At 49.3% G+C, this 241,851-nt stretch overlaps 12 protein-coding genes across 32 annotated transcripts; 6 read left to right on the plus strand and 6 right to left on the minus strand.

Moving 5' to 3' along the window:
• Window positions 1–3,067: 3,067 nt before the first annotated feature.
• On the plus strand, window positions 3,068–18,653 carry F9 (coagulation factor IX). The gene is made up of 8 exons (XM_008493668.2): window positions 3,068–3,175; window positions 6,068–6,231; window positions 6,547–6,571; window positions 8,332–8,445; window positions 10,153–10,281; window positions 12,366–12,604; window positions 14,739–14,856; window positions 18,005–18,653. The coding sequence occupies exons 1-8, from the start codon at window positions 3,109–3,111 to the stop codon at window positions 18,550–18,552; spliced, it is 1,404 nt and encodes a 467-aa protein (XP_008491890.1). The 5' UTR covers window positions 3,068–3,108; the 3' UTR covers window positions 18,553–18,653.
• Window positions 18,654–19,945: 1,292 nt separating this feature from the next.
• On the minus strand, window positions 19,946–77,316 carry MCF2 (MCF.2 cell line derived transforming sequence). Of its 3 annotated transcripts, XM_030449132.1 has the most exons (30): window positions 77,165–77,316; window positions 64,336–64,404; window positions 63,670–63,784; window positions 59,454–59,544; window positions 52,478–52,597; window positions 51,262–51,378; window positions 49,345–49,494; window positions 46,402–46,526; window positions 45,825–45,939; window positions 45,345–45,464; window positions 43,976–44,167; window positions 42,369–42,560; window positions 42,048–42,219; window positions 39,886–39,974; window positions 39,235–39,323; window positions 38,907–38,973; window positions 36,971–37,086; window positions 36,788–36,857; window positions 36,336–36,428; window positions 35,907–35,999; window positions 34,798–34,923; window positions 33,763–33,984; window positions 30,256–30,348; window positions 29,496–29,574; window positions 28,813–28,876; window positions 27,964–28,070; window positions 27,773–27,885; window positions 27,374–27,486; window positions 25,883–25,983; window positions 19,946–21,944 (listed from the first exon to the last, which is right to left on the minus strand). In XM_030449132.1, the coding sequence occupies exons 1-30, from the start codon at window positions 77,295–77,297 to the stop codon at window positions 21,904–21,906; spliced, it is 3,387 nt and encodes a 1,128-aa protein (XP_030304992.1). In that variant the 5' UTR covers window positions 77,298–77,316; the 3' UTR covers window positions 19,946–21,903. The 3 variants fall into 3 exon arrangements, with proteins under 3 accessions (XP_030304992.1, XP_030304994.1, XP_030304993.1); XM_030449133.1 differs by lacking the exons at window positions 36,788–36,857; window positions 36,971–37,086 and having other exon boundaries at window positions 19,987–21,944; window positions 77,165–77,288; XM_030449134.1 differs by lacking the exons at window positions 59,454–59,544; window positions 64,336–64,404; window positions 77,165–77,316 and having other exon boundaries at window positions 63,670–63,749.
• A 6,368-nt stretch (window positions 77,317–83,684) lies between these two features.
• Window positions 83,685–139,066, minus strand: ATP11C (ATPase phospholipid transporting 11C). Of its 7 annotated transcripts, none has more exons than XM_030448833.1 (30): window positions 138,988–139,066; window positions 120,738–120,857; window positions 119,069–119,158; window positions 114,926–115,006; window positions 113,819–113,926; window positions 113,101–113,229; window positions 110,703–110,806; window positions 110,024–110,074; window positions 108,859–108,923; window positions 108,201–108,282; window positions 107,680–107,830; window positions 106,679–106,876; window positions 105,618–105,779; window positions 105,256–105,413; window positions 104,258–104,329; window positions 103,429–103,502; window positions 102,658–102,761; window positions 101,896–102,077; window positions 101,078–101,341; window positions 100,543–100,717; window positions 99,775–99,877; window positions 98,608–98,753; window positions 98,188–98,247; window positions 97,040–97,167; window positions 94,499–94,634; window positions 92,625–92,690; window positions 91,759–91,862; window positions 90,029–90,182; window positions 87,729–87,819; window positions 83,685–85,441 (listed from the first exon to the last, which is right to left on the minus strand). In XM_030448833.1, the coding sequence occupies exons 1-29, from the start codon at window positions 139,012–139,014 to the stop codon at window positions 87,730–87,732; spliced, it is 3,384 nt and encodes a 1,127-aa protein (XP_030304693.1). In that variant the 5' UTR covers window positions 139,015–139,066; the 3' UTR covers window positions 83,685–85,441; window position 87,729. The 7 variants fall into 7 exon arrangements, with proteins under 7 accessions (XP_030304693.1, XP_030304688.1, XP_030304692.1 ...); XM_030448831.1 differs by lacking the exon at window positions 87,729–87,819 and adding an exon at window positions 86,623–86,718 and having other exon boundaries at window positions 84,421–85,441; window positions 138,988–139,054; XM_030448828.1 differs by lacking the exon at window positions 87,729–87,819 and having other exon boundaries at window positions 138,988–139,054.
• Window positions 139,067–150,771: 11,705 nt separating this feature from the next.
• ARL13A (ADP ribosylation factor like GTPase 13A) lies at window positions 150,772–153,104 on the minus strand. Its single transcript, XM_030449398.1, has 5 exons — window positions 153,046–153,104; window positions 151,908–151,978; window positions 151,443–151,692; window positions 151,027–151,132; window positions 150,772–150,951 (listed from the first exon to the last, which is right to left on the minus strand). The coding sequence occupies exons 1-5, from the start codon at window positions 153,102–153,104 to the stop codon at window positions 150,772–150,774; spliced, it is 666 nt and encodes a 221-aa protein (XP_030305258.1).
• A 2,068-nt stretch (window positions 153,105–155,172) lies between these two features.
• Window positions 155,173–166,525, plus strand: XKRX (XK related X-linked). 4 transcript variants are annotated; one of them, XM_030449219.1, is made up of 6 exons: window positions 155,183–155,265; window positions 155,458–155,601; window positions 156,730–156,831; window positions 161,395–161,483; window positions 163,740–163,999; window positions 165,462–166,525. In XM_030449219.1, exons 3-6 carry the CDS (start codon window positions 156,817–156,819, stop codon window positions 166,205–166,207), a joined length of 1,110 nt encoding a protein of 369 aa, XP_030305079.1. In that variant the 5' UTR covers window positions 155,183–155,265; window positions 155,458–155,601; window positions 156,730–156,816; the 3' UTR covers window positions 166,208–166,525. The 4 variants fall into 4 exon arrangements, with proteins under 4 accessions (XP_030305081.1, XP_030305079.1, XP_008491978.2 ...); XM_008493756.2 differs by having other exon boundaries at window positions 155,458–155,597; XM_030449220.1 differs by lacking the exons at window positions 155,183–155,265; window positions 156,730–156,831; window positions 161,395–161,483 and having other exon boundaries at window positions 155,553–155,597.
• Window positions 166,526–167,358: 833 nt separating this feature from the next.
• NOX1 (NADPH oxidase 1) lies at window positions 167,359–173,125 on the plus strand. 2 transcript variants are annotated; one of them, XM_030449207.1, is made up of 13 exons: window positions 167,359–167,682; window positions 168,605–168,700; window positions 169,591–169,701; window positions 169,808–169,892; window positions 169,975–170,117; window positions 170,204–170,385; window positions 170,844–170,982; window positions 171,094–171,186; window positions 171,358–171,593; window positions 171,674–171,836; window positions 171,963–172,109; window positions 172,318–172,442; window positions 172,630–173,125. In XM_030449207.1, exons 1-13 carry the CDS (start codon window positions 167,404–167,406, stop codon window positions 172,754–172,756), a joined length of 1,926 nt encoding a protein of 641 aa, XP_030305067.1. In that variant the 5' UTR covers window positions 167,359–167,403; the 3' UTR covers window positions 172,757–173,125. The 2 variants fall into 2 exon arrangements, with proteins under 2 accessions (XP_030305067.1, XP_030305068.1); XM_030449208.1 differs by having other exon boundaries at window positions 170,204–170,328.
• Window positions 173,126–173,683: 558 nt separating this feature from the next.
• On the minus strand, window positions 173,684–180,548 carry CSTF2 (cleavage stimulation factor subunit 2). Of its 6 annotated transcripts, XM_030449215.1 has the most exons (15): window positions 180,443–180,548; window positions 180,213–180,291; window positions 179,420–179,589; window positions 178,969–179,105; window positions 178,750–178,869; window positions 178,511–178,648; window positions 178,262–178,385; window positions 177,919–177,981; window positions 176,653–176,712; window positions 175,926–176,067; window positions 175,410–175,561; window positions 174,829–175,106; window positions 174,260–174,385; window positions 173,993–174,118; window positions 173,684–173,900 (listed from the first exon to the last, which is right to left on the minus strand). In XM_030449215.1, exons 1-14 carry the CDS (start codon window positions 180,498–180,500, stop codon window positions 173,996–173,998), a joined length of 1,770 nt encoding a protein of 589 aa, XP_030305075.1. In that variant the 5' UTR covers window positions 180,501–180,548; the 3' UTR covers window positions 173,684–173,900; window positions 173,993–173,995. The 6 variants fall into 6 exon arrangements, with proteins under 6 accessions (XP_030305075.1, XP_030305071.1, XP_030305070.1 ...); XM_030449211.1 differs by lacking the exon at window positions 177,919–177,981; XM_030449210.1 differs by lacking the exon at window positions 176,653–176,712.
• Window positions 180,530–184,199, plus strand: TRMT12 (tRNA methyltransferase 12 homolog). Of its 2 annotated transcripts, XM_030449218.1 has the most exons (9): window positions 180,595–180,672; window positions 181,178–181,253; window positions 181,389–181,536; window positions 181,610–181,799; window positions 181,877–182,027; window positions 182,105–182,214; window positions 183,053–183,210; window positions 183,287–183,549; window positions 183,838–184,199. In XM_030449218.1, exons 1-9 carry the CDS (start codon window positions 180,603–180,605, stop codon window positions 184,025–184,027), a joined length of 1,356 nt encoding a protein of 451 aa, XP_030305078.1. In that variant the 5' UTR covers window positions 180,595–180,602; the 3' UTR covers window positions 184,028–184,199. The 2 variants fall into 2 exon arrangements, with proteins under 2 accessions (XP_030305076.1, XP_030305078.1); XM_030449216.1 differs by having other exon boundaries at window positions 180,530–180,672; window positions 183,287–183,938.
• Window positions 184,200–186,046: 1,847 nt separating this feature from the next.
• On the plus strand, window positions 186,047–193,728 carry SYTL4 (synaptotagmin like 4). 3 transcript variants are annotated; one of them, XM_030449204.1, is made up of 17 exons: window positions 186,047–186,092; window positions 186,964–187,096; window positions 187,218–187,433; window positions 187,912–188,021; window positions 188,180–188,294; window positions 188,459–188,566; window positions 188,807–188,930; window positions 189,031–189,121; window positions 189,291–189,394; window positions 189,503–189,589; window positions 189,927–190,105; window positions 190,254–190,356; window positions 191,178–191,339; window positions 192,023–192,128; window positions 192,505–192,604; window positions 193,118–193,326; window positions 193,465–193,728. In XM_030449204.1, exons 2-17 carry the CDS (start codon window positions 186,987–186,989, stop codon window positions 193,605–193,607), a joined length of 2,067 nt encoding a protein of 688 aa, XP_030305064.1. In that variant the 5' UTR covers window positions 186,047–186,092; window positions 186,964–186,986; the 3' UTR covers window positions 193,608–193,728. The 3 variants fall into 3 exon arrangements, with proteins under 3 accessions (XP_030305064.1, XP_030305066.1, XP_030305065.1); XM_030449205.1 differs by having other exon boundaries at window positions 186,050–186,092; window positions 186,934–187,096; XM_030449206.1 differs by lacking the exon at window positions 188,459–188,566.
• Window positions 193,729–194,142: 414 nt separating this feature from the next.
• Window positions 194,143–199,799, minus strand: SRPX2 (sushi repeat containing protein X-linked 2). The gene is made up of 10 exons (XM_008493753.2): window positions 199,126–199,799; window positions 197,239–197,325; window positions 196,956–197,147; window positions 196,661–196,837; window positions 196,234–196,360; window positions 196,011–196,132; window positions 195,725–195,904; window positions 195,445–195,578; window positions 195,253–195,374; window positions 194,143–194,927 (listed from the first exon to the last, which is right to left on the minus strand). Exons 1-10 carry the CDS (start codon window positions 199,193–199,195, stop codon window positions 194,747–194,749), a joined length of 1,392 nt encoding a protein of 463 aa, XP_008491975.2. The 5' UTR covers window positions 199,196–199,799; the 3' UTR covers window positions 194,143–194,746.
• A 735-nt stretch (window positions 199,800–200,534) lies between these two features.
• On the plus strand, window positions 200,535–205,258 carry TSPAN6 (tetraspanin 6). Its single transcript, XM_030448979.1, has 8 exons — window positions 200,535–200,694; window positions 200,806–200,994; window positions 201,122–201,196; window positions 201,738–201,836; window positions 202,084–202,239; window positions 202,900–202,983; window positions 204,591–204,684; window positions 204,881–205,258. Exons 1-7 carry the CDS (start codon window positions 200,608–200,610, stop codon window positions 204,657–204,659), a joined length of 759 nt encoding a protein of 252 aa, XP_030304839.1. The 5' UTR covers window positions 200,535–200,607; the 3' UTR covers window positions 204,660–204,684; window positions 204,881–205,258.
• Window positions 205,259–208,149: 2,891 nt separating this feature from the next.
• Window positions 208,150–216,894, minus strand: TNMD (tenomodulin). Its single transcript, XM_008493661.2, has 7 exons — window positions 216,847–216,894; window positions 216,586–216,720; window positions 213,192–213,332; window positions 212,297–212,398; window positions 210,305–210,458; window positions 209,021–209,193; window positions 208,150–208,491 (listed from the first exon to the last, which is right to left on the minus strand). The coding sequence occupies exons 1-7, from the start codon at window positions 216,892–216,894 to the stop codon at window positions 208,282–208,284; spliced, it is 963 nt and encodes a 320-aa protein (XP_008491883.1). The 3' UTR covers window positions 208,150–208,281.
• Window positions 216,895–241,851: the final 24,957 nt, after the last annotated feature.

Raw genomic sequence — 241,851 nt, forward strand, 5'->3', positions numbered from 1 at the left:
CCTTATTTTTTTTGGAGAAATAGCTTGTTTGCTGTTGGTAATGGAAAGTTTACTTATCACAGCTGTCTAGAACACAGGAGCAATTTGTTTAAGGTTTTGAGGGAGGATTTTTTGCTTAAAAATCTTTAAAAAGAGTGCATTTGGAGACAAGGGAGATTATAAACAATCCTTTAACAAGATTCTTAAACCATTCAGCTGCTTAATGTTATTGATCAGGGCAGGCAGAGCACATTTGAAATAAATAAATCTATCAGATGACACTGGAAACACCTTTCTTGTCCTGCCTTCTCCTAAACTTCATTTAACTCTGCAGAAGAAAGCTTCTCCAAAAGGCAAGTCCCAAAGCCCAGGTGGAGGCAGTGCCAGAAGATGATGCCCTGCACCTCTACCACCTCCTTCTGCCTTAGATTCATGCACACCCAGTAGCCACATGTGGCACTGTTCTGTTCCAACAAAAAGGGATATTTCAACCAAAAAAAAGCTTCAAATCTAACACTTCAAACCAGAAAAGACATCTCCTAACAGCTCGTTGCTTCTAAAAACCTTTTTAATAGGAAGGAACATGACTTGATTGTGTGTTTTCAGCAGCCTTCTTTTGAGGACATAGATCACTAAATCCAAATAATCCCATATAAGATATTTAATTGATGACATGCACCTAAGCAGCAAAGCTTTCATCTCCAATGAAAATCTGGGGATTTTGTTTGCAAAATAACTAAACCAAAACACTTTGCTTTCAATTTCACGCCCCACAAGTTGACAGCAATAGTAGTAAACAACAGAACTTATTTGTATTAGTAGCCTCATTTATTCTAATAATGTAGGCATTTTCTGCAGATTAATTAGCAATAATGTTGTGAATACTATTACAAGTGAAATATGCACCGTAAACCAAAAATAATTTAACTGACCTATGTTCTAAAGTAAAATATTTACAGTAATGAGATTCTAATTATCCTTTGTTAGGGCAGGCCATTCTCTACACTCCTCTTTATTGATAGGAGATGTATTGTTTCAACATTTTAGCTTAATTCATGTTCTCACATTTGCATTTTCCTATGCACAGAAAATGAGAAACAATCATTACCTTCTTCACTTTGCATTCAATTTACATCAACAGCACATTACCTCATCCTAACTCATTTATCTGCCACAGAAATTTGGTAAGAAAAGCTGCTGTCAGTAATGAATACAGATAATTTCTAATGGTCAAAGAAGAAACAAGATGAATTACAGGGTTTGGGATCTTTTGTTTGCTCAAGAAAAGGAAAATAAAAGATTTTTTTTTCCACCTAGGCAACAGGGATCTCACAAGCTGTAGCTCACATTCAGCATCTCACACTTACCTGTAGCTGATGGGTCCTTTCTGCATACAAAAGTAAGTCCAGATACCCACACAACCACAAATGTCTCTCTCATGTGCTACACAAGGCAGCATTCTTAAGTTTTTTTACTCAGTGCACAGAATTCATGGTTCATAAACCCAAGCAAATAATTTATATATGCCCAGAGGCTATTGCAGCTTCATAGCAAGTGCAGCTCTCCAGCCAACATAGTCCATACCCAGGGTTACTCTGCTTGTGACCATTTGTGGTACCTTGGAATATGCTGTGGGGTTCTCTTGCATTGACAAGAGCAGAATTATTACAGAATCATTATGGTTGGAAAGGATCTTCAAGATCATGAAGTCCAGCCATCAGCCCTACACCACCATACCCACTAAACCATCTCCCACAGCACCACATCTACCTGTTTTTTGAATACCCCCAGGGATGGTGACTCCACCACGTCCCAGGGCAGACTATTCCAATGCTTCCCCACTTCTGTAGTGAAGAAATGTTTCCTAATATCTAATCTGAACCTCCTCTGGCACAACTTGAAGCCATTTCCTCTTGTCCTATTGACAGTCAATAGGGAGAAGAGGCCAACACCAGCCTGACTACGGCCTCCTTTCACAAAGTTGTAGAGACCAATAAGGTCTCTTCTCTCCTCATCCTTCATTTCTCCAGACCGAACAGCCCCAGTTCCCTCAGCCTGTTCTCCAGACCCCTACTCAGCCTAATTGCCCTTCTCTGCACCCTATCCAGCACCCCAATGTCCTTCCTATACTGCTGCTCCCCAGACTGCACACAGTACTCAAGCTATGGCCTCACCAAGGCTGAGTAGAAGGGTAAGATCACCTGCCTGGTCCTGCTAGACAACATGTTCCTAAGAGAAGCCAGGATGCTGTTTGCCTTCTTGGCTACCTGGGCACACTGTTGGCTCATGTTCAGCTGTCTGTCAATCAACACCCCAGGTCCTTCTCTGCTGAGCACCTCTTATCCATCTTGCTTTGGTGGGAAGTATTAAAACTTGCCAGCTCCTTTCTTTTAACTTTTCTGCTTTAACAAACCATCAGAGCCTGCTGGCTTCTTGCTGCTCTTAACCATGGTATTAGAGTCAATACCAAGGTACAACAGCACCAACACCCCACTCAGAAATTGAGTTCTGCTTTAAATTCCTCTGTCCCAGACCTCTGTGGTGTTGGGGAGGGCACTGAAAGCCCCAGGTATGCACAGGTGCAATGATGATTTTCAGCTCTTCCCTGTCCATGGGGGAATGGGGAGAGAAGCCAACTGGGAAGCAGGTTTTGTGCTGGTTGACCCTGTCCTGCTCCAAGGGCACCTGGTCCTGGAGGGGAAGCTTCAACTGTGGGGTTGTCTTCAAGGCAATCCTACCCCCTCTTCTTGATGAAATGTAGACCATCCTGAAGCCTTTGAAAATGTTTATGTGGACTTTCACATGGCCAACAACATCACCTGGACAGGAATAGGAAACCCAGTGCTTTAGAGAGATTCCCTGAAGCTGAACTGATTTATTCTTGTGCTTTGCTCTAACCTCAACCATGGCAGTAATATCCTTCAGGGCAGAAGATGAGCCCAAGGTCTGCAGGTCCCTGGCAGGTTCCTTGGACATGAATAAACGCATGTAATACCCAGACTACCACTGAAAGCCTTGCCAGTGGCACATCTGGGGACCTTACAGAATAAACAAAGCACTTGCACTTTGGAACTATTGACTGAGCTCCACCACCAGAACAATTTGTTAGCAGGAGGTTTCAGGAAGAAGATGGCAAATAACCCCCTCGTTCTCTCCATTTTCCTTCTGGGAGCTTGTCTTGGTGATGAAAGTGCAGGTGGGTTCATTTCAAACCTAGAAATTCCTTCACTTTTGGGTGTGGGGTGTTATTAGCCCAGGTGAAGGGACAATTTGTCACTTGATGGTGGGACAGCTTGTGCAGTCTGATAGGAGGTAAGAGCTCAGAGGAAATTCTGCATTCCATAGCTCCTCTCTTTAAAGCTCTGTGTTTTTTTTTCTTGGGAATGAAATAATAGGTTTTATGTTGATTTTACACAGAACGTGTCACCGGGATTAATTTTAAGAATGGGATTTTTCTTAAACCTTTGGCAGCTTTTAAGCTTTCTGAGCTTGATTCAGCCATTTTAGAATGCACCCACCTATGCACAGAAGGAAAAAAAGAGGAGAGCCTTGCTGCTAGAGTAACATCCACACCTCAGTGAGTGCTGCTGCTTTGTCCCTGAGTACAGGCAAGTACTCACATCAATAAAACAGTCACTGGATTTGCCACCATGAGAACTGTTTAAAGCCAAACCCAGCAGGAATTTAACACAGACTGTAAGATGCAGCCAAAACTGTAGACAAGATAGAGGAGTTGATGGATGTGGGCAATCACACATAGTAATGCAGGCTGCTGCTTGATTTATCTGTACCAGCAATGATTCCAGCAGAGGCTGCTTGACATCCAGCATGAATACTTGTTTCGTGCAAGGCTGGCCTTTCTTCTTTCATTAAAACATTGCAAGCAACAGGTTTAAAAAAAAATAAATGTCTGTATTCCAAGATGTTTGCTTAGTAATGAAAAAAGTGAGCAGAGCCTCACATTGGTACCACCACCCAGCCAGCTGCACCTCCTAGAAAATACTATACTGGGCTGGAGGGACAGGAGTCCCCCACAGTCCCATATCCCTGTTTCTGTGAGTACATCCTTGGTGTGAGGATGGTTTCCAGCCAGGGTGAGTACCATGCCTGTCATCCCATGGGGTCTGCAACCTTCAGTTCAAGTCAAGTTTTGCTTGTGAAGCAGCAACTGGGAAAGCCTAGAGAGATCTGATGGAGGCAAAGCTGCAGTCATTAAAATGAGTTCTCCCTATAAAGTGGATTAATTACAGCAGGTGCCTGGCACAGCCCACTGGGAAGACAAGGAACAGGTCCAATGGAGCCTGAGGGAAGGGGACAAGTCATTGGAAAAGAGGCCATTCTTCCCCCCAGTGTCTCCATGCCCTGAGCCCCTGGCTCAGCCAGAGAGGCTCATCTGGGGTTGTTTTTTCATGTCCCACCCATGAACCACAACCCTGCAGCTAGGAGGGGACCACCCCCATGAGGCTGCAGTGTTGGAAGCAAGTCTGGCATCCTCAGAGCTCTGTGCTTTACCCATCAATACCTACTGCCAAAAAAAAAAAAAAAAAAAAAAAAAAAAAAAATAGATGCAGGTCAGGATTTTAATGCACTATTTTTTGGTTTTAACCAAAAGCACCCCAACGTGAAGGTGGCAGAGGTGCAAGCTTGCTGTACAGTGACTAAAAAGCATTGCAAAAAACCAGACCAGTCACTTGCAGCAAGATCTCTGGGTGAAGGGGATGGTTACACCATCAGAAACATGGTGTAAAACAAGGGGCTGTGGTCTCTGGGGTCTGCTCTGGATGGAAAGTGAGTTAGCCACAGGGAGCTGGCACTTGCCCCTCACGGTTCCCTCCACCTGCCTGAGCTGATGCTGCCCTTAGCCCTTGGAGGGGCCCCAGGGTGCTCAGACCCCTTCAACACAGAGACCCCAACTCAGGGTCCGTGCCCAGAGTGGCCACCAGCAACTCCGGGTAGAGCTGCTCTGCCATGCCATCTGGTGACAAAAAGGGACACGGCTGAGAGCGCCAAAGGAGGATGGAAAGAAGAGACTGGGGATGCAAAGCAGGAGGATCCTCGGGATGAAAAATGCAGGGTTCTTTGGTTTTTTTTGTTTGGTTGAGGTTTTTTTGGTTTTGTTCTTGGGGTTTTTGTGGGGTTTTTTTGGTTGGTTTTTGGTTTTTTGTTTGTTTTTGTTTTGTTTTGGGGGGGTTTTGGTTTTGTTTTTTAAGAGTGATGGGATGGGTGAAGAGGTCTCAGCAGAGACCTCTCAGGACCTCTGAGCAGTGGTTCAGGAGCAAACCCTGTCTGGTGGTTGCCACTGGGAGGCTGCTGCTGACCTTGCTCCTGTGGTCCTGCCAGGAGAACATTTGTGTCAACACATGGCAGGACTGCGTGTCCTGGTGCCCTTCAGCAGGTTGCCACCATGGTGGGGCTGGTGGTCACCATGGACCCCCTACCTAAACTGGAGGTTCCCTGGGGAAAGTCAGTGGAGGGGACATCACCTTGGTGATGTGACCTGACCCAGGGGTGAGGAGGGCTTGCATCACCTCTCTGCCAGCAGGAAAATGTACAACCCAGGCACATGGGCAAAGGCAAGGAGCAGGGAGAACAGCTCAGGGGATGTGGCTTCCAAAAACCCCAGCTGCCTGCTGAGGAAAATGGCCTTTTACAGACAAAATAGGCAAAGACAGGCAAAGAACAATTTCTGTGTTTATACAAAACCTTAGCAAGTGGCAGCCTTTAAAAGCCTAATATTTTCTCCTCTCAAATATCTTCTTCTGGTCTGTGCATCTATGATAAGAAGCATTCACACCATCTGCTTTAGGGTATTTTAACCATTGAACTTCAGCACTCCCAAGCACCCTCTTGCCATCAGCCATTTCTGTCCATCGACTACTTTCACTCTCAGTTCTCCAGGCTGCATTTAAACCAAAGAAACCTCGTGTTAGTATCACCAACACTCCTGAAACATCCCTGGACATGGGGCAATGGTGAGGTAGAGGCACTAAAAATCCTTTCTGGAGAGCAGGGCCCTGGCAGCCCACCCCAGCTGCATCCCATGATGGCAGATGTTCCTCTATAGCCTCTTTTTCTCCTCAAACTGCAGTTTTCATTGGGAGCAAGGAAGCAAACTCAGTTCTGCAGAGGCAAAGGCGAGCCAATTCCAAGAGACTGGAAGAGTTTATTCCTGGGAACCTTGAGAGAGAATGCATAGAAGAAAAATGCAGCTTTGAAGAAGCCCGAGAAGTGTTTGAAAACACAGAGAAAACAGTGAGTATTGCTGCTGCGAAATAGCAACACCTCGTTCCTCATCCTTCCGGTGAGGCAGAGGGGGAAAGAGGAATGAACAACAAGGGGAAAAATTGCAGGGGCCAAGTGCAGCATCTCTCACATTTTATTCTCCTCTGTGATCCATCAGTTGGGCTGGGGAACTACTTTAAAGGTTTGTTGGTCACCACTGGGATTATGGAGGTGGCAGATTTCCTCCGAGTCTTTTGCTGCCATTTTGGAGTCATGGCTTTACTACTTCAGTCAGGTAGTGCCTAGAAATTAGATATCTAAGGAAACCATTTTTTTTTTTTTCAGATGGAGTTTTGGAAAACATACATTGGTAAGAGCTGTTTTCTTCATGTTCAAACGCATAATATTCATCTCCCTGTGTATAAGTATCAGATGCTTATTGAAACCAATGTATTACAGCATTTAGAAACTGTTTTGTGGCAGAGCCAGTCAGGGTCATGCACTCTATATCCTGCAGCCACCCTTCCCAGGCATTTGCTGTTTGTGTACAATTTCAAGCTAAAAAAAAAAAAAAGTTACTTAACATGTTCTTTGTTCAAGCAGTGGTTTTGAACAGACTGCAAAAACCTCACAAAATAAAAAACAATTTCTGCAGACCACTGGTGCTGTTGAGCCCAGTTCACACTCTGGGTTTTGGGTTCAAGCTGTGATATTGAGTAAAACAGGACAGCAATAATTAACACCCCTCCAGCAAAGAGCAAATGCTCTTTTCCCAGGCAGAGATCTCCAGATAAGACACAACCTTGTCCAAGAGTGAATCTCTGGAAATGCCATATTTAGGTGGCACCTCAACATGATCATAGCACACAGCTGTTTGCAATTCACACCAGTGGTCTCAGAACCCTTGCTTCTCCACTTTGCACCATCTATTTCTTCCCTTTCAGCCTCCATCCCCAATGACTCCTCAGTTACTTAACAAAAAGATTTCAATGCCCACTAAAACATCTGCAACTAATTTTAAGGACATTTCAATAAATGAACTGCTTTGTAGACTGGCAAAGCTCCCAGAACATCTCACTAAAAAGCCTTAAATAAATCAGATTAGTCAGTCCAGACTATAAAATAAAAAAGGTACACTTGCATTAGAGGACTGGCCTCTGAAAAACCAACTGATGAGCTTCAACACTGCCTTTGCTTCCTTGCTACTGTAATCAATTACCTCTTCAAACACAAATGCGGTATATTCCCCTGTCCAAATCCCTGGTTTACTGCTTGGTTTACAAGCTGCCATTCCCAACACGTGCAGCCCACAGGAGCTCAGCTCTGTTCCAGCACCCAAGTGGTGCCAAACTCCCATTGCCCTCACCAGGCAACAGCAACCACAACCCACACCTTATGAGCAAACCTGGACTTAGACAAAAGCACCCAAGCTGCCTCCTGCATTCCAGCCCATTCCTCAAAACACCATTACCAGCCACCTTCCTCCTCGTCTTTGCATTACCATTCCAAGGCTCACACCCCTCTAATTTATCCAACTTATTGTTCTAAAGTGTTAGATCACTCATTTTTGCAATATTGGATATTTTTATTAAAAGCCCCAGCTTCTCAGATCTAGGTGACTGTGAAAGTAAAAGCCCTGATATGTTGAGAAAAATTTAGACCAGTTTATAGTAAAAGACTTAAAAAGAAAGGCTCTCAATCCTAATACACAGAGAGGCCTTCAAACCCAAGTGGAGAAGGCCAAACCTTCAGAGAACAAAGATAGCAGTGTTAAAATAATTCAGGTTAAAACATCCTAATCACTCTTGAAGAACTAAGCCCACTAACTTTCTCTTAGTCAAAACATGAGGTCCTCTTGAGATGTTGCATGAGGGAGACAAAAGAGGAGTTCTGCCTAAATGAGCAGGGTCCATAATTAGGACTAAGGGTAAAGAGCTGCTGCTGTTACCCTGGTGCTGACATTGTCTGTTGTGCTCTTGGCTGCCAGGATCCGAGTTATTTTCCATGACAAAGAAGGCAGGTGTGCAGTCCCCTGCTTGTCTTTAGCAGGAAGCATGCACCAAGCAAGCTCTTGGTTGGCACCAGCCACGGGATGCTCATGTTTGTTAATTCTCTTGTCTTCTCTCCAAGATGGAGATCAGTGTGACCCCAATCCGTGCAAAAATGGAGCTGTTTGCAAGGATGCAGTAAGTTCCTATGTGTGCTGGTGCCCACCTGGGTACGAAGGCAGAAACTGTGAGATAGGTAAGTATGGAGGGTTGTCCTGGGGCTGCTCTTCTGCCCAACTTGATATTCCAGTGGATGAAAATGGGCATAGAGTTTCATCCTACTCGAGGACTGTTTGGCATACACTTCCCCTTGCTGTAAGGCACTGTGTGAATGTGCAATTCCAGCCCATCAGCAATGGGATTGCAGGGGGCATGTCTGGGGATAGAGAAGTGGATGTCTACATCCTCTCCTGTCCTTGGAGGAACCCCAGCTCCACTTCCACTGAAGACCAAGATGCTTGGTGGTGCAAAGGGTTCAACAGAGACTCAGGCTCGAGGTCTTTTGTTCCACTCACTGCAGCTGCCAGCACAAATGTTGATGCAGAAACCTTCCTCTCTCTCCTCAGCAGCAGCCTTGCTGCTCCACAGTCAGGGACAACATTCTCACCTGCTGAAAGAAGCAGTGTCCTCCTGACCCAATAGGACCCCCATGCTCCCCCCACTCCTCTCCATCACCCACACCAGGTATTCCCCAGAGTGGGAGGATTCTCACAACCTCCTCTAAATGGTATTTGGCTAAATTTGTAATTATAATTATCACCAGCAACCTTGACTCTGAAGGCAAACAAAAGGCAAATATTTTCCTAATGGGTTGAGGAGTTTATGAAAACCAAACAGCTGATAATTTAAGCAAGAGGGATATTCAGCTCTTATAATATAATCAGGGGCTGCACAACTCACAATGTGCTAGACTCGCTGCACTAATAAAAGATTCTCTTTCTAGTTGTGCTACTGCTCTGGCAAGAGAGGAGTGTATGTTAAAAAGAGCATTTCAAAGCTGCATCAAATTTAAATAGTCTCGTTGCAGATTTCTTGGGGAAGCGAGACAGGCACAAAAATAGCACAAGAAGCAAGGCGTGAAAAGGAGCACTGTAAAAATAGTAAATGATGGCATTAAAATGGCTACAGGAAGGGAGGTGTCTTTGAGGAAGTAGGAGTGGAGTTAATCTGCTGTGAATTTTTTGAAAACTCACTAAGAATGAAGTGTCTGCAGCTTAGTGGTTTCCCAACTCCAGGAGATGGTTTTCCCCCACAGAGGAGTGCAAGAAAGAAGGCACATCTCTCTGTACCTCAGGCTGGGACCTGTTTCATCACACATGCTGCTGAAATGGCTCTTCCACATCAGGCTGAGATGATTTCTTGGTGTATCAGGAACATATGGCTTTGCTCAAGGCTTTAAGACAGGAGCCTAGCATTAATCCCAGGACAAAGCCCTTTCTGAGTCCAGGGTTTGCTCCTTCCGATACACAATGTTCTCCACCAGCACTGGGGCTGGATTGCTGTAAGCACCAAGGGGGGAGGAGAGAAGGGTGATGGTGGGGAAAGCACGTGGCTCCTAACCAAATATTTGCAGGAGTCCTTTAGGGTCAGGCTGCCAAATTTCAGACAGCACACGGCTGTTGGAGGCAGGAGGCTGCACCAGGGCTTGGCAGGACCTCTGGTAGGACTGTTCCTCAACCTGCTTTCTCAAAGAGGTCCTGAGTGCTCCTTCACTACAAGCAGGGATGGTATTTGGAAGGAGGACACTCTCCTTGTTAGCAAGGATCTGTTTTCCATGGTCTGGGTGAAACAGAGTGGGTTGTAGGCTGAGTTATAGGACTTGGTTAAAGGCCCAAGTCCTGACAACTCTCTGGTCAGTTGTATTTCCAAAGAGCTTTCACAGTTTCCTTTTCATCTCTTTCAGACTTCACTTGTGCTATTAAAAACGGAGGCTGCAAGCACTTCTGCAGGCATGACCCACCACAGAAAGTTGTGTGTTCCTGTGCCACTGGTTACAGACTTCATGAAGATGGAAAATCCTGTACACCTACAGGTTAACTTTTAAAATAATTTTAAGAGAGCTGGGTGAAAGCTTCCAAGGGCTTGTCCTGGGCTTAGATACATGAATCTCACAGAAATTCAATGTCCTCTTGGGAACCAGCCTTGTTTCTCTGCTTAGCAAATATAAAGAGCCTGACCCCACAACTTTCCCAGTGGCAGATGTGAGGTCAGGCTTGAAGGATAGGATTTGAATGCCTTTTTTAGCCTAGGTGAATGGACAGGGGGAGCAGGTGTCCAGCAATTTGTCCACAAGACAAATGCTTGTTTCAGATGGCTACTGGCACAGGCACCTCTCCTGTTGCAGACATCTTATATATCTAGATATGGATCAGCAGCTTTCAGGAGACAGAAAAATTGTATTCAGCTGCAGCAGAATGCAGGCTGGTGCCCAGCCAGGCAGAGCTCATTCCCATATTTTTCCAATAAAAGCTACTGCATAGTTACTGATCCTGCATTGAGTATGCTCTGGGCATTTTCAGAACAAAAGACAGTCCTCACTGTACATTCTCCTGATGTTTGACAGCTGGACATCATGCAGTGAGTTGGTGGAGCCACGTCAAGCTTTGTGGTGGTGTTGTAGCTACACACAAAGACAGTCAGCAGCAAATAGACCTCATGGCTCAGCTGTGGCACTAACAAGCAAGATGGCAAGGCAGCCTAAGGGGAAATGTGGAGGGGAAATGTGCTGCCTGAGGTTGCAGCTTCAAAAAGAGCTACAAGAATAGCTAGTTGGGGTTTTATTCCCCAATTTTACCCTGCTCCTAGTCTGTTACAATAGCTCCAACCACACCCATGTGTAATCCCAGTGCACTGCAGTGGATTAAGTTAGTTGGGAATGGAGATCTCAGCAGCACATCTGGCAGAAGAAAGAGGAGATTGAGCAGAGAAAAAAAGTTGTCATCTAAGCTCAGTTTAACATTTGATGCAATTGTATTTCTAACACCAGAGAGTAACAGATTTGCTCACTTAAGCTATCAGGGAGGTAGCTGCACAGGTGAGTTAGATTTTGAAGGTCTGACAGCTACAGCCAGGAACACTGAGCTCCTGAAAGTGCTGACTTTCAGCAGGCAGCGATGGGAAGCATCTTAGGAAGTCCTTAAGTCCTTCTATTAATGGAGAACATTAAGAGCTCCGGCCTGTGATGCCCAACCTGCTGTATCACTTCCACTAGACCAGAAAGTTTTACTGTTAGATTATCTTTCAGGTAGATTATCTTTCAGGTTGGGTAATTGCCCTTCCTGCAACAACTTCACTTTTGTTGACTCTGAAACCTTCATTTCCTACACTAACCTTGTGGGTAAAACTCCCCATCCTTCAACACCTATTTGAGCTCTATTCCTAAAGTGAATTGTGTGGAAAAAAAACAAAAAAACACCACAAAGAAATCTCAATAGGCCACGCTTACATCTGATTTGCACTAATATTTCTTTGCACAGTGCTGTAAAAAGCTTTTCAGATGAAAGACAATGGCTGATGCTATTTACTGGTTTGACTGCCACTATCAGTGGGAAGTCAGCACACACTTGGTAGGAGAGAAATGGGAAGCGCTTGTCTGAAATGAGCCTAAGGATGAGATCTTCATTAGCAGAAAAAAAATCTACAAGTCTTTCTAGAGTTTATTAATGTTTTCCTCACCTTGGTGCCAAGCAGGATTATCTGTACAACTGGCAGATATTATTTCCTGCCCTCTCCCAGCTGGACTTTTATTGTGCTCAAGTTACTTGCTGCAGAGATGTCAGCCAGGCTCCAGGCTCCCAGCACATACCTCAGCCTCCCATGAAATACAGGCACAGCTGCCCCTCAGACCTCTGCTCTCACTCACAAGTTTTCTGCTTTCTAAAAGCTGTTCAGAATTCACTTTTAAAGCCCAGAAACAATTTATGCTTTTGCTACTCCTACAGGTTACCCAGCCTGCTGCCCCAAAGGCACAGGCAGCAGATTGTAAGGACTCAGGGGTCAGTCCACAGCCCTGCATCCCCCATTTTAGTGCTGGAACAGGGGGCTGAGCAAGGCAGAATTTGACCCCTCTCCTGCTCTTTCAGTTGCCAGTCCTAACCACAGCTGTTTCTCTCCCAGTGCCTTATCCCTGCGGAAGGATCACAGCTCCAGAAGCCAAGAGCAAGCTCACTCGATCCATAAACACCTTTGAGCACTGGAATGTCACCAACGATGACCATGATGATGCTCACGAGGAGGTGCTGGACAACATCACAGAAACCAGCACTGCTGCCACCACAAAAATCACACCCATAATTAAGACAGGCACCAGGGTCGTTGGTGGGTCGGACAGCATGAAAGGAGAGGTGCCCTGGCAGGTACTGCCTCTTTCTGCAGCTCTCCTGGAGCCCCAGCTGTCCCTCTTCTCTATTCTTTTCCTTCTAATTGCAAGGACAGTTTTCTTCTCCATTTTCCTTTTTTACATTTATTTTTTTAATTATTTATTTATCCTACATTTTATATCACAGCAAGGAAACTTGCCTGGCTGAGGGCTACCTGAGAAAAAAAGCAAGAAGTCAGTCACAGCTGCTTTACCTGGTGGGCCACAAAGGATCCAACTTTGAGCTGTAGATACAGATTCTCCCATAGTCCATGAATTTACCAAGATTAAGCCAAAGGGAGGGGAACTGTGCAAGGCCCAGCTTTGCAATGACCAATGAAGCTGCTTTATCTGCCTCCCTCAATTTCAACAGATCCATGATAATTTATACCAACACAGGATTTGTCCTTGTGTGACATGTACCAAATCTGGCTGCTCTTTCTTTTTCCAGCCCTACATTCTACTTGTAACATCATAGTCATCTCTGCCTCCCCAGAAGTGACATAACAGGCTGGGGAGGGGGCAGGGAGCTGCAAAGAAACTTCCTCCAAAACCACTCTGCAAACACTTTTAAATTGGTCTCAAAAAGAAAAAGATAGCTCCCAGACTGGGTGGTTTTCAAAGTTATTTATTGTCTTTAAATTCTACTCTGGCTTCAGTGAACGCAGAAATCTCAGTGGCTGAGAGTATAAAATAATAAATTCAGGTGAGGTTCTAGGAAAAGCAAATCTTTCTGTTGCAAGCTCCAGCACAGACTGACACTGATGGTGTCAATGAAAAGTTACCCACAGAGGGATGTAAATGCCCATTCAAACAGATCAGCCAATTCCTCCCCATCTGCTGGGGGAGCACAGCAGTGAGCAGGGGGTTTGCCTATAGGTCAGAAAGAGGAATTCGCCCTCTAGTTCACAGCTAAAAAAGCTAATAATGTGTTAGGGACATACATGGCCACCAGAAGCACAAGTTTTGTTGGGAGGTCATGTTTTGTATCCGAAAGGAAGAGGCTGTACCACTGCCTGAGCCACACAGAGCTTTCTGGAAGAGCCTTTTGTGGGATAAACTATAGGTGATGCTGGTATCCAGCACCCATTCACAGAGAGTCAGATAGTTAAATATGAGAAAACAGTATCCATAAAGAAAGTTCACATGCTACAAGCCCAGCTAGTTGTCTGTGCTCATGGAGACCTTTATCTCACCAGGCACCTTCATAAAACAAGTCTTGGCTGTCATTTTGCAGAAAAAAAAAAGATGCTCAGCAGCCTGATGTGATTCAGGCAGCAGCCAGAGGGGTGCTCCCATTACCCTGGACTTTGGGGGTGGTTTTGGGGATTGAGGGTGGTTGCAAGGGCTCAGGTCCCAGTGGAGAGCTTTTGAATCCATGTCATTGTCTCCTCTATGGCTGCCTGAGGGGCAGGTTGGGTGCTGAGCTCTGTGGTGGCCTCAGCACCCTGTACTGCCAGCCAGGAGCACCTGAGCCAGAGCACCCATGGGACACAGGGAATGGGGGTGGCACCAGGGCACTGCTATGGGTGAGCTTTGTCCTCTTCATTCTGGATACTGAGCTCCTCAAAAGGCAGCCAGGTCTGCCTAACAAGGCTTTAAATGAGTAAAAATGTGGAAAGCACAAGGCTGATAGGCAGTGATGAGCTACACAGATGGGTGAATTACAGAGAAATCCCTTTTGAGCACAGTCCACTGAGACAGCTGATCAATTTAATTAGAACTTTTGTCATGAGGGATGTCCTGGTTTGTGCCCTGTAAAAACTGAGGCAGTGAGATGCACATACTAAATGAGAATGTTCAGATTTTGTCCCTAGTTAAGATCTGGTCACCAGTAAAATACACACAGAAGTGTTTGTATTTCAGGTGCTCTGAGTTTTATGCTGAGGTTTATCCCTCCTAACCTGGCAGCCAAGGGAGGAAAAGTGGAACTGGGCATTAACCTGTGCTGGGCACCCTCTGTGACAGAGCAGGGGACAATGGGGGGTGGAAGGGACTGCCTGAGGAGCAGTATCTCAGACAGTACTGGGTCTGTATGACCTAAAGGCCACCTGCCCTGTAGCCAAACCAATCCCCCATTTCCTCTCCAATCTACACAGATCCACAGATGTGATTTCCTTCTCCTCTTGCAGGTTCTCCTAACGAACAGCAATGGTGTGGGCTTCTGTGGTGGGTCCATCATCAATGAGAAATGGGTGGTGACAGCAGCACACTGCCTGAGCCCAGGTGACAACGTCACTGCTGTGGCAGGTGAGCACCTCCGGTGGCATCGGGCCAGCACAGGGGGGTGGGACAGGACTGGCAGCCCCAGGCACAAAGTATCAAACTCCCCACCAGGATGGGCAACACAGGTGGTTTTAGGGCACCCAGGACCCTGATCAAAATATTCTGGCAGCCTGGTCTGTGCAGGTGCCACCACCTCTGGGGGCAGTGAGCAGGGGCTGGCCTTGGTCCCAAAGCCACCAAGCTGCTAGGCTGTGTTACAAACACAGGCAAATGTCTCACCTGAGCCAGGGAGGACCACTGGCTGCTTAAAACCCTGATGGGATACAGTTAAGGTGCTGCTTCGTGAGCTGGTGAGGTGGATTTTTATCTTTATTATCCTGGTAGGACCTCACTAGGGATTTCTGCCTTTCTCGGGCACACTAAGTTTTCGCATAGCTTTCAGAGAATGGATTCATGTGGCTGGTGCAAGACAGGCATCAGCAACCTGGATAACTACTTGCAAGAAGGTGACTACTTTTTCTCTTGACTTCTTTAGAATGAAATATAATTTAGAGACTGAAGTAGAGGAATTGGGTTGGTATGAGGGAAAGTGAGATTTTACAGCAGGGTCTCTGGGGAGTCTGGCAGGGGCAGTGTGGCCAGACCATGGAGGGAGTGATTCTGCCACTTCAAAACATAAATATATCTCTGCTCAAAAAAAATAGCATTTCTCCCTGATTCTTGGTACCCAACGCCTGCTAGAGAACTGTGGCAGAAACAGCTTTCCTAAATTATTTATTTCTCCCCTGTGTGACAAGCCAGTAGAGGAAGGTGATGTGGGTAGGTCCAGGAGGGGGAACACTGACCTGTTCAGGGATTCCTACAAGGAGCCTGGAGAGGAAGCATGAGAGAAACATGCTTTCTCCTTAAACACTATGACACCTATTTGTGACAAAAATTACATTCTACCTGAAGCACTGAGCTTACATCTACACAAACAAGCTCATCAAGAGGACTCTAGGTGCATCTTCATCTCCCACATCAACATGCCCAAGCTTCTGGGTATTCCCAGCCAGACCCTCAGGGATAGCTACCACCTGCCCAGAGCTGGCAGGATGATCCTCACAACTCACACACATAATTTTTTGCTATCTATTTTCATGCAGTTTTTCTGGAAAGCCCAACCCAAAGCCCAGCCTTGAACCCATCAACATGCGAAAGTGCAAAATGCCCTGTGCAAAACCAGCCCCAGAAAATTACATTTCTACCTGGACAAAAGTTTTACTTTGCTGTATCTGCAGGCAAACTGCCTCTCCCTTCAGGCTCTCTCCTGCATGTCACACACACCTCCACTTAGGGCATGTTATCAGCCAGCTCCCCTTGCACTACCTTCACACCACTCCACAGCACTGCTGGGTTTCCAGAGCAGGATTTTAGACAGGCAGTAACTCAAGAAAGAAAAATACAAATGTGTAGGGCTTCAGACACTATGTACACTGCATAGGCAACACCTGCTTCCTTCACATCCACTCATACTGAATGTTCAGTTTTGAATATAGCATCCTAGGAGGCTTAAAAATCCAAAGTAGAGAGGGGAAGCATCATCCCTCTCCTGTCTTTCTTTGCCTTTCCACTCCCATCCCTGAAGAGTATTTTCAGGACCCCAGCAATAGTAAGCAATGGTAGCATAAGAAAAACCCTCTCAAACTCTCCCCCCACATTCCTCTTGCATTTACACTGTGGAGACACAGCCTGCATGGAAGCTGACAGTCACACTCTGCTGAAAAAAAAAAAAAAAATCCAAAAAACACCCTCACAAAGCCCAGCACCAGCCACCAAACCTGCCTTCCCCAGGCTCCAGCATCCACATGAACCCAGCAAGCAGCCTCCTTACCTCTCTGGAGAAGCTCCCTGCTGCTCCTTGCAGGTGGTTGCAGCAAACACAGGACACCAGCACTGCAGCAGATATTGTTTAGAGGAGATGGTATATCCTGGAGATCCCAGCAAAGCAGGCAGAAATCCCCCAGAAGGGGTGAACTGTACCCTGTGCCTCTGTGGCTGCAAGAAAGCGACGGGGAAAAGTCCTTCTGGGCTCCAGTCTTCAGCACAGCCAGGGCCCAGGCAGGAGAAGGGACACAAACACTGCCTGCTTGCAGACCCAAGACCCCAGACCATTTGCCCTTCCTTTTACCTCTTCCACAAGCAGGTAATGAGCTGCCAGCAGCTCAGCCACAGGAGCCTGAAGCTGCAATCGCTGGCAGCTGAGCCACAAGCTGGCAGTGAGGACAAGGAGCACCTGGGAGCACTGGGGCTGAGGGAAGGTTTGTTCCCCATGGCCAGGGGGTATCAGAAAAGGCAAGGTCAGGTTTCTTTTCACTAATGACTTATTTTGAACAAAAGGTTTTAATTCTAGTGGCTTTCCTTCCTTTGATGTAAAGGAAATACCCCTTACAGCTCTTTGAGTCTCCTAAATGGCAAAGAAGATAAATTATAGAATCACAGAATCATTTTGGCTGGAAAAGATCTTTAAGATCACCAAGTGTAACACAGCACTGCCAGGGCCACCACTAAACCATGTCCCTGAGCACCAAATCTTTTAGATACCTACAGGAATGGTGACTCTACCACTGCCTTGGGCAGCCTGTGCTGGTGCCCGACAACACTTTCAGTAAAAAAAGTGTCTTCAACATCCAAACTAAGCTTCCTCTGGCACAACTTGAGGCCATTCACTCTTGTTCTATCACTTATGACTTGTTAGAAGACACCAACCTCCTCCCCCCAATCCCTATCAGCTACATCCTCCTTTCAGGTGCTTGAAGAGACTGATAAGGTCTCCCCCTCAGCCTCCTTTTCTCCAGGATAAACAACCCCACATCCCTCCTCATAAGCTCATTACCACCACGTTTGGCAAAACCATCTGAGCCTATGGCACTGGAGCTGCCAGTGCACACGCAGTGTCCCACCTGGGGCTTCAGGTCCTGCCAGCTGTGGGGACTGAGGATTTGCTGCCATGGGAGAACCCCCAACACCCTTTGACAAGAAGCGAGCAGCCTTGTTGGCACCAGGCTTGGAGCAGCCAGAGGGCTGGATTTTGCAGAGCTCATCCCTTTGTAGCCACCTTGCTGGGCTGGCATCACATCCGGATGGCATCCTCAGGATGTGGTCACTGCCCAAGCCCCCCTTGTCTCTGCAGGTGAATACAACACCCAGGAGGACGACCACACTGAGCAGCGGCGTCAGGTGGTGAGAATCCTCCCCCATTACACCTACAATGCCACAATCAACAAGCACCACAACGACATCGCCCTCCTGGAGCTGGACAAGCCACTCACCTTCAACAGCTACGTCACCCCCATCTGCATCGGCAGCCAGAAATTCACCAACGAGCTGCTGAAGCACGGGACAGGGACAGTCAGTGGCTGGGGCAGCACTCTCTACCGTGGCCGGGCTGCCACCATCCTTCAGGTCCTCAAGGTGCCTTTTGTGGATCGGCCAACCTGCCTCAAGAGCACCTCCACCACCATCCTGCCAAACATGTTCTGTGCCGGCTTCGCAGTGGGGGGCAGGGACACCTGCGAGGGGGACAGTGGGGGTCCCTACACCACCGAGATTGAGGGCACGTGGTTTCTGACAGGGATCACCAGCTGGGGGGAGAAATGTGCCACACCCGGTAAATACGGCATCTACACCAGGGTCTCCAAGTACCTGAGGTGGATAAAGGACACCACAAGGCTTACCTAAGCCAGCGGGTGGTTCTGACAGGCTGGGGAACGGACTGAAGAAGTAATCAGTGTGTTTTTCAGAAATTGTTGCATTTTAATAAACACTTCTCGATGAACTAATTCATCGATTTCCATCATTTTCTCGATGAACTAAGCCCTGCTTGTGGGAGGCAAAAGCTGAGAACGCGGTGGAAATGTGGCAGTAAAGGAAATAAAAAGCCCTTTCGATTACCCATGACTACATTCCTGAATGCATCAACACTGCTGGGATGGTGTAAGCCCCCAGATCCCAAATGCAGAGGCTGGCGTAGATAGATGAGCTGGGGCACAGCTCCCACGTGCCACTGTGCCACCAGCATTATCCCAGCTGCTGGACAGGGCTGGGTGCCTCAGGCATCCACATCCACCATGGCCCCAATGAGCAGCCCACCCCCAGTGCTCCAGGGCAGACATTTTCATGTGAGGTGGATCATGGGCAACAAATAGGGCTCCTCCAACTTTAGAATGACATAAATTTGCTATATAAATTACCAAAAATCTGCATAAAACTCATCTAAAGGTGATGTCAGGCCTCATCCAATTCATTGCTATGGAGCACTTTTATAAAGAGAATTGCTTAGTGTTCATCACCTCTCCTGGTCTCCATAGTAGTAATTTTATACTAGAGACAGCAACCCCCGGGGCTGGTGGTGATGGAGCATTGCCCTCCCCAAACAGGCTTGGGAGATTTGTTCAGATGGTGCAGGACACCCCTACCATTATCACCCCAGACCTGAATGGGTGGGAGAAACCTTGCTGGAAGTGCTTGCCCCATACTTGGGATGGATGCTGGCACCCAGGCATGGTGAAGGGGAGGTAGCATTCCAGGGAAGGACTCAGTGAGCTTAGTTTGGTTCCCAATTTGGAGGGAATAATCCCAAAGGAAAGGAGGTTTACTGCTGCCCAGTGCTGGTTCATCTCACATCTCCTTCCATGGAAAAATCCAGGGGTGTATTCCACAGAGAACCAGTGTGCCCTGCAGGAACTGTACTCTGTGATGATGCCTGTGGTGGGCAGCTGGTGCACAGGCATATGCTCAGGACCATGGCATCTCTCCAGTGCCATGCAGAAGGCTCCTGATGCCCACAAGGCCCCTGTGCACCCACCCCATGGTCCCAGTCCTGGGGTGCAGGACCTGAGGGCTGGGGCTGGAGACACCCTGAGCCAGGGCAGGACTTCTGGAGCTGTTATTTCAGATGTTGGATATCAGTATGAGGGCTGAGGTGCCTCTTCCAATTTCATTGCCAATGGCATCCAGCAAGAAGCTAATGGGATCATCTGTCACTGCTTGTTGTAAAATCAAAATGCCTGTAAGAAGGTAAGCTTCGTTCCAAAGTAATTAAATAAATACAATGAGAATTATGTTTTTTTCTCCAGAATTATAGCAGAGATATCTTTGGACAGAACTCATACTCTCATATGAATTTATTTAACAAGTTTTTAATCTTTAAATATAGATTTAACACATTTTTTACAGGTACATTTACAATATAGTTCATTTAAACTTGCAGTCAGAGAAAACTCTACTGTAATTTTTAATAACATGTACATGAAGAGCCTAGTTCAACAGCATACTTTAGGTAACATACCATGTTGTGTGCAAAGTTTCAAATGTTAAAAATCTCAGACTGTACATTCAGATTTGCAGAACTTATCAACCTCATAAATTAATAAAAGCTTAGATTTAAAACTATGGAAGACAAAAAAAAATATTAAAATCATTTAATAGGCAATGTGTGCTATGTTTGGGACAAATATTTACAGTTGTACCTCAAAATATGTACTGTTACCACCACTGTTACCACTACAAACAGCCCCAACAGTAACTTAAGAGACTTCTACTTTTCCACCCAGCACGTGCACTGTGACCAATTTTAAAGTAGATGGAAATAATCTGCAGAAATAATCTGTCATTGCCAGTGGCTGAGGAACACTGGGATCTTCCCAGATCTTACAGCATTGCTTAGTTCAGACTCAGCTGGTCACGTTTTTGAGGGTGTATGGGGGTTTTACCCACAATACTGGCCACCTGAACTAGAGAAATGCCCACTGCTGCGTGGCAGCCTGGTGGGGAACCCCCTGGCAATCACAGCCATCAAGCAGATCAACAATTCCTCCATAGAAAAATGGTCACCAAAAAGATCACAACCCCAGTATTTTTTAACTCGACAACTTGGGACTGTGTCTAAGAACCCATGGTTCACAAATCCAAGTCAGATCATCAAGGTCCCTCCATGAAGGTTCATGGTAAAAAATGTCTCATTTTGACGGGACAGAGAGAATTCACTACTGCATGCAAACTACTGACCCTGCTCTCAACACCATCAGATGCTCTTTGCACATATCTGCTTAAAAGTCAAACCACCTGCACTTATGTTCTACAAAAGCAAAACTCGACAAAGAAACACAAAACTTCAATGATAAGCGTTCAGTATTCTTTTTTCTTTCTCAAAAAATTCAATAGGTACATCATTGTTAAAGATGCTGAAAAGTACAGTCTGATCACAAGAACATCCTTAGTGCAAACATGGACATTAAACTTGGATTTATGGCACGTGTTCCAAAAGTACATACAATTAATGTAAACTTCAACACTTGCTAGATACAGGTTTCAGCCTTGGGACACTTTGGGACCCTAAGTGATTGGCGACAGCCCTGAGTTGTCAGTTTGACCTGATCCAAACCTCACTGAAATCAGTGGGACTGACTGCAATGGGCTGGAGCCAGACCCTAAGTGCAAAAAAGAGGCTCATTAGTGTTATTGCATCTCTGCATGTGAGTCAGCCAGATGGTGCTCTTACAGAACATTACATTCACAGAGCTGAAATAGATATTTAAGAAAAATCCATTCATAAAATCAATTAAGCAGGACATACAGCTTCTTTGTTTGGTTTGGGGTTTTTGGTTTTTTTTTTTTTGGTTTACCAAAACTCAACTCTTTTATTTGCAACTTCAACTGTTGTCAGCTAATAAGTAGGTAAAGCCTTCAACCTGTAGAGGAAATTTCAAGCATCTAAACAAAGTGTCAGGAAACTGTAGTGTACTTCTCTGATGAAAGATGAGGGATGTCATGGAAAAACAGCAGGTAAAATTAATAAAATACTGTACTTTCCACAGGAGAAATAAAAGAAAGAGCAGAGAATGGCTTCCTTTATGACTATGAGAAGCTGCTTAGGACCCCAGTCCCGTTCAGTGCAGATGAGGCTGTGAAGGTCTGTGAATGTGATGAATAGTACAGGACAACTCCAACTATTGTGCTATTTCTCTGTAACACTTAGTTGAAAGCTTCCAAAGAGCATCGAAAATAGGATGCTACCAGTTCACCCTTAATTCAAGGGGAACTAAACTTTCTCGTGTTACACAGGGCAGCATCTATAAAGTAATGAAGAATGATGTTAATATTAAAGCATCTTATTCCAAGAAATACATTGTTCCCTGTAATCATGTAACATTTGTATAACATTGAAAAAATAAATAAGTGCACTCCTGCAGTTCTCCCCAAAAGCTGAGCTTCCACTAGCTTCAGTGAGAGCCTTGTCTAAGGCAGGACCACAGGGTTTGACTCATTTCACTATCTATCCTTTGATTATCACAGCATGGCCAGCTGCTATCTTCTCTAGGCTCCTTATTTTATCACTCTCAAAATGGTTTTCTACAGCATTACAAAAAGCTGTTCTGCAAAGCTGGCTGGCATGGTAGGTTGCACAAGGAGACCCTGCCTTACCATTCAAAGGCCAAAAAGAAATCAACATTATCTTTAATGAACCCTGCATAAATAGGAAAGCCTGTGGCTGCAATCATTAAAGTGCATGAGCAATAGTGCAAACAGCTCTGCTGTGTCTGCAAAACTAGCAGTGGCATTTTGAACACAACTTACACAAAACTCGCATGTTGCAGCTAACATGCTTATGCCAGCCTGCAAGAGCTCTGTCATGTACAATACCCTTATCAGGCAAATGCCAGCCTCATGGCCTAGGGAGCCACGTAAAGGGCTGCCTCAAAGTTCTCTCAAGAGGACAATGCCAGCACTGCCCTGGCCACCAGGAGCAGAGGACAGGCAAGCTCAGTACTACCAATGGGGGAAACCTTCGCTCAGCTTTATTGCACAAAGAGCACACACAGGAGATCCCCTTAAGGCTTGGAAGAGAGAATTTGGCAAGTGGGGTGTTAGAATAAACTAGGAGAGGGTCTGGCATATGAAACAGGAGGCTACACCCTCCTAAAAGCAAGTGGGTGCCTGCACCTGCCCTGGCACAGAGCATCCACCCGTGACTGCTTCAAATGCACCTTGCCTTTGGGCTTAAGTCAAATTCTGTGGGCAACTTCTTTGCTGTTTAAAAGAGCTTAGAAGTTGTATCAATATTCCTTTTATATATAATAATCTAACAACTAAAAAGGCATTTATCATTTCTCATTTGAGTCCCTTTTTTAATCAGGCCACTCTACTTCATGCTCCCTCTAACAACAGAAATGAGTCTCACGACTTCCACAGAGCAAATGGAAATCAGAAACTTGCCCTTCTCCCTGCTCAGCTTTTAAAGGTTGGGTGAAAAAAAGCTGAAAATGCTTTGGCCTCATTTTGCTCTGATGGGAAAATTCGGGAGTGAACAACAAGTTTCCCTTTGTCTGCATCTGTTTGTCACTGCTGAGAGAAAAGAAGAGCAGGGACAGAGAAGAAGTAGAAGAAGGGGCGAGGAACAGCTTGCAAGTGTGCAGGCACCAGCTATCCTGTGGTAGGAGGGTTTTGTTATGGCTACAGTGCCAATCTAAGAAAAGATGTTAAGGTAAGGGAATCATTTCATCTAAGCTAAGGGCTTACATCATTTCAGCTAAGGGCTTAAGAAGATCGAAATCCCAGATCTGAATGAATTCTGGTTATGCAGTTCTCTGGTCTGAGAGATATTTTTATTGTGGGGACCTGGAGCTGAGCAATAATGGATACACTACCCTTGGAAAGGGCCAGGACTGCCTCTCCCCCAGCTCTAAACAACTCAGAATGCTCTAGTTCTCAGAGCCCCCACAACATGGTAATCAAATTTACCCTGTTTACATGCAAAAGAGCATTTTAGCACAAGCAGCTAATAATACGTGAGGGTTGCAGTGCTCCTTCCTGCCCCTACTTTGCAAGCTTGGATTCCAAATTCTCTTTCTGCTATGCTGGAGCAAGAGCTCCATCTTCTGAAGAAGCAGAAAAGAGCCCAGTCTAGACTGTGTCCCTGAGTAGTCAATGCTATGAAGTCCCCTGCAGTACAAAATGACCAGTCCATAGAGGACAGGGAAGTGCTAAATGTAAAGATACTGTTTGTAAATCAGTTTTCAATGTGTGAGCACATTATGGCTCTAAGGATATGTCAGTGAAAAGCTCTAGGAACAGCTCTAGGAAATAGCAAGAAAACATCCTACATCATCTGACAATATTGCCTGGAGTGCATGTAAAATTAGAACTATGCCTAGAGACTGCAGACAGGATGAGCATCCATGAGGGAGAAAAAAGTTAATCTTAACTGGGAAAACAGAGCCTCAGCACTGTCACCAGACACTGGTGACACGACCACAAAGCATCTGGGCAGTGGGGTGACACTTACAGGAGGAGCTTTCTGAGGTTTTGTCTTGAGAGGTTCATCGAGTCACAGAATGGTTTGGGTTGGAAGGGACTTTAGAGATCATTTAGTTCACAACCCCCTGGACACCTCCCTCTAGACCAGGCTGTTCCAAGCCCCCTCCAACCTGGTCTTGAACTCTTTCAGGGATGGGGCACCCACAATTTGCCTGGGCAACCTGTGCCAGTGCCCCACTACCCTCACAGTGAACAATTTCTTCCTGATATCTAACCTAAATCTCCCCTTTATGAAGCCATTACCCCTCATTCTATCACTACATCCCCTTATAAAAAGTCCCTTCCTGGCTTTCTTGTAGGTCTCTTCAGATACTGGAAGGCCACTATAAAGTCTCCCTGGAGTTTCCTCTTCTAAGTTTTCTTCTAAGTTCTCCTTAGTTTGTTCTCAGCAACCCTGTAAACCAGCCTGGAGCTGTGAGTCTCTGAGGCTGTGGGGGATATGAGCACTGACAAAGTAAACCACTGTTGAAAAGCTTGTCACCATCCTATTTTCAGAATATATTTATGGCTGGAGAAACCTCCTGCACTGGTTGCAGTGCAGGACCCGGCAAGATGTGATAACCTGACTTGCTGAAAAGGCAACACATGGTGGTCCAGGGTGGGAACACAGTGAGGGGAACTCTCAGCTGTGCTGCTAGCCCATTGCAAGCTTTCCCTTACTTAAAGGCAGAAAACCTCCAACCTGGGAAATCTGACTGCCCTGCAACAAAGGGAATGAAAAAAATACCTTCTTGTACAGGAAGGATTTCACTGAAATATAATGGAAAACTGAGCTGATTAGAATAAAAGGTTTTTGGCCTTTCAGAAGACTTCCTTCGTGTTCATCAAGACAAAAGATTTTTGGCAAAAATGAAATATTTAAAAAGACATCTACTTGAAAAAACTATTTCATATGGCCCTAACTGCTTTGGGTTTTGTTTTTAATGGACTAAACCTATGTGGGCTTCCTGAGCTCTTCTCCTCCCAAACCCTGGTCTTCCATTTCCAGAGGACAGCATGGTGATGAAGCAACACACACTGCATACATGGCAAGGGTGACAGGCTGCTCTTAAGGCATTTTCTTGTGTCTTATGTTATGCATCCCTATCTATTTCTATGTACATTTATGGCTAGAAAATGAGAAATATGATTTTTGAGACTAGAAGCCTTCTGCGGAACCCAGGTAACCCGTTTGTCTATTTTATTCTAGTGATGGATTACCAAGCTGGAAGCAAAGAGGGTAAAAGTGAGGCTGCAGAAATGAAGTATTGCCTGGAGAGTGCTGGGGGTCAGACCACAGTGACTTTTGCAGCAGGAGATGTGCCCTAGGTACCTCCTATTCACCCAGAGTTTGAGCTACAGAAATGAGAAGGTAAAACAGTCACGGGAATCCCTGATCAGACTCCATCTCTTCTCTCCCAGTCTTCTACACAGTGCTCTTGCAAAGAAATCTACATTTTTAAATGCTTTGTTTTAATTTACTAACGCCTAAAGTCACAGAAATTTCTTAAGGTGTTAACAAACAAACAAAAAAAGCTTCATTTACTACTTTTGCAGGCTTTTTGGAGTAGCTGCTTTCTTTTTGTTTTTTTGTTTTTTTTTTAATCCTGCAGAGGCATATGCAGCCAGATTTAGTACATCAAGGGTAATGCAAATGGCTTAAAAGACCTGATTGAAGTTATGAGATATTTCTGCTAGGCGTGCTATATGATACCTGCAACTTTGGCATTCCGAAATCTGCAGTCACCAACAACTATCTGCAAACTGTGGACAGGAACCCAGCCTTCTTTTCTTCTGTTCAGGTTTTTCACCAACCTTTGAACAACAATGGTATTAGTAAAAGAAACAAACCAACCCAGGAGAAGTCTTAGATGGGTACATTCTACACAGCTGCACAATTGGTGCAACCAAGAACTTGTGCAAACCAGGGAAGCATTTTAACAGGAGCTGGGCATGCTTTTAAATAATTTTTCAAACCTAAATCTAGGAACCTAATTTTAAAAACTGCAGCTTCCTTGGGCCCCTCTCTAGCCAGTAAAGAGGAACAGGATTTTCCAGAGCATGAGTTATCCTGCCTAAGATCTGCATTGTTCTCAAGAGGTGCTGGGTTCCCTCCATTGACCACCAATGGAGCCAAGGGCAATGACTATCCTCAATCCTCTGCTACTAAGGTAGACTGGTAGGATTAATTTAGTCAGGGTAATGTGAGTAAATTCAAGTCAAATTATAGGCAGTTGGAAACAGTCATGCTCATAAATGACATTTCTCTGTCTCACTCACTGCTATAACAAAAAGTTTGGCGTGAGAAATCTTTGCCCAGCACTGGCTGAAGCCACTGTGAGAGGAGGGGAGTGTTCTGGAGAACTGAGCTGCTTCACATTTTGCTTTTGCTAACAATGAACTGGATTTCTCTTGAAATGTAAGGGTTGTAGATGTCAGCCAGGAATCCACCACGGGGCATTTGTGCCTGTGTGTAGAGCCCAGTGCCTACACAAATCTGATCCAGGCTCCCTTCCCATTGCCCAAACCAGGCTTTAGAGCACCTACTCTCCTACTGAGTACCCAGGCTGTCTGATGGGAGCTGGTCAGAAATCATCCTGGAAAAGGAAAAACAGCCAGAAATCTTTGCCAAATTGCTGCAGGAATCAGGAGAGGGCACACTGCCTTCTGAGATGAGACAACCCAGCAGAAGGCTGGGTATGGGAATTTCCCAGGCAATGCTCTCATCCCGAGGAGAGAGAACCCCAGGAGAGAATCAGCTCTCCAGTGTTACCTTGTAAACCACAGCTTTGAATACAACAGAAATATGGTCTACAGCCATGAACCAGTTAACACTTGTCCAGCTGTCTGGGGGATGAAAATGTCTCACAATTACTGATCTGGCTCCTAAAAAGCCCAGAGGAACAAAGCCAGCAGCTGAGGTGGGTGAGTGAAGGGCTCTCATTTGAAGTACCATCAGAATTGGGAACCATATGGCAGGAGGGGCTGTGATGTTGCTAAAACACAGCTCACCCAGACACCTGGGGCAAGGAAAGTCCTGATGTGTTTTCCTAGGCCACAGCCCCTAGTCCTGGCAAGGGAATGAATTCTCCAGTTTTCTGGAATAGTCTAAAACTTAATCAGAAGCTGCAACGAGTGTCTCATCAGGCAAGTGAGGTCCCTACAGGCTCTGAGAGAGATGGCAAGGTAATCCTAAAATACCTACCACTGTCCCTCACCATCTTCATGCAAAAGCTGAATTTCATCCCCATTTTTCACCAGCAGGTCCTCTGATCCTCTTCTCTTGCAGTCTGCAAGGGCTTTGTATTTTCCTGGAGACTGTGGTAGTGAGAAAAAAATTATCTTATTTAGCTACATTTCTCATCAAGCAGATGTTATTTCTGACTGCTGCAGGGAACGAGACAAAGCCCTATCAGCTACTTTAATTAAAATTATTTTAAGAAGCTGTGGCTGAGACATCTCCTCATTCCCTAAAATGGAGATATTGGAAAATCTGAGAAACATGAGCGAGATAAACTGATGATGTTTAGCCAAGCTAAAATAAGTGAAGTGACCAAAACAGGCACCACCCTGAGCTTCAGGACTATCCCATCTCTGCACTAACCAGCTGGTTCCCGTCCTCTTCCTCAGTGTCTGAGCAATTGGAGAGGTACTGGTGACCCGACCACTCCTCCAGCCCCTCACAGATTTCCAGGGATTGTGACATTCCTGTCCAGCCTGCAAGACAGTGTGAGCTCAGGTTGGGGTACCCAGCACCCACAAAGCACTCCCCAGAGGAAGGGGAAGGGTCCTTACTTCTGTGGGGCTTGTTCTGGGGGGACAGGGGACCACTGTCCAGCATCACTGGGCTGGTGCGCTCTGAGTCGTTCTCTTCTGAGCTTATGGAGGCTCTCTGCTGCTTTCTGAGGGATAAATAGTAATAATAATAACAGAAAAAGCCCAAACAATCTTAGTTTTCTTTTGTGCTTTTGTGAATGAATACAAACTCCACTCCACAGTAAAACAGGTTCAAAAAAAAAAAAAAAAAAAAAAAAAAAGGTAATTTTTAATTATAGGATACCAAGCTGAAAGGACCCTCAAAGGTCATCCGGTACAATATTTCTTGGCAAAAGCATCTTATCCAGTCAAGATGTCCAAGCAGCCTGTCCATCTGAATCTTAGAAATGACAAGAATTGGGGAATCTACCATTTCCCTTTGGAGGTGATTATTCCAATGGCTGATTCATCCCATTTTGAAATCTTTTCCTTGTGTCCAATCAGAATCTACCCAGGAATACCCCTCATTTTTTCCACGTGACTCCTTGTAATGTGTGTTTCTACAAAGGCTCAGGATTTCAGGACCTCCTTTTAATTTTTTGAAAGAGGAAATAAAGTTGCTACAGTATCTCTTCCCCTCAGTTTGAGCACCCTCTTTGTCACTATCCAAAGAGGAGCTGCAGCTCAGCCAGGTGATGGCTTCAGAGTGCCCTTACAGACCTTGTCCCCAGCCTGTTGCCACTGTGGGAGATGTGAATGTCTCTCCTGCCCTTCCCCAGAGGTCTCAGACAGAAATGGGGTTGGGGGAACAGCACATGCCAGAAGGAACAGAGTGCCCACCCATGGGAGGTACCAACCAGAACCCCTGGTGTGGGTCCTGGGACTCACCCATCACTCAGCTGGGAAGAGAGGGGAGCCTGGTCCGTGCACAAGCTGGGCTGCTGCTTCTCCACTGTGAGGAGGTCAAACATCAGCTTAAAATCCATTTTTTTAAATTGGTAACCATGACATTTGAAGTGTTATTTTAAGAGCTGGACCTTTTGTACAATGCTAATGATTTCTGCTTAGAGAAAAGCAGAGCCAAAGACTCTTACCAAGCACAGACTCAGTTATGATTATGTTATATATCATAATGTCATGTTACATATGTTATATGTTATATGACATATATATACATGTCATATATATGTTATATATGATATATATTATATATCATCATATTATATATCATCTTAGCACAAATTCAACATTGAGAATGCCACTGAAGATTCTAATATGCCTAAAAATAGGCATCTGCTATGTATCTTGTTGTATTAAGCCTATGATAACAAACATAACATAATCCCTAAGGTAATGATAAAAAAACTAAAAGTGCTTCTATGATTACTTTTCATATACTCTAAGTTATGATATTCCTCTGTAATTCAAGGCCTCACTCCAGTATCGTGCTACTAGGCTTCTTCTGAAAATCAGTTTTTTGGTGAGAATGAGTGGATTTGAAGACCACCAGTGTGAAAATAAGCAAGGTTCTGTTGCAGAGTGAATACCACAGAGAAATTTGGCCTATGTACCTTTTATAAGCTCCTGCTGCTTGAACAAAATTTTTCTTATTTCATTCAACCACGCCATCTTCAGATCTACTGTTTGGGCCTGGAAGAAAAGAAAATTGTCTGAACTATGAATTAAGAATCATCATAATAAAATCTTACTTTTCTATGCTGTAACTACCTGAAAACCCCTTATATCCAAAGCCACCACTAGATTTTAAACATTCTTGATCTTTTAAAATAGATGATCCCCACTACACCCAAGCAAAACACAGGGGAAACTGTGGACCCATCACAACATGAGGAGTGAAGGCAAAAGCACACCTGTGTATGCATCTGATCTCTTTTACAAACAACCTAAAAGGCCAAATCTGCCTTTTGAATACACATATACTTGGCTACATATATCTGCTTTATCAAGGTAAGTTGGCTACTGTGTTGTAACATGGAAAAAAGAAAGTTGGGCAAAAGACTAATTTAAAAAAAAAAAAAATCAACAGAAGCTTCAAAACATGTTTGCCTGTGAACAGCACGTTAGACAAGCATTTAGCCATTGTACATTTCTATTGAAAATGCTACAAAGCAAAGAAAAATCAGGAAGAAATCAGGTGAATCAGGCTACTATTTTGTAGATGATCTGAAAGCCAACTTGGTCAGCTCTGTGAGCACCAACATGGGGAGCGAGGGAGGAAAATGCAAGTTACATGTCTGATAATCCCATAATGACACTTCCTTATTTCTGCTATGAGGATGGGGAAATATCCAGATTTTTGAAGCTACAAACCTGCACAACATAGACCTCTTCTCTCCCACTATACCAGATTTCAAATTTCCGATGATCTCCTTTCACATTCTCAGTTATTCCAACTGCATTCATCTGCAAATTCAAAAGATAAAAAAATTAAACATGTTACAAATCTTTCCCTCTTCCCTATGAATCCCAGACACTTTACAGCATGTTAAACAACTCTGTTTTCACCCAATTTAACACATTTCATCAATTTTAATTTCCATAGCAATTGAAAGTCATTACCTGACTTATCCTCCTAGTTTGTTGTATTTATAAAGGCTTTCTGAAACCAATCAATGGATCTTAGGGGATTTTTCATTTGGGAATCAGTGGAACCAACTGAAAAGTCATCTCATATATCTTTCAGTCTGAAATTTCTCAGATGAGGCTTACAAAGCTTTATAAATGCATGGAGTGTTATTTTTCTGCATACATTATTTCTGGTAATATTATGGTTTATTTCCTGATGGAATTCAAGTGTTGCACTTTGCAGTCTTTAAAACTCACTTGTAACTCTTTAGGAATTTCAGTTCAACCTCTTCTGGTCCCTGACCATCCCCGCAGTTGAGACCTCATCCCAAGGTTTCCAAAAGAAGGATTAAATTCTGGACACACTGCCTGAGTTGCCACAAACCTGGCTCTTGGGAAGGACACAGACTCCAAGCTAGACATGGCTGAATGCTGCTGTACTCAGGTACCTGTTGTCACAGACCACTTTTGATAAGTTGGATGGAAATGCCAAAGGCATAAATAATTCAGGATCTGTGGAATATGACCCAGATGAATAAGTGGCTCAAACCATGATTAGAGACCACGAAACTCTTCAGGAACAGGAGAACTCTGACCTACCTGTTGAACATGCTACAGAGCTGAAAAATGCTTTAATATTTGATATCACATAAACCATCTTCTCACAGTTTGCGAGCAATTTCTCATTGATAATGGATGGACAAAAATACCTAAATTATCTTGCTTACGTGTTTTGAAATAGATCTAATAATAATGGTATCATCTATGATAAATTACTCTATAAATTCTATACTCTGTATATTCTCTAATAATTCTATGTATCATAAATAAATCCAGCATAAATACAAATAAGGCCTTGAAAAGAGCATCTGTTTAACACTGCTGCTCCTGTTTGTTAATATTTGCATCCTCAGAGCTTTTTGTCTGCATGACTAGAAGAATTTACAGATTTGGTAAATAGGAAGCAAACTACTGATTAGCTTTCCTCATTTCTTCAATGGCATAAAGAGCAGAGCTCTTCTGAGCTTTTGAGAAAGCATTTGCCTCCAGGTGCAGAAAAGCCTCCAGCAGTCCCTGGAGCAGCAGTCCCTGGTTCCCAGTCTCTCTGTGCCTCGTGTCCCTCTCACACTGGTCATGTTTGACAGAAGTCTAGAGACCTTCTCTGAACAGGTGTGAGCTTGCAGGAAGGTGATCACAGCCAGAGATAATTTGCACGCCTGCAGTTGGAATTTAAAAATGCAGAGGTTAAAATCTGCAGCATAGTCCTGAACATTTTTAAACATCATATCCTGGGCCGTGATGCCTTAGCAAGCTGGAGCAGGCTCCATTCTGATTTTATGAAAACTTAAAAACTTTAAAAAAGAAATCTATGAAAGTTGTTGGAAGGCCAGCACAGAGAACACCTCATCTGGTCACTGCAATTGCCTGTTCTGGATGTCTTGCTCAGCAGGACAATTCCTACAGAGGCTCCTACAAAACTGCCCAGGCATCAAGATATTAGAAATTTTAGATTATCTACTATGAGGATGCAAAACAAAGCACCAGAAACAGAAAAATCTAAGGTCTGATCATTCATGTTAGAGGATTTTGAAGTTCTATGTCCTCCCCCTGACCAGGATTTACTGTCCCTCAGCTGCTGGTTCACTGCAATGCAGAAGAAGGGGGTGAGTGCAAGGCTCTGGTGTTCATCTGCATCAACTTCCACAGTGGTACCAGGCAGGCTGATTTACTTGGCATTGCAGTGAGTTATGAACCTGCATTCTCTAAGTCACTGAATCTCAGCTGAAGAGGTATTTACCACTGGATCTTTTACGTAGTATGTAAAATATTATCCTAAGGGTTGTGGTTTTGTTTGTTTTAAAGACACCCAGTTACACAGCTTCTAAACAACAGCCTGCTTTAATCCTGAGCCCCCAGAAAACAGCCTTGCAAAGAAAACTGATTTCCTGATACTATCATGAATCAAACAAATGCCTGGCTCCAGAAACATGATTTTGCCCTGGGGACAGCAATTCTGAAAACAGATGTGTGCGGCAGCAGTCCTGCAGCATTCATGGATTCCCCAACCACAGCCTCTCAGTCTGGCAATACAAACAACTGGAAAACGATCCCACTCCAGGCACAGCAAAACCCTGGCCATCCTGCCTGAACTCCTGAGTGCAGGATTTACTCCTCCAAGCAGGCTTTCCCCACACCACCTCTTCAGTCCTTTCAAAAGCATAAATGGCAAAACAAGTACTACAGGGAAAAGGAGCTCTCCAGAAAGAGAATTGTGCTCTTTGGGAAAAACATTTAAATACTGAAACATATGGTCTGGGACTTGCTTTTAATACACCATTTGTAATGTGCCCTGGAGTTAAGCAGACTTGTTTTCTGTTCCATGGCTTTCTGACTGCTTGTGGCATCACCTTCCCCAGACCCCACTGAGATCAGGGACCTGCAGCATCTGAGCCTCAGGGCCCTGCCTCCAAGTGCCTTTTTTTTTTTTCCATTCTAAGATATATTCACATTGCCTTTTTATTTAACATGAAAACCAAGGCAGAGTACTGAGACTAAACGCTGATGCTCTAAGTGCTCATCACACACAGTATGCCAGGAGGACTCTCTTTAAGAGAAGCAGTTTGGGATTTGTATTGGTAATAGTTTGCATTTATAGGCCTGGGACAGTTGTTTATGTCTCTCCTGCTTTGTCACAGGCTACCCTCTTCATCTGATAATTGTACTTTTAGCTGCAGTTAGAGCCTGCCAAAGGAGAAAGGCAATGAAAGGGGGGGAAGAGTTATCTCTGCATTCTCCTGTCTAGGAAAGAGGTCTTAGGAGCAGCCAGGCAGTCCCCAGCCCCAAAGAGCCTCCCTGGGCATCAAAGGCATGAGGAGTCCCCTCATTCTCCCAGGTGGGCCAGGAAAGATGCAAAGAGCCTCCCCAGTTTCATGCTCTCACCCCCACTTCTGGAAAACAGATTAGGGGTGTGGGAAGGCCCATTCCTCATCCCTGGGATGTGCCCACAGCACCATTTCCCTGGCAGATGCCATCACATATGTGATCCTAGTCCAGATGCTGCTTCAGCTATGGGGCTCCTCACAGCCCATTAATACAACCCACAGCCTTTCCTGGGCATGGCACTTCTACATGGGGTATTACAACTCTTAATAGCAGAAAACAAGTCACTGTGTCAGAGGTAAAACACTCTCTTGGTGTGCAGTTATTTGTTTACAATACACATGGCAATGGCCCCAACTAAAAAGTCCTTACTTTCAAAAAGTGCTTAAAACTGTAAGATGAGGTTTTGTCATATCCATCCCCATGGTCCTCTCGTTTCTTGCAGAAGACCAAGGCCTTCTCATACAGGAACAGATGCCTCTGCATTGGCTTGAACCTGGCAAGATCCTTCATTTTTGTTGGACCTTTTCGGTGTCCTGTCCAAACACTGAAAGATCCCTGCATCAATACTTTCCCCAGTTCGCTCAGGTCACCCTGGTGAGAGTATGACAAACAAAAAACCAGAGAGATAAAAACATCAGTTAATATATTGAGAGGACTGTCCAAACAATGACAAGTGATGGGGCCAGCTCTGTTCCAAGGCACGTCCCTCTAAGAATAGGTCTTCCTGGTAGTATCAGATGATCTTTTGGGAGTGATGGCATGATGCCAGGAGGGAAGCTGAGCTCTTAGGCACAGGGCTGCAGCTGGTCTATGGGAAGGGATGCAAGTCAATAACTGGAAAAACTAGGAAGACAGGAAAACTCTCCAGCTCCTATGGAACTCCAGGCCAAGGGCTCTGGCTACTTCAGTGGGAGAGAGCAGGTGAGATTTCAGCCTGAACTGATACCTTGGAGGACAGCCTGTCCAAGGAGCCCAGGTCTGGGACCAGCAGCTTAGAAAGCCATCCCTTTACCCTTCCCTGAAGTCCTAGAAGAGACAAGCACTTCAGTAGGCAAGGGGAAAATCAGCTTCAGAAAGTATTTAGTTAAATGCTGAATGAGAAATGCTATGAAGACACTCAGGTTGTTTATATAGTAAACCATGGGAGAACTAAGGGGCATGCTGGAAAAATTACTCTCAAGAACCACAAGATGGCAAGTGTGGGCACTACAGGACTTTGAATATGTCCTTTAGATGTGGATATTTTTCAAAATCCTGAAATCAAATGGCAGACTGGCACCTGTAAGAGCTCCCTGATCCCATCCACTTTGTAGCTGTTCCAGTGTAGTTTTTAGCTCATACATTCTGGGACACAATGCATCGTCCAGCTTTGTGCAAGGTCTCTAGTTACCCAAATCTACTCACATCATATCCTGTTATTGAAATCTGATGCATAGAGTCATTGACTGACTTCAGCAAATCCAGCATTGCAACCAGAGCTTCTTGAAGTTCCTGAACTCCATCACAGCTTGTGCTGTACTTTAGCAGCTCCTGAAAATAGAAATAGAAGAGAACGTGTTTGCACTTGAACAAAGCAGCATTTTCCATCCTGCCCAAAGTTTCCAATGCCCAAGAGCAACCTGCACTGCCTGAGTTTCTTTCTTCACATGTCACTGGAAAAAAGACTCACTCTAAAGCAGTCAGTATGAGCTGTAGAACAGATCACTGAAGCATGGCCCATTTTTTCTGGGTTTCATTAAGAACAGTGTCAGGTCATAGAGCAGCATCATGCTCATCTCAGTTCTTTGTGTTGTGTTTTCCTGCTTGGTAAGAAATGGAGAATAAGGCTCAGGTTTCCCACCAGCTGCCAGTATGTCATATATGCCTACAAATGAAGTTGCAGCAGATGACTGGCAGACACAAGGAACAGATTTTTTAAAATCAAGAGCCTTCAAGTCAACAAGCAGAAGAAGAAGTTGGGAATTATTCCACTGATTTCAAGTAACTTTCATTTCATATCTTTCCTGCTCACTTACAGCCCCTTGATTTCGTAATCCTTCATTCAAGAAGCTGGAAGGTGAGTTCAGAAGCCACCACCTCACTGTTGTTCACACTTTGTAAAGTGGGAATAACAGCACAGCCCTGCCTCAGAAGAGGGACACAAGGATAAATGCATTAAAGATTACAGGGACTACAGCAACCCAGGGAGAAGAGATGCATCAGTATACTGTATTTCATTCATCACACTCTTATGATCTCTGCTTCAGTATCCTTAGAAGTGCTTCTGTTATTTCACATTTCTGAACAGATTCAAAGAGTCTTTCTCCCCATAAAACCAGCTTGTTAAAAGCACTTGGTCCTTTTTCAGGTAGGTGAATTTTCATCCACACTGGAAGTCACTATAGAGGGCCAAGATAAGCAATATGAAATCTGAGGTTTGCTGCTGACTTACAGGTAACCTTTAATTGAAAAAGGAACCAAAAAGGAAAACAAGTCTGTCTTCTGATGTCCTTTCAAAACAGAATATGAAATACCTTCAGAAGTAACTGGTATTTTGTCAGGCGCTGCACTGGTTTAAGCAAATACGAATCCAGCCCAAGTTTGTGCTCTAATTTTCTTTGGCATTCCTGGAACAAAGAATTCAGATTATGAATTCTGCACCAACTGTAGGTAGTTATTCCAACAACATGACTTGTATGATTTGCTGACTTTAAAGATTTCATGTGAAACATCACAAGGTGCCTATAACTGAAGAAATTTTATAAAAACACAAAATATTATAATGAATGCATCTGCCTTAAACTTCTCATGTACAAGAAACCCTAGTTGCTATTTTTGTGAGGCTTCTATGCATCAGTAAACAAACAGAAATGGCTGCAAAGTCATCGAGGTGCTGAGCAGGGTGTTTAGGACAAGCAAGTGTCCCAGGTTGATGCCAGCCTTGGCAGGAACCAAGAGCTCACCTGAAAGAAGGAGCTTTCTGAGCACTGCCTCCACAGGGACTCTGACCGGGGCTTGTTCTGGCAATACTTCTCATACATCTGGAAATCCTCTCTCTGCAAGAGAAGCCAAAAGGCAAATCACACACATGCACATAAACCTGCTGGGTAGCCAGATGTCAACAGCCGAATTGTAAATTTGCTTTAATCTCTGCTGCCAACCCTAATATCTAAAAGTCACAGAGTTTGGTTTAAAAAAAGCACTGCTGGGAATCACAGCAGACCATGGTGTAGCCTCAACTGCTGCTCTTCCCCATCTGCTGCTGGGCATGCACCTCCACTCCCTGCCTGGCTCTTGGTATTGCACATCACAAGCATCTTCCTCAGCTGACATAACTGAGATGTTGCAGAGTGTGACAAACCAGGAGAAACACTGGTCTTTGAGTTTGCTTTGTATGTGAAAATGAGTCACCCACCCTGTCTAGGAAACAGAATCCCACTCTCTCGGGTGCTCCCAGGCAGCTTTCCAGGCTGTGCAGAAAAATTCTGCAATAGACAGAGGAAGAAACAAAATGCAGTGGTGAGTATTGTACAGTCTAGGTGTTTAATCATTGTAGGAAATCAGTCTGGTAAGAAGGGAAATAGTGCCAGGGTTGTACTTGTTGTGGAAGTCATATATCTCAGGCATGTTTCCGAAGAGGACATCTTTCCTGTTCCTCAACACAGGAGGCATGAGGAGCAGCATGGCAGGGTTATCCATCTCAGCTCTGTAGCCCTGTGGGATGCAAAAGGGGCTCATCACTCAGCTGCTCAGGCTTTGGCTTGGCACCTCCTCGAAGGCAGGTGAAAAAAGGACATGAACAGACTTTCAATACAATCTGCTTTGTTTCTAAATGCAATATCCCTTTTATTTCCTTATTTTCGCCCCCAGCCCCTTCTCTTCCAGTTCCTGGGTATGTGGGGTTGTGCTGGAGCAGGGAATGGCTTGGGACAGTTCCCGTGAAGATGTTCTGTGTTCACCAAAGGCAAACTGTGGTCACTTTCTCCTTGCTATGGTCTCATTGCAGGACAGGTTCCCACAGAAAACTTGTCTGGGTTAAGCACATTTGCTTAATGGGACCATGGGACACAGGAGTGACAGCATGTTCATATGGCACATGCAGTTACATATGCTCCTAAGAACCAGTGTGTGAAGTGTGAGGTGACTTGTTACAAAGCAGACATGGTTTGAGATCAAATAATGAAATCCATGGGTGTTTTGTCCTGTAGAAGAGCCCCTGAGTACCAGCATCTCAATCTCCTTGATGCCTCAGGATTTGTGTCCTCTGGGGCTCTACTTGCCTCTTGAAATCACAGCCTCCCAAGAAAGGAGGAGATGGAAGGGACACCACTGCACTACAAATTGTTGTGTGGAACTAGGAAATAAAGCAAAGCTCCCCTCCGCCAAATCACATCACTGCACCAATGCAAAAACATTCACAGGATGGGGAAACATCCTAATTGTGGGGTAGGGGAAAAGTCAAAGCCAGAGCTCAGGACCATCACTGCAAAGAAGACACCAATTGATTTGATTCAGCCACAGCTGATCAGCCACAGCTCAAGTTGGCCACATTATTCACTGAGCATTGCACAGAACTAAGATCCTTTTAATATGAGTAGCAAAAACATTTGCAAAACTGCATTTAGGATGTACAGCCTATCTTCCTTGGCTTCCCAAATTAACCTCACACACTCACTATGGTTGGAATCAGTACGCCTTATACTAAACAGGCCCTTTGTAGCCGATTAAAGATGTGGTACAAGATAAGCATCTGGAAAATTAGTAATTTATATTTAACCACTTCAAGCAGGCTTCCCTCTTTAAAGGAAACACTGTTCTCAGAAAACATCAATCTATCTGTCCATTCTTCTCCATCTAGACTTGATCTGCACCATAATAAATCTGCATATCTGCCAACCACTTTATCATGTGGAGTGTGGTTTGACAAAGAAACCAATGAGTGCAGAGCTATTGCATGTAACTACCAGCAGTCCAACAGATTTATATCCTGCTTGCTTCTGAGTGAAATGTAGGGAGGAAGAGGTATTTAGCAGCCAACTTGTTTTAGCCATCAGCAAGATTTATTTTGGAATAAAGTACAAGTGTCTAAAATGGCAGCAAGAGAAATTATAATCTGGTTTCTAAAGAAATGAGCTTTATCCCTTAATGAACCTCACAGTATTGAGGCAGAACCCTCCCAAGGATAAAGTACAAGCTTCTTTCTTTTGTCTCCAAAAGGTAGAAGAAATTAGGGAACAGTTAAAAATGTCAGATTTTTGTATACTTTTCCAGGCACTGATAAAATTAATTACCAGTCTTTCTGTGTACAAACAGGCAGCTTCTCCTTCATTCTAGATGAAAAGACACCACCTGTTCCTGCAGATGCCTCTGACAAAGAAAAGCTAGGGAGAAAACTGGAGAATTTATGACTAGCTTGGGATCTGACAGCTTGGTAGAAAATGGTCCCATCACATTTTTACTTAGTTTGACAGAATGTCAGGTGCCCTTTGTACAAGTCACCAGGGAACAGTGAGCAACCTGAAGAAGTCACTCACCGTCAAAACAGTGAAGAGCTCCTCTACGTAGACTCTCTCAGTTTCTATAAGCTCATTTATGACATGACTAAAATAAAGAAAAAAAGTAAAATGTATTATTTTGAGTCTTTAAAGAAACCACAAGGAGTCAGTGTGGTTCAACTAGCCCAAAACACAGTCTGATCTCATCAACAACCAAAACAGAGACGATAAAACAGATAAATATGCAAAAGATGACACCCAGATCATGCTGGAGGAAAGCATAGATGGAGCAAGGACTGGCCAGAAATAAACATAAATTTGAGTTCTGTAAACAGGGTGAAAACTTAACCTTTTTAGTGTATCTTACCCTTTTAAGATATCTAAGTTGTCGTCACTGTCTGAAATAAAAGTCTGCAAGGAATTCCGTTTTTCCTGGTAGTCATGCATTACCTCGATCTGGAAGAGAAATGGGATGCACTGGGAAGAGATGCAGGGAGGTCACTGTGGAGGCAGGAAGAGCTCAGCCCCTTGGGGAAAGATGAAAAATGCTTCCTTTTAAGAAATCTTTCAGGGCACAAAACTTTAAAAGGGCATAGCATAGAGTGAGTAGCCAAATAAGCCCAGAAATTACTCTGCTATATGAAATCTGAAAATGCTGGTAGCATAATTTGTTAGTGCAGAGACCAGGGAACAGTTTCCATAAGGGAAATACCTGCGGATGTGGAGTTTTCCTAATAGACATCACTGCTATGCAAAGAACAAGTTCAGGGATTAACACACAGGAAATCAATAGCTGTGACTTGCAAAAATAATCCAAGATAGATCTCAGATGCTGGACTAATCCAGTTAAATCACAGGCATATGAAAAGGTTTGTTTGGTTGTTTGTTTAAAAAAAAAAAGAAGAAGAAAAAAAAAAGAGCACCTTAAAATCCAAAGTCTAAGAAGTACAATCAATTCTAGAAAGGTTTCAGCTTTTCAGTATATAAAACCCATTTAGACATCATGAATGATTTTTACCTTGCGAGAACTTGGAGTCTTTCTTGATGTTTTCTTCCCAGGCAGAGAGAGATCAAATGAAAATTTCAAACTGGAATTAAAATCCACACCTTGGGTAGAAAGAAAAAAGCCACAATTATGTAATGTACATAAATCTCTAATTAAGGAGATAGTTCAGAGAGAAACCAGTAAGTCACAAAGAAAAATGGGATGCATTTTAAGAATGAATAATTAGTTAGCTAATACTATAAGCAAACTGACAAAACAAATGGTATCTCAAACAACTATACTGAATATCAAACTACACAGGGCACAGGGATGGTCATAAAGGCCATTGGAAGAGTCCTGCTGGGAGGAAGGGAACGTGGGTGGGAATTTAGGTGGGAGATGTTCATCAGTTGCTGCTTAGTGTTTTGTTGCAAGAATGACTTAACTCCAGCACTTGGACTCTTTGCTACATTTCACGTCCCAGGACAGGATGAGTTGACTCTTTTTTTCCCAAAAAAAGTGCTTTCCAAATAGGAACCAGATTTACCAGACAGGCTTCAAATCCAGGGGGGAGATGAAAGAAGAAATGTCTGTCCTCAGACAGAAAAAGAAGGTGAAAGAAACAGTAGGAAGAAAGGAAATGAGGACCAAAGTAACACACTTGGAGTTGGTTTGGTTCCAATCCATGCCAGAAATCCATCTACCTCAAAGCTTTCCTGGCAGGGCCCAGCATGTGCCTTTGACACTGCACATCACACCAGCATTTGATGCAGCATTTTGATGTTTTGTGTCAAACAGAGGCCTTATTAAAAAACTCTCTTGGCATGATCTATCTGAAGGGAAGCCTTTTGTCTCTGCCTGCTTGCTGGCTATGCTCATTTCACCACACCTCATGGTCTCTTTCAGCAAGAGCACTAATGGAGGAGACCTGTGCTTTGCAGGAGACTGGGGGCCTTTGCTAGAGAAACCTGCATCTCATAAAGGCATGAAATAAACCCAGCTGATTGATGATGGGCTCACACATCCCAGGGAGGTGTCCACCCTATGTTTGAAGTCAGAGATTCCTCCTTAACACTTTACTGTTTCTAGAAAGCAGGAAAAATTACACTAGGTAAAACAGGCAATACTGTCATTTGAAGACTCAGAGGTCTTATTTCTCATTGAGGGAAGGGGTTCAGAGGGCAGCGTGCTCTAGTGAAGGCTGCATCAGCCTGGGAAAACAAAATTTGGGATTTATTTGATGCACTGGCTTGCATTTTCAGCTGCTGAATCCCCCTCACTGGACCTAGCTTCATTTTCACGCCTCCAGGAGCTTCGCTATTTACTTAACTCACTCCCTGAACTGGAGCCATTTTCGTGCTTGTATGACACCTGCTACAATTCACTACAAGCACTGTTCATTAATTCATCATTAAAAAATTGTGTTAAAACACAAATGATTAAGCATTTTTGCAGTCAGATCACTGAATTTAATATTCCTACATAACAGCATGTCCCTGGTTTAAAATATATGGTCAGTATTTTGGAATACTTTTTAATTCAGACAGATACACAGCTGGCAAAGATGAAAGTTTTAACATTATGATTTAAAGCTAATGTTATGCCACATCCCATTACCACAATGAAGACAGAACATTTAGTGACCTAAGTTTAAAGAGAATTTGTACCTTCATAGGCATTCATTATTTGACAATTGGGATTTAAGGAAGACATTCTCAAGGAATCAAAGAGAGTTAGGCATCCAGTTCATTCCTCTGTTCATGAGATTTGAGCTCTTCATTTCCCCAAGCTCCTTTGCAAACATCAATCTAACTTAATGTCAGCTCCAGCTGCAGACAGTTATGGAGACTGCCACATACACTGGGTAAGCTAATAAATGTATAACTCTTGCTCTTTTAGTCCTGTAGTACTAATTCACAATTTTCCAGCTACGTAGGATGCAAGAAGAGCAGAACTGGAAGTACATGCTCTCCTTTCTCACTGAGCAGGAAATGAAAATAAATACCAAGTAACCAGCCCCATTCTTCACACAGGTATGAGAAGAATTGTAAAGATAATAAAACATCTCATATACATTCAACATTATGCAACAACTGTACCAGCCAGCAAGGTTTCTCAAAACCATCCCTGGCCTTACTCTTCTTGCCCCAGGCAAGAATATAATTTGAAAACAGCATAAACTTAAAATATTTTACCATGTTTAGGAGAGAATAATGGTGATTTTGATCTCGGTGGGTTTTCTGGCCGAGGGGCTACTAACTGGACAGGCCTCACGTGTTTGTCCAGCAGCCTCTTGAAGCAAGACTGACGGTTCTCAAACATGCTCCGAACATTTTCAAGCTTGACCTGCACTGACTGTATCTGGCACTGTGGAGAGTTAAAAAAAACTCCCGTGATTAAATAGTTACCATTATTTGACACTTCCACCCAAAACACTGTAAAGCTGCTGACAACACCACATAAAGATGAGATCTTGCTAATCACTTGTGTAACAAGCACCTGGAGCAGTTTCTTACCTTCAGTTCAGATGTTAAGACTGACTCAAAATCACAGTGTAGGGCTTGGGGATCATAGTTTAAGTAGGCTGAAGAGCTTTCAAGAAATCTTTCAATGTCCTGGAGGGCTTTCTGAGCACCTTCTTTAGACTGGCACTTATCCATCTGCTGGTTGGCAAGCAGGTAGGCACCTTCGTCACAGCACTGCAGAGCCTGGGACAGCATGGGGCAAACACAGGGAGTGAGACCATCAGCAGCACCCATACTAAGTCAAGAATTTTGTGGGGAATATAATTTACTGAATCACTATTTTCAACATGGAACTTGACTTCAGCAGTAACTGCATTTTGATCTGAAAGCAGAAAGCCCATATTTTTCCTGGAGGGTGACTGCAGTCCTCAACATGACCAGCTAAGATGTGATCCCACTTGTACCTGGACAAAACCAGCAGTATAACCAACACAGAAGCACTGTTTAGTGCATAATTGAATGAAATTACAAGCAAACTTTCATTTATCCAACTCAGCAAATCTGAAGGGGGGACTACAGAATTAACAAGACAGGCAGGTTTCTTGAGACAAATGCCTGGATCAGTGCAAACCTGATCTGAGAGTAATGATCAAAGTAATTGCATCAATGTTTTAAAATCCTCAAGGATTTAAAATGTAATTTTAAAGTTCTACATTTAACATGCCCAGCTAATAGGTGAGCACCAGGCTGGGGTTCAGCTGGAACTCACACACTGTGGTGCTACAGCCAAGAACAAGAGGAACTGAAGTAGGACAGGGAAGGGAGATTAGGGAGAGCAGGACCAGAGGGGGCTTCAGCAGAGCCTATGGGCTAGACCACCAACACCAACCAGGACTGCGAGGAGCCCAGGAGAGGACACTGCCCTGCAGCTGAGAGGCTGCTGAGGAGTCATTTGTCCCCACAGATCACAATACTCAAGTGGAACACACAGAGAAAAAAAATAGAAGTTTCTTAGTACACCAAAGCAGTGAAATGAGACAGCCAAACTTCACTGCTCTGCTTAATAGCCTCAAGCATATTAGAGCTGTGTGCCTTCTGGCTTAATTAGTGTGAATTTCCCTAAGTGATTTTTTGATGCTGCTTAAGATATCAAAGAGCGTTGGAGCCACATGACTCCACTTCCATGCTAGCACACAGCAGCTGTGCCCATCTACCAATCTGTCATCTTATTTTACAGTCAGCTCTATTCATTCTTAATAAATGGCTATGAAAAAAAGGGCTGGAAATTATCAGAAAGCATTACCTCTGTTGCACTGGGTATGAACACCTTGAAAGTCAGTTAATACATGGGTACAGCATGAAAGCATGACCAATAGTAGCAGCTGAATTTTGGTGTTCTGAATCTCCCTCTAGAGATGTCCACCTTGTTCTGCTGACTATTCAGAGCACCAGCAGGTATTTGCTTGCTAACTTAACCATCTAAGTGAGGGGTGATGCACTTCTCCAGCCTCTAGAGAACACTTTCCTAGCATGAACTCCTGAAGCAAAGCTGAAAATTTCAGATGCTTCCAGCTAAGAAGTGGAGAGGCTGATTGTCTACTTACCTCATGGAGAAGCTAAGTGTCTACTTCTCTAGGCACTGTATCCCTCAAATTTACCTGCTGAAGGTGAGTATGAAGATCCAAGGTCTTCTGCAGTCGTGTCTGCTTCCTTTTGATCTCATCAGACAAAACATCCGAATGGTGCCTCAGCTCATTGCATTGCTGGCAGATGAGGTTGAGGGCATAGTGATGATTTGCTGCTAGCTGGTGTCCATGTAGTATCACCACCTGAGCCTTCCCTATCAGATCCTTCAGGGAAAGGAAGAGAATGGATTGCACACTTATGGAAATAATGCCCAAAATATCTACATATTACAACATGCACTTTCTTGTCTTACCAGATTTCAGGTACCCATGGAGATGACTGCCATTAGGAGTAGCCAGAATGGGTGGCTTACGCAGGATAAAATGGCACCCATCATCTGGGAAAAAAAACTTCTGCTATCCAAAGGGAGGATGAAGAAGAAAACAACGTTTCACCAAAGTAGCAATGCTGTGAACAGCTGCTGGCAAATTACTGCTGCCATCTCCAGGAACTGGACTCTGAAGTTTGCAGCTGATGTCCAGTTTAGGGACACTTACACTCATAAACATGAAAGGGAATTGGAGCAGTTAAGGTTTATGGTGAAAATAAACCATGCCTTCTAGATGTACTCTTTGATGCAAAGAGTACACTGTCCTGTCTGCACACCTTGGTCAGTGTGATGGTCACATCATCCCCAGTGCTGGCTTTCTGCTGGGACTGCTGCCCTGCTGCACTCTCCCTGCCTGTCTTTTCCTTCCTCCTACCTCTCTCCATAAACATTTCTTCTAAGTGGCCAAAAAGCTTAGAACTATTCCCCTAGGACTCTTCTTTTCAAGGCAGCCTCTGAGGATCGTGTCCAGATCCCTCAGGATTTCTCTGCTGCCCCTGGCCCACTTGCCAAGCATGTCCCTTTACAGAAGTCACATCCTCAGTTGGCCTCCTATGAATCATCTTTCTTCACTCTTCTTTCCCCTGTATCTCTCAGTCTTCACCCATATGTTATGTTCAAATCAGAGACATTTCAAGATAGCAACTTTTTTGCCTCTCCATGTGCCTAGTAACAAGTTTCCCCATATTAGCACTGCTAAAGCACTTAGCACATAAATAATTCTTCTTCCAGCTCATTAACTCCCACACCTCCCCTGTGTTCAGACATTTATCTGTTCTGGATTTTCATGGTGGCTCAGCAATTTATTTTAGCTATGATAATTAAATACCCTGTTCCTGGCTTTCAGAGTGATCACAGCATTGCTGCACAGCACAAAGATGTGATATCAATCCTTTCATCCAGCCACTTACCAACACATCATACCAGAACCAGGTGTTTCAGAGAACACCTCCAGAGACAGAATATGCCTTTTGTGTTTCATTAGTGCCTCTTTCCATGAAAAATTATCTCACCTGAGCCATACCATCAAAATGACCCAAGTCCTTGAGCCTCTGTTTCACTTGGGGAACACTGTCACCAGTGTCAGGCAGCTCTGCCTGCTGACCCATTAAAAATTCAATGGCATTCTTGACCTAGACACAAAGAAGAAGACTGCTGCAAAAGGATACAAAGCACAGGCAGAAAATCATTCTCAGACCAAAATTAATCACAGTTTAGCTAAGATTGCTAAATCCAGTAATAAAATCAGTCTCCAAGAATTAAGTTCTGAATTCAAAGATGCTTCTATCAGCAAAATCTATGTGACTGCAGTGACACCTAAATTAGCTCTGAATGAGGAACCACAGTGCTCTCCCCAAGGTAGCTAGAACTGCCAGAGGCAAGGGACAGCAGCATAAATTAAGTATTCTCACAGTAAAAACCACAAAACCTTCTCTCCTCTCCTTTTCATCTCCAACTCTTCTTCCTGCCAACAGAAGTGCAACTGATCATACCTCTTGAAAACTTTGCTCAAACTTCCACAGCTGTAAGTATTGCTCCATTTTTAACTGATGTTTTTCCCAGAAGCCATCAAAAGCAGTCTCCATCTCACGCAGTTGGCCAAGTAGCCTGGAGCACAGAAGAAGTACAGTATTGGAACAGAGGACAAGTGGAGATGGAGAAGCCCCAGACATTCAGGTCTTCTGGACCCAGGCTCTCAGGTAAAGTCAACAGATGTGTTTATCTGACTTGTGAAGATTTCAGAGAGAATTTTAATGAAACTGTCACTGCAGATGACAGCACTTATGTGAAGCAGTTGTTGCTATCTCCATTTATCTGAATAATACTTGAGAGACTGACGTGGGAGAACCCTGAAGCTGTTCCACAGCCTCATCATCTCAGTGGGGGGGAAAAATCAAGAAGGTAAAGTCATTTGACAGAAGTCATCCAGAAATTTGATGGGTCTGGAACAAAACTCTGGTATTTCTGTCTTTACCTGTTTGATAGGTGCCTTAAACAAAACATCTGTGCTTAAATAACTTAAATATTTCCACTCAAAAATCAGGCAAATTAGGAACACAGTGCACTCACCGATTCACAGTCTCCCAGTCCCCAGGCCTCTCGTGGTTCTGGTCCTGACTGCATTCCTCCAAGTTGGGCTCTTCAAAACTGCTCAAAAGCAAGTTTCCCTCTTTTGTGACTGCTGTAATGTCTTCCTGTGTAATGCAAAATATTTCTGATTCAGGCTACTTCTCATCAGGTAAGGCCAAGTAAGTTCACATTTCTCCTGCCTCAGTTTCCCCGTATGACATGAAGCCCCAGCACCTATCAGACCAAAGGACTCCCAGCAGATGTTTTAGACCTTTTAACATGGAGTTAGCCCTTGGATCTGGAGGAGGCTGAACCATGGACTAGTCACCAGGCTGGGTGAAAACTGGCACACAGGAGAACATCAGTCCACAAAAGCCTTCAAGAGGTAGGAGGACAGCACTACCACAAGTCTCTCTTGGTGAAAGGATGGGTTTGTATGAGATACCTATCCACACATCCAATCAAGTATTTCTGCACCTTGGAGGTTGTGCTTCTCCATCAAGGTCAGCACAGGAGATTGTAAGCAGCATCCCACAGTGGGACAAAGCTGGGACTGAGACTGTGTGGCACAGCTTACTACTGCCTCTACATACAGAGGCAATCAGCACTTTCAGTGTAACCTCCACTTTGGGAAAATTTAAGCCCTTAGCATACTGAGCTGCTTTGTGCTGTGTTGAGCTCAGCCTCAAAGCCAGCAACTGCATTTAGTCAATTATTTTCAGAAAAAAAAAAAAAAAGAGATCAAACAGAGGTGAAAACACAGAGAAAAATAGATGTGGTTGATCAAAGTTGGAAGAATCCCTGAAGAAGAGACCTGTGCACAGCTCTATTGGACAGCCAACACCTGAAGGAGTAAGTGTCTATCCTAGGAAGTTGCCAGATTTCCATTGCAAGAGGCAAAACTAATTTAGGGAGAAGATTAAGAATGTACAGACTTGCTTAAACTTCTGCCTGTCCTAGATAGCTCACAACAACCCAAACAAAACAGCATCTTTAGGGCAGCACCAAGGAGCAGATGGACACAGCTGCAGGAGCTGCTTCTCTCCCCTACAAAAGTGTCCACTGCTGGTTTGCACCCCCATCACTAAAACATCAGGGAAGACAACCAGAAGGCAAAAAAACCTGTCTCCTTTTGATGGCATCACATTCAGGAGACTCAAAAGTGAAGAGGAATTATACAATATGCTTTAGACTGCAGGTGGCTGCTTTCTCATCCTCTTACCTCTCATTCTCCAGAGCCCTGCATTTCCCTTTTGATTCAAAGCCTCTCATTATACATATGAAAAAGTAGCCCAACTCTCAAACAGGTGTTAACTTGATTTTTTTCCCTATTCAGTATATCAAAGAGGTTAATTTCTTAGTTACTCTTTTAATTAACTTCTGTCATTTTTTCATTGTGTCTGCAACCAGCTTCTGTTCAGTATCAAAGCTACATAAATTATTCTCATTGACTCATTATTTGAATATTGGAATCAGCTGTACCAATCCTGAGGTTATCATGAGGAGAGACAAGGATTCCATGTCTCGCTGTCACCACAATCTGTGAAGTTTCTCACCTGCTTTCATGTTTCATGGTCTTAAAAGGAACAAAAGAAAAAAAATCTGACGGACTTTATTTCAGTCAAAAGCCAATGAGTGGTTTCGATATTTGAAATTAATAGATGAGACATGAAAAGCAACAGATGCCTTGTACTGAGAGCTGCTGTGCTTTATATGCAAATGAAAACACATGATGGGTTTTATTTCTCCACAGAGTTAAGTGTGTTGCTGACTGGTTTACACACAGGACAACTCTGTGTAACCAGTACACATTCCCTACACTTTGGCTACAGTCCTAAGCAGGAGGTTTCAGTCAGTCAGTCATGGGGTAATATAGATGTAGCTGCTGTTTTATACTAGAGCTCTCCTCATTTCCAAAGCAGAACTAAAGGAATGTTGGCAGTATATGCAACAATACTTTCTATACACATGAATTTATGCCCACACTCAGCACGCTTTGGGTGTCACTTTGCATATTTCTTACTGGAGCCTTCTAGGAACTCTATCACGTGAGTGACAAATGATTATAAATGAAAACAGATCCACTTCTCTGGCTTAGGGAAAGGAATCTTGTCATAAAGTAAAGGGCCTCATTCTTCAGCTGCACAGCATGACTATTAGCATGGGAATTGTTTCTGAAGTGAGGGTCTGGGGACAGCCCTGTGGTCCCCAGAAAGATGCAGGAGCAGCAAAGACAACACCTCGATACAGCAGCAGCTGATTGCACTAAAGCTTCCACTAAATCCTGTAATAACTGTGATCACAACCACAGATAGAAGAAAATGAATCTTAAAATATTAAAGACAGAAATGTTGTTTAAGATGAAATACAAAGGCCTGCATGAAGGCAGGGATGACATCATGAAGGCTCTGAACCGTCTGCTCGCACGAGATCCTCACCTCAGATGCTCTCCAGCACAGTTCCCTGAGTCCCCCTGGGGAAACCACAGAAGGCAGAGCCCAGGGACAAACCATCCCCTCCAGAGCTGCTCATGATCTTTGTTTGCAGCTTCTTCCAGCCGCAGGGGTGAAGCAGAGGGAGCTCCATGGGGGTCAAGAACCCACCAGGCAACGAAGCTCCCCAACCTCCCTCTGGCCAGTGAGCCATGCCAAGCCCAGGGTAGGAGCATCCTGCAGACACCAAGGTCTGTAGACAGCAATGAGGTGGCAGCTGGGACAATCAGCTGTATGCTGGCAGAAAAATTTGCTCGGGTGGGTGGCAAACATAAAGGCAACATACAGTACCAGCCACACCGTGCTTTATTTTGACTATCAAGATGTACAGGGGCATGGGAGGGAAGGAGGAGCAGGCACCAAACCAGCAGGCAAACAAACCCCCAGAAATCCCAGCTTGCTGTTCAAACAGGGGCTGGAAACCCGTGGCAGAGGTGTTGCTGAGCCATACCTTGAGCTGGTAGTACTTCTCTGTGCGCAGGGCCAGGATGCGCTCGATGGAGTAGATGTCATCTGGCAGCTCAGTCTCTGCCAGCTCCATGCCAAAGGATTGTAACATCTGGGCGATTTCCTTCACAGTCAGTGCAAAACTCTCTATTGCCTGGTGGGAAATGATAACTGCAGTCAGGTCGGGATTCAGGAAATTCCTACAGCTCATTGAGAGTATGCAAAGAACCAAGGCTGAGGAGCTCAGCAGCTTGCTCTGAGAGAGCTGAGTGGGATGGCCAGTGGAGGTGGAGATAGTGGCCACCAGCTCATGGTCAGGTGGCTTTTACTCCTGACTGAATCTACAACAGGGACTTAATAAGGATAGTATGGGGCAGAAATACCTCTTGTTTTGTTTTCTGCTTCCTGTTCTTGTGCACTCTGAGATTTTTTGCTATCACATATCAGAGGTCTATAGCAGAAGCCACCATAGGATCCATCTCACCTATTCCTGTAATATTATTCTGCTCTGGTTAGCCCACACTGGGAAGCATCTCCAGGCAGCAAGGCTTTGGAGATGGATTTTATGGAGATGGTGATAGAAGTTTCCAGCTTTGCAAGCCTCAATGGTGGGTTACAAGGCAGTATGGCATCATGACCATCTTATCTACAACCTCAACAGGATGAGGAGGGAGCTAAGCAGCATGCTAGAGACAAATCAAAGACAGTGGGATGGAAAATGGGAGCTGTTTGTACCACCCCAGTACATCATAGACATCTACTGGGAGCTCTGGACACCCCTCCATAAGGTGGAGCTCTCCTGGTCCCACTCACAACCCTGATTCTGCTTTTAAAATTGGGTAATTAAACTAAAATGTAACTGATTGCATTTATATTTTCTTCGAACAGTGTATATTTTCCATGGAAATTTCAGGAAATGCTTTATAAATACACAGTACCAGGGAATTTTGAGAGAGGTTTTTTCACCTGGACACTTACCTACCATATGCAGCTATGGTCTAGAAATGATCCTTTTCTTAGATTAACATTTTTTTTTAATCATTCATTTTGTCATTTTTGCCTCCAAGTGTGAGAGCGATGCCAGTATCACTTTAACACATCATGAAAAAGAACAAGACTAAGAGCCAAAAATTTAAAAAAAATCATTACTTTGGCAGCACATAAGCGTAAACTGGCACAAAGTTAATGGCACAAGCAACAGCTTGAGTTATTCCAGCTAAAATGTCTTGTACTTTTATCTTTATACTCAACTCCACATCTGCTGGTGTGGACAATGTCACAGGACTAAGGGCACTAGGATGTCTGCTACATTTGTCATTAGTGCTTTGATTTGTTGGAAAGGTAACTGGGAATCCAATCTGCCATTAATCTGGATAAAAAAAGTCCCAGTGAAAACTAAGGGTGTACAGGAAGCACAGAAACACATGGCAAGGCACAGCTTAGGGAACTAAATGCTGGATTTCTGGCAATATTAAAAGAAAATTCTTGCAAAGGAAAAAAAGATTAAGATTTTCTGAATTCTCTGTTTTCAGTCAGCATGGTGAGGGCACCCTCATTGCTCTGGTTCCCAAACACATTTGTGATATTAATCACGTGAAGCAACAACTACTGAAACAAACAAACAAACAAAAAGTAAAAAAAAAAAAAAAGAAGATGCCAATTCTGTATTTCTGTATCTACCATTAAAGGAATTTTAATAAAGACTTAAGAAGACAGATCTTAAGGCACCCTGAGGGAGTTAATAATCCAATTCCCTCGCAAACCCACCAAGTTTATAACGCCACGTGACTCCTTTGCAAGCCTGGTTGAGAAAATGTCATTGGCTTCAGGGGTTATTTTAATTACCTATTGCTCATTGCCTTAAGAAAAACCTTCCTCAGTTGATCCCCAACACCCAAGAGCCCAGTGCTCTGGTACGTACAGTCCTGAAGATGACCCACTCGCTGTGGCAATACTCCAGGGTGCCTCCAAACTCTGGGGTTAGTTGGTGTTCATCAATGTATGTCAGCAGGTCACTAACTGAGCTCAGCATAACAACCTAAAAGCAAAGAAACACCATTAGTTGGCTCATCAGCCCCTCTACCCAAGTCAGACACAGATCAAGCCTACAAATCCTTTATGTACCTAAGAATATGTGAAAAAATACATTTAAAAATACAGAGAGTGGGTTTTCTCTAAATATTGTTCTGCAGCATGGATTTCTTCTTATGCTTATGGTTTAACAAGGCTTTTATTTCATATATTTGACCATTTCTGTAAGCCAACCCTTATCTCCCAGGTGCATTCTTCCTTAAATGCAAAACACAGCGAGATGCTGCAGTAGCTGAGTGCAGAAGAGAGCTGAAAGCAAAAGTGATGCAGGTTTTAGCAAAGGGTGGCCAGTAATCTAGAAAAAATGTATAATTTTAGTAAGTTATGAAGCACAAAGTTAGGAAAATAATTTCATATAAGTATATACTCATTATTTTGTTCCATCTGTCCTGGCATAAATCATGAACTTTCAAAACTGTGCAAATTACAATCACTTAAGATTGAAAAATGCAAAGTGTATGAGAATTGTATTATTTCCTAAAGGAAAACATTGGTTTACTCCATCAACTTGTAATTACATCAACGTTAGATTCCATAAAGGTACTTTTCTTCTCTTAATTATTCTCATTACACCCTACAATCAAGGTGGCTTTAGAAGTCTTGGAAACTTTGACTTGAGAATATAAAACTATTGAAGGTGCTTTTTTAGAAACTAACATCAACATGCTGATGATACCGAGTTTACACTGAGATGAAAGTGGCAATTACAGGTGGAATTCACAGCAAAAGCTGCCCTAGACAAGTCTTTTGACCTTTCAGGCACAAAAAAATTCCTGAGCATGGTTTTATCTTCCAGAGAAGTATTCAGCCTCTCTGGGGGTTAGGACAGGTTGAGAAACCCACCACCCATTCCCATGGCCAGTCTCTTGGGCAGCAAACCCTGCACAAGGAAGGTGAAAAACGCTACAGGAGATATTTGTGGAGAGAGATTTGGTGAAAATAGGGCATTTCTGGCAGAAACACTTTGGTTAATCTCCATATAGTGGGACAATGTGACCCCTCCCCAAGCTGAGGTAGGTGGGCACAACACTTCTGCACACTCCTACCGGTAACTTGAGTAGAAAATCCTCCTGGCTGAAGCGGAATCCAATGTCAGTGAAGGTACGCTGGAAAAACCCCGTGGGACGAAGAACCATCACTAAGTGCAGGTTCCCTGGGAAAGATGCCTGCAAGGAAAAAGCATCAACATTCAACCTAGGGACGTGGCAGGCCCAAGGACAGTTTTCAAATGCTTTGAAAAGAAGGGAAACCACTCAGATCTTAGTCCTTTTTTTTTTTTTCCGATTGCCCTTAATAGTTTTTTTTTTTCTTTTCAAAAGAGGAGGTAGACATTGTAAGTCGTTCAGAGACAGAGGATGTAAGTGCAGGATGGTTCAGTCCCTTTCCTTTTGGAGCAGGTACCTTGGAGGGCCACTTATTATAATCTTAACTACTATATATTGTGTTCAGCATTATAACTTGGGGAGTGAAATTACAACTTATCTGAGAACAGAGGGCTGTAACATGGAGAGGGATGAACAGACAGATTGAGGAAGCAAAATCTATTGCCAGGCTCACTAATCATCCCATAACAGCATCAAGAATACTCTTCTTGTCCCTGATAATTACCAAGCAACATTTAATTTGTCATTAGAAACTGGAATTTCCTATCTACGCTGCTGGAGTCTTTTTTTGAAGCATATGGTTGGCAGGTGCATTTTTAAATAGATCTGTGAAAAGGCTGCTTGGGAATGAAAAAGAATTTCTAAGAAAGTAGAAGTCATATCATTAAATTATGGATAACTGCACGATGCAAAGAATTGAGTTAATTAAGTCACAAGATTTACTCTGAGATCCTGCCAGGTCAGGTTATATTTTTCCACATATTCTTCCTTATATTATCCTCCTCCATGAAACATGATAGCAGTGCCTTTACCAAGGGTGAGAGTAATGAACTTGTTTAGGTATTTTGCACCAAAGGGCACTAAATCTATGCCTTCAAAACAAAGACTGTTCCCATAAGCATGCATTAGAGTTGTTTAAAAAAGCCATGGTTCACAGTTGAGATCTGACATCCATGAACTGCATTGTAACTCATTTGCTATGCTTTCTTGAGGAGGAAAGGTCAGGTTGTGGCTTCCATTGCCCACAGTTCCATGTAGGAATGGACAGTGACTGTGAGGATCAAGTAAGCCACGTGCATTGAACATATTGATCTGCCATTCTTTTCAGTAGGAGTAGAAAAAAAATAAAGACATTCATGTGTGTGAAGTGCCAAAATCATACCCTTTGGAAGTCAACAAGAAGGGTGCCAAGGACAGAGATTTGGCATCAGAAACAATAGGAAACAATTAAATAACAGAGACATTTGTGCTGGCTCCATGCCCTTGGGGCTGTCTGTCTGTCACACAGCACTGGGTGGGCACACAATGCCTCTGAAATGGCTGCTAGCCTTGGGCACACAGTGGTGGCCACAGCCACAGGAGACCCAAGGAACCAACTTTCAACCCCATCAAACATGCAAATGGGCCAAAGGTCTAAACCTGGTCATGGAGTCACCAGACCTTTGCAGCTCCGAGAGACGTCTTGCCCAGGAAAGCATGGGTGAGAGGCTGCAGGGGACTCAGCTTCAGATCCCTCCTTAAACAACCATTTATTTTGCTCTACAAGGAAGATCAGCTCTCCTGTAGCCCAGCTACCAAATGCAGCCCTGAAGAGAAACCCATCTCAGAGATCCTTCTGAGCTTAGGATTCTTAACTTGAGCTTCCCGTATTACTAGAATGAAAATCACCCACAGGCTACTTGATATCTCCCAGGAGTTGGAGTGATTCCTCAGTCTGAAAAGCATTTCTGCCTAGGATACAGAAAAACTTCACTGAGACAAGCACTACCAGAACTGGCACAGGCTTGCAGACATCTTGAATGACCTAAAATGTTACAGCATTGACATTTCACTGGAAAGTCTCTGGCAAGCTCAACACTCATCCTCCAGCACATCCCAGAGAAGCTGGCTGCCTCTACCACCTCACTGTGCTGCCTCTCCATTGGACCCAGTAAATGCTGCTTTGGCTCTTTCCAGGCCTATTGGCTGACCTGGGTAGTCCTTGACACTCTTCATGTTTGTCCCACAGCACTAGGACATCCCAGGAAGAGACCTGTCACTCGGTTTTTACAGCAACTTTGTGCCTGTCCCTGCTCCCTGCAGAGCTGTGAGACCAACAAGTGTCATGCTCCCCACACCCCCCTTATGTCTGTGTTTGCCTCATTTTATATCCTGGCCATTTCTCAGTGGGCATTTCTCTGCAAATAGGACAACAGTAGCATCCCCCAACAAAGTTTCACCAAAGATATCACCAAGGAGCCACCCTTTGAGCTCAAACCTCAAAGGACAAGACAGGCCCTGCAGCCCTGGCATTAATGGCTCAAACTGACTTGAACGAAAGCCTTGAGAGGCTGATGGTCTTGCAGTGCTTTAAAGGAGCTCAGAGGATACAATTTTAGGTCCTCCTGCATGGTTAAGAGTCCACTGTAGGTGAATCCAATGGTGAAGTCCCTCAGAGCTTGGGGAAAGTCACTGTTCCCAGGGCAGAAACACAACAGTGTTTTCAGGTCTCTGAACTTTAGGCTCTTACCTTGACCCTGAAAAATGAATCAATGATATCTTTGAGAACAACTGGTGAGAGGTGCATCCTCCCTTGGTCTTAGCTTGGTATCCTCCTCCATCCCTGGTCCCTTTTAACCCTGTTTGGCACTTCAAGCAGAGATGAGTCTGCTTTGCCCCCTCCTACTCATTCAAATACTTATTGACATGAACTTTTTGTGCACAGAGCAGACTTCCTGAAGGGCCAGGGTTCCCAAATCATATTGCCCCATGGGAACCCGCAGGCTTCAAATGCCTTTGGCTGTGAGTCCTAGGGCAGGAAACACACAGGTCTAGGAAGATGGGCCAGTAATCAGGAAAGTAGCAGAGCTGCCTGCCAAAACTACACTGCAAGAGCAGTAAGGTGTGAAACACCTCTTGGAGAGCAGAGATGCCTTTGGACAGCTTTGGGATTGTGATGCAGGACACCAACACATTCCACACAGCATACAAGAAGAGACCAAAACCCAGCACTCAAATCCTTCTGCAGCATCCACCGTGGCTGTAAACTCTTCTTTGACCCAACTTTATGCCCCATACACACACAACTGTATCCATGTAGATCCTTGGCTGCAGGGGTGAGCTTCCGGGACAGGGGATTTGATTTCCATCCACTTTCTAAAGCATTTGGGGATTTTTCAGATGATCTTGTACATACAGGATCAAGGTCAGCAACTATGTGTAGCTACAAAACAAGAAGTTCAACTTTGCAAATGATACCTAGTGTATTTCGAGCATGGAAAAAAACAAGCAAGCCAAAAACTAAGCTTGCAGAAAGACAGCCACCAGTCAAGCCATGTCTTGTGAAACCCATGTCTTAAGAGAATTTATGAAATGTTAAAATAAATATATACATCTATATCTCTCTATATGTATAAAGATAGAAAACATTCTGAGGGGAACGAAAAGAAGAGAAAACATTTCTGAGAGGACTATATATATTTTTAATCACTGCTACAGTTCTAGTTCTTCTAAGGGCTGAAGTGTAGAGAAGTTACCTGCAAACTGAACTCTAATGATACTGAAGGCACTGATGGAGACAATCCCTTCCTTATAACATATTCAAGAAAGCAAAGACAAAAGGGTCCTCAATCTTGCCTTAATGTTTTCATCTTTAGTATTTATAACACTACAGAGAATCTCGTGTATTTTACAAACTTGGGTTTATGTAAGAGAACACCTAAAAAAACCCTCTAGAGCCTTCACCTTCTGCTATTCCTCTGCAGTATATCAGGAAAGGCAGAAAACTCCACTCAATCAGGCAGTTGGCAACATTTCACTACTATTAACTCTCTCACTGACCAAAGACCATACTCAGAACATTCCTCCCCTTCTGAGGACACGAATGTATGTACCTTAACAGCCCAGTTCAGCAACTTGCCTAATGTACACTCATCTATAACCACATAGCGAGCCCTGATATAATTAATATACACATTTTGGGCTAATAAAACAGAAGAAAGGACATTGAAAGTATCACAGTTATTACCTCTTTGGTGAGTATCTCATCCTGGCACATTAAGTGTAATTTTAGGAATTCAGTTTCCAGAGAATATTTTTCCTTGAACTTCACTGGGACATTTAGAAATTTGGAAATCAATAAACATAAAGAAAAAGCAGTATCTGCCAATAAGTTTGTTTCCGAGCAATAGACTGAGGCAAGCAGTCCTTATACAGGTGCTGAAGTTAATGACTTTGTGCTGTCCCTTACAGGAAAAGCCGTACATCAAAACACCAATTTTCTGGCTAATCTGAGCTTTAACTTCCAAAAAAATGAACTCCCAACACCTTCTGCTACCTTTACATTAGCTGGTTGCAGAATTAACCCCTGAAAACACTGCTACCACTGCTGCTGCTGCACAAATTCCAACCCTGGGCCCCTCTCTGCCAGAGCCTTTCTCTTGCAGCAGGAGCACTACAGAACGCCTTTCCCAGCACATTTCCCAGATGCACTGGAAGCAGCCCTGCAGGGCAGCGATGCCCAACGCCTGCAAAGAGAGCCTGGATGCTCCTAAAAATGCTTCTCACCGTGCTCAATTAAAATCCCTCGATTTTTTCTGCATTATTTCCAGCTCCCTCCATCCCCCTCCCCGGTACCCAAAGGCCTCCGGCTGCCGCGATGCGGCTTCCCCCCCGTCCTTGGGCTCTGCAGCAGCCTGGCCCGGAGGTTTTTACCGCATCCCTGCCCGGAGCCTTCTACCGCATCCCTACCCGGAGCCCTCTACCGCATCCCTGCCCGGATCCTTACCGCATCCCTGCCGGCCCGCCGCCCGCCCCGCCGCGGCGCCGCCTCGGCCATCGCCCCGCAGCACCTCCGGGGATGGGGATGGGGATAGGGATGGGAAGGGGAACCGCCGCGCCCCCAGGGCGGGCAGGAAGGAGGGAGAGCAGGCAGACAGGCAGCCCTGCCGGCACCCGGCTCCCGGCTGGCAGCCCCGCTCTCCTTCCCAGTGCCGGGGTTGGTTTTTAAGGTGGAATGCCAAAAATCAGCCTGCAAAGCCGAGCCAGCTCTTTCCTTCGAGGATTGGGCTCTCTGCTTTTACCCTTCTCCTGACCCCCACTGAAAAGGGATGCTTTAAAGTTGGGGAGGATTGTGTAGGGAAGAGAGGAAAGATGCTCCTGGCAAAACTTAGGGCTTCACCCTGCCAAGGCAAGGAGCACCAGCCCGAGCCTGGCTTGCATATGCAATTAGAGAAATACACAAAGAGTTAAAGAAAAATCTGTACGGGCTGTTACAAAATTTTTCTGGATCAGACCATAACTGCAGAGCTGCAATTGCATATAAATCTGCTGAAAAAATAGAACATTGTGTGTTTAAAACTGAGCTTGTTTGCACTTTTTTTTTTTTTCTAAAATCATATAAAGATCAGGAAAAAGAACTTCTTTTATTGCAGCATAGTTTATGATCGGCAAAGATTTAATCTTTTGTGTTAGCTGCACAAAGGCAAGTCCAGTCAAACACCTCCTGGACACAAAACCAGCCTTCTGGGGCCAGTCCTTGTTTTTAAGGCAAGATTCCCACATCTTAAGATTTAGTGGACAGGTTTCCTGCTTCCCATTCCACTTAGCACCAAGCACCTCCACATAATTTACATGGACAGCCCTGATACCACAGGCAAAGTCACTTGTCTACATGGACACACAGAGTACAGGAACACAAACAGGGAGTATGCTCAAAGGTGACCAAATAATTAAATTTTCTCATTTAACAAAATACGAATGACACTCCTGTAGAAACTACAAATTAGGACAGGATTTTTTCACATTTGAAACTTCCAGACTATGCAAAGCAACTACATCATCTTTAAAGGATGCTCTTAGTACCAGCACTGGTTCAAACACTGGCAGTGTTTGAATTTTTATGGTCACTTTTAATTTTTTTATGCTGCTTCTTCTCTAATGGTATGGTAACCATACTTGGAAATTCAGTTTATAACATTTAGGAAAATCAGAACCCAATATATTGACAGTGGTATCTTATGCACATTGTGAAAGGGTAGCCCTCTATTCCTTTTACTGGATGTCTATAAGCAAAATGCCATCTAATCCAGACATTTCAAGGCCAAGTTCAGCTGTCCCAGTATTAATTACTTTAAACAGCAGATCTAACGTTATCAGATCCAAGCAGAATCAGGTAAGAGCTTTATTTCTTAGTACACAATTTTTATTTCATTCTCTATCAAACAGATCAATGCCTTTCACTGTTCAGTGATTCTAAGCAGAAACAAAGAAAAAAAAATAATTGCCCAGAATGTTTTCATTGACTTACCCAGGTGGTACAATCAGGTTCTGAAAGCCTTAATCCCACCTATCCATGCAGCCATAAACATGACTTCTCTCTGCCTGCATGCACTGCTGTAATACCACCCTCTGATTTCATACATTGCTGAGTTGCAAAAAGCTTACTTTTGAGATAGGCTCAGAATCTAATGATAGGTAGTGCATAAACACGTGTAATAGGTATTTAAAATACATGAATGCATATTTATGCATTTAAAATAGACTTTTCCACCCACATACAAATATTTGTGAAGCTCTTTTAAGAAAATAACACTTTCAGTCACCAACAAGTAGGTAAAATATACCCTCACTAATAACCAATGTCTAGAAAGACAAATTCTCCACCCACCAAAAGCACAGAACATGGCACAAAACACATTTGAACTACTGTGAAACAGTACAAACCCAAGCAAATCCATGTTAATACTCAAACAGCTCATTTATGCACTCAAATGGGGCATAGAGCTCTGGCTGAATTAATTATACGGCCATAAACCAAAATACTACCTAGAGAGAAAGCACAAGTGTCATTGCTCCTGTTTCCCAGTGTTTTCTGCAAAGGATACATAACAGGCACAATGATTTTGTACATTAAAAGAAATTAACATTAAAGAGGACTTACAGCTATTTTTTGGAGAGTTGTTTTAACCGATGTCCATGTGTCCAATCTTCTGTCCAGGATTAGGATAAATTTGGTGTCAGACTCATGTAGACTATGAGATAAGAAAATACTAAGTAAACAGATAACATATAAATGGGCATTGTGTGGCAGGTGGAGACAGATAACAGATTGCCCTTGGAACCTGAATCGGGCTCGAGAAGGATTGTGCAGATGCCAGAGGCAGCTCAGGGATAACCAGCAGCCTCCAACAGTGCTGCCCCAAGATGCTCATCCTGCTCTCACTCCTGAGCTTTTCCTTCTGAGGGAGCTGGTTATCCATTTGCCTGGGTTACAGCAGCCAAGTTATGACTTCTGGCTTCTTTTGGCACAGGGCAACAGAGGTGACACTAACCCAGGGAAGGGTGATACCAGCCTGGCTGGGGGACAAGGGGACCCTGTTGCTGGAACAGGTTGTTGAGGTTTCCTGAGGTCCCACTCGGAAGGCAGTGATTGCCAGGAGGCAATTTCCAGCATGCTCTGGTTCCCTGTGAAGCCCAGACTTCCTGACATCCCTTTTTGACACCCAAATCCTTTAAGTTGCTTTGAAATCCCTGATCTTACCAAGCAAGTAGGGGGGGTGCCAGGTCTGCCAAGTGACCTAACTCACAGGTGAGCTCCTGTCTGTAATTCAAATATTGCCTTCCCAGCCTGGCTGGGTACAGCTCAGCCACCCCAGCTCATGACAACACACACCCAGGGCAGTCTGAATTCCAAACTGGAATCACGTTTGCACACAGGTTAGGGTATGCTAGCTTGTAACCAAGTCCTCTGTTTTGAGTGTATTTACAGGATCCTAGGGTAATATTTACAATATTTCTTTAGCGGATGCTGAAACAGGATAGCTGTGTCCCATGTCACCCTATCCGGGCATCTCAGGGCTGTGGAGAGGCTCCCAGTCCACGTGCTGGTTCCCCTGGGCTGGGTCAGGTATCAGCACTGGGAATGGCCCCAAGCCAGCAGCCTACCACAAGCACCGTCCTAGGTAATTCCTGTGTTTGGCAAGTGAAAACACATGTTGGATTACTCAGGAGTATCACATGGCAGACAATACTTGGCAACTTTACCACAGGAAATAAAAAAGATGCCTGAAGCCAGTGCAGGAGATTTCATTCAATGCACATCCTGCCCCTCTGGTCTGTGCTAGCCACACCTTTGATAAATACACTTAAAAGGAATTAGCAGTTCTCCTGAGAGGAAAAAAAAAATTCCCTTTGGCTTATAATAACAACTGACTGAAGATAAGCAGAGGTAACCAATTCCCCAGCTGTCCTACAAATATACCTTCTGGATCCCCAATGTCCCACCCAAAGTGCAAAGGTTTCATCCGAATTTATACATTGCCACTGAGGTGCAGCAGAAAAGAGCAGAGAAAAGGAATAACAGATTTTTCATGTGGGTCATCCACAGAACTTCCACAAGTCTGAGGTTACAAACTGTGAGCTGGATCAGGCACAACATTTTATTCAAAGCCTATTTTAGCTTAAGTAGTTTTAGCAACACAAGACAATTCTGCAGGTTTCTATCAGCTCTGTTCACCCCACCATGAATAAAATGTCCATGGTGTGTGGAGAGGGGCAAAACGATCCTTTTGTTTGAGGTAAAAATATACCCCCTTGTTTTTTCCTGCACACTCTAAAACTTTAAAAGGTAGAATGTGTGACAAACAATGCCCCAACTTCCCACAGGCTGCAATTGGGAAAAAAAATACACATATATATATATATTGTTCATACAGCACTGCTGTCATCATAATAAAACCTGAAGATAAACCCCAGAACCCAAGTAGTTTAGAAAAGGCAGTGGTGCATTGTCAGTAAATAAAAGTATGCCAAAGTATGCCAGCTACTCAGGACAAGGTTATATCCAGAAAGCAGCCTTTCAGCATGTTTATTTAGTTTTATCAGTTCCTTTACAGACACAAAGAAGAAAGTTCCCAGCTCTCCAAAAGCCTTGAAACCTACTGTGGGAAATTTTTAAATTATTCTGGGGCTAGTGGAACAAGTCTGTAACTATTTGCAACCCAGGCCTTGCAGGTTTATTGGCTTTCCAGTCCTGTGATGTACATTTTAGACTTGACAGTAAAAAGAAATCAATGCTTTCTCACCAAGGCTGCAAGAGGTGAATTCATTTGCATCCAGCAGCAGAAAGATGGAGACAGATAACCAGAACAAGGATTATTTCTCTCTGAGTCGGTCTTGTCACTTTTTTTTTTTCTTACCTTTAATTTTGGATGTGTTGCAGGATGCACCAGACTAAAAATAAAGACTTGGGATGTTTTGCAGGAGGATTTGAAATTGGATCCCAGAGTCTGCACTTGTGAGATTTATCACAGGACTGAGAGAGTCCTTGTGGCTGGTGGGATCAGAACAGGATCTGCTGTGTAATATTTGAATTCAGAGTTATTTATAATCAAGAGTTCCCTTTGCTGTTGCCTGGGTGGGTGGGAAGTGAAAGGTGGGGACCTGCAACTTATTTTTCTGTACAGCTTTTCCACACAAACACTTTCTGCAGCTGCCTCCTTCCTGCAGCATGATTCCCAGGAATCCTAAATGAAAATGACCTTGCCTACAAATCCCACCATCCTCCTGACTTTGCCACTAATGCACTCACCTTGCTGAATGAAAAGTAGCTTACAGAATCCATCTTCTTTGTCTAATGATTATTTCCAGGATAAAAATGCCTCCTGAAATTGTTTCTACAAACCTGAAATCCCTTGAGGCTTCCTCAGACAAGGATCAGTAGGTCAAGATGTAGCCCTTGCTGCTGATTGCACAGGAAAGGCACAGTGCCTGTGATTTTGATCTGCCCATACCTATCCATAAGTTGAGGAGGTGTGGGTGCATCCACAGCTAACTCTGGCACCCAGGTCAAATATTGACCTCTTTTAGGGACTTTTCTGGCCCAGAGTCTGAGCTCTGATCCCACAGTGTGAAGCCACTGAGGGATGTGTACCCAGGGCTACCAGAGGTGAAACACACCTCACCTAAGTGATGCTTTTCCTTGCTCCCAAACACTACAGCCTTGACCACTCCAAAGTGTTGAAAAACCACATGTTGAGCAGGCAGCCAGGTATCAAGGCAGGCACTTACTCTGGCAGGAGGAGCAGAGCAGCATGATTAAAGGGGTTTTACAGATCACATGCTGAACTTGTTTGAATCACCAGCAAGCTCACAGCTCTCATTAGTTTCTTGATTGAGTTTGACCTATTACAGGGAGAGCAAGCCTGCTCATCATGCTAATGCCAGGGTGTTTATAACCCTATGTATGGAACACGAAGCCCTGGAAAAGATGGGCAGAGCTGGGAAGGGCAGTACCACAGACCTGGGCTGCCCACACAGCACTAAGGAGAAAGCCCTGTGGCCAGGGATGCTCCTGTCTGTGCTGGGATGATGGTGCTCCATGGACTAGAAACCCACATAACTTCACAGTCCATCCAAACAGAGGACAGAGGAACCAGAGGCTTTTTTATTCCTCCCTGCAGAGGTGACTAAACACCCATTACTTCTTCCAAGGCAGCAGCTAGCAGAAAGCTCCCATTTAGCTGCTGTCAACCTGCTCTCCCTGCAGGAAGAAATTTGCCCAAACAGGCATTATTCAAGGAAATTAAGCATTCCAGGTAACTGACTCACCAGCAGCAAGAAACAGGAGGGTCATTAATCTAAGTATACAGCCCATATGTGGTACAGGCAGACTGTCAGGCACTGAATCCTGACAGCAGGGTGCTGAGCCATCACCTGACACAAGGACCCCAAAGGCTCCTGTAATTAGGCTCTTCCTCTGGTGATGTTTCTCTTTTTTTCCACAGTAATGACTCTCTGTTTGTCCACGTGGAAATATTACTCTGCCATGGCATGGCGTATTTAAGTGGTGACACACGTCAAAGCTTAAGGAAAGCTTGCTGTTAATTAGAAACTTAATAAACTAAATTAACGATGCATGCAGGCTGACAAGTCACAGGGATGTTGTCCACTTTTTACTCTGCAGTTCCTGGCACATAAAAAAACACGTTTGGACACCATAAGAGCTTGACTCCTTCAACTTCTCCCTTTTACTTGATCCGAGAGCTGAAGATGCTCCTCACCCCCACGTGTGGCATTACCCTGAAGACACCCTGCTGGACCCAGGCAGCACCAACACCTCTGCCCATCATGGGAAGAGCTAGAAGAGAGTCACATACCTCGGGACTGATGTTAGGTATGTTAAAACTTTCGAGACAATCTCCTCAGGGATCTCATTGAAGCGAGCGCTGTCGGGAAGGGTGATAATCCAAGAGTTGTCTTTGCCTCGGCCACCTGGAATAAAGACACGGAGCCTTCCCTGGCTGTGCTTTTGAGGAGCAAAGCCCAGGTCCACCCCTCGAGTCAGAAAACACACTGCCATCCTTACAGAGGGGTTTTTCATCACCAGAACTGCAAAAACTGGCCAAGCCCTGCCTCTGATTTTAAACACAATGCACATGTGGCAGAAACAAACATATTAGACACCAGCTGCTCCCTTTATTTAGTGACTTTATTTACATGGGGCAGCATAAGAAGTCACAAATACAATGACAAATCATCCTGCTGCTCTGGAACCTACAGAAATACATTTCAAAGCAAAATGCTTCTTAATGCCTCTTTGAGTGTTCAAAAGTAAGAATATTTTCCAGTATGGCTTCAGACAGAAACCCAGTATGATCTTTCAACTGCCTTAATGTTTTATTAACAACATTTCTAGGGGTGCTGGAGACAACCTGATGGATACTATCCTGTGCAGAGTATCAATTTGCAACACAGCACAGATCTTCTGGAGTATTTAATTACTACAGACAGAGAGAACCCCTGGAGAAGTTCACCGTACTCACCAGAAAGAAAAGCAAACTCTTTCATCAAATCATCACTGATGTCTTTTGCACAGATGGGTGTTACAATTTCTGGAAAAATAAAATAAAATAAAAGGAAAACCAGCAGTCAAAAAGGAAGCAAAAATCCAAACCAAACATTTTGATCAATATGTTAACCCAAGGGTGGGAGGGAATCAAATGCAGCTTTCCTAAATTATGTATGAAATTCTGTAACAAAAGATAGAGGTTCACCTAGAAACCAGTGTTTCCAATGACTGTAACAGGGCAAACAGGCAAACACCCTTAATCAGTAGCAAATGTATTTCAGCAAATATACATTCTATCAAATGCCTGGCAGCTCCAGTGCTCTCCCCTCAACAGGGTACATCCAATGTTAACTTTAATCTCTCGGAGTTCTTAATTTTGCCTCCCTATTTTGCAAACTCCCCCAGTGCCTCCCAGCCAGGACAATCTGATGGGCTGAGGTTTCTGCAGGGAACAGCAGTGTCCAAGGTTGCTGTGCTGGCAACAAGGTTGGGTTTTCGTACTGTTACAATCTTTAATTTTGAGCAAATAAGCTTCTGAAGTCATGTTTTCATCTGGCATGGAGCCACATGCACTGGAAAGGCTGTGGTCCTTATGTTGAGTTATTAGATTTCTTTTTAATTAAATAATGGGAGAGGCTGTTTTAATACCATATTTAGCACACTGACCATTTCAGTGGTAATGAAGCACACTGGAACAATCAAATTAATTTTACAAAACCCAAAAAACTCAATAAACACAAGAGCAGCTTATAGCTGGCAGACATTTTTCTGAATTATCTGTAAGTGTAAGAATAGCTAAAATTTAAACATCCTTGCTCCTGCAAAGAAATGTGACAAAGCACATCTATCCAGATTAAAGTCCTTGTGGTTTCTCATAATCAAATTATAAACACCGATTATTTCACAGAGTTGGTCCTAGAGAGGAATCTTTTGGCTGTTTTGAATCACACTGGCTGCATACTTCAGCACACTCCAGCACAATCAATATTTATTCAATTTCACGGTTTTCCAGAAGCCTTCCAGTTGCTTTTACTTTATCCAGGGATTTTTCAGGCCGTTCATCAGCTGGATGGTGCTGCAGCCCAATGGTGCTGGAGGGGGAGGGTACCTGCCTGCTGCAGTCCCCCAGAAGAGAGGCTGCTCTCTGCCCTTCTGGTTTTTTCTCTTGTAGATAAAAACACTTGGGGTTTTTTTTGTTGTTACTGTTGTTAAAGATCCAGCCGTAGTCCCACTGGCATCTACAGAAACATTCTTGATTTCAACAGGCCCCAGAATTGGTCTTTGGAAGAAAAAAGTTTGTCTTGTAGAATCATAGAATGGTTTGGGTTGGAAGTGACCTTAGTGACATCTATTTCCAACCCCCAGTAGACCAGGTTGCTCCAAGCCCCATCCAACCTAGCCCTGAATACTTCCAGGGAGTAGGAAGCCACAACCTCCCTGGGCAAGATATTTCAGATATTTCTCTATATCTCTTCAGATACATCTCTTCTCATTCAACTGCTTCACCTATGCAGAGGACAAGCAGTGGCAATAGATTTCTTCTCTATTAGTTGATTTTTTTTTCCCCATCTCAGTAGTTTCATAATGATAAAAATAACATTTAATAACTTAATGAGCTCCAACACAGGAGGCAAATGATATTAAACATGCAGAACTTTGAAAATACAAGGCAGAAACCCATGGCTGTGCACACATTTGCTGTTCAGCTGCATTTGAAGCTGGGGTGAAGCCTGTCCCCAAAGCCAGCTCACCAATGATGAAGCCACCAAGAAGCCAGGCAAAGTTTTGCCCTGTGCTATAATGCTCACCCATGACTCAAGAGTTCAACAGTAAAACCAAACATGTTTATGGTAAACTAAGCTTTTGTTTCTGGTTCTGCAGCAATCTGGGAGAGAATTGCTGGTTTATTTACAGTTGTCCAAAAACCAGGCTGGAATAAGGGGGGTTAGCCTTGGCATAGGTTAAAAAAATAAAAACCACTTCAATAAAATGTTTCACAAGATGTTTTCTCATTGAGAGCAACCTAACAGATTCCAGCCTTAAACAAAGACAGAGAAAACCATAGAAGGGAAAAGAAAAGCATTTTTCCACAGATATTTCCAAACTTTGCTCTCCAGAAGAGAAATACCATCTCAAAAATGCATGCTTCAATGCCAGAGTCCGGTGCTTATTCTCTTATAGCTGTCTTAGCTGTAGTTTCCCAAAGATCATCATGGAAACAGCAGAAACCAACCTGTGTTTTAAGCCTCCCTGCATGGGGGCTGCAGCAGGACCTGCTGTGCCTCCTCAGGCATGGAAAACCCTGTCCTGCACAGCCCAGCAGCTCAGCAGATACCACCAGGGAATGCCAGCGGATCCATCCGGCATTTTTGAGCATGAGGTGCAAATCACCATAGGACAGGATTCCCATCATGGTCAGGAACGACCCAGGGAGGGACCCACTTTGCAAGTTGTGCTTTCCTGCAAAGACCTTGCTCTCCAACGTTTTATTCCACTGAAAAATTCACCCTTGATTTTGGCACAGAGGTGGACACCCAGATTCCTAAGTACTTTGGAGTTTCTCACATCTCAGGAGATGACGTGTTTGGAAGAGGGCACTCAGCACCTTTCAAAAAATCAAGCCCTTCCAATTAGTCCCACATTGAGTAACCAAAATAACTCAGTTGAGGAAAAACTAGGTGGGAGCAGTTACCTTCCTTCAGGCAGTGAAGGCTCAGGGAGAAATTTCCCCTCATTTTCTGCAGGGCAGGAGAACCCAACAATAGAGGGGGAAGCAGGAGGGCTGCCCTTTGGTAAGGTCAAGGCATTACAACAGGGTGATTGTGGTCCCATTTAGAGCTACTCCTTGGCCAGTTCATTGCTTGACCATGGAACTCAACCTTCTGGGCAAATGTAAGGGAAAATCAAGCACTGACATTGAATTTGCCATGCCTGGAGCACATCAGTTGGATGCTACTATAAATGCTGTCCAGAAGCACAATCTCTGCCCTCAACTACTAATCTCTGGAAAAAGAGCAGTGAAAGGCAGTGGGGCACCCCAGATATCCTACTCTCAAACAAGGCTTCAGTTGATGTTCATTAACAAACTGGGGTTTTCTTATTTGAAGGACACACTTAGTGCAGGATAGGACAGGACAGACCCCAGGGTACTGCCCACACTGGCTATGAAGGTTACAGCCAGCATGCATCCCCTTTGGCAAAAGGCAGAGGAGGTCAAGGTTTTATGCAAGTCCACTCTTTTCTCTTAAAAAGAGGCTTTGTGATGATCAGCTACTATGAAACAGAGCTGTGCTAATACAAAACCAAGCCTGAACTCCCTGTGTTACAGCATCTTTTTGTACTACATTGCTATCACCACACAGTCAGTGTGACCTCAGGCTTTAGGGTCTTACTAAAAGCAAACAGCAACTGGATAATAAATTGTCATGACAGTGTTCTAACACTTTTTTATATAGGTTCTAAATTGGGTATTTATAAAATGCTGCTGCAATTATTAAATTCAGAGATTCCTCTATGGAGGAGATTGTTGCCATGACAGTTTTGAAGGATGCATGAAGCCAAGCAGGGAAAAGACAAAAGGGTAATACAGAGCTCTCTACCCCCCCAAGAAGAACTAATATGGCTCATAGAATCATAGAATTAGCTGGGTTGGAAGGGACCTCAGAGATCATCTAGTCCAACCCTTGACCCACCGGAGCAGTTGCTAGACCATGGCACTGAGTGCCACATCCAGTCTTTTTTTAAATGTCTCCAGGGACGGAGAAGCTACCACCTCACCGGGCAGTCCATTCCATAGCCTAATCACCCTCATCACTCTCATCACCCTAATCACTCTCATCAGAGAACCCTCCTGAACTGTCCTGTCCCCATCATCTGGTTACAGATTCCAGACCACTTTGCTGGGTCCCCTCCACAGTACCATATCTCAAGGTGATTGTACAGATGGCAGTTGTAAGAGTGATGCTTATTGTTACAGATCTTTCCTTTCGAGGTGATTTAAGTCCAGTGTGACTTTCACGTATGACGGCAGCAATATTCAGAGAAGGGACAGATACAGTTTGAGCCAAAATTCCTCTTGTAAAACACAATTAAACTCTGAAGTGCTTTGCTCTTTAATAACTATTGTTTTCTTTTCTAAACTTTGCAGGCCCTCAGCATCTGCAGACAGCAGCTGCATAATGCATCTGCCAAGCTGATGTAACTTACACTTCAAAACACCAACCAAATATTGTTTGCAACTAGAAAACCCATTTGGATATGGCTTTGTTGTGAATGAAGAGCAGCAGCTTTTCATGTGAGGCTTGTTGACGTAGTCTAGGAAACAGCACTGAAGTAAATCAAATTAAAAGAGTAAAGGACCATATTGAGCTTCTCCACTGTTCTCAGCTGCTTGTCCATTCCAACAGCTACACCCAACAAAGCAGCATTCATTTGGTGTTGAGAGAGCTTGCAAATCAGCCCATTTATAACCCATTTCCATTGCCCATGGTGACTTTCTGGGCTAACCTGGGTTATGAGCCAGTGTCTGCCTCATGTCGCTTCACAGCAGGAAGGTTCAGCTGCCCCAGAAGTTCCTCTGAGGCACCAAACAGACCTACAGAAACCAAGGGCGTTTGCAAGAAGGTCTGGTGCTCAGGGAGTTCTAAGGAGCAAGGCTTCTCCTGGCTGCCACAGGCACTCCTCTCCACAGCCAGCACTGGTGTGAGCCTCCCAGAAGAGCTGATGGAGCACAAGCCAGGCTGAGGAACGAGCCACCCCGTCTCATCTGCTTTGTGCAGGAGTGGGAACAGAAATCCCTTAGAGCAGAGTGCCCCAGCCATGAACCCTGTGCAATGCAGAGAGCAGCCCTTCCAGCTTCTCTGGCTGAGGTTGCTCCACTTTGCAAAATTAAATATTCATTGAGGCAAAGAACAGAAACACAGTCCTGTATCTGAGGAGAGAGACCAAGCCACCAGCCTGCAGGCTGTCCCCCCAGCTCAGGACTGTTGCTAAATCTCATTTCATTGCAATGAGAAACCACCCAAAAGGAAGGACGCTCCAGCCCATTGTGCAGGGCACTCACTTTGGGTAAGGGGAAGAGTTTCACTTGAAATTCATCTGCAAAAGCCAGAGAGCTCCTCCAGGAAGAATGACAGAAACCCATCCTAGAGCAGCGGTCAAGGCCACAGCTTGCTGCAGGAAAGGAGTCTCCATTGCTGGCCTCTCCCTGCTGCCTCACCCAGCAGTTCCAAAGCCTTTGGATTCAATCCAACAAGGAGAAACAGGGCCATTGTCCCTATCAGCACACCGTGGCCAGAAATCAAGAGAGAGGGTGCTATTAGTGGAAAGAAATGCTATTTTATACTGCCTGTAAACTGCCCTGCTGTAGATAGCACACTTGCACAAGGGCTGTCCCTGCATGGTGCCTGTCCCTGGATGAGGGGATGGAGCACAGAGACACAAAAGCAGCTGCCTTTGCTTCCCATGCTCTGCTCCAACCAGGATCCTCCTGGGGATCATGTCCCCCCCTGTGTGATCTCCAAGCAATGGTCTCCCCAACAAGCTTAGACCTGGAGCAGGATCCTGATTTCCATGTCACAGGACCCACCCTCCCGCCTGTCCATCCTGCTCTGTACCTGCTTGGGAACAGGACACGGCACTGCAGACGCAGAGAAGGTGTTCACACAGCACTGGTGGGAACTGGAGCCTGGAGGAGCTGGTGGGCAGCCTGGTGGCATGATGATGATGGAGGTACTGTGCTGGACTGCACATCCATCAGAGAATACCACATCATGCTCCTCCATGAGCCCTGCTGTATTCACCAGAACCTTATTTACAGGACCTGCTCTGAGCAGAGAACTGGCAGCCAAGGCCTGAGGCTGCTTCCTGGCTTTGAGATTAAACTTTTCAGTAGCTGGGAGCAAACTGTGTTTCCCACGGCTTCCCATTTGCAAATGGGAACAGGCCCAAGTGCCAACAGGATAGAAAGCTGGAAAAGGGCCACGAGCATGTCTGATGACAAGAGCATCAAAGACTCCAGCAGCCCCCATCCATGAGGCTGACCTAGGTGTCCAGGTCTGTATGGGCTGTGTGAGAGCTTGGATCCAAGGGTGGGTGGAATAAAACCCCATTGAACTATCCTTTGGATGGCATCAGACTAGCCTGGACAGATGGGTAGGAAAAGCTCTTCACAACTCACATGACCAGTTTCTGGATGCACCAACGAACTGGTTTGGGGACTGAACCTGAATTCCACCAGCCAGGACTCGATGGCTTCCTCCCTGAAGCTAAGAGATCATTTCTCCCTTAGAGGGAAGCCCCAGAAAGCTGGCTCACAGGGGCTCACAGGTCCCAACCAGGACTTCTAAAAATTCTTTGGGAAGGAAAGCAGAGAGGTCTGCTGGTAAGACACATTTCTCCTGGGTTCCACCAAAGTTATCCAGAGCTGCAGAGCACATGGAAGTTAATACCCTTATGCTCTGATTACACCTTTATAGCTGAGGTGACAGCCTGGCCCCAGGTTTAGACCTTTTCCCTCTGTAGTGAATACCCTGCAGTAAAGCATACTCTGCATCAAAGTCCCTTCTCTCCACAGCTGCTCTCACAGTTCAGCTGCTAAAGAAACTTAAGAGACTTGATGTGCAAAGTCCTAAAAACTTCTTCAGACACCTTCTGCATTTGCAAGAGATGTCAGGTACACTGCAGAAGCTATATGTGTGATCATCTGGCATTTCTAAGAGCAGCCTTAAGCTGCACACACCCTCATATGCACCAAAGCCACGTTCAGCTGCTCCTGCAGCGGGTCCCGACACACAAACACTCCTGTCACCAAAGCCACCTGTTGCTCCAGGGGAGCCAAGCAGAGCAAATTCACCTTTAGTCATCACAGTGTAAGGACACTTTGTGCTGCTGCACTAAAACCTGGCACATTCAACAGTTTGTAATTCCAGGTGGTGCAGCCATTGGAGCAAGAGGCATAACAGGCTCATTGAAATATTTATGGCAGAAAGCTTCAGCACCCTGGAGTGCTGCAAATCCCTTTGTCCCCTCTTTGTCCCACGAGGACAGCTGGCACCACAGGTTGCATGAGAGCATCTGCCCAACCTCAAGCTCTGGGGACACCTGTGCTGGAACTACAGCCAGCCAAAATGAAGGTTTTCACTTGGAGGGAAAAATTAGCAATTAGATGAGGTTTTTAAAGGTCTGCTTTTCTTGAAGATATCACGTATGGATTCTGAGAAAGACAATGGAGCTCCTCAGCTGGTTGTCAATCACCTGATGGCAAACCTCCATCTGCCACATCTGAACCTCTCAGTAACCCCTTGGCTTGGCATGTGCACTTGCAAAACCAGCACAACACAGGGGACAAGGGATGGCAGAGCCACAGGAAGAGCTGCACCCCAGGAACATGGTGTGAGCCATGGGCAGACAGGGTGTGTTTACAGAGAGCTGGTGGTTCAGCACTGGCAGCACAACATCATCCCCAGGCTATGGGTGGTGGTGAGGCCATCCCAGGAGCTGCCAGGAGCCTGGTGATGCTGATGGCCAGGAAGAGGTGGCCCATGGAATGCTTATTACAGAGGCAGGTCAGCAGCACAACACCTTCTTCAGAGCCAGACATGACAGACACAGCAGCAGCTGCCATGCCATGGTTTCAAAGGGACATACAAAGCCATGCCCAACAAAACAGCCACCACCCTCCACAAACACACAGACCCCTCTTCCCAAACTGCCGCAGTAACTTCCTGCGTATAAGCACAGGCCCTGGTGAAAAAATCACAAGCTTCACCAGGAGCATCATCTCATGTCACAGATAGGAAACTGTGATGGTCACATCAGGCAGGAACACATCAAAACCACCCAGTGATTCAAAAAGACTGCAGGAAGCACCAGGAGGGTCAGTACATCACCAAGCATCACAGGTTGGTCACCATGCCTGGTTCAACAACTGCTTAAATTATCCTTTGTCAGACCAGGAAAGATATTTTAAGGGAAGTTTCACTCTATTTGCAAGCTCTTTTTCTTACTTCTCCCCAAGCACCCGCACAGTGTAGGAGGCAGGATACAACACCAGATGGTCCTCTGTTCTGACCTAGTGGCTGTGCTTCTCCACTGAGGCCTTCCTGGGCTTCTCTGCAATTAATGTTTCAGCACAGGCAAACATCCTCATCACCCAGACCTAGGAGTGTGCTTGGCTAAGAAGCCATACAGCCAAAAAACCCACAAAAAACCACAAGTGAAGCTTCTGAAAAACTAGAATGACCTTTGCAGAAAGCTTTGATTTATATACACTGAGGATTAGAGCGAAAATGCAAAAGAGAATGCTGGGAAAAAAAAAAAAAAAAAAAAAAAAAAACAGAAAAAAAAAAAAAAAACCACAAAGAAAAAGATAAGAGTGAGAAAATGTTAACTCAGTGCAGTCCAGCATTGTGGCACATCACCCAGGCAGCATGCCCATTCCAAGAAGGAACGTCCTCACGGGACCAGCTGAATCATCACCCTTCAATAGGAGCTGATCCATGAAGCCAAAGAGGGATCAGATGGCACAGAGCACCCATGTGTTCCCTGTGTGACCCTGGATTGGGCCCTGGGACCCAGCCTGCAAGCCCTGAAGCAGGAGACTTCCACTCCAGGGCATCCCTCCAGCAACCGCCAGCAGGGAAACATTGGCTGCAGAAGCTCAGGAGCACCCAGGACACAGGCACTACATGGCTGCCATTGCTCACAGACACACAAAACTGGCAAAACCTCCTTCCTGCTGACCACAGACCATGGCTGCTGGGATGACAGAATGAAGCCAGCTTAAGATCCTGATAGAATTTTGGGAGCTGGAGTGAGAAAAAGGGTCCTCAGGAGTCAGGGTTGATCTGTGCTGTAAGCAAGGAGGAGGATGCTCAGGGGAGGTTAAAAGGTCCAGGGTATCCCTGCATGCTGGGAACCAAGAAGTTTGGGGAGGCAGAAGTCTTCCAATTTAGCTTTAACAGCTGGGAAACTGTGTATGTTTCACTCATAAAAGGTGAACCCAAAGTAAAAAAGACAGCAAGATTTGTGTTATCTCCTCTTATTGCTATGGCTAATCTGCCAATGCTAGGGAACAAAATACTGGATGCTCTGATGTGTTCATGTCCAATAAAAAAAAAAATCTTCTCATATCACCCTGAACTAAGCAAAACTGCGAAAGATAAAAGTCAGCTCAACTGTAGACAAATTTAAACCGATTTCAAGAAAAGTAATAGAAGTTTCTCAACACCCACCCCTGCAGATTCAAACTCAGCGTGGGAGTCGAGAAAATCTCGTTTCTTGCATTTCTAATACTTAGGAGCTTCAATGTACTTTTAATTTTATCCTCCTCTCAATTTCAGCCACTCCTCCCTTTCAGGAGATCTCAGGAAGGAGCCTCCAGCTGTTTTGCACATCAACACCAGGTAAATTTGCCAGATGTGCAGGGGACAGTGTGTTCAGCACCTGTCACCAGGACACAACTCTCCATCCAACATCACCAGCACCCAAACCAGAGATCACATGGAAAAAAAGGCTTCCAAAGCCTAATAAGAGCAGACACACATCAATAACTTCCCCACCATCAAGTAATACCATGCAAGCTGTTGCTTTTTCCAAGCCAAATTCCAGCTTTGTCAAGGGACAAAGTAACTGCTGGGAGATGTAGCAGCAGTAAATTCTTGGGCCCCATTACCTGCCTGGGAACCTGGAATTAAGGTCACTGAAGTCATTGGAACAATTTGTTTGCTTTCACAGCCCATACAGCCAGGAAAATAAGTGGGGCAGCCAGATCACCACAATGGCATCACCTGGAAACTCTGCTGCAAAGTCAGGGGAACTGAAACCAATTTTTCCCAGTGTGAAAATGGAAATGCTCAATTCTGGCATTCCCCTGTCAAGCAAAAGGACATCTCCAAATCCAGCTAACAGTTCCCCTGCGGCAGGAGAAAGTCAGAGGCATGGAAATGGAGGGGGAGGGGGATATCACTGAGGCTCACTGACGGTCTCACACCACCCAGCCCTCAGACAGACACCCACAGAGCAGCAGATGGAGAGCTGCAGTGTTCAGGCAGTTCAGGAGGTGCAGGGAACAGCCCTGCCTGGGGAGCTGCTGTCAGCCAGAGCTCCTGACTCAGCCCCGCTGGAAAACCAAGTCCAACATCGCCTGGGAGGAAAAGGGATTCGGAAGACAAGGCAGCCCCACCCAACCACTTCCACCACAATTGCTCCCACTCCCATCCTCCTGTTGCCAATTTTGCAATGGCCACCAGTGTCCCTGCTCAGGGAAGCTCTCAGATGGGATGACTGAGGCTTTGGCAGCAGAGCAAGCTGAGAAGTTTGGGACCTAAGCTGTGTTAATCACATGTGCTGAAGTGACCACTGTCCCAATGAGATGTGTTTGTCAGCACAAAGTTCCCCATTTGCAGGATGAAGCTGGGGGCATTTGCTCAATTTGTGGCTCTGGGATTCCTTTGCAAGTCCTATCTGCTAAAACCAACTTTAACAAAAGGCTCCTACCACAAGTGTGACCAGCACTGAAGTGTGACGGAGCTCTGAAGTACCCATCTCCAGGAACAAGAGGGAAGCTCCGTGTCTCCGAGAATCATCTGGTTTGATGGCAAAGACAGCACTTGGGAAGACTCTTTCCCCCACCATGTTTTACACTTTGGTTGTTTGCCTCCCACACAGCCCTGCTGTCACTTCACTTTTGTCCTGGTATATGAATGATAAACCATTAAACTGCAGTTGTAGCAAATGTGATGTAGGGAGAGGAAGCACGGCCCACATACTACTGACTGCTCCCAGACTACTACTCCTCCATGGTCCACCCAAAGGGGATCAGACCAAGAGCAGTGCAGAGCTCTCAGAGGCTGCTGGCCCCATCCTCTCACAGCTCTTCAAAGCAGCCCAAGCCATTTCAGAGACAATAATGGCTGTAAAAAGCTTGGAATTTATATCTCACTGTAAGGCAGATGTGGGGGAAACACCGCCTGCTACTAGAAACGATGACGTTTCCAGTACTGATGCACGAAAGGAAATGGTTAAAACATGGTCCTAGATCAGACTGAATTCTCAGAAATCAGCAATGAGGAAAAAACCCCTTCTGATTTATTTTTAATCTCATGATTGGCGGAACCTTACTCAACTTTGTATCTTTGTCAATAGCTCATTTTAAGAACCTAGGTAGGTGCCAAATCACGTGCCCAGATCCCGCAGCCATAACCACACAAGTGTGCCTTTGTGGGGATATTTTGATTTCATTTGAGCATTATTCAAAGGTCATCTGCCACGAGCTTAATAGAAGACAGGCCCCATGATCACAAGAAACCCACTGCCTCCTTGCACCCGCTTCCATTGCACCTCTCACAGACAACATTCACCATCTGCGTCCCCATCCCTGTGTCACCCAGATCCTGTTGGAGCAGCGTGGGTGTTTCATCTCCGACACCAGCACAAGGAGGATCAGGCATTTTTTTAATCACATCCGCTCCATTAGCATCCCTCTCTCACTGACCTCCATCTCCTCTGCCTACCTTTTCCCACCTCATTTGCAGGGTGTGGGCAAAGGAACAGGCCTGGTGGGCAGGTCAGCCCCCAGCAGTGTGTAAGCATCCCAGAAGAGCATGTACACAAGCATCTCTTGAGGGCAGGTGACAGTCACACCTGTGACTTACCCTCTATAAATTCCTCTTGCACCCTAACTGTGCTTTTCAAAGAGGTCAAAGAAACTGGATTTAGACTGGAAGCTTTTTTTGGGTCAGTGTGTCTTTCTTGTGCCTGGCACGGCTCCAGGGACACTGCCAGCTGTGAACAAATAAGGAATGAGTGCCTTCACCCCCTGACAAGGTATGCATCCTCTAGCAAGGCTGAAGTCACCCAAGTTGCCACTATCTTTCCTGTATTATGAAAGGTCTCTCTGAAACAAAAGAAAAAACAAACAAACAAACAAAAACAACCAAAAAAACCTGTTCTCCTCACAAGACAATAAAATAACAAAAAAGTCAGTTTATGAGCAGATCATTGTCCATCAAAGGAAACCGAGCTGAAGCAGGAGAGCAGCTTGCTGCCTGAGAGTGAGGGATCAGATTGCATTTGCTTCTCGTACTGGGTGCAGCCACACAACCACAGCAACATCACTACAGCTCTGTGCCATCCCCAGAGCAGCCGGGCACCAGGCGATGTTTAAGGACCAGAGCATGAGGAAGGAAGGGAGGAGGGGCTGCCTAACACAGACACACGGTTTACACACATCTGCTGCTCTGCTTCAGAAACTGGGAAAGGGCACACCACAGTCATCGGGCTAAGATGCAGCTTCCAAGGGAGGACTTCTTTAGCTTTGGTCTTGAGGAACCTGAAGAGGGGAGCAGCACTGCCAAACACACTTCTGCTCACTGAGAATAATCTCCTCTCTTCAAAATGCGTTTTGAGACACCCATCCCAATAACAAAAAAAGCCATGGCAGCAGAGCAGTGGATACAGCTTCTCCTTATAAACGAGCCCTCTGGACACAGGAACTCCCCAAAACAAATAACACTCAGAGTCCCCAAAAACCCTCCCGTAACAAACCCTCCCGGCAGGTCCCCAGGGTCCCCAGGCAGAGGGACCCGAACACACTCGCACCTCTGCACCCGGACCGGGCAGGACCCGAGCACCTGTGGGCTGCACCGACCCGGGCCGGACCGATCCGCCGGGTTCCGGGGCCAAGCCGACATCCAGGCTCCGGCCACGGCGGGCGTGGGATGGGCAGGAAAATCCTTCCGTCCCTCCCGGCCACCTGTGCCACCCGCACCGGCCCCCGGGCTCCGGCAGCCCCCGGGACTCACCGGCGGCGGCGGCCTCCAGCATCGCGGCGGCCCGCAGCAAGCAGTAGTAGCTCTCCATCTCTCCGGCCGAGGTGCCCCCCGGCGGGGGCCCGGCCGGAGCCGGAACCGGAGCCGGAGCCGGGGCCAGGGCCATGCCGCCGGCACCGCTCCGCCGCCCCGGGCCCGCGCGGCCGCCCAGGCGGGGCCGGGGGAAAGGGGGTCCCGCCCCCCGCTCCGCCTCCCGCACCGCCCTGCCGGCACCCCAAGCGCCCTACCTTTTTCCTACCCTCCCGTCTTTCCCTCCCCCCCCCCCCCCCCCTTTTTTTTTTCTCCTTCCACCCCCCCCTCTTTTTCCTTTTTTATTTTTATTTTTTTTAATATCCTACTCCTCTCTGGTGTCTCCCGGCACACCGCCCCGCAGCCGGAACTTCTCTCCACCCTAGTGCCTATAGCACATCTCTAAGAAAAAAAAAAAAAAATCCCACTGTCCTTTCATCCCCCGCAAGCAGCATTCTAGCATATTCCTTGAGCACTATAGGAGAACTACATCAAGCCACGCTATAGCTGAAGCTGGCCAGAGCTCACAGCACCAGCCTGAGCCATCAGCCTCAGTTTCCCCTATGCTGAGGTTCAAACACTGCCAACTCATTCTCAACAGGAGCCTGAGCTGCCCAGGAAGGCAGCATAGAGATGTGGATGTTCCTGTTTTTCCAAAACAACCTCCTAATTATGCTCCTTACTATAATAGTGACCTTTTTCCAACACTTCAGCAGTCGGGGCTATTAATTTAGGACCCAAGGTCTAACAAAGGTAGCATGAAAACCACTGTGTTTTGACAGACCGTGTCCTTCTTACACTGATACAAAATTTCTCAAGGAAAATCTACCGGTTCAGTCAGGGCTCCTTGTTCATCACAGCAGATCTGAACAGTCTGAGCAGACAATTTTCTGTCTGGTCATAAAGCATCTTGTGTGACAGGGAGAGTTCATGGGCAATTATTCATAAAAAAATCCAGCTCAGGTGCACAGCTGTAAAACATGGCCAGAGAAAAGCCTTATGCAAGGCTCAAAGGGTGGAAAGACAGCCAGGCCACATTCCTTCTGTATTCTTATCACAGTAATTTTCCTTAAACCATAGCAGCTCATACAGAAATGAGGCCCATCCCAGTGCTGGAAGTCTCTATTTTGTTCTTCTGCTCCATAGAGGATTCCCTATTGTAATTGGGGCTCAACATCCCTGAGTGATACATCCCTACTTCTGACACTGGTTTGGGGGAATACAAAGCAAGCCAGTAGAGGACCTTGCTATGCTTGCTGTCTGAAGGGAAGGCAAAATGATTAAGACTGGATCTGGATGAGGTCTTTGCAGCTAGGGCCAGGCAGGAGATGCCAACAGGAATCCTGCACGACCCAAAGCTGTGGCTCCTCCAGCCCATCCAGCTGGCACCAGCCACGCCAGCCAGCTCGCAGCACGGAAAAACTGTTTGCTCAACCTGAAGGATGAGTTCTCAAGAGTTTTTCCTTGCCATTGTTCCTTTGCAAGCTACAAAGGTTCCTGTTTTGGAAACCTGGCTGCTCACAGCCTCTCCTTTTGGGCATAATATAGCAGAAGCCCAGCAATTCCAGTGATGCATTCAGCAGGCATAGTCCAGCTGCTGATATTTTACATTGGCAGAAGCTACTCAGTGTCTTTCTCCTCCAGAGATGAGTGTTACACTCTGCCTGCCCAAGGAATGATAAGCTGAACTAGAGAGAACAAGGATATGGATAAAAAGGAAACAATGGCAGCCAGAAACACTGATGTTTCTTTTTCAGGCATTTCCCACCCAGGCCCTTTATTAATGTTCAGTGCTCTTATTGTTACACACGGACATCTGTGTATGGAGTGAAAGAAGCCCTCTCAGAGAGCTGGGGAAAATCTTGCCAGCACCTGCAGCACCTCTATTTGCAAGGTTGTGGGTGAACCTGAAATCTTACCCTGAAATCTTAGGGAGAGGGTATAGGCAGAATTCCTATTAATTTAATTCATTCTACACCAGAGGCTGGAAAAAAAAACAAACAGCACCTTGAAAAAACACTTAAAATTATTTCTTCACACACACACACACACATCCCCCAAAGATTAAGGCTAGGTTTTGTAGAAACTGGTGACATTTTTGTGTTTTAGAAATCACTCTTCAAAAGAACCTTTTTAGTCCAATAGGAATGCTCTATTTTAGCCGTATCCGTGGCCTCACAGTGATACAATCACTTCATGTGACCAATCCAAATAACTGTATCAGCTATTTCTCTCCAGAATATATTTTAAGTCTAATTTGGAGACAGAATAGGTTTCATTTCTGCAGCTTCCAAAAACTGCTGCTTTCCTACTTGGCTGTGAGTGTGCAGAAACCAAAGGCTGAGCAGCAAGTCTGGCTGTGGCTGCTCCAGCCCCAGCACATCACTGGAAACATTGCTCACCTGGAGGCACCCAGATGACCCTTGACAAATGCCCATCCATCACCATCAGCTCAGATTATCCTGTCCCCTAGTCTCTTCTTCAGAAACACCTCTCTTCTGACAGCTGCTGGAGAAAAGTTCCTGGTTAAATAGGCTCCTTTTACTTGTCACCCTCAATTTAGCTCTCTGTCCCTCCTCTCACAGGCAGTCCCATGTCTGCTGGATAATTTCTCCAAAATACAGCCACAGTATCATCACTCCAAAGCTCAATTATTGCAACATTTTCCCCCTGGCTTGCCCAAACCCCATTTTTCCTGCTATACCACCTGTGAAGCTGCTTTAAACACCTTCATCCCACATCCCATTAGCCCCTTTCACAGACAACCGCTCCACTGAACCTCTCCTCCCCTCCACATCTGCTCCAAGCCCCTGCCTTCCCCCAGAACCCCAGCTGTGGGAAGCAGAAAGTCGCTCAGCCTTTCACACCCAAACTCCAATGGGACAAAAGGGGACAGAAAGGCTTTAATTTTATTTCGGGTGGTGCTGGGGACTGGAAAAGCAGAGCTGGCTGAATGTGGTTTGAAGTCAAACTGATCTTGAAGGGAATTTCTCACCTCTGGAATAAGCACGGCAACATCAAAGTACTCATTGAGGAGAGTAATTAAGCTCTGGTAGGTTTTCATAAGTGAGGATTTTAAGAGGATTTCATGTGCATGAGGCAGCATCACCCCTGATCTGGGGAGGGTATCATCTGGCATGGGCTCTTTCCAGAATGGTCCAGGAGGAGCAGAGCCTGCACAGCCCAGCAGAACACTTGGTCCCCCCCAAAGCCAGTCATGCCAGCACTGATTGCATCAGGCCCAGGCTTCTGCATCACCCACGTCAAAGGCCTCCACTCTGCTCTCCCACTCTCCCTTTTTCTCTGCCTCAGCCAAACCTGCCTTGTTACAACCCCCAGGTTTGGAAGGGAACAGGCAGGCAGGTGCACACACACCCTTCCTCCAGGCCACAGAGTATTTTCCAGCTCAGCAGGTTATCCCGACATGTGAGAAGCAAGAAGCCAGCCCAGTGCCAGCAGCTGGGACGCTGCGGCCGCAGCGCCTTGGGCAAGGGCTGCAGGGAGGGACAGGGACACCAGGGCCCCTCTGCCTGCCAAGAGCCCTCACACCAGCAGCCTGACCTTTACAAAAACCACTATCCATGTTAAACATCACCTTACAAAGCGACTCGGTGTCTCCTTTCTAATACCCAGGGTTGTGTGGGTGTTTTAAAATGTTAATTTGGTTCTTTCTCAAACACCCCCTGACCTGTGGCTGTCTCCCATTTACTACTTTTGTCCTGTCAGCCTGGGTAGCCAGCTTGGAGTAAAACCCTTTCCAGCTCTTCACATGATTTTCACTATCACTCACTCAGGCTATTAAGATTCTGAATGCGTGTATCTGGTTTCCCATAGTACAAGCTGCTCCTTAAAGGTTATAGTTTGTTTTAAATAGCACAGCCATCTGTCCTCCAGGGGCTCATGGGAGCTGAAGAAATCGAAGCAGCCAAAACAGAATTTTTCAAACTGTCAGTTTTTCATTACAAACGTTTCAGTTTGAATCAGACACGTCCTTAAAAAAAAAAAAAAATTAAGTCTCTCTGTATTATATACTATACAAACACTCTGAGTCTTGAATTAACAGTTTAATTGCATTGTTGGTACTTCAGCAATGTAAATATCTGGTCTGGACTTCACCAGCTCCTGGTATTTTACAGACCACAGATTAGTCTTCATTTGCATGCTTCTAGTGTTTGAACTAAAAAATACCAATTAGTTACAGGTAAACATGACACACAGAACCAATACACAGAATTAATAAACTCTTCATGCCTCTATAGAAGTCAGGCAGACAAACCTGGATTATTTTTTTTTTACTCAGTTCATAAATGTCAGCTAAAGCTCAGAGTTCATCTCTTCTATATAATTAATTGAATTTATTCACTTAATTCACAGGATTCACTTTCTGCATTTGACATTACTTTTCAGGGAGATGGGTTTAGGGCACATAGGGAAGCTACGTGCAGCAGCTGTTACCAGCAGAACTGCCAATACCTTGCTGGAAAAATAAAAATAAGAGGAGCAACCAGTATTTCCTTAGATAAATACCACTCTGCATCAGAGAACAGAGTGTGCCCTTGCTGGAATCATCCACCCACCCATGAAAATGCTTATGTTCTCTCCAGTGCTGCCTCAGAACAGCTGATGTTATAAACTATTTCCTAGGAGCATCCAAGAAGACAAGACAACAAATATATATTAATCAGAACAACATACCAAAGTTTATTGATTACTTCAAACAAAAGTTTCTGTAATGAAAAAAGAGCAAGTTGCATTCATAAAAGGTAACATTCACATTCAATTTCCTTTATATAAAGCAACATAAATGTATAAAATTGCATTTAAGTGAAAAAAAATGTAAGGTTGCAGTCCTTTTTAAATTATTTTTCTTTTTGCAAGAAGCTGAAAATGTATCTTCTCATTGCCTGTATATAATTTACACTGTCTATATACTACATGGGTTGTTTTTTTAAAAAAAATCATAGCTGAGAAATTGGATAAATGGTGCAGTATTAGGTAAGTTTTTCAACTGTGTGTATACAATTCAATTTTCAGCTTTTATGCAATTCCAAGTGATTTATAACATTCTCAGGATGATTAGAATTAGTTTTGAAAAGTAGCTATGACTACACCAAGTTCCTCCGCTATCATGTAACAGTTTTAGAGGGAATCTTAATTACTTTTCTTATCTTTCAGTGTCACTAGCCAGTGATTAAACTTCAATGAATTCTGCTTAAAAACACCAGCCTTGTTTTCCTTCAAGTTTTTCCACCGATAAGCCTGTACTGACCTTTTAGCTCACTAATGAGCACTGTAACAGTGCAGTGTGGATCATGGTACATGAACAACAATCACAGCATTGCTGTCGGATTACTGCGGCTTCAGCATCCTGCCAGCTGATACCTTGCAGCCACTAATGCTGCTTTTTCTTCCCTTCTCTAACTCCAAAAGGGTTCTCCTGTTTTGCCTGATTTCACAAGTCATCCAGAATTTTACTTCTGCCATTGCTGAATGACAAGAATCAGCTCTTCTGCTAGACCAGGGCAGCCTGGCTGTCCTGGCATCCTTAGCACTACACCACTGCATTAGCTGAAGATCCAAGCCCAAGAAAACCTCCATTTTCCCAAAAGAGGTGCTGTTCAAGGCGTTTCATAATCATTCCAACCTGTCTGTCAGCAGACATGCCTTGGGTTTGAACATTCAGCTATAGCAGGCTTGCTCCACCCTGAGACAGGAGACCTGGAAACGGGAATAGAAAGATTTGGTTCTCAAAAAGCTCTCTTAAAACAAGCTGCAGAAATTAGCCCACTTAAGTGGCTTTTTTCACACAAACATGGCAAAATTCCTCTGTTCCCACAAATGTCACCAGAAAAACCTCCAGCTGAATTTCACAGGAGCAGACTTTGACCCTAGAAGCAGAGAACAACACAAGACAAACGGAGAAGCAAGGTGTCAGGCTTGGGACCATTCAGGCTTGGAATGGTTTGGAATCACAGGAATTAGGCATTTCAGTGCCTGCATTTTAAAGGTTATGTAAACACATGTCAGCAACTGTATATATAAGGAGAAAGGTTAGATTTGGCATATAGAGCATTGTATTCCTCATTGTATTCATCACATATTTGATCTGTAGGCACCACATTTTAGCAAGAAAAGTTGAGAACGGGACAAAGGTCTGCAAGTTGAATTTTAGGTCCGTGAAATGAATTAGGAAAAAAAGAAAAACCCCACAAACTAACAACAAAACACAAACCAGAAGAAGAAGAAGAAAAAAAAAAAAAAAGCTTTGCCCATGGGACACATGCTAGAGGTGCAGCTCCTTACTTGCATGCAGCAAGGAGTCGAGCCGTGGTTGCTAACAAACACCACTTGCAATGAGGCCAGTGCAGTGTGTATAATACAGTGGTCCTGTGCATACATCCCCTCCCTCCCATGTTGGGTGATTTCGGAGCAGCCCCAGGGACTGAGCAGACCCCTTCCCCCTCAGGTAAGGCCCATGGCAAAGTCCTTATCATGTGCACGGGAATTCGCCTGCAGCTGATTCGCATCCTGCGTCCACCAGAGCAGAGTGAGGACCTCAGGGGTGGCAGCCAGGGAGCAAGACCCAATTCTTCTGAAAATTAATAGTCCACTGGTAGTGAATTTGATGAAAGGAATGTTCCATCTAGTCCCAAATTGTTTTTCTGCACAGAAGTGACACAAAGCTTGAGTGAGTGGGAGCTAAGCCCAGAGCAGCAGAGAGGGTGAAGTTCCTTACTTCTGGGATGAGGCTCAAAAGCTTCTCACAGGAACTCCTCTGCATCACTCTGCAGAGCTCTGGGACAGTCAGCACCAGAGGGGACCTTCACACCAAACAGTGGTGGCACACGGTGCTCCATCACTGCTTAGAACTTAATGCATCAAAAAGAAAAAGCTGCTTTTTCCACATACAACGTATCAGAGCATGAAAAAAAAAAAACCCAAAAGTGTCAGGCATCTCACCTCTGCTGTACACAACCTACAGAGAAAAGTTCCCATGGCCATGGCACAGGTAGATTTAAAAATAACATGCCAATTTTAAAAAAAACAAATAAAGGTGTAAAATGAAATCAGGTTCATGTATTTCTTTTCTTTTTAAACCGGCTTCTTTTTATCGTAGTGCAAATAACTCAAAAATACAGTTTTCTGTGCCTGCAGGTTTAGAGGCACAGCCCGTGTCCCCAGGATCATCCAAGGATCATGCTGTCACTCAGGCCTTTAAAGTGTTGAAACAACTGCACAGTGCAGTAACATAAGCACAACCACGGGAGCCCAGGCAGAGTGGTTGAAAGTCTGGCACAGCCCTGCTTTTGAGCCCCTTTCCTCCCCCCAGAAGTTCCCTTCCATCCCGAGCAGCCACGACATGAGGGAAAATGACCTTTTCTTCACCATTCATCCATAAGCCTACGAGCAAACTGTCCCTGGGAGGATGGATGCTCAGGTGCTCCCCAGCACCATGGGGCTCTGTGGAGATCTCAGTGCTGTGGACAGAGAGAAGAGATGCTTCCAGAAGTACCTGGAGGATGGGTAAGCAACTGGATGCTCTGCATTGTCAGCAAAGACTTCCCCCGATTTTCAAGTATTTCTGCCATGTGCATCTGGCAAACCACCACTGGCAAGGGGCAGCCCCTACTGAGGGCTCCCAGGCCCACAGTGAGATGCTCTCAGGGCTGCATCCAGCTCCTGTGACTCCCCAGAGCCTTCAGGGAGCAGAGGGGGCTGTTCCTGGGTTTAAAGTCTGTGCTACTTCTTTGGTCAGGCAGAGCAAGAGACTTGAGCAGCTCTCTGCTGCTCTCAGACAGAGATCAACTGGCAGAGGAAGCCCCTGTGTGAAGCAGGGCTGGCATTGCTCTCTTGCACTTCCATTCATGCTCTTTTGGATGAATTCCTAAAGATGCCTTCTCAGCTTTCAACGACGTGGACTTGATTTGGCAGATTTTTTTTTTTTTTTTCCGAGGTGGGAAAGCAACAAGACCAAAGACAAACGGGTACCATGGGGCCAGTGCCCTGGCTACTGCTTTATCAGCATGGCTGCTCCTGGACTTGGTAATGTTATAGAGAACTGTTAGGTTAAAACCAGGTTTCTTTCCTACAGCATGACAATACACAGTGTTTGTGTGGAGCACTTTAAAGTATCCTGAGAGGATATCGTTCTGCCAGATTAGTAACAGCATCTTCAGTCTTCACATAACCATTCTCTATGCGTTTGTATGAGACTAACTTAGGCAGATCAAAGGGGGCAGTCTGCAAAAATCAGAAGGAAAAAGCACATGTATTGCAATTGTCACATTCTCAGCCTCACAAACCTTTTCATGTTATTTTTAGGAAAAAATATTTTAAGTTATAGGAGAAGAAGAATGATTAGACCATGTTAAAAGTGCCAAATTTCATTCACAATCAAAGGATAAATAGTAAAGTGGTATATTAATTTGCACAGTCTGCAAGATCCTGTATAAAGTCTAAAAGTGGCATCTGCTGTCCTCTGCAGCTCCCATTCTGCCCCAGTCCAGCCACCTCCCACACCAGTCTGCACCAGTATAAAGCAGTGGAGAGCACCACCTAACGTCTGCAGCTTGCCAGTGGCCTGGACAAGCAGAAAGCCAGATTTTTGCCAGATATATTTGGAGCTCAGGCAAGACCTGCCACTGCAATTTAACTGATTCTTCAGAGCAAGCACAGGTCCAAAGGGAGAAGTTTGCAGAGACTCTGCAGTATTATATTAGCAGCAGACACCACACAGCTCTGCAACATCTCACTGAAAACAAAACTGTGAATTTAATTAGGCACTTTTACTTTTTATTCTGCTACAGGCTTACTGTGATGTTTAAAATCAAGTAAACTTGTGCTAGGATGTTGTGTGTGTGTAGACACACACAGACATGGAGACATGCCTGCTGAACTGGATGTTGACATATATAGACAATTAACATGTTCAGTTTCAGTCTATGCAGATGAATTAAAATGTACTTATTTCTATCTGACAGAACAGCATGCACCCTAGAAAAAGGAATTTGGTCCAATTCAGATGCAATACAGGAACCATTTTAAATGGCTGAGATTGGATACTTAATTGTAAACATGTTATCTTTTATAATCAGTTCCTAATAATCACTAGCTGTAATTGCAGACTGAGTTGTCTGTTAACATTAGACTAAAATATCAGTTACATCAAGGGTTTCTTTACATACTGCCCAATATTTCAGTTTGAGATATGTACACCTAAGGGATTCTGATAGGGCTAGACAGGACAATGTCCTCCAATTAAAATGCATCCCAAGCATTGCATCTCCATTCTGCAAGGACAGGTGCCCCACACCGATAGTCAAGATGATTACAAGAACCACAGTTTAATTGATTTGAGGGTTATATTTGGTTAATCAATGACTTGTTTTAAAACCATCATCCCAACTCTTCGGACAGGGTACCTGTTACAACACATTAGTTTCATCTGAGAATGTTCTCAAAAGAAGTGGTCTGACAGAAGGTCTGGGCGACAATGAATCAGGAGCCTTCCTGCTGCTCTGCAACAGTGAGGCAAAAAGACTTAAGCACACACAACGCTCCCCCTGCCTCATGGTTAGACAACATAAGACAGAAACAAACCTTTTTACAGCTAAATCATATCACAAGGGGTGCAGCAAGAGATACTCCCTAAATCACAGAATCATCATAGAATGACTGAGGTTGGAAGGGATATTAGAGATCATCTAATCCACCCTCTGCCACGGGGAGGAACACCTCTCATCTAGACAAGGCTGTTCAAAACCTCATCCAACCTTGCTTTCAACACCTGGAATATCAGGGTGATTATTAGTGGCTGTGTCCTGCAGTGGAAGAGGCACAGAGGGTGTTCAGGAATTAGCCCTGCTTCTGGAAACAGCTAACTTCAGGCTTGGAGGTTTATGCTATAGGTGCTTTAGAGGAAAGAGGAAACCATCCTTTGTCTCCACATAACTGGTCTTTTTAACAGAGCAAAGTCATACTGGAGATCCACAGTGAAACCAAGCACTAGGGAAGTGTTTTCCAGGCAGTGTGCTGGGAGTAGTCCCACCATTCCCATGGCCAGCAAGTCCAAGACTATCCCTCATGGTAAAGGTTGACTCTGCGGCGGCTTATTCACTTGCACAAAGACCAACAGTAGCATTAAGTGAGATGGACTGAGCAAAACAGGCACTTGGGGATCTCCTCCTAGGTGAAAAAAGCCTGAACAGCCATCCAAAGGACAGTAAAAATCAAGTCCACCTTATCCCACACTTGAGAAGTCTCTACCTAGCAGGGAAGGAGAGTGTAACCCCATCCATCACCTGTGTCCAGCTGAGTACAATCAGCTCACCCACCTGAGGTGTGGCAGGAGACCAAAGCAGAAGAGATAAATGAAATATTTAAGCAAAAGATTTAAATCAAAGCAAGGGGAAAAAAAGCAGGGGTTTGCGGGGTGAGAAAATCTCAGAGGTTTTCAGGAGTTAGGCATTAGGAGGAGGATAAAAAGCAGGAGAGCAAGCAACAGGTAGCGACTCAGAAAGGAAATCACCTTATTCACTCCAAGAAAAGCTGTGATTGCTGGAAGTTTGAGAAAGCATGAAGATAGTGGATGTTCCTGAGGAGGGAAGGCGCTTCGTTACCTAGTTCACAACAGCACAAAAGACAGAAAATTGCAGTACTAGAAAGAGAAAGGCAGAAACCAAGGAAAACACAAATGCGCCTTGCAGTTAAAAAAAAAAAAATCCAAAACAAGCAACAACACAATTCCACACAGAAAACTGAATAGACTGAGCAGAGCTGATGTGTCGTGTTATAGGGAACTGGGGGTGATGCCTAGTCCCCTTAAGGTGAAGGGCAAATGCCCATCACCCTGGCCTCAGTCCATCTTCCTCTTCCAGAGGGTTCCCCAGCTGCCAGGCTGAGGGTTTAGGTACCTTAACAACCACCCTCATCTTTTTTTCATTTAATGCTCCCCTTGGGAAACTGAAGTTTATATTTTTTCCAGCATTAAGATCAGGATCCTCAAAAATGGCCTTGAGTTGAAGTCATCTATCTGGTCTGAGTTTAGATACCTTTAAAATTCAGGTGACTGACTTCAGTGTCTGACCACTGACACACCAGCCAGAGCTTGGTATCTGCTTCAGGCATCTTATGAAGCTCTTACACAAGATGTACCTTTAAATCTGGCTCTGCCTGCGTTTAGCTTGGTATGCACATGTACAAAGACTTTTTTAGTTGACACTTACTTTGCTTTACTAAGCAATGTCACAAGAGCCTTTTTTAATGCATATAAAGCACTCTTGAAAGCAAGTATTGCATCTGGGAGCAGATCTGGTTATCAGCTGAAGGCAAAAAATGGGTCCCCTCCCACTAGAGGTGAGCTAGGGCTTGGTAACCCCCAGGTCACTGTCCTTGAACTATCCTATGTCTGCAGCTGAGAGGCAACTTGCTCCCAGCCTATTCAAGAGTGCTGCCAAAGTGTAAATCACACTTCACTGGAAGAAATTACATGGCATCTCAAAGAATTCTACCATAATTCTTTTACCAACTCTGTTGCTTTCAACTTTAATGGTTTGGTGTGGTTGTTTATTTGTCCTACAGATACATGTTTTACTTCACTGATACTGTGCCAAACCTGTTCTTCAAACGTCACAACAGAGGAAAACCTTTACTACTACATTGGATATGTTTATTTTGTTTTAGCTGGGATAATTCTTAAATAAGTACCAAAGATAATAGGTTTACTCAGGTGAAGAAAGTGCACTGGAACTTCACAAAGGGCTTCAAGGTGAGAAACTGTTTTGAACTACAGTGTTTGGAAGGTCATCCATGGTTTCCTGGGACACGGGCAGAGCTGCTGGGTCACAGTGTCTGCTGTCACCCCAGTGATGGGCAGGGGCACAATGCTCTCTGCCCTGGCTCAAATCTCCAGCTGTGCCCTTGGGGACAGTGATGACTGATTCCAGACACCCACCAGGACCCCACAATGACCCCGGGCTGTGACCACACACAGGCAGCTTTGGCCTGGGTCCCCTCACCTATGGCTGGGTGACATCCCTAAGGATGTGCAAACCCAATGGCAAGTGGCCATGAGGGCCAGCTGGCAATATGCCATGTGCAGACCCAAGCAGGACTTGGGGGCAAAGAGAGGGACTGCAGGGGGAAGGGCAGGCACAGCTAGGGAAGCAGGGGCTGCTTGGGTGTGGTGGGCACATCTGGACAAGGGGAGAGCATGGGGCAGAGGTGGGTGTCAGCCTGGTAGTTCTGCCATTCACCATTTGCAGGAGCAGGGAATAAAATGTTTAGGAGGTGGTTTACCCTTTTAAAACATGTCCTCCTGCTCAGCAGTGGAGAAATGCTGCTCAGGAACCGACTCACTTTGAAAGAGAGCACCAGAGGCTCACACCAGGTATTGAGTGGGGTGGGCAGGTGTGAGATGTGAGACCTGACCCTGCTCCCCCTGCACTGGCACACGAGGACAGACCCAAGAGGAACACCCAGGGTCTGTTCTCTGACAGAAAAAACAAGAAGCTTTTTTTTTTTTTTCAGGACACAATATGGTAGTTTTGATGAACAGTTCAGGTTGGCAAAGGGTCACTGGACTGTTATAAGAGACAGCAGGTTTCCATACAGTGAAGGCAACAAAGGAAAGGCATAGGATGAGCCTCTCCTCACTACAGATCTAGGCAGCAATATTTTTAGATGAGCTTCTCAACATTTCTGGCATATAAAAAGAGCAAGATGAGGCTCTAGAAAGCCTTGCTGGAGACATGAACTGTTACAAGTTCACCTTGTGCTTAAGAGAAGTTTTCCTAGAACTACTACATGATACATCATCTTGTTCCTTACCTGATGATGTTTCTCTTTTATATTTTTTAAAACTATCAGAAGAATTTCTGGGAAAAGGCTGATAAAGGTCAGGAGAATTATTGCCAGCCACGTGGAAACAGAAGTCAGCATATGGGCAAATACAAAATACATTCTTTGTTGCTTCAAGAAAGGCCTGAAAAAGAAAGGATACAAATAAATCCTCGTTAACATGAACTTCTCAAAGAGGTCAAAGGCAGACTCAGAATAAACTATTAGCAATAGCATCTCCCTTGCAGATGTAGATGGATACAGCCTGCACAGAAATACACTCTCCATCCTTCTCCCAATGCATCTCCTGCCTTCATCTGCACTATTTCTGAAGAATTGTCCTGCCACCTTACACAACATTTAATATTTTACACATCTGCTTCATTTCAGGGTGACAAGGGGTTTGAATTTTGCTACTACTGAAAGATAAGCTACTCAACCTTATCAAAGCCCACATCATTTTATTTCAACTTTAGCCTTTGCCATAGCTTCTTGTTTGCTTTTGGTGGTGGAAATCCAGGAACTCTTGGTCCCAATAGGTTATTTGCATCTTTCTCCCCCTCTTGATAATGGAGGGGAACCAAAAGATGCTTGTGAAAAATGCCTTGATGACAAGGCTCCCAATATTGCTTAGCATTAACTCAAAAATACTGACCTATGTAAGTTGAATACACCAGCAGAAAACTCACAATTCAGGATAGAGATCAGGCTAGACTGCAGATCTGAAAATGTTGGCTAGGAATGCTGAAGAGTTAAAGCCTGTGACTCCCAGTTAAAATATTTAAAGCCCATCTTTATTAGCAGGCTGCTGGATCAGGGATCTCACCAATAACCCATGGCACTACCCCATGGGAAAGCAAAGGTGTAAAACAGAAGATGCTGTCTACTGGGAATGTCATCATGAACAGCTAGTCCAGTGTGAGAAATAAAAAACTAATATTTGCTAAGTATTACTGCTAGCCTGCTTTTTTCAAGACATCCTGGCTGCACACAAATTGCTGATCATTTCTTCTCCTACTCAGATCCAGGATTTCGGCAGCAGGATCTGTGCCTTCTCCTGCTTATTTCCTCCCTTCATGCTGCTCCAGATTGCCAGGTCCTCTTGCTATGCATCTGCCTTATCTAGTCATACAATGGTTTGGGCTGGAAGGGACATTAAAGTTCATCCAGTTCCAACCCCCCTGTCATGAGCAGGAACACCTCCCACTAGACCAGGCTGCTCTAAGCTCCATCCAGCCTGGCCTTGTGCCTTCCTTCTGCATAACTGGCTTTCTTTCCATCTTCAATTTTTCCTTTCTTTCCCATCCACATGAACAAAGAGATCCTGAAATATTTACCCTAGAACCTCCCAGTGAGAGCCAGGATCTCAGGACCAGAAATGCACCTGTGGGCAGAAAAGCACCACGACCTCTTGCAAAAGACCATCACTTGGGTGGTGGGCAGGGCATTCTCTGCTTTTGGGCCATCCCTTCAGTAAGCTGACAGACTTCTTCAAACACATACCATCACATAACTGCCCTCTTCCAGTAGCTGCCTTTAGCAGGTGTTAGATGGACATCATCCCTTCCCTCCCCAGCAGAGAATGGAGTGTGGTTGCACACACCTTGCCATCCGTAAATCTCTGGACAGGCCAACCAAAGGGATGCTGGATCCGTGTTCCCCAAAAACCAGCACTGGGAATACCCCAAGAAAGCCCCATGGAAAGAAGAAGAGATACTTGCCAAATAACTCCTCCCCAAAAGAATGAGAAAAACACGTAGAAGGCAAGGGAGCCCCAAATCACAAAGTGGTTCATCCATGTCCAGAATCGGGTATCTAACGCCAGCTGTGCAAGTAAGAGAAATAGAAGGGGCATTAGATGAAAACTGTGTTGTGTTTTATTTTATTTCTATGAAATTTCAGGCTTTCACAATAAGTCTGAAGGTTCTCCAAACAGCTACTTCTGCATACGTGCACCAGGGAAAATCTTTCCAGCATCTACAGACGGGCACAATGTCAACAGGGAAACAGCAAGTTTCTAATTGTAAGTGACACTTTTTAATAGAATAAATTTGATGCAACCCCTGATGCTACAAGGAAAGAAACGTCTAAAGGTTACAGAGACTGTAATTGCCTCCTGTCACCACCTGCTGTCCTGAACCAAAAACAAAAGACCTTTTGTAAGGTCTTATGCAAACTATTTGTTCTGGAAAGCCCCACGAAACAAAGCAGGTTTGCTGTTATTATTTGACAGACAAGCTTAGTGGTGTTTGAAACAAGGTGGACAAACCCCAGTTCTCTTTTGTTCCTCTCCTCTTGCTGGAACGGAAGGCCAAAGGGTGAAAGCATGGGAAGAAGTTAACTATAATCAACTGGAGTTCTCAAAAGAAGGAAAAATAATTTAACCAAAACAAACACTTGAAGACCAGCACAGCCTGGTCATACAGACCATAGGCAAATTCTGCTTCTGTGGAAGACAAGATTTAAGTGTGGTAGGAAACATATACATATAAACTTCACCTTCAACACATTTGCTACAGGATTTTACAGTGCATTGGAAAGTCACTACAAATATAAGACAAAATGAGAAAGGAAGGAAAAGCCTAACCTTCAGAGTGACGGTGAACACCAGCACGGTGAAAACAATCGTCCCAAAGGTCCAATTCCCAAAAACCTGAAAAACACATTACACATTGCCACAGGTGCCTCGGTCCATCTCCTTGGAGAGGGACAGAAGGATGATGGGGACAGGGGTGCAAGCAGGGAGGGGAGAAGAAGGATGGGACAGAGCAACTACTACGGGAGATGGATGCTGGGAGAAGAGACTCGCTGCCCACTATGCTACCCTGTGCCATGCAGTGCCACACAGACGGGCAACCCAGAGCTGGGGAAGGTGACAGGTACAACCTCCTACTAATAGCAATGTTGATCAAGAACACAAGTCATTGGACCACCTGGATTTCATGATTTCTTGGTAATTTACTCAGTTTCTGCTTTCTCGCAACACCTCTGTTCATCATCCCCTTTTAGTCCCCTTTGCAGAACACAGGGATGGATGTTTTTCCATCTGGTTTGGTTTGAGGACACTACTGACTAAACATGACAAAGAAAAGCAGATACTGTATATAAATCCAAATGATGGCAACGAATGGGAGGGATGCTTACCAAAGGCTGTCAAGATCTGAATGCATACATTAAAACAGAAAGTGAAATGTAAAATTTTCCAAAAACGCAAAAAAAGCGAAGTCAATAGGAGCGAAAAAGGACTCAAACAAACATACATGGATATTATGAGCAATTGCTGGTAGCAGTTCTAACAGGCATGTTTACAAAACAGGACATACCCACAGATGTTATTTGAGTGGCATAAAAGACCTGACCTCTCAAGGCAGTTGCAGAACGTATCAGTGCCTCATGTTTTATTCATTTACAAGCAGAATGGCTACAAATAGCCATATAAATAGCCAAATACAGAAAAGCACTGAATCTACAATACACAGCCTTGACTGCTTACAGCTGAGGTCCTAGATGCTGGCATTGATGCAACGTATGCATATAGATACATAAATTTAATTAGCTTTCCACTTTCCAAGTGTTAACCATTGAAAAATGATCTAAGGTGTTTTCAAGGGTCACCAGTGATGGTGTAAAGAAGTTTTCCATCAGCCAAAACACAGTAACACACTGTGCACTCCCTTAGGAAAAGGGCCCTGAGACAGCCAAGGCCACTGTGCACGACAGCCTCGCTGCACGAGTGCTTTGCTCTGTACTCAGTTAACCAGCAAAAAAGAAATAAAAAAGAAAGAAAATACTCAGTTTTTTAACCCCCTGCTCTTTCTGTGCGAGTTACCCCAGAGCAGCCCCCACACCTGGCTCCTGCAGCAATGCAAGTGCTTGTACCAACACAAGAACCACAAGCAAGCAGACAGCAGCCTGCTCATTCTGCCAGCACTGCTGACTTCAAAACAGCAGCAAACCCCCAGCACCAGGGCAGGAGGGAGGCTGAGATCCCATGCAGAGCAGCATGGAAGCAGCCCTTAGCCACGTCCAAGCAAAGCAGAAGCATCTCCTTAAGGTGAGGTAATTCAGTTGCTTGTAACCTGCTGAGGACGTGATGAATTCCATGCATCCATGGTGAGAAGGACAGGCACTGCTCCTGCCCTAAGCCAATGGTGGGACCATGTAGAAGAGTGGAAGAGAGAGCTGGGCAAAGATGGCTGGGTTGGAACAAAGCTGTGCATAAGACTAGTTATTTTACCTAGTGAGTATAACCAGCTCTGCCCTGTTTCCATGGTGATTTGGAAAATGTTTTATTTCAAGCATTTGCTGCAGAATCACACCATAAGCAAGGCTCCACTGTCGGACAAGACTCAAGACACACTGCACAGATTAAGCGTGTAGATACTTCCTGCCAGGCATATAAAAAAAGGCAGTGCACAAAAGAAACACTCATCTTTCTCTTTCCTTTTTTGGTAGCCTTACCTTCCCGTTATCTTCCAGAGATGAATTTTGAAAAAGAAAATAAACCCCAAAGAAAAACACAAGTCCTTCGAAGGTGCCCAGAAAGGTCCAGTACAGGAACGGCCTCCACTGCAGCATCGCGTTATCAGAAACCTTCCTGCCAAGAGACAGAGTAAGGAGAACATCACCAGCACGTTTAGGATGCAAAACTCCTCACAGCCAGGTACCAGCAGGCTTTGAAGCAAGTCCTTGCTGCAGGAGACAAGGAGATAAAACATATAAATATCTGCCAGCATACAGGACATAAACAACATCTGCCATATGCAGCTGCTGGGCATGAGAAATCATAGGAGGTTCAGCATATTAATTTGTTTTGTTCTTCTCCTCTTGGTAACTTGGATTAAAACCCAAGCCAGCCCAAAGCAAACAGCTGTAACATTGTCCCAAGCCTCTCCTGCGGCCCCTGCACTGCCTGAGGTCTCTGACACTGCTGAATTTTAAAACCAGGGCAATGCCAAAGAGGAGCCATACAGGATACAGCAAATCCATGGTTTGTTTCCCTTTTTGTTGAATGCAACAACTCCTGCTTTGAGCAAAACTGTAAGTCCTGTTCCTGGAAGCAGTGCTTCTCTGCACAGGCTGAAAATAACCTCCTGAATCATTTGGTGGGTGTTTCTAACATGGGGGCTGTAGCAGGAGGCTCTTGGCTGAAACACAGGATGAGATCTGGCATGAAGGCAGCAGCAGCAGCAAAGGGATGCGCAGTGGGCAGAGCTCTGCATGGACTGCAAGCAAAGCCTGGGTGCAGAAGGCAGATGTCAGGGCAGGAGAGACTTCAAAAAAGTTTCCTGCATCATGATGTTTTCAGATTGCTTTCTTTAAAATGTGTAGATTGATACAGGAATAAAAGCATGCTTATGGCAAAACCAAAAACCCCCATTATTTTCCCATTTTTCTTCCTATTAGAAAACAACATCCATTTCAGCAAGATGCACCTTGCAAACCAACGTGATGCTGGGCTCCTATGACTGCAGTTTCTGAAACAAAACCCTACTAAATCCTAGGCACGATGCTGTAGTGACAGTGCACTGACACACTGCAATTTAGGGATGAGTAAGGAGTACCAATAAACCAGATCGTAATCAGTTTTCATTGCAAGGAGAGAAAATACAACCAAGTTCCTCACTGCCAGCTGTTTTGCATTCACAGCTACGTCCTGCAGTGTTCCCCACGACCAGGCTTTTCACAGCACCTCAGACCAGAGATCTGCACTGCAGCAGCTCTGTGCTTCCTACAGCAGAGGCACAGCAGCCACTCTGCATTCACCAGCACACCCACAGTCATGAATATTCAAACTAAAGCTATCTGCCTGCATAATTAACCTATTTTTTCCTCAATGGACATACCCATAAAGAATCAGACAACCCAGCAGGTGAAGGCACAGGGGTCCTGCTGGTATTGCTTCATGTCACACAGCACTCAATTACCAATTTATTTAAAAACACACACGGTGGCATATTACCATACAGGAGGAGAGACACAGATCTAGTCAATCATAGATCTGAGTACTTATTTCAAAAGCACCAATGCCCCCATCCTAGCCCTACAGCTCTTGTTGCATTTGCTGATTTTTTCACACCTAAAGCAACTTTCATGCAGTATTTCTAGGTCCCTGTTGATTCCCTTTGCTGTCCCCACTAAATCATTGCTCCTGGCTTGAGCATGGCTCTGTCACACACAGCTCCTCCACAGCTGAGCAGCATCAAATGATGCTGAGAGGGCTTGCACAGGGCACTGACAGGAGCAGCCCTGACCTGAGCATCCCCCTTGGTCCTTGCTGAAGGGCTGCACCCAAGCACCCCACATGTATATGGGCAGGGGTGGGAGGAAGATGGGAAGGAGCTTGGTTTCCATGGGCAGTTGGACTCTCTCCCTATTGCAACCAAGAAAAAAAGAAAACAGCCAGCAGAGAGACAGGTACCTCTTAAACTGCCCTTTCCATAGGCACTGTGACAGAAATGTGAGCAAGTGGATTGAAGAATTCCTCAATAATGGGCTCCAATATAGGGCTTTGGCCTGTGGAGAGGAAGCCTGGGGGAGGATATCCATTGAGACCAGCTGAGAAACTACCTGCCTGAGCTGGGCTTCAGGAACATTTATCTTTCTGAAAACAAATGGACCTTTTTTCCTCCTGAAAGCTAGATCTCCCCTTCATCCATTACACACTCTATCATGTGCTTGGCTCAAAGCTAACATGAATGAATGGTCTGGCCACACAACTTGTTTTTCTTACAGATGAAGAATTCCACCTACAGTTTATTTTTTTTAATAGACACAGCAGTGCAATTTGCTAGACCATACACTGTTAGAGAGCATAAGTAAGTTGAAATAGGCAGTAAACGGGACATTGCTCAGCTTTACTGCAGCAGCAGTAGGGAGAGAAACAGACTTCCCTGGAGTTCAAGATGGCCCCATCACTGACACAGGGCAGGGACACTTGCTCCCACTCCTACAACAACAAAACTTCAAGCATGGTTAACCAAACTGTGCTGAGCTACTTACATGTAGAGCTGAGGGTCTGAGGTCAGTGTGTCAATGTTGATGTGCTGTTCCAGGAGGCTGTAAGCCAGGATAGGCAGTGATGTGAAGCAGATGTTGTACATGGTAAGATAAGCAGCATCATACAGTGGCTTAAAAGAGGAAAAAAGGGTAAAATGAGATAAATTTCACTTTAAAAGTCTCCCCACAAAGAGATTAAAAATTTCCAGCCCTTGCCTCTGTACATATCCTACAGATACATTGCTTTGCCAGAGCCACGTGGGACACTTTCATTTGATAGGGGTGATGCTCTATGCAATGCCAGGGGGCCAAGCACCTGCAGGCTGTGTGGCTGGAACCCCACCACCAGGAAGTTTTGCAACTGCCTGGTCTCATCTCCAGGAAAACATGATGAAACAGCCCTTATCACAGCTTCTCTGTAGCTGGTCTTGTGCTGCTGTTACTATTAATAAACTTGATGTCTCCTGTTACTCTCTAAAGACTAGATTGCTTTAGAGGAACTAGGGCTGCCGCTTTTTTTTTATTAAGGGGTTCTGCTGAGACAATTGGAGAATTATTTCCTATCATTTACTCTTCCTTATTGTTAACTTTTGAGCTTACATAAAAGCCCATAAATTGACACTCAAGCCCAAGCTTGCCTCCAAGCTCATGAGCCCACCCACCACAGGGATCTGTCCTGACGCTCACTTGGACTAAGCAAATCTCTGATGACACACATCATGTGTGGTTTTTTAAAGGCTGTCATGAAAGAACAAACTGTTCTTCCTTCTAAGAGATCCCTTTTATGCAGGAAAATAAAGCGGAGGAGAAAAGATCAGATGTCTTTGAAGACTTTTTCTCTTAAGGTAAGTAGCAAAACCAGGTTCTGACAAACCAGCTAAACCTCTCCCCTCACTACTTTCAGGTGTCCATCTGTATTTATGGCTGCTGGATAGAAAAGGAAAGACAGAAGATTTACTACTTTTCAGTTACAAGTCTCAACAATATTGTGCTTCAGACATTGTGTTGAGCAATGAGGTTGGTTCCTACTGCCCTCTACAGTGAGGTGAGGAAGGGACAGAGCACCAAAAGCCTTGTCTCTGCCAAGAAGCCTCAAGCACATTGCCACTTGCTTTTTATCTTGGTTTTATAAACATGTTAGTAGGAGTTACCTGCTGTGAGAATCCACAGAAGAACTGGTATAAAAACTGTGGTAAAATGAAGCAAAGGTTCTAGGGAAACAAAAGACAAACGTTGAGCAGGGAAGCATCTGACTCCTCAATCAAAATAATTTTTCTTCTTATCAGATATTAGCATCTGATGTTACAGTATCAGACAAGTTAGGGCACTGTTTACTGCCAAGCACAAAACTAATCCAATGAGCTCTTAGAGTGTGGAGAAGACAAAGAAAGTCACACTGATGTTCCCCTGTAAGCTCTGCTTTCAATTGACAGGCATGTGGTAAAGATGTAGCCTCTTCCAGGGAAAAAACCACAAGCTACAGAACATCCTATACAATTTTTTCCCTGTTTACTATTTTTCTAGGAAACTCACAGTATAAACAAAGAAACAAGCTGCACACATCCCCTTACCTTATAGAAGAAATACTGTACAAGGTGTGCTATTCTCACGTAATATAAATGCCCATGTGCTAGTAGCAATTTTCTTAAATGTTTAAACTTTGGCACAGCGTAGTCGCTGTTTCTGGAAGCCTGTCGCCCTTCTTTGCCTTTTATACCTGGAGACAGAAGTGTGGCAAGGGGTTAATCCCTAAGGGACTGGAATCTGGACCAATGCTACCCACTAGTTTTGTTCCCATCACTCATTGTCTCAAGGCACAACAAAGGCCATGTTTCCCTCTCGAGTGCCCCAGGAGAGCAGAACACTGAGATGCTGCAGATCTTGATGTGTTTTTAGCTCCACAACACTCAGACCTGTCACTGGAGTTTTTAAGCTATATTTAGGCTGCTGTCTGAGTTCCTGTGTAAGAGTGTGGTGAAGAGGAGATTAGTAAACCTGATAAAAGATAAGGAATTGGTTTCCCCACAGGCCTCCCTGCATATGTCACACAGCCCAGTTATTTCATTGCAAGCACTCAGCCCCTCCAGACATCCCCACAGAGCAGATCTCAAGAAAGAGAGTTTTGTTCACTCAAAAGCCACATCCAAATGAACTGTGCTGAGATCGTGTTCATCACAGGGCACCACAGCACTTCCAACAGCCCCAAAAGAAGAGGCTGCCCTTTCTCTTCCATTGACCCCTCTACAGCAATATTACAAAAATCTCCAGTATTTCCCGTATCTCTGACACTGATCTGCAGGAAGGGGGATAGTTTCCAGCCTGATGTCAGTCATACAGACAGGGCAGACACAACAAAACTGAGCAACAGCCCCCGGAAACCCATGCAGGTTCCCAGTACTGAGTTACCAGCAGCTGCTACCAGAGAGCCCTAATAAATTCTGGTATTGTCATTGCACTGCCTTTGCAACAACTGCCAGGAGTCACCCAGTTTACTACTTGAGACTATTTTTTCCTGACCAGTGAGCAACCTTCACCACCTTGAATTTGGCCATAAAGTTTTAGAAAATCATCTGCAGCTTCCCACTGATGCAGAAAGTGGGGTACTATCAAAACTGAGCAGTACATGATGGTACCATACATTTAGCTGGAGTCAAACCAGGGCTCTAAGGAAAGCAAAACTGAACTTCCTGTATTTTTCAGTGGGATCAGTTTAGCCACATGAAATCAACAAGACTTACCTATTCCAACATGTGCTTCCAAAATCATACTAACATCATTTGCACCATCCCCTATGGAGAGGGTTATGGGGCTCCCTTTTGTGTTCTTCACCATTCGCACAATCTAAAAGATTTTTTTAAAGGATAGCAGCAGAAACCAAGAATTTAGTTAAAAAAATCTTCCCACTTGCAAGAGTCCCCCCTCAGAAGCAACCATGCTTTTACAGAAGCAAAATAATGCCTGGAGAGTTCAGATTAACAAAACCCCTCATTGTTTCCTTTGCAATCACCAACCAGAGCAAAAGCCAAGATCCAACTGCACAAGGTTGAAGGACAGTATTTAAAAACAAATCCCAGGCAGCAGCATCCTGCCCTTCTGGCAGACCCTACTCTCACAAAGATGGGACCTCTCAGGCTTTTCATGGGGTGAGGAAACCCTCCCAGAAACCCTCCCATGGGGCAGAATCTCACATCTTATCAGGCTTGGATACCATCCACTGGTGTGAGGAAGTCCTAGACTCCTCTTGACAGATTTAGAGAGGAAAAAAGAACAAATGTGGGGTTTTTGTTTATTTCTAATTGCCTTGGGCATGTGGCCTCCTGTGTGCATATTAAACAAAGATTTTACATTCAGAATTGAAAGACTGGAGTGTTTCCATCACACTCTGAAGCTCAGATGGGGCTTACACACATCTTGGAGAAGTCCTAGCTGATGAAGATGATCAGGTCAAGTCCCAGCTGAGGGACTAAAAGCATATGATGTGCTTTGGTTAAAAGCAGAGTAAATACCTGTGCTTTCTGCAAAGGAGCCATCCGGCAGCAGAGGACAGCAGTACACTTCAAGCAGATTTGTAGAAATATGGTTTTGTAATTACTAGAACTGGAGTCCTGAGAAGGGTTGAGTATCAGTGACAAGGTCGAGCCATCTATAATCAGGCCATATTCTTGACACAATGTCCAGCTTCTGGAACACAGCAAGGACCACATATGAAATAAAATCAGACTTTAAGAAGTCAGTCTAACAGCTTCTATTGTCTTGGGTGGAAATGAAACTGTTTTTGTTTTCATCTTTGTCCTGCCCCTTATGGGGGTCTTAGCAACCTTTAAAAACTTACATTTAAGACACACCCTTCACTAAAAGAACCATGTAATTAAGTCCAAACTCAACTAATACCGCAGATGATGAGCAAACCCAGGAGGAGGAAGGAGCTGGCGCAGTGCCGGCAAGCAGCCAGTCCCCAGGGCTCCAGCACAGCCCTGTGTCTCTATAAGCTTTGCACTCTCATCCCAAATGTGCACAGGCTGAGTCTTCTTACTCACTTACCTCTTCAGGCCTCCTCGGTTTTTGGGAACATCCTGAATCAGCTTTTTATGGTACTCCATCAGCAGCTCATGGAGCCGATCCTCCTTCCTTTCGCTCTCACCCACCGTTCTTGCCGTCAGCTCCAGCAGTTCAGTGCTGGTCTGGAAGAGCCTGCAGGCATAGCAGGTGGATTTGGCAGTTTCCATCTTGTCTCCTGTGAGCACCCAAACCTTCATGCCAGCTGCATGAAGAGCTTCAATCGTCTCTGCTGACTGCTCCTGCAGCCTGCAAGCAGAAGCAAAACATCAGTCCTCAGGTTGGCCCCACGCTTCATCCGTATAACCCTTAGGTTGCAGGAAGGAAATAAAGCACAAGTTATATTATTTTCCCCATGCTGTAGAGACCACTGCCACAGGAATAAGGATTACAAGTCAGCAATCCCAAAATTTTATTTGCAGACATAAAAAAAATAATATAAACCATCACTTTCTACTGTCAGACTTACGAGTCAGGAGTTTAATTTACTCACGCAGTTACTACAACTGCACACGAAACTGAATTTGTTTTGATATGCAAATTAATGCTGTGTGCTTAAATCACTCTCCAGAAGCATGAGTGCTTCTGCAGTTTCATTAATAAATCCTAATTCTTACTACACCAGCCAATTTTAGCAACTAGGGCACTGTGTAATGGGTTGTGCCACAGAGTAATTCATCGCTCTGGACACTTGCAGCATCTGCCTGGCTGCTCGGTCTCATCACAGCAAGTCAGGGCCACAATGCAGCACCAGGGAGAAACTGCAGGGCCCACTGTGCCATTGGTGGTGGTCACCTCTTTACCTGTCTTCCACAGCAGTAGCCCCAATCAAGTGCATGTCTGCTTCTGTGTCTTCAAAAACCTTGGCCATCTTTTCTTCCCTGTCCTGCAGAGCCATCTTAGCTTCACTCAGCTGCCTGTCAATTTTGTCATACTCCTTTTGAGTCAGTTCTTTGAATGCCACACAAAGTGTTCTGTAGCCATCCTGGCAGGGCAAACGGGAAGGAAAATAAAGTGGACAGTTGCTCCAAAACCACATTTTTCTGCAGCTCCTCACTTCAGGGTTGGTGCTTTTCTCCCCCATCAGTGCTAGCTGTCAATATAAGACCCTCATGGCAATGACAATTTGTTGACTCAAGTCAAAAGATCAATTTCTTTCCATCAGAGTAACCATGGTTATGCTTATTATGTGGATGTAACATTGCAGAGGGAAACTATGAGAAGAACCAGAGCTGAGAGCATGCAGGGAGAGCGAGGACCAGGTGTCCCCACGACTGGGACCAGGCACTTTTCCCACCAGAGAAAACAGCTCAATAGTGTTATTTCTATTTTTAATGTGCTGGAGAGATGCTCAGATGCAACTTTGATGGAGACCATATAAGTATATCAAAAGTGAAATAAATGTTGGGAGCCAAAGAAACAGAAAAGGAAAGAAGCGTGGCTTCAATACAATGCGAAGTGACATTTCACTTCAACACTTCCCTCCAAAGCAAGGCCACATCCCTATTTTGGGAATAAGGACTTCCTGACCTCAGGAGCCAGCCAAATTCCATCTGTGTGCTCACCATAGCATTGCGGTCCACGTGGACTTTTGTTTGTTGGATTTCTTCTTGCTGCACCCTTGGAAAAATTGAGGAATCTGCTCCTTTACAGAAGAGAAGCAACTTTCCTAAAACCAAATCATAAACAGTTCGTAACGTTCACAAGCCACAGAAAGATTTAATAACTTGGAGAGCCAGCAAATGATGCAGAGGGAGGAAATCTGGCAGGACTAAAGAAGGAACTGCTAAAAGCTCTGTTACTCAAGTGGCCTTGCGCTAACCTGTGCAAAGCAGTTTGACCTTGGGCTAGGACATAAGGTTTCCCTACCTGCCTCTGAGCAAGCTTTCTGTGACAGCCAAGACCAAGGAGTTTACTTTACCCTATTTAACAAGCCTTGCCAACTGTCTCAGGGAGAGTAAAAAAGCATCCCATACCTTACGGAAATGACATTTGAGAAGGATGGTGACTTCTAAATTTTTGTCCGAGTCTTCCCCTCCATATTACCTCCAGGCTGGAGCAAAGTAAACAAGAATCTCTCCATAGGCCACTGTCCCTGTCCTGTCTCCTTATCTGTCCCAAACACTGCTACATAGAAAATTAATTCTATCCCAACCAGATCCAGTACAAAATTTAATTAGACTGGCTTAGAAAACCTAACAATTTTGCCTCTCTGGCATTATACACATTTATAGGAATAACGATTCCTTAAAATTCCTTAATTTTAGGAATTAAGAGGATATGTTTTGTGTCTTTGCAGACTCTTATGGGAGTCCAGAAATACACTCTGACTGTACCCGTGGTGGTTCGCACAATGACGCTCATACGGCGGCGGACAGGATCAAAGTTCAACACATGGAGAAGCTGGTACCTTAAAAAAAAACCCAAACAAAAAACACAACAAAAAACAGAGCTTAGACTCAGTAAAAGAAAAATGACTGTTTAAGACAGAAAATCACTAAAAATGAGCTGCAGAAATCAAAAGACCCTACAGGTGACAAACCCGCTGAGCAATGTACCTTTTGCAGCAGCTGCGCAAAAAAATTGAGTGAAAAAAACCAACCCTACAGTGGAGTCACGAGCATGGGGTGAGGGTGCCCAGCAGTGCACCAAGCCCTGGGCCAGGCAGCAGCACCAGCAATGAAATAAGAAGCAGCAGGGGAGTAAGAAGTGAAACTTGCTTATGAAGGCAAGTCCTCTGGGACTGCTGGGATTAGGTCTCAGATGTGCCACGTGCTTTGAGCATGCAGTAAAATGTAATTATTTTCAACTTGGTATAGGAAAAAAGTTACACAGTTTAGGCTTTGATTATCACTGCTGCAAAGCCCAGGCTCTGCTGGTCAGAAATTACCCTGCAAAACCTGAAGCCATCTGCAAAGCCAGGCACAGATTCAGGGACCTGAATTTAGATGTCATTAAACCACCAGCACGTTTTTGCAAGCAAGCCTTCCAAACCTGCCCCTGGCTGTGCCATGCTTTGTAGAAAGGACAGGGATTTTCAGGCAGGTCAGCATGGCCTGACAGCCCTTGTGGGACAGTTTTCACATTGCCAGATTGGTCACCTTGACCAAATTTGACCAAGCTGGGTGAGAGCTGGTGGTCCTGTGTGGTCCCTACAGCACTTACATTTCAGTTTCATTCTTTTGGTTTCGTATTTTCATGAAATCATTTTCAAGTCCTAGAAAAGTGAAACCATACCTGTCAATAAACAAAAGGACAGAACAACATTGAAAACACCCATTGGCACAGATTACGCATTAACAACGTTGTCATTTCACCTTCTGTACTGCAGAGGAGATCAAAGAAGTTACCAAACCCAAGCTAAAAAGCTTAGCTGGATGTTTGCTTGCTCAATGCAGAGCCTGCTATGATGTTCTGGCACTGCTCCCATGGCCTGAAGAGCTAGGCACTGGTGTGCACAGATGCCAAGAACTCTGGACATGGTCCCCTGGGTCTCTGGCAGATTTACAGCCATGGACAGGTATATACAGCTGCAACAGCCTTGGTGTAAAACCTAGGAGCTGACAATAGCATAGAATCACAGAATATTTTTGGCTGGAAAGGAACTTAAAAGATCATCTTGTCCCACCCCTGCGCCCATGGGCCAGGACTAGACCAAGTTGCTCCAAGCTCCATCCCATCTGGCCTTGAGCATCTTTGGCAGGATTCAAACATGGGTCTGATAAAAGTGACCCATCCTGTTATTTTGGCACTGCACACCAAGGAAGCAATTTGGCTGCAACATGACCATGGTAACTAGTCTCAATTTTGGGGGGATTAAAACCCTTGGCCATGGAGGTGGGACCCAGCAAAGAAGCCTCTGCCCCAGCCAGACACTGAAGCACATTGGGGCTGCTGTCAGCAATGACTGGAAACCACAGCCTCCTGAGAAGCTGCTCAGGGAAGACCCTTTGCAGAGCCATCCCTTTTACAGAGCTCATTTAAACCCACAGGCTCATGTGCCTTCTCAGGGCTGGGGGTCAGGCCCAGCACTGGTATCTCAAGAGGCTTCCCAGAGAGAGCAGCTGCCTTGACTGGGAAAGGAGTCCATTGCCTTCAGACAACCCTCACCTCCCTCCCACAACAAAAAGGAAATTCAAAACCCAACACCTCCACGTTCTTACTTTTCTGCGCCTTTCACCAAAGCGATTTCATCTGGGGAAGAGGAGATGTAGGTGTATTTCCTTTCTGGATGTCCTATCAGCCCATCCACCTGGTCTGCTTCCTTGATCTGAACGGTGTGGCAGAGGCAGAGGGCTCTCAGGAACAGCTCCTCACGGCTCTAGGCAGAGTCAGGGGGTGCTCATTACCAGCTCCATGCCATGCACTCAGCCCCCCTCATACCATCTTTGTGTATCCATATTTTAAAGCAAAAAAAAAAAAACATCCAAAAACAAAATTCAAGTGCCCCTCCCATCTTCTGCTGTAGTCACCCAGCCAAGAGCTGACCACAAAACCCTAAGTCATCAACAAACAGACTTCTTACCTTTTCTGCTTTGCCATAGTATTTCAGAGGTCCATCAGTCTGAGAGAAGCCATCCACCTCTGAAATGCAGTCCTTGTACTTGTGCCCATCAATGCAGCACTCAATGAACTCCATGCTGTTCTCTGTCAGGGTCCCAGTTTTATCAGTGAAGACATACTCCACCTGGAAGAGAGCAGGCAGGCTGCACCCCCAACCCCACGTGCCAGGGAAGGAGACACCCCCAAAACCAAAGAGTCTGGGGCACTTCAGTGTTTCTGTGCCAATATTGGGCAGTATTTTGCTGTTATCCTAACCTGGTGTTGTCCTCCCCCCAAATCATGCAGGTGTCACCACAGAGCAATTCTACTACTTTGCTCCTCAAAGCACTTCCTTTGATTTTCAGTCTATCGCAATAATATTACCTCCTAAAGACTTAAAACCTGTTTCCAGGCTCTTAATTTTCCCCTCACACTTTTCATTGGATCCTGTACTTTAGCTCCAAGCACTTACACAGCTGCTGCAGTTCCACTCCCTCCTTTGGGAGCTCTTCATTTTGGTGCTGTATTTAAATTAGAGAATTGCTAGTCCAAATTGATTTTTTTTTTCCCCTAAGCATAACAAAAAGCAGGAAGCACTTCTCATACCTTAAACTCTGATGCCTCTCCTGATGCAGATAAATAAAGAGAAGCCTGAGCTGCCTGATGGCCCCAGCAAAGCCAGCAGCAGCGTGGCTGCATGTGCAGTGCATGCCCAGAGAGAAGGCTGGGCAGGCTTTTGTGTAAATCCTTGAAGGGACAGAGGATTTTTTAATTTTTAATTGAAGCAGTGAAAGCAACCCCCCCTGACACACAGACTGCTGTGCCTGATATGCCCCAATATGGAAACAACTGGCATGACCCAATTCCTGCTCTTTCATGCACTATTTATAACCTTATCCATTTTGCAGAGGAAGTAGGATCACATTAAATGGAAAGGGCCACCAAACCATCTGAAGCTCTGCCCTGAAGGGACTGTGAGTGACTGCCATAGCAAGGATTCCCATCAGTGGGGACATTTTTGTCCACATTTTCATTCAAACTGACCTGCCCAAGCTCTTCATTCAGATCCGAGGTGTTCACCAATGCTCCCTCCTTTATTTCTTCGTCGTACATCTCCTTGTCCCAAGAAATGAAGAAGGAGCCCAAGAACTTCTGCATCTCTACTGTAACGTACATGGAGACTGGGATAATAAAATTGAAGAGGACCATAAATGACAAGAAGTCCGTGAACATCCGCAAGACCTGCAAGGGAAAAAGGAGATGATGTGGTCTGTACCCATCAGATATAATTAAGGGCACTTTACCCAAACATTTCTGGGGTTTTAGACAGCTTTTATTCCAAGGTTAAATAGAAAAAAAAAAACAACCTGAAAATCAATACAGGTTAGATGCAGCCCCAAATTCCATTTTCCTTTGACGCAGAGAATCTGTGTCTGCAGATCTAATACCAAATGTAAGTCTCCCTGCTTCATAGTGCCTAAAATGATGCTTTATTCAAGTATATTCCTCAATACAATGCTACAGGTTCATTCTGATCTCAAGTGAGTAGAAAAAAGGAGCAAGTGGTTTGAGACCAGTCAAGCTATATGGTGAGGTTAAAACTGATACGGGGACATCCCTGTAAGTCCTACTCAAATAATCCATCAAATAACCCATTTCCACACACTCACACTCACTCTTGCAGGCTTGGCTGCCTCTGTCACAGTGAGTTTAAGGAGCTGGTTGATGTGGCCTCAATTTAAGTTCACCTACTCAAAGCTGAAAGCCTGAGTTCAGATAAGGATCCATGTTAAATTAGCTGCTGCATTGCTATAATATACAATATTTATTTATGCTTTGCCCTGCTCCCCACAAGCATCACTGTGCAGAAACACAAGAGAGGCAGGAAATAAACACAAATAGTAGGAGAGAACTGAAAGCAATGACAGCACTTCCAGGGAGCAAATAAAACTCACAGGGCTGGCAGCAGACACCATCAGATTAAATAAAACAGTCAGGAAAAAAAAAAAAAGCTGGAGGAGGTGCCAAAATAGAAATCCACTTACCTTGAACGTCTCTCTCTCTTTTTTGGTCTTTTCATTGTACCAAGGCTCATCATTAAATGGATTACTCTGCCAGACATATTTCAGAGTCGTGCACACAGTAGCCTTGCTCAATAGGATGCACAAATACACTATCAAGAAAGCGTTGATAGATCTGAAAAACAGGTTTCTCTTTTAAATTTTTGCAGCTATTTTTATATAGAAAATCACACAAACAAACAGGAAAAAACCCTCCCTTACTTTGAAGGAGAGAATTACAGAAAAGTGCTTTTGACAGTGCTGACCCTCAGGAGCAGTGCATATAGTTTAACATTTCTTAATTTTGTTTTTAAATTTAAGAAGACACTAAATGATGCAGCTTATTGAAAGATATGCTTAATGAAATATACACATTTTCTGTGCAATCAAGAGAGCATCTGCAACAAATGACAGAAGATTAGGGGATTATTTCTATACAAATCACCCATAAAAACCCAAAACAACAGCTTCTACCCATTTTTTTTGTCTCGACTATAAATACTCACTTTTCTACAGCAGATCGTTTCTGAGATTTCCCTTGGTAGTTCAAAGCCATTTTTGTTTCCATTCCAGTGTAGACTGCAACTCCTGCAGGGCAGCAAAGCAGGGCTCATAAGGGACCTGCAGCCCAGAGGGATCCAGCTTGCTCTCAGCCATAAGGGGCATCGGTGTTTACATGAAACTCAAATCCCAGCTGACGGGAGAGGCATTACCCAAGGACTGTTCAAACTACAGAAACCTCCGAGGCTACTAAGAAATGTAATTGTATCCATCCCAGAGCACTGAGCAGGAGCTTATGGATCACATACAGTCAGAGAAAACATCAGTCTTCCCTAACAGCCATCACCTTCAATCAGTAGTGGCTGGGACTGTGATCCTAGAACAGGATTTGGGTAAAATTCCCTTTCTCCTTGCTCAAGCAAGAAGAAAAGCTTGCTCGGGTACATTAACACAACCTGCACAGCTTGGCAGCACTGCAGATATAACCAGTATCCCCTAATTTCACCCTGTCAGCTTTGCAATCAGCTTGCAAACCAAATGCAGCTGCAGAGCCCAGGCTGACAGGCTGCAGAGACATCTTCCCCCTCTCTAGATTTAGTGAGGAGCACCTACATTTGCCATTATTTCTCAGAATCTATTTAAACACTAATTAGAACTGTTTACCATAAATCTTCTTGGTATTTTTGAGGGTAGCACCTTTCAGCAACAGGTTTTCAGGACCCAAAGACCTAGATATAAAAGAAGTTATAACACTGCATCACTCAACAATCAAACTGGCTCATAACTTAGAGCCATTAGATAATAAAGCTAAGCAGATATTCTTCAGATCTGATTACATGATTTCTATGCTGAACTGGGCATTGCTTGAGTGTGTTTTCCTCTTTCTATAGGTCTATTTCCAGTTCATCTGACACAGACTATTCTTGATACTCAAAGTTCCAAAGTTAATGGGAGATTCTCAGTAAGGCTTTTGAGGAATGAGTGCAAAATGTTCAGATGTTATAGTACTTACATAAAAACACGACTTTAAAGGTGTCAAAAGCCTGTCCATTCCAGCACAGTTGATGAATGCTGCCACCAAAGCCAATGGCTCATTTTGTTCCCATTTGTGGCTTTATTTCTTTGAAAACCCCACTCAGGACTCTTGCTTCCAGGCCCTGAGTAGACCCACCACAGCACAAAACACAACCAGCTCTGCTCCGGTCACAGACATCTGGTTTTGATGATTTATAAATGTTATTTGCTTATCTTTTCCCAATATACTCTGATGTTTAAGTTTCATATTTCCCTGGGATAATGATGTTTTGCAATTGCCTGGTAAATTTGTTCCCCATTAGCAGGGGAGGCGGGTATTGGTTGGTCCTGCACTGCTTCCCCAAGAGGGGCTCAAACAAATCACAGCATGGCAGAAGAGAGTAAGTGGAGAGATTAATTACAGGCCTCCTTTAATAATGAAATATATGGAAAGTTTAAAGAAAAAAACCTCAAACATTCCCTAATGATCACAGAATCAGACTGGTTTGGGCTTGAGGGAACCTTAAAGATCATGTAGTTCTAACATCCTGCATGGACAGGGACACCTCCCACCAGACCAGGTTGCTCTAAGCTGGCCTTGAGCACTTCCAGGGATGGGGTATCCACAACCTCCCTGGGAAACCTGTGCCAGTGCCTCACCACCCTCAGTAAAAAATTTCTTCCAAATGTCTAACCACAATCTACCCTCTTCCAATATGAAACTGAATGATGGCAGCAGGAGTTCAGATCCTCGAAATCTGATGTAAATGCCAAATAGCTTTGAGGAGGGGCCAAAGATGGCAGCAAGACCAACCTGGCTACAGGCTCTTGGTTGCTTCTGTAGATTATAATTCTTCCAACAAATCTGCAATAAAAAAGATGAGAAATTTGTATTACAGAGATGTTACAAAGAGCTGCTAAAACATACATTAAAGTCACTGACGGGAGACAGAAGGAAATATGTAAAACAGTATATTTGAGAGTTTAGCATCTCAGAGGGGTTGGGACAGGGAGAAGCCATGCACCCCCTTGGCAGGGGCTACCCCCGGCTGCCAGACACCACTTGGTCCCAGTCCCTTCAGCCTAGAGCACCCCAGCCCAGCCTCCTTCAAGGGGTTTAACCACAAAGACCACTCACTGCTGGGAATCACTGAGCCCAGAGCATTTCACTTGGCAGGCAGAGCAACTGAGGAATAGGCACAGGGACCATCACTACAGCTGACCTGACACAAATCACTCCTTACACCAGGACAAGCCTTGGAGTGGGTAAGTTTTGCTGTAAAGAAACTGAGCCTTGAAGAAGTGCAGTGTTGACTTGGCCATCATCATATGGCAGAAGCCTGGCAGCTTACAGCTGCATCAAGAAACCTCTCTAACCCTCAACTGCAGCTTATTTAATCCCCCTATCCGATGGGGCTGTGGTGTCTGCAGGGAGATGATAGCAGGCAGGGCATGTAAAACAAAGCTGAGGGATGACACGGGGGCAGACTCACTTGTAGAGGTCAGGCTGGGGCTGCTCACACTCGATGGTAGCAGTGAGGGCATCGATGGCTTCATCTGTGCAGAGCACAGTGGTGTCCCGCACCGCGTAGTGAGTCTGGGCAGAGGAGCAGAAGCAGTGTCACCCAGCAACCCAGCCCATGTTTTATCCTGTTAACTTAAAACACCACCATGCAAAGGTTCACAAAATGCCCTTCTGCTCCCCCAAAACAGCTGAAGCATCTCTCAGTTAAAGACTGAATCAAATAAGCTTGAGTGAAACCACAGCAGGAAGGAGCTGCTGGATACCTGCTGGGTAAGATGTGCACCAAAAGCATCCCTGGGTTTCCCTCGGGGACTTACTGCTGCCCCAGCTGTCAAAGGGGCTCCTGGGGACCCCCCAACTGCCCATTCCTGGATGTAATTAGACTCCAGCTCTGGCACAGAGGGATCAGGCAGAACACCAGCAAACTCCAAGCTATTTATAGCAGCTGCTGCTGCAAAGGTTCATCTCTCACTACAAACTGGAAAGCCCACGTAGGATCCGCTCACTGCCTTCCAGGCTCTATTTATAGGAGCTCCTCAGAGCTCCAAGTCATGTTGAGCTGCTACAATTCATCTTCATAAACAAATTAATTCAAAAACCTCCTCTGCCCCTTATGTTTGCTTTCCTCTCCTTGCATGTCCCAGGACACTGCAGTCATGACATTATCAATGCCCACCTTCACACTGTGTTGGTAACCCACCTGGCTTCTCCTATTGAAAGCAGATGCACAAACAAACACACTTGCATCTCTGGTGTAAATCACTGCCTTTGTGAAACAAACAGCTCCTGCAGTACTCTGTACCAAACCTGGCTCTTGTGCAGGGTTTTGCATCCACTGCTCCCATCACCACAGCAACTTTGCAATTACTGAGCAATAGTAAAACCACCTCCTCATCTGTTCCAAGATCTTTACATCCTCTGTCCCTTACTGCATTTAGAAAACACATCTTCTTTTAGATTGAGTATGACTGAGGATTTGTACTTCAGAGACAGAGCCCTGCCAAAATCCCTTTTACAGTTCTGCTCCAGTTTCACTTAACCAGGCATCTTTCCCACACCTCGACCTGACATGACCCAAATACCTGAAAAATCCCCCCAGGCCAGCAGCAGATATGGTCCAGATGAGGTTTCTGCAAGTACCCAGGTGTGCTTACTTGCCCTCTTTTCACAGGAAACCCTGATTCCCACTGTTAGACCTATTTCCGAAACAGCATCTGATCTTTCTATTGCCCCTTCTCCTTTAAACTCATCTTCATCTTGCCAAGAAACAGGAGACAGCTCCCAGTCACCTACAGGAATCCACAAACCAGGGAAAAACACCAGAGTTCTTGATATAGAAATTCAGCATTGCACTTACAGACTAAATAGTCAGGAAGAGCCAGCACACTGCAGAAGTTCTGTGAACTCATGCATATAACAGACCTGACACAAATCAGCAATTGCCAACTTAACATGGTTATCTATTTTTAGCCTCAAGCCACTTCAGAGCTCCTCTCACCAGTGGAACCAGTACAGTGCACCAGTGCTGCACCAGCTCCTACATACAGTTCCAGCTGCCCCTAGAAAGATGAGCCACAGACCCCATGCAACACATATCAGACAGATGATGGCATTTCCACCACCATCAGACTGTGCTGGAGTGAATCAAGTAATTTTAGAAGTATCTTCCACTGTTCCTACTGCAATTGCTAGTATCTGAATAATATTTATCAAACATAAACACAACCAAATTTTCGGGTCTTCTGATGTGCAGAAGTTTGTTGTTGTTATTTTCCTAGTTTGGAAGGAAAATGGGGGGAAGACTAATATTAAATTTCACTGCTAGATTCAGGGAAAAAGAGAAAAGAAAAAAAAACCACAAAAAAAACAAACAAAAAAGATGTTTTGCTCGGGCCAATGAAAAATTCCCAAATGAATCTACACATAATGCCTCAGAAAGTCCCAGGTCTTACTGGAAAAGCTCATTTAAACAACAGAGGCACTGGCAGACAGTGGAAGGGAGCTGGAGCAGCTGCAGGCACTGCACCAGACCTCACGATGTGCAGCTGGAGCAGGGAAGCACTAACAGGCTCCCAATGATGGGCAATAAGGCAGCCAAGCCCTGTTGATAAGGATCAATTCAGTCTGGGGCAGCACCAGCAGAAACAGCTGTTGGAGACAAAATAGAAAACAAACAATCCCCAGGGCACTTTGGTGCTGGCACAATGGGCACAGACAGCCACATGGCCACGGGGATGGTCTCTGTGGCAGCATTCTCCACTTAAATCACACCCCCCCACATGAAAGCACCCACTTCAGTACTGAGATAGGCACCCAAGTACCCCAGAGCACCAGCTCCATAACACTGCCCCATCCATCCCTGTCACCTTGAAATTGGACTCGCCATCAAGACTGGCTGTAGTGACATAACAGGTCCCATCTATGCTGCTCGAGGCCAAAAATATCAAGTCACAGGGGAAGGTCTCATCTGCTTTCACTTCTACTATGTCTCCAACCTGGAAGAAAGGAAACATATACAAGAAAAGCCCTCTTGGTTGTTGTTAGATGGTTACAGATTGAGTTTCTCTCAAATCCTAAGAGAAGACGCCTTGGCTAAAAGGCAAATGAGGGTTCCAGAGGTGCATGGGTGCCTGAGCATCCCTCCACAGCCCAGCACCAGCTCAGAGCACCCACGTGGAGCAGTCAGTATTTATTTCTCTGCTAAACCTTGATGGAGAAGAAGACTCTGTACTTGTCTGAAGTGTGGGGTGATAAATTAACGTCAAAGCTGGTGTACGTTTCTGGTGTCCTTGGGAAGAGTTGGAAATAGAAGAGAACTGCCTGTCCCAGCAAAGTGCAAAGCGCTGACAGATCTGTCACTTGTCAGCCCTGATACAGCTTTTGTGAGACAGCTTTTCAAAACCATCAAACAAAGCAACCTCACTCCTTACTCAGGAATGGCTCTTGGAGCATCCTGTCTGGAAGTGCACACCCTGGGGCAGCTCCAACCACAGGATGTGCCTCCCTCCTGCCCTGCCCTCACCTCCTCATCACTTTCCTCCTCTTCCCATCATGGATAACCACATGCAAGTTCTCTCAAGTTACCTTGATTTTTTCACTCTCTTTCTGCACTTGCTTTGCATTTTCAACAATGAAGACATTGCTTTTGTTGACTTCGTTGTCAGCTCTGTGCCTCAGCCAGTCCTCGTACCCCTGGGCACACAAACACAGACAACACAAACTCATAATGAAGCAAGAAAACTACTGAAAGAGGATGAGTGGGGACAGAGAGATTTATTTTTTTTTAAATCAATAAATCAAACAGTCCTCAGACCTCCTTCATGCCTGCCAGAACACCAACCAGAGTAGCTCAGACTGAATCAACTTATTTTTAAAACTTCATATGCATATTTGACAGATTCAAAACAGATTAAAATACCATATAAAAATAATCTATATGCACCACATGCAACAAACAGCTAAATTCCTCTAGCATGTTTCTATTATCCTCAGTGTTGGCAAGAACAGGCTGATAAGACGGATAATACACTTAGCACCCTGTAAGTCTTTCCTATGGTAACACTTCAGACTTCAGTCCTCACTGAAAGAACAAAACATTGCCATTCAAAGCAGACAGGTTTTCCTCTAACTTTCTAAAAGGGCCCTTTCTGGCCCCTACAGAAGAAAGTTTTTACTATTTCATCCTTCTGTAGAGGAAATTTGAAAATGCACACAAGCATATAATGGGGAGTAAATGGTCCTTTAATACCACAAGAAGATGAGTACTACATATTTTTGAGACCAGCACAGTACTGGAACAGAATCTGTCCTTTCCATTTACTAACACAGGAGCAGAGCAAGCATGGCTATATTTGGAGCACATCCCTGCATCCTACAAAGACTTAGAGGGCATTTCTAAAAAGAGAAGAAAAATTCAAGTCAAGCCATAACTACAGCAGTAACCTTTACTGACCCTCATAGCTTGCTTACAGCACTCCATACAGAGATGCTCTGTGTTGACAAAACCAGAGACACCAATAACCACACTCAACATGCAGCCTCTCTTGTAAAGCACCAGGATACACATCTGACCTTCTGAGAAGTCTACCAGCCCATCTGGGTGACTCCTAAATACATTAAAATACATGCTCATAATTTTCTCTACCAAATGTCCCCAAGAGCATCCTCCTCTCCCCACACTGGTGCTGGTACCTGTTTGATTGCTGTGACAGTGATGACAAAGAAGAGTGGGAGGCCGCTGGTCACGGGGCTGGTTGGGGTGTCCACTATCACCTACAAAGAGAAAAAAGTACTGCTGACAACTGGTTTTGATGCAGAAAAAACAAACTCTAGCAATGGGGGGAAAAGGGTGCTCATCCTACTGGGGGTATATTGCAGCCCAGAAGAGAAGATGGAAGGAACACAGGAGGACCACCACAGGCATCCCCAGGAGTGCTCTCCTTGAGATGGAGGAGACTACAATGCCTCCTCCTGAAAACCATAGCATGTCCTCAGCTGGGCAAAACCCTATGAGAAGTAGCTTAACACCTAATTATGACCTTGCTCTGGTGGGAAACAAAAACCTGGATGAATATATTGCTGGGATGGGCTATACAAACACAAATCCAAAAGTGTGGATGCTCACACCATGAGGTGTGCTGGAAAGAAATGAGGCAGGGAAGGAGGATGGGGCAGAGGCAGAGTCAATGCATGAAGTAAAAAACATCCTCGTTTCTCACAGTGCCAGAAGAGGGCCACTTCTCCTCTTTGGCAGTAAAGATGGGGTACAACTGAACCCCTAAAAACACAGCTGGTTATGAGAGGAAAGACAGCATGAGTTGCCTTGAACCATCGACATGCAGAGGCTAAAAAATAACATGCATCAGCCCAAATTACCCGTAAAATAGATAGCCAAATGAAACATGGATATTTAAAGTAAACCAGAAATCCACATTTTGTCTTCAAGCTTTCAAACTTGGGACTCAGAGCATGATTTAGGCACGGGGGCCTGGGAGTGGATAGTTGGATCCAGCCTGAGCTTGGTGCAGTGCTTCAGCCAGCACTGCAGGAGCAACCAAACCCCTCCATTGGTAGTTAAATTCCTGGGCTGTGGGAAACCACTGCTTCTGCTGTATTATGACTCAGCCCCCAGAGTAAGAAGAGCAGAACAGGTTGATAAATGGGAGGGAGTTACATAAGAGAAGGACAAGCTGTGCTCTTGCCACACCTTCCAAACCAGGGCATGCAAAATTGGCCATTTTTCCTGCTGTCCCCAGAGAGGATGGGAGCACGAGAGGCAGACAGCAAGGGCTGTGATGAATGGGATGGGGAAGCTCAGCAGAAAAGCATTGTGTCCCCACAAAGGGACTTTGTCTCCCACCACTTGTTTGTGCTACTCTGGCACACCCACAAACAGCAGCATTTGTATATTTATTGTTTTAGGCTGCCCATAAAACGCTGTGTTAAGGACAGGACTGCTCTTATCAGCTGGGAGGAAGCTTTATAGAAATTTTTAGCTCTATGAAATGCTGCACACTGCAGTTTTACCCTGCACTATTGGACACAAAGAGAGAAGAGCCAGAAGATCTTGAAGTGGAAGAGATAACACCACAAGAAGCAGGCAGGTGAGTGGTATGAGTTAAATAGCTTGAGGATAAGCTGAGATAAACACAACAAATACTTCCAGGAACACAAAGCCCTAGATCCTTCAAATGGGTGTAAAATGTGTACAAACAAAGTCTGGTACAAACCAGACTTCAGAGGAACAACCTTGAGCAAGGACAGTGCTGCACATCCACATTACACGTGATGGCCACACACCAGGGCAGCATCACTGAAGTTGAGGCCAGTCAGCCAAAAGCTGTCTTGTAAAAATTGGACACATCTTGTGAATACAATAGGAACTTGGACTTCTGCTGAGGACAAGGGAGATGACCTCCTGCTGCTGAGCAGGAGTTTTCTGCACAGGACAAGATAGTTTTATGTGCTTGTTTAACCAAAGGATACAATTTCTGTCCACACAGATGCTGTATTACAGATACATGAACATTAGATGAAGTCCCTGGAATAACTTAGATGTTTGGAAATTGAACTCCCTGTGCATTGCATGGCTGGATACCACCCTCTTCACTTTTGTGGAAAGCTGAAGGACACAGGAGCAACAAGGCAGAACATCAAAGGCACTCTCCTTTGAAGCTATTTTTTAGCCCTTTTAAGACCTCACCAGCTTCATTTGGATCTACTTGAAAGTGACAAAATCTTCCTGAAACTCAATAGTTTCTCTCTAACTCATTGTTAAGCAGACTAAAGACCACAGTCCAGAAGTCAGCTCAGTCAATCAAAAGGGACACTTCTCATTCCTGGCACCTCCTAAATTAGTTTGGGCTGCCTAAAAACACCCTTGGACTACACTCACTCCGGGCCAGGACTTTACTCCCCCTTTTCCTTTCAGTGTTGCAATAGATGAACCAAAGAAACAGCCATTTGTATCCCTGTTAGTGCACTAATAGGTTTTACACTTTTAAAGCACAAACTCTTTCTCCAAAACAAGAGCTACATTTGGAATCACACAGTAATAGACAATTTGATAGATTTTTCAGCAGCAGGTAGAGTAGATACACCAGGCAGTTCCCCAAGCACTGGGATACCCCTCATGTAGCACACAGGACAATTCCATTAATTTAAAATAACTTAAAGAATAGCACCAAGACTTAAGTATAGATGCCATTTATCAAGGTGTAACCCTTGGTATTTTAAATTAATGAAGTGGCCACGAGCACTTTTTTAAGGCAAGTGACATCTCCAGAAGGGGACAGTCAGTTACTCTACATAGCAGCAAGGGTTTTAGTGCTCTCAGGTTGGGTTTGGTTGGGTTGGGTTTGTTTTTTCTCTAATACAACATGAGGGTTGCTTCATTATTTTAAAGGTGCTCACAGAAGAAAACCTGGCTGGAGGAACAGCCAGGCTCTTCTCTCACCAGCATATCATGGGTACATGGTTAAACTACAACCAGTTTTATAAGCATCATCAAGACTATCCTGTGTCCTTCATGGCCAGAGGGCCAACAGATAAAATGTCATACCATGTCACTAAATGGCCAGCTACACAAAAAGGACATCCTGACTCCAGGGCATCACTTCAGTTCAAGGCAAATTACAAATTCAGTCTGAAAAAGTGGAGCCATGCCAGACAGATCAAGAGATGGAGGTGAGCCAGCAGATGCCAGGGTGAATTGGCCTCTCATGTAGCACTGCCAGGAGCAGTCAGCCACAGCTGTCATCTCCAGATCCCCCCTTCCTGTGGCAGCCACCAAAATTACTATGAGCCACAGCTCTGTACCATAGGAATAAAACGTTTTAGACACTCATCTTTTCAATGCCCAGTCCAGAAGAGAATGAAACCCCAGACCTGCCCCACCAAAACCCTGGAAAAGCCAGCAAGTTTGCAGGAGCTGCATAGAGCTGTTTAGTTTGCTCTTTATTATTTACTCTTTTTTATTTACTCTTATTTACTTTATTATTTACTCTTAATTTAATTTACTCTTTTAGTGTAGAGTTTTTGATGCCCCAGAGCAGGTTGTCTGCTGAGCCCCAAGCCTGAGTACAGAATTTAGGAGGTGAATAAATGCACTGAGGTGACTTGTCCCAAACTCACTTCACCCCAAACCATTTTGACAGTCTGATTTTCTTGGATGACAGTATACACAGTGAATACTGAGGTCTGCTCAGGATTTCCCCTTAACCAAAGGCAAAAAGCAGAGCAGAAAAAGTTTGTCCATGTATAAAATTTGCTATTTTGTCTGTGGAGGCAGCTTCCTGAAGCTTCCCATTCCCTGATTTCACTGAGTAACAGTCTCTGTCTTGAATACCTTAGGGACATGGTTTAGAGGTGGATTTGGCAGAGTGCTGGTTAACAGTTGGACTTGAAGATACCAAAGGTCTTTTCCAACCAGAATGATTTTATGATTCTATAACTAAGATACAAAAATATCTTATAACTTGGGAAAATACATAGTTATGCAGCAGAACAAAAAACTAGATCTCAATTCCATTGCAACAAATGTATTTCCACAATTTGACTGATCTAAACAGTTAGAGTTAAGATGTTTTTTTTAATTGTTTCAACAGTCATTCAAACATCATCTCAGACCAGCCCAAAGATTCTAATTGTTATTATGTCTTGGACAGTGTGTCAGAATTACAACATAGCTCCCAAGTGAATACAAAACAAAGAAAACCCACAAAACACCAAAAAAAACCACCTACAAGCAGAGTCAACTTTAAACCTCAGTTCTTGTCGAAGCTGTGCTTACCACCATACATAAATACAGCCCATCCTTGGCATCAAAGCTCTTACCTGCACCAGGAAGATGATGAGGAAGTAGAAGTTGGCAATTCTTCTAAACTGCTCAAAAAGGTTCTTCGGGAGGAAGTTCCAGAGGGTGTACTGCAGGGAAAGAGAGGGATCAGACACAGGCATGGGACTCACTGGGCTTTGTTTCTTTGCTTCAAAGTAGGCAACTGTCTCTCCTTTGTAAAAATAACCCAAACTAAATGGTTGGAGATGGCGAAGAGCAGACGAGAAAAACAACAGGATCTGTTTCAACAACCAACTTCTGAGAGGCATTTTTAGAGGCATGAGTTCATCAAGAGGTAATGTACAGCACAGAGATTTAATTTTTTCCCCCGAATCCCCAAAACCATTTTAGAGTTGCTCTTCTGTTAAAAAACCCCGTGTTGCTCATACAGATTTGTTACTATTTGTTTGTGCTTTGTTATCATTTTAAAACAGCTGCTGAATCATTTGCTTTGTAAATCGTGGAACTTAAGAACAACATGGAAAAATAAAGGGTCTAATATCTGATCTTTCAGTCTGCTTCAAATAAACAAGTAATAATGAGCAGCCAAGTCTTAAGACCAATGTCCACTTAACACTTGGGACTGGTCAGGTAAGAAGATTCCATGCCTAGCAAATATAAACAGAAAAAGAAAAGCAAGGACACAACATTCAAAAATAAATCAGGGAAATAGTAAATTTAGTGCTAAATCAAACCATTTTGTCAGAGGGCACTTAAACAGGGGAAGTTGTCCTCTCTGAAGATCTTCTTGTGTGGCAGGGAAACATCAATGTGAATGTTCCAGAAGTTAAACATGGTTAGACTCAAAAGTTTTCCCCAATATAAAGTCAGACAGCCCAGAGACATTAAAAAAAAGAAGATCCAAGCTGCATAAAAAAAAGAAAGATGGAAAACCCTCCTTACAGCTCAAGTATAGCAAAAGTGAAGCCTAACTGTGTGCTGCACATGCTGACTCCTACACAACGTAATATGTATCCAGCTGTGTTGACAATACAGGATGTCACTTGTTTGATATTTTACTCAAACTGCCTTCAAATTTTCTGAAACATCTTCAAGAATGTCACAGAAAAAAACTAAGCTGAAAGCAGGCGGGTGTCATCACAGTTTTCCACCATAAACAAAAGCTGCATTAATACCCTATGAATGTTTCCCCTTTCATTCAAAGGGATAAACAGAGGATGGTTATTTTCATCCCATCTGAAGTGGGGGGGAAAAAAACCCCAAAAACCACAAAACAAAAAATAAAATAGGGAAATAATTTTTCTGTCCGTTTAGAAAACAATCCCTGTTCCTTTTTATAAATCTGAGCTGCTGTTGTCTCATGCTGTCTCATTTAACCCATCCTTACCTCCCAAAGGGAATACCAGAAAACAGTAAATAAAACCCTCACCTGAAGAAACCCACAAAACCAACATGTCCATCCTGCCAAGAGGAGCAGAACCCAATTTGCACCCCTACTGGGATTGATATGAAGAAAAAAGAAAAAAGACAAGAGACTGGTGCTGTGATGTAAGGTGGGTACCAGGCTGCTCCACTGGGGACCTTCACATCCATCCCTAAGGAGTTCCGAGTTTCTCAGTTTTAAAAACAACCACCACACAAAGCCAGGGTGCACAGAGGAGCAGGGAACCTGTGCACAGGGCACCCAGAGGAACAGAGCAAGCTCACCTTGGAGGAGACAATCCTGTTGTCACAGAACTTCTGGGCCACATAAGCATCTGTTTCCGAAACCGGGCGGTGTCCGACCACCACAGTGCGTGTACCGACCCGCTTCTCTTCCCCAGCACACTGTCAGGGCAGCCAGGAAAAGGAAAAATTCATTTTTTTAGCTCCAAAAAAACCTAACCAACCAAAAAAAAAAAAAGTCAAATATTTCTATTAATAGCTTCCAGCTTCTGAATGCACCATTCGTTGGGAAATAAGGCAGCTGGAACCTCAAAAATTCACTGCTCTGCCCCAGCAAAAGTGGAGGAACTAAGAAGGACATACAAGGTCAGCAGCAAAAACAAAGCAATGTCATTCCTGCCACCTGTCCCCAGCACTGCACTGACCCCCCAGAACCACACTGTGTCTGTTCTACCCCACACCAGGACCGGTCACCACTCATGTCTACAGCTCTCCTGCTTGTACTTGCAGGCTGTGTCCATCTGATAGGGAATTTTTCTTTCTTGGAGGAGAATAGATCTTTATCAAGCATTTCAAGTCATTAGGAATATAATTTATCTTCTACACATCTTTTCCTAGCCCCAAACTGGAGGGTTCTTCAGCCTTGGGTTTCAACAGTGGCTTCAGGCTTTAGCCAGGACCCCACAGAGGATGATGGAAAGTGCCTTCACACTTGCTCTCCTGTCAAACCCTCAGCTCCATCTGAAACATCTCACCACCCCACTGGTGCACACAAGCTTGGGATTTAGCTTGAATTATATATATTTTATTTATGCTGTTTTTAAATCTTGGACAAAACCAGAAATAATGAAGCAGCCACTATTCTCATCACAGACTCCTAAAAAAGACACACAGGGTGCTGGGGATGCCAGCTTGTCTTGCTGGGGTTTATTTCAAAGCAGAATGAGATGCTGCAAGTGAATGATAACCTGGTGTCACAGGGGTTTGGTGACAGCCCCTCTGCTCTGTTCCAGGGAACAACAGGGGGAATTGCAGCAAAAGAGATTCAAGTAGAGAGGAAGAAGAGCATCCCTTGCATAAAGGCACAAGAGATACTTGCCACTGGCCCTTGCAGGCTTCCCAGGAGAGGTGACAGCACCAGAAAATTAAAGTCAGATGCTCTCAATGCAATTGAGAGAGAGTTAAAGTAACACAAAGTAAACAAGGTATCTGAATATAATGCAAGAGTGCTCTTCTAATTAAATGTAACTCAAATATGAATTTCCAGCTCCTGGAACTTCACCTAAAAACACTTGTAAACCTGTGAGAAGGGAGAGGTAACGCAGGTCCCTGCCTGCAGCCCCATGGGGCAACACAGGGACTGCATTTCCATCAACTCTCAGTTTCAGATTGCCCATCACATGCAAGGTCCCCAGTGGATCAGAAAACTATTTTCAAAGGAAATAAAACTGTAATACTCTAAAAATCAGCTTTTCATTTGGCCCAGGCTCCACTTTGCACATAAGGAGGTCTGTCTGCCCTGGACTTTCTCAGCCAAGGGAGGAGATGGGCTGGCACTGGGGAGCCTTTTGCAAGGCTGAATTTAAAACTCTATAAAATAAAATTAAAATGCTCACTAAAAAGAGACAGAGTGGGGGGAAAAAAGAAGGGTCAGCTTAGGCCAGGCTAGGGTTTTTGCAAAGTTAAGACTTTGGATTTTAAAACAGAAGCAGGGAAGACATTTGTCACTGGCATGGTTCAAGGGCATTAGCTGGCAGCAGAGCTGCTGAAACACCAGCAGACACTGTTCATTCTCCACTTTATCTTATTAATCCTCAACTTCAGAGTTTGTTTGCCTTGAAAGCCCACCAGGGCAAGTGCCAGTAATGCCAAATCCCTATTCTATGCCAGCTGCCTGGCACATAGAGATGCTCCTGGCATGCCCTGGGTCCAGCTCAGCATCCTGTTTGTCCTACAGCCCCTTGCAGGCAGCTGCTCAAGCTGCCAGCAGAACCCAGCTGTAGGAAAGATGTTTTGACAACAACCACACTAAGACAGCAAGGCCTGGGACTAACTGCTTGATAGGGAAAATGGAAAAAAATAAATAATTGAAATTTAAGCCAGCCCCATTCACATATCCACAGCAGCAACAACTTAATGGATGCTGCTGCACCAGGAGCAGGCTCTGCCCAAAGGAAGCTGCAGCTCTTCCCTCCCCTGGCACCCCATCAACGTCTGCAGCATCTTTAATTAAAGAAGTGATTTTACACCATGCCTAAACCCAGTCTGGTGTGCTGGTGGCTCACATTACAGCTGTCCTCAGACCTCCAGAAGCTGCTTAGATCAGAAAGTAACTCACAGGTCCCTGGTGTATCTGCTGCATTATGGAGGTGGCAGCTGCATGTCCCACCAACCCAAACCTCAACATCAAGAGGCAGAGCCATTCATCCACACTACAGCAGTGCTGGGGAGTACAGACAGACTGTTCCCAAGATTAAAGTCCCTATCGCGTCCCCAGGCAGGTGATGAAGCTGGGTGGGCCTGGCAAGCATCCCACCAGCATAGGGAGGAAACCAGAGCTTCCCCTGGCTGTAAAGGAGCAGGGTGAGGGTTTGCCAAACACCCGTACTGCCACAAAAACAAGGGAGCTCTGGTTAAAACACTCTTGCAAAAATATACACAGGTATTTACTCTGCAAGACTATCCACAGTTAGCCATGGAAAACCTGGAGCATGTGAAGAAGAGAAGCCAAACCCCAGGTGTGGTGTGTTAGTTGACCAAGCCCCACCCAGTTATCACCACCAAATCCTTTCACCCTTCAGTGTCCCTTTGGTTACTTCCTTGAAGCATCTCTCACAAAGATGACTGCAACCACCTCCAGGGAGCAGAGCCTTCAGTAGTGGCAGCAGAGGGAGGAGTCCTCTTTCTGTGGTCTCACCAGAGTCCCCACACCACTTCTGGAGTTGTTTCCCATTTTCCTGCCCACCCCACAGTGTCACCATCTCACAGCCACGCAGCAGCTGGAAGGCTTCCAGCCACATCTCTCCACTTTTCCCACCTCCCTGGGGGCACACACACACCCTGATGAGACCCTTAACAAGAGGCCTTGGCTCAGCTGGGCAGTTAAAAGTTTGACAATCCCACCTGGAATGGCTCTTGGGCTGCTAATAGATTGCTGAGTCTCAGTAACAGCTCCCAACGGGGACTTAGGAGGAGATTTAGGGAGTAACTGCCAGGCTTTGGGGGAAATTCTAAAATATGCAGATGAGAGAGGAAAGGATTAAGCAGACTTTTCCCAACTGCCTTTCCAAAACCAATGGCAAAATAAAATGAAAATATTACTTGGATACAATTCAAGCAACTGCCTCCTTGCCCAGTGGAGTTTTATACAGTCCGAGCTGTGGGGCGTGGGAGTCGGCTGGTGAAAGGCAAGGTGCCAAAAGGATTATTTAAGAAAATAAACATTCACATCCTCCCCAAATGCACTTTGTCACCTCCCTCTGCCCAAGGCGTAGTGTTTGGAGGAGTGCTGGCAGAACCAGAGCTACCCAAATGGGTCAGTGGTACCAGACTGCCCAGGAGTTCAGGAGCACATGGTGGGAAGCACCACTGCATCCTCCCACACGGCCACAAGGATTTAGGAATGCTCATAGGTGACCCCAGACTCCTCTCTGCCATACCCTGCCCCAGTAACCAGAGCAGCACCCCAGGGGATATGAGACACCCCAGAAATTGAGGAGGGAGAAGAGGAGGTGTCTTGGAAAAGAGCCACTTTCTTGTTCACATCACTTGAAGACCAGCCCACAAGAATGAGGGGGTTTTCTGCACCACTTCAAGCTTCAGGTCAGAGCTCCTGCTCCACTCCTCCAGTGTCAAACCAAGACAATGAGTGAGTCAACCTCTCAGCAGGGCATCCAAACCAGATCTCTCTTGAAAGAGCCCAGCTGATGACAACAGCCAGAGTCAAACACAAATCATAGGAGATCAAAACGAGGTGTTCTACCAGGAAAATCTTTGTGAGCTGGCAGCTTGCTACCTATCTTTGCTTCCCACCCTGCGCACGACAGTAATAAATAACAGCATTTATTTTATTATTATAAACTTAATTTTATTATTATATAAATGGCACACATGCTCTGCTGAAGGCATGGCAGGACAAAGGGCTGTGCTGCTGTACAGCCTTCCTCATCCCACAGAGAAATTCCCATACAGAACATGTGTCTCATATATTTTGATGTAAGCCAACCTTCCTGTACTGTCAACTTTGTAAAAAACCCACTTATTGCTGGAAGCAGCAGTCTGGAAAAGAAGGCATTAGGGATAATGGCTATTTCCTTGCACTGTCCAAATTTTAAAAGCCCATCTGCACACACCAGTATGCCTGTGGAAGGTCAGCTGAGGTTTGGCTTTTTGCTGTAAACTTTCCTTTAAGGAGTTAGGAACAGGTACCATTTGAAGACATCAGACCAGGGCTAAAAACATCCAGAGATGCAACTAATAATCCAACACCATTTAACACTTGAAGCTGTTGGAACATTATGTAGAGATGGCAGAATTACATTTGCAGCCAGCTCTCCAAATTCTTCACCTGACTTTTGGCAAGCCTCCCTTCATGCCTCTTTCCCTCTATCCATGCCCTTCTTCCAGGGCATGGAAGGCCTTTGGAAGGTCTTCCAAAGACCTCTTGCCCCAGCACCACAGCTTCCAGTGCCTCCCAGAGAGGCTCCTCTTCACCTGCCCTCCCAAATTTCTGGGAATCCATCACATCACCAGCCAAAGGCTCTGGCCAGCACTTGATAAAAGTTGCAAGTCTGGGTAAAAATTAGCAAGCCTGGGTAAAAATTAATGGAGTTAGACCAAGTTCAAGAGGAAAGGTGAACCTGTGCTCTGCAGCCACCATTGACATGCAGTCACTCTTCATGGGCTATTTCTAGGGCAGCTGCAAAACAGTGTTTAATTATATCCCACATATGGAAAACAAGTGTCTGTACTATCTGCTGGCCTTGTTTCCAGCAAGAAAATAGTGGCAGAGAGAAAAAAAACCTAAAACCCACACCATTTGATTTACTAGAGCTTCAGAAAGCTGCTAAAGCAGAACTAATCAAAAGAAACTCTTTTCATGTTTGCTGAAGATATGCTCAAGCCACAAAGTAAATACAAATAACTCATAGAAAAAAGACCTAATAAAACCCATATGCATTAAAAAAAAATCATTTGCTAAAACCAGAAATAATTACACAGTACCAGTACAAAGCTCAAATATTTGAATGAAATCACAGCTTATATTAAAAATATGCAGAAGATTAAATCACATTACTTGGCTTAGGTTTCATGAATAGTTTAAAGTCTAATCACTCCCGTATTGTTCCATTTATCATAAAAGTAGTAGAGAAGACAACCTGATTTACAAAAAAAAAAAAAAAAAAAGCCAACCAAAACAGTCTGTTCTAACTCCTGTTTCTTTTAGCTCCAGAAGAACCAATAAAAAACACATCTACAATTTTATAAGATTCCATGAATTTACCGTAATGTCTCCAAACCATCCGTGCAAAGTCACTCAGCACACCAACCCTTTTGCCCAACCCATACATTTTTAATTGAATTTTTTATTGCCATTTTTTCTATTACTCATTGTCCTTAGTCATTTCTATTCAAGTACAAGTGATGCCTTGAAAAAATACAATGATTTAGCAGCTTGGACTATGCTTACCCACACCGACCACATTTTTAGGCAGTTCTCCTGATTTAGAGACAGAAATCCATCGATTGGGATCAACTCCACTGCTCCCCCCTACACTTGCAGGAAAGGGTCAGTAATATGCAGAGCCCTCAGAAAAAAAAATAACAAAAAACCCCAACCACATTGCATTTAAAACACTAAAAACCCACAGATCTGAGAGAAAGGGCTGAGGTTGAGCACAGCTCCAGGCTCCTTTCCCACTGGAGGGGATAGTTGCTGCTCATCCCTAAGCAAAGTGGGAAGGCCAGTAGCTTGGGAAAGCAAAAGGTTGAAATTTAAACCAGTCCTCCTTCTCCTCTGCTGAGGCTGAAGCTCTTACTGTTATTTCAAGCAGAGAGAGAACAGTATCACCACAGGGTGACTGTCAGGGGCAAGTCAGATCCAGCCTGGGTGAGGGGGGACAAAACAAACCCCCAGATCAAGCAGAACATCCAGCAAGAGAAGAAAAGGAGCTGTCAGAAAAGGACCAATCATTATTATTTTTTTTAAACTATGGTCAACACTTGATGAGGCTCAACACCCACACCTTGTCCCTGGTCCCTCCTGGGGAGGACAAAGCCTCCTCTGATGATGTTCTCTATCAGAGCACCATCAACCCAGCTTGCAGTATCTTCATCCAAGTCAAGGTGCATCCAGCACTACAAAGGGTCCCCATCCCCACATCCCCTGTGTCCCAAGGACACGCTGCCTCACCATTTGGGCTTGCAAGAAGGTCACCTCCACCAGGGGCTGGAGAACAGCAGAGCCCAAATAGGCTGAGTTTCCTGGAAAAGCTGACTTAGCCAGCAAAGTCACTGATAAAAGCAGAAAGAGACGGCGGGGCGGGGTGAACAAGGGAAAGGGCTACTTGTAAGATTTTTTTAAAGGGTGGAGAGAGGAAATACAAGTGTTTTTTCCCCCAGATAATACATTTACAGGAGAGCCCAGCCCTCTCGCAGACTCAGAGTGCACCGTGCACATGGAAGAGAGATGAAAAGTGCTTTTTTTGGGGTGGGTTTTGGTTTGGTTGTTTTTCTTTTTCTCTCTGAAGACAGTCCATGCACAGATCACACAGCACTGCATCTTCCCAGCAAATACACCACAGCATCTCCAATCACAGCTTTAGTTCAGCAGCACTTTGCAAAAAGTCAGGTTAACATATGACAGAGAAAACAAAACCCCACGAGCCAGGAGCTATTGATCAGGATGGCACAACTTCGGTGCTGCTCTTTTGTGCAAAATCTGTTGCTCCTGTTCAAACAGAACTACGACCTTTGGAAGTTTTCAGGATTTCAACTCTTTTTCCCTGCCCTGTTGGCAGCCAGGGTTATGAAACCATTGTTCATCTTGAGATGCAGGCAGCATATTTTTATTTTTGGCAGTCCAGAAGAAAAGTTCGACCAGCATGCTGCCAGCATATCAAATTCAGGCTCATAGGAACACTTCAAACTTGAGAACAGAAAAAAGGACTTTGAATCAGAGCCCAAATGAGGTCACACAGCAAATACATGGAGGTCTTCCCGTTTTCAAACCTCTTCCTCCTTCTTTTCCCCAGCTCAAGCTGTGCACATATGTCTGCTCATCGGCAGCTATTTTAGCAGGGCAGCAAACTCTTCAGAGCAGTGATTTTGCCCTGGCAAAAACTAAAGTAAGACCAAACTGGGAAAAAAAAAATCTCCAAGTTTGCAATTGTCAATGCTTGCATCAGCCAGCAGAGCTATAATTTGTTGGTTTTCCTGTTGCTTTCTGGTCCTCCAAAATCTTTAGCTCTTCAGTTATGGAAACAACAAAAACCCCTTAAATACTACGTGTCCCAGCTTGGCCAAAGGTTACTCTGACCTCTGCCACCTACAGACATTTCACCCCTTTTTAAGTTTTCCCAGCATTTCAGAGCCAGCCAGCAAACAGTTTGTTTCCCAGAGCAGTTTCATCTCTCTCCCTGGGGAAGTGTGCCTGCCCAGCTGCCTACACACCAGGGGCAGAGGCTGCAGATCTCCCTGCCAGGGTGAGCATCACCACAGCAGCCCAGGAGCAAGGGCTGGTACCCAGCCTGCATCCCCCAGGGCCAAGCTTCCCCTCCCCAGCTAAAGCCACCACAGGGATAGGAGGGCAGGTATAGGATGCAGGGGGAACCCGAGACCCACACCAGCATCACAGGGTGAGCAAGTTCTGCACCAGCATCTCGGGGTACCCTGTGATGGATGGTACCCAAGGTCCCAGCCCCCCTGGCTGTTCTTTCACACTGGTTCAGATTTTTTTCCAACTCCAAAAAAGTAAAAGCTGTGGTTTGCCAGCCCTCCCCTTGCTATACTGCAGAAAAATGTTTGCACAGAAGTAGCAGAAGATACATGGGGGAAGAGAGGGAGAAATCACCTCCTTTACCCCTTGCTCCACAGCCAAAAGCAGCTCCATACAACACAGACCCTATCTGGGGTATTTTTATCTCTGGATACTATAGTAAGCAACAGATTTATCCTTGGGGCTGCAGACACAGTTACACCAGGATACCAGATCAGTGCAATCCACCCAGTCAGGACAGAAATCCCCAACATGTGGACTAGAATTGTTTATCTTCAGGAAATCCTTTTGGCTCATGTTCCTGCCGAGCTGGGCAGTGGCTGCAGAGCAGCTCCAGCAGAGTAGGCAGCACCCAGAGCTGAGCAGTGTCAGCAGCCCAGCAGCCAGCTTTGGCACCAGCAGAGAAATCCACATATCCACAGGGATCCAGAGATGGAGTCTGAGCTGGCACCAGGATGCCAGGCTTGGTGGCACACAAGAGGTTTTGGTGTGGTCCATCCCAGCAGAAGCAAACTCACCCTGGGCAGAAGTGAGAAGCATCCCAGGAGATGGTCCCAGACAGGCACTGGGAGAAGGGCATTCCTGCTCTCACAGTTATCAAGATAAGAGCCTTTACCCAAAACTTCCTCCCTCTGTGCATCTCATCTTCCCACCCTGCACTTACCAGAAGGGTATTTGTCAAGTGGAAAGTCTTATTTCCATCCATTTAACTGCACTGAAAAGAAACCACCCCATGGAAATGATGTACTCTGCAGTATTAATTTGGCTATACAGGGATGACAGCCCTCTGGGCAGCACAGCTAATTTTACTAGAGCTCCCTCCCTGAGCAAACATTAGTAAGAAAAGGTGAGCTGAAAGGCAGAGGGGGAGGAATAAAAACCTTCCACAACTCAAGAGTAAAAAAGACCTGGCATGCAAAGCACCAAAGCCAAAAAGATATTAATTAATATTGCATTTTAAGCTTGACTCTGCAGCCCCCAAAAGAGCAGGGTTATGGTGAATGGGTGCCCCCAGTGCAGCCTGAGCCTTCTCCAGCCCCAAGCTGCATCACCCCTGGTCCCCAGACAGCAGCCATTGGGCTTTGTGCAGATGCTGAGGAGGAGTTGCACAGAAATCATCACAAAAGATGTCAGGGCTCTTCACAAAGTGGATTTTTTTTCCTTCATTTAATTTCCTGGCAGAGAGATTTTTTTTTTTAATTTTTTTTTTCCCCTCATAAGCCAATTGAGACTCAGGCTACAGACCACAGCATCACTGCAGTCTAGCAGTACTTAATTTCTATTACTGCTGAAAATATCTTGGATTGTAATACCAAAGATACATTTCAAATTGTTTTGTCTTGCCTACTGCACATCTTACTCAGCTTTTCTAGATCCTTGACTGTACAAGAAAAATAGGGTCCCTGTTTTGCAAATCAGTGTACAATATTGCAAGCAAGTAACATCAATTAATCATTGCCTCCGTTTTCCACTTCAATAGTCTTCTAAAATCTTATTAAGGGTATACTGAACACTTTAAGATAAGCCAGACCTAAATACTACTTGCTGATCCTTTGAAAACACTCACCTAGAAATTATCAAGCCCCCTGCATACCATCCGATGATAACAAGGCTGGGGCCAGACCAAGGGCCCTTTCACCTACAGATCCTGAAAAATTCAGCTGAACTCACAAAGCAAAAAGCCTGCAGCAGAGCATTGCTCATCCAGGGCTACGAAGGAGGGGAACAGGAATCTTGCTCACGTCCTGGACAAAAATAACAAGCCCAATCTGCTCCCAAAATACCCAGTTCTGGCAGCCTCACAGGTGCTTATTCCTCCTCTCTGCTGCAAGAGGAAAACAAAAAGCCCTTTACAAACAGCTGGATCAAACCCAGTGCATTAAGCTTTCATTAAGGAGAGCAGCAAATGTCTCAGAACTACAAAGGCTATCAGGTACAGCTGGATGTCAAGAGCAAGCTGGCTTCAGTTAGAATTCCATTTCAAACAAAATGACTACAGTTTTGGGGAAAAAATGACCAGAGCCAACAGGCAGCAACAAGTACACCTGAGAGAAATGAACATCCTGCAAATCATGTGCAGAAGGAATTGCAATAGGAGCTAAAAAAAGACTGTTACAGAGTATTGGTTCTGAGCAGCATCCCTGGCAGCAAGCATTGCTATCAGAGAATGAAAAACAATGCAGGGGAGAAAAAGAACAACCCAGGATTGCTGCCTTTCCACCAAAGCCCCTTGGTAGTGTAGTGACCAGCTCCCCTCCCCAGCCAGTCCCCCTGCCCAGTCTGTGGCCACTCAGATCAATGTCCAAACACACTTTGAAGCCACTGAAGCCTTGTGCCAACCCCCTGGCCAGCAGTTCCCTCCCTGGATTTTGGCTATGCCTGAGAAAAAGACCATCAGCAAAAATAAATAAATATATATATATATATATATATATCTTAATGCACTTATATATATATATTGCATATATCCATATTTAATGGGTATAAATTGCACACATACATATTTAATGCATCAACATATAGGTGGCTGCAGGCTCCAGGCAGAAGAAGCTTTTCCTGACCCAGCAGCCATGCAGGAGCCAGGCAAGGACAGGGGCCAGAGAAGACCTTTTAAAACAGGAAGGTTTCACCACTTCCCCAGGCTAGAAGGTAGTAAAACCAAGCTCTAAACCAACTTGCCACTTGCTCCCCATCCCCTGTGGCACACAAGTGGTACCAGATTGCTCTCCTACCCTGAAAGGCTGACAGCAAGGCAGGCAACAGCCCCACACAAGGCTTGGAGACAATTTCACTGCAAAAAGCAAAATATTAACTGCTGGAATCAAACGCGAACCAATTCAGGCAAATGCCAGTGAACAACTCGCTGGTGGGATGTTGGATAATTTAGAGTAATTCAGCAAAATGCACTGTGATGGTTACACCCAGAGCAGCCAGGGCTGGCTTGTGGTGGAAGCCTGCAGAGAGGATGCAGGGAGGGACAGGAGAGCAGAACTACAGGAGAAAGACTTAGGGTAGCAACATCATAATAGGCATAATAATAACAATTATAATAATAATTGCCATAATTATAGCAACAATCATCATCAACACAAACAGCAGTGCCCTCGTTACCCACTTCCAGTGAGAAGGACACACTTTCCAACCAACACTGTGTCCCTAAGGGCAGGACAAGGTCCAAGCATGGCCCACTTCACCAACCTGTCCTTCACTGCTACTGCCAGCCCAGTGGTGTGAGGCAATCAGGTGGGCACAGGTAATCACTGGCAGGCACAAAGAGTGGCACCCTGAGCCACCCAGGATCAGCCCAGCCCCTGTGTGGGCCCCACAACTTCAAGCAAGCTGCAAATCCCTGGACAAAAAAAAGGGAAAGTGCCAGAAGATGCACAACCTCCGTGTGGTTTGGCCATGAAAATAGGGAAAAAAAATAAAGATACTCTGTACTTGCAAGAGATGAGGGGCTGGGGAGGGAGGCAGAGGCTGAAGGTGATGAGCAAGGTTGTCCCAGCTCCCACACAGTGGTCTGAGTCATGGCAGGGGGGCTGGAAAGAGAGGATCTTTAAGGTCTCTTCCAACCCAAACCCTTCCATGGTGTGCAGAGTTCACAGCCCAGGTCTGGACACTCAGGAAAGAGCAGGCAGGTGAAGCCCACAACACCCCTTTGATAGCACTTGCAAAACCTGCTTGTTAAAACCGAGCCCCTGCTTCCCAACCCCAGACATCAGCACACACATAAATACTTCCAAGATGAGCAATGAGAAGAAGATTTCAGCCTAAACCTGTAGACAAAATAATTTTCCAAGATCACTTCAGGACAGCCTGTCCCCACAAAGGGCAAAAGATGCTGCTCACTCCCCTCCATAACCCAACCTGACAGTGCAGGTAGGGCTTGGCAGGGGACCTGGGGTACACTTTGGGGCAGAAAGCCAGCACAGCAACTGACCAAGATGGAGCAGCCGTGCAGAAAAACCTCAGAGCTGCACCTGCTTCCTAGTCAGAACTAAATACAGGAAACTCCCTTGAAAAATCCCCTGAGCAAACATTTTCAGGGAAAGGCAAATGGGTTAACAGCACACTCCATCACCTCATGTCCAAGTTTCTTCAAAAATTCCTATTTCCAGACACCTGACGTGGGAGCAGCAGCTCAGTGCCTCCCTTAGCCCTGCAATGCCAGCTCCTCCAGCAGACTTAAGCTGCAGGTACCACAAGGGATGTCCCCCCCCTCAATTGGCCACTCCTGTGTCTTCTCAGCCAAGGACAAGGGGTTAAAGTCACACAGAGTCCCACACCCTGAGGAATTAGCATCCAAAGGCTCTTTTCCCATTGCCCAGCACAGGCACCATGGGAGGAAGATGCTCACAGGGACTCCAACTTGCATTGCTAAAAAAGTGGTCACCGGCAGAACAACTCATTTTGGTTTGAAGGTTTCTTCTGGCTGAGAGACTGTGGTAATGCTCTCCAGAAGCTTTACTTTTAACTAACATTAAAAAAAAAAAAATCTCTCCACTAGAGAGGACAACATTTACAGCCAGAAAGCAACAGTTTTAAGTGGAAAGGAAGTGCATAAACCAAAGGCAAGAGGATGAAATTGAAGGCAAGACTGAAAAGCCTGCTAGTAGATGGTTAAAGATCTAAAGATTTTTAAAGATTCTTCTAAAGGAGATCTAAATCAATACATTGACTTACAACTTTTTTTGTTAACAGGAAATTGTCTGGGCTGTGTGGGGAAGGTTTGATGTTGAACTGACCGAGTTGTATGGCAATCATTATTAAATATTAGCAAAATACCAACTGGAGACAAAACCAGTTTCAAGTAAAGAATTAAATCCAGAGACACATGTTATTCTCCCCAGAAAAGTTTCTGCACACCCTGGGTCTAACTGGCAGTATCATTTGCCACTAATGCTTGACCGGTGCTTTCCAGTCCCTCCTCACAGCACTTTCTAACTTCTCCAGACTTGAACTGAATGCATGAACATTTCCATGCAGCTGCATGTCTGAAGCCACTTTTTTCTTTGATTTTTATTTATTTTTAGCCAAATGGTGAGCTATTTCTGGGAGTAAGGCTACAGGAGACTGCTGGGCAATGTTAAAGAGAAATGGTTACTGGAATTTGAGAAACTCCTCTGGCCACATTTCCCAGGGACTGAGAGATTCTCCTGTCCCCATTTTCCAGAGTAAGAGCATGGAAAAATTATTTCAGTCCTGGGGGAGAACCTTTTGCAGGTCCAGTTCCCAACCTGAGCCCTGTCTTCGCTGTGCTTTAGCACAAGCTGTCCTGGGGCTGCCATAGGGGAACTGGCCCTGAGCACAGAAAATGCAGTTCTCACATTAAATACACATTCCAAAATAAATCCCAGCAACTTTAATTAAAAAATCAAGTCACTTCATTAAAATCCACACTCTTTTGAAGCGTGGGCTTTCTCCAAGCAGAACTGCCACCCAGGGTCACAGAGACACCCCAGCCCCAACATTTGCTGTGGGTTTTTGTCACATTAATGAAAGTGAGACACTTCCTGCAGAAGTTGCCAGCTGGGTACCAAAGTACCTGACACACAGCCTCAATCTCACATGGCTGGATAAGAGGGGAAAAAGTGATGATCAAGGCTTTCAACTCCTACCTATGCTCTCCTTTCTTACTAGAATAGGAACTGCAATCACACCCTAATGTTTGGTTCACAGTCTAAAAAAAACCAAAACCAAAAAAATCCAAAAAAACTCAAAAGCAAGCATGAAAGAAAATCGCAGATGTGTTCCATGGCCCAAAATAGACTTTATTACACATTTGCTGCAAAAACTAAAGACAAGAGTGTAAATCAACATCCACCACCCCAGACACAGACATCTCCCACAAGACATACTCCAGCATCCCCCCCAAGCCAGGAGCATAGTCGGAGAGGGGGCAGCAGCATGGTCAGCCCCAGTGCATCCTAGAGGTTCTCCCTATCTACCCTTCCTCACCTACTCCCCATCACCAAGGGGTAATTTATTTCCCTTCTAAAATTTCTCATTTCTTGCCATTTGAACAGTCTCTATGGGGGTATCTTCCTGCAGAGGTACAGGTAGGACCTGCCCGGCAGGACTTAGCATCACTGCCTGCCCCACTCCTTCCCAGGTTCAAATCATCCCCAAAACTCCAGCACATCCCTTGAGTCAACACGTGCCTTCTTCAAGGCCTTCCTCCCCTCTGTTCATCCACAAAGGGGCCAGGCAAGGATTTGGGGACACACGGGGACAAAACACCACATGCTGGTCCTGCTGATGGCCGCAGACGCAGTGAAGTATCCTGATGCAGAACCTCCCTCCTCAGCAGCAGGAGGTGTGTGGGGCTGAGGGTCACTTGGGGTAAGACAACCTTGAAAAAAATCAGAAGTGGCTTTGCAAAACTCCAGCAGAGCCCAAACAGAGACCTGAACATTGCACCAGGCCCCACTTGCATGCATGTGAGGCCCTTCCCACACAGGGCCAGGATCTGTCCCCCACCTGCTTTGGGAAGGCTGAGGATTTGGAAAGGAAGTTTGTGACTCTCGCAAGTGCTTTAACAGGGGAACCCTTCCCACAAAAGACCAGCACAGGCAGGAACAGCTGGGGGATGCAAAGCAAGCAGTGAAGCAGTGCTGGGGAGCCTGGCTGGGGCAGCCCCCGCAGGGGACAGAAGCCACAGGTGACATTAAAGCCCAGCTGGAGCACGAGTCCCCTGCAACCTTGCCTCGTGGCAGTTTGCAAGCAATTTTTTTAATTAGATAAAATGAGTCCCAGATGGAAAAGCTCCACCAAGCATGCAAATGAAGAGGAACAGTCAGTTACAAAGGCAGCTCCTCTGTTTCAGGGCTGCACAAAGCAAAACCCTTTCACTCTTCCTTACCAACCCCCTGCAAGAAGCAGGCAGACCCAAGGTGTTCCAGCACAGACACCAAGGGACAGGTTCTGACCCAGGGGAGCTAATAAATCCCAGGGAGAAGAGGGTGGAGAAGTGCAGGAGACCCCACACTGCCCTATAAGCAACCTGGAGGTACCCAAATTGCTGGCAGCTCTGCAGCAGAGACAGATGGAGACCCCAGAAGAGCACAGCAAGGGAGCATCATTACCAGCCTACAGCAAGTCAAAGGCACTGACTCAAAACACAGGTCCAGCCCAGGGACAAGAACCACACATGCATCCAAAAGGCATCTTCTTTCCTCCAAAGTCAAGCAAATGTTCTTGAGCACCAGCAGCTTGGGACCAGCCCAGTGTTTGCTGAGCACCAGGGATTTACCTGGCACAGGCTGCAAAGAGGATCAGGCCCCAAGGTATTTAATTAAAAGGGAATAACACAACTAAGGTTGTGTTGAGAAAAAAAAAAAAAAAAAAAAAAGAATTTTGCTCCCAATTAGGGACTGCTTGTTATTTTCTTACCCTGGATGTTACACAAGAACATTTAAACACCAGAGCAAGGATCTGTGCTACACACAGCCATGAGAGACCCAGGTAGCAACACTACGATGGGCAAGCACCTGCCCAGGGTCTCAGCTGGCCCTGGACACCCTAGAAGGAGGGAGAGCATCCTGGGATGCTGCTTCGCCCAGACTGTCTACACATTGGTTACTTTTCTTTCAGTATTTCTTTCTTAGTTCTTACACAACAGCCCAGATCTGCACCAGCCTGGTGGCACTGACGCAGCTGTTGCCAGGACATACAGCTGTCTGCATGCTTAAGAACAATCCAGGAAAAGTAATTAAGGAAAAGTTGTCTTTGATGCACAACACAGGGAGAGTCTGGAAGAGGACAGAGCTTGCCCCATGCCTGTAAAGATCCCAGCAGAAGGAGACAGACCCGAAATCTGCCCTGTCACCAAAACACTTTCCCGCTCTACTCCTGCATCCCCCCCACAGCAGCCATACAAGTAGCACAAGACTAAAAATAAAGATTCCAATGCCAGAATTTGTTTCCAAAAAAGAATTAAAGTTATATTTCAAGCTGACAGTATCTCCAGAAAGTGGATTTACCATGGCAATTCAGTCCTGCCTCCCTGCAGCAGTACTGGCCAGACTGTCCTTTCAGCAGGGATGATTTCAGTGGTGTAAATTGAAGTTCCAAAGCCAATTTGCTTCTGCAGAAAGCATCACCTTCTACCCCAGGGGAACAAAGATGACATACATACACCACTCTGCTCCTCTTGCACTTTTAACCATGCCATTTTGTACCCTATCCAGGATAGTAAAGTTTATGGGAGGGAGAAACAGCCAGAAAACATGTCATGTTACAGGGCAAGGCACATTCATTGTGCCCAAGCTGCAAAATACATCTGAAGACAGGATTTCTAATATCCGCTGGTATTTATGAGCCTCTGGCAGAGACCACACAGTGGAGAGGTGACAATGTTTGTCTGAGTAGCCCTATGGGATCTTAAGTGTCAGATAACCCCACAGCCTTTAATAACAGCAGTGAAATTTCTGCAATACCACTGGCACAAGACAAGCATCACTTGAAGTCCTGTGCCACCCAGGAAGTCAGCTTGGGGATACCTCCCGAGAGATCAGCATGGGCTGCCCTCTTCTCCCATGAAGCAGTAAGGGGGACCAACGCAAACCCAGGAGGTTTCTAGGAGACCCACAGGACTGGGGAGAGCCACAGCAGCACAGTGGAGCCACTATCTGCCCAAAGCCAAGGGGACCCATGCCACCTGTACCAGTCGGATAACAAACAGGGCTCATTGTTGCTCAAGCACTGCTTACAAAGCCAGCAGATGGAAAAAATCCTCCAACAATCCTCAGCAATGCTGCAGTTGCCCCAGTGAGCTCCAGAACCCCCAAACACAGTGGTTCCTCTAACCAGAAAACTACCTCTGGCCCTCCAAATACACCCTGCAGCAGTTCAGCAATGAACAAAACCATTCACAATACCTGGGTCTGGTGTTCAGGACCATTTTGTCCCCACTCCTGTGGAGACATCAGGCCCTGCCAGTGCTGCCCATACCCTTCCCATGCCAAGGAACTGTGGTATGGATTGGGTGCAGGAAAGCAGGGAAGCAGAGAAGGATGCTGGAGCCAGAGCCCAGCCAGGCACTTCAGTGGGATCCCATGGCTGCGGAATCGTGCTCACAAGAGGTGGCCACCTAAAAATGCCTTTAGCTAAACTTAGTATCTCCAGAAGAGACACTTCATACCTCAAATGCCTCCTGATACACCTAAGAAAAAAGCCTCCTTTGAGGCAGAGCAAAATTCAAAGTTAGAAACTCGGGGCACTTGAGATTAGATCTGATACATTCATTCCCCAGGCTGCAAAACAATAGTTGCAGTAGGTGTGTTCCCTCCAAGGCTAACCCAAAGCCTGCAACAGCAACCCAACCTACAAACACAGAGATGACAGAATTAACCTTTTTTTTTTTTTTTTTTTCTCCCCAGAACTGCGGCAGAACAACCTCCGGACTTAAAACAAGAGATTAGAGTCTCCTGCTCTGAAAACCTGGAAATCTGGCACAAACACCTCGCTCAAAACCAAAAATTAGTCTGAAAATCAGTCCCCGAGCAGTTCTGGCCTTGAGGGCAGGCACTGATTGGCAGAGCCCGATGTTCTGGCTGGTACCTGGGTGCCAAGGGGTGCAGCACCCCGGGAACAGCTCCTGAGCCTCCAAGGATGGAAACACTGCTAACAGCACATGCCTGCTGAGCAAACTCGTGGAACTTTTGTTAAACTACGCAGTGCGCAATAAACGGCACTGCTAAATAAACAGAAGCTCAAGAAATTATGTTAAAACACTGGTTTTACCACACTTTGCTGTGGAAGAGGAAAAAATTAGTAATTACAGAGTTCAGGCCAAGCAATGAGGTCACAGTGAAATCTCCAAGTAGCTCATGTGGCACCGGCTTGGGGGGTTATTTTTTTTACGAATTTGGGGACACGAAGCAGGTGGGAAACAAGCGGGCAGCACCCCGAGAAGTGCCTGGTGTCCGCAGCCATGCGAATCCGGGTCCGGGCTCCCAGCCCCTTTCTCTAAGATTTTTTTTTTTTTTTTTTTTTTAAGGGGGAGTAGGAATAAAAATAAAAAGGTTTGGGTTCCACCAGCAAAAGCAACTTCTCATGCAGAAACCGCAGCGCGGGCAGGCCCCCTCCCCGAGAGGTTTTCACAAGGGAAGGAGCTCGGATGTGGCTGGCGGGAGGGGGAGCGGGCCGGGACCCCCGCCGCGGATACCCGCCCAGTTTCCCCCCCCCACCCCATCCCCGAGGGAAAACACATGCGATAAAACTAAAAATTAATAATAATAATAACAACGAAGCTCCCGCCGCCCGGCACCCCCCGCCCCCCGGCCCCGCACTCACCAGGCGGCTCAGGCTGCGGCGGAGCATCGCGGCGCGCCCGGCCCCGGCCCCGCCGCCCTCAGCGCCGCATCGCCCGTCCCGGCTCCGGGCTGGCCGCGGGCCGCGCCGCCGCCCGCCCACCCACCATGGAGCCCCGCACCGGCCCGGCTCGGTTCGGCCCGGCCGCGCTCGGTGGCGGCACTTCCCCCCGCGCCCCCGCTTTTGTCCCGCCGCCACCGCCCGGGAGGCCGGGCCTGCCCGCCCCGGAGCAGCCTGGGAGCTGTAGTGCCGGGGATGGCCGGGGGGGAGCAGCGCTGCCCCGGGACAGCCCGGAGGGGAAGGAGGCTGCTGGGATGCAGGAGCAGAGGGTGCTCTGGCTCTCCCCGCGGGAAAAGCATCCTGCCCGGTGCAGGATACGAATAACAATAACGAATGAACCGATAGAGGGGAATGGCGGTGAGGGGGGGTGGGAGGTGCTGGAAGCAGCATCCTCCCTGCAGCCCCCAGAGCCTCGGTGTTGGATCCTTTGCCCACCTTGCCAGCCCCCCACTGGAGGGACAGTTATGGTTGTTAGACACTGGGTGCAATTTTGTCCTTGATTCAAGCCCCCTCTCTCCTGTGTCAGACCTCCAGGGCATCCTCTGGTACAAAAATCCAGTCACTGCTCCCATGCTCAAGCGAATATCATAAACACATCTTGGAGCACTTCCAATAGAACCACAGCCTGGTTTGGGCTGGGAGGGACCTTAAAGACCCACCTGGTTCCAACCCCCTTCATGGGCAGGGACACTTCCCACCAGCCAAGGTTGCTCCAAGCCCCATCCAACCTGGCCTTGAACACTTCCAGGGATGGGGCAGCCACAATTTCTCTGGGAAACCTCTGTCTCCGCAACCTCACAAGAAAGAATTTCTTCGTAATAACTGACCTAAATCTACCCTCCTTCAATGTGAAAACCATCCCCTCCCAACCTATCAATACATGCCCGTTGAAAAAGTTCCCTTGAGCTCTCCTGAGACACTTCAGGTACTGAAAAATCTTCTAGGAGTCTTCTTTCTTCCAGAATGAACAACCCCAGCCAAGAACTGCCCAGATTTCCCAGGTGCCTCCAGCCTTTGTCAGCACACAGACCAACCCATCCCTCCCCCTCCTTCTGGGCTGGGATAACACACAAGTAGAAGCAACACTCCTCTGAAATAGCTTCCTTGAGGGAGCATCTCCTGGTCCAGAGAGCACAGAGCATGACAATATTGTTTCCTCCATAAATCAACAAAATTGAGAGAGATGAGATATAACCTACATTTTTCTACTGTGTTTTTGACATTGTTATTACCTGGTAATAAACCAGCTGACTCTGGAGCAATCTTCCCTGTAACAGCACAGCGCAGGGAGTTTTCTTGATGCCAGCCCCTGCCAAAAGTCCTGAGGAGTTCCAGGAGCAGATGGGCTGCTCGACTCCACTGCCTAGGAGCCACTGCCATTTCAGCAGCCTGTGTTAATCCTATTTTCAAGCAGGCTTCTCCCTCGTAATATGAGTAAAAACTCACCTTGTTGCACTGGGCCCAGGGATCAGCTGTGGGCTTCCAGAGATGTAGAAAACACACCATTTTTTCACTTGGGATTTTTAAAGCAAGATTAGTACCATATTGATTTTACTAAGGCTAAAACCAGTCACGTTTGCTCTACTGAAGCACTGACTGTCTGGCAGTTTTACACACCATGATACCTCCAAGCTCACACAGAAAGCCTGCCTTGGACAGCACCAAAATAACAGCCAGGTGCTGGACAGGCAGAAGCATACTGTGTTTTGTTTTTTTTTTTAAACCCCAGGTTCCCAGAGCAACAGTGAATGGATCAGTGAAGGCTCCCACATCCCCACTGAGCAAAGCCACGTTCCCAAGGGGACAGCCAGCACTCATCCAAATCCCACGTGCAACCTTTCCAACTATTCTCTGTGCAGCTGTGCTGTGACTTACCTTTCTGCACAAAAGCCTAACCACAACAGAGGAAACCAGAAAACAATGCTAGGCAGTTTTAAACACACTTTAAAATAATGAATGGAAATTGTTAAACAACTTAATAGAATGCCTAACCAGTTCAGCTGTAGACATCTCTCCCCCGCAAAACAACAGAGAGCTAAACTTAGAGCAACACTACACTGCAGCTTTTGCATGGCTTTTTTTGATACTTTCTGACATTTTTCTAACTTGTTTGTCTTGGCTAGAAGAGGGACTTGCTGTTCTTGGATATTTTTCCCATAGCAGGGCTCTGTAGTAGGTGTTGAACACATCACTGATGCCCAGTGAATCCCCTACTTTCAAGGTCAGGCACTCACATATTTCCAAGGGCCAAGGCAGCTTTTCTCACTTGGCCCAGTAGAAATGCCCCTATATTTTTCTCTTTAGCAATATATTCCTGCAGGTACAGTTATTCCTCAGCTCACTCACATTAACTGGGAGGAAAAGAAATTGGTCTCACCAGCAGAGGGGAGGATCCAAGCAGCTCCTCTTGCCTTTGTGATTGCCGTGCAGCCCCTGCACAGTTCAGTTTGAAAAATTGCTGCCTTTTAGTTTTAAAAGTGTGCTGAGATTAAAACTAAAATGCAAGACTTAGTCTGTGACATGTAATTAAGAATTAGACAGATAATTATGATTAGTGCTTTGCCAGCAATGGCTGTGGCTAAGGTGTTAGAGAGAGACCCTCTTTAAGGGACCTCTCAGAGGAGCAGGTCAGAAGAGCTGGGAAGGAGGCACAGGCAAGTGCTTGATCTGCCATATCCATCCAGAGCAGAGTCTTTTGATAGGACCAGACTGCTTAAATCTCCTCACTTAGCCTGCACAGCCAAAGGCACAATTTGACTGGAGAAATCAAGGCAACTTTCACCCCCCACCCCCTTTTTGCTGCTGACACAGTGGCCTTGGGGGCAGCAAAACCCCTATCTCTGCAGAAACCGTCCCCACTGAGACAAAGCAAAACAGCCCTGACTGGGCTTTTTCACCCCCTATAACAGCCTGCATGACTCAGCTGCTGAATAGTGAGCTACTGTGTCAGCTTTACAAGGCCTTTTATAAGGGGGCCCATTTCCAATACACCTTTTAATGCCACAGACACTTAGTCCCTGTGTAGATCTCACAAATGGCAGAGCCACCAAGTCAGGAGGGACTCCATCCTGACTCCATCCTGCATCCAGGTGTGTCCTCCCCATTTGGCAGAGGGACATCTTTGCACAAGTACAGCTCAGCCAGAGGTCACCCTCACTTCAGGTGCCACCAAAAACCAGTTATCCAGCACATCAGCCAAGCTCTCAGCAGACTGCCAGCCAGTGCATGAGCAAAGGGTTTGTTATCTACTCTCAACTTGGGGGAATCCATCAAAGTAGTTCTCATGTCCTGCAACCTTTGTTTTTTATGTTCACAGTGAAAGAAGCTTTGGAACCTCAGCTGCTGACAGGTAGCACAGCAGGAGTGGATCCGGCCTGCCTGATGACCTGGCGACACGTTAAAAAAAAAAAAAACAAAGTAGAAAAACCTCCCCAACACTTATTTTTTGCAATGTTAGCTGCTTCTGCCACCGTGTGGCCAGATCGAGAATGACCTATTTGGAAGACGGTGCAATTGACTTGCCGTGTCTCAAAAGTGTTTAAGGTATATTCTTATACTATCCGGTGAAGAATGAAGTCAATGGAGATGTATTACTGCTCTTCAAGGTCCATCCCACCTCCCGAGTACCACAGATTTATCTCTAATGTTGCCGTCTTGAAGTAAATCTTGCTAATCCAACTATTTGATTGACAAGCTGTTTTATTATATTGTATTTTATTGACATTTGTGGAGCTCCTCCTCACATGGGGCAAGAGGACCGGGGAAAGGGCACTCACTCCTGATCCCCAGACCAACTGGCAACTGTTCTAGGGCCATCTCTGCCTGGGAAAGCCCTGGAAGAGCTGCAGTGGTCATGGCATTCTGCAGAGATTTGCCCCTGTTATGTTCCAGAACACATTCTCTGCCTTCCTTGGGGTAAAGCCAAGGAGGTTCTGACACCATTTTCTTCCTCTTCTTCTCCTGAATGGGGCAGGATCCTATGCTGGCATAGTGACAAATTTTGTATTCTAAGAAACAAGAGAACTTTCACCTATGTATCCCCTGTGTAACCCCTGAGTTCTTCACACCTGAGGTTGCAAGCCCACACTGTATGGGCTGACCAGTGGGCACAAGACCAGGAGCTCTCTGAAAGCAGCCAAAGCCACCCAAACACTGTCTGCTGAAGTCCTACGTATGGCCTTGAGCTGCTGACACCCCTGAGGTTTCCTCATTGCCACTGACCAGGACAGGGTGGAGGCTTCGTACTCCTCTCACACCCATCTGCTTGGAAAAACCAGGTCTTGGCCAGGATGTTCCAGGGAGTGCTTGCGTGTTATCAAGAGTGTTAAAAGGAGGGATTGCATCATGCTTGCTCAACACCCAGGAGGGAAGGAAGCCAAGAACTCTGTCTGCAGAGGGCTTTGCCTGTTGGCATGCCCCAGCACTCCCCTTGCAGCCTGCACACCCCATCCCTCTGGATGGGCAGAGCTTGGGAAGCACCAGTGCAGAGCATCACCCAGTGCCACTTCCCAAAGTCCTGCCTCACAGCCTGCACTAAAAGCATCTGCTTCAGACTAATGACTTCCTCCAGGAAGTCATAACCTGCAACATGAACCTTCCAGGAGGTGCTGTGGGCTTTCCCAGCCTTCCTGGAAAGAGAAGGGAGAGGCAAGTTCACAGCCTGCACTGAGCACGACAGAGTTCACTCATCAGCAGCATCCACACTGAGGAGCAAGCAAGAGGATTTGCACATCCTTTTCACAACCCCGAGTCCATTTTAAAATCAATTTATTACTTCACCAGCAGCTTTCTTTGCTGCAGCACAGCACAGGGTTCAGATGCTGGTAGCTACCAGCCTGTGCAGCAGTTGTACCTTGCAACCTGTAAACACAAAGCCAGCAAAAACACTACAAAACCATGGGGCTTTGTAGGGCCCACCTCAGACCTCTTCCTACAGCTGTGCTATACGTGGTAGGTAGATGGTTAAGTATAATGTAGAGCACAGCTTGGGCAGCAATAAAGATTTGTGTCACAGATCAGGAATTTGGGGCTTGAGTCTCACTAAACCCAGCTGCACTGGAATATAAATGCCATCTAATAAGGTGAAAGTTCTCTCACAGACAAAGCCTCATCTCTGATTGCTGCAGAGACTTTAAAATGAAAATTTTGGTTAATAAATTGGCTCTTGATCCCATATCCAAAGATATTCTGTAGCAAAAGCCCTTCTAATTAGTACACTGATAGTCTTTCTCAAGAGGCACTTTCCCCTTATCATCTGAAATAAGCTATTGAAATATGCAGTGACTTAGAGAGTGATAATTTATGAAAGACCACCAATTTTAGTTAACAGAATTTCCCTTTTTAAAAACAAGCTTTCTATAACAGGGCAAAATAGAGCAAATATATTTGGTACATGATGTGACAACTCCATATACCTGACTCCAGTACACTCCCTTGTGCCCTGAGACAAATACATTCATTAAACAAATTTGGCTATATCCTTTCTCCTTCTGCCAGCAATAATGTCTCCAGCAAGGCTCATTTAACCTAGAAAGAGAAAGTTTTCATATTTTCTTAATTTCCAGTCCTTCAATTTGAAGTCCTAGCAGCCTCTTCTACAACAATCAAGAGAAGCTTGGGGAGTTACTCTCACCTAATTAAGAGTTGTTTTTTCTAAGAATTCTGCAGAATACATGACAGCAAATGCTCCAGCTGTCCTTTTTAATGCAGTACAACAGAGGATCTACAACTGATAAAAACCAAAAGAAATCCTGTGCTTAGTTACTCATTATTCAATATATGCAGGCTCTGGGAGCTGGAAGGAGGTGGGACCTGCCCAATACCACATGCCAGCATTTTTCAGTGCAATATTTTTGAATGAACTCAAGGAAACCAGTTGTGCCCTAGTGTGTCTACCCCAAAAAAAACCCCATAAAAGTATTTCCCAACACTTCCTTCTATAATTGAGGTAGGAAACTGCCTCAAGAGCACTCTGGCACACAGCCCACCTGAGGCAGAGGGTAGGAGTTACAAGCATGAGGAAATGTGTGTAACAATCAACTTCTCAGACTCATGAAAAATCCACCTCACATTTTATCAGCCAACACACACATTTCAAGGTTTATAATCCACTGACCTTACTCACCTATATTTAAGCATATACATTCTGTAATCAGCAACAGTACAACCTGAGAAAGAGCCCCCCACCTTGGCTCTGCATGGTCAACACATCAGTGATACCTCCAGCCCTATCCCAAGGGATGGCAAAGCGAGGGAGCAGATGCTGCTCACATCCCCATAAGCCACCACTGCTCTGGGGCAAGATTTGAGTTTATTTTTTAATTGATTTTTTACCTTTGGTCCAGAATAGAGAGGGAAGAGCTACCTATGGAAGACATTCACCATCCCAGGCTCTGGAAACTCCTGGTCTCACCCTGGCTCTGTATGCCCTACACCACCTGCAGGGACTTAAAAGGATGCTGGTAGGGAATGAGGAGCACCTGCAGGCAGCCCAGGGGATGTCACCTCTTGCATTAACCTTGCAAAACATCCATTAGCAAAGATCACTTGCACTTGCATGCAATTGCCTTTACAGCCCTGTATCAATGTTCCAATTCCAGGATCTGGGATTTAGCTCAAAAACAGCTTCCTGGCTTCTTCTTGGGTAATTTGGGGTTAGTGAAGGAGTGGACAGAGAACCATCATGTTTTTCACATCATCACAGATCTCTTGTCTCTCAGCTGTTTTGCCTCATCAGGCCTGGCCACTGCTGGGTCACGCTGCTCCCCAGTATGTGGAGCACCCCAGGACTGGGTCCCCCATCCCTGTCCTGCTCCTCAGAGTGTGGAGCATGAGGGAGGCTGAGTCCCAAAGGATCTCTGCATCTGAAATGGTGTTAAGACCCATAACTGTCCCCACCCCCCTGGAAAGGCTCATAGAGGGGGAAATATTACACAAATGAGTTTTATTAATAAAATATCACAGTGGATGTATAGCAGAAGCGGGATACCTGTGCATCTTAACACCAGCTTGCTGTGGGACAAGTGGGACAAGTCAAGAGCTCTCAGGAGATTTCAGAGTTGACATCACCTTTTCCATTGTCTCCCACGGGTAGAGAGGAGAAAGGAGGGGCTAAAAAATACAGTGTAATTGCTGAGTAAACCCAGCCAGCAGGCAGAAAGTGAAGTGTAAAGAAGCAGGAGAAATTACAGCAGGGCTGTGGGTGCAGCCTCGCCACATGGACCTGCCTGCCAGGCTCTCCTCCGTGTCCCCCCAGAGCCTGGAAAGCTCCAAGTGCTGTACATGGGAGGGCACAGCAGCATTTTTAGCACTGACCCTGCCCTCTTGAGAGAGCAGCAGTCTCTCTCCTGCTTGCCAAATTTCAGCCTAAGCAGTTAAATTTTGATAACAGGCATTGGGAAAAAATCCAATTGTGGAAAGCAATGTTGGTGTGAGGAGGTGGGACCAGCTGTTCCTTGGTGTAGGTGTATGCCCATAGGCACTGGCTGAAACATCTCTTCATCTCCTCCTGGCACCATTCAAAGCACCAACTTGTGGAAAGCTCAGGAAAACACAGCCTCCCTCCCTCCAGCCCTCAGGCTTAGAGGGACACACACCCTAGAGAGAGCTGCTGGTGGCTGGGCTGGCAGCCATGGGTTCCCTAGACAAGCACCATCCAGGGAAGGTGAGTTGCAGACATGTACAACTCACACATTCTTCTGTGTCACTGGTTTCAACTGGGGCACCAAAAAACGCTCATGTAAGCAGGAGCCAGATTTTGTCTAACTCCATCCTCCTGAGACAGCTCCCCTGGAAACCCAAAAAGGAGGACGTGCTAAGTTATATAAAACTGCTTAAATGCAAAAATGCAAAGCATGTGTGTGTCACCCAGATGGCTCCAGTCCTCCCAGCAGAAAATGCTGTTGATACCATCTACTTTCTCCATCAAAAGACAAAAGATGAGTCTCCCCGGGGGCAGCTGCTATTGCGTTGTTTTATGCTTCTCAGCACATTTGGAGTTCCAGCACTTTCCAACAAACCCAAGATTTATGGGATGATGCCACTCAACACCACCTCATTTTTGGTGTTGTCTCCTGAAGGCAAGCCCCACGCCTGGGCTCGACACACCCAGTGGCAGATTGGACACGCTGGGACCAGCCTGGACAGCTCGTCACCTCGCCCTGCTGGCAGTGCCACCAAAGGCTGTACCTCCCAGAGACCTCCTCCCCACTGCTGGTTACTCAGCTCCCTGGCTGTAAAATAAATAGCAGAAGAAGGAGGATGGAAAAAGGAGCCCTGCCCACCCTGCTTGCCCCAGGAATGCACCCCCATGGCAGGAGAAGTCCAGACTCTTACCTCGTGGCACAGAGTACCCAGTAATTAATATCTTTTGATTTATCTTTGATCACATAGATCTCAAGATCTCACTTCTGAGATGTTTTTGGCTTTGAGAGATAGATAATTTTTAACATGTGGTTGCTCACCTTTTAAAGATGATAGAAGTTGTGCTCCCTGTTAGTGCAGACCAGGGCTGTCTCCTGGCAGCAGCAGGGATCAGCTGCTCTACGGCCACGGACACACCAGGATAAGGGGGTCTGATTTTGAAATATACTTGAACCACAAGCACCACCTCATTCTGTCAGGGGAAAGTGTGTTAGATCAACCTAACCCATGTTTTACAGCTGGCTCCCAGGGAAGGTTTCATTCAGTTGCCCAGCAGCACCATCCAGGCCAGCTCTGCCTCTGGACCAGCATCTTCTCTGGCTGTGGGTGTCCCCTGGGGCACACTGCGTCCCACAGCTGCCAGTGCCCATGCCAAGGAGATGCTGCCCAGAGCCAGCTGCTGTCTCTCATGGATGCTTCCAAACCTGCTCAGCTCCCACCCTCAATGTGATTTTGGAGCCGCAGTGAGCAAGGCTCAGCTCCAGAACAGCCATAGGCTGGTTTGGGTGGGCTTGGCTCTCTCCGAAACACAGTGGGTGCACATGAAGTCATGAAGTGTCTGTTAGGGGCACAACCACCCCAGAGATTGTTTGGTGCTTGCACTTTTCATCTTTGTCTCCCGATGGCCCTGAAAACATCCGTGACACAGGTGGAAGGAGCCTGGCTGACAGCCCAGGTCACCCCCTGCTGGGGTACACATGGTACCATCTCACCCCGGGCTCTACAGAGGGCAGGGATCCCCTGCTTTGCTCCCTGCCCATCTTCTGCAGCCCCTGCATTAGCCAGAGACAAGGGTTCACGAAAATTGCTGTATTTACATCAGTATTAATTTGTTGCTCTTGTTATTTACAATTTATTTACAGTTAATCCCTATAGTCACTAACAATTGAATCTGGCAGAGTCAGGCAGAGCTTTACAGCAATCTGACAAGGCAGAGCAGCAGGAGTTTCTCTTCTTTTCCCTTCTCAGCCCCACCAAGGGAAGGGCTGTACTGATTTTTCTTCCCCTGAGCCAAGAGATTACCTGTTCACCAATAATCCAGAGAGCAGAAGTGACTCACCCTCTGCTGCTGAGCACAGCTTGAGTCCCAGCACTGCTGCAGCTGGGAAGAGAAAACTGCTGCACTTCTGACACCCTGTGAAGTGTTTCCAGGGCTGAAGAGTGGTTTCCCTCCACTTACACCCAGCCAGAGCTGGGGAGCATGAGCCCTTCAGCACACCCCAGTGTGGCTCTGGGTTGTGTTGGGATGCAGATGCCGCTTGTTCTTCCGTCTCTGAGCACAGAGCAGGGACTGCCCAGGGCTGCAGGTACCAGTGACATAGGAGGACTTTACATTGCCTGCAGGTCACCACTTGGGAGAATGGCAGGATTAGGAGGAACATTCCTTTCCTTTGAAGGAGCTTCCAGCAGCCTCCACCACCAGCTGTCATGGAACTAAGTAAGACTTCACTGACTGGTTGCAAGGATGCACAGACAACATGGGTATCACCCTCCTCCAGCCCTGCCAGATGTGACTGGGGACAGGTGGAGCTCTTCCACAGACCATCTGTGTTTGACCCCCACCTTCACCAGCAGGGAATTAAGTTTGTCCAGGCAGCAGCCAGGGACTGACTGAGAGTCAAGCCAGCCCCTGAATTGTGAAGACAGTTTTCCTGGACCATGGGTCAGTTCAAGACTTGGATCTTCCTCTCTTCCACAGACTCACTCAGGTTCAGACTGACTCTTCCACGGAATACTAACACAGGGTCAGCAAGTGGCTGGCTGTTTCCTTTTCAGCTGAGTTTGAAGCCTGGCTGACAGAGAGGAGTCTTACAAAGGGACTTTTGGCTCACTCCTGCAGATCCCTGGTTTTCAAGCCATTCATCAGACAATGATGTTGTTCATGTCCCCAGACCCATTGCCCAGGACTGCCAGCCCTGGCCGAGCACCCCAGAAATGCTGCAGGAGCATGGGTCCCACTGCCACTGCAATCTGGAGCCTTCTGGGAACACGTATCTCCTGGGATGTGCCTTCCTGCTCAGGGAACTATGGCAGACTGCTGCCTCCTCTGCTCCTGCCTCATCTTCAGAGCCATTATCGCCCGGCGGTACAAGTCTGGGGAGAAAGAGAAAGGGTCAGGCACAGACCCAGGGGCTAAGATCCAGGGTCCAGCCTGGCAGCTTCTGCTGAGCAGGAAGAGAAACCCCAGGCTCCAGCACTGTGCACTTGCATGGCCTCTCTGCATCCCACCCAGAGCATCTGCCTCAGCAACAGCCCTCCCCTTGCCCTGAAGCAGCCCTGCTTGTGCCTGTGTCCCCATGCCAGGTGCCCCACAGCCAGGGGCTCCTGCACAGCTCACACCCTGCTGGCAGCAGGGCAGACTCTCCTGAGACTTTCCAGCAAAATCTGTCCCAGGAAATACCAACCAAAGGTGCTTGAAAACTCCTCACGCGGCTGCTCGACAGCGGGTTCCTGCGACTTGATTTTATTCTTGATTTTTTTCTTCTTTTTCTTTTTCATACCCTGTGCTGGATGAAGAAAGACAACATTTCAGGCAGCACAACTGGACAGGGATGCTATTGTCACCAAACCAGCAGAGAGGGCTGCTGCTGCTGGACCTCCAGACCTCCATCACCTCTGTGCATCAACCCCTGTGGCAATGCTCAAATATATCTCTCCTCTTCACCTTCCAGAATCTCTCTCAGCTGACCTGCAAGCAAAGCTTACAGAGATGTCGAGGACCAGTGGTCCAGCATACCACCATGTTTCTGGTTCCTAAAAACACCTCCAGGGGTGTCTCTGGGGGTCCTGGTACCAGTGGTGCCAGCAGTTCCCCACAGCCCCCTCTCACCTGGGTGGAGGATGGCAGTCCCGGTGGGCACAGACTCCTCCTGGCCCACTCTGTTGGGAGGCAGCAGCCCCCCAGCAGCCCCTGCTCTGCTGTCACCCCCTCCTCCTGGTCCCTCTGGCTCCTCAGCTGGGCTTGGCTGCCCCGAGCTCTTCTTCCGCACCTTCACCTTCCTCTTCCTCCTCCCGAGGCCCTTTGTGCTCTCCTCCTGGACAAAGTAAGGGGGATGAGGGGAAGGTGGGATCATCCCCTTTCCATCCCGCCCCATCCCGGGGGGGTCACTCACCTGGGGAAGGAGGCGGCGAATGGGCCGCATCTGCCGGGACTCCCCCGTCTTCCCCGCGCCCTCTCGGGGATCCTCACCGGGGGGCGGCGGGTCCCTGGAGGGGCGAGAGAGTGGCGGCGATCCCCAGGGGGGAAGGAGGAGGACGGAGACAACGACCCTCGGAACCCCGCACTCACCTGCGGGAGGGCGGGCGGCCGCGGGCTGCCCGGGGGCTGGGGTCGGGCGGTGGATCCTGGGGAGCGGGCGGTGGTGCCGGGACGGCGGAAGAGGAGCGGAGGAGCCAGCGTAACCCCTGCAAGGTGGTGCGGGCCGGGCCGGCGGGACCGGGATCCCGCTTGGCAGCGCAGGGCTCCTGCGGGAATGGGGCAGGGTCAGCCCCAGAGGGTCGGGTGGCGGGGGTCGGGGAGCGGGGAAGCCCTGCACTCACGATGCGGCAGGGCGAGCGGTTCTCGTTAACCAAACGCTCCAGGGACAGGCGCTCGACCAGCTCGCAGGGCAGCAGCGCGGTAGCCGTGTCTTGCTTGTTGGCCAACCTGGGGTGTGGGGAGAATGGACCGTGGCCATCACCCTGGCCTCTGGGCTCCTCGCCATACGATGGCAGGGGAAGCCGAGTGCTTTCTCCTGGTTTGGAGTTGTCTCAACCTATACTGGGAACTGGAACCCCCTCCCCAGCCAGGGATGCTGCCAGCTCCCCATCACAGCCAGGGTTCCCGTGTCCCAGCAGACCCTTGGGCACCATATCCTTGTCTCAGCCCAGCAACACTCCCCACAGCCCCAGCAACAAGTTTCCACTCCCTCCCCACCCCAAACCCTTTGGGTCACACCCCAGGGACTCGGCCTTACAGTAAAATGGGCTTCCCAGAGATGTCGGGATGACTCAGGACACGGCTCAGGACTTTGCGGGCCTCCTCCATCCGCCCCAGGTCACTGGAATCCAGCACGAAGAGAACCCCATGGGCTGCACCATAGTGACTGCGCCAGGCACTGCGGGAGCGCTGGGCCCCTGGCAGGTCCACCAGTGTCACCTCGAACCTGCCCACCCGCAGGCAGGTCTGGCCAGGCTGTGCCACGGGCAGCACCTCGCTGGCCACAGCTGCATGAGGGTTGAGGGAAGAGAGCAGGCACAATGAGAACAGCAGCACCCCAGCAACATCTTCCTCCTCCTGCCCTGCCCACATCATCTCGCCCTCCCCCCAGGGCACGGCCAGGCACCTGGCACTTCCCCAACCCAACAGCTCTGATCCAGGGGTTTTGACCCTTTATGGCTCAGGCATTTGGTTGCAGAAACCCCAAAAGATGCTGCCTTACCTTTCTCTATGTCCATGATGACAGAGGTTTTCCCCGCATTGTCCAGCCCCAGGACGAGGAGGGTCACCTTTCTGGGGAGTGACAACAGTGGGTGAGCATCCCAGGGAAAGCCTGTGCTCCCTGGGATACCATGAACACTGATGGTCCCGGATTCCCAGTCAGGGGACTCTACCCAGGGCAGCCATGCAGGATGGGGTCATAGACTCTGCCTGAGTTGGGGACAAGGGCAGAACAGTCTCTGGTACTCTGGCTAGGGGGAGGGCAGGCACAGGGCACCTGGAGCCATCTTGGTACCATGGGACAGCTGCCCTGTGGAGCCTTCAGTGTTCTTCTCATGGCAAGGATTCCTTTTCTCATCATATAGGTTAAGCAATGATACACACAGGCCAAAAAAAGTTGTTCCTTATATGCCAACAGTTAATGATTGCTTTGGGTGTCCTTCCTTGTCAGTGGGTTATTGGTACACACAGGTAAAGAGAGGACAATACAAAGACAGTTTACGAGCTTCTGTCTGAACTCAGGAGGTTATTCCTGTCGCTAAACAGTCCTGTTCAGTCTCCAGCCATGCGCAGAACATTTTGCCTGTGGTTTGCAAGCCCCAGTAGTCATTCACAGTGTATTTTTCTTCCTTAAACATACAGACCAGGCTGCGTGGGCGGCACGACTCCACCTCCAGCATTATGGCAACTCGTCCTTGCTGGCAGGAGAAGCAGGAGAGGCAGGAGAGGCAGGAGAGGACCATAAACGCCCCCTCACCACCCCCAGTGTCTCCCTGGGCTGATGCAGTGTCATCCCCACAGGATGAGCTCAGTGTCCTGAAACAGGCTACGTGGCAGATGTTTGTTTCAGTTCATCCCCCCTTGGCTTTCTTGGAAAGGTGCTGAGGTTGCACCAAGGGAATCCTGCTGGGAGTGTTCCTGCATGCACACCCCTGCCTGCCCCGCTCCCCTCCTTGCCCAGCTCCTGCCTGCTGGAAGGGCAGCAAGGACACACATGTGCCTTGCTCCGTCATTTGGGAACTATTTTTTTCAGGAGGCACCACTTCTGCAATGTTACAGCATCAGTGCCCTCACCAATAAATGTAGGGGTAAATGCTGTTTCCTTCAGGAATCCCCAAGGCACAAACACAGGGACCTACCTGATGGGTTCCTGTACAGCCTGCAGCCACGACCAGCAGTTGGAGAACATGTGGAACATGCTTGGCAGCTCCGTGCAGATAGGATGTCCTCTCTTGGGCACCTACAAAGCAAGCAGTCTGGCATGTCCCAGTGCTTCATCCTCCTGCTTGTGCCTGGACCCCACAGCAGAGAACATCTCACCCCAGGGTGCTTTGTCCCGCAGCCCAGCACTGCTGCCTCCAGCCTGGTGCACACAAGCCAAGTCAGGGGACAAAAGCCAGCACCCCTGGCAGTACCCCATGGGCACTGACCCCCTAACCGGACTCTCCCCTGGCAGCCTCTTCTTGCATCTCAGGAGCACCAATCAGGCTCTCACCCACTTGTCCCTGCTGCACATCCCCGCTCACATCCCTTTTGCGTAGCAGCTGCTTAAATCTAATCTGGATTTAAATTACTTACTCCTCACAGCCTCTTTAATCCAGGCGGGTCGGTCCAGGCCGGTGGCTGCTGGGACACAAAGTACCATGGCACTGCTGCCCATCACACTGCTCAGCACAATATGGCACAGAACAGCACAGCATGGCATAGTGTTACCTACCCAGCTGCACCCATGGTCCTCAGCAGCCTCACCATGGCTTAATTGACTTGTGGTGGGGACAACGCTTGACAGCCCCTCCACGAGGGGCTTCCAGCTGAGTTTGTGTCTCCTGGACTGAAGGGCATCCCTGGCTCCTCGATGCTGTGTGGACATTTCTCTGCAGCCCCTACCAGAAGAAGCCCCTCACTGTGCATGGCTCTACTGCCCACTCACTGATGCTGGACTGGAGGGCATCACCTGATGATGTTCACTCTCTGAACAGCAGCAGGTCCTGTGCTGCTCAGAGTGGAAACACCAACCAGCCTGAGAAGGTGTCTGGCTGAAAGCAGGGCAGTGGGGGGGGGCTTTGGATAGCAGGGCATGGAGCAGAGCCAAAAATGCCCTAGCTCCTTGACCTGCAGCCCCAAAGCTCTTACCTTGCTGCTTCCCCCAGCTGGGGCTGCCCTCCTTGGCGTGCTGCCATACATGTGTGTGAAGGAGAAGCTATGTGGGGATGTCTGAGCTGCAGGAGCTTTGGGTGGAAGGAGAGAAATCCAAAGGGATGAGGACATGAGACCCTCTAAAAGCCATAAGAATCCCACCAGCTCCCATGAATCCATGCTAAAACAACCAGTGCCAGCAGCACTACCTTGACCAGCATCCCAGACATCAGTCCGGGATACTAAGATACTGCCAGGCATGCTGAGGCTCTGGGATGACCCCAGAGGTTCAAGGCCAGGCTGGGCACAGCCCCTCACTCCAGCCCCACACACTGCTGGGAAGCTCAGGACCTGCCCAGGAGCCTTGATGTGGGCAGGGAGCCACGTGTGGTTAATGATTGATGGAGGAAGTTTCCATACTGATATCACCCACACATGCAATAGTGTTTGGGGTGACTGCTCACACCCATGCTGCTGGTGGCTAGGCAGTGGCCTGGCCCAGGGACAGACCTTGTCCCCAGCCTGGTGGCCTTTCCTACTTGCTCCCATGCCAGCAGCCTTCTGGGACCAGAGGCAGTGCCGGATATGCAGACAGCTCGGGGCCGGGAAGCCTTTGGCAGAATTAGCCTTAGCAGGGATGAAACGATTTGCTGGAAGTGTCACCCCTGTCTCTGTCCCTCAGGGTGACACTGCCAAGGCAGGGGACAGGAAGAGAGATGACCACAGGTGCTATGAGTAAGGGAATTCCATGTGGCAGGCAGCCATGGAGGCAGCAGCACGTCCTCCCTGAGGGGCAGCAAGAGCTGGTCTGCCACTGGCACCCATGGATTTCCAGAGGTCTCTGAGCATGTGGAGCTCTGCTTCTTTTAATATAAGTTCAAAATGCCAGGGACTGAGAAATCCCCTAGGAGCCTGAGACAGCTCCAGGTCACCACTCTCTGTGAACACACACTGGTCTCAAAGGCTGAGAAAACCTCAAAATCCACCCTAAAGGTGATGAAACCCACAGTGGACTCTGGAGGGGTGGTACAAGGGCCAAGCCTGGATTGATGGGCACTTTGCCGGGCCTGGGCTCAGGTTACCACGTTGGCTGCTGGCCTTTTGCCTGCACCACTGACTGGCCAGGCTGAGCCAGAGTCCCTCTGCCAGTGCCTCAGGGACCCCCGGGCAGTGCCAGTGAGACCCGCAGCAGCCGTCCAGGTTTCCTTGGTGACTGTTGCCAGGTGAGAAACTCTACGGCAGAATTTATTATCTTGGTGTATAACCAGAGATGTTCCTCGCCGGAGCTGTTACTGAACCATGCCCAACCACCATTCTGAGCTGGACCCTCTAGTGCCACTGGTGCCAGCAGGAGCCCCCAAAGGAGAGCTGTGCCTAGGGCACCGGGGTTGCTCAGCCCCTGGCATTGCTTCCAGGAAGGCGGCACGTGTCTCGGGGCTATTTCTGCCCGCGGGAGTGTTGCAGGAAAGGAAAGGAAGAGAAACCACAGGGACCCTGGAGAAGCACAGATGGACGTGGGCTGGCTGGCTGCCCTGCCTTGGCTTCCTTAGATCCCGTGAGTACATGCCCAAGTTGGCATGGGGTACACTGGGACCCCCTCCTGGGACCTCCGGAGTGGGGATGATGGCAATGGGAGGACTGGGGAGCTTGCATGTGGGGAATGAAGGCTTGCAAGGGAAAGCAGTGGGCAGCAGAGAGCTACAGGGGCTCCTGTAGTATTTACTGAGAGCTTTGAGATGTGACGGCACTGAAACTGAGGTGATGACACGGACCAAAAAGTCCTGGTGGAAATAATGCGCCAGTTGTTCTGCTTTGCCTGGGACTGCACCAACTCTGCCCAAAAAGTCATCCACAGAAGGGCAAGGACAAGCACAGGCTTTGGGGAGAGACTCATCTTTCTGTTTAACTCATAAGGTGGTAGATAAGCAAACAGCCACATCGTCCCTTTAAATCCCAGCAGGGCTCTGCTGGCTAACGATAACCCTGGATCATACCAGCTCCTAAATCCCAAGAGCTAATTACAGGCAAACGCCCCGTGGTCAGGCTGGAAATGCAAGATAATTACAGCTGTGCCCCAGAGACCTGTTGGCAATGAACCAGGGCACCAAGGATGTCTGTTGGCATGGTGGGCATGGTGGGAACGGTGAAAATCAGCCACGCTCCCTGCCGCCATGTAAGCAACCATTTTGCAAGCTATTTTGGGCAAGGGAGGTTGTTTTTCTAGAGCCCTCTTTGCTCCTCCAGCTCTAGTACCGGTAGCTGATTGCTTTTCACCCAGTTTCTGACCGGGTGCTTTCCAGTCAGAGCACACATGAATTGCTGGGAGAGGCTTGGATTTCAGCATAAGCTCCTCTGCTGGGCTTTGTTCTACTCCCTGCTGCAAGGGGAAGCTGCCAGTTTGCTCCTGTGCCATGCACACAGCTCCTTGATGCCCTCGCAGTGGCTACAAGCTTTCCCCAGCCTCCTACAAAGGTTTTGCTTAAGAGCATTACAGCAGCTCCTGCTGCTTTCCTGCAGCAAAACGCCGGGGAAAAAGAGTGTAAACCCTCCCTCCTGCCTGCCAGGATGCCTGGGCAGATGCAGGCGCAGGGTCAGTGTGCTGCCAGGGCTGTATACTCTTACAGTGGGTGGGGCCGGGGAGGGATCAGTTAATTAAAAGTAATTTTAACCCTACCTACCTGGTTTAGTGTTACAGCATTACCTGCTGCCTGTGCTGGGGTTGTAGCCAAAGAGGAATGACTCCAAAGATGTGCAGTTATTGGAAAGACCTATAAATGCACCTAAAGAAGGTAACTGTCTTGTCTTGTTGGAGAATTTAAGCCATGAGGCTGCAATGACACGGCCCGTGCTGCGGGAGCATCCCAGCTCTGGCAGCACCAAGCTCAGCGGTGGGTTCAGCCCAGCTTCCAGGCTGCGAGATTCAGGGGGATGAGATCCTCAGGGCAGACGCAGGTTTTTCGCCCAGCAGGATACGGGAGTGAAGCTGGATAGGGAAACAGAGCAGCAAAAACAGTAGCATAGTGAAGCCAATGGAAAAAAACATTTCTCCAACCATAAGCTAATACGCAGACTGCTGAGGCAGGGAAAAATACGTCTGAGTTATTCAGAAAGCAATGCAAAATCCAAACAGTTTAGGCTGTGAAAAACGGTCATTTGCAAAGCTATTTCCAAACTAAGTAAAACGATTCCTGGGAAACCCCCTGTTGCCAGCCCTGATCCTAGTAGGGGTGGGATGGCTATGCTGAGGCGACATACTTGTGTCCCCTCTCCAGTGCATACTGAGCTGGAGAGCTCTTTGTGATTCCCTCTTCATCCAGCACATGGGGGCTTTGGGGAATCAACACATCCCCACCATCACTCCATGTGCCACCAGCTGAATATTTCATCCGCAGTACAAAGTGGGAAGGCTTCAGATCCAAAAGGTTAGCTGGGGGTTGGGGCAGTACAGCCATCCCCACACCCCGAGCAGCTGCTTCCACCTTTGTGTGCTGGGCTATATTTGGGAAGCCGGCAGCGTGCGCTTGGCATGTTCCAGCGAGTGCTAAGGGAGTGATGTCTGCTCCGGGTCCTAGTGCAGTGCCAGTGCCTGGGGAAGAGGAGAGCTGATGGGAGCCTGCCGGCAGCTCTCGCCACCTGGGCTCTTTAAGAGCTTTGGCAGGGAGCTCCTTGCCATTTCCAATCAGCATTTCTCTTCTCCTTTTACAGGAGCTGAGCCGCCAGGCAGGAATGTGTAAAGTAGACACGGCTATTTTCAGAATGGGAGCCGGTGCTGGCTCCCACCCGGAGTACAGCCCAGGCTGCCACACAAAAGAATCGGGGATTAAGAAAATAATGAAGCTGGAATGCTCTCCAGGACAGGGCAAGCGGCTGTGGGGAGAACTGACACTCATGTGGTGGCTGGACGCGGGCTGACGCCTGGAGCATCCCCGGGTGTGGGGAGACTCCTGGATGCTGGTGCCTGAAGCAAGACATGAGGCAGGGGCTCAAGTGGCACCGTGCCACCCTTGGGCAGGGAAAAGTTCTCTCCTTCCCTCTACCTTTCGCTTCTATTACAGCTCCTAACAGTGAGCATGCAAAATACATGAGCTTCTAGGTGCTTCTGTAACAGAAATTACTTTCAACCTCTCTAAATCCCCTCACTTTCCTACATGGTCCAAGAGATGCCAGCACAGACCCTCCCTGTTGGGCACCTTGGGTTTTACCCTGACAGGCACATCTCTGGCAGCTTTACATAGTGCTGGAGGTCACTTCATCCATCCAGACCTCATCTTCACAGCCCAGGGGCTGCTCTGCTCCCGGGAGAGCTCAAAGTGGGATTTGGCCAGGAGCTGCACACTCTGCTGGCCCAGGATCCAGCCACTGCACTTGGGAACAGCTGGGTGGGATGTCTCCAGCTCCGGGCAGCCCCTTTTGGCTTGTCTCAGCCCTGGTGGCTCGGTGATAGCAGTGTCCCGGGTGCCTGTCCCAAGCCGTGCTGAGTGCGCAGGCATTGGGCACAGGGAGCGGCGGCAGCAGCGGGGATAGGACCGCCCGCCGATGCTATCTGTGACACACAGGGCTTTTATGGGCTGCTGTTTACAGCGCTGAGCTGCGGGCAGGTATGGTTAGGCTTGAGGGGTGACTCACAGCGTGAGCTTGAAAACAGCCCGCTGCCTCTGGCTTGGAGAATGGGATAATAAATGGTGTGGGAAGTGCTGAGAGGCTTCGTCCCTCCATTTACCCGACAGCTGTTGGGGCTCCTGGAGGCAGGACTGGAATTCTTGACTGCTTAAACAATTGCTCTTAAGTATTTCATCATGAAGGAGGGTAAGATGAAATTAAAAATACGATGAGTTGGAGCCCAGGCATTGCTCTGCCGAGGTCTTGGTGACCTGCCAGACTCCTGAGGGATGCTTTTCATTTAGATGAATGCATGTTGCATCAATGCTATAAATTGCATGTTGTTATTGCTGCTCATATAGAGGTGTGGGTGTAGCTGGCAGCTCCACACGATGTACCATCACCAGCTGAGCATCCAGCTGGGATGTACTGGGGCCACCAGACCCATGGCCCATTCACATCTCCCACCCCGGGTGTCCACAGGAGCCACCCAGCTGGAGGGAAGGCTCCTTCTGTCAGACAGCGTTCCCTTCACCCTCTGCCCTACTAGCTCTTTTTTTTTTTTTTTTTTTTTTTTTTTTTTTTTTGAGAAGCTGTTTTCCAAAACCAGCTTGAAAATATGTAACTATCATACCAGAGAGGAGTGGTCACATGTAGGTCTTCCATCCCACCAGTCTGGCCAGTCCTGGTGAGCTCATAGTGTGCGTGATTTCCTGAAGCAGCTGTTCAGTGTTGGAAAGAAAAGCTCTGAGCAGCTGCACATACTGGGATTGCTTCTGTGTGGGAGCTGCCCTCGGGAAAGGCACAGCCTCCAAGGTTTTTGGTGGTTTTATTCCTAGCTCTGCTGTTGATAAGCGTGATAGCCCTCATAGTGCTCACAGCCCAGTAAAATGAGGGAAACTCATGAATGCAGTTGGAGAGGTTTCGTGCTTTTGGTTTCCGCGTGGTTGGGTGAGTTATGGACACAGCATCCCTGCTGTTAGCGTGGGCACCGCCTTGTAAACTGTCCTGCCTGCTGGATGAACACCAGCCACCTCTTGAAAATTACCTAAAACTTCCCAGTCTACCTCAAGCAGGAATAACTGACAGACCTCAAACACTCCTTGCCTTGTCCTGTCTCTCCCAGCCAGTCGGCATGTGACCAGGCTGGACTGAGTAATCTGGCAGGGATGGCAGTGCAGGCAGCTGCCTCCTCTCCTACCATCTCTCATTACTGTAAGGCAGGCAGGGCTGGTGATGGGGCTGCCATGTGTGCTGTACATAGGAGGGGGCCCCGTGGCTTCTCTGTTGGACATAGAGGAGGAGATGTGGGGCTCAGCAGTGGGCTCAGCAATGGGACTTTTGGCTCCATCGTTGAGCCCATATATCCCATCACCTTGAAGGCAATGGGAGAAGCACCTCGTTGCTCAGCTATACTACCAGTTGGTCTTCACTACCTCCTACCTGGATGCAGGAGACATCCCCTGTTACATCCTAACCAGATCTTGAGGCCTACACACACAGCAGCTGCCTGCTGGAGCCAGAGGGTTGCCCCTCTCACAGCTCAGCTTGCAAGATAACAAAACTCTCCCTGCTTGGCAACACCCTTCCTCCCACACACTGCCCCACAAAGAGTGGGGCCATGGGCTGATGGGTGTCCTGGTCCAGCCCCATGCACCTTCCCCAGTGCTGGACCTAAGGCTCAATCACCCCCTGGAGATTGGGGGTGGTGGTGGCTGTAGGCAGTGCTCTGGCTGGTAAAAGCCACAGGCCTGGCTGTGGGCAGGGCTGGCACCCAGGCTGGCATCCCCTCCCACCCCATGGTGGGACCCCAGTGTCCCTGGGGATGCCTGCCACCTCTCCCCTGGGGGAGAACCCCCCCATGTTTCTGCACCTTGAGGCACTTGTAGCTGCCAGGGCCCTGTGGGACCAGGACTTGGTGGAGAGGTCTGAGGGAGGACCCCAGAGTACCAGGGGCACATAGGGTGTACCTGGGGGCTGGCAAGGCGACAGCTGGAAGAGTTAGGGCTCCCAGTGTGGGGGCAGCATGGGCACCCTTGGCTGGCAGCGGGATTCTGGAGTGTGATTCCTGATGCATGGGCTCCCAGAAGTGACAGGACTCCTGGGTGGAAGATCCTGAGCAAAGCTGAAGGTGTTGCATCAGGGGTGAAGGTGGGAGTGTCCTGGAGCAAGGAACCTGTGCATAGCAGCGGGGGTTCCCAGGGCAGGAGGGTGGTGAGCACGGCCGGGATCCCTGTGCGAGGGACGCGGGGACGAAGGGACGAATCCCGGAGGAATGTCCTGCCCCCTGTGCCCGTCGGGGCGGGCCTGGAGCGCTGCCGGAGCTGCCCTCCCCAGGGCAAGGCTCGGCAGGGCTGGGCTGGGCTGGGCTCGGCGGGGCTGGGCCGTGGCCTCCCGTCGGGGTGCCGTGAGACGGGGTCCCGCCCCCCCGGTTCCCCGCCCCGCCCCGCCCGCAGCGCGGCTCTTGTCTCCGCTGCAGCCCGGGATGGCGCCGCGGCGGGGCTGAACGGGCCGGGCCGGGCCGGGCCGGGGCCGGGATGGGGCTGGACGGCCCGAGCGGGGGCTGCCCGCCCGCCGCCACCGCCGCCCCGTCGCGGGCGAAGCTGCCGCTCGGCATCGTCTTCTCGACGGCGCTGTTCTGCGGGGAGGGGGCAGCGGCCGCCGTCCTCTGCTTCTCCTACGACCACTCCGACGACCGCTTCTGGCTCGCCCTCACCATCTTCTTCATGATCTGCCCCTCCGTCCTGGTGCAGCTCACCCTCATCTTCGTCCACCGCGACCTGAGCCGCGACCGCCCCCTCGTCCTGCTCATGCACCTGCTGCAGCTCGGGCCCATCATCAGGTGAGCGTGGCAGGGGACGAGGGGACCCCCGGCAGGGACACGGGGATCCTCGGCATGCGACATGGGGACCCCTGGCATAGAATGTGAAAATCTCTGCATGGGACGCGGGGACCCTGGCAAGCGATGCGAGGACTGTGGCAGGGTGGCAAGGGGGGTGGGAAGCCACAGCGTGGGACATGGGGACCCCATCAGGGAGAGTGGGGACTCCCAGCAGCAGACGTGGAGACCCCCAAGGATGGAACACGGGACCCGAGCAAGTTTCGTGGGTGCCTGATGAGAGCTGGGGCCGGGCCGGGCAGGGCACTACACGCACTGGATGTCAGCAGAAATCTGTCCCTGCAGCAAAGCCCGACGTGCCCAGAGCTGCTCTCTGTACCCACTTGTCCCCGAGGACACTGCTGCTCCCGGTCCACGGGGGTCTTTTGCTCGGCCAGCCCTACCCAGCGATGCCACAGTCCTGCTGGGGGGTGCTGCCTGCTTTCCTGCCTGCCAGATCCCCATTCCGGGCAGGATTCATCTCTCCCAGCCTGTTGCATCTCAGGTGCTCCGAAGGTTCTTTCTGCAGCGAGCGTTCCCCTCTGCCTTTGGGTTTTGCCATCGTCTGGCTCAGGCTGGAAGCACAGATGCAAATCGCAGCTGAAGTGCTCGAGGGTGAATCGGAGCTAGGGTTCTGCCCTCTGGAAAAGGTCCCGGGCATGGGACAGGTGGAAGTTTTAGGAGGAGGAGAGGTGCAGCAGCAGGGCTTTCATGGGAGCAGGGGTGCCACTAGACTCTGCTGGGGAGAGAAGGATGAGGAGGTGGATGTTGCACAAGCTGAAGAAGTGCTGATCTCTCACTCCCTGGGAATGCTGCCCTGCCTCCCTGGGCTGTTGTCATCCTGGCCATCCTGCTCAGCAAGAGTGCACCAGGGATGCAGTGGGTGTCATGGCAGAGCTGCCATCTCTGGCAGGAAGGGCTCCTTTCCCAGGGTCATGCTGGCAGCCACGATTCAGGCCACGCTGTACCCACAGAGATGAAAAAATACTCGGCCTGCACTGCTCTTTCTCCATCACCGGAAACCAGTAGGGTGACAGAGGTGTCCTCATCACCACAGTTCATCCTCAGAGGTGGCTGGGGAGTCTCACCTCTGCCACCAGCCATGTGAAAAGCTGTGTGTCTACCGCAGCCCATGCTGTCCCGTGGTGCTGTCACAGCTCTCACTACACTGGCTTCCTGAGATGGTTGTGGGGGTGCTTGGCTTGCTTGGCTCCACCCAGAGCTGCTCAGCAGAGCTTCTTCAATTGACTTCTTGGGCTGCAGATGGAGTCCAGCATGGTGAGGTCTGGCAGGGCACTAGGAGCCAGCTGGGACTGCCCCCAAAGCCAAGCTTCTGGTTGAAACCATTTTCCCATTCGAGTTTGCAAGGAGCTATGAAAGCTGGTGTGACCTGGGCAGAGAATTTATCAAAAAAAAAAAAAAAAAAAGCATTCCTTTTGGGTCTGAAACAGAGCAACTTCTGCTGTCTTGAATGCTCATCAGTAATTACATCCTGTTGGTCATGGGGCCAGCTGTCTCCAGGCAGGAGCCAAGCCTGTTGGATGGGTCCTCCACTTCTGCTTGCCCCTGACCCATGCACACCCACCTCGTGGCTGCATGCAGTGGGGCTGGGGGTCTCACTGGCCTGGCAGCGTGGGAGAAACCCACTTCCCCTGCCCATATGTGAGGTGCCCTGCGGGGAAGGGGCTGCGGAAGCGCTGCCTTATCTGTCCATGTCACACCCGGCTTCACCCTGCGCTCCCCTTCCTGCCGTCCCCACCAAGTAGGAAGCCTTCTGCTCAAGAGCAGAGATCAAAGGCAGTATCAGAAAGTTTCTCTTGTCTCTGCTTAGAGGAAGAGATATGTTTTGTGCAAGTGGGGAAAACAGACCCCAAGGGAGATTTAACCCCTTCCTGTTGCTATAGCTCCTAGCAGAGCTGCGAGTTCTGTTCCCCTTGCAGTAATTGCTGCACTCCTAGCTGGGAAAGTTGTCACTGTGCCCCACACGCTTCACCCTGAGTGCTGATGCATTGGAGCAGCCACCAGGCATCCCTTTAGTCCTGGTGTCACCCTGCCCTCCTCCTGACACCCCAAGGCCAGGGGCTGCCCACAGTGCTGCTGAAGAGTTGAGCCGTGCCCAGCAGGAGCAGGGTCTGCCTGGCACCATGCAAGGGTGGGGGGGCTGGAAGTGCCGGGAGCAGTGGGGAGGCTGGTGGGGTGACAGCTGCCACATCCCCATAGGTGCATGGAGGCCCTGGTGGTGTTCTGCTTGTCGGGGAGGGAGGAGGAGCCCTACGTGACCATCACCCGCAAGCGGAGGCTGCGGAATGGCTATGAGGTGGAGATGGAGCAGGAGGTGGGGCACTCCGAGCGCCGGCTCGCCACCCACCGCAACGCCTTCAAGCGCATGGCAGTCATCCAGGCCTTCCTGGGCTCCACCCCGCAGCTCACCCTCCAGCTCTACATCAGCATCCTAGAGAAGTACGTCCCTGTTGCCCGAGGTAAGGGTGCCTGGCACAGTGGGCTCCCTGAGGCCGTGCGGGTGAGACCTCCACAAGGGTATGGTGGCCGCTCTTTGGCAGCTGGTGGCATCCAAACCACTCCGGGGGCATGGCCTCCATTGACTCCCCTAAACATGAAGCATATCCTGTAGAGGATGGACGCTGTGGTTTGGTTTTCCCACAGCCAGACCTCTGATTTCCAGCTTGAAGGGAGGCTGGGATGAGCTGAATGTCACCAAGATGCCAGGTTCTGCTCCCAGCCCCAGTACTTGCAGATATCTGCCCTACGGAGCTGTGCCACCCACCCAGTGCCTGTCCCATAAAGATGCTGTGTCCCTTTTCCAGGACACTCCAGTCTCCATTATTTACTGGGTTTTTGTGGACAGCTACAGCTCTGCCTTCCTCATTGTCCCTCTGTTGGATCAACTTCTGAACCTTTCCCAATTCCAGAGCTCCCAGCTTAGTGCTCCCAGGCTCCTTCTCCTACTCCTGTGGTATTTATGAGCTTTATGGATGTGGAGGATGGAGCTTTTAAATCCAGCTCTGGCACGCTGACAAGGCAGCAGGAGGCTCTTCCACCTTTCTGATTGTAGCACCTGGTGAAGGAGCTGCCCTTGCCCACCCCCCTCTCCTGGCTGTGCTAGGAGCCCAGACCTTGCCCTCTGTGCCCACAGCAGCTGTGTGGAAAGGGGAACATGGGAGATGCTCCAAAGAAACCCCCTCCTTGGCCACATCCCTTTGCGAGGGCATTTTGGGCAGCAGGAACAGTGGAGGCAGGAGGATGGGTCCTGCTCCTCCAGCAGCAGAGGTGGGAAGCAAATCCTGGTTGACATTTTTTGGGCTGTTTCTGTGGACAGCCACTGCCACCAGCACAGTGTGACTGGTACCAGCCACACGCTTCCCTTTTCCTCCATCACGGTTTTCCTGTCTGTGCTGAGTGCAAGCAGACACTGATGTTCTGTGGGAATGATCTTGGCTTTGCAGCCCGCAGACAAGGGTGGTTCTTGAGATGTTCTTGGAGAGATCAGTAGGCTGTGGGGTCTAGATCTGGGTCCAGGTGAGGGCAGAACAGTGCTTGCAGTAGAAACCATTCCCTGCTCTGCTTTGAGCAACTTTTCTTGCACACAGCAGAGGAGTTGGTGCCTTCTTCAAGCACAGGAAAGGCCTCTGTTTGGCAGAGGCTTCAGGTTTGTTCGTGTAGGGAGAAAATCCAGGAGCAGAGCCTCCTGCTGCCTGCAGCTTCCCCCATAACCACCCTAGCATGGGGTCTGCCACCATGAGCTGCCCCAGCAGTGCTGACACTGAACCTCCTACTGCAAGCCCTGGTGCTGGGCACCCTGTGTGTGTAACCAGGGACTGCCACCCTGTGTTTTGCTCCCTGGGGTGGCACCTAGCCAAGAGTCAGGGAAAACAGCCAGGTCCTCCCCAGCACTTCCTGACTTCTTGTCCTTTCCCTCTGCAGCCGTCCTCATGGGCATCTGCCTGGTGTCAGTCACCTACGGGGCTCTTGTCTGCAACATCCTGGCCATCCAGGTCAAGTATGATGATTACAAGGTCCAGCTACGACCATTGGCTTTCCTCTGCATCGTGCTGTGGCGCAGCCTGGAGATCTCCACCCGTGTGGCTGTCCTCGTGCTCTTCAGCACCGTCTTCAAGCACTGGATCATCCCCGTTGCCCTGGCCAACCTGCTGGTCGTTTTCTTCCTGCCCTGGGTGCAGTTCTGGCGGAGCGGCACCCGCCTGCCCGACAACATCGAGAAGAACTTCAGCCGGGTGGGCACGGTGGTGGTGCTCTGTGCCTTTACCCTCCTCTTTGCCGGCATCAACATGTTCTGCTGGTCAGCAGTGCAGCTCAAACTGGCTGACCGGGACCTCATTGAAAAGTCACAGAACTGGGGCCTCCTGGCCGTGTATTACGTGGCCCGGCTGGTGGAGAACACGGCCCTCGTTGTCCTCTGGTACTTCTTTAAGACAGATGTCTACGAGAACATCTGCACGCCACTGCTGGTGGTGCAGCTGCTCCTCGGTTACTGCCTGGGCATCTATTTCATGCTCCTCTTCTTCCAGTACCTTCATCCCTGCCGCCAGCTCTTCAGCCACAATGTTGCCGACTTCCTGCACTGTGTCTGCTGCCGACGGCGCCTGCCGGGGACCCCTCTGCGCCTCCAGCCACCTCATGAGCCTGGGGTGAGGCACAGCATTGTCTGAGGAACAGCCACCACACAGCTTCTCTGGCTGGCTATGGACACGGGGACAGGCAGCGTGGGGCCAGAGGGGGATGATGGCACAAGCCATGCCAGAGGCACCTGTGCTGGCAGGTCCCAGGGTGTCCCCATGGTGGCACAGGGACAGAGTGTGCCTGCGGTCCTGGCATCGTGCGCATGGACACGAAGGATTTAAGGGGTGCCTGAACCACCTGCCATGTGTGACACAGCCCCTGAGGTGCCCCTACCCCCCCTGCTGTGGTACACACGGTGACCTGGGTGCTGTTGGGACTGTTTTTAGCAGTAAAGAAACTTCGTGGTGGCTGCGTGTCCGGGTGCTGGCGGGTGGCCGGTGACTCAGGGAAAGGGTGGGGACCGTCCCTCTGGGGCTGGTACGGGTGTGCACACCCACTGCCCACGTAGCCCTCGTACCTGTGGGCACCCAGATGGGGTTGTGTCGGTGGGAAGTGAGGATAGGGGGGAGCTCCAGCAGGGAGTTGGGGAGATGAAGGAGCACGGCAGGATGAGAGCCGGCCTCATCCTGTGCCTCCATCAGCAAGGATGTGGCTGCGGGCCAGGAGCAACCCGGCAAACCAGCAAGGAGCCATCCTGCCCAACCTGTTCCTCCAGGCTGGAGGCCCCGGCCCTGGCTGCTGTTCTATTCCCAGCAGGACCATCAGGCACTGCAGGGCTCAGGACCCTGCAATGGAGGGCAGGCAGGAGAGGAGGGGCAGCTGGCAGGGCAGTGGGGATGCTGCTGAGACCCAGGCATCCCAGCCCCAACACGGAAGTGTGACTTCCTCCTGCCCCCAGTGCCCATTTTTGGGGTCAGCTCAGTTTGGAGAGTGCTGAGTGCCAGGCTGGGGGTCCTCAGCACCCCTGGGATGCCCATGGAGATGCAGCACTGCTGCCACTTGGTCTTAATTCACCCACCCTGGAGTGGTTCCTGGGACCCTGCACCTGTGTGGTGCTGTGACCCCAGGCTTCTCCTCCTTTGGTGTCTTGAAGTGAAAGCTGGCCATGGCAGCCCAGGAATGGCACATCTCTGACTTCCTCCCAGGAAATTAATTCCTACCTTAAAGAATAAAATCAACCTTTTTGCCCCCAAACGTTAAAAAAAAAAAGAAAAACAAAACCAGAGGAGGAGCAGCCCAATGCCCCGCAGCACCCAACTGTGGGGCCATAGGGGACCCTTCAGGGATGAGCCCACAACGGGACTGGTTTCAGGGCTGGCGGATGGGCCAGCCCACCCCGGTTTCCTGGAAGGTGGCCTTTGAAACCTCCCGGCATTTCCTGAAAGGCTTCTCGGGGGAAAGTCCCCAGGGTGTCGTTCCCCGGGCCGGGGCTGCTGCGCCGGCTGCCTCCTCCATAAAACGGTGGTCAGACAGCAGCAGACAGACAGACAGCAGCTGGACAGAACTGGGACATTGGACTATGGGCAACTGGCTGGTCAACCACTGGTTCTCGGCCGCTGTCCTGGTAAGAGTGTGGGGCTGGGGGTGCTCTGCCAGGAGGGGCAGGGGGGGATGCAGAGGGTGATGGGGGTTACATGGCTCCTGGCAGCTTGTGGGGGCTGCCTGTCCAGAGGGCCAAGCATCCCCTCTGCTCAACCAACATGCAGCTCCCAGGAAAGTTGAGTCCTGCTAGAAAACTTAAAAATGCCACTGCTTTGCCTGGATGGTTTGGCCAGGAGCCTTCCAGGTCCCTCATGTCCCCACATGGGAGCTGGAGGCTCCATGAGAGCCTGTACTTGGGTGAGGAGCCTGCACCACAGGGACCATCTGCCAGCTCGGTGCTGTGGCATCACTGGTGTATCGGGGTTTGCCCTATGCCTAGTGATGTGTGAGGAGCTGCAAATGCTTGCAAAAATCTGTTTTTTTCAGAAAGCCTTGTTATTTTAATTTTTTTAATTACATTAAAAAAAAAACAAACAAAAAAACCAAAACAAAACAAAGGCAAGGCAGAGTGGTTTGGGGAGCTCTGCAAAAATACAATGGCTGTGAGAGAGGCCGTTATGGGGAGCTGCAGGATCGGGCAGGGGACAGCAGCACGGTGGGGCTGGGTGAGCCAGTGTCCTGCAACATTTCCTTGTCCTCGAGGCTTCCCCAGGGAAGCCCCAACCACCCTCTGGATCTGTCCTCCTGCTGGGCTTGCCTTTTGTCCTTCCTTGTGTGTATGTGGATGATGCACAGGGACATGAGTGACAAGACAGTTATTTTGCAAGACTCCCACATCCCTCCCCACCTTTGCCTCTGTGTCTAAGCCCCATGCATGCCATTGATGAGGAATCAGGAGGGGTTGTGCTGTAGTAGTGCCCTCCAGCTGCATCCACACTCAAGTTCTGTGGGTGAAGGAGGTCCTGAGCTGGGGACTCTCATGAGGCTGTGGCTTTCTCACACAGGCAGCCTGGCTGGGCATCAACATCTTCCTCTTCACCTACTATTTTCTGTTCTTCGACCAGGACGAGCAATACTTCTACACCAGAGCCATCCTTGGGGTAAGGTTTGCCCCAGCACACGTGCCCCTCAGAGCCCCCCTGGAGTGGGGTGAGGGCTGCAGGACCCCATGCCCATTCCTTGCCCTGTCCTCTTCTAGCCTGAAATCTCTTCTTCCCAGTCTGCAGCCCGGTGTTCCTCCATGCTGGTCCCTATCTTGGTCCTTGTCCTGCCCCAACCCAGCATCACCCCAGCCTGGCATTGCTCCCTCCCACTCCTCAGCCCAGCCCCGTGGCCCCTCACTACAAGAAAGACATTGAGTGGCTGGAGTGTGTCCAGAGCAGAGCAATGAAGGTGGTGAAGGATCTGGAGCTCAAGTCTTAGGAGGAGTGGCTGAGAGAACTGGGATTGTTTAGCCTAGAGAAGAGCAGGCTGAGGGGAGACCTTTTCATTCTCCACAGCTGCCTGAAAGGAGGCTGTACTGAAGTCAGGGGGTCACTCTCTTCTCTCAAGTAACTGATGATAGGACAAGAGAAAATGGTCTCAAGGAGAGGTTCAGATTGGATATTAGGAAAAATTTCTTAGTCAGTCAGGCACTAGAACAGGCTATCCAGGGAAGTAGTGGAATGTTCCACCATATCTGGAAGTGTTAAAAAAACATGGGGACATAGCACTTGAGGGCATGGTTTAGCTGTCTGCTGGTGTTGTATTGGTGGTTGAACTCAATGGTCTTAGAGGTCTTTTCCAACTTTAATGATTCTATAATTCTATGATTCTACCTACAATCACTCCCTAAACAGTCCCCAGTGCTGAATCGCTCCACCCCAGCTCAGTGTCCCTTGGCCCCATTACATCTCAGTCCCTGCACATCACCATGCTGGGCAGCAGGGCTGTAGACACACACATCCCCCCTGCAGCAGACAGCAGCCCTCACCCTTTCCCTTCTCCCCAGCCTGCCTTAGCATGGGCACGAGCATCAGCCAAGTGCCTCAACTTCAACAGCATGCTGATCCTGCTGCCTGTCTGCCGCAACCTCCTCTCCTTCCTCCGTGGGACCTGCTCGGTGAGTGCCCCAGGGTGGCACAGACAGGGCAGACATCCCCATCCCTGTTGTCCCTTTCCCCACTTCTGTCCCCATCCCACTGCGACACCACTGCCTCTCCCCACAGTGCTGCCGGCGGACGCTGCGGAAGCAGCTGGACCACAACCTCACCTTCCACAAGCTGGTAGCCTATGCCCTGGCCCTGCTCACAGGTACGGCCCTTGCCAGCTGGGCTGGGGCATGATGTGGGAACTGGGAGGTGGGCAAATGGGTGACTGCCTGTCCCGTGCCCAGCTGTGCACACCATCGCCCACCTCTTCAACCTGGAGCGCTACAACCAGAGCCAACAAGCCACCGACCGTAGCCTCCCTGCTGTCCTCTCCAAGATGCACCTGCAGGACAACAAGTGGCTGAACCCCATCCATTCCAACCACACTGTGAGTGTCAGCCCTGGCAGCCACCCCCCCCCCCCCTCGCCACCCCTTGTCCCCTGCCTCCCTGACCCATCCTGCCACCCCTGCAGACCGTCGAGTACGTGACCTTCACCACCATCCCTGGGCTGACAGGGGTGATCATCACGCTGGCACTGATCCTCATGGTCACGTCCTCCACCGAGTTCATCCGTAGAAACTACTTTGAGGTCTTCTGGTACACACACCACCTTTTCATCATCTATTTTGCCGGTCTCCTCTTCCATGGCATCGCGTAAGGTTCCTCACCACTCCCCAGGAGCAGACCAGAGAAGGGCAGGGTTGCAAATCCCACTGGGGCAGCCCCACAAACCCCACTGGGACAGTCCCACAAACCCCACTAGAGCAGTGTAGCAGAATGTGTAGAGGAATGGCCTGAACGTGCGTACACAGCTCCATGTTTGAGGCACTCAGGTGCTAATTGGGCAGGAGTGGAGGCTTAACACAAGGTGGGCCTAACACAAGCTCACACCTCCCACCTCATAACTAGCACCAAACATGGGGGTGTGTACACATGCCCAGGCCATTCCTCTACACATTCTGCTACAGAGCAGCCCCACCTGCACCCGGGGATGGTCCAGCAGGGCTGTGGACTCCCCTGCCCCCCTTATGCCCCCCAGGATGGGTGGCACGGCTTAGCCCTGGCTGGGGGGCAGATTCCAAGCCCCAGACTCATCTCTCTCCTCCCCACAGCGGGCTGGTGCGTGGGCAGACAGAGAAGAGCATGGCAGAGGTGCATCCCCATCGCTGTGCCCTCAACCTCACACAGAGGGACCAGAACTGCAGCCATGACTGCTGCAAAGACCCTGAGTTCGGGAGCATCCCTGCTGAGGTAAGGCCATGGTGGGACAGCTGCAGGGGGCAGAAACCCTTCACTTGCCTTTAGTATGCTCCTGCCCTAGTTTGTCCCAGCCCAACCCTTTGCTCTCCTCCATCCCTGCAGTCCTGGAAGTGGGTCCTGGCCCCCATCCTCCTCTACATCTTCGAGCGGATCCTTCGGGTCTGGCGTTCATGGCAGAAGGTGGTTGTCACCAAGGTGGGTGGTGCAGGAGCCTGTGCCTACCGCCACGTCCCTCCCTTGCAGCCACCAGTGCTGCAGCTCCTCACCAGGGTGGCTGTGGGGGGGACCTTTGGGCAGCTGCTGTCAAAGGTCCTTGCCCAGGGACAAGAGCCAGGCTGGGCACAGAGCCCCATACCTGCCCCACAGGTGGTCATGCACCCTTCCCGCGTGCTGGAGCTGCAGATGAACAAGAGGGGCTTCAGTATGGAGGTGGGGCAGTACATCTTTGTCAACTGCCCCAGCATCTCCTTGCTGGAGTGGCACCCCTTCACCCTCACCTCGGCACCCGAGGAGGACTTCTTCTCCATCCATATCCGGGCAGCTGGGGACTGGACAGAGAGTCTCATTGACACCTTCCAGCAGCAGAAGCCAGAAATGCCCAGGTAGGTTGGGGAGCACCAGAATGGACTTTTCCAGGGATTTGGAAAGGTTGTACCTCTCACCCAGGCCTTCCCTTGGCCAGGATCAAGGTGGATGGCCCCTTTGGGACAGCCAGTGAAGATGTGTTCCAGTATGAGGTGGCCATGCTGGTGGGAGCAGGCATTGGAGTCACCCCCTTTGCCTCCATCCTGAAGTCCATCTGGTACAAGTTCCAGCAGGCTGACCAGACCCTCAAGACCAAGAAGGTATGGGGTGTTCCATGGGATTAATTGTAGGTTTCTCCATGCTGGCCTTCCCAGTCCTTGACATTGTATCCTTCCACAATCCTGCTCTGCTTCATCTTGAACAATGCCTCTCCTCCTGCATCCCAGATCTACTTCTACTGGCTCTGCCGGGACACTGGAGCCTTTGCCTGGTTCAATGACCTGCTTGCTTCCCTGGAGCAGAAGATGGCTGAGTCAGGCAAGGCAGACTTCCTCACCTACAGGCTCTTCCTCACCGGCTGGGACACCAGCATTGTGAGTTGATCACAGGCAGATGTGTCTGCAAAGGGGGAAACAGGGTGGGCAATGCTCACAGGAGTGGCAGAGCAAACACATCAACAGCTTGCAGGCAGAGAGTCCAGGAGTGGTGTTTGGTGGGCATCAGCAACAGCTGCTCCTCTGTGGTGAGGGGCTTGAGGTGGGCTCATGGGTAATGAGTCCTCACCATCCCTGCTCTTCCCAGGTCAACAACGTGGCACTCCACTTTGACACTGCTACAGACACAGTCACAGGTCTCAGGCACAAAACCATCTTTGGGAGGCCCATGTGGAACAGCGAGTTTGCAGCGGTGGCTGAAGCTCACCCCAGGTGAGAGCTGGGCAAGGGTTTGGTGTGCTAGAGCTGGGAAGCACCTTCTCCTCCCTGGCACCCAGCACCAGACTGAGCAGCACTGGCTTTGGGAGAGGTGTGCTCATCACCTGCAGGTTGCAGGGAACCCCCCCCAAAAAATCTTGAATTGGTTTTCCCTGTGCTGACATCCCTGTGCTGTGTGCAGGTCAGTGGTTGGTGTGTTCCTCTGCGGGCCAGCAGCCTTGGCAAAGAGCCTGCAGAGATCTTGCCAGCAGCACTCCAGCCTGGACCCCAGGAAAGTCAAATTCTACTTCAACAAGGAGAACTTCTAAGTGACAGCTGGGCTGGGACTCCAGCGAGCTGGGGACACTGCCAGTCTCGTCTCACCTCACCTCCTGTGCCAGAGCATGGCCAGGGATAAGCATCTGCACCAAAGCCAGGCATGGCATGGCAAGGTGTTCTTCTCCATGAGAAACTCCAGGGTCAATGACTGCTGCCTTCTTGACCCAATCTACAAGGGTCCCCCACAGGGGGAAGCAGGACTGCAGCTCCACATGGCCCACTGAGGAAGCAGAGGGAGGTGCTGCAACGATGCTGCTGGAGCAGCAGGAAGCAGCAGGAGTGCCCAGCGGGCTGGGCAGAACGACAGGATGGCGATGGATGGGAGAGGGGCACACTGAGCAGGCTCTGGGGGCCAAACTTGCCTCTCTGGGATTAAAGTGTCTTTTCCATCAGACAGTCTTCCCTTTGCAATAAAAGCTTCTATGGCAACTCAAGTCACTGCAGCTGCAGGGCAGCAATAAAAGAGCTGATTCACAGACACACTCCTGAGTGCAAGGTGAGGCACTGCCCAAGCTCACTGCCACCCCCTGCAGTCAGTGCACCCCTTGCCAAGCACACACGAGTGCACAGACTGACCCCGAGCACGGCTCAAAGGCAAAAAATTCTGCTCAAGCACGTTCAGGGAAGAAGGGAAAACCCACCCTTGGGGAGCAGGTTGGTGTGGTAAGTGATACAGCAATTGGATACGGAGCCCTTCCCACCTGGCTGGCAGAGATGGAAAAAAGAGCCCTTCCCCTGCACCCTTGTGAGCAGCTGTGAGCAGCACGAAATGTAAGAAATCCCAAGAGTAGTTCTTGACCTGGTGCTGGGGAGATGGGAGGAAGGCAAGTGGGTGGGGCCAGTCTGGAGCCAAGCCAGAACCTGACAATCCTGCTCTGGCCTCCACAAGAGACCAAAAAAGGTAGTGGAGACATGGCTTTACCCAAAGCCTCCTGCTTTATTTCAAACATCATAAAATATACACACAGGAAAAAAAAAAAAAAAAAAAAAAAAAAAGATGAATGGGAGAGAAAAATGTAACAGGGAGAGGAAATCTCTCTCCCAAAAACACAGCATCAGCTCAAACTGCATCGGGAAGCGGCTGCCATGGAGCGAAACCTCTGTCCAGGGGGGGACAGCACCTCTGCCACGTGCCTGTGAGAAGGGAGGGGGAAGCATGAGCCCATCCTGAGCAGCTCTCCCCACTTCCTGAAAGGAAGCAGGCCCAGGCTGGGTAAGGATGTCACCTGTCAGGGTGCCCCCGTGGACTTCTGGATCTGTTCCTTCAGAATCAGGATGCTCTGGCGCTGGTCTGGGGGCAGCATGGCGATCTGGTCTGCTGTCAGCTGCAGGACCTGCATGATCAGGGCTGCCTGTGGGGAGAGGGGGGACTCAGAGACATGCCCTGCCAGAGTAGCCGTGTGTCACTGTAGCCAGGAAGGGGCTGTGGGTAAGGAAGGCACAGAGGAAGTGCTGCTCCTGGTGTCTCATCCTTTTCCACTTTGTCTTCTCACCTTCTCGTGATCCTGAGGGGTGACCTGGCTCTGTCCAGGGCTAAAGCCTCCAGGCTGACCAGCTCCTTGGACCCCTGCCCCAGGAATGCCTCCTGCCTGCATGCCTGCCCCTGCCATGTTAGGAACCTGTGGGCATGAGAGAGGGGAGGTAAGGACCAAGGGTTCTCTGGACTTAGCTGTACAACTACAGGAATGTAAAGCAGATGATCAGATGGATATTCCGACAGCCAGCCTGAAGATGCCCAAGCATGAAGAGAGCCAGGCCACTGTGTGTTTGCCATGTTCTCATCTCCCTTCAGCTTCTGCACAACAGGAAAAGGCTGTGAGAGGCCCATGCCATGTGTTGTCCCCAGCAGATGGGCAGTGCCTGGTGAGATGGGGTGAATGAGCCAAACCCCTCAGAGAGCCACTGCCCTGAGCCTTGTGCTTCCCAGAAGCACTGCCGAGGGACAACCTCCCCTCTCCAGCTGCTGCGGGAAATGATCACACCCCTACTACCCTACAAGACACCCCCACCACCCTACCAGACTCTGTCAGTTCCCAACCAGCCAAGCAGACATTGTTTGTACCTGGCGGGGCCCCTGTGGGCCACTGGCTCCCATGCTAAGTGGCCCAGGACCCTGAATCCCACCAGGCATGGGGCCACGTGGGGCGGGACCAGGCCCTCGAGGCTCCAGGCCCCGGGGCTCCATGACCCTGGCCTCCATGGCCCTGGCTTCCAGCACTCGTGGCTCCAGGACCCGTGCCTCCAGGGCCCGTGCCTCCAAGGCTCGCGCTTCCAAGACCCGGGGCTCCAGCCCTCTTGGCTCCAATCCTCGTGGCTCCAGCCCTCGGGGATCTCTTCCGACTGCAGAGGAAAGACAAGGTAAGCTGCTGAAGGGAGCAGCACTGCAGGGAAGGGGCTTTGGGAGCGAGCCCGCTGCCTCCTTTGCCTGGGGACTAGCAAATGCCTGGAAGGTGCAGGGCTGGGGGCGGAGGGGACATGCCTGGAGAAAGTCCTTGCCCTGTGGAACTGTCCCTCCTTGCCCTGGGGTCAGTTGTTTCACTGCTGAAACCCCCTTCCTACATCTGACGTCGGGGCAGCGGGCTCCACTCTGACTTCTGGTCTGTGTGCTTTAAGCCACCCATTAATTCATGCCCCCTCTCTCACCTCGAGCATCCATCAAGGGCCCCCGCGGCTCTCCCATCAGTGGTCGGGGTTCTCCCATGGGTCCCCCCCTCATCTCATGGGGGGGGCCACGGCTGTCATGACCAGGCATATGGTGCATAGGGGCTCCCTGGTGGGGCGGCCCAAGGTAACCTCTGACGCAGAGAGACGAGGAGAGCAAAGCAGGAGGAGGAGAAAAAGCGAGAGAGTGTGAATCAGACACTGGCTTGGCACGGTCTGGGCAGAGCACTGGGATTGCCCCTAAAGGCAGCTGCAGGGCAGGAGGGTGAGGCTGGCACAGGGATGGGTGCTGTGGGGCCCATGCCACAGGGCTGCTGCCATCACCCCGGGGATGCCCCGTCCCCAGGGAAACGGGCTGGCCCGCACAGTCAGCAGCTCACAGACCCCAACCAGGCAGCGGTGACTCCCGGAAAGCTGGTGCCATCCCTGTCCTCAGTGAGAGGTTACCCTTGGGCAGGGGCCTGTGCCAAAGGCTCCTCTCTTTCCCTCTCCCCTCACCTGGGTTCCACTTCTCCAGTGACTGAGAGCAGGGTCCCTCCACGAGGGTCATTCGGGGCATCTCCCAAAAGGCCTCGGGGCGGCGGGCCACTAGCAGGTAGAGGTCCACGCTGCATAGGGGCCCTCGGGTCTGGCATGGGCACTGCCAGGGAGACACACAAGAGCTTGTGAGGATCTGCATGACCAGTGCTGTGCTGAGACTGTCCCCTGGGGCTCTGGGGCTGGGGTGCAGGGCAGCCTCACCCCTCCTCGGCGTGCAGGAGGGTGGGGTGTGCTGACCACCAAGGGGGCAGCCCCTCACACCCCAAGCACCTTCCCTGGCTGCTGGCTTCAGCCCTCTCTTTCCCTCTCTGGATCTACCACAGCACCAGGTGGCCAAACCAAATGTGGGTGCTTCCTGGGGTGGTCACTGCAAGCACTGGCATCAACACCCTGCCCACACAGGGTCAGGAACAAAGCAAGACCTGGAAAATTCCTGGTATTGAGGTGTCAGATGGGGGATGGATCCTAGGCAAAAGCCCTCTTTTGTCACTGGTGGCTCTGGGCGTAGCACTAACTTATTCCTTCTTTCCTCTGGAGGAAACCCTGCCTCCTCCTAACTCTGCCAGGCTACACAGAGTGACAGATGAGTTCCCAGAGGACCCTGAGTGCAGCAGGGTGAAAGCTGCTCTCTACACACTCCACAACGAGCTCCATGGGAGGAGGGAGCTGGCGGGTGCTGGGATACCTTGAACGCGTTCGATAGACGCAGGCCTGGCAGGTCCCACGGGCGAGAGCTGCAGGTTCCCTGGGCAAGCAGCAGGAAAAGAGGGAGAAGAGCAGACACGTAAATAGTGTATGCACACATGCACCCAGCCTCGGGGACATTGCTGCCTTCAGGATCACCTCTGCTCCCCCAAAGTTCCCTGGAAAACCTAACAGAGAAGGTGCCGCATGCTGCAGATCTGGCTTTGATCAACCAACCCCTTCTGGTAACACCACCTCTGTCACCAGAGGGGTGACAGACAGCTCGGTGTGTGAATATGCAGGGCAGGAGGATGTCCTGCTGAGAGAATCAGCATTCTGTGGGGTGACACTGTGTGCCAGTCTCTGCTTCTGCCCGCAGCTGCCCATGGCACTCCCCGGTGCCAGCTTCTCTCTGTTCTCCAAAACCTTCCAGGTGCCAAGAATGACCCAGCTGCCCACCCCAAAAATTAAATGGGAGTCAGCTGCCCCTCAGACCAGAGGATCTCAGAACAGGTCAGCCACCTTCCTGAAACAAGGCCTGCTGTGGCAGGGGTGTCAGCTGCCTGCTCGCTTTCTTCCTGGGGGGGACAAAGGGGGTCGGGGCTGTGCTAACCCTGGCACGGCTGATCGGGGCCATGCAAGGTGGGAACCGAAAGGAAGGTGGCTCAGCCGGGCCGTACAGACCGTGCCTGCGGAAGGAAGCCAAGCCATCGCTCGCCGGGAAATCCCCTGCCAAGCCTCGCACTCACTGCCACAAGCAAAAGCGAAGGGCCAGCTCCCTCTGCTGGGCACACCGCAGGGGACGCGGGCAGCACAAGCCCCCAGCGTTTAGGCAGCCAAGGAGCAGGACAGGGATGAGAGAAGAGCGAGCTCTGCCTGCCCGGCCGCACAAGCGACAGACAGGCTCAGAGAGAGAGAGAGAGAAAACACAGGCACGACCCGCTCGGTGGGGCGGGGACCCGCAGCTCTCCTGGCTCCAGGGGCAGCTCTCCTGGCTCAGGGGCAGCTCTCCTGGCTCCAGGGCACCTCTGCACAACACGGTGGGAGCAAACTGGTGGGTGGGCTGGCCCTGGGGAGCAGGAGAGCTGCTACCACAGCCTTGTGCCTAAGCCAAAAAACCTTGGAACAGCTGAGAGCTGCCAGAGATGCCCTGGATCCAGGGACAAGGTTGCAGGGAGCTGGCAGGGGCTTGGTGCAGCACCCGTGGCCTGGGTCCCTGTTGGAGTGAGGCTCAAGGGACACACAGCATGATCCATGTCTGGTTTACCTTGTCCACGCTCCAAGGGGACGGGCCCTCCGCCCGGCATCCCAACCTGGGGCTGCATCCCACCTGAGAGGGAACAGGCAGAGAGATCAGATCCCTCCCTGGCTGTCCCCTCACCACTGCAGCCAGATTCCTTCAGCCCCAAACCCCTGCCACCCCTCTGCAGCACCCAGAGATTTATTTTTGTGATGCTGGTTCCCCTTGGGGATGAGCTGAGGTGACACTGGCACCAGCCATGACCATGTCACTGGCACAACGTGTGCTGCCACGGGGCATGGGGAAGGTGGAGGGGGGGCTGTCAGCAGCCCCCACATGCCCAGGGTTCAGGCAAGCCCCAAGCACTCACCTCCTGGAGCCATGGGGCCGGGTCCAGGGCCCTGCACAGGGGCTGCCATCTGTCCAGGGGCTGGCACACCCCCCTGCATGGGTGGCTGCATCAGGGGAGGGGCTCCATTCACGTGCATCCCACCCTACAAGGAGAGAAATCAGAGCTCAGGGCAGCCCCCACACCCTCACACGTGCCCCAGCTGGGGGAGATGGAGCTGGCAGTGCCCATCTCTCCCTTGCACAACACATCTGCTGTGTAGGGTCTTACTATGGTCTGTGGCTGGGATGAGGGGGTATTCTGTGGGTTCAGCTGGGCGTTTGGCCCTGGCCCAGGCCCTGGTCCTGGCACTGGCTGCTGGTTTCCTGGGATCAGAGGAGGGACACTGGTCTGACGATGCAGGATTTTCTAGGGACAGAAGGAGAAAAGAGTCCTTTAACAGCTCCCCCTCCACAACAGGATATTCCCTGATATTCTACTGAGCTGGACGAGGCCAGCAAGGGACAAACCAGGGCAATCTCTGGGTCGACGATCCTCATGACCACCTGGGCCTGCAGCAGGGCATAAGCCAGCTGGGGGTTCTGCAGCAGCATGTTCCTGGCTTCCTGGGGGCTGTTCTGGACACACAACTGAGAAGACAGACAGAGGTCAGAGCTCTAGCAAAGGGCTGTGAGGGCACAGGCAGTGGTGGAAGCTGTGCAGAGAACACAGCCCCCTCCTCCACTTACCTTCATCTGCTTCATCAGCTCAAACATCTGCTCGGGGGGCAGGCTGGCTACTGCCCTGCTGATGGACTCGGGGGCATCTTCAGGATTGACAGGGTCCCCATAGGGTGACTCTATGATGGGTGCCCCTGTGCCCAAGCCTGCAACAGAGTTTGTGACCTCGTACAGCAAAGCAAACTGTGTTTAATGAGGTGACCAGAAGAGAAGCACCACACCCCAGCACCCAGGGAAAGGGATGGGAACAAAACCAGGGAGAACACCCAGGGTGAGAAAACACAGAGCTGAACCCGTGCATCCTTCTGCAAGATTACAAACACAACACTGCTTGGACAGGTCAGCCCTGTGAGGTTCTCCTCACAGACAACTTTGCAGAAGAAGCCACATCTTGTGAGGCTGAGGGGATCTGTCCCAGCATGACACCAGTGCCTTCTCCACCCCAAAACTCCAGACTCACTCTTCAGCTCCTCCTTGTTCTTCTCGCTGGCCGCGTTGTCGACTCGCAGGGCCCTCCCACTGAACTCTCTCCCATTCAGGTTCCTCATGGCACTCAGGGCTGTCTCCTGGTCTTGGTACTCGCAGAAGCCATAGCCCTTTGGCTTCCCTGTCTCCCTATCATACACCAACCTGCACCAGGAGGAGAGAAACCACCACTGCTGAGGGCAGGGAGGGCACCGAGTGCTCTGTGGGGGCCACAGCTCCCACAGGGCTCAGGAGGGGACTTTGGGGGTACACCCAGCAGGAGTGCTGGGGAGCTGGGGCAGTCAGAGGCACATCAAGGTTTCAACAGTTAGCCCCAAGCCAGAGCCAAAAGGCCTTCTGGATCCAGGTGTTTTTAGAGCTCCCATGTCCTGAAAGACCCCAGCACAAATGCTGTGCTTACCATGACCCCACAAAGGCAGCTCCAGGGGGCACAGGCTCCTAAAGCACCCAGACCTCTCATTGAGAGGTGTCACAACAAAAAAACAGCCCTACAGAGCCCCTGGACAGGACAGAGCCTGATCAGGACCTGGGGACTCCATCCAGGGAGCTGTGCTCACACCCATCCTGTCCATTACACTCCACATCTCCAGTGCCTGCACCCTGAGCACAGCTCCCACCACCCCAGAACACCCCCCCTCCCCCCGCCAGGAGCCACATTACCCCGCGCTGCTTTGCTCCTGCCCGGGAGCTCTGCACGGCCCGGCCCACAAAGCCTCCCGGGGTTCGGCCCAGACCCCCCCCCGGTGCCCCGGAGGAACCACTCTCACCTAAAGCTGACCACGGGCCCGACCTCCGAGAAAATGTCCTTCAGCTGCTCCTCTGTGGCTTCGTACGGGATGTTCCCCACTGCGGGAGAGAGGCGGCAGCCGCCGGTCAGCGCGGAGCCCCGGGGCTGCGGACCCACGGCCCCTAACGGCGGGGAGGGGGAATGCTCGGCCCGCAGACCCACCCGCCCGCCCCCCTATCCGCCCCCCTGCCCCGGCCCCGACACAATCACCGAAGACGGAGCGCAGGGACCGGTCCACGGCGGGGTCCCGCACCGACAGCCCCGCCATCCCGCCGGCCGGGCCTCGCCGCCGCTTCCGGACCCCACCGCCTCTTCCTGTCCGTGGCCGCACGCTGTCCCCCCATCCTTTCCGCTTCCGCCCGGAACAAAGATGCCGGACGAGGAAAACGCTCCGGCGAGAAACACGGAGCCGCGCCGCCGCCACCTGCACGCCGCGTTGGGTAGGAACGGGGTGGGGGTGCCGGGTCCTTGGGGAGCCCTTCCCGAGAGAGCCACTTGGGGGGAAGCCCCGAGGCCTCAGGGGTGCCTCGCTCTAAGGGCACCCCATCCCCTCAGGCCCCCTGCCCCGGACCTGCCAACCCTGATCCGCCGGGAACTGCGGTACCGGGGCACCCCCCCCCCCCCCCCCCCCCCCGGATCCCACGGGTCCGTCCGCTGCCCATATCCCTGCCAGTGGGTGATGTCCCTCCATATCACAGCATCTTTAGGTTGAAAGAGATCTCCAAGATCATCCAGTCCAACATTTGACCAACACCATAATCCGTGTCCTTAAGATCCAGGTCTAAACGCCTTTCAAATTCCCCCAGGGATTGTGACTCCACCGCTGCCCCGGGCAGGATATTCCAATGCCTCATAACCCTCTCAGTGAAAAAATTATTTCCTAACATCTACCCTAAACCTCTCCTGGCACAGCTTCCGTCCATTTCCTCAGCTTCTAAACTTCAGGGCTTGGCAGGATGAAGGTCAGGGACCACCCCATCCCTGCTCTGGCCACGGAGCCACAGTTTGCGCAGCGCCTCAGGTGAGCCTGGGAGGGGGGGTGGGAGCCCTGCGGCTGCTCTGCTGGGTGCAGGCAGGGCAGAGGGGGATTTTCCCTGCAGGGTGGTGGTCTGTGGGGTTGGGGGGGAGTCTGTCTGAGTGTGCCTTGTCTCTGCAGGGAGCGTTTGGAAGAGGAGCAGCTCCTGGATGGGCGCTATCGGCTGCAGGAGGTGCCGGGCGGCCGTGTGGCCCTGCCCGTGCTGGAGGAGAAGCTTGAGCAGCTGCAGCTGCCCCTGGAGGTGCCCTGTGGGCTGGTTCAGATCGAGGTTGGGTTAAGACCACCGTCCCTCAGCCCTGCTCTATGAGGTGGTGGCCCCACGTGCCATATCCCTCCCGCAGGACCCTGTCCCCTCTAGGGCATCTCGGCGGCGGGCGCCGGCCCAGAAGCTGCGGGATGAGCTGCGGGGGCTGCTGGGGGAGAGCTGGACAGAGGAGCTGGAGTGTGATGTGCCCCGAGGCTGGCAGAGGCACGGGGACCTGGTGCTGCTGAGTGAGGACAGCTTCAGGGCTGCACCGTGGGAGAAGTTGGGTAAGGGAGAGAGGGATCTGCCTGCTCCAATCCTGCCTGCAGAGCTGCCCTGGCTTTTTCCAAAACTCCCGTTTCAGGTCCGGTGCTCTGGGAGACCATTGCCTCAGTTTTGGGTGTCCGGCGCCTGGCCAGGAGGGGAAGGGTGTTGCCAGATGGGATGAGGTCCCCCAGTGTCGCCCTGCTGCTGGGACAGGATGGCTGGGTGGAGCATGTGGACAATGGGATCAGGTAAGCAGGAGATGTAGGGCGGGATGTGAGCGGTGCAGGGAAGGGGCTGTGCTTACCTGGCTGGTGTCATCTCCCAGGTACACATTCGATGTGACCAAGTGCATGTTCTCACCTGGCAACATCACAGAAAAGCTGCGAGTGGCCTCACTGCCCTGCTCTGGGGAGGTCCTGGTGGATCTCTATGCAGGTAACAGGGATGGTGGAGGGGTTTGGCAGGGCAGGCTTGAGGCAGGCAGGCAGGCAGAGAGCAGTGATGCAAGTAGTAGTGGCATCCAAGTAGATATGAAATGCCATTTCCATCCTGGGCTGGAAAAATACCCAGGCTTAGAGCTCCTGCCCCATCTGTGAACCCTCTAGGTAACCTGGCACTGCTGTCCCTCCTGTGTCCTTTTTGCCTTTGGGCACTCAGGATGGCCTCGTTCTCAGGCTCTGCAGAGCAGTGCTCTCTCTGTACCTAATGTTGGTCAGGGGAATAATTTGGGTCTGAGGAAAATGTTTGCCCTTGATACTGCTCCCAAAGAGTTCCCATAGCTGTCCTGAGATTGTCCTGGTGTGCTTTCATGACAAGCTGGTGCCCTCCTGTGCTGTGAGATGGCTGGGGAGATCACACCAGGCATTTGTGTGTCTGGAGAAGTTCTTAGGGAAGTTGATGCTTCCAGTTAGTGTCCCACAGAAACGATGTGGCTCTCAAAACTGCTCTGGATTAATTAATTAAAATAAATGGTAGGCTGGGGACCCCTGCACAGAGTGGAAGCAGAGCTGGGCAGGTCTCAAGCTAATGGCCAGACTGAAGCTGAAATAATCTCCTCTGTGAACATATTTCAAGACAGATTTTGCTTTTGCAGAGGAGGGAGGGATGAATTTTCAATTTTCCCAGCATCTGGGTTCGTTCCAACCCCCGAGCCAAGAGATTCAGAGCACTGGGGTAGCAGTTCACATCGTGCCTTGCCTCTGGGGAAGAGCACAGCCCCCAGTGATGGTGCTGGGACCCTGCCCTTCACTGCTGCCATCTCTCCTGCCCTCAGGCATTGGATATTTCACACTGCCTTTCCTGGTTCACGGGGCAGCTGCCTTTGCCCACGCCTGTGAGTGGAACAGCCACGCCGTGGAGGCTCTGCAGAGGAACCTGGTGCTGAATGGTGTGCAGGACCGCTGCCACATCCACCACGGGGACAGCCATCAGGTGAGCTGTGCTGCCAGCCACGAACCCCCCAGCCCCACAGGATGTTCCCCCCCCCTCATGTCCCCTCTCCTTCCAGCTGGAGCTGCAAGATGTAGCAGACAGAGTGAACCTGGGGCTGCTTCCGAGCTCGGAGGAGGGCTGGCCGGTGGCCTGCCGTGTCCTGAAGAAGCGTACAGGTGGAGTTCTCCACATCCACCACAACGTGGAGAGTCTCTCTGCGCAGCCCCCAGCTGAGCAGGGGTCTCCAGAAGGAGCTGGCTCTGATGGAAAGGTGCAGCACCCAACGGAGGATGGTGGGAAGGAGATGCTGAGAGCCAGGATCAGACCCGAGTGGCAGAGGTGGGCTGAAGCCACAGCAGCACGGATCCAGGGGCTGCTGGCAGAGCTGCACGGGCAGCCCTGGCACACCAGCATCCTGCACATCGAGGTGGTGAAGTCCTATGCACCCCATGTGCATCACCTCGTGTTGGACCTCGAGTGCCGGCCAGCACTGCCTTCCTAGCTGGCTGTGGCTCTCAGCTCTCATGCCTAGGTGGCCATGGGCTCCCAGCTGGCTTTGGAGCACTGGTGGCCAAGAAATGCTACTGATTCCTGCTGGCAGCCTGCTTTATGTCCTCTTGTTTCCAGGTGGCAGCACTGCCCAGGGGTGCCTCCTTATGTCCAGGGCATTCAGGGATGCTCTCCCACAGGATGTCCCTCCAGGAGCTGTATCCCTGCTCAGGATGGAGTGAGCTGGAACTGGAGCTCTCAGAGTCCTGCTGTGGTTCTGCTCAGATCTTGGAAACACACCAGCACTCTCTGCCCCATTTTCACATAAGAGAGAGAGAGCCAGGAGCAGATAAATCTCATCCCTGCTGGGCTCAGTGACTCCAGGGCAGGCTTTGTGCTCCCATGCACCAGGGTGCTTTTTTATTGTACTGGAAACAGGGCTGAAATGAGGCAATCAGGTGTTGCTAATTACAAGGTGGGAGGTGTGAGCTTGTGTTAAGCCCACCTGTGCCCAATTAGGGCTGACCCCAGCTGTGCATGGGCAGGATTGGGGGCCAATAAAAGGGGAGCTTCAGAGTACATGCCCAGCTCACTCTCGAGCAGCTAGAGGAGGAGGTTGGTTGAGTCTGGAGCAGAAACACTGAACAAGGCTAACCAAGTCTAAAGGCAGACAGATTGGAGCACTGTTTGTGCACCTTGGCAAGAACACCTGTTTGACTTTGAAGTGCTGTGCCCCAAGAAAGGTTTGTCTGCTACATGTCCACCTCTGTTTCTTCTCACCTTTTTACAGAAATAAGTGTTTCCTACTTCTCTGGTTGGTGTCCATTTAAACCACAAACACTGGGGCAAGTGTGGGGGTCCTGCTTGGGCATGCTGGGTCCCCAGGCAATGGATGGAGGGGCTGGTGGAAGCAAAGTCTCTTCCTGTGTTCCCTGCCCTCCTGCCTGAACATCGTGTGTGTTGCAGAAAGAACCTTGCCCAGGGAGGCAGCTTCCACCTCCCCCCCCCCCGTGGTGCCCCCTTCTCCCACAGGGCTGGGAACTTCTGTCTCTCCTTGTCCCAATGAGCCCTGGGGTGCAACCAAAAGTATGGGCAGAGGCACATCCTTGTCTTTGTTTCAGGGCTTCTCTCAGCTTCCTGCTACGCTGCTCTGCCATCCTGTGGGCAGAAGGCACCTCCCCACACATGAGCCCCATGTGAGTCTCATCCTGCCCCATCTACTCACATTTATTTCCCCCTTTTCCCGTGCTCCTGTGGGCAGAGCTTGGGAAGCCCTGACAGGACCATATCTCTGCCCACCAAGGACAAGGGCAGAGGCTGAAGCCTTGTGGTGAGGCCATCCCTGTCCTGGGCAGGGCTGGAGGACACCCTGGCCGTGTTGCTCTGGTCTTGGCCTGCCATCCACCACCCTGCTGGGCACCCGGGGACCCCAGAAGGGCACCCCAGGGACTCCAGATGGACACCAAAGCAGTGCAGGTGGCTGTTGAGTTTTGCTGGCTCTGTGTGTGTGTGCTCTTGGGGAGGAGCTGCCTTCCCAGAGAAGGTTGCTGGGGAGCAGCCATGGAATCAGGGCAGGGCACCCAGCCCCAGGCATCGAACCGGGTTCTGCCCTGCCATGCAGGGAGAGAGCAGCCTGTGGGACCGGGGCCACAGCTCCAGAAGTGGGGAACCATCCCCAGGCAGAGGCAGGAGCTCCAGGCACAGATGCTCCCGGGAGATGGGGCTGTTGTCCTGTGCAGCCTGGGTGCTGACCCCGGCTGGAGCAGTGTCCAGTTTTGGAGTTCTTAACATAGGAAGGACAGGGAGATATTGGGGTGAGTCCAGAGGAGGCCACAGAGATGATCTGAGGGCTGGAGCACCTCTGATATGAAGACAGGCTGAGAGAGTTGGGCTTACTCAGCCTGGAGAAGGCTGCAGGGAGACCTTAGAGCAACTTCTGCTACCTGAAGAGGATACAGGAAAGCTGGAGGACTTCTTACAACGGCATGAAGTGATGGGACAAGGGGGAACGGTTTCAAACTGGAAGACGGTAGATTTAGGTTAGACAGTAGGAAGAAATTCCATACTGTGAGAGTGGTGAGACGCTGGCACAGGTTGCCCAGAGAAGCCGTGGCTGCCCGCATCCCTAAAAGTGTTCAAGAACAGCTTGGGTGGGGCTTGGAGCAGCCTGCTCCGGCGGGAGGTGTCCCTGTCCATGCGGAGAGTGAAACGAGATGATCTTGCAGGTTCCTTCAAACCCAAACCAGTCTGTGACGCTAGAGAGGGCGGGCACCGCCTCCCGCTCGGGCCGCCCCGTCGGTGCCGCAGGTGCTCCGGGCACGGCCCCTTTAAGGAGGTGGCACCGCCCCCCCCACCCCCGCTGCTGCCGGGAGGCGCCGGCGGAGCCGCGGCAGGTACCGGGTGGCCCCGGGAGGGGCGGAGGAGCCGAGGAGCCGGGGAGGGTGGGGGTCCCGCTGCGGGAGGGAGGGCGTGGGGGGAGGAGGCTGCCAGCGCGTCCCTGCCCCAGTGGCTACGGACCCCAACCCCTCGGCAGCACTGAATCCCCCCCTCAGAGGAGCCCGGGGCCGCACCCCCGATCATACCGGGACGTGTTGCGGCTGCGGGGACAGGACGGTCCCTCCCGGCGCGCTCGGCAGCTGCCGCTTCCAGACGCTGTCCGTGCCCCGGCTGGACGGTGCCGGTGCCGCCGCCCCGGGAGAAGAGCGAGGGGGTTTCAGCCGCCCGAACGGGCGCTCCGGGAGCGGGGCTTTTCCCGGGCACTCCGGAACAGGAGTTACCGCGGGTCCCGGGGTCTGGCTGTCGGCTCCCGCGGTGCCTCGGGCCGGATCCTGCTCTGTCTCCGGCTCTGACCGCGGCTTCGCTCCGGGCTGCTGAGCCGGGGGAGCAGCAGGTCTCCGAGCCCGGAGTGCGTCTGTGGGTGCAGCAGCCCCGGGCAGCTCCTTCCTCACCGGGGGCGCTGGGCGTCAGCCCCGGTCCCACGGAGCCGGCTGAGGTCACCGGGGCTGGCAGGCGGCCGAGAGCCCAGCCCGCAGCCGCGCCGTGCCCCGAGCAGGGCCACGGGAAGGGCGGGGTGCGGGCCCCCGGGGCGGCAGCACCGGCCCGACGGCGTCTCGGGCAACGGGGATCCGGGCGAGGGGAGGAAGCCGGTCCTGCCGCGGGGTGCAGGCAGGGGGTCCCGGGCAGCGCCGGGATAGTGCGGGAGGCGAGTCCGGGACAGGGCTGGCTGGCTCCTAGCACGGATCCGTCCGGCTGCCTGCTGGCCAGGGCGAGCGGTGACGGGTGGAGCGATGTCGGAGGCCGTGGACCTGTCCTTCCTGTCGGAGGCGGAGAGGGAGCTGATCCTGCAGGTCCTGCAGCGCGACGAGGAGCTGCGCAAAGCAGAAGAGAGGAGGATCAGGTTAGGACTTGGCAGGGCTGGATGTTGGTGTTGCCGCTTTACTCTAGAAGGGGCTGGGCGTAGTGTGGGTGCAGGAGGTGGGGTCCCGGGTTGGTTCTGACTGTTGTTGGGCCCCGAGCAGGCGCCTGAAGAACGAGCTGCTGGAGATCCGTCGCAAGGGAGCCAAGCGGAGCAGCCAGCGGTACAGCGAGCGGACCTGTGCCCGCTGTCAGCAGAGCCTGGGCCGCGTCAGTCCCAAGGGCAACACCTGCAGGGGCTGCAACCACTTGGTGTGCCGGGACTGCCGCTGCTACAGCTCTAACAGCTCCTGGCGCTGCAAAGTCTGCACCAAGGAGGCGTGAGTACCCAGGGGCAAGTGGCAGGGACCTTCAACATGTTCCTCCTGTCCCCTTCCTCCTCCCAGTCACCCCAGCTTGGAGCCCCACGGCCAAGCTGTCCTAGCCCAGATGGATTTCTCCAGCACAGGGCACCTGTCTGCTGTCATCTCCCAGGATGGGCATCCGTGGGTTGGGTGATGGAGAACTGGGTCGTACCCCACTCTTGGGTCTCATTCATGCCCCTCCTGCTCCTTTTCCTCCCTTACCTGACTTCAGCATCCCCTCATGGCCCTCACGCAGCCTCAAGCATCTCATGTTTCCTCCCTCTCAGCCTCTCCTGTCCTGCAAGTCCCTTTTTGCTCCCGTGTTGGTTGGGGATGTGGCTGCATCATCTCTGCCGAATACACTATGGTGTGTCTGTGCTCACTGTGGCACTAGGGCACAGGGAGCAGCCCCCCACTGCCCCTGACTCCCTTCCATTGCCCCCCTACCCTGCAGTGAGCTGAAGAAGACAACGGGTGACTGGTTCTATGACCAGAGGGTGAACCGCTTTGCCAACCGGCTGGGCAGTGACATGGTGCGGCTCTCCCTGCGGCACAGGACAGCAGGTAGGGCTGCCACACCAATGCCTTCTCCCACAGTCCATCCCTCTGGGATGTCCTGGCTTCCCCTGGTGTGCCTCTGCCTCACGTGGAGTTGGCCAGGAGCAGCTCCTGCTGCAGGCAATGTGTGTGGAGCCGTGGTCCTCCTGATGCCTCTCTCCTAGCCAGCAAAAGAGAGACCGTGGGACAAACCCTTCTCCAGAAAGCCCAGCTCTGCGAGCCCAAAAGGTCCCCTGCTGGCCAGCAGCAGAGCTCCCCGGCACCCCGGGAGGAGTCCAGGTGAGGATCCTTGCCATCTTCCCCAGTCTGGGCACCAGCCCTCATTTTCTGCAGGGATGGGAGGGGTGCTGCCACCCTGTTTGGATCACTGGTGATGCAGAGTATCACTCTCAGAGCAGCCTCCTTGCCAAACAGGGTATACCTGTGGTTTTGTTTGTCTGCAGTTTCTTCCCAGATGCTTCAGACCCTCGGGATGGCAAAAGTGACACCGAGTCCATGGAAAACATGAGCCTGGATGGCTGCAGATCTAGTCCTTGTGGTGTGATGGGCAGGTGAGGGGCTTCCTGGGTGCAGCCTTGGGCAGGTCATGCATAGCCAGGCAGAGGGAGAGTTTTGCAGAGTGTTTTTATCTGTTCAACTTCTTGACTTAGTGAAGGTGAGCTGGATCCTCTGGCTGGACTGAGACCTGGTCCTGGGTAGGCAGAGGTGCTCCAAGGTGCTTGTGAGGAGACACGCTCTTCCCAGACAGCTGTGCTCTTGGCCTGGGACAGACCCTTCTGTGTCCTCTGCAGGAGTAACTCCCTGGAGAGAGCTGCCCCTCTCAAAGATGCAAAGCAGGTTGCTGTGACAGTGGGACCTGCTGCCTCCAGCCTCACCCTCCCCCTCCACTCCAAAAATACCTTCTCTGATGGACAGGTGCGTGCCACTGCTTCATTGGTTCAGCCCTGTCCTGGGGTGCAAGGCTGGGAGACCTGTGGGGTGTCTGCCCTGTCCTGAAGGGACCCTTCTTCCTCAGGATGCAACCACAGGGGCCCGTGGCATCGCCTTGGTCAGTGAGCACGAAACAATATTCAAGAAGAATCCCCGGCGGGTGGCAAGGCCTGCAGGTGGGAGCTGTGGGGTGTGCAGGGGGGCTTTGGGTGCCAAGAGGGCAAGTGGTTTGTGGCCTCTTCTCCCTGGGTTTTGGTTGGGAAGGGGGAAGCTGGGGCAGCCCCTTGCAGTGAGGCAGCAGCAGGGCTCTGCTCATCCTACACCATGCCCCCATCTCTCATGCAGACTACACCAAGTCAGTGATTGACCTGCGCCCAGAGGACTTTGTAGGGGAAGGTGGCTCCTTGGGGGACAGGAGCAAATCAGTCCCTGGCCTCAACATGGAGCTGGTGAGACCCATGGCTGTCATTTGAGCCAGCTGCCAGGTGGAGGAGTGGTTGCCTGGCCAGCTGTGTCCTGCTGCTCCCCGCACAGGTGACTTGTCTCTCTCCTGGCAGGAGGAGGAGGAGGAGGACATTGATAACTTGGTGGAGATCCATCGGCAGAGGGTGGCCCGGGGCAGCATGCGCAGTGGCACCTCCTCGGTGAGTCCCTCTGGCCATGCTCTGCAGGAAAGAATGATGGAGAAAGGCAGTGCAGAGAGATTGGGTGGGTGGGAGGGAGGGAGGCAGGCTGGGCAGCACCTGGGCTCTGAGGGCAAGAACTGGGAGCCTGGGGGCTTCCTCACTTCAGTGGGAATTGGTAAACAGAGACCCATCTCTCTTCAGGGTGGGTGGGTGGGAGGCACCGTGTGTCCATCCCCAGCCATGGAGGGGAGTCAGAGCAGGGCTGTTTGGAGGAGGTGGGTGGGGCAGCCTTGCAGGGGGTGAGGAGGAACCCACTACTGATGCTGCCCTGGCTCAACCCTGCTGTGTCTTCCAGAGCACTCTGGGGAGCATGGTCAGCATTTACAGCGAGGCCGGTGACTTTGGCAACGTTGTGGTCACTGGGGGAATCTCCTTCTCCTTGAGCTACGAGCAGAAGACCCAGACCTTGTTCATACACGTGAAGGAATGTCGCCAGCTGGCCTACGGAGACGAGGGCAAGAAGCGCTCCAACCCGTGAGAGCTGGGGGTGATGGTGGCTGCTGGCACCACTGGGTTGTGGGGGGCCCAGAAGGGGTCTTTGGGCAAGGCAGAAAGTCTGAGGTTATTCTTGGGGTTAGTTGTGGGGAGAGCATGGTGAAATGCTCCTTGTTCCTCCCTTCAGGTACGTGAAGACCTACCTCCTGCCCGACAAGTCCCGGCAAGGCAAGCGCAAGACAAGCATCAAGCGCAACACCATCAACCCTCTCTACAACGAGCTGCTGAAGGTGAGTGGGGATGGGCTGGGGCTCTCTGCTGTGGGGAGGGGTTGCGCTCCAAATCCTGAGGTGGGGGCTCTGCAGAGGACCCATGTCCAGACACCACACCCTGAAAGCTGGAAAAAAAACCCACTCCCAGGCTGGGTCACTGCTCTGGTGGTGGCTGTGGTGTCAAGCACCGGGTGCCGTGGTGGGGTGGAGGCACAGCTGCAGATGTGAATGTGTCCTGGCTTCTGTGGCACTCCCCAGAGCCAGGGGCCTTCTACTTAACCCTGGACACTGCTTTCCTGGGATGAAGGCTTCCAGGCAGTTGCTGGCAGGTTACTGTGTATGTGGGAGGGCAGAGGCAGAGATAAGGCAGTTCTGGGCCCTGGGGCACAAGCACTTGGCACAGACCAGTGGCCACCACAGGGTGGTGGGAAGGGCTGGCTCCATCCCTGAGCCCAGCAGCACATCACTGAGGCCAAGCACTCTGGGCAAGAGGAAGTGGAAATTGGGGTTGGGTTTCCAGCTCCCACAGCTCCAGGTCTGATGAGGTCTTCCACTGACCACCTGAGGCTTGGTGGGCTGGCAGAGATTTGCTTTTGTTGGGTGGGCAGATGCTGTGAGTTCTGGTCCTGGCTCAGCACAAGCTCTGAGTACCACTTGACTGGAGAAATGGGATCCTGGGCTATAAGTCTCAGTAGGCTTGGAGAGGAAGACAAACAGTCTCCTGTGTGTGTCCATTTTTCCTCCAACCTGTCTCCTCTCCTGCTGGAGAGCTGTGGCTGATGGTGTACCCCAAGCCTGGCAGTGTCTGCTCACTGGTGGTTTTCCTGTCTCTTTCCTAGTACGAGATCAGCAAACCCCTCCTGCTTGCAAGGACGCTGCAGTTCTCAGTCTGGCACTACGATCGCTTTGGCCGAAACACATTCCTGGGGGAGGTGGAGGTCCCACTGGATACCAGGAACTTCGAGAGCCACCTGGAGGAGTTTCTGCCACTGCATGGCAAGGTGCTGGCCCAGTCACTCCATCCCTGTTGCCCACAGCAGTCTCCATTGACTGTTCCTGTCCCAAGTGGTGACCCTCTCTGGGAAAGGGGTGCAGAGATCTCTGCTGAGATCTGCTAGATGGCTTTCCCCAGAGCAAATCTTGGAGTAACTGAGACCCCAGAGCAGATGAGGCCAAATGATATTTCCCTTCTGCTTGACTGATTGTCCCAAGAGCTTGCACATTCTTCCCATCTCCCTGTCCTATTCAGGAGGAATTGAAGCCAACTTTAGGGAAACAAATGGGGAGGTATTGCCTGGGACATCCTTCTGCTGGCTGCAGAGGGCCTTTGTGCAGCTCGATGGCAACAGCAGATGCTGCTGCTGGATGTGAGTCTGGTTCTCTTGACTAGCTTGAACTGTGAGCTCAGCTTTTGGCATTGCTGGGACTCCAGAAGCTTATGGAACCCCCTAAATAGGGTTTCCTGTGGAAGGTGGTGGAGTCTAAGTAGGAAACCAGAGGGATCCCAAAGGAGCTGGTCTGAGTTGGACCTGGTAATGCTGGGGAGGCTCTGCAGGCAGTTGTGTTGGCTTAACCACCTTTAGGAGAAGCCAAGCCCTTTGGGAGGTGCTGCCTGCAGACCAGGCCATCACTGTGTCTGCTCTGGCCTCCCTGGCAGCGTTTGATGATTTTTGCCTCTTTGCAGATTGGGGCTGATGCTGCTGGTCTCCTCCAATACAAGGGGGAGCTGGTTGTCTCCATGAAGTACATCCCATCTTCCAAGCATCCTGGGGCTGGGAATGGCAGGAAGGGTGAGTGTTGGAGCTGCAGGTTTTCTCTGTAGCCTGGGATGGGTCTGGGTGGATTTCTGGGGTGGTGCCACTACAGCCTTCTCTGCAAAGCCTGCAACCTGCTGGGTTGGGGCAGACCTGGCTGGCCCTCAGCCTGGCTGAGTTATCCCAGTGCTTTCCTGGAGACTGACCAGGCTGGATCACCAGGGCCCTTTGTGGAGCAATTGTCTACCACAGCCTCAGCAGATGAGGCCAGGATGGGAGAAGGCAGGAGGACATACTGGTTGGGCACCTGTACTTGTCTCTCCAATGCAGGCTCTTCAGCAAGGCCTTTGCAGAAGCTAACGGTGCTGGAAATTAAGGTTGATGAATTTTTGCTATATTGGGTTTTTCTCAGGCAAAGCAGGGGAAGGTGGTGAGCTCCAGGTCTGGATCAAAGAAGCTAAGAACCTCACAGCTGCCAAACCTGGAGGGACATCAGACAGCTTTGTCAAAGGGTGAGTGTGGGTCCTGGGTGGGGGAGAAAAGAATGTATTATCCTCCCTGTCTGCATCCTAGAGCTGCCTTGGGGAGAGAGATGGTCTCTGTAGCTGCCCCACACTGCCTGCATTGGCACCCTGGAAGTCACCATCTGTCCACCTTTGCCTGGAGACAAGATATTCCTGGTAGCAAACACTTTTAGGGTTTTGCTAGCAGAGAGGTCACAGTTGCAGGCTTTGTACAGGGCATGGCTCCAGCTGCCATCAAATTGTCTTCCCAGAGGTCACCAAGCCACTGGGCAGCGTGGCTGGGGATGAGCAGGCTCTGTTCCTTGTCTTCTCCCCTCCTGTGACCACCTGGAGTCTACTGAGCAGCTTTTCAGGAGTTGGGGACAGAGCCCCAGCCCCTTGCAGACCATCGTGGTTCTTGGGCTGTGACAGGGCTATGATAGGGAAGGTGGGCTGCACACCAAGTCCTGGGGTACTGAGGTGCCTCTGGACCAGAAGGCAGCTGTCTACTGCTTCCCCCAGCTACCTCCTGCCACACAAAAACAAAGCCTCCAAGAGGAAGACACCGGTGGTGAAGAAGACCCTGAACCCTCATTACAACCACACCTTTGTGTACAATGGCATCAACCCTGAGGACCTGCAGCACATCTGCTTGGAGCTGACAGTCTGGGACCGGGAGCCACTCTCCAGCAATGACTTCCTTGGGGGTGTCCGACTGGGGGTGGGCAATGGTGAGGAGCCTTGGGGTCCCCTCAAACCCTGGGGTCCCCTCAAACCCTGGGGACAGGCAACCTTTCTTGGTGCTGCCTCACTGCGGGCAGGAGGCTGCTCTGGCAGTAACTCCTGCCCACATTTACCCTTTCTCCCAGGCATGAGCAAGGGGGAGGCTGTGGACTGGATGGACTCCATGGGTGAGGAGCTGAACCTGTGGCAGAAGATGTGCCAGTACCCGGGCTCATGGGCAGAGGGGACGCTCCAGCTCCGCTCCACCATGGCCAAGTTGAGGCCATAGGCTGTGGCACCAGCAGTGGGACTTGGCCAAGGGCTGACACCACTGCTAGGGAGCCACACTCACTGTATGGCTGGCAAACGGGGTTGTTCTCTTTGCTTATACTTTAATAAACATGATCTTCTCTAAACAGGCTTGGGCAGAAAGTCTTCTTGGCCCAGCTCTGTTTAAAGGTTTTTCCTTTTGTCTTGGGCTTTGCAACAAATTTCAGGCTGAACTGGAGTCACTGTGGACCCTCCCTTCTTCATCCCCTCCAGGCAAAATGCTTAGAAATGTGGTTGGTTTTTTTTCTTCTTTCCATTCTTCTTCTTCCCACCCTCACCAGGCTCTGTGTCACAGCCTGTTCCCTCCTCGTCTTTCCCACTCTCCTGCAGGATCCTGCCAGCTCCAGGCATGGGGCAGCAGGGCACAGCCCATCCCTGGCTATGGGGCTGGGCTGGAGCCAGGCTGGGACACCGTGGTGGGGGAAGCTGGGGGTGGTGGTCCCCAGGAAGGATGCGTTTCCTGGGCCTCTCTGCAACATACCTTCTGCCAGCACTGACTTTTATACAAATATCTTTAATTTGAGTTAATATTCTACTGCCAAAACAGATCCCAGGAAGGGTTGCCCCATAGCTGGTGGAAGGGGAGGTGAAGGGTAGGGTGGGGAGGGTGAGCTCTCAGGGTGGGCTGTTCACTGGCTGTTAGCTTTTACTAAAGGCTTTCTGGCAGCTGGGGCAGGGCCCTGGCAGCAGTGCCAGAGTAGGAGGGTTTAGGTTGTGCAGGGGGTGAGGATGGCTGCAGTGAGGGTGAAGCTGCTACATTAGATGCTGTCGCCCTGCCTGCCATGTCCACTCTGCTCTCATCTGAATCCCTGTCTCACCTCTGCCCTGGGGTCTGGCAGTGATGCTCTTGTGGCTCCTGCTGTGATCCTGGTTGGGCTGAGCCATCCCACCCCACAGCTGGCTGCTGGGTAGCGGGGACACTGCTGCACATGGCCCCTGTCCCCACTGTGCCAGAGGGGCTGGAGTGGGGCTCCCCTTCCCCTGGATGTCCTCAGCTCCCTGGTCCTCCTCTAGAGTGGGCGACTAGAAAAGCAAAAAGGAAGGTGTCCATTGGGAGGTTGGTGGTGGCAGAGAGGGGGGGGTCTCCCCGGCACTGCCTCACTCGCAGGGGTCCCCGCTCTGCTCCCGCTGCGCTGCCTCCCTCTCTCCCAGCAGGTGCGTGTCGATGAAGACGAAGAGCTCATCGGGGTTGACAGGGGAGATGTAGCGCTCCCTGTCGGTGCCCGCCTTGTCCAGCAGCACCGCGTTGAAGTGGGCACGGGTGAGGCGCAGGAACTGCCTGAGGGGGCAGGGGGAAGATGCTGAGGGGGGCTCAGGTTGGGGCTGAGCCTGCTCCTCCCATGCTCTCCTCCCGGGTTCTCCTGAGGTAGTGTCTCCTCTCTCTTCCTCAGGAGAGGTCTGGGGGTGCTCTATTTGGAGGTGCTGGGAGTGTCTCCACAAGCCCCTCTGATGCAGTGGGACTTGGCCAAGGGCTAAGGGCCACTGCTAAGGTGCCACGCTTGTTGCATAACTGGCAGTGACATTCTGGTGTCCATGAACCCAGCTACAACCATCCCCAGAAGTGTCCCCACCCCCAGCACCTGGACCCCCTGTCCCCCCCCTACCTGAGTTCCTCAATCAGGCTAAAGGACAGCTGGTGCTCCCTGATGCGTCCCACCTCGTGTGGTGGCTGCCCCACCAGCTCGATGATGGTGACATGACGCAGATCCAGCCCGCAGGCAGTTTGCTGGGGGGGAGAGGGGTGGTGAGAGGGTGCTGGGGCTACAGGAAGGGGGATGGTGGGAGGGTCTCCTGACCTGCAGCATGGACATCTGCATCTTGTAGTAGCGGTTGGAGGGGTCAGGGGCCGAGATGACAAGGAGGCGGCGTTTCTCGTGGAACTGATCCAGCAGGCTGGCAGCTGAGTTCACAGCTGTGTTGATCTGCATGGCTGGGGCAGGAGGCAAGAGCATGGAGGAATGATGTTTTGACCCCCCCACACCCCTTCCCCATCCCTCCTCTCTGCTGGGCAGCATCTCCCCAAGCAGTGGGCATCACTGCTGGCAGGTCCTTCACCCCTTGCCTCACACCACTCACGTGCACAGAGGGGTTGGGAGCCCGTCCACTGCTGGGTGGACTGGCAGACCCTCAGGGAGGTGCCCTGGAGCTCGTAGCCCCCCTCACACAGGTACTCGCAGGTGGCACCGTAGTTGTTGCCATCAGAGGTGCAGGACAGGTGGCCATTCTGCGGGGGCTTCAGGACAGGGCAGCGCCTGACTGTGAAGGGGGAGGGCTGGGGGTGATGGACCCGGCCCCAGCTGTGGGGTGCAGGTCCAGGAGCAGGGGGAAGGGCAGCCGGCAGCCCCTGAGGAGCTCAATTCACCTTGGACACGGATGATGAACTTGCAGCTGGCTCTGTTGTAGGCCTGGTCATGGGCAGTGTAGCGGATCACATGCTCCCCCTCAGGGAATTCGGAGCCGGGCTCCGGACCCCGCAGCAACACCCTGCACCCAGCAGATGGGTTTCTGCATCAGGGTCCCAGGAGGAGACACCTAGTGCCACCTCCAGCCCTTGCCAGCGATGCCCACAGCACTTCTGTCCCCACCTTTTGATGATGCCATCAGCAGAGTCCCTCACACGAGGTGGGTCCCAGTAGATGGTGGCAGTCAGCTTGCCCGGCTCAGCTATCCGCTCCCGGGAGTCTGGGCAGCGGATCTTGGGAGGCTCCATATCTGCTCGTAAGGAAGAGAGGGAATTGAGGAAGCTGCTGGAGCTGGGCCCTGGCACTCAGCTCCCCACACCCCAGGGATGCTGAACACAGCCTGGAGCCAGCAGTGCCAGCACCAACCAATGTGCCCTGCACCAGCCCCTGCTTTGGGGCTCCCAGCACCTCTGGGAGTAGCAGAAATGGGGTCCCAGGGCTGGGAGGTGTCACCACCTGGCAATGCAAGGTCAGGCATTGGGGCAATACTTGCCAGCACCCCAAGGGTGGAGTGTGGCCTGCCCTTGTGCAGCATGGGGGGAGAATTTACCTACACAGATTGGGTCGCTGCCGCTCCAGCGCCCATCTTCCATGCAGATCCGTCTCCGGTCACCCTCCAGCTGGTATCCAGGCAGGCAGGTGTAGTCACAGCGGGAATCCATCTGCATGCCATCCGAGCAGACATAGTAGCCCTGAAGCACTGCTGGCAGCACGTGGCACCGGATTTCTGGGATGTAGAGAGCAGAGAGGGGAGGGAAGCAGCCACCAGCAGGCAAAGCACCCAGGACTGGATGCCATGGGTGCCTGCAGGGATGCTGGTGAGCTGATGGCTGGGGCACACTCACGTCGGCAGTATGCCATCCCAGACCAGTGGCGACTGGGCAGGCACTGGATAGTGCTGGGCCCCACCAGTCGGTACCCACGGGCACAGCTCAGCTCGCAGCGTGTCCCCAGGCTGCTGCGGTAGGAGCTTCCCCTAGGTGAGTAGCAGGTGGCCTCTCCACGGTGGATGTTGAGTGTGGCACACCACTGGGGCACTGGGAGAGAGAAGGGAGGTCAGGGGGGTGTCCAGCTCTCCTATGCCTGTTTCCCCTTAGGAATCCAAGGTATGAGCTGCAGTGCTGGTACCTCGGCGGTAGTCCAAGGCAGGCTCTGGGGGGGGCTCTTCCACATACACTTCATTGGTGTGGCTCTCAGCAGCATAGTAGCCAGAACCTGGGGAGAAGGGGAGAGGTAAGGGGGCTGCATGATGGTTCACAGCCACATCAGCACCCAGGTGATGATGCCTCCTGGGACAGCTGCACCCCTCCAGCCCAGAAACACCCTACAGGTCCCCACTGAGTTCTCCCACTCCCGGCAGCCTCTGTCCTGCCATCCTGAGGGCTGCTGTCAAGGGTTAAGCGGGGCAGACGGGGAGCTCAGTCCCCAGCCACACGGTGTGTGCTGGCACCAGCCCGCAGCCCAAACAGCGTCAGGAGCAGCCGCGGTTATGGCAGGAAGTGGGCGCTGGCACAGGGCAGGCTGGCACTGACCCCCGGCTTCGTGCTGCCGGGAAGTTCTTCCACCCGCTCCCACGGCACCATCCCTGCATCCCGAAGTAAGGAAGAAAACTACCTTCGCCTGCCTGTCCTGGTGGAGCCCCTGGCCAGGGCAAGGGAGGAGAGGCACGCAGGTTGGCCGGGGGAGCTTAGGGAAGAAGCAGCCCCTCGCTTGTGCATCAGGGAAGGATGAAGCTGCTGGGGGGATGGTGCTGGAGGGGCCTGGCCAGAGCTGCTGGCCCCAAGCCATCCCTGATGTGCATGGGTGTCCCTGGCCCAATGGCCATCCTTGCGGGCCGCTCTCTGGCCCACAGCGCGTCCCTACGAGCAAGGGACGAGCAGTCTGGGAGGGAGCCATGCAGGGGGAGAGGGCTGGCGTCCTTCCCCGCGGCCCCTCGGCGCCTCGGTCGGCCACGGCATTCCCCAGCACTGAGCTCACGTTTCCGCCGTGTTTCCGCCAGCCCTCGCCATCGCTGCCCCCTCCTCGCCGCCAGCCCACCCTGCTCCAGCATGGCGGGGATGCTCTGCCTGGGAAGGGACCCCGAGCCAAGCGGTAGCCCTGCCACAGCTGTGCCCCTGCCCTCCCCTCCCCCCTGCTTCACGTTTTGGGAAGGCGATATCCACCGATGAACGTTCCAAGCAGCAGCCCCGCCGTCACGAGGAGGAAACTCCATTACAAATCTTTCCGACATGAACTTTACTACAGATGACTCCCCACCGCTTCCCACAAGCTCCGTTAAGTCACCCACTCCTTTCCACAAAGCCGTTTATCCCAGCGCCCTTCCCACGCTGCGTGGGGATCGGAGGGGTCCGGGGTGGCTGTCGGTGGGACTGTCCCAGCAAGCAGAGCTGCTTCCCGGGGGGCTGCCAAGCCCCCTGCTGGGGCCCCAGGGAGGGGGTGTGTTCAGTCCCTGCAGGCAGATGTGCCATTTGATTGCAATGTTCCTTTTCGTGCGGGCGCTGCCTTTTCCTTCTCACCTGGGGCCAGATTGCAGCCCTAGAGGCACCGAGCAGGAGCATCCTGCAGTACGGCTAGAGATGGGGACGGGAGCAGGGAAGGGAGAAACCCCCCGCCAAACAAAGCAAGAGCTTTTGATTCTTGACCCGTCGGCCTGTCTGCGGGGGAGCGGCTTGGATCTGAGTGCTTTGTCCGAGCAAACATCTGCCGGCCGATGGCCCCCATGGGGGCGAGGAGTCAACGGGAAAGCTGCACTCCCGCAAGCAGAGGCGTGATGGAGAGGCTGGTTTTCTGCTCCTCTCTGGATGCCTCCCAGCACCCACTCGTCCCCTCCCGTACCCCACAGCGCACCCCCGCAGGCACCCAAAACCCCCCATGCGTGCCCCCCCCAGGCACCAAGTATCACTGCATTAGGGCACCCCCCTCCCTCTCCCTTCCCCCATAAACCCCCCTAGGGGGGCTGCAGATTGCCGTCCCTAGGGCCCCCCCCTCGCTGTGCACACGCATTCCAGCACTCACCTTCGTGCCACGTGGATGACACCAACCTGGTGAGGACAACCAGCAGGACCGGGGCTACATCCTGCGCCATGCCGGGGCGTCAGGGGTCAGGGTCTGTCCAGCGTCCCTGTCGTGCCAGGTCCGGGGGCAGCTGCGAGACCCGGCGAGGATGGAGAGGGACTGGAAACAGGGCGACAGCCCCCTCCGTCGCCTTGTCACTGCACAGTCCTGACCCTGGTGCCTGTGCTGAGCAAACCTACTCTTCCCTTCTGCTGTCTGTCCCAAACATTCAAAAGCCGTGAGTCAGGCCCAAAATGATGAGACTCTCAAAAATAATAAATCCCAGGATCACCCGTTTTCCAATGCACCTCCTGCTTTTCTGAGGCTTTAAAAGGTTGTCGGATTTTTTTCCCTGTGAGCAGAAGAGCCAGGAGCTGCTTTGACTCAGGAGACAGTGTAGTGGAGCCTGTGCCAGCCCTGCCGGGTTCCGGGAATGGGGGTCCAAAGGAGGGCGAAACTGCAGAATCCAGGACCCTTTTCCCACCTACCCCCTACTGGGAGGGAGGAAGAAACTTTGCTGCATACAGCGGGTTTCAAGACAGGTCTGGAAGCAAGCGCTTCCAGCCAGGGTCTGTTTTCCAGCTGGGGTCTGTTTTCCAGCTGAAGTTCAGCCCCCGGGAGGCAGAGGCGTTCGTTAGGACCCACCGCCCCGCATCCCATGTGCAAGGAAGGCAAGACGGGAGCTAGAGCCAGCTGGGATTTGGGCTCTGGAGCACAGGACGGCATGGGTGAGAGCCGGCGAGGGACGAGCCTGGCATGGACAGGTAGGGGAGTTGGCGCGGGGTGGTGGTGTCGGGGGGAGGGCAAAGTGCTCCTGAATGCACTAATTATGTGGCAGCCAGGCTGGTAAGAACCCAGCTGTCCCGAGCAGGCTGCCGGGAGGCTGGCGCTGTATGGACTGCAGGAGCAGGGGCATGGGGAAGGCTAGCCGTGAGCCTACAACCCGGGGCATCCTGGAGGAGCGGGATGCCCGTCGCATGCTGGTACGGCGGCTGTGCCATGTGCGGGGGTGCAGGGTGGCTGCACCCCTATCTTGTCCCTGTTCTGGGCGAATGACACACCACCACGGGAAGGACAGGGGGGCCAGGAGGGGCTGGGGCTGCATTGCACACCGCTGGGGCAGGAGGGCAGGCAAGGGGCGGCAGGGTGACGGCAGAGGGTGACAGAGGGCAGACAGATGGTGACAAAATGCAGAGAGGGGTGCAAGTGGGGAGGCAGGGGTCTTCAGGGTACAGGCAGGGGGCGGCAGGGCGCAGGCAGGGACGCCCCCTCTGGGGAGGAGCGTCGCGCCTTCGGGCACGCTCGGCTCTTTCCGTGAGCGCTCGGCAACCTCCGCCGCCACTCGGTCTCCTCCGTCCGTCCCGGGGGCGGGCCGGCAGGGCGGGGCGCGGCGCGGCGGGACCGGTCCCGGCAGCAGTTGGTTCGGGTCGGTCCGTGTCGGCCATGGCGTCCCCGTCGCGGCGGCTGCAGACGAAGCCGGTGATCACCTGCCTCAAGAGCGTCCTGCTCACATACACCTTCGTCTTCTGGGTGAGCGCCGGGTGGTGGCAACCCCCGCCTCGCCCCGGCCCCGCGACATGTCGCGGACGTGTCTCCCTGTTGCGATAGTCGTGGGTAACGACAGCTTTCCCTTCTCCCCAGGTGTCGGGCATCGTGCTGCTGGCCGTGGGCGTCTGGGGCAGGGTGAGCCTAGCTGTCTACTTCTCTCTGCTGGACGAGAAGGCCACCAACGTCCCCTTCGTCCTGGTGGGCGCTGGCACCGTCGTCGTCCTCCTGGGCACCTTCGGCTGCTTCGCCACTTGCCGCGGCAGCACCTGGATGCTCAAGCTGGTGGGTAGCCTCGGAGGGGGGGTGACACGGGGTCCCGTCCCTTCCTGACCAATCCTGACCCATCCCAACACAACCAACCCCAACCCCATCCCATCCACCTGTCCCATCCTGCCCTTTCTGCCTGCAGTACGCCATGCTCCTGTCCCTCATCTTCCTCATCGTCCTGGTGGCCGCCGTCGTGGGGTTCGTCTTCAGGCATGAGGTGAGTCTGGGTGGCTGCTGCTCTCTCCTGATGCTTTTGTGCAGGTTCTAACCCAAGCTCAGTCTCAGATGTTGCTGGAGGGACAGAAGTGTTTAGTTTAGCTAAAATGGGTTTTTAAAAGCCCAGAGAGCAGCTTGGTCCCCAGTAGGGTCCCCCTAAGAACAAGGCTGGATGTAGGGTCTATCTTGGCACACCATGCTGCTCCTCTCCCAGGACAGGTGAAGTAGCCCTGGACTTTAATTTCTGGCTTTGGTCTATCTTCTGCATTAATTTCTGTAATTAATACTCCTCTTAAGTGTTCCATGGAGCAGCCTGCTTGGGGAGAGTTGGCACTGTGTAGGTCCTTGTTATTACACACCACATCCCTGCTGCCCCAGTGCATCCCCAGCCATCCCTTTACTGCAGCCTTTAATTGCCTGGGTGGTCAGGGGAACGTCTGCTGGCCACAGCCAGAGTCATTCCTGCCATCACCAAGAGGTGAATTAATGTGGAGCCAAGCGTGGGAGGCGATGGCACCACTGCAGAGACCTTTCTCTTGCAGATTAAGACAAACTTTGAGAGTAACCTCAACCTGGCCTTGAGGGACTACAATGTGACTGCGGATCGGCACAGTGAGGCTGTCGACACCATCCAGAGAACTGTGAGTGCCACAGGCTGGTGTCTGCCTGGTATGGGGGTGTGTTTAATACTTTATCTTGAGGCATTCCTGGGGACCCCCTGTTTTATCAGCATCCCTGTCTCAGGACTGAGGGTCCTTTTGCACCTTTTGGGAGGAGGTGCTGCATGAGATGGGGCAGTTCCTGGAGGGGCAAGGGCAGGGGAGCTGTGGGACTTGGGGGTCAGTACCCTGGGGTGACCGTGCTCACCAAATGTGCTTCCCTCTCCAGCTTCACTGCTGTGGGGTGCAGAACTACTCAGACTGGGAGAAGACTGAGTACTTCACCCAGAGAGGCATCCCCCAAAGCTGCTGCAAGAACCAGGATGACTGCTCAGAGGGTGATCTGAAAGACCTGAGCAAAGCCAAGCTGAAAGTGTTTGTGGATGTAAGTTAAACTCAGGGGGGAAAAAAGCCCTACCAGTCCTGGAGATGGGGAAGGCAGAGCTGGGCAGGTAGAGAAGGGCTTACCCTTCCCTGGGAGGCTTGAAAGGAGATCTGGTCTTAATACAGACACCCTGTGACCCAGGGACTGCCCTGGGGTTGAGGTAGGGGAAGGGCATGGTGGAAAGAGCTTATGTGTGAGGTCTCTCCACTCCTTCCTTGGAGGTCAAGGGCTGTGTGTTTGGTAGAACAGGTGAATAAGAAGGTGATTTCCTGGTAAAGTTTTGTCAGTGCTGACGTCTTCCAATAGTTGTTCAAAGTCCTGACCTGGTGATGAGCATGAGTGACCTCATCCAGGAGAGACAGCCAGGCAGTGCAAGGGACGTTCCTGGGATGAGTCACCTTGCTCAAACCAAGCCAAGGCTGGGGCAGCCCCAGGGCAGTGTTCCCCTCAATAAGGCACCAGGCTGGGACTGATGGGCACAGCACTGACAGGGAAATGACTTTGCCAAGGTCAGGCAGGAGGGTGGCAGCCAGAAGCCCTTGGCTGCCCACGCAGAATGTCTTTCTCTAGAGCTGCCAGTGCTCTGGGGAGATGACAGTGTACGCTCCAGGAGGATGAAAAACACTGGACCCATGTGTGCTTCCTTTCCCTCCTCTGCAGGGTTGTTTTTTCCTGGTAACATCAACAATGGAGTCGAAAATGAGTGTTGTGGCTGGAATATCCTTTGGGATCGCCTGCTTCCAGGTAACTCTCCCCTCCTGGCTGGCACAAGAGGAGTGCTAAACAAAGCAAGTGGGTGATTAATTTCTGTGCAAAGTCTGGTGTGTGTGTGTACGAAAGACCCAACCTTTTTTTAGCCAGGGATGAGCATCTATTTTGCAGATTCCTCTTGGGTTTACTCTCCCTACTGTACAGGCTCTGGTCTCTTAAACACAGGGCTGGAACAGCAGCTCTGTTTCCATGAGCCTAGCTTACATGAGAAGAGCTGCTGTCCGAAACAACCCACTTTAAGAAAACCCAACTGGAGCCTGTGCTGTGCAGGGTCAACTCCCTGTGACTGCTCTTGGCTAGGATCAAATTGCGTCCTTCCTTTTCCTACCCACTGACCTTCCTTTTTAATCAGGGTGGTGTTTTGGCATCACTTCTTTGTGGCTGGGTGGCTGTAAGCACAGCACTTTACACTGCCACTGCTTCTTCTCCCTCCCACTCCTTTGCTTTATCTTGTGGGATGCTTCCTGCAGCAGTGTGCTTGCCTGTCCTGCTCTGGCTGGTTTTATCCCGGCAGGAAGCGAGAGGCCCCTGCCCCAGCTCTGCCTTGGATACTGTGGTGTGGCTTCCCGAGGTGCTGAGGGTTTTCCGACCTCAGCTTTGGAGGGACTGGAACTCCCTTTCCCCTTGGTCTGGGACACAGAGGCCATGGCAGGAGCTGCAAGGCAGAACCTTGCCAGGACACTTGTCCTGTGCAGAGCATGTTGCCGTGGGTTTCCCGGAGCGGATGCGCTGAAGTGGGGGAGAGGTGGGAGCCAACAGCTCCCAACTTGCTCCTTGTGCTACTGACTGCTCTTGGTTGTGGCCAGAAGAGCCCAAGAACCCGGGTGGGTCTGCTGTGCCCAGCTGCTCACCCCACTGTCCTCCTCAGTTGGTCTGTGGGGTCACTGAGATGTGACCAACACTTAAGTGGGGAGCTGCAGGTTCCCAGCCCTGAAATTATCTCAGCTGGTGCCAGGCTTGGGATTTATAACTGGTTCCTGGCTTTTATCACCCTTTCAGCAAGCCGTGCTGTGTTGGGGTGCCCACTGGGGACCCATCATGTAAATGTGGCTCTAATTTTGTTTGTGTAGGTCAGGCTTCTGCAGAATCTGGCCCAAAATGTCTGCCTGGGGATTGGGAGGCCACGTTGTGATAACAGTGGTGTGTCCTTCAGGCGCTGATGCAAAAACAGTGACCTTGCTTCTCCGCTGTCCTTGCTATGGGGAGAGGTGGCTGCTGTTCTCTTGTGGCTGTGTAATTGGCTGTGATGCTCCTGATATCTGTGTAATCTCCAAAATTGCCATAAGACCATAAATGCTTCATGAAGCAAAATGTAACAGGATGGGATGTGGAACATCTCTTGTTTGGCTGATGTTTGCCAGGAGCCTCCCCTTCAGCCTCTCCCAGTTACTTACTCCCCAGCAGGACACAACAGCCTGTGTTGTGGTTTGTAAACCCCACTGTTCATTTTGGGATTTCATAAAACTGATGCTCTGGAGCAATTTGGAAGGCTTTTCCCCAAATATATATATATATATATATATATATATATATATATATAGCTTCCTCTGATGTGTGGGGATTTTTGTCTTCTTTTTCAGCTGATTGGCATTGTTCTCGCCTGCTGCCTGTCCCAGTACATCACAAACAATCAGTATGAGATGGTGTAGGTGGTCCCCATCACACTGTGACCAGGTATGTCTCTCGGGAGGTGTAAGCTCAGTGGTTTTCCTCTTCATCTCTGGCTGCTGTTTGGTCATCCCTGGGGACCTCCAGCACAGCAGTGGGTGCCATTTCTGGGGGTGTGTGGGCAGAGAGGGCACTGTATCTGCAGCATCATTTTATCTGTGTATAAATCAGCCTGGTCTGTTAATTGTCTTGTGCCTCTTAGGGTGTGTTCTCCATGGCCAAGGAGGATGCCACCACCTCCGGTTTACCGCTGGATGCCACTTGGGGAAATCTTGCTTTGAACTGACTGATCTTCTTCTCAAACTAGCTCACAGAAATGAGCACAGCAGCTGTCCTGGTGTGCTCAAGGACTTTTCCTAACACTCCTCTGATGTGCCACTGCGTGGGATTAGTGTAGCTGTGGTGGTTACAGCAACCTCACTCCCCCGGCAATGCAGCCCCCGGCTCTTTCCCCTGCAGCGCTCCAGTGCCACGCCAAAGCTGAGGTGCTGGTGGCCTTGTGGGATTTCTAGTGCTCATCTTTGGTGCCTCTCTCGGGAAAATGATGCTCCCCCTCATCTCTGGCAACCCATCCACATCCCCTCCCTCCCCAGCTCTCAAGAAAGGGCTGTTGCCCCATTAAAATGTGGCCCTGCCTGCCTGAAGCCCTTGGCTCAGCAAGGTCTTGGCGTGTTGCCAAGCTCCCTCTCATCCCTAACCTGGGTTTTATATGCTTTTTTATAGTTGTACTTTTCAAAGTACAGCCTGTAGTGATTCTTTGTAAGCTGTAGTGAGGTTTGGTAATGTAGCTCCTGGTGCCTTTACCTTGGCAGGTGTCCTTACACCGAGTCAGCTGTGACTTGATTGTCAGTATTATATGCTGCCTTAACTCATTTTGTGTATCAAGTAGAACTCTTTTGTCCTGAGACACAATAAATATTAAGATATTTTACTCTATGAAACCTCCTTAGCTTTTCTTTTGATCTCCTGGAAATTCCTTTGCTCAAGTCCTGCAAAGAGCAGCAAACCCCCTCTGCGATTTGACCTGCTCACTCCAGGCCAACCGTAACCTCCAGACCATTGCAGCTCACATTTCTCTGATCCTCACTGGTGCACTCCTGCTTACAAATAACTCCTGTAATGGAATTTTCTTCATAACAGCAGTTGTGTAACAGTGCTGAAACAGAAGGCCTGGAGTGTCCCAGCCTGGAGGAGGGTGGGTGAGTTCAGCCCCTGCAAACTCATTCACCCTTTGCTCTGGCTGCTTGCTTGGGGCAGGGGGCAGGGCACCCCTGCTGGAGCTGCCTGTGTCCCCAGCCTCTCCCTGGGGCAAGAAACATGGATTGAAGCTGTTATGTTGGATTGAGACTGCTGGTCTTAGGGCTGTTGCTGGTCTTGTAAGCCTTTGCCTTACTGCTGCAGCTCCCTCCCACCCAGCTCGGGGGATTTTTGGATCCTAAGCACCAAACTCGCAAGGGCTGTGGCTTGGAGCAGCCAAACAGCTGCCAGGGCTGCCTCTGCTGCTCCTGGTGAGGAGCCAGGCATAAAAAGGGGGTTAAACCAAGGGCAGGAGTGGTGGCACTTTGTCAGCCCCCTAGCAAACACTGCAGTGGTGCCAGGTGAACTGCCCCAGCCAAACCCCCCATGGTGCTGCAAAGGACGAAGTGCAGGGCAGCCTGAAGAACCCAGCCCCCCAAATCCTCATGCTGTGCTTAACCCGGGTGAATAAATGAGGCTGTTGGCAGTGCCTGGCTGGCTGAAAGCCTCTTGGGTTGGGATGGTGAGGAAGTGTGCGTCAGAGCATGGAAACTGGGGTGGAGAGATGGCTGAGAGCAGTTAATGGGTGGATGGAGACAGGGCAGGAACACGTGAGAGGCAGGGCCAGGTTTGGATAAAGCTGTCCCCATCAGAAAGCCTGTGCAGGGGGAGGTCACCCTGCACTGATGCCTTCTTGGCTGGCTCTGGTGCCAGGCGAGGGTCTGCTGTCACCTCGGCAGGCAGCTCCCCCAGGGCAGGCAGGGATGGTGCTGGCAGAGGGTGGCATGGGGAGCCCAGAGCTCTCCAAGCTGCTGCAGGAAAACCAGGACCACCTGTCTATGCCCACCTGAGGAGGATGGAGACTTGTCCAGGCTGTTCATCCTGACTGCTATCACCCTGCTGCCAACAGAGGGTGTGTATCTTACCTGGTATAGTGTAGACATCTTGCTTTCACTTGGAGAGACACCAGTGATGTCCCAGAGGTACAGGCATGTGTTGGGGGAGATGCCAGGTAGGCTGAGGACACCGCTGTGCTGGCAAAGGTGTTGGATGTGCCTTGGTGACCCATCTGCACCAACCAAACCAGGATGTGAGCACCACTGGCAGTCCCCAGAGCTCTGGTTTTCTCCAGCAGCTGTGGCTGGGTGGGTTTTGCATGTCCCTGCTGTATTCAGACATCTCTGGGGGAACTTGTTGAAAGTGCTTGGTGTCCCCAAGGTGGATTGGTGTACCCCAGGATGCTGCGTGGGGAGCTCTGCTGCACAGCACTCCCGGTGTTTTCACCGTATTGTCAGCACAGCCATGAACAGGAATGGAGGGAATGACCCTTAAAACATGCTCATGTCATGCACAGGGATGCAGAGAGGGCCTGGCAGCCCTAGGGACACCGTGGCTGGCACCTAGCACAGTGGCAGTGAGCAGAGCCCACCCCTGCTCCCTCTTCTCTATGTGCAGCTGAGCCAGCTCATCTCTCTCCAGGTGTTACCTGAAAGTCCCAGGCCATGGCAGTGTGTACTCCCTGGGTGACACCAAGGGGGTTTTGCCAAGTGATTCCTGTGGGATGTCAGAGCTTCTCCCTGAGATGAAAGTTGGAACCTGGGGTCTGGTGTGAGCACCAAGGCCATGAGCATAGGAAGGTGCATGGGGGGGTGCAGGGGAATTTTGGCCCTTAGCCCCAGTGCTGCTGCCAGCAGTGTCCTGCCCAGGATAGCTGTGGTGTCACTTGCCTTTTCTCTCCTGCAGCTTGGGGTCTGACCATTTGTTGGTCACAGGACTGGGGACAGCTGATGGCACTTGGGGTCTCTGGGGGGTGACTGTGCCCACTCCTGCCTCTACCTTGAGTGCATGCTGCCATACTGCTCCTGAGGGGATCAATGCCACCCCTGAGCTGTCACAGATAACCACTGAGCACGTCAGAGGACAGTGTTGGGACATGAAGAACAGCTACCAGAGCCATAAGGGAACAAATTAGGGACCTCTATGCATCCCCAACCAGACGAGTCCTGGTACCCGAGTTATGGATGCTTGTGATGAGGCAGCTGAGCAATTAGATCCCTCCTCAGACCCGTTAAGCATCACAGCCTGAGACTAAACGACTTTCCATTTTCTTTGCAATTACTCATAAAGACATTTATTGTTTGCCTCTTGCTGCTCAGCGATGCACCCGAGCACAGCCTCCCCCAGCCCCGCGGGAGCAGCGCAGGGTGCCGGGGGACAGGTGATGGGTGCTGGGTATGGGGGCTGCACTTGGGGCCTCCCACCCTGGTGGGTCATCAAGCAGGTAACAGCTGGCTGTTATCATCAGGACACATCTGGAGGGGTGGTGGCACGGCAGGAGGGTGCAGGACAGCCTCCAAGCATGGGGTGCTACACCCTGCCCAACATCCGTGCGATCCACCAGTTGCAGGGCATGATGATCCGGCAGATGACCCTCCCACCCTGGTAGCAGTAGGGGTAGGGGTAGTACCCCAGGAGGGGCTCACAGACCCTCTGGCAGTAGCGGTTGGCTCGGCGGCACTGGGCACAGCAGTAACCTCGCTCATCCCACAGGGGGTGGAATTCCAGACCGTTCTCCGACTGCCGGGAAGAGCCAGCGTCAGCACAGCGAGGGGGGTGGTGTGGCTGGGGCACCCCGAAAACATGGCCAGGACAATCCAGGAGCATGGGCAAGGAGGGCATCTTGGGCATCCAGAAATACAGGCTTGAACACCCTAGGAACATGGCCAGGGCACCCCAGGAGAATGGACAGAGCACTCCAGAAGCAAGGCCAGAGAGGGAAGCCTGAGGACCCTTGAAACATGGTTGGGGCACCCCAGAAGCACAGCCAGGACACCTCAGAAACATGGACACCTTTGAAGAACAGCCTGGGCACCCAAAAGCATGAGTGGAGCACCTTAGGAACCTCACCAGGGCACCCTAGGAGCATGGACTGGGCACTCTAGGGCATCCCAAGGAGCACATCCAGGTTGCCTCAGGAACATGACCAGGACACCCCAGAAGCATGGCCTGACCACCCTAGGAACATGGTGAGGACATGCCAGGAGCACAGCCAGGGTACTCCAGGACCATTTTTGGCATACCCTGAGGTGTGATTCCCTGCACTCACGTAGTCATTGACGGGCAGGTCCTCCTCTGTCAGCTGCCGTGCCTGGCGCTTGGGTCCCACCTGTGCATCCTTCTCCACCTCATGTTTGCTTCCTCCATCCAACCAGCTCTGGTTGTCCATAAGCAGCTCAGTGTCATCTTCTTCTGCCCCTTCCAGGTCAGCCAGCTCAGGAGCTACAGGAAGAACCCAAACAGTGCTGTCAACAGCCAGAGAGCAGGGGAACTAATGCAGCACACAGCTGTTAATGCCTCTACCAACATTTGATGCTATAGTACAAGAAGAGAAGGAAACCACTCTGAGCAGCCCTAGCAGCAAACCAGCTGTACTCCATTGCCTCCTGTTCTTACCAAGCCTGGGAGAAGGGCTATAGGAGACAGGAGGAAAGAATAGAGGAGAGATGGCCTACCCCCTCCTTGTGGTGGTGAGTGCCCATGGATGGTGTTGGCATCCCCTGCACAGGCCCCAGCAGAACAACACAATTTGGGGCAGATTATACTCATCTACAGCACCTGTTGGTGGTTTAGGTAAGACCCAGAGTGACATTAATTTTCTTTGCAAGAGGGTTCAACAGCAGGGAGTGAGGGAGCAGAAAGGGGACAGCAGCCAAGGACAGCAGCCTCCCTCTGCATCAGAGGTCCCTGATGCCCACCTGCTCCAGGGACCATGGATGGTTCTGAGCTGTCCCTTGTGGGACAGGATGTGCCTCGGCACCTCTGCAGCTGCACAAGAGAGGGAGTTTTCTTTCTAGGAGTTTTAAAAGCAGCTCATTGGGGGCAGAAGTGGGTTAGAGAGAGCAGGTAATTATGCTGGCAGAACTCAGAGGCCACAGCCTCTGCGAGAGCTGTGTAGTGAGCAGCTGGAGGTGGCAACCCCGTGGTGTGATTTAGATGCAGATGTCTGCTCATGCTCTGATGTTCATGCAGTGACAAGAATTGAGGCGTCCCAGTTTCCAGCAGCACTGGCTTCTCTGCAGGTACAAAGGGGTTTGGGTTTTTTGCTCTGTTACGAGGTGGGTGGCCTCTCTGCAAAGGGCAGGGCAGTGGGGAGCCAGCAGAGACAAGTGCTTTGCAGAGAGAAACTTCATTCCCTGCTGGTACATTGGCCATGCTCTCTTGTCACCTTGGCCAACATTGTGCTCATGCCTGAGATGTACAATGAGGCTGTGGAAATGGGTTCCCAATACGTTGCAGTTGGCAATATGGAAGAGGAGACATGGGTAGGTGGCAGGGCTGCTCCTGGTGAGGGGTCCCACAGCCACTTTGGGGAGGAGATGCCTCCTTGTACCTGCTATTGGTGTGGGGTGGATCCAGTAGATGGTCACATTTCTGCAGATGTCAAAAATTTTGGAATCTTTCAGGAACTCCTTGTTCTGAATGGGCTTTTCCCCAGGCACCCAGACCATGGACTGCTCGATGTAGGTGGTTGTGATTTCTTCTCCCTGGAAGAAGAGTGAGATTTTACCCTGGTGTGCTGAGACAACATCTCCCCACTGCTGGCTGCTTCTCCTCCCCTTGGCCTGCACAGAGGCACCTCTCCCCTCCCAGAGGGCAGCTGGACTTCATCTGCCAGGGCTTGTGGTGCTCATTGGGTGCACATGAAAGACCCTGGTGGTCCTCAAGGAGTGAGACCCATCATGAGCCTTGTCCTCCATGTCCCATGTTTCAGCCAACACCATGGCACTCTTCCTTCCTCTTTTCATCAGGCTTCAGAAGCCCTCTCCTGTGAGTCTCCACCATCTGGAAGGGCCTTCTGGAGCACCCCAGCTCATTTAGAACCCAAGATTAAAACATCTCCTCTCTGCTTTGCTCTTCCTACCTAATTTTTCTCTCCGTCTGCTACTGATTTTGGGATCGAACACTTTAATTTATTCCTCACAGAAATTCCTTGCATGGCCGTATTCTGTAATTTATACCACATGTCTCTGCTGTTGCATTAGTCCACAGCATGTCTTGGCAGGTGCTTAGGGAAGGAGATATATAAAGATTATTGGATGGGTCTGTGCTGAGCTCTCTGCCAAGACGACATTGTGTATGTTGGTGGTGGTAGCCCATCGAGCAAGCTGGCAAATGGCATTTTTCTCTCCAGAAGGCGTCTGGAGCTGTATTTCTCTTTTGCAGAGTTTTTCCTTATGGCTTCGGGAAGCGTTAGGAAAGCACCAACACAACCTTACCCAGCCTGAGTTGTATTTGGGGTCTGTGGTGAAAGCCATGGGGTTGGGGAGGTGCTGCCTGAAGGACTTGGCAGCACATGGGCTCTGGGAAGAGATGACTAGAGCTTAAATCTACATTTATCTTGCTGGATTTTCCATTTCAGCTCACTACCTGAGGCAATGTTCTGCTAAAGCCTGGGAAGTCATATCACTTTTACGATGGCAGCTGAAAAGATCTATTGGCTTCTTACAGCACAATCAAAGAATCGGTGTCTGGGAATTTGGATCATGATTCAGGGAAATGTTTCTGCCCACGCTTCATTTCAAACATGTGTCCTGCTGGTGTTTTATCTGCAGTGGCTTCCTTGGGGCAGGCTTTGATCTGCTAACACCCTCCATCCCACAAGCAGGGAGGCAGGAGGGCTGTGCCACCACTGGGGTCTCAGGGATAGGGCTAGGGGACAAATTTTTCCAAGGGACTGAGCCACCACCCCATGTTATACTGCTGGAGAGGGGTTAAAATATTAAGTTGAATGCTATTTCCATGTAGCATACAAGGTGTGCAACTCCTCTCAGCACGATGTGGTGGGCAAACGGGGGCAAGATGCAGTTGGGCACAGGGACTGGAGGAAATTCCACCAGGGAGGTGGCTCTATCCTGGCATGTCCCACTTCCCAGGGCTGTACACCAAGTGCTTTCTCAAATTGCATTTCCTAAACCCGGCTGCTCTTTTAAATTCGTTACTTCTGCCTCATTATGCCTGAGAACATGAGGCTCAGTTCTTGGAGAAAACAATTTGATTGACTTTTTGGTGCCTGCTAATCCTGAGCTGCCTTGCGACCTTTTGACTACAACAGGATTATTGTTCTTGATCTCCAGTATTGTGCCAAGAGGTTTTTGTCTGTCGGCTGTCTAATCCTGTCTCTTTCCACTTGTTGTTTTTAGAACCAATCCTCTAAAATAAGATCATTCTATGAAGCGATCACAACTCATTATTTCTCCACTGAGGAGTCTCCAGGAAGGCTGGAGGAGATGGGAGGGTGATGGAGATGGTGGCCATGCTCCTAGTGCCAGGGGGAGGAGAGGGTTTTGCTGGGGATGGAGGGTGTCCTGTTTTAGTCACGTACCTCAAGCTCAGGGATCTTGGCCTCTGTCGTCTCAGGTAGGACTTTAGTCTGAGTTTTGATGAAACATTTTTGAAGCCCCACAAAGACAATGCCAGTTATCCCCTGCAGCATCAAAGCAAACACCAAACAAGCGGTCAGGGCAAGGCAGGAAGGTGAATAGCTCTGTCAGTCAGGGGGATGGCAGCTGGGTGAGCTGAGTTGTGTTTTTCCTGTTGATGTTTTTGTGCAAACTCTGTTCAGCAGCAGTGATAAGATGTACTAACAGGTTCTCCTAAGGGATATTGTATTTTATGGTTTGGGAGAATCAGGCTTTTTAAAAATATTTTCAGGCAGATAGTCATAAAATCTTTACTTTGCTCCCCTTCTCCTTATAACTATCATGAGCTCTAGTTATCATATAAATAAAAATATGCAGAATAGCGTCTGACCGTTATGGTTATATGAACACTCAGCCCCCAGTTCCTGCTAGGCTATTAGATGAAAATTTTGCCATATGTCACTGCACAGGGTATTTCCCTACAAATTTTAATTAGGTTTCAGTGAGAGCCTACAACATTGTCAGGAGGTTTTAATGCTCTCCAGACAGACAAATGTACTGGGCTCAGCTAGATTTATGATGATTGCGTTCCTGTGCAAGGGTAAATCCAATAACTAGGGCTTGCTTTTAAGATGTGTTTTGTTGGAACTGAACCAGACTACTTTTAAACACTGGTGGAAGCTTGTGTAGAGACATCTCCTTTCCTCTGAGAGCATCCCCAGGGAGTTTACATATGGGCATTGCTCTTCTTGATCATCCCTGGCCTTGCTCCAGCTGCCCCATGGTGTCCTAAGGGAACATGTCAGTCCTGCTGGAAAGCAGCAGGGAGGTCCTGGGGACAAACTCTGCCACACTCACATTTTTGAAGTCGTGAATCTCCAGGATTTCTTCACTGCCATTCCCGCTCCTGAAGGTCTCTGTCCTAGCCAGTGGGTCGATCTCCATCACAATCTTTTTCTTCTCACCATGGCTGAAGAATGTGTGCTCCACATCGTAAACCTGCAGGGGCCAAAACCACACAGGGGGTCAGCTCTGCCCCTACCCCACTGCACATGCAGGCTGGTGGGCAAGAGGGTTGCAATGCTGGGTACCCTCACACGGGGCAGGCTCTCAGCCAAGACAGTCCCCTGGATAGCACAAGGAAAGGCAGTTCCAGGGCACCAGGGTTGGGAAAAAGGGCAAGATGGGACCAGGCTGTTGGGGGGACGTGTGTGAAACCAGGGAGAAGATGCTCATCCCCCACTTGTACTAGCAGCTTTGCTACAGCTCAGCCTTTGCCATTGTTTTCTGTGGCGTGATCCAGTTCTTGTTCCAGCCTGGGCTGAAGTCCTGAGCCCAAAGGACCCCATTTTACTTTCTCCCTGGCTTGCTTGCTCCATCACCATCTCCCTGTCTGTTTTGCTCCATCACTCCACCCCTGGCTCTCTCTCTCCCAGTCCCCAGCTCGCTTGCCCCATCGCACCATTCCCAGCTTGCTTGCTCCATCTCTGCGCTTTCTCTTTTTCCTGGAAAGGCAAAAAAGTAAAAGCCTCTCTCTGCCTGGAGGAGATGAGGGATTGCCTGCGGATCAAAGACCTCCTCGAGGGCTGCTGAAGAGCTTCGGGGCGTAGCAGCCGGCTTCCCGGTGGCGCTCATCACCGCGGGGAGCCGGGATGCGCAGCGCCGGGGGAGCAGCTCCCTCCCTCCCTCCTCCCTTCCTCCTCCCTCCCTCCCTCCTTCCCTCTTTCCCTTCTTCCCTCTCCTCCTGGCAGGTGCTCGCTCCACTCCGCCGGCCCGGCAGCTCTCCAGTCTCGGTGGAGGGCTGACCCTTCAAGCATGAGCAATAGCAGATGCTATTTGAAGCACAAAAACGATTCTGCCGGCGAGGCAAGAGCCGGGGAGAGCCTTGGGGAGCCTTGTTTCCCGAATCAAATGGTGTCGTGTGGAAGCAAAGGGCTTGGCAAAAACCTTGAAGTCCGCAGGGCAGGGAAAAGGGATGGAGGCCCAGTGATGGGAAAGCCCTGATCATCCCTTGGCGTGTTCATAGAGCTGGGGAAGGAGCACCCTAGGCCTGAAGCAATGCTGAGGTGAGGGGCAGGGGCTCTGCCTGCAGTCCCCACCTAGCCCTGATTTCAGAGTCCCCTCGTTCTTGCATGTCCCTCCTCACCAGAGGGTTCAAAGACTCTGAGCAATATTTTCAGCATCAGCATCTCCCCATTTTTCTTCCTCCAGGGCACAGAACTCACAGTGCAGGAGATACATTTGCCCAGGCTTAAAAATTAGAAGAGCAACGAGTGCCTTGGCAGCCAAGAGCATCTCCTGCTAGTCAGAAGGAGGTTTTTGCAGAGGTATATGGCTGTCAATGGACTTTATGCTGTGGAAAAATAGCCTGAAGCTCCAAATGGCTGGAAAACCTCTGGTTTTGACTGACAAAACACACACAGTTCTCCAAATCATTTCTAGGAGGGTAGGATCCTGGGTGGCACCTTACCTTCCAGTGCCTCTCCATTTACAAAGAATGACTTTTGTCAGCACAGTGGTCATTTGGGCTTGGCCAGCTCCATGCTGCTCAGAGAGCTGTGAGATGTTTTATAGGGCTAAAAATGACACTTGCTGGCAAATTGTTGAAATCTGTTTCCCTCCAAGGCTGCCATGAGCCCCTCGTTGGCTGACTTATTGCCTTCACTCCTCAGTGGTGCTGGCAGGCATGGATGGGGCTGTGCAGAGGGCAGTTCTGTATCTAAGGCCACCTCTCAGAGGAACAAGTCTTCTTTAAAGATTTTTTTCATTCTGCAGTTGCATGAAGAGAGCCTGAAGGGGGCTTTGTTCTTAAGGAGCTTAATTCCCCTTGCTTGATATTTTTTGAGCATTGGGAACTTTCAGCCTGCCCTATCCTGCTGTTCCTGGCTGACTCCTGGTCCATCTGGAGAAACTGCTTCTCTGTGACCATAGAGGGCATGGTGATGCTGCTGCTGCTGATCATCAATGTGCAGCTCCATTGCTGGAAAAATCTTTGCTTCCCTGTGACCTTGGGCTTTGCTTTGACTCACTGGGTGCTGTGAAGGGCTTCTAGAGATACCAACGGGCTCCATCCTCCAGTAGTGCCTGCTGGTGAGGACCAGTGTGCTGGATAATGCTTCTGAGGCTGTGGAAAGGCTCTAGGAAAGGCTTGGAGAAAACTTCCCCTCCGGGGGTTAACAACCTCTTCCCCCCATGCTGGCACTCACCCTGTTTCTCGAGGAACAGTAGAGACTTTATTACCATCTTGGCAGGATCCAGGAGGCACATATGGCTTTTATTACTTTTTTCTTTTATTTCAGGGTTATTTCTATTTGCTGATAAGAAGACAAAGTTTCCAGCAAGCAGGGTGCTTCCTCTGCCCGGTGGGAGGGCAGCCCTTGCACTGCTCTGGTGTGGGGCAGGGAACATACAGAAGATGCCACAGTGGAAAAGAGGGAAAGGGGACACTTGGACTGCACACAGAAATTTTGGAGACGTTCTTGAGAGTCTACAAAAACCCCTGGTGCCAGGGTGCAAAGTGGGGCCTCCTGAATGAGCATCCCAGGGGAGGAGAATATGAGGAGCACCAGGCAGGCTGTTAACTTTGAGGTTAAGAAATTTGCTTGGGGTACAGGACAAAAAAAAAAGGGAGGTTGGCAGACTTGGCCAGAGCAGGCAGAGATGCTGCCCCCAGCATGCTCGGCACTTACAGCAGCGTCTGTCTGGGGAGCTGGGAATAAAGGAGCACAATCCAGTTAGCAGGAGCTCCTCCAAAAGCTAATCCCTCTCACCATCCCCTCACATTGCAGACACATTAAAGTAAGAAATATAATCCGTGACAATCAATCACCACTGCGTCCTGGCTTTCTCTCCTCTTTATGCGGTGGCATAATGACTTTTCCACCAGTTTCTGGCAAGATAATTGAAATGAAATGGAAAATATTTTCTTACTTGTCATAAAATTTGCTGCCGGTGAAATAAGAGTAACTTTAACTCTTGGAAGTGTAGCTCCCATCCCCTCTAGTTGTCAGTCAGGGAAAGAATGTGGTGACAGAGGCAAAACCCCAGTCTATATAAAGTAAAAGCTAGTTATGAATAATACAAAGATTTTTAAAAGTCCCACTAATACTTGTGGTCTAAGAAAATACATTTTGTGAAGTTGCCTGGGTTTTGGGGTATAGCTAAAATCTCAGTGAGTCGTGGGGGGACACACACACAACTCCAGCTGTGGAAGCGGCACTGGGAAACAACAGATCAGAGAGTTTTTACTTACTTTTCTGGGAGCTGGGTTCCAGAGATATTTGACACCAAAAAATATCAGAATAAGAGAAACGAGCAGCGCGCTGAAGAGCAGTCCGCAGAGCTGGTATCTGGTGCGGGTCCTCTTTGGGGTCTTGGATGCTTCTGCCTAATTAATGACAAAACAGCCATAGCCAGAGGTTTGCTGGTGACTGGAGAGGGAGCAGCACACCTGCTTATCAGCCTCTTATCATGCTGACAAGCTGAGTGGTGGCAAAGCAAGGCATGAACTTACATCCGGAAAGCCGCAGTTCTCCGGGCTCTCCCGAGCCGTCCCTCCCATGGTCTCCTCCGTGTGCGAGGATGTGAGCCTGCTCCGAGGTGGAGTCACAGAGGCTCTGGGCTGCACATGCGATGGGGAAGGCTGGGACATGGCCACCCCCACTATGGTGGCAGCCAGAATTCCCCCCCCTCCTGCCTCCCAGGCCCCGGGCCCTCCCGCAGCGCTCCCTCTCTGCAGGGTGCAAGCCATTCCCACGCCTTTGGAGACCAACCTGCAGGAAGCTCCACTGCACCGTGTCCATTGGCCGCATCCAGGGGTCCATTGGCCATGTCCAGGATCCCATTAACCACATCCAGGGTCCAAGTGGCCACATCCAGGATCCAATCAACCACATCCCATCAGCCTCCTCCAGGGTCCCATCAGTCACATCCAGGGTCCCATTGGCTGCATCCAGGGTCCCATCAGCCACATGTGGGGTTCCATTTTTTTTTTTTTTTTTCTCTCCTGCCCATCCACTGACACCTGGAGGTCCCAGGCTCTGGGAATATGATGCTGCTGCTCTCGGGGGGCTGCTCACCCATGCTCAGAGGTGCAGGGGGTCTTCTGCAGCGGGGGCAGCCTGGGAGCTGCTGATGGGGGGGACATGGCATAGCAAGAGTGTGTGTGCACAGACGCAGGTGAGAATGGGTGTGCACAGGCAGACAATGTGGTGGGAAGCCCAGACTCTCAGCATGGAGGCTCTGGCATCCCACGGTGGCTTTGTGCAGAGCCTTGCCCCGAAGTCAGCCCAGTCAGGAATTTCCTGACTAAATTTTTTTTGCTATGTTCAAAAATTTCCATTTGTTAAAATCGTATCATTCCTTCACGGAAATGAGCCCATCTTAAGAAAGGCTTTCAGAAATCCAGCGTGAAGTTTCTCGTCTGAACAGGATGAGGCTCCCTGGTGTAGAGGAGCTGGCGTGCACTGGTTTCCCGAGCTGTTTATGCTCATAAAAACCCAGAGTGCATCATGCACTAATTAAAATTGTGCTGAAAAGAAGAAAACCCACGTCGAGTTTTGCTCAGGGTGAGAAACGAAGGAAAATATTTCTTTGAGTGGGTCTGGCTCTGGATTTGTGTGTTGGGGCACCTCCTGCTGCAAGCTGGGGGTAAATCCAAGTGGACAGAAGTGGAGCTGCTGAGTGGCTTGGGAAAAGCCTTGTGCAGGGGGTGTGTGTGCCCATGGATGGGTCCCTGCAATGAAGTCTGGGCTCCCAGCCCCCCTTGGGCAGCAGGAGCTCCTCACTCCTCCCCTTGACTCTATAGCAATTGCTCAGGGGTGTAAAGCACACCGGGGTGTTGGGGAGGAGGGGTGTGTTATTATTTGAGAGGCCAATAACAGAAGGGAATTATATCAAGGAGTAAAAGACAGCAAGTTATTTGGAGAAGAAAAATAGCTTTTTAATGGAAAACAGCCTTTGAAAACATCTGAAAGATTTTGGAAATTTAAATCTGTGCAGACACTCGGGTTTGTCTTTCCCCACTTTTCACTGGAAAGTTTCAACTCTGAAGCTTTTGTTATTCACTGGAAACTGGAGTATCTGAACACATTTGCTTTTCCTGTCAAAGTCATAGTTTCAAAGGGAAACTTTGGAGCAGCTCTGCTGAAAGAAGGTTGTGATTACAGGAAAGAATTACAGCAGCGCCGTTAAGCAGACATAATTGATCAGCAGAGCAGCGATCTTCACAATATGCCCCACTCCAGGCACAGGAAACACTGCAAATACCACTCGTAAACCAAATTAGGCTTTATTATTTTATTACTGTTGTAAGGTAAATGTCAAGCTTTTTAATGGCAATCACTGTGACTCCGGCAGGAGTCGGGCAGCTGAACTAGCTGGAAGAGGTGAGAACCTTCCAGGGATGGGAGTTAATAAAACTCAATAAATATCATCAGTCCCTTCCAGTGCCTGGTGAGTGCCAGGGTTGGAGAGGCTGGGGGGAGGAACAGGGGTGCAGGGGGTTCTGCAGTGGGGCTGGAAGTCTTGTTTCATCACAGCCTGAAAAATTGGGTATTGCTGGATGGGAGCGATGGGGAGAAATGGGAGTGAGCACACAGAATGCACACACACATCCATGCACATCCAGCCCTGGTGGACGTAGGGCAAGGAGCAGGATGAGACCCCTCCTCACAGCTGCTCTTTGTAGAAAGGGTTATAAATATCCAGCCTTGAACAGGAGTGGTTTGATAGCAGCAAAACCCCTGGGCCACCCAAATTATCCTTTCCCTTGGCAGCTGTTGGCTGTGTATTAGTCACTGGATCCTGATGGGGAGGTGGATACTTAGGATGCAGAAATCACAGGATGATGCTGGTCAGGAATAGCCTTTTTTTCCCCAGTGCTCTGGCTCAATATCCAGGGTTTCAGAGAAGAGGGGGGAAAAAAAAGGTTTTTCCATGAAAAGACAACAATTTTTGGGCTAAAACCCCTTGGTTTCTTTAAGATGAATATCAGGTTCCCTGTAAGCAATTCCTATTGAAATCTCCCATCAGTGCCCATAAAGAGGGAACAATCACTATTTTTCCTTGAAGCTTATGAGTGCGAGTATATATGACAGGGGAGAACTTAATCTGATGTGAACTGAGGAAGAGAAGCAATACTGATATTAATGTGTGACTAATTGATACCCAGAAGAACATTTGAAATGATTAAAAGGCATTTGCTTTTTCTACAGGACAATAAGAGGCTCACTGGCTATGACTCGTGCATCCTTTCAGTTTTCTCCTCCACGCTCCAATTTGCCCAGGAAAAAAAAAATAAAAAAAATCTATCAGATCTTCAGCATGGCTTGAGTGCTGCATAAAATCTCTGTGCCTGGAAATGTTTTGCCAAAAAATTCCTCCTGGACAGCTCGGAGGTTTGCACACAATGTGAGCCGGGGGCGAGAAGCCCGGCAGAAATAAAATAGTTCTTTGAACCACTAAAAAGCAACTCCCCAAAGCACCAGGGCTTGGGCAGCAACCTCCAGCTGCAAACCCATTGTGATTAATATGGTGCTCTTTGTTATAATGAAAAACCCATTAAGGTCAGTGGCAGCATCTCTGAGCAGCACTAAATTGGAACGATGGAGACAGTAAAGTTAAAAATGAGCCATAATATTAATGTGGATAGTGAATTAATTGAGCAATTCCATAGGTAGTAAGTAAATCACATCGTTTACTGCCCTCCACGGCTCTCCCTGCAGGGTTGTGTGGTGGCAGTGGTGGCACCTGCTCCCGGATGGAGCTAAGGGAGGGACACAGAGCCACAACACCTGGGGGAACCCCACTCCATCCACCCCACCAGCTTTTGCTCCTTCTCCTTGGAGGTTTTTTTGGGGGTGTTTCTCAGTAGAGGAAATGCCTCTTGGTTTGCAATTTGAGGTGCTCCTGCCCCAAAATACATCCAGAGCACTGGTTTACAGATTTTCTGGGGTGCTGCATCCACAGTCCAAGGTGTCTGTTGTCCCCTGGTCCTGTAACCATGGTCCAAGGCATCTCTGCCCTGGTCCTGAAGCCATTGTCCAGAGTGTTTGTCCTTTGGTCCTTCAGCTGTGGTCCAGGGTGTCCATCCCCATTACAAGCTGACTCTTCCCCTGGTTTGGGTGGAGTCATTCAGGAAAGGCTTCCTGGCCTTCAGGAGACACCTTGCCCTCATGCATCTCCTCCTACTGCTTTTGTGTCCCAGACCTGGACCCTCCTTGTAGGCAAAGGGTGGTGCTGGCTCTGCTGGGGTGTTTTCTGCTGCTCCTGGGGGCTTTGAGAGGAGGGAGAAGCCCAAGTCAGGGGTGAGGGATGCAGTTCTAGCCTTGGAGACTCCATCCCACCTAGAGCAACACCAGCATCCCTCAGGCCTGGTGGGTCCTGGGTAATTTATTCCATAGTGAAACTTCTGAGTCAGTCTGCCAGCTTCCTCCTCACTCCCAGAAACCCCAGCAGCAAATGGAGGAAAGGAAAAGTCCCATATAAAAGGGAATTGCTCATTAGCCAGTGCCTAATCATACAGAACCATTTCAGCTTTAGAGCATCCCATTTTCTGTAACTTTTGCCAGATGAGGGGACACATACCTCCTCTTACCAGCTAGCCACAGAGGGTCTCAGCTGAAGGGAGGCTGCAGTAATTGACCCATTCATCATTCATTGTTTATCTTAAGTTCACATTGTCATAGGGAACTCCAGAGACATCCTTGATTTAAGTTAAGAAACTTAATCATTATGATAAAACTGCTCGGGGAGTTGGACTTCATGGTGGAGACTTGTGTGGCCGTGTGACACTCGGGCAGCCTGTAGCCACGGGAGGTCATTCAAAGCTGACAGAGGTTTTGGAGAGAACAGAAAAAGATAAATTCACAGCAGCCATCCTGATGGTGCCACTCAGAAAGTTATTACCACAGACACAGGCTTCTCCTTGCTCACAGCCCATGAAAAAAACCCCTACTCTCCAAGCTCAGGGGATGTCTGCCACATTGCTGCTGTTGTGACTCCCTCGTCAACAGAAGTTATTACCAGCGCTGGAGAATTTTATCCAAATGCCAGTTTCATCTTGATAAATAACAATTTCATGTCTCTGGTCTCCTAGATGACTGCCCGGGTTGATTTCAAACACTTAACTTCTTCAGAAGTGCTGCCCCATGCACAAGGCTCAGGTCATCTATAGAATATATGCTGAGCAAGTTTTCTTTGCACCAGGCTTTGAATATCTGTACCACCAAGCCCAAACCCATAATCCTGCACTATTGTAAGTCACTTATCTCAATAAAGAGCAACTTCCTGCTGGGAGTGCTAAAATGTAATGGAAAGCTACGTGTGTGTTGGTGTCACACCAAAAAAACATTTTATTTAGAAATAGCTTAAGGGTTGTTAAGATCTGAAGGAATAGGCCACAGCTCCTCTTGGACGCAAGAAAGGAAACCAAGGAAATGATAACTTGGGGAGCAAGGGATGGGTGCCTCCCTCTGCCCTGCGGTGATCCCCATCACCACCCAGGTCTGCAGGGCTAACATGGGGTTGTGTCACCCTGCAGATGCTCAGGGTGATGGGAGTGCTCTGCTTGTTACCTGTTTATTGCTCCCCCTTAGTTAGAAGCAGGATTTTTTTTTAATGAGTGTGTCTGGGGTGCAGTGGGAGGAGGTGGATGAGGGTGGCCTGGTTTTCCAAGGAGATATAGGGACCCTGCTGCAGGTGTGTGGGGCCATTGCAGGATGGATTTCTGGGTCTCTGGGTTTCTCCAGTAGCAGCAATGAGGACCTCAGAGCTGGGGGAGGCACCAGGGTCCCCTTTGAGGGACTGCAGGGCCTGGATCTCCCCATGGCTGTGAACTTGATAGCTGGAAACCCACAGGGAGAAGAAAATTCTTCAGCAAAAATGGCTGCATTGTGCTGGGATTGTGTGATGAGAATAGCAGGTTGATTATCACTGCTTAGTAAACCTGAAATATTTAACATTAACTCAATAAACATTTCCTGCTGATTCAGTTCAGTATCACATAGGCTCCTGCACTAAACATCTGCAAGAAAGCTGGTGAGGAACTTTTTATAAGAGTTGGAAGAAAGGGTAATGGCTTTAAACTGGAAGAGGAAAGGTTTAGGTTAGATATTAGGAAGAAATTCCATTCTGTGAGGGTGGTGAGACACTGGCACAGGTTGCCCAGAGAAGTTGTGGCTGCCTCATCCCTAAAAGTGTTCAAGGCCAGGTTGGATGCAGCTTAGAGCAACCTGGGCTGGTAGGAACCAGCCCATGGTTCAGTTCCAGCTCCCATGGCAGAGGGTTGGAACTAAATGGTTTTTAAGATTCCTTCCAACCTAAAGCATTCTGTAATTCTATGATTCTTTTGCTCTGTCACCTGATATACACATTAATGTTGTTTACTTACTAAACCAAGAAAAATTGTAGTAGAGATTACACCTGACTGAAACTAATCAAGAAGGAATCCATTAAACTGAAGAATTTCAGCACATTCAATTTTTCTTTAATTGTCATTAAACCTCCCATTGATGGCCCTGGCTATTAATCATGTTGTGGCACTTTAAGCATCATTTTCCCTCATCCTCTGAGACCATGCACAGCATCCCAGAGGTGGGGGGAGGAATTCCCTGGTCTCTCAGGTATGTTGATGTTTCTGAGAAGATCCTGAGGCTTAGGAAATGTGAGTTTTTCTGGTCCTTTCTCAGTGATGTCTCCATGCAACCCTAGGTCAAGTTCAGTCCATGTGTCATCCTCCAGGCTCCTTTTGAAAAAAAAGAAAAAAAAGAAAAAAAAAAGAAAAAAAAAAAAAGAAAAAAAAAAAAAAAGAAGAAAAAAAAAAAAAAAAAAAAAGCAAAGCAAAAAAACCAGCAGCTATTTGAAAAATCAATAAAATGAATAAAAGGAAACAAAGTCAGCATGATTGCCCACCTCTGCCCCAAACTAAAAGAATAAATAGAAGGCTCTTTCAGGCTATTTATTTTAGGGCTGTCTCCCCAATGGATGCTCCCTGGCACCTGAGGGGGGTCCTGGGGATGCACAGGTTGGGGGGGGGCACTCCAGGCAGAGATGCTTCCAGCTGGGATACCAGGTGTTCCCCATGAGCCAAGGTGGCTGCAGCTGAAGCTACTCAGGTGCCCCAGCCTGGGAGGGCACAGAGGGGATGAGGTGGCTGCAGGGGAGGGCTGCAGACTCCCAGCAGCTCCAGCAGCAGAGGGTGCCCGGAGCTGAGGATCATTAAGAGGATGCTTGGATGAACAGCAATGCAAAAGGTGGGGAATGGAGCATGGAGGAGGCTCTGGTGGTACAGGGAGCTGTGGGGTCATGGCTGTGTGTGTTAACTTGTCCCATTGCTGATGGGGAATGACACCAGGGGATAGGGGATCTCTGTCCCCTCTCTTCCTCCTCCTTCTCTGCAATTTCCTCTTTGCCTCAGCCACGTGTGATGGCAGATGGGCTGCAAAAGGGGTGTGGAGGCAGATGATGAACATATTGGTGATGCTGGGCTGTGGCACATGCCTCTTGACTGATTGTGAGAGGGGAGCTGGCTGTGGGGCCATGGGCATGGCAAAGCTGCTGAGACGCCTCCTGCTCAGGCACCTTGTGCCAGTGGCTTTTGGAGGCAGCCATGTCCTGAGCCAGAAGGGTCTCAGTGCTCCAGGGCTGTGTCTGGTGGTACTGGGAGCTGCTACAGGTTGTTCCAGGACCTGATGTCCCCCCACAACAGGAGGCCCTGCTAGGGGCTGGGTGACTCAGCCACTGCCCTATTAGGAGGTTCCCCAACCCCTAGACAGGGGCTGTCCCCATGCCCATCCTGGGGTCTGCACCCCAGTGCTGCCATTTAGCCCCATGCTGTGCCCTCCTTGTCCCCCCACCCTGGTGGACCCCACCTCAGCTCATTCCTCCACTTGATCCCAAGTCTTTGCCTTTGGGATCATGGCTTGCAATCCCTCCTCTGCTGTCCCTCCTTGCTGGCCTGTCTGCCTTTTCCTTCCACCCAAGGTATCCAGCAGTGTGGGGGCTCTTGCTTGCAGCCACAGCCTCTGCCCCCAGAGCTCCTCTCCAGTGGCCTGCCCCCCCCCCCCCCCCCCCCCCCGTGCCCTTGGAGCAATCTGGGCATGCAGAGAGCATCTGCATTGCCTCCTCTCAGGTGACACTTCACTTCTTCTCTCTGCTTCCCTCCTGCTGTGGCTCTTACACTTTTTTCTAACACTGAGGCTTGAAGCTCCATCTCTTTTTCTCCTATTGCCCTGCCCTCCCCTTGCCATACCCAGCAGGGATTTTTTTTTTGCCTCCTTCCCCACAAAAGTTCTTGCCTCCTGTTAGATTTTCCTTTCCTTTCCTTTGTTCCTGCTCTCCCTCCCCACCCTGTTTCCTCCCACCTCCTCCTCACTCCTTCCCTCTCTGTGCCACTTGTCACAATCTTCTCTTCCCATTACACCCCCAGCACCTTCCTCACATCCCAGCTCTGCAGCCCCTAGCTGGGCAGCCTGGCCATGGGGTCTGCACCCTGGGGTTGTCCTCAGTGAGGTCTCTGTTGGAAAGTGGGGCTTGCCAGAAGAACCCAGGAGAACTTTGCTTTCAGCTGCTGTGATTGGTTTCTGCCTTTTTACATACCTTTTTTTCATCCTGGGAGAAACTGCTCGCTAAAGAAAGCATATTTTTCTTGCTTACTGGGAGTTCCTGTTTGTCATTTTTATAAATCAGTGTTTATTGGCCTAATTATTGTAAATGCAGAGCCCAATAAAGGTGACTGTGATTGCAATATCTGATAATGAATTTTATAACAAACCTGCTGAGCCTGAAAGCTGCCAGCAGGAAAGACATTATGTCAGGTTAATGACAGAGAGGAGAAATCCTCCTCACTAAGCTTTTTTTCCAAAGCAAGGAGGATCTCAGGTGGAGGCTGCTGTGGTTCAGGTGGGCTGAAGCAGCTAAGGCTGGTAGGGTCTGGCCCTCCAGTGTTACACCCCAAAACTTTTGGGGCTCCTTCATTATGCTTTTCTAGCCTTGTCTGTATGGGGAGACCCTTTGGACACCCAGGATGGAGGGATGCAGGGGGACATCAGCTCCTGCCAGGCTCAGGACCTACTCTGGCATGCAGACATCAGGCAGCAACACCCAGATGTGTTCACCTCCCTCATCCCACTCCTCCTCCTCCTAACTTAATCCCAGTCTGCACACACTGAATGGGAGGCACAGGGAAAGCAGCAGCTTAAACAGCACCTCAAGCTAGCTCAACTCCAACTGCTCTAAATAGATTAATTTAAAAAAAATCAATGGAGCTCTGCAGGAGTAGGTTTTCCAATAGAGGTGCTGGTGCCTGCTCTAACCTCATGCCTTTATGTCTGCCCTGAGGGGTGGGCAGTACCCCCTCCCTGTCTCCAGGTGGGGGACACACAGCACCTGTGCTCAGCCATGCATGGGGCTGAGTCTCCATCACCCTCACCTCCTGCTGCCATGGTGTCTGCTGAGATGGTGCAGCCAAGGAGTCATTTTGTTGGAGAAAATGATGCTGTTCCTGCAAGTCCTCAGTGTGGTGAGGATGTGGGGGGATTTACAGTCTCCTTGTGGGGTGTCTAGACAGGCTGGTGTGATGCTGTCATTACAGGGCAGTGCAAGTGCCATGGACCTGTTTGATGCTGGAGCCAGGGTGGGGAGCATGGTGTGTGGTCCCTGCCCTCATCCCCACATGCTGCCTGGCTGTGGGGGCCCTGGGCTCTTGCTTTGTCTTTCTTGATGTTTGTGATAGTCCCGGGTAGTCAGTGGCAGCTGCCCTTGGGTGTGTTCCTTGAACATGGTTCTTTCCCAGAGTTTGGACCCAGATCTGCATTTCAAAGCTCCAAGTGTTAAGCTCTGGACTTTCACTTACTGAGTGGAAGCTGTCAGCTCTGCTGAGCTCAGGTCTGTGCTGTTCCAGGACTGTCAGATCTGAGAGAGCTGGCTCTGTCCTGCTGCAGGAACTGAGGTGACTTCTAGACCTGCATCAGCCCCAGAATGTGGCTTCACATTGCTTTGAAACCTGGGCTAGGAGGGTTTGATCTAGTTCACTCACCACCAGCAGGAATCGAGTGCAGAAGGGAAAGAACAAAGACAATAAGAGAACATGTTTTCTCTTAAATGATGCAGTGGAACACGGGGGAGGAAGATGTGCAGATGTGATTTAATCCTTTGCCCCTGTGTTATTTGCTGCTAGTCACAAGAGTACCCCAGCTGTGTACTTAGGGGGGGCAAGGGAATTACTTCCCCTCTGCTCATGCAGCTGCCTGCACCCATCTTTCTCTCCCAAACCACCAGCAAGGGGGGCTGGAGCTCCTTTTTTTTTTTTTTTTTTTTTTTTTTTTTTTTTTTTTTTTGATATTTTCAGTATTTGTTTGGCAACTGCTCTGTTTGACACTATTCAGTGTGAGAGCAAATTGGATTAACCCAAACATATTTACTTGACTAAGCAGGGAAGAAACACGTGTGCAGGGGTGGTTTGTAGAAACCTGTGTCTGCAGAAGGTGGCTGGGGGGCTCACAGAGTGCATGGGGCAAAGCCTGGCCTTGCTCAGGGGCTGGGCTGGAAAGGGGGAATTAAGGAGGTTTGAGGGGGTGCCACAAACTCAGCACTGGGTGCCTCCACAGCCCTTCCCTGGCAGGAGCTCCCTGGCAGCAGCGTGACTCAGTGATTTATTGGTGTTATCCACCATGCACATGAGAGTGCTGGCTTTCAGCAGAGAACACTTTCAACAGTGAAGTCAGTAAGAAGGGGCCATGGATAACTTGGGAAAATCTGCAGAGCATTTTTGGGGATGCCTTCTGTTTGGATAACTGAGTCCTGAGCACTGAGTGCTCATCGCACCGCAAACGATGCGAGATACGGCTTGGTGAGCCTGCACCAGCCTCACCAGAGCCACATTTACACCTGGAAATGACCCTCCTTGCCCAGGAGGGGACAAGGGCAGAGGAAAGACACAGACAGAAGCAAAAATTGCTGCTGGAGGCAAAAAGTTGGAAGCAGAAGGCTGGCATCTGTGGTTGTCCCTGCCTGATGCTCAGCTGGCTGGCAAGAGCACTGCCAGGGCAATATCCTGCCCTGCTCAGTCCACAGACCACTATTATTTCATTAATCTCCTGTCATCTCCTCCTCAGCTGATCCAGTTGCAATATTGCAGAAATAACTTCTCAGTGCTCCCCAGGGAGGAGCAGACTTCAGAGGCCAGGAGAGCTCTTCCCTCTCCTCCCTGCTCGCAGTGGGCTCCCATCCCTAAAGCTGCCAGAAGCTTTGCAAAGTCTGATTCCTTCTAACTCTAACAGTCAGGGATGCATAAAAAGCAATTCATGCAAAAAACCCAAACCAAACCAACAACAAAAAACCCCAAACCCAACCAAAAATCCCAAGACAAAACAAAACAAAAACCCAAACAAACAAAAAAACCAACCAACCCAGCAACCAGTTATTATTATCATCAAACCCTTCAAAATCCCAGCAAGGTCTAGATGAAGAAGTCAGGTCCCCATCCCAGACACAACAATGGCAGATGCTGTCAAGCAAGGGGTATTGAGGATCATTCCCCATTCCCTTTTGGCACCCAGCCTCCTCAGATGCTGGGCTTGCTTCTCCCCTGAGTCACGACCCACACAGCACACTGCTTCCTTGGCTTGTGCCATCCCAGTGTCAATGTCCCCCTGGCTCCCGCCCTGGTGGGAGCATTCATGGGTTTCCGATCTTTGAGGCCTCATTAGCTGCAGATAAATGAGGAGTCAGGTGGATTCTGACTCCAGTTCCTAGAATACCGCTCTAATGCATAATATATGTCTGAGGGTAAATCTCTGTTTCTATTTAAATGTGGGGAAGAGTGTGCTGCTGAATTTTAAGTACGTTATCACAGCAAACAATGCCTGTGCTGAGTGAATGACATGTCTAATGAATATAGCAAGGGGAGCAGGACTGGCATCTCCACTCCCTGGTGCTGGTGCAGCCTCTGGTAGCTGCACGGGGGATTTTTATTTTTTTCCCAAGCATCGTAGTGACAAATTATACAATCAATACAGAGCCTGATCCCTGATGTAATCTTTCTTAGCCCTGATAAGCCCGGGATTGATCCAGATCTAATCTTGCTTATCCCGGACAAACCCAGGAGCAGATCCAGATCCTCAGGTCTAGACTTGCCCACACCCTATGCAAACCCAGAGCTGCTCCATCCATTTGCCTGTGCTGACGAGGCTCAGGTTTTTCCTGGCTGCGTGGGGCTTTATCAGTGTGATCTGCCCCGTGATGTGTCAGGCAATCAAAGCAGTCACCGTGATTAATTGGTGGCAGTGAGTGCCTGGCTGTGGGACTGAGCAGCGATGGGGCTTCCGACCTGAGGCTGGCACAATAGAGGGAGGAGGTTAAATGCTGGCTGGGGACCAAGGCACCCTCCGTTTGCTTTTTGCCTGAGCTGTGGGAGCTTTTCTTGGCAGTCAGAGGTGGTCACAGAGCCGTGGGTGCCTGCAGAAGGTGTGGTCTGTGCAGAGCAGGCTCCTGCTCCAACTCAGGGAGCTTCCTGGGTTCCTCTCAGGCCCTGGAGGGTTTCTGACTCTCTACCCATGATTTCAGTGAGCAGAAAGGCTGTGGCATCTGATTGTCCATTTATTTTACTGCATTACCCTGCCAGAGAAGGTCCCTGCAGCCCAGCAGCCCTGTGTGCAGCCCGTGTCAGGGAGCTCCAGCAAACTGTCTGCTGCTCCTGGGAGTCAAGTGCCTTCTGCTCCAGGGCTTTCCTGCTACTCTAATAACTTCAGGAAGAGGGAGAAAAAAAAAAAAGAAAAAAAAAAGAAAGGGAAAAAAAAAAAGAAAAAAGGCAATTACCTTCTGGGCTGGAATTTCTCTAGCCTTTACTCAGCCCACCAGGGAATTTGTCAGGAACATGGACTGCAGTTTTATTCAGCGATTCCTGAGTTATACCAGCACAGGGAAAATGGTATGTCTCGCAGCTTGATGTTTTTCTGATGTCTGCCTTTGCTTTCAGGTTTAAAAAAAAAATACCAGACCCCAAAAATCTCTCTTCAAAATGTAAAACTTGCCCTTAGCCTAATTCAGTGGAGACTCGAGCAGCTGCTACTGCATCTCAGAAAAAAGAGGCCTCATGCTATTAACATGTCTAAAGAAATTGGATGTAGAAATATGAAGGTCTCCTGTCTTTTAAAAGCTGCACTCCCTGCCTCCTGCTTCTGGCTTTGGCACACAAAGTGCAGCACTGAGGGATGTGGGTAGGCTGCAGGAGCTGAACCCCTTGGGTTTAAAGGGGGACTTGTGCTCCAGCCCCTTGAGGAAGGGTCTCTGAGCCAGGAGAAGGTGATGAGGGGCTCTCTCCCATCCTGCAGCTCTCAGCTCCATACAGGTGTAATTGTCAGAGGCTGAGCTCAAGTGCTGGGGGACCAAATCCTGGAGGTTTGGTGCCAGGGCTGAGCTACAGCTGCACTGGCAGCCCAGGCCCGTATTTTGCAGCTTGAAAAGTGCTGTAGCAGTGTAAATATAGCCTAGAAGGTTCTCAAACACTCCAGAAATGTTCTCTGAGAAAATACAGCGCTTTTCCCCCTCCCTTTCCTGCCAACGGGAAATAATTCCAAATTCATCCAAATGTGCTTTTCTAATCAAAGGGGCCACTTTGTACTTCTGAATCCAAGGGGAGGGGATCGGAGCACAGCTAAAACAAAACTCCTTCTCAGCCTTGCATTTGCGAGATGGATCTCCCGTGGCTAAATCCATCTGTGTTTCTCCTTTGGCGTGAGCAGGAGGATCTTCCCACTGCAGCTGGGCACTTCACTTCAGGCTTAGCTGCTGCACGGGGAGGAGGATGAGGAGCCCAGGTTTCTATGGCAGTGTGTGCAGCAGCCCTCTCTCCTTATCTTTCCAACTTGATCGGGAGAAATTGCTTTTGTCAATTTTAATTTCAGCTGAGCTGAGCAGGATAAACAAAGGGAGGTGCAGGCAAAGCAGATGGTTTGTCACAGAGCACAGCGCAGGCAGGAAGACTGCACAGCTTTTTATAGCATATAATGGCCTTTCCTTGCATTTAGCTATCCATCACCATATAATTCCTGAAATAAACTGCTCTTGTGCGATATATGTGAAATACCCAAATGTTACAGCAGGTCTGGAATGTTCAGGCTGCTGAAGTTCTGGCGGTGGCTGGGAGCATCCACACAAAAGCTTTTTGCTGGTCGGTGTCCGCTCCTTGTTTGGAAAGCCCCGTGGTGGCTTCTCATCCCACAGCTGGGGCAGGGAAGCTCCGCTGTGCCTGGGGTGAGACCTTCTTCTGTAGTTTGGCAGATGGAGCAGTGTCACTGACACTCCTTGTAGGTGTAAGTGGGATTAACTGGAGCTTACTTGGGGAATAATCTGAGTTTTACCCCAGCCATTGTCAACTCAGACCTCCTGGCCCAAGTCAGATGGCTGAAGAAGCAGGGAAAGGAGGCATCTCATGGCCCTGTTCTGCATTTCCTTGCCTGCACGGTGGTGTTGCACATGTGGAGCTTTGCTATCCATGCAGGTATTGATGGGAGCACAGAGATTCTCCCCATGGTGTGGGCAGGGCTGGCGGGAGGTTGCTTTGTGGCCAAGCAGCTCTGGCACTGCTGTTGTGGCACCGTGTCCCAACCAGATGGGGAGATGTGATCCTTCCCAGAGCTGGTGCTCTTGGAGCACGGCACAGATTGCTGGATATTTGTTTCTCTAAGAACCATGCTGGTGTTTGCAAACCCTTTTAAATTGCTCGCAGCAAGTGCTTCTGCGTCTGGAGCGAAGTCTGCTTGCAGCAAAGCCTGCAGGAAGGGGAGGTTTGGGGGAGGAGGGGGGTGTGTGGAGGGTGGTAGGAGCCTGAATCCTTGCCAGGTTTCCATCCTGCAGAGCGTGTCGGGGCCGGAGCAGGGACGTGCTGTGGTTGCTGCCTGCCTTTGAATAGCAGGCAGGCAGTCCCTGCTCTCCAACATCCCCATGAAAGCATCCCTGTGCAATTTCAATTAATGAGCAAATATGAAGAAAATCAAAGTATGTTTGAACTTCATTAATGAACAGAAAGAGGGCTAAATGTTTCCAATAAATTCTTTCCGGCAAATTCGCAGAATCTCTACACCAGCTCCATCCCTTCCAGCTCAGGTTCTGCAGGTGCCCCAAGCCATGAAAAACTCAGCTCGTGAATGATGGCATCAGCCAGATGCTGGTGGGCAGAGCTGTGATTTCTGGAGATAGGTGACTTATTCAAACCCCAAGCGAGTGAATTACATTTCCATGTGTGGGCAGGAGCATTCCCCTGGGGATGAGCAGCGGGGGACAGCCCCCCTGTGCTGCTGGCCTTGATAGCAGCAAGGAAAGGGAAGATACGGTCCCAGGCTTGGGAGAAAACAGAATTCAAAGGAGGCTCCTGGGGGGAAATCAGCTGGCGTTAAAGAGGACGGTCCCTGTGGCATTTCTGTGCATTGCAAGAGACCTGTTTTGCATTTATTTCCCTTTTATTTGTTGTTTACAGGAGGCTGAATAGCAGCCTTGCTGGCTACTGGGGTCCTCCATCCTAGTACGGGAGCCCCAATTCCTGGCTGTGCAGGCAGGGCTGGGGCACCCAGCCCAGAAGCAGCCATGGGCTCTGTTTTCTCTGTGAAGGCAGACAGAATTTCAACAAGCTGTGTTTTCATTCCTAAGGGCTGGAAACCTGATCTCCATCACGGGCTGGTTGCTGGGGCCTTATCCCACGGACAGATGGAAGGACAGAGGGTTGTCCTGAGCTCTGCAGTGCTGAGCTCCCCCCCTGCCCCCCCCCCCCCCAGCCTAACAGGGGTTTAGGAATGCCCTGTGTAGGGTGCAGAGGGGCTGTCTGGGTGATGGTTCAGGCCCATGGCTTTCTCCATCAGGACCCTCAGCCATCACCCAGCTCCCCAGCTGATCAGCTTGCTAATTACCATAAATCAGGATGGCAGGGGTGGGGGTACATGTTCAATCTCTACCAGGACACGTCTGTTTTCACGTAGGTTTTGACGCAACTCTGCCACGTGCCCCAGGCTGTAATTGCTCCTTTTCCCTTTGAAGGTGAGACTCGCCCAGATTTTAAGGATTATTTATTCCCTAGATGCAGGAGAGCTCGGTGCCCTTGGGCACTGCCATGTGGTGAGAGGGTCTTGGGTACCCGCTGGAGAACCAGGGGAGTGGTGGTTCAAGAGGATATACCTGCAGAGCTGTGCTCCAGGTGACTGCTTTCTCTGGGATCCAGGTGCCACCCCAACCTGGGTCTCTGGTCCCTGCTCTGCACAGCATCTGAGTGCTTGTCCCCAGGATGCTGCCACCCCCTGGGTCTCGCTGCTCCTTAACCAGAGCTGGGGTGGTGGCAGCAAAAGCTGTCTGCCAGTCTCTTGATGCTCCTGAGCGTGTCACACCCTTGCCTAAAAGGCAGCTCCTCTCTTGGGTAGATGCCACCCCTCTCCCAGTGCCCCCCTCACTTTTAGGGGTCAGTCACAATTGTGGAAATTCAGAATTTCCAAAAATGCCCTTGATCAGCAGACCAGTCCCTTGGTGTCATATCACCTGTAAATAAGATGAACCCAGAGAACAGATGCATCCTTTACTGTTAATAGATCAAAATTACAGATGATCACAAAATAGCAGAGTACAGAATAAATGCTGAGCTGATGTAAATTACTTTTTCCTCTGTTTCCTTCCATTAGCCACAACCATTTACCCCAGGGAGAGCTCTGTCCCTGGGGAACACCCAGTCTGGGTGCAGAGCAGCAGGCTGAGTAAGTGCTGGGTAAGGTGGCAATCCTGATGGACCAAGATGAGATGAAGTGTGAGTGTCAGAGGGACTGGAAGATGAGGATGCTCCCTGCCATATAATCTTCAATTCTTAGCAATATCTTTCTGCCTTAAAAAAAAAAAAAAAAAAATCTGATTTGTGCTCTTTTGTTCTGGGCATCACTTGCTCCAGGAAAGGATTTGGCCTGCAGACCAGAGAGGAAAGTTTGCAGCATTGGCAACATCACTGTGTGATTCAGGGCCGATCCCTTAAACAAGATTATTTCTCATTTTACCAGGCCTGGCTATCCATTATGGTTAATAAAACACCACATAAGTGATTCTCAGCCTGATCCAAACAATCTATCTTGTGGCCCAGCTGGACTCACTTTTACCTTTAGCCTCCCACAGGAGGATACGTTGCCATCAGCACACTGGTACCTCGTCATGGGGACAACTCAGGTCTGCCTCCTGCTTCCCAAGGGGATGAGTGGTGTGAGCTGTGGGATGGGCAGTGCTGCTGCCCCTATGCTGTGTCCTTCTTTGAAGGACAGGGTCTGTGATGGCTGTGGCTGGGCTGGCATCCTGGGGGGAAGGCAGCTCCATCCCAGGCTGGGTGCCCTGCCCACCCACTCCCTGGCAGGTGGGTGGCCTCACAAGGGACTGTTCTCTGCTTTCACACTGCTGGAGCTGTGGCTGATGTTCCAGCTGCATGGAGAGTGATGTCTCAACACCCTGGAGCAAATCAAATCCACAGGCTAGGGAAAGGGAGGGGGAACAGCCTGGACTGCAGGGGGAAGGCTTCATCCTGGCGCTCCTGCTAGAAGTGAGCTCCAGGAATTTGTTGTGGAGATGGACCTGACTCAGGGGCAGTGGCAAAGCTGCTGCCAGGGGCTTGGGCTGCTCAGTAGCCTCCTCCAGTGCCATAGGAAGCTGGGAAGGAGCAGCCCTGCAAGGGAACAGCCTGAGGAGCACCAGAGCCTGGGCAGTGGCAGGATTGGGTCCCTGCCTGGGTGCAGTTACCCCACAAACAAGGAGCAAGAACCGTGCTGCTTGGGGTGAGCACCTGCACTGGTGCTGCTAGCACCTGCTCTGCGGTGTGCTGGTACCTGGCCGGGGGCCTCAGCTCAGGGCCCTCCATCTGGCATCTTTCTGAGACGCTGCACTCAGTTTTTCACCATGCCAAAACAAATCCTAGCAGACTATTAATCACTGGCTTGGAACAGCATCCACCCCAGGTTCAGCTCTAAGAAGCTATGCCAGCCCTTTCCCCCACACCTCGTGTAGCCATTTGAAGGGGCCATAATTACAGCAATTGTTGGGTGTTTCTCTGGCCTTTTCTCCCTTCTCTCATAGGTGATGTTATGTGACAAATCTTTGTCCCTGACATTCACATCTCCAAGCGCTCTGCCCAAACACCACCAGTAGCCCTGCTGGGTTACAGTGTGGGAGCATCAGGATGGTTTCAGACAGCACAGGAACGGTGCCATAGCAAGAAAAATCTCAGTTGGGTGGGTGAAAACAATCCACGAGGCAATGCTGGGGGAGTGCAGAGGTTTTGGTGGGTGTATTCTACTGTTTCCCTAGATCTGCAGTTGCAGAATTGGGAGGGGAAGAGGGAAGTATGCTGGGATTAGCGCCTGGACTGCTAATTGCTGGGAGTGAGATGCAGGCAGGAAGTGTTTGGAACATCAAACTGTGGGATGCTGCTCAGTCAACACCAGCAAGGAACAGGCACCAGATTCCCTGATGTGGGCTCCTTGGTGAGATGGAGCTGGATCCCAGCCCTGCTGCTGCTCCTCAGCTGGTGCTACACGTCTCCATCGGGTGTTCCAGAGCTGGGGCAAATCATGCCAGCTGAAGAGTGCTGCTGAAATCTCTCAGCTGGAGCTGTGTGCTGTGGCAGGAGGCTGGAGATCCCAGGAATGTTTTTCTGTTGGCATGCTGGTCAGGATGGTTGTGGCTTGGGTGTAAAAGCAAGTGAATGTTTGGGAGCTGTCAGGTCTCTGTCAGAGCCAGGTATCTAGTTTCTGCTGGAAGAAAGAAACATTGCAGACTCTCTTTTATCCTGCGGGGTCAGCAGCAGTCGAAGTAGCACGCTGGAATAAAGGGGGGAGAAAAATAGAAAGAAAAATGTAGAATAAGTGATTTACTTGTCTTCGTGACTGTTTTGAAAGATGGAATGGAAGTTGCTGGAGCAGCTGTGCAGAGTTTGCTAAGCTCTGTGCATTAACCGTGCTGCCATTCAGACTGGAGATATTTCATTGCCCTATTTCTCTAAATCACTGTCCTTCCTGAAGCGTCTCTATTCCCCCCAACCTTCACAATCTGTTTGTCCATGCAAGGACCTGGAGACTGAATTAAGATGTGCTATTTGTAAGCAGGGTAGGAAGAGCAGAGATTCTCCCCATCGCCTCAAATAACCTTTGCCAGCAGGCAGATCTCCTGCAGAGAGAAGTTTCGTTGCCTCTTAATTCATCCATGGCATTGCTGTCTTGTAAACCCTAAGGCCGTCTGTTCTTCACCTGTATGGGTAACAGCACGCATGGTTTGTAAATCCAGGCAGGCATCCAAAGCTCCATCCTGAAGGTCCACCAGGCAATTGTGCACTGAGCTGCATTGCAGCGCTCCCTCGGCTCCGCTCCTGCACGCGCCGGTGGCAGAGATTGCAATTTCCTTGTGCTTTGTTATCCACCCTCCCTCTTCTCTCCTCCTTAATCTTTCCTTAACTTGTTGTGCATGGCATTTAATGCACGGTGATGTGTGTTTGGGGCCTGCGCTGGAAATACAGCTCATTATCTGGAGTGGATAATATTAAGCACTTTTCTCTGTTGGCCATTTGATCACAAGGTTATCCTGGTTGATGGTTTTATGCGCTGGAATTGATTGCATGGGAAATATTTATCCAGCAGGGCTGAACAGCGTGGCTGCCAGGTGCAGGTGTGCTGCTGCACCCAAAGGAGCATCTTGCAAGGTGACCAGCAGCCCTTAGCAGCTCCTCAGGTCAGCTTTTCTTGTAAGGAAAGGGATTAAATCAACCAAGCCGCATCGTTTTGTTGTGTGATCCTGCAGCAGGCTGTCAGTCAGCAGTGAGGATGCTGTTTGGTGCTTGGTGCTGATCTCAGCCTGGTTGGTTTGGCCCACTCAGCAGCACACCAAGCTCTTGGGTGTCCCCAAGCAGGGACATCTCCCTGCCATGCTGGTCCTAGTCTCTCAGCTGATGCAGCCAGCAGAGACACTGGTTACAGCTGTAGCCTTTCATACCGTGCCCTCTGGGAAGTGTCCTGGGAACCTGTGTGCTCATTTGTCGCAGCTGAGGGGAGACCTCCTTGCTCTCTACAAGTACCTGGAAGGAGGTTGGAGTGAAGGTGGTTGGTCTCTTCCCCTGAATATCAACTGTTAAAATAAGACAAAATGGCTTCAAGTTTTTCCAGACTGGAAAAACCAAAGATCCAATGTTTAGATTGGATATATAAAATTTTTTTTTTTACTAAAGGGGTTATCAAGCACTAGCACAGGCTGCCCAGGGAAGTGGTAGAGTCACCATCCCTGGAAGTACTTAAAAGACAGATAGATGTGGTGCTGAGAGACATGCTTTAGTGGTAGTCTTGGCTGTGCTGGGTTAACGGTTGGACCTGGGGATCTTAAAGGTCTTTTCCAGATGAATAATTCCATACCCCATGCAGCCTGCTGAGAGTCAGCCCCTGCCCAGCTCCCTGGCTGCCTGTGCACAGCCTGCACCTGCCTCACTCCTTCGGCACCTCCAGAAAGCACCATTTTATTCTTCATCCCCCTGCCCAGTTTTTGCTGCCAGGCAGGCTGTGTGACAGCTTCCTCTGGACCGATCCCAGCACAGGAGAGAAGAATTAGCCCTGCACCTGCTACTTTTTTAATATAGGCTTTAAATCTGATTATAAGTGCCTGTCTGGCTCTGCATTATGTGCTTCATGATTATTCAGCATTATGTAATCTTTGATAAAAGATGCAGCATCAGTAAAACTGAATTAAACTATTGAGTAATAGGAGTTTATCAAATTCCTCTGAGGGATGCTGTCCTCTCTTTGGCACTTTAACCTCTCCTGTGGAAGGAGCGTGCCAGGCGCTGCCCTTGCTAACAGCCAGGAAACCCTGCTGACTTGGGTGGAATTGCTGGAGTACAAATAAAGTTAGATTTCAGCTTAGAAAGACAGTTTTTTATAGCCTAAAGACTCAATATTTTACAGCAGCCGTCCCTTATCTGCATTATGTGCAAACTGCTAACAGAGTTACATGGACAGATGTCTGCAAGACCTGTGGATGCTCGATAAAGTTTGGCTGGTAGAGGCAGTGCTGGGCAGGCTGTCCCTGCTCCAAAACCCCTTGGGAATGGGCATGCACTCAATCCCTACATGAGGGGTAAAAAAAAAATTGTGTGTTTAATTCTAAGCTGCATGTTTTGTCTTATTTTCCAAACATTCCTCCTCCCCAAATATAAAATACTGTGTTTTTCTCCTTTGTAGGTATTCCCTCTCTCCACACATGGCAGATGTCTGATGGCTGAATGGTCTAGGGATTTTGCTCCAAGTTTTCCTATTTCTTCATTTCCTTTTTCTATGCTAGTGTCTTTTTCTAGTTTGCTGTGATATTAGAAACATGGCTAAGGGTAAAAAAAAGCACAAACCTGAACTGTAACTCTCGACACCTAAATGCTTTGAAAAGCTTTCAAGTTTTGCAAAACTGGATAAGCAAAGAAAGGAAAAAATAAACCTACATCATTTATTTTACTTCACCCAGTAGCTAAAAAGAAAAGGTGCTGAAAAGGGGAAAAACAACACTTCAGAAATGTGAAATTAAAAGAAAGGTTCTGAAAAATTAAAAAGATAAAGTTCCTCTTTGATGTTTTAAACAAATTTCAAAACTTTCAGACTATTTTGTACATGTTTTCTCCAGTTCTACACCACACCTGAAGAAATAGGGTGCTGGGGGAGCACCACCCTTCCTCTACCAGAAGATGCAAGTGGTGGATGGGGGACCACCAGTGGGGCAGGGGACCAAGTGGATGCCATCTCTGTGGGGGATGGTTTTGCCAGCCTCATTCTGTGCTCGTCCTTTCCCCTCACCTCCTGCACAAGGAATGTTTAATAAAAAAACCCAGGCTTGACAGCCCGCTGATACCATAGTTTTAAATATACATGTTTTAGATCCTGAGATTTACTTTTTGACAGGTACAAGAGAGACAGCCATAAATGCTGGGCTGGAAAGCAAAGTCATTCACGTTAGTGCTCAAACAAAGGGCTGCAAGCTGCACCACTTGCTTTTAATTAAAAGCTTTCCTGATTTTACAGCGTGGGCAGAACCAATATCTTTGTTAATGCTCTGCCCATACCCATCAATGAGCAGCTGAGTGACAAGCTGCAGTGCCACCCTGTCACACCAGCTCCCTGTGCCCTCCCCCTGGTGCCCCCAGCCTGATGCTGAGGAGTCAGTGAGCTGGCACCATGGGGACAGGGCAGCTCCTTGGTGGCAGCATGACTGGTGCTACCTAATGAGCTGCTACCCCACATGGAGAGCTCTTGCAGGAGGGTTGGCAGGGGGACCATCATGCCACCAGTCCCCTTGCTTCCAGCCAGGCCACCACACACTGGTGCTAGGGGCAGTGGCAGGTGCATTGCAATGGGAATGTTGGGCTTTGGATAAACTAATTGTGTTGCAAGGAGTGGAGCAAAGCTTTTAGATTTCAGAGCCAACGTGTGGCATCTTTATTAATGTGCCTACTTGAGTTCCCTGGGACGCGATGTTTTCACCTCACCCGGGCTATCCATCTGAACTGATAATAGGACTATTAATCCATTTTGTTGACAGCACTCACAGACCTCCAGTGAGGCAGGAAATGGGGAGGGGTGGGACTGCAATCGATGACTGTTTTGCTCCAAAGGGATCCTGTCACAGCTTCTAGCACAGGGAGCATTAGCTGGGGGTGAAAGGATGGAGAGAGTTAACCAAGGTTTTGGGTGATGCTGTAGCTGTGGCCTGGCTTCTCTTTGGCCACCTGGAGAGTGACCTGCAGAAAGCCACTGAGATATGAGGTGCTCTACAGAAGATAAACCTGCAGGGGATCTTGTTGTCCAAGGGCACATCACTTTGCAGGGACACAGCAGACAGGGTTATACACCATGGATCAGCCAAGCAACCTCATGCCTGTCACTTAGCCCTCCTTTAATGCCCTTTCATACCAACATGGAGGTATTTTCAGCCCTGCCTGGCTAGAAGATGCCTGGCACAGCATCCATTGTGTCAGTGTTTTCCTTTTCAGCAGCAGAAATACATATAGGCAATAAATAAAATATGCAGCTCTTTTATGTATGATATATGCAAAGAAACACTTCATGGAAAAGGAGCTGGAAAATGAGGTGTGTCCCTGCCCAGCTCTTGCTCTCCCATACATCCCCTGCCAGTGGCTCATGCCTTTATATTCAGACCAATCCTGTCTGGTTTTAAATATCTCAAGCCACAGAACTTTCCCCCTCCAGGGAATCACATCACAGTCTCATAATTTTCACTGTCTGCAGAGGGGATTTTTTCCCCTCTGACATTCAACCTAAATACTCCATTTCTTCATTTCCTGTCATCCCTTCTGGTGATGCCCCTTGTACTCTATTAAATAATTCCTTCCTTCCCTCTCTATTTACACCAACCAGATCTGTAAAGCTCTTAGTTTGTCTCTCCACGGACAGCTCTTAGCCAAGCAATATATATATTTAAGCCTTTTAATCTTCCTTCAGAAATCAGTCTCCCTGTGCCTTTGATCATTTGTGTGGCTTCTTTCTGAACTGCTGCCAATGCCTCCATGCCGAGGGAGCCCCACGCTCTGCTTGGGCCACACCTGAGCCTCCCAGCACCTCCACAACAGCCCTGCTCACCAGCTGCTGATCCAACCTTCCTGCCTCCTGGGTTGCTCTCGCTGGCTGTCCCCTTAGGTCTCCCTCACTGTCTGTCCCCTGGGGCTCCCTTGCTGAGGTCAGGCCCCTCTCTGGGGTGTCACTCGGGCTCTGATGCAGTGTTGCTGTTTGGCTCAGCCATTGCTGACCCTTCTGCTCTTGGGGGACTTTCCTTCTGGGGCTTTCCTTGTCCTCCCTGCAGCACTCACTCCTCTCTGTCCGAGATAGGCACAGCTCCTGTTGCTGTTTCCTGCCCATCTTTCTAATCTCGCTAGGCCCTTTTTTCTGTTAATTTTCTATGCTTGCTGGAGTTCACACCACCTCCCAATATAACATCATTTACCAAATTCATTAACATGTAGTTTACTCCCTCTTTCCAGGTCATTAATGAGGGTATTAAATGAGGGCAGACCTAACCTAGATCCCTGCAGTACCCCATAAACACCTCCCCCTGTTTCTAATTACCCTTTGTTTATGATCCTTCAGCCACGTTTTGAAGCCACATGGTACAGTTCAAGTCATCAGAATTAATTTGTCCAAGGAAGACTTCACGAATGCGGGAGAGAAAGGTTTGCCTCTTTGCACTCTCTCCTCCTGCCTTGGAGGGGTGGTGTCCCTGGAGAGGTGGTGTCCTTGGAGGGGTGGTGTCCCTGGAGAGGTGGTGTCCCTGGAGAGGTGGTGTCCTTGGAGGGGTGGTGTCCCTGGAGAGGTGGTGTCCCTGGAGGGTGTTGTCCCGGGAGACGGTGTCCGTGGAGGGGGTGTACTCCTTGGAAAGTTGTCCCGGCTGATGGTGTCCCTGGAGGGGGTGATGTCCCGACCACCCCGGGGAGGTGGATCAGGGGGGCTCCCAGGGGGGCGGTGCCGAGCCGTGTTCCCCCGCAGCCGGCGCGGAACCTCTCCGGCGGGTCCCGCCCAGTGCCGGGGGAGTTCTCTGGGCCCGGCTGGTCCCGCCGCTCTTCCTCCCGGCAGCGGCCGCGAGATGGCGCCCTTGTCCCTTGCGCGGTGGAGCCCGACGGCGCGGCCGGGCCGGAAGGGGCCGGGGCTGGGCTGGACCGGGCCGAACCGGGGGCTGTCCGGGCTGGACACGCGAGATGGCTCATCCTGTGAGGTGTCGGCTCCAGCTCCCCACCCCCTCGGCGATGTCTGTGCCGATGCAGCTCTGGCCGGTCACCCCGTCCCGCTGCTTTCCCTGCCGCGGCGCCGGCTAGCTGCGATCGACCGGCGGTCTCCCGGGGCGGTTTGCCGCAGGGACGCGCCGGCACCCGTCCCCTCCTTTAACCTTGGTAGGGCCGGAGGGAAGGGAACGAGGTATCTGGAGGTGTGCAGCCGAAAGGCTCCAACCTGAGCGCCGGAGCGCCCGCCCGCACCGGCCGGCAGCGCTCCCACAGCCCGCCAGGGGCAGCACCGGCCCCAAGCCCGCAACACGGTGACATCTCCCTGGTGCCCCCGTTAATTAGACCCCGGGAAAGTGAGTGTCGTGCGCGGAGACAGGAGGTAAGGCACAGGCAGGCGGACAATTAAAGTTTTATTTCGCTTTGAAAAAAACACGGTACCGTGGCTGCTCTCCCCAGTCAATAGCGGTGAGCAGCGAGTGCTGCCGGGGCTGGAGCGGCCTGGGAGGGCTTGGCGGTACCGGGTCCCACGCCAGCTCCCGGGAGACCGCCCCCAGGTCGCGGTGCAGCGGGAGCAGGGCGGGCTCCCCCCTGCTTCTGAAGGAAAGCATGTGAACGGACCCTCAGCGGCGACCTAGCGTCCCCGCTGACCAGCCTTGGCAAGCGCCCACCCCGGTGCCCGCGGCGCTCCTCCGCCTCTCGGTGAAGGACGAACCGCCGGTTACCGCAGCCACACAGCGGCTGCCGCGGCGGCGCCCCGAA

Source organism: Calypte anna, chromosome 4 (assembly GCF_003957555.1).
Source record: "Calypte anna isolate BGI_N300 chromosome 4, bCalAnn1_v1.p, whole genome shotgun sequence".
In the NCBI taxonomy this organism is placed as follows: Eukaryota; Metazoa; Chordata; class Aves; order Apodiformes; family Trochilidae; genus Calypte; species Calypte anna.

Excerpts from the sequence above, each read along its gene's own strand:
- SRPX2 (XM_008493753.2), bottom strand. The coding sequence starts at position 199,195 with ATGGCGCAGGATGTAGCCCCGGTCCTGCTGGTTGTCCTCACCAGGTTG. Across the intron at positions 197,326-199,125 it reads GTCATCCACGTGGCACGAAG|GTTCTGGCTACTATGCTGCT; the intron begins GTGAGTGCTGGA and ends CCTTCTCCCCAG. Across the intron at positions 194,928-195,252 it reads AGCCTGATTGAGGAACTCAG|GCAGTTCCTGCGCCTCACCC; the intron begins GTAGGGGGGGGA and ends CTGCCCCCTCAG.
- MCF2 (XM_030449132.1), bottom strand. The coding sequence starts at position 77,297 with ATGGCCCTGGCCCCGGCTCCGGCTCCGGTTCCGGCTCCGGCCGGGCCC. Across the intron at positions 37,087-38,906 it reads AGCTCTTCACTGTTTTGACG|GGCTACAGAGCTGAGATGGA; the intron begins GTGAGTGACTTC and ends TGCATCCCACAG. Across the intron at positions 25,984-27,373 it reads GAAGATGGTGAGGGACAGTG|GTTGGTGAAAAACCTGAACA; the intron begins GTAGGTATTTTA and ends TGTTGTTCAAAG.
- ARL13A (XM_030449398.1), bottom strand. The coding sequence starts at position 153,104 with ATGTTCCACATGTTCTCCAACTGCTGGTCGTGGCTGCAGGCTGTACAG. Across the intron at positions 151,979-153,045 it reads GCTGTACAGGAACCCATCAG|AAAGGTGACCCTCCTCGTCC; the intron begins GTAGGTCCCTGT and ends GTCACTCCCCAG. Across the intron at positions 151,133-151,442 it reads TCTGGGAAGCCCATTTTACT|GTTGGCCAACAAGCAAGACA; the intron begins GTAAGGCCGAGT and ends CCCACACCCCAG.
- F9 (XM_008493668.2), top strand. The coding sequence starts at position 3,109 with ATGGCAAATAACCCCCTCGTTCTCTCCATTTTCCTTCTGGGAGCTTGT. Across the intron at positions 6,572-8,331 it reads GTTTTGGAAAACATACATTG|ATGGAGATCAGTGTGACCCC; the intron begins GTAAGAGCTGTT and ends CTTCTCTCCAAG. Across the intron at positions 8,446-10,152 it reads AGGCAGAAACTGTGAGATAG|ACTTCACTTGTGCTATTAAA; the intron begins GTAAGTATGGAG and ends CATCTCTTTCAG.
- NOX1 (XM_030449207.1), top strand. The coding sequence starts at position 167,404 with ATGAGCCCACAACGGGACTGGTTTCAGGGCTGGCGGATGGGCCAGCCC. Across the intron at positions 167,683-168,604 it reads GGTTCTCGGCCGCTGTCCTG|GCAGCCTGGCTGGGCATCAA; the intron begins GTAAGAGTGTGG and ends TTTCTCACACAG. Across the intron at positions 168,701-169,590 it reads ACACCAGAGCCATCCTTGGG|CCTGCCTTAGCATGGGCACG; the intron begins GTAAGGTTTGCC and ends CCTTCTCCCCAG.
- TRMT12 (XM_030449218.1), top strand. The coding sequence starts at position 180,603 with ATGCCGGACGAGGAAAACGCTCCGGCGAGAAACACGGAGCCGCGCCGC. Across the intron at positions 180,673-181,177 it reads CCACCTGCACGCCGCGTTGG|GGCTTGGCAGGATGAAGGTC; the intron begins GTAGGAACGGGG and ends TCTAAACTTCAG. Across the intron at positions 181,537-181,609 it reads GTGGGCTGGTTCAGATCGAG|GACCCTGTCCCCTCTAGGGC; the intron begins GTTGGGTTAAGA and ends TCCCTCCCGCAG.
- SYTL4 (XM_030449204.1), top strand. The coding sequence starts at position 186,987 with ATGTCGGAGGCCGTGGACCTGTCCTTCCTGTCGGAGGCGGAGAGGGAG. Across the intron at positions 187,434-187,911 it reads AAAGTCTGCACCAAGGAGGC|TGAGCTGAAGAAGACAACGG; the intron begins GTGAGTACCCAG and ends CCTACCCTGCAG. Across the intron at positions 188,022-188,179 it reads CCTGCGGCACAGGACAGCAG|CCAGCAAAAGAGAGACCGTG; the intron begins GTAGGGCTGCCA and ends CCTCTCTCCTAG.
- TSPAN6 (XM_030448979.1), top strand. The coding sequence starts at position 200,608 with ATGGCGTCCCCGTCGCGGCGGCTGCAGACGAAGCCGGTGATCACCTGC. Across the intron at positions 200,995-201,121 it reads GCACCTGGATGCTCAAGCTG|TACGCCATGCTCCTGTCCCT; the intron begins GTGGGTAGCCTC and ends TTCTGCCTGCAG. Across the intron at positions 201,197-201,737 it reads GGTTCGTCTTCAGGCATGAG|ATTAAGACAAACTTTGAGAG; the intron begins GTGAGTCTGGGT and ends TTTCTCTTGCAG.
- ATP11C (XM_030448828.1), bottom strand. The coding sequence starts at position 139,014 with ATGCTCCGCCGCAGCCTGAGCCGCCTG. Across the intron at positions 105,414-105,617 it reads ACTATGGCAAAGCAGAAAAG|AGCCGTGAGGAGCTGTTCCT; the intron begins GTAAGAAGTCTG and ends GACTCTGCCTAG. Across the intron at positions 99,878-100,542 it reads CTCCTTTGCAGAAAGCACAG|ATTGTGCGAATGGTGAAGAA; the intron begins GTATTTACTCTG and ends AAAATCTTTTAG.
- XKRX (XM_030449219.1), top strand. Across the intron at positions 161,484-163,739 it reads CAGCTCGGGCCCATCATCAG|GTGCATGGAGGCCCTGGTGG; the intron begins GTGAGCGTGGCA and ends ACATCCCCATAG. Across the intron at positions 164,000-165,461 it reads GTACGTCCCTGTTGCCCGAG|CCGTCCTCATGGGCATCTGC; the intron begins GTAAGGGTGCCT and ends TTCCCTCTGCAG.
- CSTF2 (XM_030449215.1), bottom strand. The coding sequence starts at position 180,500 with ATGGCGGGGCTGTCGGTGCGGGACCCCGCCGTGGACCGGTCCCTGCGC. Across the intron at positions 179,590-180,212 it reads GGGCCCGTGGTCAGCTTTAG|GTTGGTGTATGATAGGGAGA; the intron begins GTGAGAGTGGTT and ends CTCCTGGTGCAG. Across the intron at positions 177,982-178,261 it reads CGGCCCCATGGCTCCAGGAG|GTGGGATGCAGCCCCAGGTT; the intron begins GTGAGTGCTTGG and ends GTTCCCTCTCAG.
- TNMD (XM_008493661.2), bottom strand. The coding sequence starts at position 216,894 with ATGGGAGGGACGGCTCGGGAGAGCCCGGAGAACTGCGGCTTTCCGGAT. Across the intron at positions 210,459-212,296 it reads CCAAGATCCCTGAGCTTGAG|GGAGAAGAAATCACAACCAC; the intron begins GTACGTGACTAA and ends CTCTTCTTCCAG. Across the intron at positions 209,194-210,304 it reads CCACCCCACACCAATAGCAG|CTCCTGAGCTGGCTGACCTG; the intron begins GTACAAGGAGGC and ends TTCTTCCTGTAG.